General features: G+C 48.9%; 1 protein-coding gene and 1 long non-coding RNA gene across 2 annotated transcripts; one reads left to right on the forward strand and one right to left on the reverse strand.

Annotated features, from left to right (window-relative positions):
- Positions 1 to 7,195: 7,195 nt before the first annotated feature.
- On the reverse strand, positions 7,196 to 236,944 carry TRABD2B (TraB domain containing 2B). Its single transcript, XM_035251404.3, has 7 exons — positions 236,264 to 236,944; positions 233,581 to 234,141; positions 47,033 to 47,179; positions 40,170 to 40,344; positions 24,336 to 24,426; positions 21,078 to 21,347; positions 7,196 to 12,708 (listed from the first exon to the last, which is right to left on the reverse strand). The coding sequence occupies exons 1-7, from the start codon at positions 236,363 to 236,365 to the stop codon at positions 12,504 to 12,506; spliced, it is 1,551 nt and encodes a 516-aa protein (XP_035107295.1). The 5' UTR covers positions 236,366 to 236,944; the 3' UTR covers positions 7,196 to 12,503.
- Positions 58,622 to 67,564, forward strand: LOC144577154 (uncharacterized). The gene is made up of 2 exons (XR_013520470.1): positions 58,622 to 60,016; positions 60,222 to 67,564. It is a non-coding gene; the product is annotated as an uncharacterized LOC144577154 (long non-coding RNA).
- Positions 236,945 to 288,358: the final 51,414 nt, after the last annotated feature.

Raw genomic sequence — 288,358 nt, forward strand, 5'->3', positions numbered from 1 at the left:
TTCTGTAAATGTCTATCAGGTTTGCTTGGTCCAGATCTGACCTCAAGTCCTGGATATCCTTGTTCATTTTCTGTCTTGTTGATCTATCTAGTATTGACAGTGGAGTGTTAAAGTGTCCCACTATTATTGTGAGGGAGTCTAAGTCTCTTTGTAGGTCGTTAAGAACTTGCTTTATGTATCTGGGTGCTCCTGCATTGGGTGCGTATATATTTAGGATTATTAGCTCTTCTTATTGCATTGATCCTTTTACCATTATGTAATGCCCTTCTCTCTTTTGATATTTGTTGGTTTAAAGTCTATTTTATCAGAGACTAGGATTGCAACTCCTGCTTTTTTTGCTCTCTATCTGCTTGGTAAATCTTCCTCCATCCTTTTGTTTTGAGCCTATGTGTATCCTTGCATGTAAGATGGGTTTCCTGGATACTTTTCATCCAATTTGCCAGTCTGTGTCTTTTGATTGGGGCATTTAGCCCATTTACATTTAAGGTTAATATTATTAGGTGTGAATTTGATCCTGCCATTTTGATACTAGTTGGTTGTTTTGCCCATTAGTTAACAGTTTCTTCATTGTGTCGATGCTCTTTACCATTTGGTACATTTTTGGAGTGGCTGGTACTGGTTGTTCCTTTCTATGTTTAGTGCTTCTTCCAGGAGCTCTTGTAAGGCAGGCGTGGTAGTGACAAAATCTCTGAGCAATTGCTTGCTCGTAAAGAATTTTATTTCTCCATCACATATGACGCTTAATTTGGCTGGGTATGAAATTCTAGGTTGAAAGTTCTTTTCTTTAAGGATGTTGAATATTGGTCCCCACTCTCTTCTGGCTTGTACAGTTTCTGCCAAGAGATCCACTGTGAGTCTGATGGGCTTCCCTTTGTGGGTAACCTGACCTTTCTCTCTGGCTGTGCTTAGCGTTTTTTCCTTCATTTCAACCCTGGTGAATCTGACTCTTATGTGCCTTGGGGTTGCTCTTCTTGAGGAATATCTTTGTGGTGTTCTCTGTATTTCCTCGACTTGAATATTGGCTTGCCTTGCTAGGTTGGGGAAGTTCTCTTGGATAATATCCTGATGAGTATTTTCCAGCTTGGATTCATTCTCTCTGTCACATTCAGGAACACCTATCAAACGTAGATTAGGTTTTTTCACATAACACATATTTCTTGGAGGCTTTGTTCATTTCTTTTTACTCTTTTTTCTCTATTCTTGCCTTCTCATTTTATATCATTGAGTTGATCTTCAATCTCTGATATCCTTTCTTCTGCTTGGTCAATTCCATTATTGAAACTTGTATATGATTCCTGAAGTTCTTGTGCTGTGTTTTTCGGCTCCATCAATTCATTTATAATCTTCTCTAAACTGTTTATTCTAGTTAGCATCTCATCTAACCTTTTTTCAAGGTTCTTGGTTTCTTTGCATTGGGTTAGAACATTTTTTTTTTAGCTCAGAGAAGTTTGTTATTACCCACTTTCTGAAGGCTGTTTATGTCAATTCATTAGATTCATTCTCCATCCAGCTTTGTTCCCTTGCTGGTGAGGAGTTGTGATCCCTTGGAGAAGGAGAGGCATTCTGGTTTTGGGTGTTTTCATCCTTTTTGCACTGATTTCTTACCATCTTTGTGGATTTATCTACCTGTGGTCTTTGTAGTTGGTGACTTTCGGATGGGGTCTCTGAGTGGATGTCCTTTTTGTTGATGATGAAGTTATTTCTTTCTGTTTTTTAGTTTTCCTTCTAACAGGCCTCTCTGCTGTAGGACTGTTGGAGGTCCATTCCAGACCCTGCTTACCTGGGGATCACCTGCAGCAGCTGCAGAACAGTAAGGGTTGCTGCCAGTTTCTTCTTCTGTTATCTTTGTCCCAGAAGGATAGCTGCCAGATGTCAGCCTGAGCTCTCCTTTATGAGGTGTCTCTTTGGATATACGGGGGTCCGAGTGCTGCTTGGGAAGACAGTCTGTCCCTTATAGGAGCTCAAGTGCTGAGCTGTGAGCTCCATTGTTCCATTCAGAGCTGCTGGGCAGGTACGTTTAAGTCTACTGCAGTGGAACTCATAACTGCCTTTTTTTCCCAGGTGCTCTGTCCTGGGAAGATGGGGCTTTATTTATAAGTTCCTGACATGCTGCTGGTTTTTTCAGAGATGCCCCGCCCAGCAAGGAGGTAGCCTAGTCATAGTCTGCCAGCAGAGGCGTTGCTTAGCTGCCATGGGCTCTGCCCAGCTGCTGTGTGAACTTCCTTGTGGCTTTGTTTATAGAAGTATAGTTAGAACTGCCTCGGTAATGATGGACTGCCTCGGTAATGGGACTGCCTCGGTAGTGGTGGACTGCCTCAGTAATGGCAGCCACCCATCCCCCCACAGAGCTGGACTGTCTTGGGTCCCACTGTGCTTGCTGTGAAACTCTCAGTCCAGAGCATTTGAGATTGCTGGTCTTTGTTGCAGTGGGACCCACTGAGCCAGATCACCTGTCTCCCTGTTTCAGTCCCCTTTTTTTCAGTTGAATGGGTGACTCTGTCTCCCAGGCATTCCAGGCACCGGTTGAAACATGAGTTTTTGTGCAGAGACCTGCTGTGCCAGCTGAAACAGCCGAGCTGGAAATTCTGGAGCTTTTCTGCCCAGGAATCTCCTTGTCTGTGGGTGGTAAAAACTCTTTTGGAAATGCGGTGATCACTCACCTTCTGCGTTCTCACTGGGAACTGCACTCCAGAGCTGTTCTCTTTGGCCATCTTGGATTGAGAGTCGAAATATTTTTATTATACCCATTACAGAGATGATAAAAACAAGGCTGAGAGAAGGGAGGGACTACCTGGGGCAAAGCAAGGTCCAGGACCCCAGCTCCCTCTGACAACAAGCCCAGGATTCTGACTGGGCCTGGACAACCTCTGGGGCAGGGATGAAGGGTGAGAGGCTGCATTTGGGGAGACTGGCTGGCCCTGGAAGCAATTTGTGTTTTCAAGTCTTCCTGGGAGGAGGAAGGCTGCTTGCCCCAGGAGCTATCTCCAGTGGCCCATCTGTCTTGGCCACTGAAGCCAGGCTCCAGCCCATGCTCTGGATCTGAACCAGGCCTCCTCCCTCTTGCCGAGACCCTGCTGTGTTCTGACTCCAGCCAGTCCTGTCTCTCTCTGCTTCCACCAGTGCTCGTCTGTGTTTTCCTGCCTCCCCGCCCAGGCTTCTTCCGACGACTCCCTTTCTTTCTCTCCCTTTCTTTCTTCAGTGCCATCTGCCTCTCCCTCCTCTGTCTTCGCTTCTCTGTTGCTCTCTCCTACTCTGTGTCTTTGCTCTCTCTCCATCCATCTTTCTTTGTGTTTTTTCTTTTTTGCTTATCTTCTCCTTCATTCCTCGTCCCCTTGGTCACCATCCTGCTCAGCCCCCTTGTCCTCTTCCTGGCTCTCAGGGCAGCCGAGGTGAAGGACACAGGGAAGGGATGTCTGGGGAGCCTGCAAGTCCCCAATCTTTCCTTGTCTGGGAACTTGTGTTTTCAGGTTGGAAATTTTATCACTCTTTTTTGTGGCTGATCAGGGAGGAAGAAATGAAAACTAAGAAAAAAAAAAAAAAAAAAAACCACCGGAACTGTTTTGCAAGCCCAGAACCAACTGATATGAAACAGGATTTTATGAATATTTTCTGAAAACAATTTCTTTTTCTCTCTCTTTCTTTCTTTCTTTCTTTCTTTCTTTCTTTCTTTCTTTCTTTCTTTCTTTCTTTCTTTCTTTCTTTCTTTCTTTCTTCTTTTTCTTTCTTTCTTCTCTTTCTTTTTGAGACAGAGTTTCACTTAGTTGCCAGGCTGGAGTGCAGTTACACAACCTCGGCTCACTGCAACTTCCGCCTTCCCGGCTCAAGCGAGTCTCCTGCCTCAGCCTCCCGCGTAGTGCCCACAGGGGCACTCCATCATGCCCAGCAAATGTTTGTATTTTTAGTAGAGATGGGGTTTTACCAGTTTGGCCAGGATGGGGTCTCAATTTCTTGACCTCGTGATCTGCCTGCCTCGGCCTCCCAAAGTGCTGGGATTACAGGCTTGAGCCACCGTGCCTGGCAATAACTTCATTTTACGATACTATAGTAGTGGCTGGCCCAGCCTGCCTGGCTGGCTGGCTGCTATGAGCAGCAGCTGGAGCCCCTACCTCCTCCCCTCCCAACCCCGCCCACCTGGGCCTTCATGCTGTCCTGCTGGCGAGGCCAGGGTGCTCCCTCTGCTGCAGCAGCCCTAGAAGGTAGTTGTGAGGCGGGGCTTTCCTGCCTGCCTCAGAGAGCTTTGCAGTTCCCAAGCCCCTTAGCTCATGAAAGCCCAAAGCTGGCAGGTCTCAGCTTATTATTCCTATCTACCCGTAGTCCAGCATTGCTACTCCAAAGTACCTGGTTAAGACACTCTAGGACACCCTAGTCTGTGGCTGAGGTTCCAAGCCCTCCCAGAGTGCACGGGTTCCCTGGGGCTCACAAACGCGTGATCTCAGCCTCCAGCTTGCTGCCTCTGCGTTACTCCATGTCTGCTTGGTTGCAGTCAGCCCCTTCCATGGTACCACCCCGCTCTGTCCCACATCTTCACAGGCCTTGAGGACCGGTGGAGACCAGCAGAGAACACGGGGCTAGGGTTCTCATGGCTGCTGTGAAAATGACTGCCATTGGCAGGTTTTCTCCCCATCAAGGAGCCATTGCCCCACTTTCGTTTTCTCTCCATTTTCCTCGTTCCTGACTTCTCGTCCTTCCCTCTTGATTCCTTCCATCTCTCGCTCTCCTTTTCAGGAGCAAAATGGTAAAATTCCTACCCCAGTCGTAAAGAGGATAGAAGCAGTCTTTTGAAGAAAGATGCTGCTCTTTCTAAAACGAATTTTAGTGAACACAGTGTGCTCCACGCTTTGCCCCTTTTATGCAAATAAGGAGACAGAGGTTTGAGGCGAGCAGAGCTGGCCCAAGGTCACAGAGCAGGCCAGGCTGAGCTGGGGCTGAACCCAGAACCCGCGGTCCTCCTTTCTAGAGTCCAGCTGCTGCAGGACATTGTCCAATGGTTCCTCTGAAGGGCTAGGCTGTTGAACCCTAGATGTGCAGAGGTGGGACAGAAAGGCCTCAGAGAACATTGAAAGATAGGGAGAGAGTGAGGACTTGCCGCCATGTGGAGAGCAGTGTGTCAGGAGCTCTGAGTGACCCCTTGCCCCTCCCTGAGCCACTCATTCCATCATGTCTGAAAAGCTATTTATGGGCCACAGCCTCTCCAGGGAGTAAGTGAACTGAGGACTACAGTCCCTGAGGAAGGACGAGACCTCATTCACCCCCTGAACTTCTGGATGGGTGGATGACAGCAGCCTCCTTCCTGTGTATAGGGGCAGAGGGCACCGGGGTCATGGCCATAGCAGGAATCCTCACGCCATTAACTCAACCCCTAAAGACCATCATGGGGGTGGTGGGGAGTGGGGCGGGGCTTCTCTGGATCTCTGCTCAGAGTCGAGTGGGTGGGACAGAGGTCTGGCTGGCTTCTGGACATGGAAGAGGCTCGTGGCGTTGGGCGTTAGTCATGCCCTGACTTTGACTCCCGCCTATGAAATGGGGATGCTGGATGCCTTCCTTGCCCACCTCACGGGCCACAGCCCACACCTGACGTCATAGAATTGCCGGATGAAAGTGAGGAGAATAGGCTTGGAGCTGGATTACTTGGGTTCCCGACCTGGCTCCAGCATTTATAAGCTGTGTCAGCTTATTTAACCTCCCCCTGTGTCTCAGTGACTTCATCTGTAGAGGGAAGTAAGGAAAAGCAGCTGCGTGAGTGACATGATTTAGTATTTAAAATGCCTGGAACATTGTCTGATGCATCATAAATGCTCAACAAATGTGACCTTCTGCTGGCATGCTTGTCACCTCTGTGTGCAGGCGGGGCCGCTGCGTGGAGTCCATATTCTTCTTAGTAGGAACCAGGAGAACTTAGTAACCATGGGCAATAAATCACCTCTGGTAGAGGTTTTGAATAGAGACCTCTTCTGCTCTAACCTTCGCAGTGACCCGTTCCTCGTTCCCCCCAATTTCAGTGACTAAGTTTCTCCCAGGTGAAACTTGCTGCAAGCATACCTCGTGTGGATCCCAGTCAGCTGGCCCTGGACGGCATGATGTGCTGTGATAACACAGATAGGACACGCTTTATCTGAAGTCTTCCCTTCTTTCTTTCCTCTCCATTTACTCCATCACTCTTCCACAAGTCCCCACTATATACAGTGACTGTATGGCCTACATAAACCACTGTGCTGAGGCTGACTTCACAGAGAGGCAACCCATGGTCCTGGCACCAGGAAGCCAAGGGGCAGAGTGGGCACTGCAGATCATCTCAGCACAACCTTGGGTGCTGTGAGGAACAGCGAGCTGTGGGAACAGAGGGGAGGCGTGGCTCGGGGAGCTGCAGAAGGCATCGTGCAGCAGATACCATTGGAGCTGGGTTGTGCAGGATGTGTAGGAGTTCAACAGAGCAACGGGCAAGGTGTAAAAAGGAAAGCCTGGCAGTGCTGTGGGAACAGCAAGTGCAGAGGCAGCAGGTGGTGACGCAGGGGATGGAGCTGGAAGACGCTGAAGCTGCCAGTGACTCTGGAGTGTGAAATGCTGGGGGGAGAATTGGCGAGAGATGGCATTCTTGTGGGAGGCATGGTTAGGGACCAGATCTCAGGAGGTCCTTGTGTGACCTTTGTCAATATCCAGGACACACTCAAAGATTTTCAAAGCAGGGGAGATACATGGTCACTTTTGTTGGTTGACAGCGCTCTCTGGCTGCCGAGGGGAGAGTGGGCGGGAGGAGGGCCTGGCTGCAGGTAGCAGGTGTCAGGTAACGGTCTGGACCAGGGCAGAGCAATGGGATGGGGGTGTGTGTAGGAAGAGCTGATCACAAAGAATCAGCAGGTCTTGGTGAGTGAGAAAGGCAGAGAAAAGGAGGCCCCAAGCCTGGGCCCCAGGTGTGAGCTGTGTTTGAAGTCACTGAGCAGCTCCTTCTCCACATTGTTGGGCAGCTCAGTCTGGCTGGGGTGAGGGTATCTGGACCTCATTTGGCATATGAGGCCTCTCCAGCCATCGGGTTCCTGCTCAAACCACTCTCCCAGAACCTGCCAGATTCTCTGCATGGAAACAGGGCCCACTCCAACTCCTCTGGTCCACTGCAGGCCTCAGCCCTCACAGCAAAGGCAATTTTCCTGAACATTCCTTGGCAGGAAGAGAAGAGCTGTCACACAGAAACACTAAGCCATTGAATTCATAATATCTTTTATTAATATATTATGCTACAAAAATATTTTTGGCAAAATAACATTAATAGCATCTTTCTTTGTCTTCTTCTATTATACACTTAAAGGACTCTTCATGATAATTCACAGAGTGAGGGGCAGAGGTGATGACAGAACATCACGAATACCTTTCAAATACATCAATCCGAAGCCTGTGCCACACAGTGAATCAAGTTGGGGACCATCTGCGAGCTCGGTGGGGCTTAGGAACGGGGCTTCCTCTGTTCTGCGCTAGAGCTTCCTTTGGCTGAATCAGCCCCTGCCCACCCCAGCCACTGGGGACCCAAGATGTCTGAGAGCGCTTTGTCCCTGGCAGCTCACCGGAAACATCTTAGACTTGGATCCCGTTCAAAGACCACTTTCCCCACAGCAGGACTGGGATGAAGGCTGACTTCGAGGCATGCTACTCTATCACCTTTCCTGCCTCCACATGCTTCCAATCCCATGGCAGCCTGTGGGTCCTGGGAAGAAAGCCAAGCACCTCACCTCCATAGAGGCCCAAGATCATCCATGTCACCCTGCCCTCCAGCCCCAGAAGAGCCCAGGCAGGAAAAAAGGTCTTCATTTGACAGATGAGGAAATGAAGGCTCAGAGAGGGACAGGAACTTGCCCAAGGTCACCCAGCAACGTGAAGGGTAATCCAGATTATCTCCAGAAAGGAAGAGCCCAGCTCCCGCCTGGAGAATGGATGAAGAGAGCTGATGCTACCTGGAAAGGGCCAGGTCAGGGTCCGTCAGTTCTTGTGAACGCTTTCTTTCCTCCCCTAGCATCAGGGAGTGGGGCAGAGGAGCAAGGAGCTCTGGGTTGGGCCATGGGCCTGGGTTCCAGTCCAGCCCCCGCCACCTTTCAGAGGTTCCCCTGCCCCAGGGCAGCGTGCAAGCCCAGCTGTGTTGTTGAAGGGGGTGCTGTGAGGGGTGGTGGTTGCGGGTGGAGGGGGGAGACTGGACTGGTTCCTGAACCTTACTGGTTTAGACAGCCAGCGGGGGGATTTTTTTGGCTGCTCAGATGAATTTCTGGAAAAATAACAATGTTCACAGAACCTGAGCACTGCAGAGCCAGGGAGGACCCTTGATGTCATCTACACCAGGCCCTTGCCAAGACGCCAACTCTCCTACCACATCTTCAGCCAGTGGGCACACTACCCCTGCTCAAACACCTCTCCTGATGGGAAACTCACCACCCTGGGGTGTCCGGGCCATCCCTGGACAGCTTTGGCTCGGTGGAAATTATTCCATTGGCGGGGCTAACGTCTGCCTCTCTCCTTCTTTCCTTTTTTCCTCCCCTTCTTTCTGCTTCCTTTCCCTCCTCTGTCTCTACACATATGTTGAGCACTACTTTTGTGTCAGATGAGGATACAAAAACGAATTCACCTGACCCCCGACATTAAGTTGCTCACAGTCCAAGAGAGGAGCAGATACGCGACTAGACAGTCACAACACTGGGCAGTGTGTATTGTGATAGATGCTAAGAGAGCACAGAGGAATTAGAGGGGGCTTCCTGGAGGCGGTGCTATCTGTGTTGATCCTCAATAGATGAGCAGGTACAGGGGAGAGAAGGGAGTTTTCAGGGGTAGGGAGCAGGAGGTGTGAAACAGCCTGTTGATTCTAGAACTGACTGCACCCGGGGCTGGCCAGGCACAGGGCAAGAGACATGAGATACGTGGCTGGCAAGGTCAGCAGGGTTGGGTCATGAAGGGTCTGGAATGTCAGGCTGAGGACTTTGGTTCTTATCTCATAGTCACTGAAAAACCACCAGCAGCCCTGGTTCTGTTGTCTGTCACACAGGAGGCAGTCACAGCTGCAATTCCCTGGGAGAACTTCTCTTGTCCTTCACGACATTTTTAATAGACTTTCCTTTTGGTAGAAGGACACTCTCTCCTCTTTGGGATCCACTGTGGCAATGGCACTGGGCTGGAGATTAGGCAAGTGGGACAAGGGGCTGAGTACCTAGGCTTGCCCAGGTCTAGCTGATGCCAGGAAGTTGTAGATGGCACAGTATTTAACATGTAGAAAATGTGCTTAGGGTCTTTCAATGCAGGGACACATTTGCTCATAGTCAGCCCAAGGTTCCATGTGTCCTAGATTCTGGGTCTTTGACTCTCAAGGCTGGAGGGGTGCTCAGTGGCCCTTTGCAGCTCCTTGGCAGCCTGATTCTTCTCCCTCCACTGTGGATGATGGGGCTCTCCTTGCCTTCATCTGGCTGTTGGTGCATCAGACCCACCACTGGAGGAAGACCTGGGGACATGGCCATTCTGACATGCCCCAGAGAGCCCTTCGATGACATGGTCAGCTTTTGTGAGAGATGGACCAGGCCACACTAACAGGTGGCCCATCTTTAGCAGAGACCATTCACCTGCTGCATCTCAGGCTTTCATCTTTCCTGCCTGCCTCACGGCCAAACATAAAAGTCTAAGAAGTGCACACAAGGTTCTCAGAGGAACAGGAGCATTTTATGAAGCTAGGCACAAAGAACATTTCTGGAAGAAATGTCAGTAAGTGGTGTATAGATCGTGCCAGAGTTGTGGGCGGCTGCTTATGGATGGTGGTTCTCTGGCCCAGGATGAGAGAAGTCAAGCGCCCCAGCCAAGCAGATTCCTGCATATGTGCCTCCAGTCTTTTGTGTCATAAGTCAGCAAGCTGAGTTCCTTTCAGACCCTTGGCCAGCTGGTGGTCCTCAGGGATCAGTGAACTTTGGCACCACATGTCTGACCGCATTGGTTTTTGCCTTCCTGCAGGTACATGTCTGCCCCATCAGTTAGTCCAGGTGTCTTTCTTTAAACGCTTGAATTAAGGTAAGGGAGAGTTCAGGATCCCCTAATCTGCCCAGAGGAGGGATCTGGGAAAAGACTAGGGCTGAGTCTTCCTGAAGTCAAGGGCCAGGACAACATAACCTAGTACTGGGCTGCTTGTCCCATCTTGATAATGAGTTCCTCTGGGCCAAAAAGGGGTGGTGAGATTCAGCTCCAATACAGAGCCTGGCATTGCGTGTGCTCAATAATTACATGCTGCGTTAATTTACCTTCTTGGCCCTGTGCCTGGCACAGATCTGGGCACATGGTCAGGTGCCTGGACTGTTTACCCACATGCTTCATCTTTAATTAACCTCAAGCTCCATCTCAATACATCTCATGCTATACTCTGCCCCAAACAGAGAGGAATCTGGCTTGTGTGTTTCTAATTCCTTTACACTTATCTCATCCAAATAGTGCTCTGCACGATCCGTTTCATGTCCAACTTCTGAGTCTGCTTTATAAGTCACTAAGCCCCTTCCCGCTCAGAAATAGGAAGTCGCATTTTTGTCAAGGATACACCAACTCCAATCTGGACTGAGGTCAAGTTCAGTTCAGAGCATGGTGCCCATGGGGCTGGCTGAGCACTCTGAGGCAGAGCTCCAATCTTCTGCCAGGTCTCAAGCTTAAACACGTCTATCAGGGCTGAGCCATAAAGAATTCAATGGCCTGCCAAGTTGCCCGTGGGACTCCTGACCATTTCATGAGCTGCCCAGAATTGTGCCATCTCAGAAGGCAGACAGCTGTCAAGCTGGGCAGCATGGCACTACTGGGGCCCATCAGCTGCCATCAAGCCTGCCAGGGAACCCAGGAAGCAGTAAAGCTGGGCACACTGGGCTGGGAGACAGCAGGCCCACCCAGCTGTGCAGTCTTGGAGAAGTGTCCCCCTCCGTGGGCCTTATTATTCCTCCTGCTAATACTATTTTCCATCAGGTGGAGGGTCCTTTCTGCTCTCAGGTTCCAGGACTCTGTAATTGCTGAGACACCAGCCCCGTGGGGTTTCAGGCCTGGGAGTCAGCCCACCTGGGTCCTCTGTCTCCTCAACCATTACCTTGAGGAGCAGAGGGGCTAGGTAAGTCTCTCGGAGCCCGTCACCTGCCTCCCCACTTGGCTGCTGTGCCTCCCCAGGTGCCCTGCAGCTGTGCCCCCCTCCCAGCCTTTGATTTGGCAGAAAAGCTTCTCATGGGCTCTGAGATCTGGAAAGTCAGGACATGCCAGAGCCCATTGGCCAGGGGGACCGACATAAGCAGCTGGCCAAAAGGTCTCTTGCTATAGTGAGAGCTTGTGCTGGTCTCAATTTGGGCGAGATCTGCCTCCCTTGGAGCTTCCCTGGCAGAGAGAACGTGGCAGAACATGGAGCAGGAAGCAGGAATCATGTTGCATCACACTGATCTGGGGCCACATGCTAGCTGGGGGGTCTTCAGCCAGTCCCTTCACCTCTTTGGGGGACTCAGTTTCCTCATCTGTGAAATGGGGTAGTCACATCTCATAGAGCTAGCCTGAGGGTCAGTGAAGCAAGTGTGCAAAGTGCTTGGCACACTGCAGGCTTTGGACAAATGGCAGCTCTCATTCCTATGATCATGATGTGATGCCTAATCCCCTGTCTCTAAAATTGCCCTCCTGTGCCCTCAGTCCAGCTCAGTCCATTTAGCCAGGACTTCAATAGTCTCTCCTTTAACCCACGCTGGATTCATGACAGCAGAACAGAGAGGTCTGGATTGGTGTCCTCGCTCTCCCGTGTGACCTTGGGCTACCCACCTGGCTCTCTTTGGATCTCAGTGTATTCGTCTGTTCCGTGGGTGGGGACTGCTTTCCTCAGCACCAGCATCCTGCATCCCAACCTGCCCCAGTGCTTTGGCCGAAAACACTTACTGAGAGCTCTGGAGGGCCAGTTCACAGACACTCAGGGGGTTCAAAATAGCAGCATTCTTTTTCCTAAATGAACTTCCCAGGCTGTAGGTGCCCTCAGGGGAGGGGAGGATGGTCAACGTTCACACCTCTGGCTCCCAAATCCAACTTCACAAAAGCTAAGCCTGTCTGCCTGCCCCTCCGGCTAGGGGCCCCACAGTGGGAGAAGCCAAGCCCAGACCCAGGAGGCTTCGGTGATCCAGGGGCAAGCCAGTTCAGAGCCACAGTTCACAGGAGATCACAGATGTCCTGGGATCCCCTCCTGGGCCGGCACTAGGGCTAGGAGGTTATAACATAGGCCACATGAAAATAGTTTTATCGGTAGAATAAATACATTTTTTCTTTTTTAATATGGACATGTATTTTACAAAAGAGCCCCATAGCACTATGGGAAATTAAGATCCTTCCTCAAAAAAGAAGATGTAACTTGGGTACAGTAAAGCTCTAGTGTCTAGCCGGTCCCATCTGGACTGCCCTCGAGGTGTTGGGCACACCGGAGGTGGTGGCAGGAGCAGTAGGGTGTGGCTGCAGACCCCTGTGTCATTTATCTGGCTTCTCCACTTGGGTGGCCGAGGTCAGGAGGGTCCAAGGCTGAGCAGCAGGAAGTGGGCAGCGACGGTGGTGGCGACGGCGGGGAGGAGGCCCAGGGTGGGTGCCGAGCTGCTGGCGGGCCCTGGTGGGTCCTGCTCTTGTAGCTGGTCTGAGAGCTGGAAGTGGGGCTTGGCGGTCCCGGAGCTGTGGGTGGGCTGCAAGGGCAGCGGGGGCAGTGAGGCGGTGGTGCTGGAAAGGGGGAAGCACATGGCAGAGTGATCATGGGCAGCCTCATCCTGGGCGGAAGCCTTGGGGCTCAAATCTGACTTTTTCAGGTTTATTTTGCCTCATACAATGGAGAAGGGAACAAGGATCTCAGGCAGGCAAATCAGGTAGCCCAGAGCCACACAACCAGCCTGGCTGAGGTCCAGAGTCCACACTGACCCCCTGTGCCAGGGTCTGGGGGATGGATCAGGCCCTGGCAGCCACAGGCCTCAGATGATGTCACCACTGGAGAAAGTGGACCCCAGGCAGAAAGAATAGCGTTTTGGGAAGATACATCTGGGGTCCCATGGGGTCGTCAGGCATTGAGGTACACAGGTGCCCGGCCCGTTGGCTGCTCTCCCCTTGCAGACCACCAAGACACGCAGAAAACAAGACAAGCAGCCCCACCACGATCCCTGTCCTCATCATCATAACTACTGCTTGCTGAGCATCCATCATGAGCTCAGCACTTTACAAGCAATATTTCTGGTCCTCACGAGCCTTCAAAATGGGTCTTGTTGCTCCCTTTCCACGAATCAGAAAACTGAGGCTCTGTGGTGGCGGGGGAGGCTACCTGGTGGCCAGGTCCCAGAGGAAAGTGGGAGCGGTACGCCAGGAGGCAGAGCCCCAGGTCTGCCTTACTTTGCACAGCTGCAGGATGCGTTTAGTGAAAGGTGCAGTCCTTCAGGATTTTACAAAAACAGAATCCAGTTTCGGGCCAACAGGTGACATTCTTGGCTCAAGAAAGCCTATGTGGCAGACAGAGAGAAATGGAAGGAAAATCAGTGCAGAAGCCACCTGGCAGGCTGACCTGAGCCCAGCATGTGGTGGCCTTGGGAAGCTGGAGAGAGACGGTGGGGCTGGGAGGGCTCAGGGCTGGGTTACCGGCTCAGTCCTGGAAAGAGACACATAGGAAGTGGAAGGGCAGAGAGAGGCAGAGGCTACCACAGGCACTGAGGAGGGAGTGGACAGCTACAGAGGCCTAGCAGAGAGGCGACAGGTCAGGAGTCTGACAGGACACCTGTGGATGAGGGACAGGCCTGGGATAGAGAAACAGGCTGGGCCCAGAATCAAGGGCCATGCTGACCCTCGGGAACCCTGGGCAGGCAGGAGGCAGATGGAGATGCAGATGAAGACAGAGGAACCCACAAGCTCTGTCACACAGAGGGGCTCACTGGGGGCAGCGGGTACGTGAAGGGAAGGCCAGGAGGGCCTCCTAGAAGAGGGGAGGCCACAGCCAGGAAGGCAGGGCGAATTTAGTTCGAGCATGGGGGAGGGCACTCCTGGCTGGTGAGAAAAGTACATACGGAGCCCTGCCCCTGCGCTGTGTGAAGCACTCTGGCCACTCCTTAACCTTTAGACCTCTTGACGACACTGGGAGGCAGGGATGACTGTTGTCCGCATTGTACTAAGGAAGAAACTGAGGCAGGAAGGGGTTAAGTGACTTTGCTCCAGGACACAAAAAAGGGCCAGGATCTGAACTGGGCACACAGTAGGTGGTCACTAGCAGATGGGTGGGCAGGGAGCTTGTCACTCCCTTTGGGCTGGCCAGCCTAGAGGGTAGGCTGTAGAAACGGGGCAGGGCAGGCTACGTGGGGTCTGCAGCGTGAGGGCCTCCTTGCCACGCTTCCCACTGCTTGCCCCTCCCCGACAGGCTGTCCTGGGTTACCTTGGTTGCATTTCCTGGGGCCGGGTGGTGAGGTCCTAACAGCTGGCCATAATCACAGTGGTGAGAGGCTGCAGTCTTCACCACCAGAGCTCAATCCAGGCCACCGTACTGGCCAGACACCGCTCACACAGCCTGGCTCAGCCTCAGCCAGGCTGGGTGGGCAGGGGAGGGAGCCCAGGGCCACCAAGCATACCCCTGACTCTATATGGGCTCTTGGCTCTGGAGCAGGCATCCAAATGGCCTCTGGGCACCCTGTCCTGGCTTGCTGTACATCATTAAAGAGAGGGCCCTGTCCCTCTCTCCCTCTCTTCGGGTGATGCTCTGGCCTTCAGCACCCGCTGCAGCTTGCACAATGAGGCTGGCTACATTCAGCATCATTGTTAATATTTTTGTGTCTGTGTCTCTCGTGATAATAACACCTTCCACTTACGGAGCACTTAGAGTATACTGGCAGACACTGCTTGGTGCTATACGTATGTTATATTACGATTATTCCCCTTTCTAAGGTGTGGAAACTGAGCTTGAAGGACTTCAGATTTCTTGCAAGAGACAGGATGTGCATGGGGCAGCGTCTCCCCAGCCTGATTCGTCCCTGACTGAACGGATGAGCACGCCGCTGATGGAGAGCACATGAGTGAAGCGTGGCTGCTTTGGCTGAGATCTCTCAAACCCGCAGGTGGAGGCTTGCCAGGTGGGGAGACTGAGGCCTCATGTGGCCTGAGCCTCTGGAGGGGATCAGTGCCTGTGCTGGGCAGGGATCATCACCTCAGCCCCCTTTCTCCCTTTCTTTTCTAATGAAAACAAAAAACAGAAAAAAAAAAAAAAGAAACCCTCACACAAAACACATAAACATGTCCTCCTAGCCGCGGTCCTATCATTTCAGCTTGAGCGGCTGTTGGCTTGGAGGCTGGTTTCAGGATAGCAGGCCGGTGTGCCCCTGGAGGTGCCCGGAGCAGGGCCCCCACTGTCAGAAGGCAAGACCAAGTAGAAGTTATGAATACTCTGTCTCACAAGGTGCCCAAAGGCATTTTCTTTCACACTTTGAAAACCAAAGATGAAAACTCCCTCTTGGAGCCTGAACAGGCTTTTTATTGCTTGGAAGGAGGCCCAGAGAAATGGGGTAGGACTGATGTGGGGTGGAGGACAAGTCCCTCCAAATGCCCCCAGCCCACCTCCTGGGCCTGACTCTGCTCACGAAGCTCAGCTCGCCAGTCCAGATCCCCACCCCCTCCTATGCTCACACTGGGGAAACTGTCTCATGGCAAAGTGGCCTCAAAGCCAAACCAAACACTGCGAGTGTTCCCGGGCTCCGCAGATGGCCGGGCCTGTTCTCAGTCCACAGGGACCCCAAGGTGGGGAAGAGGCCCTCTGCCTGGGCAGAAGGCAGAAGCCCAGCTCTAGCCCGTAGTATGTTCCTGGCTTGCTGTTGACTTTGGACAAGTGCTGTCCTCTAGACCTTGGTTTCCCCATCAACACGATGAACAGGAACAGACCCATGAACTTTAAAATGTTTCCCAGCAGCAGAAGCCAGAGGCAGATCTTACGTAGAAGCTCAAGGCAGAGATCACAAGCCCAAGGCAGAAAGCAAGGCTGTGTGTGTCTGAGACACTGTCGGTTGTCTGCCTGTGAGGCCCCTCCAAGGGGCTCCCTGGAGCAGGGGCGTGTCTTGGCACTAGAGGGTCTCTGAAAGCCACCCCAGGCTAGGTTCTGGGTATCCCCAGCCTTCTTGCCAGTACAAGGTGCTGGTGGGCTGTGCCCTGAATGACCTCCTTAGAGAGCTTCATGGAGATACAGAGGGCCTGGTTGGTAGGTGGCCCTCTGCCTAGGGATAGAGACCTCAATGTGATCACTTAGAGGAGACCCTGCTGTGATGCCAGTCTGAGGCCCAGCCTCTCTGGGCCAAGCAGGTCGGATGGGAGATCCAAGGCAACTGCCTTGCCTGCAGCTCTGGATACCTAGGGCTTTGCGATAGCTAGGGCTCCTCCTGCCTCCACACTTGTGTCCACGTGGTCTTCTGTGTTGGGAATGCCTTCACGCTTCACGCAGCCTCACTGAGCCATTACTGACTGATCCCATCTTGAGCACAGGGCAGACAGGCATGTTTTCTAATAGCTTCACAGCAGACCATAGCTGGAAGGGCCTGTCTGTCCCTGAGATGGGAAACTGGGCCCAGAGAGGAAGGGGGACTCACCAAGGTCACTCAGGAGAGCCAAGGCAGGGTCTCTGGACTGTGGCACTGCACCAGGAGCCATCTCTCTCCCTAGCCATGACCCAAGACTCTTCCTGTTCTTGTCCCTCACTAGCTCTAAATGCAGTACGTGCCTCACATGTTCCTGTTAAACCGGGGAGTTCACAGCACCCACCCAATGGCTCATTTAAGGATTCAGGCTGAAGCCCTTCCTGCTAGGGTCAGGGGCTGGGTCATCTCAGACCAGAGACTCTGAAAGTCACAGGTGTCAACACGAGCTGCGACTGTTACTGAGTGTTACTGGTGGTCCGAAGCCAGCTTAAAGCTTATGAGCATCATCTCACGTAATCTCGAAGCCTCAAAGCAAGTAAAAGGGGGAAGCGGATTTGAACCCCATTCTGACTGAATTTATCTGTTTTTATTCATTGGATGATCCTGCTTCCCATTTCTTATTGGGGCATTTCCTATCTCTAATCTGATGGGGTCCTGGCCTCACCTGGAGACTCTGCCTATCTGTGTTATGGGGAACTGGAGCTGGAGAATCTGGGGACAGGAGGGAGACACTGTATCTCTTCCCCTCTTTGAGGGCTTGAGCCATCTGCTCAAACCTCAGGGGAAGCCAAGACTCCAAGGGCAATGACCCTGGGGCATGTGTGGCGTGCACCCCCTCCCCCTGCACGGTGGAACCCACCAAGGCTCTGCATCGGTCTCGTCACCCTCTTCTGTGCCCTGCTTTGGGCCATGCCAGGCACTGGGAAGACACTCTCTTCCCTACATCTGGCCAGTGTGCCTTGCCCAAGGACTTCTGATCTAGATGGCTCAGACACTCCGATCCCTATTTATGCAACTCACCCTCATATCCCATGTCAGCTGTGGACCTGGAGAATAAGAGCTGGCATGACCTCCAAAGACCCCTCAAGGCCCTAACTGCACAAAAGGAGAAACTGAAGGAGTGCTATGGGTCCCACACTGCACAGCAATGACCTCTGCCCTGTTTTAGAGCACCCTGGTTACAGCCCTGCGCTTCCCCAAAGCCTGGCTCTCAGAGGCGGGGGTTCCCCAAGAATGTTCTGCCACTGCATAGCCATCTGCAGACACACGCTTCGTCCGCCTTTTCCGCAGGTCCCTGCCATGGGCTACTGCTTCTCTAAACTTCCTCCAGTGTGTGTTGACATCTCGGGTAATGAGGGGCAAGGGGAACGCCAGCCTGTTCCAGGTGGTATCCCGGACGGGCACTCGCAGGCGCATCCCTGGCTCACTCCCTCCTTCTCACATTCGCTCCCAGCCCAACCCAGATCTGATCCTCAGGGCCCACCAGCCACCAAGAGCGTGAGTGAGGACTCACAGTCTGTGCTGTTTTTTCAGGACTGGGCACTCGGCGGTATTGTGGTATTGCCGGTACGGCGGGGAGGAAGGGAGGGCTCAGCTGGGTGGGGGAAGGGGAAAGGGCAACCACATGGGCTGGGTGATGACAGCGACCCTTAGCATCAGGCAGGTCGGCTTGACTCTCTGCCTGGCCTTAGGCAAGTTATCTAAGCTGCTAAGTCTGTTTCCTCCGGTGTGAAATGGGCCTACCTTCCACAATTCTTGACAGAAAAGCAGGGGAGCTTGGCAATATCCACTGGCACCCTACCCCACTCCAAGCAGAGAGAGGAGCAGGACAAAGTGGAGGGGAGACAGGGCACCTCGGGTGGCACACACCAAGGTGAAGACAGAGCCGGCAGACCCTGAGGAAGCAGGGTTTTGCTGAGGCAGAAAGAAGGTGAAGACCCTACATCTGGGCTGAGCAGCAGCATGGCAGGGGCCCTGTAGGACCGCAGGCTAAGGAGCAGCCATGCTGGACGGCACGACCTGGGGCCAGGACGACAGGTGCAAGACGGTCTGGGAGAGGTGATGGGGAGGAGGCGATGGCTCCAACGGGTTGTAGGAGGAGAAAAATGAGAAATGGGAATAAAAGCTCCCCTAAAAATGGTTTTGTTAGAAGGACTACCAACGGGCCCTGGTTACCCCCAGAGAGCTCTCATCTGCTCCTCTCAGAACCTTGGAAACCTGGGGACTGCAAGAGGTGGGATGAGTCCCCTGGGAACAATGGAGGCTGTGCCCTGCACCTGGGCCTCTCAGGGAGCTCAGGGCCTGTTCCCTTAGAAACAGCGAGAAGTTTCAACAAACAGGCTGCTGGGCGGTGGTGGAAACTTTCTTCTCCAACCCAACCAGATGGAAGCAAGTTAGCCAACCACAATTTACCTGTGGGGATAGAGAAGGGGCTCCCTTCTTGCCAAAGAAAAGCTGTTTTCTTCTCCTGAAATCAGGCTCTGTGTTTCAGAGCTGTGTGTTGTGAGAAGGAAGCCGTTTGGAGTCATTTGCTGGAATTTGCCTTTCAGACTTGGTTAGGGCTGGAGGTCCATTGCTAGAGCTGACAGCCCAGCTTCCTGTCACCCCATGGGCTGGTCCCACCACTGGTCAGGTCTCCTGATCACCCTGGTGTGTTGATCAGGGCTGTGAGTGACCAACCTAATTGGAACTCTTAATGGGCTGCAGCCCCTTCACTTGCCTCAAGCCTCCTTGGCAGCCTGCAAGCCCTCCCCGCCACTGATGAAAGTGGCTCTCAGTAACTCTACGCCCTCACTCCTGATTAGAGGGGGCTGCTCATGCTGGGCATGTGACCCAAATGTGTCATAGCCAATACAGCCACAGTAATGCCTATGCCTTGGGCAGGCACGTGATACGGTTTGGCTGTGTGGTCACCCAAGTCTCATCTTGATTTGTAACTCCCATAATTCCCGCATGTTGTGGGAGGGACCAGGTGGGAGATATTTGAATCATGGGGTGGTTACCGCACACTGTTCTCATGGTAGTGAGTAAGTCTCTTGAGATCTGATGGTTTTATAAGGGGAAACCCCTTTCGCTTGGTTCTCATTCTCTCTCTTTGGCAGCTGCCAGGTAAGATGTGGCTTTGCTCCTCCTTGCCTTCTACCATGATTGTGAGGCCTCCCCAGCCATGTGGAACTGTGAGTCAACTAAACCTTTTTTCTTCATAAATTACCCAGTCTTGGGTATGTCTTTGTTAGCAGTGTGAGAACAGACTAACACACAGAGCCAGGCTGTGCAGAAGTCCATTTCTCAGAAACCCAAGGTGCACTGAAACCAATGCCCAAAGGATCCATAGGCTTGACTCCTACTTGCTGGAAGTGTTTTAAAGATAGTGTGGACCCCACAATTTATGATAATGGGCTGGAGTGTATCAATATTGTGTCAATGGCTCTGAGACCTGGCTGTAGGAGATTCGTGAAGTGCAAAGTGCAAGGGGCAGCCATTGGTGCCTTAAGTGACCCTGGTCAAACCCTCCCCGCTTGGGCCTTGGTTTACCATCTATAATGCAGAGTTTAGTCAGGTTTCCCAAAGCTGCTCAGAAGAGTCTCCGGATCTCAACATACAAATTCCCAGGCCCTTGTCCTGCACATTCTGATACTTGAGCACTGCAGTATCAGCACTGCATATGCAGGGGGGCCTGAGAATCTGTTTATTTAACAAGTAGCCAAGATTATCTCTAGGGTTGCAGATGAAAATCCTAGACGGTGTTCTTATGGATCCAGATGGAGACTCGGAGGCTCCCCTCAGATAGAGATTCTGAAATGGAGACTCTATGACTGCTGGGCATGGCATATTTAGGCTGGGCCACTGCAGTGGGTAGGACTCTACCCTATCACTGACAGTCCATCCCTGGGACACTCCCTGTGCTCTGGTGCCACTGTTCACTAAGTATGGAGATCCTTGCCAAAACGTGGGACCTAGGGAAGCCACTCTGTGCTGAGACTGCAGGCAGGGCTTGGAAGATAGCACCCTGGGCACAGCAGGACTTTGGAGACAGACAAGCTGAGGAGGGTGATACAGGTGGTAGGAGGGACATCTAGGAAGAAGACAGAAAGGTCTTCGTGCATGAGGATGATTTCTTGTATCTGCCCATTTTCAACAGGGTATATCACAAATCCCCCATCTGTTCCGGAGACAGAGCCCACAGCTTTTAGGCGACTGATCACCACCTGCCCCATCTCTTTCTCAGAGCACGGTCCCCTTTGCAACCTCCCTGCCATGGTGTCGGCTACTCATACCTTCTAGGCACAGGGAACTCATGCCTTTTGGCTTAGGCAGCTTGTTCCATTTTCTCCCAGTGTCTCCTCCAGTCCATGGGACAAATGGAGCCCTGTCTGTACGGGTGTGTCCCCAGAAAGCTAAGTGCAAAGCATATTTGTGCATTGCACCTGAAGGGAGCTTCTATTTCCTCACCTTTAAGATGCAAAGAATTGTACTTGTTGAATTGCTTTTGTTTTGAGAATAAAACTAAGAAATTAGGTGTGAACGTGCGTATAAAGCTACCTGCCACACTTCCTTAGAGCAGGGCTGGCCTGATGACAGCGTGCCCGGCTGTGGGGGGTTCAGGGTAGACTACCAGGTGTGCAAACGCCCAGCTCCTGGGAAGACCTGCCCTCCCTGGCTCACCTGTCCTCGATGCGGACCCAGAGGTCATTGAACTGCCGTGGCCGCTGGTGTGTGCTCTGCCTCTTGTGCCACTTCCTCTGCCGGCCAAACTCCTCCAGCTGGCTGAGGCTGTCGGGGAGCAGGAGGTGTGGGGACAGGGCTGGATCCTCATCCTCTGGTGGGGCGGTGGGGGTCACGGAGGGTGCTGCAGGGACGGCGGCAGCTGGGGTCACTGGGGCCGGGCTCGTCGAGGTCCCCTCAAGAGAGGGCGCTGGGCTCTGGGGGTCAGGGCTGGAAAGAGGTAACGGCACACGGGGCACACGTGTTGGAGAATGTCATCCATGTATGGCAGGGAATACAACACGGTTCAGTGGCAGTGTTGTCATGGCAGGAGAAAGTGTCAGGGTACCCATGCAGGGCCTGGGGACAGCAACCCAGGAAAACCTTGTCTGGTACTGAGAGCCAGTGCTTTGAGTCATGCTTTCGTTTGTTTAGTTGACAGATATTTACTGAGCACCAACCCTGTCCCAGGTGCTTTTTTAGGAGGTGGGTATCAGCATGATGGAAACTGACCATGGCTCTGTCCTCTGGGAGCTTACATTCCAAAGCAGAAGACACAGAGCCAAACGGGGGACCCCAGCCGCTGCCAGCCGCTGAGGAGCAAATGAAACAGAGACAGGTGTGAGAGTAGGCGTGAAGGGTGCTGCTCAGGGAAGGTGGTCTGGTCACCAGCAGGTGACATTTGAGCCCAGACTAGGAAGAGGTGAGGGAGCGAGCCCTGGGCAGGTCTCTGGGGCATATCTGAGCTTGGTCAGAGTCTCATTTATTCAACAACTCTGGCTGAGACTTTAGGTGAGTTCACTAACCTCACTGTGCCTCAGTCTCCTACTCTGTGAAATGGGGGTGTTGCAGCCGGTACCTCACAGGGTACTTCATCAGGGTTATGAAGGTGAACATAGGCAGAGACCGAGAACAGTGTCTGGCAAACAGTAAGCAGCCAAAACATTCAGGTAATGAATGTTATTAGCATTGTTTGTGTGGTTTATTCATCCAACCTTCCCTTCCTATGTTCAGCACACGTTTCCTGTGCACCTTTTCAGTGGTGCAAGGACAGGGTTAAGCATCGGAGTTTGAGCTGGGGGTGGACTGGCGTGGATCCACAGCCCAGCCTCACAAGGTGCAGGCCGTGTGACAAGGGCAAGTTACTCCATCGTCTCAAGCAGGGATGAGTAGAGCACAAGAGTAATAATTCTACCTACTTCATGGGGTTGTCCTGAGGATGAATGAGATGAGGTCTCAACACAGTGCCTGGCACAGAAGCCTCTCTTGGATGTTGGCCCACAAGCAAATAGACCTGGCTGTCAGGCAGGCGCTAAGGTGTCATTTGTCACATTGTGGAATTCGTGGTTTTTACAGAGGCATGCATGTGTACCGCTTAGCCAAAGGGCACCCTCTGCTTTTCTCCCTTTAATTCTTTCTTCCCCACGGCCACAACAGATCTTGTTTTAGAGATATGTGACCCCGGGAGAAGGTGGGGAATGGTTTCAGGAATTGTGGCTGAGTGGGCAGCTTGCAAGGTTAGCCAGCAAGCAGTCCTTCCCAGCCCACTCACGCAGTGTGATGGGCAAGGAGCTTCTCTATTTGAAGGAAAGAAGACCCTTGGCTCAGGCGCTCCTCCCCCACCCCCATGGCAACCCCAGATTCTCAGGGTCCAGGCTGCCTGGAGATGCCGCAGCTGCTGAGGAGATAATTCAAAACAGTCAGACAAAAAGCTAGATCCAGGAAGCACCTGTGGCCGATGATGGCTTTTATTGTTGGAGCCTCCTCAGCGTCCCTGCCCCCCAGCTCCCTTGCTCCCCCAGGCAGGGAGCTAAGGCTGAGAATCCTTGGAGCAGAGCCCATGGGGTAGCTGTGGTGGACCCTCTCCCCTAATGCCTGGGCTCTGAGATGAATAGGAGGCTCGCTAAACTCACTGGCCTGCCTGCCTCCCCTGCCCTGGCCAGAACAGACACAATGAGCTTCAAGGGGAAGGTCCTCAGGGCTGTTGGGGTGAGGGATGGGGCAAGGGGAGAGGAGGGGAACTTGAAGAAGGCTTTGTCCCTGAGGCTACCTTGGAATCCCCACCCCTCAAACGCATGCTTACCCTTGGCCCCCAATACAAACTAATGCATGCTGGGCTCAAATGGTTCAGGCAGGAAGAACAGCCTGACTCAGAAGATAAGAAGTGGGTGACTGGGATGAAATCCCCATGTGAGGTTTTATCCAGAGCTCAGTCCACCCTCAGAGCTGGAACAGGGAGTGGCTGGGAGTTCAGGGAGGCCCTAGAGCCAGACTGCCACTTAGATTAGATGCTGTGTGTCCTTCTGCAAGTGACTTCACCTCTCTGGGCCTCGTGTTCCTCAATGATTAGGTGGGGAAACTCATAGCTCTGACCTCACCGGGTTGTTATGCAGATTTAATGAGTTAAAAAGGCTTAGAGCCTGGTACAGAGTGAGCAGCTAATAAATATTGGCTATGAGGATCTAAGCTTCTTTCAAACTCTGGGTCTTTATGCTGGAGCATGGGCTGCATGGAACACTGGAGTCTGAGGATCCTGTCACCGACCTCCGGGGCTGCCCGGGACCCAGAGCCTGGCTCTCAATGACACCTTCCATGCCTGGCCTGGTGTATGGACCCACAGATGGACTGAGTTGGTCCCTGCTCTCAGATAGCTCCCAGACTGTGGGGGAAAGAGTGGAAGACCTGGCAGGAACAGCAGATGGCCACTAGTGGCTATTGAGCAGAATGGGTGTGCCCTGGCAGGGAAGTCATGGGCGAGAGGCATAGCCAGAGACAGCAATGGAGAAGGTGAGGGTCAGGCAGCAGGGTTGCCACAGTGTGGGACTGTGACCCAGGAAGGAGGTCAGGGCCCTGCCCAATCCTCCTAGTACCATCTTGATTCAGAGCCAGGGAAACCACAGAATCTTCCAGGCAGCACCCAGGAGTTCTACTGAATCCCTCTCCCCCGACCCAACCACCAGCTCTAAATCCTAAGCACCTCTCCAGTTCTAACGTGGCTCCCACTCCCACCCATGCTCTGGCCCTGCTGTTACCTCCAGCCAAGATGGCTCACCAGCTCCTTCCCAATCTCCTGCCACCAGCCCAGTCTTTCCATGCTTGCTGCCTGGTAAAGACCCGCCCCTACCTCATCAGAAGCTCCTTCACCGCTCTCCTGAAGGCCTGGGCAGGAAGGCAGGGCCAGTCAGGCCCAAGGCACCCCTAGATGCCCCAGCGGCTCACCTGTGTATGGCCTGTCCAGCGGGTGTGTGGTCCACCTCCAGCCCTGCCTGTCGCAGGATGTCGATGACAGTGTTGTTCCCCAGAAAGTGACCTGAAACACAAGCGACAAAGGGGGGTCAGCCACCAGCCACAGGGGACTGCCCTGGCCATCCCCTAATGTGTCTGGGCCAGTGACCTATACCAAAGTCAATGCCCCAGACTCTGAGAGGCAGTATGGCATAGAAGGTAAGACAAGGTCCTGGTGCCACCCTGCCTGGGTTCAAATCCTGGCTCTGCTGCTCATTAACTGTATCTCCCTCTGCCTGTTTCCTCCTCTGCAAAGTGAGAATGGCTATAATAGCAACTCCAGGGTTGCTGTGAGGGTTAAAGGAACAGCCACCCACATGTAGGAAGGGGTCTCCATGCTTTCTGCTGTATCTCTGTGCCTCTTATCATAAAGCTGACCGAAGTCCCTGACTGCCCAGGCTGGGACAGCCTCCAGCACTCAAAGCCCACCTCCAGGCAACCTCAAGCCCCTAGCAGGTCTATGGTTCATCTTGATAAGTTCTACCAGCAATCAAGCCTCCCTTAGCATGGGAGTGGGGTTCTATATTTCATATGGGCCTCCTCACTCAGCTCCCAGAGAGCAGAGATGGCATCTGCACTGCCTGGCACAGGCCCAGCACCTGCTGACTGGATGCACAGATTCCTCGGCCCAATATTTGTGGAGAACACACTGTGGGCCAGGTCCTGGGACTCATTGAGGTGTAAGATCCCAGCAGGGGCAACCAAAACACCCCTAGTGATTGCAGGGCCTGGCAGACACTGACCGGGGCCTCGAGGAGGCACAAACACAGAACTGAACCCTTCAGAGGTGTGTGTGGGGAGAGAGGCTGGCCTCCTTCTCGGTCTCCTACTCACTATTTATTAATTCAGCAAACATTCATGATACCCTTGCTCTGTAGTCAGCTCTGCACTAGGCAAGGTGAATACAGAAATGGGTGAATTAGTCGAAAGCCCCAGATGGGAGTGGCAATCACCTTCCTGTGCTGGAATGCAGGCTGAGGTCTGAGTACTCAGGGGAGGCCTCTCCTGGGCTCTAGTTGGGAAGAATCCTCAGGAGACCCAGTGACTGTGGACACAGGAGCTGCTGAAAGTCAGCACTCTGGGATGTCCCTCTGCCTCGGGGGCCTCAGTCTCTCCAACCTGCTCAATGTGGTCACTGGGTGCTTGTTCAGGGCCCTGGGCCTGCCCTGTGGCCTCACTCATTCGGGCAGCACTCTCCCCTCCTGCTCACTGTTCATCCTGAACTCTAGGGGGGATCCCTGCACTATTCCTCTAATTGCCTGTGAGTGGTGGTGACAGGTGGAAGCCAGAAGGTCAGCATGCTGACAGCCCCAGGGAGGTCCAGGAGAATGGAAAGTGGGCAGGCTGCTGGGGAGCAGAGATGCTCCGGCAGGGGGAGCCAGTGTAGGACTACACAGTGGCCGGAGCAGAGGGCGAGCCATGCCGCTATCTTGCCCCGCCAGCCTCGCACACCTCTGGGCTTCACAACTCTCCAGGAATTCCCCCCGCCCCGTATCTCCCTGTTGCTGGCCATGCCCTGCCGGAGCATCTGGAGGTGTCTTGGGCCTGCCTGACCATGCCTGATGGTGTGCCCCATGGCTGGCTGACCCTGCCTTCCTGAAGTCCCACTTGAGAATCACTGGGAAAGATCACTGGGCTCGGAGTGTCAGAGGGCTTTAGCCCAGCATCCACCACACTTGCCCGGAGACGTCGGGTGTGCCCATTACACTCTAAGTCCTCAGTTTTTTGCTATGCATAATATCTATGGGCTCTTCTTGCTCTCAGAGCCGATGGGAAGGTTTTTGTTTCATTTCAGGGACCCTTATGAAGAGATATCTCCCTCTCTCTTTCCTTTCCCCATCTATTCATTTCATTCATTTAATGAACACTGCATGGGTACCTATGTTGTACTGGGTAGTGACGAATAGGCAGGGTCCTTTTCCAGGCACTCACACACTTGAGGATGGGACTCCCATGATCCGTGCACTAAGCACAATGGAGAGGGAACTGTCCTCACAGGATGCTGTCGGGGCACATAAGGGGCCTCTAAGCCAGCCTGGTGTCAAGCAGACTTCCTGCAGGGGCACTGCTGCTAGCTGCAGGGTGGGATGAGGGTTATGGAGGTGAGGATGGGAATGGGTGGCACTGTGGGGGAGGCAGCTCCATCCAGGGGAACTGCATGTGCAAAGACTAGGAGGTGAATGAGGCACACCTGGGAAGCTAACTGTGGAAGAGGCATGGCCAGCACAGGCATGAGCAGCCCTTCCAGAGCTCTGGCCCTGACCTACTGCTGTTGAGGACAAAAAATCCAGGCTCCTGCCAAGGCTCTGTGTGTGCACCTCAGCCTGTGATCCTAAGCAAATGGCTTCCCTGCCACCAGCCTCAGTTTCCTTGTGGGTCAAATGGGTCTATAGTTCTTTGGCTGACTCCTAGGGGCAGCTGTAAAGCCCTAATGAGGCAGAAGGAGTGGGTTTCCCTTGGAAAATCCCAGAGTGCAGTACTGAGTGATGGGCTGGAGACGGTCTCTGGCGGGGACTGTCATCCCCTCTTGCTTTCCCCCACAGCACAAAAAGGCTGGAAAGGCGGCTTCAGCACATAGGCTGCAGGAACTCTCTTGCCGGCAGCTGTTGGACTCCGCTCCTGGCAGCAAAGACAATTCCTTCTCTGCCCTCACGGAGATCTGTTCAAAGACAAGGCCTCCCTGCCCAACAGTGGTCCTTGCGTCTGCCCAGAGGATTTCAAGAGCTGCCAGGGAAAACAGCCCTGCCTTGGGCTGTACAGGAGCAGCAGCTAATATTTACTGATTGCTGTGTGGCTACTCCAAAAGGAGCATTTCTGGGGCCGAGTAGAGGAGACGTTCAGAGGGCCCAGGCCCCAGCACAGCCCTGGCAGTGTGGACCTCACAGGACGCCCGCTGGATCCCGCGCACCACGCGGCAATGGTTCCCGTGTCTGGCCGGTGCTCCCATCCATCCCTCAACCTCAACCATTCCAGACCTTTATTGTTCTCTGCAAGATCCAAACGGAAGACATTCGGTGTTTTGAGAAAATGAAACCAATCAGGAATAATCCTCTCAATTTCCATTCTCTCCTTCTCTAACCCATACTCACTTTCCTTTCCCTCTGCCAGGGCAGGAATGGTCACCTCCACTCAGGTGGCTACTCCCTGCACAACTCCAGGAGGTGCCATTCCCATGTGGCCCATGCCCCAGAACTGTATAATGCTGTTTCTGTACCCCGCAGCTGGGTTGGCAACACTTGCCACTGCCGCAGTGCTAACGACTCCATTCCATCCCAGTTCTCTCTGCTTCTCTCCGTGCCCCCATCTGTCCTCTTTCTCCTGTCTAGTCAATGTGGGAGCCCTGGGAACCTTCCCCTTGGCCCTCTTCTCACCCACACTCACGTCATCGATCCTGATGGTTTTGGTGCCCCCACAATGCTGAATTGCGACCTTGCATGCAGCATTTGTCCAGCAGCCTACTGGACATTTCCACCTAAACATCCTCAGAACCTATGGAATCCAACTCATTCTTCTCTGCAAGAATGTCTGTGTCTTAACCAGACTCCGCTATCCAACCTAAATAGGTCCTGTCTTGATTCTCCTCCCTCCTCTTCTTCATACAATCAGTTCTCAGAGGCCCCCTGGTGTGACCTCCTAAAGGTGCTTGGTTCTGGCCCAGCTCACCATCACCTTCTGCCTGAAGCACTGCAGAAACTGCTCTCCTCGTTCTCTCTAGTTCACACCCCAGAGCTGACTTTGTCAGAACGTGCTCCCCCAACCAGCCACCTGAGGGGGATCTAAGAGTTTCTGAGGGCAAGGGTCATGCCTGATTCATCTTTATCCCCAGAGATTAAAAAAAATTCCCCAGGTCTGGCATGTGGCAGTGTCTTTGTGAATGCTTGTTGAATGAATGAGTGAAAAAACCTGTTACTCCATATCCTTTCCATGATCTCATCCTATCCCTGGGAGACCTGAGCTCATGGATCTCCTCTTCTTGTAACTCAGTCCTGCCCCTTGGTGGTGCTCCTCCAGATTCCACCAATCCCAGGAATTTGGCCCTCGAACCAGCCCCTGAGTCAGGGCTCAGTGCATGCTGTCCCCAGGGGCTGGCAGACAGAGACTATGCTTGCCTCCAAGGTCAGAAATCCTGAAATAGCTGCCACACCTATCCTGGAACTTGCAGGGAAAGTCATGGAAAGTCTCCAAAGGGGCCCCACGATGTTGGGGCTCAGCCTGCAAGGCTTGCCCAGGCTCCCCAGGTCTCCTGGCCACGGCTCAGCAGCCCCTTCCAGCACTGACAGCTGTTCTCTGGCCAGCTCTCTGCAGGAAGACACGTTCCATTTCATCTGCCGTGGCCTTGTGGATGAGAAGACGAGGAAACAGAGGGAGGACCTTGGGGGCTGGGGCACACAGAGCCGCGGAGACAGAGAGAGAGAGAGAGAGCCGACAGAGAGAGAGGCAGGCAGAAGAGCAGGGAGACACTCACAGAAAGGGGCATGGAGGAGGAAGAGAGCTTCAGGACCAATGGGGAGCCAACAGACAACGTGGAGAGAGGCTCAGAGACAGACAGTAAGAGACACAGAGACAACAGTAGGGAGAGAGGGAAGAAGAGATACCAGGACAAATAAATAGAAAGAGACGAGGATAGGACAAAGAGATACAGAGACAGAGAGGGAATGAAAGAAAGGGAGAAAGAGGAAGGAGGGAATCCAGAAATGAAAACAAAAAGTGTGGTGGAGACCAATTCACGGAGGACATCAGGGAAGGCTTCCTAGAGGAGGGGCTCCTGTATCCAGTCATGTATCAAGGACTCCCAGGACAGATGGGATTCAGATGGAGATGTAAGAGAAGACAGGAAAAGTAAGAAGCAGCAGCCTGAAGGTAGATTGGTTCTTAAAAATTGTGGGGCTGGGACCCTGTGTATTTAGAGCAAAGCCAAGGTCCCACTATAAAAGACACTTACATACAAACAAGAAGAGGTGCCCTGCTTGGAGCAGGTGCATCCCCGTGATGTTTTAGTGCAAATAAAAAGACTCCTTTTCTCCTAAGTGCAATCTAGCCTGTGCCAGGGCACAGGGCTCAGTGAGCAGAGCACAGGCCAGGGCCAGATCTACCCCACCTCCCATCAGCCTGGCACAGCCTGACAGCCCCTGTGGACCCTCTGACATGGGAAGGCAGGCTAGAGCAAGTCTTGTCCGGGGTTAGGATGCCACTCATCAACCAACTGTGTCACCTTGGGGAGTCTCCTTTTTCTCTTTGTACCTCAGTTTCCCCACATGGTGTTGGGCCTCATGTTCTCATGGGTCCTCCCACCTCTATGATTCCTTCATTTGAGGACCTGAACACACACTTATACTTAGCGGGCCTCCCAAGCCCAGGATGCTTCTGCAATGTCATTTCATTTTATCCTGACAGAGGCCCTTTGAGGTGTTGCCAGTTTCCAGGTGAGGAAACTGAGGCTCAGTGAAGGGACAGGACTTGCCCAAGGTCACACACCTAGTAAAAGACAAAGCTTGGACTTCAATCCAGAGATGTCCCAGTTTACTGCACGTCCTGCTACACCCACTCTGAAGTATTGGCAGCTGCGAGGTATCCTGAGTTCACATTTGGGGGCAGGAAATTGTCAGAAACATGTGTACCTTCCAAGGTTCAACAGATTGGACAGGAGAGTGTGCAAGCGCTCAGCAAGAACAACACGTAATTAACAAGGCAATTTTAGGACCGTGTTGAGGGGCTGGGCAGAGGGAGGAGGGGAGAACCAGATGTTCCCACAAAGGCTCCAAAGCAGCACAGGCTCCCCCCGGCCAGCACACATGTTTTCTCTCCAGTGAGTATGCTGGGTTTCCAGTTTTCTCTTCCTGGAAGAGGCATCCCAAGCCCCTATTTATGTTCCGTCTGAAATTAATGCAAGGGAAACTTTCAAATGCTAATCTAGCTGCCAGGACAGGCCTGCCGGATGTCAAGCTATGGCGGTATTTGTTTTCCTGAGGAAGTGTGGCAGGAGGGCTCAGTGGGAGGGCCAGCAGAGGATGGACAACTGGTCTCCCAAAGAGCGTCTGGTGGGACAGTGGCAGAGCAGAGCTTCCCTTCTCTCGCTTTGCAGGCTGCCTAGGGAAGGGCTGGGCCCTTTCAGTTCCGTGGGGCCTGAGATGATGCCTCCATGTACCCACACTTGTGCCAGGAGCTGACAGACACAGTCCTCTCTCCTGAGGGGTCACAGTATGGAGGCAGAGATGGGCAGGCAAACACTCACAGGACAGCATGAGCCATGCAGTGCCAGGGGCCAAGGAGGGGGACCCAGACTAAGGAGATCAGTGAGGAGGAAGAGAAGAGGAAGAGCGTTCCCACACGCACAGAGGGGAGAGGCGGCGTGGCACGTGCTGGCCAATAGCAGTTTTGGGTTGCTGCAGCATCAAGTGAAAGAGGAGGTAACAATAACGAGGGTTGGGGCAGGATGGTCTCCCTCCTCCATCACATTCTCATTTCTGCAGGACATGGTGAAGGGGGCAGATTCAAGCTGGGGTCAAAAATCACTCTCTCAGGCAACTGTCCAGCTGTAAGGGAGTGAGTACACCCCCCTTGGAGGTATGTAAGCTGAGGCTTGAAGAGCACTTGTCAGGCCTGCGAGGGGTATTCAGACATCCTACCGGGAACTGGCCATGTCTGGGTGGAACCAGAGATTCTGCCCGCGTTAGCAGCCTTTACCAGCTGCGCCTCTTTGGAAGCTATTAGAACTCAGGATGTCAGAAATGAAAGTGCCCCAGGGCTTCAGCCGGCCGGCTCGGCTCTGCCATCAACACTGCAAAGATGGATACGAATTCTGGGAAGAGCAATCCTGCTGAGGCTAACAGAACTTGCCCTGTGTCACACCGGCAGACAGGGGCAGAGCTGGGCTCAAACTCAGGCATGGCACGGGGTATATCCATGTCAAGGCCCAGACCCAGGCAATGGCCGTGCTGGGTGATTTCAGGTCAGCACAGGACACAGCCTGTGATGGGTTCCGTGAACTGCAGGAGGCAGTGCTCAGCCTGGGATCCCCAAGGCCGTGGCAGTCACTCTACAACATCCAGAGGCTCCTTTCTAAGATTCACAACACCCCAGGATCCCTGGGAGCTCGCTGTTGGCAGGGACAGGGACCCACACTTCCTGAGCCTCAATGCTACTTGGGGCTGAATTTGGCTCTTGGGATTTCCGCATGGTGTCCCAAAGGCCACCGAGCACTTCTGCCTTTCGACCCCAGCAGCCTACTCTCTCCTGTTTGGGAGTCCTGTTCTTAGAGGACTTCGGGCTCTGAGAGGCCAGGAATCCCGAAATAATGACGGCAACACAAGAGCTCACATTTATGGGTGACTGTAAGGCCAGGCCCTGGGCCGTACTAGTGCTAGTCAGCTGAATCTCAGGTTCATCTGCAGAGAAGTGAGGCAACTGATCTGCCCAAGGCTACTTCTGATCAGGAGAACGCAGGGGTTCTAACTCACACAGTCTGGCTCCAAGCCCATGCTCTTATCTACAACACTTTCTTCTCTTGCCTTTTCCACACCATCCAGGAAGAGTGCTGAGCCCCTTGCCAGATTCGTACATCCTCTTGTGCCGATGGAGCAGCTCTGGGATCCAGCCTGGGATGTAAGCATTCTGTTCTTGACTCTCCCCTGCTCCGGAGGGCGAGGGCTGGCTCCAGCTAGGGACAAGACAGGAGGGGATGTTCCTCTGGCTGGCTGGATGTTCTGGCAGGAAGCAGCAATGGTGACTCTGGCCAAGGACTGCAGCCCTTCACAGGCATACCAGCTGCCAGATGCATGCGTGGAAGGGCGGCAGGGCACTTTGAAGCACCATCGGAAATTCTGAAACACTTCAGATGCCATGGCCTCAAGCTCCAGCTTGGGGAGTGTGGTAGACCAGGGTGCTTGCCAGTGAGAGAGGACAGCAGCTGTTATTTTTGTTTGTTCATTTGTCTTGCTTTTTTTTTTTTTTTTTAGTGATGGGGGTCTCACTCTGTCACCCAGGCTGGAGTGCAGTGGTTCAGTCTTGGCTCACGGCAGCCTTGACATCTGGGCTCAAGCAATCCTCCCATCTCAGCCTCTTGAGGAGCTGGGACTATAGGCTTGCATCACCATGACTATGACTGGCTAATTTTTTAATTTTTGTAGAAATGGGGTCTTGCTGTGTTGCCAGGCTGGTCTCGAACTCCTGGCTTCAAGCGATCCTCCTGTCTCAGCCTCCCAAAGTGCTGGGACTACAAGTGTGAGCCACTGTGACCAGCTTGCCTCCTGTTTCTAAGGTGAAAAAGACCCTACATGGACCACAGCTGCCCTTCTGTGCCCGGCTATGAGCTCTGAAGGGCTGCCATTTCTGAGGCCACCAAATGAAGAGCCAAGATGAGGAAGGAGGTGGTTATGGGTGTGGGTCTTGCACTGGGGACTATGGGGATGATCAGTAAACTGGAAGGCAGCTGGATTTGCATCAGGGAAATTTCATCTGGTTCTCACCTCCTCCAGGAAGCCTTCTGTAACTTACCCTGCCTCCTTTCTGTGCCAGTCACTCAAACCTCTGTTTGGCATGTGTGGAACTGCTGAATACTGTTCAGCTAGAAGGGACCTTGGGCCTAGCTCTATCTAAAGCCCCTCACTGTGCAGATAGCCGAGGAAAGACTCTGAGAAGGCCACATAGAAGATCTCAGAATCCCCTTTCCACCCTCATGTCTTTGACGTAATTCTCACCCTGCTCCATTTCGTTCTTTTCTGGCTTTTCCCTCCCTGATCACCTTGTGGCCTCCCCTCCCTACAAATGCCCCTGCTTAGCACTGAACTCCCCCCCACCACAGTCTGTGACTGCACGGCTTACTCAACAGTACCTGGGACTCTCTTCTCAGGTCTTTTCATTTGTCAATCTAGCCTCAGCTTCCAAAGGCAGATGTGATGTTGCTGGACCCCTCAGTCTCCCACTATGCGGGCAGAAAATGTGGGTTTTAGGCTGGGTTTTGCTGTGGGGTAATGTAGGAACAGGCAGCATTTCTGCTCATGGACCTCAGGGTTGGTGCATTCGTTCATTCATTTATTCAACAAGTGGGTAATATGCACCTTCTTAGTGCTCAGGGAGTGGATATCCTAGACTGGGAGCATGAGAGAGGCTGTGATAGCAAAATCCTGGAGGCCTATGGGAGCCCAGAGAGGAGGTCAGGGAAGGCCCAGCAGAATTCCCAGCAGAACAGAGAGGGCCAAAGCAGCAGCCAGATGGATTTTGTAGGGACCAGGATGACTTCCTTGTCATCAGGAAGAATGACTTAGACAATGTGACCACCATTTCACTCCAGTTCTAAGACTCTGACTTCCCATCTGTACTCTGAGATTTATTGATCAGTCAAGTGGAATAATAAATACCATCTTGTCTTGCTCCAAGAGGAATTGGGATGTGGAAGGGCCATATAAGTTGATGGATATGGTAGTTTTTCAAGCAGGATGGTGTCTACTCTCTAGGAAGGAATTTCTATCATGATGAATTTAAAAAGGTGCTAATGGCATTCAGTACGTTGGCCTTACATCTCTCCCTTCTCTCAAGGCTGCATCTTTACCTCTGATCTGCCTCTGTGTCCCAGCCTCACAGGTGTGTTTTAGATTATGGGTCTGTAGCACTCTAGTTGGGGTAGAAACAGGCTGGCATGAGCTTGGGGGCTGAATGTGCTGAACGTGTGGGTGCCTGGGTAATGGATCCAGCCTCTCTGTCTCTGGTGCTCACACTGTTTGCCTTTTAACTCTTCAAGTTCTGCCTTCTGCCTGGACTTCTGCTCCCTGTGGAGCAGGTGACAGTCCTGTGTGGAGTGATTTCCATTCCTGGAACCCTCTTAGCTCCATACTCCTCCCAAGGAATCTAAGAGTGGTTGGAGCAAATGATGCTAGCATGTTAGAAGGCTCCGATTACAGCATGCTAGAATGTTAGAGCTGTGCAATTTTAAAGCACCAGCATATTAGGGTCAAAGATTTTGGAATGTCAGAAGTTAGAATTGTATTCAGATGATAGCGCATGCTAGGGACAGAGTGTGTGATAACCACTGGTTGTTCTCAGTTCAACATGAATGGGCCCTAGAGGTTACCCGGTCCACCTCTGAGTACAGCTCAAGTCTTCAACGTAGCTCCTCTAATTCCTACATTTCTCTTTCTATTCCATAAAAAAAAGTGCTGGAGATTTCTGGATGTCTGAACGAGTAAATATCCTGAGAAACTTGTTTCCCTGGAGCTAGGGGTAAAATCATAATTTTCTTCTAGTGCATAAGACTGGACCCCCACCCCAGCAATTGGGCCTGGGATACCTTGTGACTCAATGGAATGAACTTCATTCTGTGTGATTTGGTCCAGTATGTCCTCATAGAACATCTAGGTGTCAGCAATTCTGACGTGTATGCGCCCTGTCCTGGAATAGTTCACATGGAACGGGATGATCGCTGAGCAACGGGTGCCGGAGAAAATCAGCTCACAGGCGTAGGGGACAGCATCCACATTTACATCCCAGCTGCTTGGTGCTGCTGGAGAAAATCTTACACCTGACTTGGCAGGTTCATGGGCCCTCATTGCCAGTCAGCATCCTCTGTGTTCCTAGCACAGACAGAGCAGATTTGCGGCTGGCATGTGCCCTAATCTTGGTCTCCAGCAGACATCACAAATCAATCAGATTTGTGATCACAGCCTCTTCTCTGTGGAGCTCTGATGAGACTTGTTTTATCTTATACCATCAGGGTCCAGGCTGCTGCTACCCATCAATGATAATGGCCCATAGGAGGAAACCTCTTTAACTTCTTGTCCTGGTCAGTTCTTGTGGCCAATTTCTCCTATGTTAAATGTTCTCACCTCTTTAAACCAAGAATCCTCCTTTCTCTCTCCTCTTCCTCTGCAGATGACCTCACCTTCTACTTCAGACAGTGGTGCTCTGATTAGAAGCCATCCATTGAGAATTTGCTCCCTTTTCCGCTGCCAAATTACTTGCCTGCTGGCTTCCTCCCTCCTTCCCTTCAGTTACAGGTGAGGAGGTGTCTTCATCCAAGGCGTCCTCCTCAACCCTGCGCCCAAGCTCTGGTCCCCACCTTGCTACCTCCTTGGAACCTCGGACTTATTGTTTTTCCTCCTCTCTCCTGCATCATCAGCCTCCCCCATCCTAGAATATTCTCTTCATCACGTTTAAGCATGCTCAATTCTTTCTCATCTTAAAAAAAAAGGTGGGTGAGTGGGGAGAACAAGGCCACTACCAGTTTTTCATTTTGTCAGGTAAGGACTTTGAGACTCTTATCTGCCTCCCACTAGCATCTTTTTTGTTTTCCAAAGTAAGGAATATTTTAACTTCAAACACAGTTGAAAAGAGATAATTTCAGAACACAAACCTGCAAAATGAATACATTTAGCTAATAAAGAATTCACCACTTTGTGCTTATTTTTCTGTTATTTGTAGACCAGAGGAAATCCAAGGACCTGGATCTGCAAACAACTGGACTAGAAAATCTCTTGGAGCCCTGTAGGCTCAGCCTGTCCAGCTACAGGAGCCCAGCAGACAGAACATGGGCTTTCTCTCCCCTCTGGCTGACACATCCCTCCATGGCCACAGCCTGGCTTCTTCCAGAACATCTAGGCTTGCACACTGGCCACAGCCAACTCCTGGATAGGAAGAGCCTCCATTTGGGCCCCCCAGCATCACCCAGGTTTGCTCAAGGTTGTCATCCCACCTGCCACGAACTGCAGTCACCTCCAGGAGAGGTCACACAGTGCCAGGTTGCAGACACATCACAGAGGCTAAGAGTATTCCGTGAGATGCGCCAGCTAAACAGACACTTGTTTCCACAAAATCCTCAACACTTCTGAATGTATACAGCAAAGGTACCACGTGCAAGGGCAATGGCCAGGCCTGGGACTCGAGAGGCCAGGGTTCATTCATGTCGCAGGTCTGCCCCTGTGGCCTTGAGGAAGCCATTCACCTTCCCCGAGTCTTGGTTTTCATCCTCAAAATGAGTATCACAAAACCCGTCTCATGGTGTTACGTAATCAGAGAGCCTGGAATGGTGGCTGGCACGTAGTAAGGGCTTTTATGATAAGAACGCTTCCACCATGGAAGAGCGTTGTAACACTGTGTCCTGAAATGAGCGTATCGGGCACAATCACACAAGGCAGGTGTATTGTCCCAGTTTTACAGATAAGGGACTGAGGCCCTTGGAGGTGAAATGGCTTTCCCAGTGTCTCTTAGCTTACAACAGTAGAGCCACACTTTACACCCAGGCCTCCTGACCCCGAAGCTCTTACCCTTTGCACTGAAGCCACCTCAGAGCAGAAGAGAGAAGAAGCCAGATTGCTGTCGGCATTGGAAACCCCTGTCTGTCCTGGCAGGCTCTCAGGGCAGGATTCTGGAGCTGGGCTGGGCTGGAGTTGGGTCCTAATAAGCACGGGAGGGCCTGGCAGGTGGAGACTCAATCTCTCACCTTCCCACACCTGGCCCCACCCAGCCTCCAGAACCACAGAGCTTTCAGGAACTTCAGCTGGACACTGAGGCTGGGCCTGTCGTGAAGTGCCAGAAGAGACCCCAGCAGGGGCCTGGCTCGGACACTTGGCAAGGCTGCATTGGGGTGGCTGGAGTGTCTCATAGTTATGTTTCTATTTCCTGAGGTATTTCTTAGAGCTACCCATGGACTGTAGGCTTGAGGGACACTGGCATGAGCAGATGCATGCCTGGAGGATGGATAGGTGCATTCCTGATAGTGTAGACCCTTCCTCCAACCCATAGCCTGGGGGGTCTTATGGGTTCTTGGGAACCTGGCAGGCGACGGGCTGTAAGACCCCAGCTGAGTCCCAGGGTCCCCACTGCCTGGGAACCCTGAAACAGAACGGCCCCCAAGTGGGTGGGTGGAGTGGATCAGGTATTTCTTCAGGTTGCACTCTGCCAGCAGAGTGCTTAGTCCCAGCCCTGCCCAAAAGCCAGCCTGTCACTGGATGTGGGGCTCAGAAATTACATGACCATAAGAATGTAACGAGGCTGGAGTGGACTTCCTTCACCACAGCTTTCATGTGGACACACTCCATGTCAATATGGACTGACTCTGTAACAGGCCCACTGGGCTGGCTCATTGCCCCGCACATGGAAACGGAACCCTTGGATCATAGCTCCTGGTCCTGGGGTCCAGTTGTGGCCTTGTCCTGGACTTCCTAGGGGCTTTGCTCATGTCCCTGCCCTCTGTGGACCTCAGTTTGCCCACAGCTGTGATGAGGTGGGCAGCTCAAGCTCAGTGGCTCTGTCCACCTTGGAAAATCTTGAGTGGAAAGGAGATTTGCTGTGCAGAGTGGGCCATTTGTTCCAGGCATGGCTGAGCCAGGAGAAGTGGCAGCTGCCAGCAGGATCTGCATGTGGCTCCAGATCTGTTGTTTTTGGAGGGCAGATTCAAGAGAGCGGAGGTGGGCTCCCTCTTTCTGACTTTACTGCCAGCCTATCCTCATAAGTTCACCAGCCCAGAGGAGACCAGGATGGGAGACTCTGGTCAACGTTCATTTCTTCACTCGTTCATTCTTTCATCCACTCACCAAACTCAAAACCTATTACACACTATCAAAGACACAGCAATGATTAGGTGGTGCCCCACCTCCGAGGCGAGCATGGGAGACAAAGCCAACACCACTCATCGACCACAGTGTGGGGAGCAGTCCAGAGGCGGGGAGGAGGGGAGGAGTCTGGGACGGGGACAGTGGTAATGGGCATGGAAAGAGTGGATGTGCGTGAGGTCTTTCTGGTGGCCTGTCAACAGGGTTGGCTGGGGACTGACTACATTCTGGAGATGGCAGAAGCTGCATTGGGCATGATGCCTTTGTGCTAGCCTCGTGCTGGAGTGCACATCTGTGGCCCCACAGGCCTAGGCTTTCAGGAAAAGGAGGTCAGTGTCCAGGGCTGCCCTCACTGCTGTAATTTTCAATGTTAGACTCTCCTGCTTTCTCACTCACAGACAGCTGGTGGCAGCTACCTCCAGCCCTGGGTGACTCTGGTCCTGGGTCCTGGGGCAGGTAGGACTATTCAGTTGGGGTGTGTGGAATGAGGGCTCCCTCACTGACTGCATTCTCCAGAGGCTCCCCCAGGTCCAGGAGGAGCCTGAGGGCTGGATGACTCAGGGTGATTCCCTGTTTGGAGTCTACTGGGGACTGTTCCAGAGCAGGAAGCACTGCCCCAATGCCTATAGGAGGGAGGACTGACAAGGTAACTGGATAGTGGGGGAGAGGGAGGGGACTCTTCCCTGCACAGTCCTCAGAGCTGTCCTGACTCACATCAAGCTGCCAGCAGGTGTCCTGCGGCTCGAGAGTGACTTACCCTCTCCATGCTGCCAGTCAAGGTCCTGCTCCTGCCTCTAGACCCCCTACAGGATCTCTCCCTTCTCAAAAACCCGTGGCTGAATCTCTCTGGAATCCTAGATGGCCAAAATGAGTCCTGGATCCCCCTGTTCAGATGGCTAAACTGAGGCAATAAGAGGGAAAGAGACTTGCTGGAGGCCGCGACAGGCTGTGGGAGAGATCCAACATGAGCCCAGAACTCTTTCTGCCTAGCTGCTATGCCTTAAAGAGGCTGTCCCAGGAGGATTGTGTCTACTTCTGAGCCCCTCCCCTGTGTCTCTATGTGTGGGTTGCAAAGGAAGGAAGAAGCCCAGCAGATGTGCCCCTGCCTCTTGCCCTTGGGGGTGAATGTTCAAACAGTGGACATATCCCATTACAAAATCAGGTCATCCACAAGGGCCCTGTAGGTTAGACTAACTGCTTGTCCTGGAGGGTGGCATGATGGTGGCAGAAGGGGAAGGGAACAGCTAGGGGCAGCAGCTATGACAGCAGCACCAGGTGCAGTGAGCACATCCAGGAGCCATCTCATTCATCCTCACAATGCAGGAGGTCAGTTCTGTCAACCCAAATTTCAGGTAACATGAGCAAGAAATAAACATCTGTTGCTGTAAGCTACTGAGCAGAAGCTGGTTAGTAACAGGAGGCAAACACAATATGCTGGTCCTGATGTAAACATAGTGTTACCGGCAGGAACAGACAGACAGATGGGAACAAAGTGTGAGAGAGAAGAGGAATAATGAGAGGAAAAGGAACAGGGAGAGGGATGCTAAGTGAGCCCTGCACCTGAACGTCTGGACTTCCCTTTGCAGGAAGAGGCCACGGTTCACCTGTGATGATCACACTTCTACTCACTATCACGATGGTGATGATCATCACTGCAGCTGCCTTTTTGAGTTCTGACTATGTGGCAGGTTGTTTTTTAAAATATTATCACTCATCTTTACAACTATTCTACAAAGTAGATTTTTCAGTTCATCAAATAGTTATTACTATCGCTGCCCATTTATATAAGAAAGAACTGAGTCTTTGAGGTGATGTGGCTGGGCTGGGATCTAGAGCCAGGACTGTGGGATGCCAGAGCCAGCCTCTCCCTCTGGGAGAGCTTCACAGCCTTGCCCCTGGCTCTGTGGGTGGGCCTGAGGCTGGGCTGGGCAGTGGGAGCTGGCTTAATTCTGGGCTCTCACATGGCTGCCTGGGGCATGGAGGGGCCACAGAAATTATCCCGGCCATGGCAGGGGTCATCACTCCTCTTTCCCCTGGGGATCGTTATGTAAGAACCCTTGACCCGAAGCAGAACTGCCTTGGGTCCCGGTGCTGCCGCTAAGCATTATGTAGTTTTCCTGCCCCATCCTGGGTCTCGACTTCTCCCTCAATGAAGGAGAGGTTAGAGGAGAGCCAAGCAAATCTCCCAGGATTCTGCAAACAATCCCTTCCCCGCACTGGCCCAAACCTGCTCCGAAGGCAAAGAAGCAGATCTTGTCCTTGTTCTCCTGCAGAAGCGCCATGACCCTCTTCCCCATGCGCTCATTCCTCTTGTAGATGAGCTCCTGGCGGAAGTAGCTGTCAATCTCCTGGGCCGTCACCTGCTCGTGTGGCGGGAGGGTAGTGTTGATAAAGTTGGGCAGCTGCAAAGGCAAGACAGAGGCTGCCTTCAGTTGGTTTTATTTTTTAACTTTCTTTTTAAAATTTTTGATAAAGGGTCTTACTGTCACCCAGGCTGGAGTGCAGTGGCACAATCATGGCTCATGGCAGCCTCAACTCTCTGGCCAAAGCCATCCTCCTGCCTCAGCCTCCCAAATAGGTGTGTACCACCCTGACCAACTAATTTTTAAATATTTTGTAGAGATGGAATCCTACTATGTTGCCCTGGCCAATCTTGAACTCCTGTGGGCTCAAGCAACTCCTGCTGTGGCTTCCCACAGTGCTGGGATTATAGGCATGAGCCACTGTGCACGACCTATTGTCAGTTCTTTATGGAGCAAGGTCGACTTAGGGTAAATATGCACAGCCCAAGTGGTGCTGGGTAACTTACTTTTATGAGGTCCCTACATTGGGCTGCATATTATGGATATACATATATCTCATCAACTCCAAAATCCTCTGAGATAAGTGTTATTCCAGTTTAAAGGATGAAGCAAGCAGAAGTGGAAAAGATCCAGAGATGTGCAAAGCTGCACATCTAGTGAAGGGGCAGCGCTAGGACAGGCCCAGCTGCTGGGCTCCTACATGCATTGCTCTGCCCTGTTTAACCTCAGCAGATGCTGAGGTCTGGGGAGGCTGGCACTGTGCTCATCTTGTTAACTGCTCTCACTTCACTACCGAGCCCAGTGCTGGCATGTACGATGAATTCAGTTCAGCAAGAGGATGTGCAGGGTCCACTGAGCTGCCTGGTGCAGCAGGAAGGCCACTGAGTAGAGGATTAGGCTGACCTGGGCTTCAGCCCCCGTTCTGATGCTGTGTGGCACTGGGCAAGTGACTTAACTTTTCCGAGCCCCAGCTTTGTCACTTGTAAGATGAAACTGATGACACTGTGGGGATTCAGTAGGAGGATGGGGGCTGTCATTCAGCACATGCCCTCCTACAGAGATGACAGAAGAGATCATTACTTTTGATTTTCCCAATGCCTGAGCCACCATCTGCTGCCACCACAAACTCCCCATCCCTGCACCACCACTTTCCAGGGCACAATGCAAACACCTCCATCCCTTCTTGAAAAGCTCAACCCCAGGGCCACGGCTCCCCCCAGGTTGGTTTGCTCAACAACCTAGCTCTGAGCTGCCTAGCTGAACTCTGGGTGTTTCACCATCACCCCACACTATGCACCCAGCCACATGGCCTGGGAGTGGCATCATTAACATGCTCTTGAACTAGGCAGAGAGCTCCCTGGGTTCAGGGACAGAGCTTTTGTCATTCTTGGCTCCCAACACCTGGCACAAAGAAGGTACCCAGATTCCCTGAACCTTGAACTTAAACTTGGGCTGTCCTTTTCTGAGCACAGTTGCCCCACTGTGTTCTTCTATTCCCAATATTTTGTCTTTCCAACCTGGATAACAGGCCCAGGTGCTCCTGCACCACCTCCTCCAATATGTGTATGGGGCTGTTGAGGCAACTGAGGCAGGGAGTCAGAACATACTATCTCTTTCCTCACAAGCTGCCTGTGTCATTCCAACCTCCAAGCTCTTGCTCACAGGATGTCTTCCGTCTGGTTTCCCTCTTCTACTTCTCTATCTTCACCTACCCAGGCCCGAAGTACAAGACACCAGACCTCGCCAACGGATGGGTGAGGTGGATGGAGAGCCTGGTGCGAGGAGGCTAATTTCCTGCAGGTTTAAGCCCCCCAGATGGTCCTGCAGCCAGCCACATGGCTTCGAGAGCCCCTGCAGCACCGTCAACACTCCTTCTGAGGAAAATGGAGTCAATGGAGGCTGAGCTTTAAGGGACTCGAAGGAGCTGGGATAGCTGCCTCTGCTATCTGCTGGCCAAGGCCTAGTGTGTTTCCCAGAGTGATAGGGGAGGTAAAGGTACATACACCATGGGGCTTCTCTGCCAGAAAGGCCTGATTCACTGCCTCGGTATGAACAAGACAATAACATGGCTGATGTCCCCTAACCTTGTGCAGTATGCAACATGCATAGCTGTAGACAGCAGTCTTGCTGGTGCCCAATCAGAGTTGGCAATGGAATTCTCACTCCCCCACATACCCGCTTTGAAAGCGAGGATTGGAAATCCTAACGTAACAGGGCACGCTTGGACTTGATGCAGCTATGGGAAACACTGAAGGCTTCTGAATGGGGAGAAGCACAGACAGGCCATGACTCAGAGGAGTTATTTCTGGAAATATGACCCTCATAGGTTCTCTCTGTTTTTTAGGTACTGGATAATAATGTGAAAACTGTGTTGTAGCATCAAATAAGTATTTGTCCAAGCAGTGAATGAATGAGCGAGCTGAGGGGCCTCAGAAGTATGGGGTTATGAATGTAGGGGCCGAAGTCAGACAGCCAGGACAACTTGGGTTGGAATCCCTCTTTTGCAGCTTACTAGGTGAGTGGTCTCTCTAGAACCAGAAAGTTACTTGGCCTCTCTGAGACTCAGTTTTCCAAATTGGTAACACGACGTTAACACATTATTATAGGGATTAAATGAGATGAGTTTTAGATGCCTGGCACAAAGGATGTCCTGAATCAATGTCGGTTATCATACACCTGGCCTGGGGATGGAGCTGGCTTCGTCACCTTTCCCAGTGAAGGGTGGCCTTGGGCAGAGGGTAAAGATGAAAGTGACAAATAAATGACTGAGCCATCGGACAGTACCACGAAGGCAGCACTCCACTTCCCCTTTCCTTCCAAGGGTCCCTGGAACCTGAACATGTGCCCAGCCCTTCCTCCCAGGCTTCCTGACCACAATGTGCATTTGCACAAAGATGATTCTCCATTTGTTAAGTGGGGAGTTAAAAAGAATTAACAAGAACAAGAACCCAAAAGTGAAATTTTAAAGCCGTGAAAGAGTTGAGCTAGCTCCCCAGGCTCCCTGGGCTGGGCAGCCACTGGCCGGCATTCTCTGCATGTCTCAGGCTGATGGGCCTTGGCTCCATGCCAAGGATGAGGCCTGGGTTTGGGCCAGGGCTGGGATGGAAGCAAATTAATGATGTCATTAAACTTGTTGGGGGCCTTAAACCTTCTATGACAAGTTTAAGTGCAAGATGCACAATAACATTTTAAAGAGGACACATGAGGTCTCCAGGGATGGGGTGAGGAGGAGATTGGTTGGACTGGGCTGGGGTGGGGCTGTGGGGGCTGATTTCAGTGTAGGCTTCCCTGACTCATGAACCACATCAGGTCTAATGGTCAAGTGCTCAGGTCTGCTGACACCACCTACCTAAATTCGGCACCCCTTCCCTGTAGCCCAACCATCCAACAGACACCCCGTGGGAACTTCTATAAGCCTGGCCCTGTGTTGGGCTAGGGGGCCTGAGCGCTTCCTCAGACTGGTGGTCTGCTGCTCTCCATGAGGCTCACAGCCTGATGGGGGAGTCAGATATGTGCACAAGAACACTGATGTATACGTGCTTTGAGAGGACAATGAGGCACGTGTGAGCCCAGAGGAGGCACCTAATAGGGTGATCCCGTGTCTTGGTTTGACCAGGGCAGTCCAGTTCGATGAATTGTATCTGACTCCCAAAATTATCTGGGTTTGGACAATAAATATATGCAGCGACTCTACACCTAAGGCAGGCTTAGGGCTCAGGCCGGGCTTCCAAGGGGCAGGCCTTTGGACCACCCTGCTGTTGCTGGGCACTGAGAGTGCCAGTGGCCTGGGGGCTGCAGAGGCCAGGGACGCAGCCATTGCTGCAGGTGGGGACAGTGGAGCCAGCATGCAGGCCACGAGTGAGGTGCCCTGGCCCCTGGCCCAGTGTTATCCACCCAGACCCTGCTCCTGTCCTGCCCTGGCCTCCAGACGTTGCTTCCTCATCTTCCACGTTATAGCCAGAGGCATCTTTCTGACCACAGTGCTCTCTGGCTTGTACTCTCCACCCCGTAGCACCCCTCTATAGCCCCATCCAGTGAACTCTACTGCTAAGCCTGCTTCTCATGTCACCTTCTCCCTTTAGAAAGCCTTCAGTCAAAGGGACTATGGCCCCACAGCCTCTATATCCTGTGTCCTGCAGACTTCGAGGCCTTCAGCTGCAGACACAGCCCTATGTCCACCAGATCCCCATGGGAACTGGATTTTGCCTTGGCACCCTGACGCCAGGCTTCTCTGAACCTTGGGGTCGGGTTGCCAGCCCCTCCTCAAGCGACTAGATTCTACCTGTGAATCCCTGGGTGCAGCCTGGGCTGCTCTTCGAATCCAGGTGGCCCAATCCACCCACCCTCTGTCCCACTTCAAGTGTGGGAACTGTTGGGAGACATGTGAGGCAGTTCCACTTGCCAAAGGCAAATCAATGATCTGGACACAAGCTCAAAGAAAATCTGAGCTGGCCTTCTCCTGAGGTCACCTTGTGCCTCCCTTTCTCAGCTTAGGGTCAGCCACAGTCTGGCCTGCACCCTGTCCTGCATACGTCCACCCTCCTGGCCACATCATGGCCAGGCCATCATGAGTAATGGCCAAAGCCTCCTTTGCTACAGAGCTCCCTGGCTGCTCAGGACTCACGGGGGTCTCCCTCAGCAGATGAAGCAGGGTGGGCCTGGCCACAGAGGGGGTCATGTATAGGTGAGATTCCTACCAGCCTCGTGGTGTCAGGGTTCTTCTCTCTACCCTCACTTCTCTGCCACTGAGTCTGGGCTCTCAGAATCCTAAGTGTCCTATGGCAAAGTCTCCAGTTCTTTTCCTTTGTCTATGCGGCAGCAAGGATGCCACATACCTATATTTGATCAAGTGACAGTCACTAATGGCATGTGCCCTGTGCCAGGCCTGAACTGGGCAGCAGGGACCGAGGTGGGCAGCACACTGTTGCCCTCAGGAGCTCCTGGCCTTGTGGGGCAGGTCCTGATGGAACACCATGGCCCAGCCTGCCGGGCTCTGTCTGCAGGCTGCTCTCACCACCCCTTTCCTCTTCTCCTCTTGCCTCTGGCTCACTGGTACATGGTTTCCTCTGCTAGAACATTACTCTCCCCTTGCCTGTGGCCAGCTCAGGTTCTTCTGTGCCCTCTCATCTTGCAAAAATCTTTCCTTCTCTCCCCAGTCCCAGGCCCTACACACAAGCCCATCTAAATCAACTCTTCCTTCCACAGGCTCCAAATGCTTCCTCCACTCCTTCCTCATAGCAAGGATCACACGTTGGTACAATTTATTCTTAAATCGCCCCATCTTTCCTGTGTGACTGTAAGGCCCTTTCCATAGCACTGTGTCTAGCATTTATAAATCATTTCATCCAACCATTCATTCATTCATTCATTCAGCAAATGTTTACTGAGTACAGCTCTGGGCCAGGGGCTGCTTCAGTCAGTTGAGATAAATCCATGAATAAAACAGACCAAAACTCCATGCCATCATGGAGCTTACATTCTAGTAGGGAGAGCAACTAATAGAGTCACTAATCAATGAACCAAGTAGATAGTGTGTTAGAGGATGGGAAAGTCCTGGGGAAAAAAGCGGAGCATAATAAAGAGTGTGAGAGTGTGGGCAGCAGGCCAGGCTACAGTTCTGAGTGGGGTGGTTGGGGCCTCATTGAGGTAAGATTTTAGTCAAGTGCTGCAGGCAGAGAAGAAGTGAGCCATGGTCATACCTGGGAGAGGCATTTGGCAGAGGGAACAGCCAGGGAAAAGGCAGAAGCTGGTGGGGTGGGTTCACAGACCAGCAAGAAGGCCCACACAGCCCAAGTGGTGCGCAGGAGGGGAGAGCAGAAAGTGATAGGGTAGGGAGAGAGCATGGGCATCATGCAGGCTATTGCAGAGACTCGGGCTTTCACCTTGATAAAAATGGGAGGTCCATGCAATGTCCTGAGCAGGGAAGTGGTGTGTTCTGCCTAATTCAACTGCTTCCTGAATGAATGGACATTCAAGCACCATGACAGAGGAGACACAGGGGACTAGAGGTGGCTGGGAGAATGCCTGATCCTATCCAGGGGCTCAGGAAGGTTTCTCAGGAGGTGATGTATGAACATGACCAAGTGGGAGGAACCCAGGAGGAGAGAGGAACCTGAACAAAGGCACAGAAGCTTGGAAAGACAAGTGACATTGGAAGAGTTGTAAGTTCCACAGTCAGCAGAGCAAGGTGTTTAGAGTGGGGGACCTGGGCTGTGACAAGGCCAGCAGAGGGCACATTGTAAGGTCTTTGAATGCTGGAGGAAGCATTTTGGAATAGACCCTGAGAACAATGAATGGGGAGGCATGGCGGAGTCTGAGCAGGAGTGAGCCACCCTCAGCCCTTTAGGTTCTACTTGGTGTCTGACCAGCCTGGTGGCAATCTTTCCTCTACGACTCAAATCAAAGCAGAATGCCCTGGGCTGGGCTCAAGTCCAAGCTCTAAATAACTGTGGGCTTTTCCTTCCCTGGAACTTAATTTCCCAAGATGTAGAACTGAACGTCTCAGAGGCCTCCCGGGTCTTACAGGCTAAGCTTCCTGGGACCTAGGACCCACAGCCATATAGATCTGGCTCAAGTTGCTGCTCTTGGTAACTTAAAACTCAATAACTCATAAGCTGTGTGGCCTTGGACAAACCTCTTCTCTCTCTGAGTCTCAACTTCCCCATTTATAAAATGGGGATAACAATAGCTCCTTCTTGCCATGGCTGGAGAGAAGACTGCCTATGCCTGGCATGCAGTAGGGATCTAATAAATGCCAGGTACCCCAGTCTTTGGAGTGGAGCCTCACCTGGGACGTGTCGTGGTTGAAGATGACTGCGTTGAGATCTCCACAGTTGTAGTGCTTGATGAGATCCTCCGTGGTGTAGTGGGCCTGCAGACTCCCGGCCCGCACACTCTCTTGCTGAAGCAGGGTTTGGTTCAGGGCAAACAGCACCTAGGCCGAGGAAAGAGAGAGGAATGAGGGCTGTGCTCAGGGACCCTGGCTGAGCTCTAGGACTGGCCCTCCTTTCTCTGGACTTCAGAGCAACAGACCTGAAACAGAGAAGGTGTGTGGGCCGGCACCAGCTGGCTCAGGCTAAATGTTTCCAGTTTCTGCTCCTGCCTCATGTCTCTGAGCATGTTCAGCCAGCTCTCACCTCCAGCCCTTTGCCCACACAGGTCCCACTCCTGCTCTGGGTCTCAACATCTTATAAAAAGACGTTGGCAAAATGAGAACACAGCTTGGGTCTGGGTTTTGGAATGACGGGGGAGTTGTTCTTTTGACTCCTTTGTGTTCCTGTGCTTAAAAGTGGTCTGGAATGAGCATGAACTCATTTTGTAGACATGAGCATCCCGCAAACAAAGCAAAAGGACAGAAGCAAAAAGCCTGGTTCGACGTCAAGGCCCACCTAAAGGCCAGCTGCCCTGGAGGGCTTCCTTACCAGGGAAAGGCCCGAGGAGCTGGGTCCCTCAGCATCTGATCTATCCTTGGATTCAGCATGCATGTCCTCAAGCTCCTCTGTCCTCCGGGCCACCGTGCCTGTGCCCAGCCAGATCTACGGGTGTCAGGATCACTTGGAGTGCTAGACAAAAGGTCAGATGCCCACACCTCACCCTCCGGGGTCAGAGGCTCTATATTTTTTAACAGGACCCTTCCATACTTTCTAAGCAGTCCGACTGCCTCTGGCATTTGAGGATCGTGAATCTAATGGAACATGACCTGCTCATTTTAGACAGGGACACTGAGGCCCAGTGAAAGGAAGGGAGGGAGTCACTCAGTCCACACAGCTAGGCCTGGAGCTAGTTTCGGGTGACTAAGTATCCCAGACTCCTTTGGCCAGCAGAAGGGAGGAGACTGATGATTATTTGGGTTATTTAACACAGCTTAAAGAGAAAAACTTGGTCCTGTGCAAAATGTCAGGAGGCTGTCTTGGGCAACTGGTCCCTGCTGTTAGCCCAGCTAGCCCTCGGTCTTCAGGCCTGCTCATTCTGTCTGCACAATGCCTTGGACGTCAAGTTCCTAGCCTCTTCATGTAACCTCAATTCAGGCCCAAGGATCTCTTGTTGAGTCCCCTGCACCAGTCCCACCCGTCTCCTGGCACACCCCTTCCCTTCTCTCCTATCCCATGGTTGTCTGCCATGGTCATCTTTTAAAAGCACAAATCTGATGCTCTCTCTCTTTCTCTTTTGCTCAAAACTTCCACAGGTCCCTTCTTCTGCGGGTAAAAGAGCTAGCTCTTCAAGTAGAGCCTCCAAGGCAGTAACCCAGACCCTGCGGTGGTCAATAACCTCATTTCTTACGTGGCCTTCATGCCTCTAAACACTAAAATACTCAGCATTCCTTCAAGCGAAAAAAAAAATATTCTGCCTTTGTGCCTCTGTCTATGCCGTTTCATAGGGAAATCCTGCTTCTTCCAGGCTCTGCTTGCAAACTCAGACTTAGCTGTCCAGACTCTGCTCAGCTATCTCTTCCAGGAAGCTTCTCTGACCACCTGGGGGCTGGGTTAAGCCCTTCCCTGGGGCTCCCACAGTCTCCATGGGTGGTAGGCTGCTAGATTCGTGGACCTAAAGCTTAGCCCCTCCCTGCGTTCATGCCACTTGCCGTGAAACTTTGTAGCTCCTTTCCACTCTGACCCTGGACTTCCTTCAGCCAGTGGGATGCTAGTAACAATGGCAAATGCAGGCCTGAACAGCAGTTATGTGCTGCTGCTGCTGCTGCTGCTTGCCCCTCTGCCGTTTCCCTGAGGACAACCCGAGCTAGCCTGCTGGATGATGAGAGACATCTGGGGCAGAGATGCCCAGCGAAGGCCATCCTCAACCAAGATCAGCCAACAGCCTTCCAACCCCCAGACAGGCAAACCAGCCAGGCCAAGATCCACAGAGCCTACTCACAACTGGCCCCAGATGCATGAGTAGTAAACTCTTATTGTTATTGTTACACAGCATAGTTGTGATGATAGATAACTGATACACCATGCTTCCTTCCTCTGTGGGGTGAACATTACATTGTATCTGCTGTTTAGCTACCTGCCTCCCAGATTAGGCTACGGGCTTCTTCAAGACAGGAGTTCATTTTGAATCTGCAGCACTCAGCGCTGTGCCTGGTGAAGACAGACTATCACTTCATTGTTTCTTTATTTCTTCAACACCTGCCGAGATCACTTCATGGTTCAAGGCTTCTCACTGAGTCCTTAAATCTAGCTCCTACAACTTCTGCGCTCTGCATTTTGAGGCATGCCACCTCCATGTGGCAGAACATCCTATCAAGTGACAGTAGTCACTTGGTTCAAGAACACCTAATCTGACCAGAAAAGCTCATAAAATAGGTGTGCACAGCCAGGCCAAAGTACTAACATAGGCAATAGGGCCAAGCATGTGCTCATGAGATCACCTCCCTCCCCTCCCAGTTTTGTTCATGGTTGGGCAGGAGAGCTAGACTGCACTGACTGCAGCCCTGGCTGCTCCCCGTAATGAGCTGGCTGGAGATGAGGTCAGCCCCCACCACCCACAACCCAAAACTCCACCTCTGGGCTTTCTCCAGGCCTCTAGGCTCTGGCCGCCACCACTGAAATCTAATATGTAGCCATCTGGTGCAGGGTGTCGATGGCAGCATGGTGGCTGGGGATGGATCACAGAAGGCAGTGGCTCGGTTGCTGTGGGCATTGCTAAGGCAACAGGCACTTCCTCCCACACGGCACATTCCTCGGATGAAAGTGTCCATGTCGAGTAGATCCGCTCTCCTCCTGTGGGGGCCAGGGACATAGGCTTCCTGTGACCACACCCGGCCACTGCACACACCTGCCCCCTTGCTGCTCGGCTTCGGCTTGGCCAAGGCACCATCTGACCTGTGGTGAGGTCATCGGCCCAGGCACCCAGAAGACCTGGCTGGAGGAGAAATGTCTCCCCAGGACCTTGCTCGACTCAGAGTCACTTTTACAATCACGCGGCCGTGACAGAGCTGGAAGGTGTTCCAGTGAATTTAGTACGTTATAACCTGTGGGGTGCTAAAAACAGTCCTGGCATGTAGTAAGTGCTGAGTAAGTGTTCGTTAAATAAAAATGAGGAGAAAACAGACCCCAAGCTTCCCAGACTGGAGCTGGAAGGGCTGTGGAGTTCATCTGGTCCAGAGGCTTTTCGGGCCTTTTAAAGCCATGTTCTTTCTGTTGTTTTCCAAAGGAAACTTACTTAGAACTCAAAATATGGAGAAGATAAAAATGGAACCTTCCCTGGTTGGTGTAAGGGAGGCAGGTAGGCGCCTGAAGTCTCACTAGCTCAATGTCCCCCTGCGGCAGGGACTCCCAAGGCCTTTCTGTGGAACTCATACGTACCCTGGAACCTACTTCAAGAACCACTGATCTTATCCTGTGGCCTCATCATATTAAAGAGGAGAGGAGGCTGGGGACCAGAGCAGGCAGGATGGGACTTGCCCAAGGCCACACAATGAGCTGGGGGCAGAGTGGACTCAACCTCCACTCTCTGCTCCTGGTCCAGAACTCTGCAGTGTCCTGGGCCACATGGCTGGATTTCCTGACATCCACAGGAACGGTCCGCATTTATCCACACGCACTGCCACACCCATTTTTTCCCCTAGAGCCTTGTGAAGTAGCCAGGGAATATTTATTGTTAGTCTGTTACTAATAAGTCTGCTATTAATAGTCTATTATTAAGATATAAAACGGAGGCCAGATCATTTATGGGGCCTTCCCACGTGTCACAGTAGGAGTGTGGTGGGGCCAGGACTGAAACCCAAACCTATCATCCTGATCCTCCCTACCTGGGTGGAGTTTGGTGTCTCCCAAAGACCCCTGTCTTTCTTTTGCTTTCGGCACTCATCCCACTGAACTGTCCCTCTCCTCTGCCTCTCTGTTTCCTGCTGAATCCCAGTGTCTCCATTAGCAGACATTCAGGCAGCACTGCAGATCCCGAATCGTTTGCTCTTTCCCTTACACCTCCTGCCCTGTACCATCCTTTTGCAATTTATAAAGAACCTTCATCCATTCATTACTAGGATTACTATGTTTATTGAGCACTTACTATGCGTCAGAAACTTTCTGCACTCACGTTAATTTATCTCTATAGCAACTCTGAGGTAAGTCTATTATTAGCTCCGTTTAATTAAAAAACAAGTAACAACTGCAGCAAAGGGACCTCAAGTACCTTGCCAAAGGTGATAAAGCTGGAGAGGGTGGGCCAGGCATTTGGGCTAGGCCTGGAATGTACCCTCCGAGTCAGCCACTGCCTTGTATGCCCTCCCTCTGCTGTCCCTGGAAGAGAGCCAGGAGAGATGTTGTCCCTAGTCACAGATGGGAAACCAAAGAAGCAGAAGGGCCTGATGGGCACAAGGCCACACAGCCGGTAAAGAACAGGGCTGGGGTTTGAAATTACATCTGGCAGCAGACCAGGTTCTCACAACCAGGACTTCAGTGCGGCGTGTGCTCCTTCACCAGCATCCTTGGTGCTTCCAACAGACAGAGGGAAGCTACATTCATTCATTCACAAACATTTACTTTCAGCCCTTCTCTGCAGGGATTTGAGATTAGTAGATTAATTGGACTTGGCTTCCATCTGTGCGGAGCTCATTTTAGAGGCAGATGTGCCAACTGGCTGGCACAGCAAGGATGGTAAGTACACAGGCTTTATAATGAAGCGCCTGGCCCTGACTCCTGCCTCCCTCCCACTCACCCTGAATACCCAAGCCTGGTGCTGCTCAGACTCGGGATGTCTTCTGCTCCTGGCCACCTTAGAATAACAAACCTTCTTTGCACGTCGCCTTGGTGGCCCACTCTAGGATAATGTTTATGATAAGGCTTTGACATGGAATAACAAACCTCGGGTGAAGACCAGAGCTGCCTGTCTCCCCCTGGATGGCCGAGTGGGGGCCCGGCCACTGAGAGCTCCAGAGCATCCCCCGTGGGCCCCCCTCACCAGCGCTGGCCGGACATGAAATGGCTCGTGGGATCTGCTGAATGTAGGTCCAGAATTTAAACACGTCTTCAAACGGGGGCCTAGGAAGGAGTGAAGCAGGCGCCAGGAGGGTGGGAACAGGTTTATTGTTCCAGGTAGTCCTGTAAACAGTCCTAGATGGGCTGGAATGGTAGACACAAAGGCCGGTGTTCACTCGATGGCCCAGCAATGACACTGAGAAGGCAGCAGGACCTCCTTTGTCAAGAAGAGGGTTTGGAGCCAGGGCCCCTTGGGACAAGCCTGGCTCTCAGCTTGCAAGTCTGGTCATTCACCTCAAAGTCCAAGGGAATCACAGCAAAGGCCCCAATCCATTCAACCATTCTCCATGAGCACCAGGTACTGTATAGGTGCTGGGGAGCCAGCCAGGGACAAAACAGATTAAAAAAAATCCCTGCCATTACAGAGCTTACCTGCTAGAAGGGGAAAGAGAGAATATATAAATTAGTAAAAATATGAATATGCAGCATATTGGACACATAACAAAGGCTCCATTAAGCAAGAAGTGAAGATTGCCACCAGCCATGTGGATTCCTCATGCCTCTGAGTCAACAAGCAAAGAAGGTGGATACTATGCTGCCTGGAATGATTGATCCTGACTACCAAGGGAGAAATTGGATTGTCACTCCAGTGGAGGCAAGGCACAATGTTTCTGGAATACAGGAGACCTTTTAGGGCATCTCTTAGTATTACCATACCTGAGATTAAAGTCAATGGAGAACTACAATCCAATCCAGACAGGACTACTAATGGCCCAGACCATTCAGGCATGAGGGCTTGGGTCATGCCGCCATGTTACGACCCATGACCAGTTGAGGCTGTTGCTGAAGGCAAAGGGAATGCAGAATGGGTAGTAGAAGAAGGTAGGCATCAATACCAGCCATGATCACGTGACTAGTGACAGAGATGAGAACTGTAATTGTCATGAGAGTTCCTCCCTGTTTTGTTATTAATATTTGTGTATGTGTGTGTGTATCTATCTCAAGTATCTTCGCTTTCTACCCGCTCATCCCTTTATCATGTAACATAAGGTGTATTGACTTATATCATAGTATTTAGGTATTGTTAGCTTTACTTCATAGTATTTAAGGTACAGGACATCAAGAAGAGTAAATGTCACCCAAAGACTTTGTACCCTCTTCTGGGGAAAGACACAGAACATTTTTGGTTGTATGTGGGATAGCTGCATCATGTTAGGTGGAACTACGGCCATGTTATTGGGCTTATTTGGAGATTCAGTACGGTTTAGGGAGATGTGTATGGGCGCTCAACTGACAAGGGGTGAACTCGTGATGGTTAATTTTATGTGTCAACTTGGTTAGGTCACAGTATCCAGATATTTGGTCAAACTTTTTTAGATGCTTCTTTGAAGGTACTTATTAGATGAGGCTCACATATAAATCAGTAGACTCTGAGCTGCAGATTACCCTCTGTAATGCAGGTCGGCCTCATCCACTCAGCTGAAGGCCTTACTAGAAAAAATTTGACCTCTTCAAAGAACGAGGAATTCTCCCAGCAGGCTGCTTTTGGACTTGAACTGCAGCATCAGCTCTTCCCTAGATGTCCAGCCTGCTGGCCTGCCCTGCAGATATTACACTTATCCCACCAATACCACCACCACTGTGTGTCTGTGTGTATAAAATGTAGATATATATACATATACATTTACAGAGATGCATACATACCCACATACATATAGTCTACAGGTTCTGTTTCTCTGGAGAAAAAAATACAGAATATGTTATAGAAAAAAAAGCGGTAAAAAGGGATGTAGAGGGATGAGGGGAAGGGGAACCAGCAGGTGCAGAGGCCCTGTACCTATGTGAAGAGAAGCCAAGGCCGGCGTGGCTGAAGCTGAGCCAACAAGGAAGACAGTGATGGGAGACGAGGTTGGGGTTAATGAGCCTGCCCCCAACCACATGAACCATTGTAAAGATGCTAGGAAACCATCTCACACCATAATCCTTTCAGATGAGGACTGTTATTTCCACATGATGAGCAAGGAAACTGAGGCCTTGAGGAGGGTGAGAAGGGTAAAGTCACTTGCATAAAGTCCCACATTGAAGAACTAACTGGAGCTGGGATTTAAACTCAGGTGCACCTGGTAGGTCTGGGTTCTTTCTGCTGTCCCTAGGCCTGGCCCACCAAGCCACCTCCACCCAAGCAGCTGGTAGGAAGTACAGATTTGAACAGACAAGTTAGGGGCCAGTCTTTGAGGCCCAGATTCTGAGCTGTCACCTGGAAAGAAGGAGGGGTTTAGAACCTTAGCAGTGGTGCACTGTCTGAGCTGACACATGCGAGTAAGAAAGGTCGCCCTTGCCAAGGTAACCCCACTTGGTTCATGGCCTCCCCAGTTTGTATTCACTGTGCCCTGGATGATGAAACCTTGCTCCCTGCCCAGGACCCCCTCCTCTGCACGTCCTCTGCCTGGAAACCTCTCTCCACCCGCCAGTTCACACTCCCCTTTACACCTGGCTGTAGAGGCTCCTTCGCTCAGGGGAACTTCCCAGAGCCATGGACTGCACAGGTCCCCTGCTAAGGGTCCCCAAAGCACCTGACACTTCCCAGGCCAGGCCCTCCCCATTTCATTACTGACACTCGTCCTTCCAGCTTGAGGGTGAATGCTCTGAGGGCAGGCAAATCCTATCTTCGTCTTGACTGTTTCCTCGGAGTGCAGTGAGCAACACACACACAGTAGATGCTTGAGCAATACTTGCAGGATGAATGATTGAATGAAAAGCCAAGTGAGTCGCCCATCACGGGACCCCCACCCTGAGAAGCTCCCTACCAGAACCCAGCACCTCCCATGGCGCAGCAGCTACACCCACTGGTCTTGCGCCTGAATCATCTCTCAGCACTGGGTAGGGGTGGAGGGGCGCTCCCTTCACAGGCAGCCTTCTCCGGCCTGGGGGACGTTTCTTCAAAGGTTAGAGCCTGCCAGGCTCTGGCTGAGATCTATTTATTTTTTCTCCTTGCCCCATCGGCAGCACCAAAGCAAGGCCAACTACCTCCCTGCTTCCTGTTCAGCATTCTGCGTCTCCTGGCCTCCAGCACTGAATCCTGTTTCTGGACACTGGGCTACTGAGCAGCAGGCATCCAAATAAACACAAGGTTTCCTGGAGCTGGGGATGGGCTCTGTGCTGGGAGCAGGGACCAGAGAGCTAGTCACCATTGGACTCTTCACTATGAACCTTGGGGTGAGTTATTTTCCTTCCCTGGGTCTTGGTTTACCCACCTTTGAAAAGAACTAGTTTACACATTCATTGAACAAATATTTATTGAGCACTTATGTAGCAGATGCTGTTCCAGGCCCTAGAGGTACAGGAGTGAACACTGCAAATGAAGATCCCCACCCTAAAGGAACTTTCATTCCAGTAGGAGCAAGTTGACCACAAAGAGACAAGAAGTAAACCATCGAGTATGTTGAGGACTGATAGCTGCTATGGAGGAAATAAGGCAAAGAGGGATATAGGGTGTGTGTGTATTGGGGGATGACATTTTATTATTATTGTTTTACATTTTTTTAGAGTTGGGGCCCTACTGTTGTCCAGGCTGGAGTGCAGTGGTGAGATCTCGGCTTACTGCAGCCTCAGCCTGCTGGACTCAAGTGATCCTCCTGCCTTAGCCTCCCAATAAACTAGGACAACAAGTTCATGCCATCACTGCCCCCCATGCCATTTTAGATAAGATGTCCAGGTAAGCCTGTAATGAGAGGTGATATTTGAGGAAAGGTCTTAAGGAGATGAGGGAGGGACCCATGTGGGTATCTGAGAGAAGAGGGAACAGTAAGTACAAAGGCCCTGAGGCACAGCAGGCCTGATGGGTTTGCGGCCAGTGTGGCTAGAGATGCATGAGCAAGGGGGTGAGGCAATGGACTTGTGTTAGGCAGGGACCCAACAGCAAGCAGCTGTCACACTGCCAGTGAGATGAGTTCCAATGAAGCCAGTTCAGCTGCAAGAGTGACTGGAGAGCAGTGATTGGGGGAATATTCATGAAGGTGTGGGCAGGCTGTAGTGAGGCAGCATGGAGTAGCTGCAGGGGAAGCTTTCTACTAAACCTTTAGGGAAAGGGAGGGAATAGGGACCTGGACCTAGCAGAGCCACAGGCTTGAATGGGAGCACAACTATGGCTGAGCATGGCCTGGACCACAGCAGCGCCAGGGAGGGAGAAGAAAGGCGGGTGGAGGTAAGAAATATTCAACTTCCTTCCCCTTTTGCCTGCTCATCTTCTGCCAGGGAGGACAAGGTGGGAGCCCAGGTGATATATCAGCTCATGCACAGGGCAGAGCAGGGAGAGCGGAAAGTGGCTCCAGAGAGGAAGGTGGAGAATTTCCAGCTCAGGCGGAGAAGTCGGGTGAGGTGGGTGGTGGGCAGGGCCTGTAGAGCCCTGTGGCCTTTGAAGGCCTGTGGCTTCTGGCTGAGATGGGACGTCATGGGGAGTCTGGGCAGAAGACCGCAGGGGAGGAGGCGGGGCGGCGGGGAGCTGTGTTGATAATGGAATCGAGGGAGGCAGGGGTAAAGCAGGGAGGTACAACTGAAGATTAAGGCAGCTCTGCTCTCCTCCCTTCCCCTCATCATTCCCCCATCACCTCCCTAGTGCCCAGCCATAACCTGAAGAAGCATGGACTTGGCCTCCAGTACAGCTGTCACCTGCCCCATGGACCTGGTGGTGCTGCCCACCCTCTGCACCACCCTCTGCCCCGCAGGGGGCTGGCCGAGCTCTCAGTGCTTTCCTGGGCAGGCACTGGGAGTCCTGACTCATCCTAGCTTTCTTTTCTTCGTTTCTCTGAAAGCTTAGTCTCCACCCAAAGGCACCCTTAAAGGTCCCAGTGTTCCTCCTGTGTCCTTCAAGTCATGCCAGGAAATGCTCATAAATCCCTAGCCACCCACATGATGAGACTGAGATTGGCATTCTGCTGGGTGGGTAGGAAGGCTGAAGGCTGAGACTGGCTGGGGCTGGCCCAGAGGCTTGGGGTCTTGGGAAAGGAGTTTATGTGGGGTTGCCCTGTTGGAGGGCAAAGGGATCCCTGAGGTTTTAGTTTTCAGCACAGCTAAGTCCAAGGGAGCTCAGAGATGCAGATTCAGTACAGCTAAGTCCAAGGGAGCTCAGAGATGCAGATTCAGTACAGCTAAGTCCAAGGGAGCTCAGAGATGCAGTGCTGTGGGCTCTGACCCAGATCAGCTGTGTGCTGTCTCTGGGCCATAGTGTTGCTCTGAAACCTGAGCGTGTGGAAGTACCTCCTAGCTCTGGAAGGCCTATTCCATAAGCCCCATATTTCAGAATATTACACCTGTCATTCTATGATTTCGACAGACTATGCTTCCAAATATTTTACATGTGGAGACGCATTTATTTTTCTTCAGAGCCCTGTGAGGACAGCATTATTGAAAACGCAAGGCTCAGAGCAGTAAGTGACATCCCGTGTTCCCGGTGATGGGGCTCCATACCCAGGGCCTCATCTCTGCCAAGGCTTAATGCACCAAGTCTCTCTGCTTCTGCCGTGGAACTTCGATTTCTGTTCCTCAGTGACTACCTCTGATTTCATAAACTGAGAACACTCTGCGTGTAGAGGAAGATAATAAAACATATTGGAAAGTCCCAGAGAATCACCTACACCAACTTATTCTCAATTATAAAGTTTTGAGCAACTTCGAGGTGATGGAGGAGACGACAGAAGGAATGAAGAATTATAACGTGGTAAGTTAATGATAAAACACAGAGGTTGAGGGCCTCAGAGGCAGTTTCTGACCCAGCCTGGGAGTTGGTGAGGGAATCACAGGCTTTAGCTGGGCTGTGAAGATAAGCGATGCTGAGAAGGAAAGTGTTCACTGCAGGCTGAGCATGGTGGCTCACATCTATGATCCCAGCACTTTGGGAGGCTGAGGCAGGAGGATCGCTTGAGGTCAGGAGTTTGAGACTGGCTTGGGAAACACAGGGAGACCCCATCTCTAAAACAAAAACAAGAAAGAGCTGGGTATGGTGTCATGCGCCTGCAGTCCCAGCTACTCGGTAGGCTAAGGTGAGAGGATTCTTTGAGGCTGCAGTGAGCTATGATCGTACCACAGCCTGGACAACACAGTGAGATTCTGCCTCAAAAGAAAAACCAAAGAAAGAAAGAAAAAGAAAATGTTGACTGCAGAAGGATGTGGAGGAGCATGGTGTGTTTAAAGATGTGCCAGCAGTCAGGGCTAGAAAGTATCCAGTAGTGGAGGGTCTTCAGTCTCCTGCCATGGACCATGCACTCAACCCAAGCAGCACATGGCATCTCCACCTGATCTTAGACAGTGGACAAGTCACCTGTGGAGGCTGCAATGGGTGGGAAATCAGAGCCAACTGAGACCCACTGAGGGATAATGGTCTCCACGGAGGCCATCAGCCAGTGGTAGCCTTGGTTACCATCATCATGGTTACTGTTATTAAGCAGCTGCTTCCATTGGTTCAAAGCATGTCATTTTTATTTTTCCTGCTGTCTCAGACCTGCTCTGCTGACACAGCTGCCTAAACTTCAAAAGGCAAGTCTCCATTTTCATTTGCAAAATCAGTATGAAATTCTTAGAGGGCCCCTCTAATTCCTCTGGTCTGACCACACAGCAATTACCAATTTTCAGAGGCGGGAGGGTGTCTCACAGGCCCTCCAGCAGTAATGGGGAACCTCTATTCTGCGTTGGTCCTGGGCAGTAGCCAGGAAGGAGCGGATTGGAGGGGGCACCTCCAGGAGGCCAGGGATGGAAGGAGAGGAGCTGAGTCTGGCAGCACTCAATACTGATGAGAGGAATTGTAACAATTGTCTGCTAAGCCACCAGTTGCCAAGCCTTTAGAGACAAACAGCAGCTGAAAGGGCAGGGACCTGACCCAGTTTCAAACCTGGAACCTCCTACATGCAGGCTGTGTGAAGTTCTTATTCTGGCTCTTTGGGGCAGGCCCTTCTCTTCTCTTTGCTGGGTCTCAGCTTACCCATCTGCCAAGTGGGGTGTATAATATATGTCCTGCCTGCTTGAGACTAACATTCTAAAAACCTTGTACAGCATTATTGCCCTGCCGTAGGACACGCATGCGCGCACACACACACGCACACACACACACACAGACACACACATACACACACTTTAAGAGTGTTTCTGTTCCCTAAGCACTGGGGTGAATCCCAGCTGCAGGAGGCGTGCTAAAGAGAGGCTGGAATTCTGCATGTGTGCATGAGATTTCTGTTCCCTCTGCAGTGTTCAGTGTGGACTAGTGCTAGGCACTGTACTGGGTCCTGAGGCCATGGGAGCAAATCAGTACCCTGTCCATCCTCGATGGGCTCAAAGGCAGGGTGGGGCAAGGGAGGAAGTTCCGGGAAGACTTGCAACAAGGTAAGTAACATTCATTAAGGCTGGTGCTAAAGGATGGACAAGGGGCTGTGAGAGCCCAGCAAATGTGGGGCACCACAAACAGGATTCCCAAAGGAGGTGGCTCTGTTGCAATCCTCTGGGGGCATACACTTGCCATGCAGAAGGGAAAGAAAGGGAATTCCAGGCAGTGTCAACAGCCCATGCAGAGGAATGGGGGCTGCGGTGAAGCTGGCATGTTCAGGGCCGTGTCGGTGATGGCAGGGGCTGGAGTGCGGCCTGTGGTTGGTGGAGGTGGACATGGGACAGACCCAGAGCAGGGAGTCGAGGTGGATCTGGAGCTCCACCTTTACCCTATGGATAATGGGATGCCACTGAAGTTCTGAAGCAGGGAGTGATCATCAGGCCTTCTCTTTAGAAGCCGCTCCTGGCTGCTGTGTGGAGACAGGCTTTGAGGAACACTGACTGTAGCAGGAGACATTCTTGGCTCTGGACAAGGAGAGGTGAGAAGGCCCCACTCGGGCCCCGGGGGCTTTGGGGAGGCATGGAGGAAGGGAGGGGCAGGTTAGAATTCCAATCTGTCCTGGCGTGCATGTTTCAGAACTCTCCAACTCAGGGCTCTGTGGCTTTCCTGGTGTGCATCACTGCCCCTCTATCCTTCCATGACTTTTGAGGCTGGGCCCTCCACCCCCTCCTCTTCCCTTTTAGGAATCCTTGAGCCCCACTCAAGGGAGTGGTTGGACAAAGGCAGATGAGACCCAGAATGGCAGGAAGAGAAGAAGACTGTGTGTGACCGGCCTGGGACTCTGCGGTGCTGACAGTCCAGGGAACAGACACTCCTCCCAGGGTGCATCAGAGGAGACAGCTGCGCAGAACTTGGCCTCGCAGACAAAACTAAAATGCAGTGCCAACTTCTCCTGCTTTTTGCCTGTCTGAAGTCACAGGAGACACTTCCTGGCAACAGGATGGGAATGCTGGAGACTCTGGCACTGCAAGAGACCGCCAGGCAAGGGAAGGTCCTTAGATCCTGCATGGGGTTTCTCATTGTGCAGAGAGAACACTGAGCCCCAGAGAGGGTTGCAAAATGCCCAAGGTTACACAGCAAGCCGGGGATGCAGACTAAGGCAGGAACGAGGCATCGGTCTGCCTCATTTGGGCAGCTTGGGTCTCCTATGCCCCCTTATCCCCTCCCTCCCCTACCACAGAAAGGGAAAATGTTTTTAGACCCAAGGCAAAAGAATGTGAAACTGAAATCTGAGCCTTGGGTCTTGGGAAAAGAACACAGAGAAGTCAGACACATTCTGGATGAGCACAGATCTGCTTACACTGCAGATGGGAAACACTCAGGGCTATCCAAGGCCTCCTTGCTGTGCAGGTCTGACCTGGGAGGATGGGCTGTGTGCGAGGTGATGGGAGCAGTGAGGGGCCCTCGAAGGAGCAGGTCAAAGGGGCCAGACTGCTTCCAGGATCCACGTTGGGCAGAAGGAGGACTGCTCCAGCCTTTTAGCTCCCTGCCCAGAATCTTCTCAAGGAGCCTCAGGCTCATGCAGGCATTCCAGCATGGACCTGCCACCAGGGACTCACCAGGTCAGAAGCAGGGGTCCCTGCTGGCCGCCACTTGTCCACAGCCCACGCATCCTTCCTGCCCTACCTGGAAGCTCACCTCCTCCAAGAAGGCCTCCCTTTCTCTCCAGCCTATATTTGTCTTCTTCTTATGTGAGCTCCAGCAACCAGGAAGCACAGCTGCAGGCCAGAGCTTCTTTCTACCTGGGGTGTCTGGGAGTCCAAGTGACAGGGTTGTGTAAGAATGTGTGTGCACACATGTGTGGGCAAGAGAGACATAGAGATGGTGACAGAGATAGACAGACAGACAGATAGGTTGAGAGAGAGAGTCAGGAGTGTGGGGTGTGCTTTGTGCTATCCCAGCCATCAAGAGGCCCAACCACAGACTTATATTCACACATGTAACAAGCGTGTGTGTTTGTTCTGGGGAGACTGAGATTAATGGGACTTGGTTCCCTCCTTCCTGAAACCACGTAACCCCATCGATCATTCTCCATGGTCTAGTCGTAGCCTGACTTGCCAGGCCCTCTGTGATCTGGTCTGGCTCTTTCTGTGTTTTCAGCCTCATCCCCTTCCACTCTCTCTCTTTCACTTTTACTTCTCCTTGCTGCTGGAGAGCACTGTTCTCGGGGACCTCAGGTCCTGGGCCCTGGGGTCTGGGCTGCATCTTGAATCCTGACCTAAGGTAGAGCCCACTGGTTCTAGCCTAACAGGGAAGGGGATGCTGTGTGTGGGTGAGACCAGCGTCTCCCAGGCTGAAATCCCCCATGGCTCCCCTCTGCCCTTGTAATCACCATGAACTGCTTCAACAGGGACTCCCAGAAGTACTTGGCATGGACCTGCCTGTCTCCCTGGACTCCTCCTGCTTCCTGACCTCCTTCCTTTGGGTTTTACTGCTCACGTGCTGCCCTTATAGTTTTTTTGAATGTGCAATTTGTTTCCTGCTTCAGGACCTTTGCACATGCTCGTCCTTCTGCCCGGTGTGCCCTTCCCATCATCTCTCCCCCTTGCCTCCTTAACTTCTAATATTTCAGAGAGTAGCTTGAACACCACCTCCTGCACACTCCTGCCCTGATCCCCCAGATCAGCTCAGGGGCCCCTGTTTGAAGCTCTCCTACACCCTGGACTCTTTCTTCAGAGTACTCATAGGAGTCTGTCTCTATATACTTACGAGGTTAATCATTTGTTCCGTGACAGGCAGTATGCATAGTTTGTTTCACAAGCATTATTTCATTCAAGTCCTGCCAACTCTGTGAGGTGGTTCCCAGTTTTATCCCTATTTTACAGCTGATACAAAGGAGGCACAGAGTGGTTAAGTGACTTTCCTGAGGTCACACAGCAAGTAAGTGATGGATGAAAGAGAATAGTCCAGCAATTTTAGCTGTGTGCCAAACAGTCATCTATTGACTTCTCTCCAGATGTGGTAAGAGTGGGGACTCTGTGAGCTTTACTCATTCTCATATCCCAGTACCTAGTCCAGGACCTGCCATTTGTAGCCGCTCACTAAAGGGTAAAAGGGAATGGAGGGAGGAAGTGGGAAGGGAGGAAGTGGGAAGGAAGGAAGGAGGGGAGGAGTGGTTGGTGCATCAGCTGTTAGAAACATCCTTGAGCAACCGGTCCTACAGGAGCTGCCTCCAGAGGCCATGTTTTCCATCCCCTCCTCGACACCCCTGGGCCCCAGCTCCTAGATCCAGGAGAGCCAGTGTTCAAAACCAGTCAGTGTGCTTTCTCAAAAAAGGATGGAAGGAGCATACTGGGAACCCAGACCTGAGCCAGAGCACTGACGTCAGGTTCCTAGTGTGAAGCAGGCAAAAGCACAGTACAATCAGAGCCTCGGGATCAGAGGGTCCTAAAACGGTGCTTCCAGGGGTTCTCAGCTATGGGATTTCCCTTTTCAAAGTACCTCCCCTTCCCTCTACCTCCAGCTCCCCCCACATCTCCTTGAGGGACATGAGTCAGCTACAGGGAGCTCCTCACCTGTCCGGCTGGTCTGTGCCCTCTTCGGGGCACTGATGTTGGCTGTGAAGAGGGCCTTCCTTCTCTGGTCCCCAAATCTACCCTAGGGAGGCTCATCTCAGCTCTCGGAGCCCAACCCCACCCAGCCTGCTCCTCGGACTGGCCTCTGCTCCTCTAGGGCTGAGGGCCTGGTCCCTTCACCTGCTCCTCATGGGGCATGCGAGGGGTCCTCACTGCCCTCTGTTGTGGCCAGGCTCCTGCCATCCGCAGCCACACCCAAACCGGAGCTGTCCTGAGCCGCTGTCAGGGGCTGTGGGCCCAGGGGCAGGCCTGGGAGGTCAGCAAGCCTGGGAGGCTTCCACCCCAGCTCCTCTACCCCCCTTTGAAGGGGATCAGGTTCCCCCACAAACATAATTGAACGAAAATATGAGAGAGAAAAGGTCTTTGTTCTCCCATTTACAGCGTCAGAAAATATGTAACAAATTAGCCGTTTATGAGGTAAGAGAGTGGGGCTGTGCGCCCCGGCGGCGAGGCAGGGCTGTGCATAAGGGGGCCTTTCAGCCGGCTTCGGGGGCAGCCAGGCCGGTGGGTGCAGCAGGGGATGGGCTCTGCCTCAGGCCTGCCAGCATGGCCTGACACCCATGGAACGGAGGGCTAGGAGGCCCCAGCTGACCTCTGGCTTGGGCTCTGGGTGAGGCTTGGCGAATGGGAACGTGGTGGCCACCAGTCCAGGGTGCACACAGCTCTTGGAAGTCAGGTGACCAAGAGGGAAAGTGGGGATGGCAGGGCTTGGCTCTCAAACATGCCTTTCGTCTGGTACCCTGGGTAACCCTGAGTCCTTTCTTCTCTTTCTCGGGACCTGTTTTGCCATCTCTGACAGGAGAGGGGGTTCACAAGGATATCTAAAAGTTTGTCCAGCACTCTTGGGCACTGATGTCCATCTGCACAGGCTTCAGTGGCTTCCCTGCTGGTTTCTCTGAACCTTAGGAGCGGGCAGGTGGTTCTCGGTATTGCACATGATTTTCCTCTCAAACACCTCTGATTTTTCTTCCAAGGTTTGATGAAGAATTCTAGTGGAAGCATCAGCCAGTCATTAAGGCAAGGGGAGGGTGCACGTGGAACGGGAAGGGGTGGCCGGCCAGGCGGGAGGCCGCCCTCAACAGCGAGTGGGAAGAGGCTCCTCTCTCCAGCCTTGCTGTGGCCTTTACTCGCTTCACCGGATGTCCAGAATCACAAGGTGGTTGGGATGAGAGCAGTCTGAAAGACACCCGGTGGGCAGACAGTTTGGTACTGAAGTACTGGGATTTCAGCCTTCTGGCTTGTCTCGCTGTGGCTCCAATGCCTTCGACGTGAACAGCTCACAAGCCCATCACTCGCGTTCTGTGGCTTCTGGCATCTCTCGATTGGGAGTTTTTGATTCTGTGGTTAGACCATATGTTTCCAGGGCCTGGGCTTTCTGTTCTTTTTAATTTTTTTTAAATGCATGATTATTGTCTAGAGACATTATTTTTAAAAAGTAGAAACCATCCCAGTGCAGACAAGCCTGTTGTGGGGAGGACTCAGTGTGATAAGGTGTCTCGGGTCACTGGCGTTTAGCCTCCCATACAATCTGGCAGGGCTAGGGCACAGGGCCAGCGGCAGCCCTGCAGGCTCGCGAGGACAGAATTCTGCTCTGCAGTGAGTTAGCCCAGAGATGGAACTCTCCAGCACTTTTCCCTCCAGTGGCTCCAGGGCGGGAGGATCACGGCCCACGCCAGTGTAATGTAAGGAATCCTCTGGAAAAGCGCGGTGCTGGGCTTCTGCATGAATATCCCGAGTGTTTGGTCTGCAGTCACAAACACATCGCTTTCCTGGATCTGATTTTATTTATTTTGATTGGATCTTTAACAGCTCTTTACAAGGCTGAAACTGAAGCCGCCTGAGGTCCCCAGGAGACTTGCTAAAACTTCAACTGCACCCAGTTTAGCAGAGCAACTTGAAAGTTAATCAGTGGCGAGGGACAATTTGCCTCATTATTTCCAGCCCTGGAATTTGGCGGCAGATGGAATTTGGGGCCTGGTATGGATGCGGCAATGAACACAGCAAGGCCTGTCGCCCCTGGATATGGCTTTGTGGGGTCTGGGCCTGGACAGGCATTCCCTCTGAGGATGGGTGCTGCCAGGAAGGATTTCCCGCTTGAGAGAATAAGGGCAGTAAGGCTACCTTATTGCACAATCCTTAAATGCACAATTCTGAGCACTTATTCAGGCTGAGCCCTGAACTGGATTCTGGGGAAGCAGAGGTGGAATCCGATACAGCTGAATCCAATATGGGATGCAGACCAGAGACAATGGGGTAAATTCTCATAGGAGGGAACACCTGTGGCCGGCACCTTCTGCATGAAGCTGCAAAAGATGAAATCTGCCCCACTTGCCCTCCGTTTCTCAGTAAGATCCACTCAGAGCCCCTGACTTTAATGGTAACCCCTTCTAGGCAGTCCCATCTCCATATTCTGCCATGCTCTCCACCGCAGCCTGCACTGGCCATCTTCTAACACTATGTGAGTTCCTCGCTTACCATACCCATTGCTCATCACATCACCCTCCTTCCATGAGGGCAGGAATGCTGGTTTTGTTCATTAATGTATCTCCAGCCCCGGCACATAAAATGCGCTCAATCAATGTCATTTGAACAGATGAATGAACTGTGTGGCCTTTTATTACTAGTTACCAGTCCCAGGACTTCCTGTGCAAGTCCAGTACCCCTGAGCCTCCATCCTTTCAGCAGCAGGGTGCTGGTGCTTGCGGAGAAGCCACGGTGGTGCTTACACAGCAAGGGCAACTGCTTACTTTCCTGAAAAGCTCAGAGAGGGGCAGGGGCCTGTCCAAGGTCAGCATGAGAACACATGTTCACACAGCACTTGGGATATGCCTGGGCCTGGCCTGCTCCAAGCTTGGTGAGATACCGGGAAAGTGCTCCTGAAAGGAAGAAGTGGATGCTCTCAGTGAGGTCAGCAGCGTGGGCAGGGCTAGCACCCCTGGCTGCTGGGGCGTCCTTTCCCACTTTACTTTTTTCCCCAGCCAGCCCTATGCCCTCACTGCTTCCAGCACCCAGTGTCCTTTCTTCCTCTGCTGGTCTCATGCCTATCCTCCCTCAACCAGTAGGAATAGCAAGAATGTTAAGGCAACAGATACCATTTGTTAAATACTGAGAACTTCACACACACATAACACACACACACACACACACACACACACACACACACACACACAATCTTATTTACTCTTCCCATGTTCCATGAGGGAATTATTATTTCAGTTTTTACAATAATTAGACTATGGCTCAGAGAGGTCAAACAAGTTGCCAAGGTCACCTGGGTAGAAGCAGGAAGTTCTGACCTTCAAGAGTTCTTTCCTTCCTCCTGGCCTTTGGACTCCCACTGTCCTTGTACCCTCTGGGCATCTGTGTATTGTGACAGTGTCCCTGTCTGGGTTCCCTCCCCTTGATGCTGTCTTGCAGACCACTCCCCTGCCCCATGAGCACAGGCTCTTATCCTCTGAGATGAAAGGGCCTCCTGTCTCTCCCAGTAGTGTTCCAGAAATACCAGGACATCATTTTCACACAGCGGTGCTCTGCAGGTAGCAAGCCAGTCAGTGGCTGCCCACCAGTGGCTGTTGTACAAGGCTCTGTGCTATGGAGTCTTGAGAGGTGGACAGAGGACCATATTAGCCATCAGAGGCCCTGGGGTCAAGTCCCCCTGTACATGGTTAGGGCCAATCGATTCTCCTCTCTGAGTGTTCCATGTCCTCATCTGAAAAAATGGGTATAAGAAATCCCAGGACTCTTTGAGGAATGGTGGGGGCCCACAGGAGTCTGACTCAGCTACAGAACTTGGCGGTGGGAGCAGAAATCAACAGCCCCAGATATCAGGACTGTAAGGAACCCGACTGTTTCTCCAGGGCGGGAGTTGCCTTGCCAATGCCCCCAACAGGCAGGGCTGTGCCATGCCTCTGTGGCAGGAGCTCAGTACTCCCAAAGCAGCTTGCCAAATCCTTGAACCACTCCCACGTCTAGAATGCTTCTCACACTAAGCTTGACCCTGCCCGCCTGCCTTAGTCCAGCCTAGTGGCCTCTTAGAACTTAACTGCACCCTGTGATCCTGAAAAGGCCTGCAGATTTAAGGCACCAACCACCCGTGTTGGACAATCCTTCTCCAGGATTCCAGGCTACCCCTCAGCCCTGGTCACCCTCTTTGTACACCCTTCAGGCTGTCATCATGTCTCTTCAAAAGTAGCGGATGCAGACATTTGAGGAAAAAAATATTCTACAGGGGTTGGGACAATGAGGCACTGCTGATTAACTCAGCCAACCAGAAAATATAATTAACCTCACTGCCCACCCTTGGAGCACTGGGTGATGTGTTCTGTTTCTTGTAGACATTCACACATAGACGTGTACAAACACATGCATGCATACACTCTCAGTCACATTCATACTCTAAAACATACCACTGACATCTTCCACAAAAGTATGTTTCCTGTACAGACACAACTAGATGCACACACACCCCTAGGCACATGTGTGTGCCACACACACAAACACACACACACTTCTCCAATGGAGATTCTGCTCACCCCCGAGGCCTGACCCACCTACTACACAATGCTCTGGGCTCTCCTCCCTGCTCCCACTCACCTGTGGGCTTGCTCTGGGGAAAGAACTCTCCGCCTTTCTACTCTGGGCATCCATAAGTCCCTGAAATTAGGCCCCTGCCTGGTTTTTAGGTTCTGGAGTGAAGTGCAGATACCACCTTACCTATCTTGGGGCTTAAACAAACAGGCTTTTCAGTACAGCCTCCACAGAGCTCTGAGCTTCCCTGTCACAGGGGTGATGAGGGGAGGGGGGGCACATAGCGAATCAGGTTGTGGAATCAAATCCTGGCTTTGCCACTTGCTCACTCTGTGACTCTGGGCCAGTCCCTTGACCTTGCAGAGGGCATTTTCTGATCTGTGAAATGGGGATGTCTTTCTTGCAGGGCTTCTGTGAAAGCTGGGGATAACATACATACCGTGCTTTTCATTCATAAATAATCCTGTTAGGTAGCTACTCCTATTATCCCCATTTCAAAGAGGAGGAAACAGAAGTTAAACCACAATATATGGTTGTGATGATAATTTGTAGCATTGCCCTTGCCCAAGATGTCTTTATATTTTAGTTCTAGGAGCTGAGGGTCAGGACGCCAGTGATAAGAACACATTTGTGAGCATTACCGATCTCTGATGCGGGTGGTCTTGCAGAAGGCTGTGGCCCCACCTGGCTACACCCTCAGCTCCTGGAATATCTGAGTACCTCCAAGCTGCCATCTTCCCTGAAGGCCCCTCATCCCAGGGGAGGACTCCTTCTCCACCCTGAGAGGAGAGTGGTAATGGGACATGAGGCTGGTGAGGGATTCAGGGCCCTGGAGTGAGAGATGGGACTGGCCCGGCAGATCCCTCTGTGTGATAGGGTCTTGCTGTGCTCAGGCATTCCCTGGATGCCACAGGCTCTTGCCTGGAGATCTGCTGCAGGCTAGGAAGGCAGAGGTACTGAACGTGTAGTTGCTCAGGGGAAGCAGACGGCAGAAAGTCTGCCAAGCTGCTACAGCGTCAGCACATTCCTGGAACAAATGCACTGAAAAGCTGGTCCTCTGACTCCACTTCAAGTGAGAATGAGGACCTTGCTGCCCCAGCAGGGTCGTGCCTGGGTCACTGACTGGTGCTGGAGGCTTCTGTGGGAAGAGGAGAGGCCTCAGAGTTCTGCCAGCTGCTGTTCTCCAGAGGCAAGCCTCTCTGGCCCCATCTGGCCTCCCTGACCCAGAGTGCTGGCCTCTGATTGCATTCCGCTAGTGATGGGGAGCTCATTAGGGCCTGGGGCTTTGGGGAAGGTTGTTCCTCTGGAGGCATGCCTGGTTCTAGAGAATGGATGTGAGTGTTTGCTGGGCTGTTGGAGCAGGGGGAGGTGCAGATGGGGAGGAGAGGCACATCCCTGCTATAGACTGAGAATGGAGTGGTGAGAGAGAGACCTTCTCCCCAGCTGAACAGGAAGGCAGAGACTGTTACAGAGAGGCAGCATCAAGGCAGCAGAGGCTTGTGAAGATCTTCCTCCTAGTCTAACCTTCTGGGATTTCACAAGGTAGAGCCAAGTCCCAGCATCGAAACCTGTCAATTCCCACTTCAGAACTCTTTCTGTGGGGTAGCCATCCATATAGGGGTGAGATTTGAGGGGCTCCAGGAATCACTCCCAACCTCAAGAGGGCTTTTCTGGGGCCTGCCTGCAATGGCTCCTTGCTCCCTCCCTGTTCGGAAGGTTGTGGGTACCTGCTAATGTGGACAGCTTCCTGGATCCCCTGCCTGCGGGAATGTGTATATCTCAAGTCTGGAAGCCTGATCGCTGCCACTAGCCCTCAGAGGGAAGTTGACAATCTCTCAACCTTCCTGCCTGAGTCGGGAGTTCTTCCTGGTGAAGTGGGGGCTGCTCGTTATCTACTGCACAGGGTTACTGTGAGGGTCAGTGACACATAAGGACATCACCCAGCACTGAGTCAGGCTCACTCACGTCCTCTCTCCTCACTCTTTTTTTGGAGGAGGCAGTGGCTGGGCAGGCCCAGCTCCCTAGGCAACACAGATCGGTAAATCCCGTTCCCACCAATTCCGCAGAGGCAGGTCTCGGGGGATTCCTTCAGCAATGTGTTACCAGCGCCCCGTTGACGGCCTGCAAATTCAACCCTGACTCTGGCGACCACCTACTGACCACTCACTTTGTGCTGTACATACCCTTTGCCCTGTGCTCTAACTGGTCATCACACAATCCTGTGGGTAGATGGGGTTACCATGCCCACTTCACAGAGAAAACTGAGGCCCAGGCACACAGCTCACCTGGTAGGCAGAGGAACTCAAACCCATCCCTGCCTGACTGCAAAGCCCATGCCCTATTCATTCCGCATCTCAAACTTGCTGGAAGCAGAGGACACAGGCAGAGAAAGTCTTCTTGGGAGAGGGGTCTCCACAACCAAGGGGCTGAGTGCAGGTGCAGGATGAATTATTGAGTGTGACATTCGAGGCTCCTGGCCTTTTAATAGTCCCTTTCCTTCCTCTGTGTTCCATTGTTCCCAGGCCCAGAGCTGCCTGTGGAGCTGCTAATCATGGGCAGTTACCACAGTGGCACATCATAAACAGTCTATAAAGGGCCCAGGAGCTCAGCCCACACCCTCAGACCCAGGCAGCACCCCCCAATATGCACACGTCCACAGGCTGCCCGCAGGAGGAGGCCAGCTCAGCCAGCACAGCCCTGACTCTGCACCATCTACTTCACGGCCAGAAGTCCCTGTGATGAAGATGAACGAGCAGCCCGATTTTACCCTCAGGGCATCTCTGGCTCAGAAGAGGGGTGACTTTGCCAGGGTCACAGAGCAGGCTGTGGGTGGAGCAGGGACTAGATGTCTTGGTTTCACAGAACAACATGAGCAGGAGTAAAGGCAGGCCCCACTGTACTTTCCCAAGCTCTTCCAAATCTGGGGTCTCGCTAATTCTCACAATAGCCATTTTGCAAATGCAGAGAGTGAGGCTGAGAGAGAGAAAGTCGAAGTCCATAACCAGCCCTGCTGATGGAATGACCCTCCCACAGCAAAATCCACCTGCACTGCCTTGCTCCAAAGCCCAGTGTGGCTCCCACTGTCTCCTCATCCTCCACAGCCTGCCACCACCTTCTTATATTCACTGTTCCCCCATTAACATCAGGTTCAGAAAAGCCAAATAACAACTCATGAGTCCCCCAAGACCCCATTCTCTTTTACTCCTCCACACTTCTGCTAAGCTATGCCCTCTTCCCAGAAGGGCCTCCTGCCAAGCCTCCACCTGGCTGACACCCACCTGCCCTGAGCACCCATCATTCTTTATCTGTGGGACTGGATGCTGAGCTCTGCCAGGGCAGGGTCCTGGGTACAGTTCCCAAAACCAAGCCTGGTGCAGAGTAGGTGCCCAGAAAGGCCCTTACTTCAAGAATCACTGTCTATATGCTCAGGAGGCACCCACCTTCCCAACCCTTACAGGCTCAGGAAATTCTCAGGGTGTGCGCTGAGCCGGGAGGAAGTGGCTGAGCTCCCAGCAAGTAGCTCTGCTCTTGAGGAAGGGAAAGAGACTTCCCAAGGCTGAAACAGTGTGTAGGGCCTTGGACTGGAGGTCAGGAGCCTGGGTTCACGTTCCGCCTCCACCACTAACTTGCTCTGAGGCACTGGGGAAGTTCCCACCCCCAGCTGGGTTTTGGTTTCCTCATCTGTTCAATGGGGAGAGGTTAGAGGCTCCAACAGAATGGAGACCAGGCCTGTTTGCTCATCAATGCAGGTCCCCCTTGCCTGGCAGATGGTAGACGCTCAGGAGACCTTTATTCACCCAATGACAGTGGTTCTTAGTGGGGCAAGTGAAGCTGGAAGGTTGCATGTGGTTTGAAAGTCTAGCGGCCCAACTGGCTTGAAGCAGACTGTGATGTGGTCCATCCTCCTGCCACACATACATCATGGCAGAAGGGCTGGGCTGGAGCTGAGCCACAGACTTAGCTGTGGTCAAAGGAGAAACACCTATGTCTCTAGATGAAAGGACATTTCTAATTTGACCATTGTGTTTGGCTGTGGTTTAGTTGATGACATATAATTTATTTAATAGGAAATATATTGAACTGGGGTGCAAATCTGGGGTCTCACTAATTCTCACACCATCCTTATATATCATTACATATGTGATAGATAATGTATTTTGCATGTGTATTTTATTTTAAAATATACATTTATTTCAAATAAATAAAAGAGAGTTTGAGCTGCTCAAGCTGCATTAGAAGGAGCCGTGATGTTAAACGTACGAAGAGTTGAGAAATGCGGTCTTAAGTGAAGTGGTGTTTCTAGGGAATCATTTTTTGGTGCTTGTTGTTTGTTTTTTTGAGACAGGATTTTACTGTCACCCAAGCTGGAGTGCAGTGGCATGACCATAACTCACTGCAGCCTCAGGCTCCTGGGCTCAAGCAATCCTCCTGAGTAGCTAGGACTACCGGTGCTTGCCACCACGCCTGGCTCATTTTTAATTTTTAGCAGAGATGAGGTCTTATTATGTTGCCCAGGCTGGTCTCAAACTCCTAGCCTCAAGTGATCCTCCCTACTTGGCCTCCCAAAGGGCCGGGATTCAGGTGTGAGCCACTGCGCCTGGCCTAGGGATCCATTCTTGGCGAAGATGATGTTTAGAAAGCCATCAGGAAGTACTGGGCAGGACTCTTGAATTTATTGCTGTAGTGACCCTCACATGCTCTGGGACCACGGGCAAAGATGGAAAACCTTTGGGGCCTCATAGTCTGGCTCTGTCAAGGGGTGCATGCTCCATGCAGGACTGAGTATGAATGCGTGTGTGACTGTAGGGTGGGGAGGATGAGGATGCAGCAAGGGCGCTGCTGGGGCTGCCACGGATGCCACCCAGACTCTTTACTCCCTGCAACGCCATCTATCCCAGCAGGCTCCCCAAACTCAGCCTCCGGCTCATAGGGTGTGTAATGGAGGAGACAGCCAGGGAATTCCCCAGCTCATCAGCTCAGGGCTCCGGAAACATGACTGCATCAGGGAAATCTGCAGGCAGTACCAAAGACATGCTTGATTTCTCAAATCAAGAGGCACATTTTTAGCATCTGCATGTGCTCTGCGGTGAGACCACCTAGGTTAGAATGCCTCTGTCTGTGTGGCCCATGGCGAGACCCTTATCTCTCTGCTCTGCATCAGAGCCTTTAAATTACTGGGACATGAAACATTTGGGGTGGAGCTGGCCAAGGGAGATCCTCAAAGATCCAGAGCCTGAAAGAAGTGTTTCCCTCCCTTCAGATTCAAAGCACCTGACTTGTCTTGCTTATGGTGAGATCAAGGCCCATAGCCCTGAGAAAACAAAGGGCAAATCAAGAAGGGGCCTATTAGGGAAAAATAATCAGAACAGCCACTTGTCACTGCTCTGAGAATGGGAACTGAGGCCTCAGCAAGGGACAACCACCAACACTTTGGCCCACAATAAGGTACCCCCCTTTTTAAACAGGAGGGATTTAAACAAGGTTGGAATCAAGCTGAGCCACCACCACCTGGGGACAACTACTCAAGGCTCAGTCAAGTGAGCTGGGATGCAGGGGCCTAAGAGGGTGGGAGTCCAGCAAGGTCAGAAGGCTCGGCCACCCTTCAACCCAGGGACCTCAGGCTGGGACCCTTAGTTTCCTCCTGTTAACTAGGGACAGTGAGCCCTTCCTGGCAGGCCTGGCTGAGGTATTAACAACACACATACAGGTGCATAAGGGCTCAGTCCAGGGCCACACCCAGTAGGTGTGACCCACATAGCTTATGTTTCCTCCTTCTCTCCAGGGCTCCTGGGTTCCAGCTCTGACCCTGTGACCCCACCCCCATGGACAGTACTGTCCCCCTGCCGCCCCGCTGGCTGGTCCCTGGAATTCTGAAGTCTTCTAAACTCCCTTCCTTCCTCACAAACAGGCTCTTGAACTGAAAATCCCCCACCAAGTCCCTGGTGTCCCTGGGGGAGCGGACAGTACAGGCAGGAGGGGTGAGTGGAGAGCACATCGCTTGCCCCTCCTGTCTTCTATCCCCTCTCATTGTGCGGGAAGGTCACTGTGAGTGGACGGTGCACAAGGGCCGCTCGGTGCAGCCTTTGAGGAACATATGGCCTACAGTTTGCAGAACAAATAATAAAGTAAAAACACTGAGCAAATGATTCCCTTTTGTGGGCAGAGTATGCAGAGACCAGAGGTAAAGTCCCCTTGGTCAGGAACTTTAAGTGGCCCCTTATCAAGATTGGGCTCCCAGATGGGCTTTTCCATCCTTAGCCTCTCTCAGAAGCTGCCCCTGGTCTTTCCTATCCTAGATGGACTGAATTTAACCCAATACAACACTGGGTGAGCCTCAACATTAAGCGCCCATATCTTAGAATGTGGAGCCTTTCAAAGGTCAGGCAGTTTTAGAGTCTCACATGTCAGATGCAGCCTGGAGTGGTCTCACAGCACACAGGTGGCAGAGGCAGGGCTAGGACCCAGCCCCCTCCCCATAGGCCTGCTGAGCTCCACAGCCTGCCTCTGTCTTGTGCACACCTGCTGTGCATCTGGATCAGCCAATGCTACAGATGCGGGAATTGTGGTTGGAAAATGATGTTCTCATTTGATGCCTACCCTAAACCTGTGAAGTGGGGAGGGCAGGGAGGCTCATTACTGCAGAGGAAACTGAGGATGACTGGCCCAAGGGACCCCAGTGAGGTCCTATGCCTGCCTTTTCCCTCTTACTGGGACATCAGTATGGGCCTGGACTTACTTGGCTTTTTAAATGCTTGCAAGAGGCTAATTTTAAATATCCCAGGGGACAAGAAGGAAGGAATGTGCTGGCTTCTCAAACCTCGAGCTGCCCATAGAGTTCTTTCAAGGAGTAGTCTCCAGCCAGTTCCTGGAGGGGCTTCACTCACCCCCACTCTCCTGGGAGAGGGGCTCAGCTAGGGCAGGTGTGAGGGGAGCCCAGGCATTTAGAAGCTGCAGCTTAAGGAACCCGAGGCTGCAGCTCAGTGCCTATGCAGCGTAGGAGGGACTGCCAGCATACCAGTCCTGTGTGCCTGCCTCTTCACTGTCGATGGTGTGCACCATTCACATCCATCGGCAGGAGCAGATGCCCTGGGCTGGGGTCAGCCTGCACCATCCTCTCCATCACACTCCCTGCCACATCCCCAAGCCTGCCTTCCAAATCTTCAACACACTCCTCCTCTCCATCATTGGTCCTATGCTCAGGCCACTTTTCTGGTCCTCCCTTCCTTATCCTGTCCCCATCACTTCATTCGTCATCAGTTCTAAGATTTAAATTGGAACAAAAATACATATGGCACATTCGATGACTTCCCATGAATAAATTCATGCATGACACTTAAGACACTCTCAAAAATATTACCAATCACAAAAAGTCCTTTACTGCACCCCATTGTTCTTAAGATAAAGTCGGTTTTGTCACTGAGCACTGGGGCCACTGGCCCTCATGGCCACCTCCTCCTGGTCTCTTGTCACTACTCATCCCATGGTTTTGTCTGGCTACACTGGGCTTCTTTGTGTCAGGCCTTCTCTGGTCTCTGGGCCTTAAACTTGCTTCTCTCTTTTTCCCTCAGCCTCTTCCATGACCCTCTCTGCCTAAATTCCATCCATCCTTAGAATTCCCAGCAAAGTATCACCCTTGAGACCCTTTCCTGCCTGGTCAGAAGTCCTCCTGTGCTTCTGACTCTCCAACTGCTCTTCCTTGGGTCTTACTGACCTGCCCTAGGATGAACCCCTCCTAGATGGGACCTCCCTGAAGGCAGCGGCATGGCACCCTCATTCACCCCTTCCCCCATTCCCAGGCCCAAGGATGAGCCTGGCCCAGAGGATGCCCTCAAAACATCTTTGATTAAACACATGAAAGGCAAGTTGCCTATAATGACATTAACTTCTAGACCCTTGGGGAGGGAGTAAGGGCAGAGAGATCTCAGGGGCTGCATGCGCACCAGGCACTTGCTACCAAGAAATGAAGTGAGTTCATAAATTCACTTGCATGATAAAACCAACCAAGCTGGGAATCGGAAGGAACTGGGTTCCAGTCCCACCTCTGCCTCAAAGCCAAGTCACCTTCATTCTCCAGGGCCTTGGTTTCCCCTCCTAACAAAAGGGACGTGCCCCTGCTTTGCACCTCTTTGAGGATCAGACAACATCAGAGTGGTGAAAGGAGGCTTTGACAAGTACAAAGCTCTAGTCAGACATATAGGATGACAGATATTACTCAGGCACAAAGGGAGGTTTCTCCAAGGCCTGTTATCTCCTTTTTATTTTCTTTCAAGGAAATGGCTGAGCCCAGCCTGCCTGCATTATTGTTGGCACTGTGAGCCAGGGAAGAGGGAGGCAGAGAGGGAGAAGGAATCTTTAAGAGAGACTCTCTGGGGGACACTAATATTTTTAATAGTTTGTGGGTTATGAAGCAAATCTCTGTTCTCCATATTATATATCTCAGCTGAGCCCGAAGAATGTTTCCAGCGTCTTTAATGAAACTGAAGCCGTAACCCAGCAGAGAGAGAGAAAGGCAGAAAGAGGAGATTTATTTGCAGAGATGTTTGCTCAGAGAAAGGTGAAAGTGGCTGGAGGCAGGGGGCCCGACTGAGCCAGATTCCCCGGCCCTCCAGTGCCCTGATTCTGTCCTTGGTTGCTGTCGGACCACCTGTCCTCACCTTTGAAGCGTACAGGCGGCTGCCTGCGCTGGCCTCCTCTCCCCATGGCTGGAGGGTGCCTATGGTTTTCCCTCTCATTGTCTGGAGACGCAGGCAAACTCACCAACAGTTGGGAGGACTGGCTTTTCCAGCACGTAAGAAAGCCGGCTGCAGCCCAGAGCCTCGGTGGGAGAGCAGAATTATTAATAGGTCCTACTGAGGCCTCGGGAAAAATGCAAGACTGCATGGAGTTTAAAAGGTCAGCGTGAATAACAAAAACAGACTTTCTGGGGAGTCAGAATGGATTTAAAATACACTCAGAGGAGCCTGGGGCTCCTTTGCTGCTGCAGGCGCCGCGTGAACATCTTTGTGTGTTCGCAGGCGTTTGTGTATACCTCTGGGATCTGGAGACATTTGTCAGCTCCCAGGGAGCTTGCCGCCTCACAGGGTGTGTGCTCTGGGCAACTTTTAGGTGCCAAGAATGGCAGCTCAGTGGCAGAGCTGCTGTATGGGTGATCACTCCCTCACTCTCTATAAAGAGGGGAGAGTGGATTAGTTGATCTTAAGGATATTTCCAATTTGAAAGCTGAAACCGTGGATGTTGGGGAGAACCTGGCCCCTGGTACCAGAGGATCCAGATTCAAATCCCCAGCTGGTCGTGAACTGGCTAGGTGACTCTGGGTGAGCTGGGATGCTCCTTGGCCTGGGTGTGGAGTTACCACCCTCAGGGCTACTGCAGGGCGATATGGGCAGAGTCTGGAACATGCCTGGCACCCTGAGCTCCTGGCTGTTTCTCCTCTTGCCAGTCCTCTTCTTCCAGGCTGTCCTCACTCATCCTTTACCTGAACTTTGGAAGACTCATTCAATTAGACGAGTATTTACTGAACACCTACTGTGTGCCAAATGCCATTCTAGGCACTGTGATACAGTAAAAATCTCCTATGGTCTGGAGCTTATGTTTTACGATCATTGGTGTCTACCTGTCCTGGAGTCAAGTGAGTCAGACTCTTAAAGAAGTCAGATGTGGGTATAGTCAGGCCAGTTACGACCACCGGGGAGGCACATCATCTCTCAGAACCTCAGTTGCCTAAGCTGCACGACAGGGATAACAACAGCAATGCTCTCTGGGGGGATGATTGAACACATGGCACCAGTAAGGACTTAGCAAATATCTGTTACTGGCTGACTAATGGATAAAAAGCATTTATCAGTGTAAATGGCTATAATTCTTCCTTCCTTTTCTCCTTTTCATTGTCTTCTGCATGTATATTAAGTCTTCATGCTGAAAGGCTGCAGTGTGACTATCAGGAAACGCTAATAAGTCCCAATGATTTTATAATAATGGGGACTGATATTACTTGAGCACCTGCTGTTTACAAGTCTTGATGCTGAGTGCTAGGGGCATAGAAAAGAATCTGGCATGTTCTTTGTCCTTTTTATATTTGGTGTGGTTAGGGAGACACAGCTGCAAATTGTCATTAGCTATTTGGGGCTCTCAGAATGGGGCAGAGGGAGGCACTGGAGCTTGTGAGGACCAGGGAAAGCACCTAACTCTGCTTTGAGGAGCTGGGAAGGCTTTGTGACTCCTGAAAAAGTGACCCTCCACCTGGCTGTCCCAGTCATAGTCTCAGAGGGTCTTTATTTTATTTAATAAGATTCTCCTCTTTATTTTACAGCTATAGAAATTAGGACCATATGAATTGTGTGGTAAGTGGCAGAATCCATCAGGATTGACTTCCAGGCTTGTAACCCCTTGAAATTTGCATTTTAGCCAATCAGAATTCATTTAAATACAGATGCTTGGACAATGCAATGATGTAGTCATCTTTGATAACTGGAATCCCAGGCTCTGAGAGGTTCTGAGCCAGGGAGTCTTGATCTGAGACCTGATTTGCCAAGGAATTCTGACTCCAGATTTACCTGGCCCTGGGCTCCTAGGGAGCAGGGGAAGGGACAGGTCACAGGTGAGAAGAAGATGTGGGGTTAAGATAAAGTCTCAGGTCCTACCTGGCTGAGCAGGTCAAAAAGTGTAGCCTTGAAAGAGGTTGAAATTAAAAAATTAAAAACAACTTTCCCAGATGGGGCAGTAGAATTTGGTTGAGTTAAGATAACCATGACCCTGGTCAAAGGTCTGGCTGGGGAATGATCACTGGCAGAAGAGGTTGTCAGAAGAAAGAAGATGCTGGGATGGGTGAAGACATGCCTGTCCTTCCCTCTTGGTAGCTGGAGTAATCTGGAATCTCACTGCCTCTAGTAACATTTACCTGTTTTTCAGTCTACCTTGATCATGTCCTTCTGAGGGCTTTTATGACTCTTATGACACCCATACCTTTTGGCACTTAGTGGATCTTCAGGACGTTCTGTTACACATTCTCTTACATCCAACTTGCCCTTTCACACCTATACATCCTGCCTGCTGGCAAAAGTGGAAGAAGTTGGATATCAGTGAACCATTGGGTGGAGTGAGGACCTCTGAAAATTCTCCCCTTCATAAAGCAACAAGAACACAGACAAAACGGTCAGAACAAACTTTTTCAGAACTCTGGAAACTAACCAAAGGCTTACAGGATTCTAGAGAATATTAATCAGCTAAATCTCAGTATAAACAGTAAGCTTTGTGGCATTTTAACTTGCCCTATTTCTCACACCCCTTCTGCAGTAGTCTTGAGAACCAACACCTGCGATCCCAGGGTAAACCAGCAGCCTGGCAGTCACCAGCAAAGGGAAAACTGGGTTGGAGCTCCTTCAAAGTCACATTCCCAGAGAACTGTCACTGTTTGACCTCTCTGATGGTTCTTTGGAAGATCCTACCCTCAATGCTGTCTGTATTTGATCTGACTCAAAGCTTGCCTAGTGCTAACAGCATTTTCCCCGGGGGTGTTTGTTGAAGACAGAGTCAAATTTTTGAACATCACAGCAGGCTGAGGCATTTGAAAACAGTTGGGTCATACAAGAGACTAACCAAAAAGCTTAAAAGGAAAAGCTAGGAAATAGGGTGTCCACAGGGGCTTTGAAAAGCTCCAACATATTCCTGAGACTCTAGAAGGCTGCATGCATGCATAGGGCTGTGTAAATGCCCAGAGCTATGTACGTGCTCAGGAAAGACCTGAGAAGGCTCTAAGCTCTCACCTCTGCTAACCTTGAGGCTTTAAAACAGGAAGTGAAGGCTAAGGCAGAGTTGTAAATTGCATGGATGGGTTTTAAAAATGTGCTCCCAGTGGCTCAAGTCTGTAATCCCAGCACTTTGGGAGGCCGAGGTGGGCGGATCACCAGGCCAAGAGATGGAGACCATCCGGGCCAACGTGGTGAAACCCTGTCTCTACTAAAAATACAAAAAATAAAAAATTAGCTGGGTGTGTTGGCGTGCGCCTGTAGTCCCAGCTACTCGGGAGGCTGAGGCAGGAGAATTGCTTGAACCCGGGAGGCGGAGGTTGCAGTAAGCTGAGATTGTGCCACTGCACTTCAGCCTGGTGCCTGGCAACAGAGCGAGACTGTGTCTCAAAAAAAAAAAGTGCTCCAACACACACACACAGAGCCTTCAGTAAAGACTGAGGGACTTATTGGTTCCAGACATTTAAGTAAATTGTTGTCTAATCATTAGCTGATCACAAAGCTCACTGAGCAGAGACTTCAATGACCACACAAGGAATACAGAGTTTACAGAATTAATTCAGAAAAGTCTTTAATTAAATAATGACAACGAACAGCAATGGCAACAACAAATCCTGAGAAGGAAAGAGAATCTGATTTCCGGGTTTGTCACATTATATTCTTTTAAGTGTCAAATTTTCAACAAAAATATTACTAGAAATATATACAAAGAAGAAAATATGACCCATAAATAAGAGAAAAAAGCAGTTAATAAGGAGTATCCTTGAGGAAGTTCAGAAGTTGGACTTACTAGGCAAAGACTTTAAATCAGCTATTTTAAATCATCTATTTAAATCAGCTAGTTCAAAAAACTATGAAATCATGTCTAAAGAACTAAAGAAATGTATGAGAATTATGCCTCACCACATATAGAATAGTAATAAAGAAACAATTTATTTTAAAAAAAGAACCAAATAAACATTCACATATTGTTGTTGTTGTTGTTTTTTTAAAGATGGGGTTTCACCATGTTGGTCAGGCTAGTCTTGAACTCCCGACCTCAGGTGATCCACCCGCCTTGGCCTCCAAAGGGCTTGGATTACAGGCGTGAGCCACCATGCCTGGCCGATTCACATATTGCATAGTTGTAAAGTACAGTAACTGAAATGAAAAATTCACTAGAGAAGCTCAAAAGACTTTAGCAGGCAGAAGAATCAACAAATTTGAAGACAGGCCAATTGGGATTATTCAGTCTCAGGGAAAAAAAGATAAAAGAATTTTAAAAAAATGAACAAAGATGGTACACTATCAAGTATACCAACATATGCATACTGGGAGTTCAAGAAGGAAACAAAAGAAAGAAGGATAAAGGACATTGATGAAATAATGGCTGAAAACTCCCCAGATTTGATGTAAAAATCATTAATCTACACAACCAAGAAGCTCAATGAACTCCAAGCAGGATAAATTCGAAGAGATCCGCACCCAGACATACCATAATCAGACTGTCAAAAGCCAAAGAACCTTGAAAAGAGCAAGAGACAACTGAACCATCACACAGTTGAGTAAGATTGATGGCTGATTTCTCATCAGAAATCATGGAGGCCAGAAGGTGATATATTAAAAAGTGCTAAAGGGAAAAAAATGTCGATATGCAGTGAAACTATCTCTTAATAACAAAGAAGAAATTAAGATATTCTCAGACGAACAAATATTAAGAGAATTTGTAACCAGCATACCTTCCCTTCACTAAATATTAAAGTGAATCCTTCAGGCTGAAATAAAAGGACACTAGACAGTAGCATAAACCCAGGAAGAAATAAAGGGTACCACTAAAGATAACTATGTAGGTGAGTATAAAAGACAGTACAAATGAAAAAGTCTACTGTCTGATTTAAAAGGCATAAAAGCAGTTATAAATCAATGCTAATGGGTTTTACAAGGTACAAGGATGCAGTTTGTATGACAATAAGGCACAAAGGAGGAGAGAGAAAAAGGAGCCATATAGAAAAAAGTTTTTATATATTTTTGTAATTAAGTTGATATTAATATGAATTTATAATTCCCAGGGAAACTACTAGGAAAACTAACTCAAAAGGCAAGTAGTCAAGTAGTCACAGACCTGGGTTCACAAGGCAGAGCAGTCACTTCAGTCTAGATCACCTTGGGCAAGTAATCCCCCATTTTCGAATCTTAGTTTCCTTATCTTTCAAATGGATATAACTATGCACAATTCAAAGTTTATCCATGTCTCTAACAAGGTAATGAATGTGCTGTGCATGTTAAAGAGAAGAGATTGGCCTCCAGTGGACAGTGGGAGGCCACACTGCTGGCCTGGCTTGAATCTTGCCCCTCAGCCTTAGCGGTGTTGCCTGGGACGATCATTCAACTTCTCAGAGGCTCAGTTCCTTCTTTTGTACAAAGGAGAAACAACATCATCTGGAGACTGCCTGGAATCGTGTGTGCTGTCCTTATTCAGCAAAGTGCTTGGCATGTAGTAGGTATCCAAGAAATATTGGTGATTATTCTTAACTGTGAGCAATCTGAGAGGGCAGTGATGCCTTCATAGACAGAATGTTTTTATCCTCTCAAATTTCATTGTTGAAAGCTATTTCCTATTCTGATAGCATTTCGAGGTGAGGCCTTTGGGAGGTAATTGGGTCATGTAAACGGAGGCTTCTTGAATGAGATTGGTACTCATAAAAGAGACCCCAGAGAGGTCTTTTGCCCCTTCCACCATGTGAGGACACAGCTAGAAGACTGCCATTTATGAACCAGGAAGCAGATCCTCACCAGACACTGAATCTGCCGGTGCCTTGATAGTGGACTTCCTGGCCTCCAGGACTGTGGGAAATAAATTTCTGTTGCTTATAAGCCACCCAGTCTACGGCATTCAGGCCTAGTAGCCCAAATGGACTAAGAAACCCATTTAATCTTGGGGTCCCCCGAAGCCTATCATAAAGTAGCTTCCCAGTAGGTGGGGTGCTTGTTCACTGAATTGAAATTTGCTGGCCTTTTTGTCATCCAGAGAGAAGCCTAAGATCCTGTGAAAGTTCACACCACAGGGGAGAGGACTGGGGCTCAGGAAGCCAGGGCTGGGATGAGAACAGTGGCTGGTGAAATACAACCCTCTCCCCTGCTGGGCTCTCGGAGTCCACAGCCAGGACCAGCAGTATAGTGGACTCCTTAGGGGGAAATGTCACAACCTCAGCACCAAGAAGGAACAGATCTGCGTTTTTCTCACATTAGGACATCTTGTTAAGAATGGGTTCTTGGCCCTGAAAGATATTTGGGATCCAAGGGTGACCAGGCCTGTTTAAAATCTCTTTTTTATTTTATTTTATTTATTTATTATTTTTTTGTTGAAAGGCTTTTTTTTAATTGCATTTTAGGTTTTGGGGTACATGTGCAGAACATGCAAGACAGTTGCATAGGTACACACATGGCAGTGTGTTTTGCTGCCTTCCTCCCCTTCACCCACATTTGGCATTTCTCCCCAGGCTATCCCTCCCCAGCTCCACCCCCCCACCGCTGTCCCTCCCCTATTGCCCCCAATAGACCCCAGTGTTTAGTACTCCCTTCCCTGTGTCCATGTGTTCTCGTTTTTCATCACCCGCCTATGAGTGAGAATATGCGGTATTTCATTTTCTGTTCTTGTCAGTTTGCTGAGAATGATGTTCTCCAGATTCATCCATGTCCCTACAAACGAGAGGAACTCATCTCTTAAAGGAACCCTCACACTCCCTCTACCCAAGGTAGCCCCATCTCCTTCACAGCCAATCTCAATGGTCTCTATTTCCTACCTCCCCGTCTCCCACTAGATCTAATCTGACTTACACCCAGACCCTCCCTGCCTCTGCTCCTACCGAGGTCTCCAAGAACCTCCTGTGACTGCATCTGAGTTCAGCGTCTTGGACCTGCCTCCTGACTGTCTGTATCACCTTGACCATCAGGCCTCTGCAGGGTGGAGAGAGAGGTGTACCAGGCTTCTGGAGAATGCACCTTCCATGGCTCGAGTCCTCCTGAAAACTCTAAGATTGATGAGTGGAAAATGATTCCCAAGGACAATTATAGCACCAGGTCTCCACAGCAGTGCAAATATGAAGGAAAAAAGAAAGAATGTAGCCTGCCATGGGCCAGGCCTTTTCTAGGCCTCTTCCCTGAGTTTCCTCATTTAATACTCACAGCGACCCTAGGAGGCAGATACTATTATAGCTCATGGTTCATCTCAAGAGGAAACTGAGGCACAGAGAGGTTAAATTATGTGCTCAAGTCCACAGAGTGCGGAGGTGGAGCCAGCACTGGCATTCAAGTAATCTCAGGGCAAAGTGCAGCCCTTAAGCAGAATCCCGGTAACCTCTCAAGGTAGGACAGCTGCCCTGAGCAGGCCGGCAAGCCCCTGCCTTTGTGTAATTTAGGGCCAATTCACATAATATCTGAAGGAAGCAGTGAGAGACAGTCTGTTTGCAATCAGACTTTGCCACTGTCCTCCCTCTAACGCTACCCCTCTTCCAAGGACACTGGCTTCCCTTTGTCAGAGACATCCATGGCTGGCTTCTGAACCAGGCTGACCTTTCTAGAAGTCATTCATCCATGGACCCAAAGGCATCTGAGCAAGAAGGCAAATGTTAACTGTACTGCTTGGAAGATGAGACAGGGAAGGCTGAGGCTTGAGATTATCAGTGCCCATAACAGAAGGGACTTCCTAAGGAGGTGGTGAACATCCATCTCTGGAGGAGAGTCAGCAGGGTCTAGAGCCCAGGAAGAGCAGCTGCAGCTCACGTCTGAGGTTCCTGCAGGCTCTGATTCTGTCTGCAGCTTGCTGGGTGCTCTTGGGCACTTCAGTAACTTCTCTGAATCTTCTGTTTCCTTGTCAGTAACCCAAGAGTGTTGAAGACAATAGTCCCTAGGGTCAGTTACGGCCAATAGGTTTAGATATTGACTTCCGAGTCATCCACTGAAGAAGACTAAGTCCCTTTGGTGACACTTGTAAAGAGACGCAGTGTAAACCACAAATGCTCAGTGCTGGAGGGACATGGCTATGGACTGATGCAGTCACATGGCCAACAGATGCCATGACTGAGGCCCAGAAGAGCAAGGGACATATTGAGGGCCACACAGCAGATTCCGCACACTGGGGCTTGAGCACACAGAGAAGAGGAAGTGGAGGGACGAGTGGTATAATCAGAGGGTCAAGGCTGAGCCTTAAGTATTCCTGAGAGGAAACGGGAGAGGTGTCCAGGCAGGGATGAAAGCTGGAGCTCCAGCTGGCTTAGGCCCCTGGGCTGTTTCCGTCTGCCCTTGTTACTCTGATACCCTCATGTGGTGCAAGGGCACTGTGTTGGCCTGGAGGCCATCATCCTGGTCCCCATCTGCCGTGATAAGCCACACCCTTGGCATCAGGCCTTGTGGGATACATTGGAACGCTGCCTTCAGGACATTGTGGGGTAAAGCAAAATCATGGATGCCAGGCGCTCTGGTGACAGGACATGTTATACAATGAAGTAAGCGCTACCTGAGAGGTTACAACCCCACCACGAAGTCTATTCTCAAAGAAGACACTACTGCATCAAGGTCAGGGGCCTGACACTCACACCAGTGAGCAAGCAGAGGGGTGGGCACGGGGACATCTGGGATGGCCTTTAGCTCTGTGCACACCTCCACTGCACGTGCTAGGAGCCTGCTGTCACTCCCACCACACATACACACTCACCCACACACATACACTCTCACTCACTCACACCTAACCAGTCCCCCTGTCAGACTGATTCAGCCTCTTAAATGTCTCTGGATGCTGTAGCCTTCCCTTTACCAAGCTGGCACTAGCTGGCTTCAGACCTCATGGTCCTCCACCCAGACTAGTGAATCAACCTCCTCTCTGGAGCCCTGCCAGCCATGCTCCAGCCTGCAGCCAGAGGGAATTGATGAAATGCAAACTAAATCTCAATGGGAAGGACAGAGAGAATGAACTAAGCCTGTTCAAACCCGACAGTCTGGAGCAGGCCCAGCTCCTGCGTGGAATGCGTGGGGACTTTAGGCAACACTGACAGTGTCCTTGCCATCACCACCGCTGTTATGATAATGGCCAGCAGTAAATGACGGAGTGAGGCAACTGCTTAACTCCTGCACACCATTTAATCTCTCTCTGTGACTCTCCACAGCAGTAAAGCAGAGCCCCTGGCTGCCTGGTAGAATCAAGGTGAGGGTGGTGAGCTGGATGTGGGCAGATTTGAGTGCTGTGTCTGGCTGTCCCCTCCATCGATGGCCAAGCTTGTTGCTGCCACTGTTGTCAACCTTTCTGTAGGTCCAGGGTGGTGTGGACATCTCCCCCTGTAAACTGTGAGTTCCTGAAGAGTGTTTACCTCCTCGGACTCTGTTCTGGGGCCTGGGGTGCAGCTCAGGACCTAGTAAGCATCCAGGTTTGCTGAGGGAACAATCTCAGGATCTCGGTCTCTGGATCACAGTGGACAGTGCGCACTATCATGTAGGGGCTGGGGAAGTTACCCATGCCCACTCGAGGGCCATCCTTTCCTTAGTCAACAACTGAGGGGCACCCGCTGCATGCTGAGCCCTTTCACATACATCGCCGCAGTCTTCCACAAGGCCCCCAGAGGTATGTATCAGCCTCCCCATTTCCAGCAGTGGAGACTGAGGCTCTAAGAGATTCAGTAACTTGTTCAAGATTATACCAGTCAAGCTGGTAAGTGGTACAGCCATGATTCCAAGGCAAATCCCCCAAGTCTTCCTCTAACATTCTTTTCTCTGCTCAGACAGACCCTATAGGCCCAGCCTCCTGTCCCTCCCTGGTCCACAGCATTTTTCAGAGCACTCATGTTGGCAACAGAGTTTGGCAGACCCACTGGGATTAATTAATGACAGGCCTGTCTTCAGGGTGGCCCTGGCGGCTATCGAGGCTGCTTCATACCTGTTGATTGCATAATCCATAAATATATTTGACATCTTTAATTGGAATCAGGCCCCCCAGGTCCTGCCCATAGTTGAGTTATGAGTTCTGAACTCCCTGCTGGCAGCACAGAGCTTCTGCCTAAAATGGGGCCCAGGGAGAAGGAATCAACTTGGGGCGTGATGACATTCAAGGATTAGGAAGAAGAGAAAAATCTGCTGCTTAAGTGTAAGGATGAAGATTGTCCTTAAGTTCTGTGGCTGTAGCTCACCTGCCGGTTCCATCTCCCCTCTTCCAGAAAGCCTTTTTGGACCTTCTGAACCCTGGGTTGCCGGACCCATGTGACGGGGAAGGAAAGAGGGAGAAAATGAACAAAGGCTGTTCAAATCCTGTGGTCTGGAGTAGGCCCAGCTCCTGCGTGGGGACTTTGGGCAACACTGGCAGTGTCCTTGCCATCACCACTGCTGTTACCATAACGGCCAGCAATGGATGTGGGGTGGGGGGGGGAGGACAACTGCTTCACTCCTGTCACGTCATTTAATCTCTCTGTGCCTCTCTCCACAGCAGTAAAGTAGGGCCTCTGGCTACCTGCTGTCTGCACCCATACTGGGTTTAACATAGGGCCTTTGGACTCTCTTGCTAGAAAACTGGGTAAGGCACCCAATTTGCCTTACCCATCTTTTCTCCCAAGGCAGGCCAAGGCCTTCCCCAGCCCAACACACAACCAGATGCTGCAGCAACAAGACAAGACTCCCTGCTCCCCTGGATACAAGGTCTTCACCTGTTCCTATATCTGCAGGGGCAGCCAGGCCTGAACAGTCACACAGCCCATCATCACCTTCATTCCCTCATTCATTCACTTATTCATTCATCATCACTGAATGCCTACCACATGCCAGGCTCTCTGGGAGGTGCAGGGAGAGGCATGGATGGGGAGCTACACTGCTGAGGATCTCCCTGTCTAGAGAAGCCCACAGCCTGGTGGGATAAGTGTGAGCAGAGAGGCCAGGGGAGGCGCAAGCCAGGAACTAATGAACTCAGCTTGGGGAGGGGCAACATGGAGGGAAGGGAGGTTCCCAGAGCCAGGGACCACCAATTGAGCAGTCTTTCTGGACAGGTCTTGCAGGGATGACTCAACCTTCTGCTGAGGCTATACTCCAGCAGGGAGAGGATACTGGTCCTACGGACATCTGCCTTTCCTCTCCCGCCGGCACCAGCCTCTGTGGAAATCTTCCAGGTGACACGGTTTGGAAGTCCAAACTCCAGGAAAGAAAAGCATGTTCTTTAACAGGACAAGTATGCAGCCAGGGCTGGATTCAGTCCCCAGCGTGGGCGCTCACGTGCAACCCTGGGCAAGTGGTTTACTTCTTTGAGCTTCATTTTCCTTCCTGCAATGCTTCTGAAATGGCTAATTGGATGATTCATTCCTATGGATGCTTCCACTCCATTCAGAAACTGTTTATGGCAGTGAACAAAATTAACTCTCTAATGTGTTGAGATTTCACTGTAGCAGAAGAGAGGAATTAGCAAGTTGATACTTGGTGTGTAGGATGGTGATAACCACTGTGGACAAACATAAAGCAAAGTAATGCAGGTGGGCAGGGGCTGTTCTGCTTAGTGTGGCCAGGGACACGTCACTGGGATGTGGACATTGGAGCTGAGATCTGGAGGGGCTGAGAGGGCTGCCCTGTGGAGATCTAAGGACCATTTTAGACAGATGTAGTGCCATGAGAAAGGAGCATGGTAGGCTGCCGTACAGCAAAAGGGGGTGAGGAGGGAGGTGTGAGATGAGGCCAGTGGTGACAGTGGGGGTGGTGTGCTTGTCAAGCAAGACCTAAGGCATCCTGAAGACACTGGCTTTTCCTTAGAGCAAGGAGGGAGCCACTGGAGGGTTTTAAGCCAGGGATGATGAGACCTGATTTGCATGTTAAAGGCTCCCTCTGCCTGTAGTGTGGAGGAGAGAATGCCAGGGTGGAGGGCAGAAGCAGGGTGCCTGGTCCAGAGGCTTTTGAGAGGAGGGGAGAGAGAGTGAGCAGGGGTGTTCTGGATACAGACCGAAGGTAGAGCCAATAGGGTCTGCTGACAACTGGATGTAGGGCGAGGAGAAGAGGGATCAGGACGAGCCCCGCTGATCTGGACTGAGCAGCTGTCAGCATGGAGTAGGCTTAGGGAGTAGGAGAAGATTTGGAGTTTGGTTTAGGGTGTGTGCATTTTCAGGTGCCTGCTGAACAACCAGATGGAGTGTCAGGAAGGAAAGGTTTATGGATGGAGACCTTAACGTTTAGAGGTCAGGGGCGTGAGAAGGAACCAGCTGGAACACTGTGAAGGAGTGGCCGGCCAAGAAAGCAGTGAAGAGAGAGTAGGGGCCTGCAATTCAAGTCAGAACTGTTTTCGAAAGAAGTTGCCTACTCAGTCAAAGGCTGCTGACAACAAAACTCCCTTGAAGGAGAAGGCAGGTGAGTGGCTGCGAAGCCTGAAAAGAAAGAGGGAACCAAACACGAGGTAGTTTACCCCTCCCAAGATGCCAGCTCAGAACGGGTCTTTTCGGAACTGGAATGGCCAGGGCTGTGGAGCCTCACTCGATGGGCACCCAGCCCTAGGCCCATAATCTGTGGAAGAAAGCCCCAATAGAAGCTGACTTTAGCCCTAACTCCTGGAATGTCTTTGAACCCCACAAGGAAAAGCTGGAGCTCGGAAGCAGGTAATTTCAGCCAAGTGCACTGTGTTTGCTTAGAGTTTGGGTGCAGCAACCAGTTAATTACTCAAGTAAATCATGTCACCGTCCCCTGCAGCCCTGGTGCAATAACACCGTGCTGACCACACTTTAAAAAGTGATATAAACCTCTGAGTGCTAGCTAAGAGGTTTTATAGGCCACCCTTTGAATGGGCCTCTTTCTCCCGGAGCCCACAAGAGTCGTGTGTGTCCACGCCTGCCCAGGGGTGGGGAGGGAGGGTGGCTCTTGGGGGCCACCTTCTTAGACGAGGTCCATATGAGTTGGGGCCCATCCAGGGCTGGCTGGCAGCCCAGCTTGGAGGTGGAAGAAGTTCCTCTTTTCTGTGTCCTCTGATCACATCAATGTGATGTGTTTCTCTCATTGCCCAGATGCTGTTCAGCCCTCCAACTCTAATCCCTATTATCTCAATGTACATCTTCTGGGCCAGGGTCTGGCCTGAGTGCTTAGGACTCAGAAGGTACAGTGGTTACTCTCTGGAAAACATAAGAGATAGGCAGATGCTCTGTTCCAAGGGTAAGACAGAATGAACTCAATTTTTCACAGGAGACAAAAGCATCAGGTGATGTGAGTTCCGGAAAGGAGATGATGGATTCAGGAACATCTGTTGGGCCTATGAGGATAAGATTTCAATGGACAGGATTTGTGCTAAAGGAATTACAGGCAGCGGAAGCAGCAGGAGTAAAGGTCAGGGGTATAGTCTCCAATCAGATATTCAACAAAGCTGAGATTCTTTGACTTAGACACTCAGAATCAGACTCTCCGGTGGCCTGAGTCACAGACTGATGGGCTCCTGTAATACAAGAACTGCAGCTCTTTGAGCAAGACAGATGTACACCTGGTCTCATCTCTCCCCCAGGGTAGGAGATCCTCCACCAGTCACCAACAGGTAGCACCTTCCAAGACAGGTGGAGACAGGGGGAGGATTCCATCCTGCACAGGCATCCGCCCAGCATCACTGTCCCCGTCCGTCAATCTCCAGACACCGGTCAGGTGCGTGCTTGTGACCAGCTTTGGCCCCTGTGTTCCAATGACTATGCCTTGCCCCTTCCACCTGCAAGAAAAGCTCACCTTCCGACCTCTTTTTCTGCCACAGGTCATGGAAAGCGCACATCCGTTAGCATGATAATAGTGATTGATAACCAGAGAGGATCTCAGTTAGGAGCTTGATCTCAGGTCCAATGCTACCCTGATGTATTTTACCTCCTTACTCTGCAACTTCCTCTTGTTCATATTAGGATCACAAAAATAGTGAGTAATTAGTTTGCTCTTACTAAGTGTCTGGCACTGGGGTAAAACCTTTACAGGCATGATCTCTGTTAATTTTCAAAAGAATCTTCTCCTCCTACATATTAGGAGACTGAGGCACAGAGAGGTAAAGTAATTTACCCACAGTCACCCAGCCAGTAAATGGTGAAACTGGGATCTGAATCAGGGAAATCTGACTTTAGAAACTGCTATCGATGATAACGAGGAGAATAATTGTAATCATAATCATAATAAAATATCTCTCCCCAGATATATGGGCAGTGAATTCATTATAGAGTGGGTGTTTAAAGTCTGTTTTTAGGGGCTTTGGATGCAAGGTACGTGAACATATGGCCAGAGACAATGTGGCTGCTGAGAGATTATTTTTGTATAATAAGGAATGCGTTTTTATAATCTGAATAGTTACCTTCTAACGTGTTTAGTCCTCATTGAACTGTGGGCTTCTTAACAGAAAAGAACATGTTTTATTCTATTTGAAATCCCCAGAACAATGCCTGGCAAAAATGCCTGGCACATAGCAGGTGCTTAGTAAATGCTTGCCGAATGAGCTGACACACATAGTAGGTTTCCTCTTTCCAGGGCTGACCTGCATGCTGGGAAAGTGAAAGGGTGGAGGGAATGTCACTATCTTTATACATTCGCAAAGGGGGTTTATGTGAGTAGCCATGCCTAAGGATTTCCCATACCTGGCTCTATGGCAATACTTTAATGGCTGCTGTGCAAAGACTGTGAGAGCTTCTCAATGAAGAAGTTCAAGCAAAGAAAAGAACCAGCATATAGCTAAGATGTGGTTAAAACATTCAGCATGCTTCCCGCTCCAGTTAATTAGGAAATTTTATTACAGGAAAGTTGAAGTGGCTTTTCTTTCCAAGGGAAATGCACCAACTTCTAAGAAGTGGGAAAGAGAGATGGCAAGAGCTGCCCCATTGCCATTCCACTTGCCCCAACTGCCCATCCGGCTCACCTGTGGAATGGGCTTGGCTTGCTCCTGAGCAGTGAGAAGGAGCTGACGGGGTGCTTGTCTAAGATCAGAAGGCCTGAGTTCCTAGCCTGTTTCTCCAGTTATCTGCATGGCCGTAGCGGGGCTGTGCCTGTTTGGGTCCTCATTTCCCCACCTGTGGAAAGGATTGATTGTGACCCTCACACCTGAGGTGCTGGGGAGGTTGAATGAGGCAGTGAGAGCGAGGTACATGGAACACAGAGGCCAGGTCTCAGGGAAGGCATGGCATCTGGTCAATTCAGGGAGCAAGAGGAAAAAAATCCCTGCAGGCGCTCACTAAGTCCTGTAGACTAAACATCTGGGGGACTCACTGTTTTTTCACAGTTTGAACCACCCTTGAGCTGGAATGTGGACAATGGGTGACCATCCACATAGACCAACCACCTATACTGGGAGTGATTCATGTCCTGTAACACATTCTGGCTTAACAAAAGCAGGCCAGGTTAAGTTAAAGCATGTGCGTGTTCGTGTGCGTGCACATGCGCATGCATGCACACACACACACACACACACACACAGTCACTAAAAAATGAGGGCTGGGTGCCCTCTGACCCTTGGCTAAATAGCTACCTCCTGGGCAGTGATCTGAGGGAGATAGGAGTGTCCAGATCAAAAGACGGAGAGGGGTAGATTTATGGTGTGCAGGACTCCTCCCAGGTGTTTCTGCTCTGACCTCCTCCCCACTGGAGCATCTGGAGAGGAGGTATTGGCCTTGGGAAAGGAGAAAGAATAAGGGCTTTTCCTGGAAACTGCTCCTTCTTGGGAGTGTTTTGGGGGAACTTGGAGGTGGTCTTGCGCCTGGGGAGGCTGGGCCTGCCGCCAAGGTCCTAGCTAAGGTTGAAGAGGACACTACCTCAACTGAAAAGCTCTGCAGTGGGTCATTCCTATCCGCCATGGTGCGCTGTCACACCACCCCTTTGACAGGGAGGACTGGTCACCTCTGTGTTCTGAAAGCATGCAGCTCCTTTCATAGTGTTCTTCCATCTTGGAGGGAGAACCCATATTGATTCCTCCTCATGCCTTCAATGCCCAGCACAGTGGCTGGCGTAGGTCACTATGCATGAAACGTGTGGGGTTGCAATGAGTTGAATAGTTTTGACATTATTATGTAAGCTGACATTGAATAGTGCCCTCTTGCTGGACTGATGGGGAAACTGAGGCCCAGAGCTGGGAAGTCAATTGCACACAGTGGCTGCAGGAGTCAGCAGCAGATGTGGAACTGAGCTCAGTGTTCCCTCATGCCTGCTCCAGCACCCTATAGCTCTTGCACACTGATTTGGGCCTCAGAAAAGAGCTCTCCCTCCCCATCCTGCCTTAATCCACTCAGCCAGGCTGTGCACAGCCCAGTCAAGAGAGGGAAATGTCCACATTACCAAAATCATACGAAAGAAATTATGGATGGAAAAATCATTACCTTATAAATCGGCCGAGCTGTTCAGAACTGGTAGGAAACAGGGCATATAAAATTCATACGGCACGTTAGGGCTTTGATAGCGCCTCATTACAGCCCTCAGACTCCAGTGAAAAATGTCCTCACCCAGAGAGGGCTAATTTTCCTTTATTAATGACATGGGGTGGGGCTGAAGCCATAAATTCCAGCTACCTGAGAGCCCTGAGCTTGAGACAAACTCTTCTAAGAGACCTATCTCTCCAGGCTAGGCTGCACCACCCTGTTTTACTCTGTTGTACGTGGAGGAAGCAAGACTAGAGAAGACAGACTCCCCTGGCCCCAGGACCCCAGCCCCCAGACTACAGAAACACATGGAGAGCAAGATCTCTCTTTTCTCTATGAGGGTCAGACCCAAAATGTTAAATGATTTAGCCTCTTAATAGAAGGTAGGGGGCTGAGAAAAAGGGGATACACATATTGCCCCCAGTTTTAGGTGTGATTTCTATAATGGAAGTGTGCATTATGCCATCCACATTCCTCACAGCCAGTCTGTGACCAGGGTCAGGGGTCAGCTATGACCAGGATCAGGGCTCAGGCTGTACTAGGTCAGGGCTCTGGCTGTGACCAGGCTTAGAGCTCAGGTTATAACCAGGATCAGGGCTCAGGCTATCCTGAGTGGGCAGAACTAGACCCTGGTCACAGGCCCACAGGGGATTTAAGAATGTAGTCGCAGTCATCATATCAGAAAACACTCAACCAAACCTGGCCCCTAAAAGCAAATGTGGCTTCCAGCCACAGTTTTGCCTTTGTTACGGATGCATGAACCTCCAGAGTGACACAGCTTAGCATCTTCTAGTTTAAATTCTTAGTTTGCCCATGACACAGATGAGGAAGCTGAGGACTGCAAATATTTCTTGAATGCTGGGTTAGTAACCTGGAAGGGTAGGGAAGGTCTGTCCAGGTCACCTGATGCCCGGCCAAACACAATTTCCTAGCTGCCTTCACTGGCTCTACAGCGAAGGAATAATGGGAAATCATGGCTGGTCAAGTCTGGCTCTACGGTTCTAGCCTTTCCTGATCATGTGTCCCCAAGAGAAAAAGAGAGGGAGAGTTCGTCTTCTCAGGTAGTCACATGTCCTTAAGGATGTTAGGCTGTCTTCCCCATGGACATGGTTTCCTAAAATTCCAGGGGCCTTCATCTCTGTGGGTCCCCATCGGCAACCCTTCCTGTCTATGTGTGGCCATTACAGGCTTCATGCACATTGCCTGATGTGAGCTCCACAGCAGCCTTTCAGTCCCCAGTACAGCTGAGAAAATAATTGAGGATCAGAGCAGTTAAGTGGCTGCTAAGGCTGAATTGTGTCCCACTCCCTCCTGATTCCTGTGGTGAAGCCCCCACTCTTAGGACCTCAGAATGTGATTGAATTTGGAGATAGGGCCTTTACAAAGGTAATTAAGTTTAAATGAGGCCAGGGTCCTGATCCAATCATCAGGATCATCAGGATCTTTATACAAAGAGGTGGATTGGGAAACACAGAGACACCAGATGCGTACAACTGGACAATCGCAAGAAGAGGCGTCTGGAACACTGAGGAACACTGCCATCTGTGAACCCAGGAGGAAGGCCCCAGAGGAAAGGCTGGCAGCACCTTGCCCTTGGACTGCCTCTGGACTGTGAGGAAGTACATTCCTGTTGCTTCAGCCCCCAGTCTGCGGAGCTTTGTTACAGCAGTCCCAGCAGATGAATACAGTGGCTTACCTAAGATTTATCAAAATAAGACGGGAAAATCTTCTGACTCTCAGTGCTGAATTCTTCCCTACTTTCAGCAGGCACCTCTCAAAGCCCCAGCTATCTAGAGTAAGTTCTCTGAGATGGCAGAAGTTGTGTCTGTCTCCATCTGGCAATGGGCATTATCAGTCTTTATTGTTCTCTTCAACCTGGTGTGGGCTGGTGGGGTTGGCTGCTGAGTGAGGGGATAGGGTGGGGGAAGAAGACAGGGTAAACCTGGCCCCTGAAGGCCAATGTGGCTCCCATCTGGGGTTTTTGCCTTTGACACTGCTGTGGTCAGCACCCAGCCTTACACAACTGCCTTCCTGCTCCATCCCCACCCACTGCAGCCCAAAGCAGAATCCCCTGATGGGACAATTGGCTTAACCTGGGGTTTCACAGCCCTGTTCCTTCCAGAAAAGCTGCAGACCCAGCAAGCGCTGGCCCACAGACTCACAGGAGAATTGCAAAACTGAGGCATGCAATACAGATCAAATTCCCTGCCTTAGGTCTTTGAGCTACTTGTTTATACAAAAGAAAATATTTCCCAACCTCAGCTGGGAGGTGGCTGGACCACAGACAATCCTGTCATTGGGGCCTGCATAGGAGGTGTGGCTTCTAAGGAGCCTTCCCCTAGTCACAAGTCCTAAAAGATGCTCTAGACTTCTCACAGGAGCTGACCCAGGCCCTCTGAGCCAGGACAGGGACAAAGGCCTGAACACAGAGTCAGTAACCAAGGTGATGGAAGACTTTCTCATAGGCGGTGCTGTCTCATGTTGGAGTGGGCTGTGGCAGGGCTGAGCTTGCCAGCAGGAGTATATGCAAGCTACTGTCAGAAACGGAGGAAAGGCCCCCAGTACCATACGGAAGCTTGGACAAAATGATCTGAAAGGCATCTTCCAACCTTGAAAGAGCAGGGTTCTAAGAATCTAGATTCATGTTCATAGGTGCTCTCCACCCTATGTGCACAATGCATGGACACCACAGAGCTGAGCCTTGACCCTTGGTCTCTCAGACTCCGGCTTGTGCCCTTCCCTCTAGGGCAAGCTGCCTCCCCATCTCAGAGTCCCAGTGCCTGACTTGGAATTTGGCCTGGACCAAGGGGTGAGTGAGTGTTGACTGCATCACCAAGTAGGAAGTGTGGAAGAGAGGGAGGGAATGAAGGAATGCTGTGGGTGGGCCCTTGCCCTCCCTCCACCTCCTCTGTCTCATGTTTCTTATATCAGCGGTCCCCAGCCTTTTTGGTACCTGGGACTGGTTTCATGGAAGACAATTTTTCCACGGACTGGCGGGTTGGGGGATGGTTTCAGGATGAAACTGTTCCACTTTAGATCATCAGACATTAGATTCTTCTACCGGGCACACAGCCTAGATCCGTCGCATGCACAGTTCACAATAGGGTTCCTGCTCCTCTGAGATTCTAATGCCACTGCTGATCTGATTTGACAGGAGCGGGGCTCAGTGGTAGTGCTGGCTCACCTGCTGACCTCCTGCTGTGTGGCCTGGCTCCTAACAGACCATGAACTGGTACCAGTCCACAGCCCGGGTGGTGGAGACCCCTGTTCTATATGGATGTTCCACCTGAGAAGGAGGGCAGAAGTCTGGGCTCATGGAGGAGTGACTGCTGACAGGCCCCATTTCTTGTTTCAGGCTGTCTTGGACTCTACTGCACACTCATGACTCTCCTTCTTCCCACTGCAAAAGCAGCTCATCAGCACATAAAAAATAGCAAATTATAAATAATCAAAATGGGAGACCGGCCTCTTAAATATCAAAGCCTCTTGGGATGATAACCATGTCCCCAACCTAAGGGGAGTGACAAAATGTATGTAAACCTGCGGGGTGGTGTGTGTAGTCACCAAGTGGGGCACGGGCGAGGAAAGGGAGGAAGGGAGGGAAAGAGGTAGAGAGATTTGTTGTGACATTATGCTCAGTAAGAAATTTAGATCTTCTTTTGAGTTATACTTGAGCTGAAGAAATGTCAGAGAGTTTTCTAGAGTCAGAAGCTTCTGTTCCACGACCTTCTCTGTCACTTGCTTGGACAAGTGATACTCAGTGTCCCAAGACATAACAGGAGTGACAATCCCCACTTCCCAGGGCTACAGTGAGAATTAGATGGGTTGTGTGTACCTGTCCCACAGAGGCTGACTTACTAAGGACTGGACCTGAGCAAATCGCACCACGTGCATCACTGGCCTGAACCTTCCCATTGGCTCTGTGAACATTATCATTTTATTGATGAGGAAGCCTAGGCTTAGAGAAATTGTGGAGATAGCTCAATGTAACTCAGCTAATCTGTGCCAGAGGTGGGATTTGAACCCAGACTGTCTGGCTCCAGAATTTGTGCTCTTGAGCAATGTGATTCACAGTAGGCTCTTGACAAAAGGGCAGCCTGAAGGCAGAGTGGGCAAAAGCAGGAGAGGCTAGCAAGAGTCATTCCAGAGCTCTCTGCTAAGGGCCAAGCTGGGAAAGGAAAACATACAGCTAGAAACTGTTCAAAGAATAACCCCAAACCCAAACACCCACCAGCCACCACCATGGGCCCTGTGGGGCTCAGCTGCCGAGAAACTTCGGGGACTCTGGAATGAGAGCTGAGCCTGAGATAGATGAGGCCAGGCGGGGGTTCAGGGCAGAGTCCCTTGGTGAAGGCTGAGGGGCTCCCAGCCCCATGGAGCCACACACATAAGGATTCTAAGGTCGCCTTTGTTGCTGTTGGAGACTAGGAATTCCAGGCCAAAGTAATCTAACCAACCATGAACAGAATTAAGTTTCTGCCTTCCCCACCTCCCGACCCACTATGGGATTCATTTTCAGGATCCCCTTTCAATGGCGTGAGCCCGTTTCGGTGAGCTGGAAATAGGCCCCATGTGGCTGCACAACGCCAAGAATCTGAGCCTTCCTTGCAGCCCACCAGGGCCACCATTGCTGGTCACGTCAGGCCAGAAATCTCCGGGAATGTCAGCTCTCAGCAGACTCTCAAAGCACACTGTGATTGCCCAAGCTCCCTCTGAGCTTATCCATTTCTGCTGTGTTCCAGTCACTGGTTACATATTATTTCACATAATCCCAGAGAGGTACCATTGTCATCCCATTCCACAGATAATGAGATGATGTGGGTGGTGGTGGTGCTGCTGAGGTTAAGTTATTCATCCAACCTCATTTTCCCAAGTGTCTTGGGCCGAAGAACTCTTAAAAAAACCTTAATATCTGCCCCAAAGCTGAGTATTTCAAAGTATATATTTTTTGGTCATCTTTAAAACAGGGTGATGGGACTAATACCTCTTTGAATGCCCAGCTGAGTTCTCATATTCTCTTTGATGTTTAAGAGTTTCACTTCCATGGCTCCCCAAAGGCAGCCAGCACTGGTGGTGCAGGTAAAGGGGGGTGGGTGGGAAAGCTCCCCTCCCCCCCACATCCCGGAAACATGCCTAGCAGAGAAAAGCCTTTTCTAACGAATATTGGCTAAGCAGAGTGGCCACTGAGTAAATACCCTGAGTGGGGGCTTGGCTGATGCTGGGGCCGAGGGCTACTCACTGGGGGATGGTCAAGCTGGGGAATGTCAAGCTCTGGGAAATGAGCAAACACGTATCCCTGGGACTCCACATTCCTCAGCCTGCAGCCTGGAACCCAAACCCACCAACCTGCCCCACCATTGTCTGGCAGTGGCCTGAATTGGCCAAGAGGCAGGATCAATATTTGCTGGTGCATACTGGGTCCCACCTCTGGCGGCATCTGTGTTTGGACAGCGCTGCCTCCCACTGTCCAGCATCTTTTCCCAAATGCACTCTGGGCCCAGCAGTTCTCCACGGGGTGGTGGTCACTGAACTTGGAGGCTGAGGGTTGGGGATAACTCTGGTGGGATTTCTCATTGTGTCTGACCTTAAACCTTTTCACGTAATTCAGAACCAGGAAAGTCATACAGGGGAGAGGCTAAAAGCATCTCTGGGAGCCCAGCTCAGGGACTGTGTAGAGACCATGATGGTTCATGGGGTTATTCTGAGACGAGTCAACGTTGATTCCTCTTCTCTCTTTCCAAACCCGACCATCCACTCACCCACCCATCCACCCATTTGATATTTATTACATTTTAAATAGCTCTGTCAATCTGTCTTCTTCTCAGTTGTCACTGGCCCTACCCAAGCTTAAGCCTCTCTGGCCTAGACAACCACCATAACAAGACTTCTAACTGGGCTTTCTGCATCCCGCCTCTTACCCTGGAATTTAATCTCCAGGTTGCAACTAGAGTGGACTTTCTAAATCACAAATATGATCACATCTCTCCGTGTTTAAACCCTGAAATGGTTCCCGCTGCCTGCAGGAGCAGGCAAGCCTTGCTCCTTAGACGGCTTACAGAGAGACCATAATGATGTCATTACTATTTCCTTCTCCCTGTAGCCTCATTCTGGCCTATCTCCCACAATTCATATGATATAATAGTTACAAGCAGAGCTTTGGGGTTAGAAAGACATGCTTTTCAACTCTGCTACTTACTAGCTATGTCATTTTTGGCAGGACACTTCAATTTCTGAACATCTGTAAAATGGGACGGTCTCCTGGGTTTGGAACTAGGAAAATCTATGTCAGATTCTTAGCACAATGCCTACTGCCTAGAGTCGGCAGGGTCAGTCATGCTGCCTCTTGGGAAGGGCTTACTAGGAGAGGGTGTGAACGCCTTATCCTCTTTTGGCCTCTCTCATAAGACTTTTGCAGCCCCTGTTCTCTTCCTTCAGCTGATCACTCCAGAGAGTCTGGTTCTGTTTTGATCAGGGAAAGAAGGTATTGAGGATGATGCTTCAGGCATCTGAATTAAGGCTTTTTTCCACTGAGGTCACATGATCAAGAAATAACTGGAGCAGAAATGTTTTAATCAATCAATGAAACGAAGTCACTTTGCTAATTGCCTGGAATAAGTCATTGTCCTCTGTGATTTGATGGTGAGGGTCTCAAATCCTAGGGTAGGGTGCCATAAGCCACTTTAGCTAGTAATAATGACACTGACAAGGTGCCTTAGGCCCTGCTAGGAAAGTGACCTCGCAATCTGCAGTTTGTATTTAGAGCAAGTACAGCTGAAAGAGGGAAAGTAGTTGGCCAAAAGTCACAGATAGTCAGTAACAGAGGCAGAATTCAAGGTCAGGCTCTGCCCTCTCACCCCTGAACCGGTTTGCATTTTGTTTGGTGTTTATTTAAGTTTGTAGTATTTTATCGTAAAAGACAGTTTGTATAGGTGGTGAGAGTTGGGGAGAGAGTATGCCTTTGGAGTCACATGTAACGAAAGTTTGGAGCTGAGATTTTTCAAGTGAATAACTGTGTGATGTAGGGCAAGCTGCTCACCACCTCTGAGACCATTTCCTCATTTGCAAAATGAGGGTCCTTCTTGAATCATCAGAAGATGTGATATAAAATGGCTCAGAGTACCTTGCTCAGTGCTGGAACATAAGAGGTCCTTAGACTGGGGTTCATGTGGGTTTTTGAATAAGACTGGGTTTTGTTTAAACTTTTTTATTTAAAATAAAATATTTCAAAAGACGAGTACAGAGAAATCTAATAAATACCTATGTATTTTCTACTGAGAGTCAACACACATTGATCTTCTACTGTATTTGTTTTTGTTCCCCATATTTTTAAAAGATTGCTCTTCTACTATATTTGTTTCACACGTTTTCTAAAGGAAAATGTATGGAATCCTAAGTTCTCTTGCCTCTCCTTAATCCCAGTCCCTTCTCCTCTCCTCCAGAGGTAATCACTTCGGAGGCTGGAGTGTATACTAGTCTGCATTTTTGGTATTCTATTACATGCACATATGTGCATAAACAGGATGGGATATTGTTCTGTTTTTAAATTTGCATAAGTAGAAGACTGCACATATTGTTCTGATTTGCCTCTTTAGCCCGATACTATCTAAGTAAGATTTACCCGTGTTGACACACATAGGTCATCCATTCTAACAGCTGTCTAGTATTTCACTGTGTGGACGCAGTATGATTCATTTATCCATTGCTGCTATGGATTGAATGCTTGTGTTCTCCCAAAATTCATATGCTGAAATGTGATGGTAATTGGAGGTGGGGGCTTTGGGAGGTAATCAGGTCATGAAGGTGGTGTCCCCATGATAAAATTAGTGCTCTTACAGGGAAAGACACAAGAGGGCTTCCTCTCTCTTTCCACTTTGTGAGGGCATGCAAAAAGCCATATGAAAACCAGAAGAGGGCCCTCACTAGAACTTGACCATGCCAACAGCCTGATACGGGACTTCCCAGCTTCCAGAACTGAGAGAAGTCAATGTGTGTTATTTAAGCCACCACCCAGTTTGTGCTGTTCTGTTATAGCAGCCTCAGTGGATGAGGGCACTTGCAGATGAGCAAGGCCCCTGGCCCTGGCCTCTGCATTTTCACCATGCTGTCATGAAGAAGAGAGATGCGAGAAGATAAACCATTTTTCCTGGAAGGATGAACAAGCCAATTTCTAAGCATAGATCAGACTCAAAAAAGGCCCCTGAAATGTTGTTCAGCTTGGATGAGTGGCACAGAGATAGCCCCATTTCTGCCCACCACGTAAGCAGGATCAGCGGGCAGGATCCCTGCCCCACTCCAGGCGCCCCTTCCACATATACTGTGGAGTGCTGCCTGCCCCTACTTTGGGGTCTCTCTGCCATCCTTGCCATGGATCTTGCTCTATCCTTTGCTGTCCTACTGCTGGCATGGTGCTTGGCACAGAGTACGTGCTCAGTAAATATTAGTGAGTGAAGGCATGAGAGTGTGAAGTGAAAATGAATGAGTGTGTGAGTAATGAAAAGGCTGGGTAGATGGTAAATGAATGCAGTTAGTTCTCGGATTTAGAATGTGTTTGGGCTGAGAAAACCATTTCCCTCAACTTTGAGAAGGCAGCTTGAGGTGGGCTGAGAGTTCCAGTCTTGAATCTAGGCCCAGCTTTACCACCTGGACACAGCATGGTGCTTAGAGAGGCTCAGAGTCTTTCCAGCTATGATGTCCTGATAATCTAAGTGGACCACTTCACTCCAACCATGCACCCCACCAGCAAGCTCTGGTTACATGCCATCCACACACAGTCTCTCACTTTTCAAGAGCACAGTCTGGGATAAATTTCTTGCTCACCACCTATGGTAAAAGAGATTTATTACTCTCACAAACTCTTTTTATCCTACTCCTCAAAGACTTTGATAGATCTTTATCTTGATAAATGATGAGGCCTGGGCACTGTAGGCAGAGAGAGGGGTGAGCGGTAAGACGTGAGCCTGGAAAGGCAAAGGAAAACACACCAGAGGCTGTCAGCCACTGACGTGCAGCTCTGAGCTGTCACTCAGTGTCCCTCCACAGCCAGCTGGGAATAGCTGAACAGGAGGTTTTTTGACAGTTTCAGCAATGGTCCAACAACTTGACCACAGCAGGTGACCACAACAGCACTGCCCTTGGTCCTTGAGCCTGCTGGGAGATGGCCTTTGCAGCCAAGCAAACTGTGGCTTCCGTTCACGTTTACATTTTGGAGTTGATCATCATAAAGGTATTTCTGCATCTAAGTGGGCAGCCTTGGTACATTGCAAGGATTTTCCTGGAATGGCTGCCCCTTCCCTCAGCCCCTGGGCCTTTAGTAGGTGCTCCCGAATCAGGGAAACCCTAGTACCCTAATCCCGCCTCCTTCCTGAAACCACTCCCAGAGCTTGTTGCCTGAGCTCTCATCTTAGCCCTGCGGACCTGCCAGGTGCTCCTGTTTAGGCACAGTGAGCTGGGCCAGCCATGGTTGCTGCATTAGTCCTGCCCTACTGTGTGCCTACTAGCAACCTCCTGTGCCTCCTTCCAGGCACAGAGCTGGAGACTTCTCCTTAAGAAACCCTTCCCTAATCCCACGGACAAGAGGGTTAAGGCCTCCTTCTCAGTACCTACCTCTGTGTGTCCCACTAAACTCCTCCTGACTGCTCTGCCTGAGGCCTGCCTGTTCACTGCTCTGTCCTTTCAGTGACCTCGTAGGGCATCATTCTGATTGATGTCAGTGTCCCAGGGCCCTACCCAGGCTGGGCACGGAGAAAGCCTCCAAGAATGATGACAGTGAGGGGGAGAAGGAACTCTCCCTGGATCCCCCCTACTGAAAGATGAGAGTGAAGGAACTCTCCCTGGATCCCCCCTACTGAATGATGAGAGTGAAGGAACTCTCCCTGGATCCCCCCTACTGAATGATGAGAGTGAAGAAACTCTCCCTGGGTTCCCCCTACTGAATGAGAGAGTGAAGGAATTCTCCCTGGATCCCACCCTACTGAATGATGAAAGAGTGAAGGAACTCTCCCTGGATCCCACCCCACTGAATAATGAGAGAGTGAAGGAACTCTCCCTGGATCCCCCCTACTGAATGAGAGAGTGAAGGAATTCTCCCTGGATCCCACCCTACTGAATGATGAAAGAGTGAAGGAACTCTCCCTGGATCCGACCGTACTGAATGATGAGAGAGTGAAGGAACTCTCCCTGGATCCCCCCTACTGAATGAGAGAGTGAAGGAATTCTCCCTGGATCCCACCCTACTGAATGATGAGAGAGTGAAGGAACTCTCCCTGGATCCGACCGTACTGAATGATGAGAGAGTGAAGGAACTCTCCCTGGATCCCCCCTACTGAATAATGAGAGTGAAGGAACTCTCCCTACATCCCACCCTACTGAATGATGAGAGACTGAAGGAACTCTCCCTGGATCCCACCATACTGAATGATGAGAGGGTGAAGAAACTATCCCTGGATCCCCCCTACTGAATGATGAGAAAGTGAAGGAACTATCCATGGATCCCCCACCCTGGTTCCCCCCCTACTGAATGATGAGAGTGAAGGAACTCTCCCTGGATCCCCCCTACTGAATAATGAGAGTGAAGGAACTCTCCCTACATCCCACCCTACTGAATGATGAGAGACTGAAGGAACTCTCCCTGGATCCCACCATACTGAATGATGAGAGGGTGAAGAAACTATCCCTGGATCCCCCCTACTGAATGATGAGAAAGTGAAGGAACTATCCATGGATCCCCCACCCTGGTTCCCCCCCTACTGAATGATGAGAGTGAAGGAACTCTCCCTGGATCCCCGCTACTGAATGATGAAAGTAAACGAACTCTCCCTGCATCCCCCTCCCTGGATCCCCCCTACTGAATGATGAGAGTGAAGGAACTCTCCCTGGATCCCACTCTACTGAATGATGAGAGAGTGATGGAACTCTCCCTGGATTGCACCTTACTAAATGATGAGAGAGTGAAGAAACTCTCCCTGGATCCCACCCTACTGAATGATGAGAAAGTGAAGGAACTCTCCCTGGATCCCACCCCACTGAATAATGAGAGAGTGAAGAAACACTCTCTGGATCCCCCCTACTGAATGATGAGAGTGAAGGAACTCTCCCTGGATCCCACCCTACTGAATGATGAGAGAGTGAAGGAACTCTCCCTGGATCCCTTCTACTGAATAATGAGAGTGAAGGAACTCTCCCTACATCCCACCCTACTGAATGATGAGAGAGTGAAGGAACTCTCCCTGGATCCCACCCTACTGAATGATGAGAGAGTGAAGGAACTCTCCCTGGATCCCCCCTACTGAATGACGAGAGTGAAGGAAGTCTCCCTGGATCTTGCCTACTGAATGATGAGAGTGAAGGAACTCTCCCTGGATCCCCCCTACTGAATGATGAGAGAGTGAAGGAACTCTCCCTTGATCCCCCCTACTGAATGATGAGAGTGAAGGAGCTCTCCCTGGATCCCTCCCTGCTTCTAGGTGGTCTGCTCACTGGATGTAGCCACTGGCCTTTGCATCTCTCAGCATCCTTTCAACACACAGTAAGTCTTCATTAAGCAGTAACGACTACTACTAATGTCTGTGTGCAAGGCCTGTGCCAAGCACTTTGCATCTTATTTAATACAGCACCCCCACTCCTTATCTATAGTTTCACCTTCCATGGTTTCAGTTACTTGCAGACAGCTGACTACACACAATAAAAAATTTTGAGAGAGAGAGAGAGATATCCCATTTCTATAATTGTTATTAAAGTATATTGTTATAGCAATTCTATTGTATGATTATTGTTGCTAATCTCACTGCAGCAAATTTATAAATCAATTTTATCACATGTACGCATTGGAAAAAACAGTAGCCTGTTTGTGGTGGCTCACACCTGTAATCCCAACACTTTGGGAGGCCAAGGTGAGTGGATCACGAGGTCAGGAGTTCAAGATCAGCCTGGCCAAGATGGTGAAGTCTGTCTCTATTAAAAATACCAAAAAATTAGCCAGGCATAGTAGAGGGTGCCTGTAATCTCAGCTACTCAGGAGGCTGAGGCAGAGAATTGCTTGAACTCAGGAGGCAGTGAGCCGAGATTGTGCCACTGCACTCCAGCCTGGGTGACAGAGCGTCTTCATCTCAAAAAAACAAAAACAAAAAAACAGCATATACAGGGTTTGGTACTATCTGCAGTTTCAGGCATCCCCTGGGAGTCTTGGATCGTATCCTCTGACAAGGGGCAATTACTATATTCATTCGTTATTATTATTATTATTGAGACAGGATCTCAGTCACCCAGGCTAGAGTGCAGTGGTGCAATCATAGTTCACTGCAACCTCAAACTTTTGGGCTCAAGTGATCCTTCTGCCTCAGCCTCCCAAATAGCTGGGTCTACAGGCATGTGCCACCATGACTGGCTAATTTAAAATTTTTTTGTAGAAACAGGGTCTTGCTGTGTTGCCCAGGCTGATCTGAAACTTCTGGCCTCAAGTGATACTCCCACCTTGGCCTCCGAAAATATTGGGATTACAGGTGTGAACCACCACACCTAGCTATACTGTATTCTTAATAGCCTTACAAAGTGACATTTATTAATCCAGTGTCAGACAATGAGGGTAAGCCTCAGCAAAGGCAAGTGACTTCCAAGTTTCCCATCGCTAACAAGTGCAGATCTAGGATTCTTACATGACTGCCTTGTCCTGGAAGCCATGTGCTTTAACTCTGCCTCATCCTTAATGGGGGTAGGCAGTCAGTGTTGCTGTCGTTTTTAGAAACCTGCTGAACAAGAAGAGGCCTTTGCCCTGCCAGAGTGGCTGAGCCTGCAGATATCTCTAGGGAAAGGTCCTCAGGCTGGTGACCTGGTGGCCTGGTGGGATAACTGGGCACAGCAGAGAGCTCCTGTCTGGGCATGGGAACCATGGTGGCTTAGTCAGGGTGGGTAAACCCGTCTGCTCCTTGAACCAAATCCAACCACAGTTACCACCCCTCCTCACTCACATACACATACTCCCAAGCTGGTCTTTGAGCTTGCTTGGGGGTGGTATTTGCTGCCAAGCGAGCTGTGGTCTCTGCTCAACTGGCAAGGAACAGAGGGGTACTTGCTGAGAGTTATCGTTTTCTGGAACACAAAGCTGCCCCTCTTGAGGCTGGCATGGTGCTTCATTCCAGCAGACCACAGCTTTGCAGGTCTGACCCTTTTGTTTCCCCTATTGTTCCTTTCTTTTTCATCCATCAGATGCCCTCTATAACCCATCTGGTCTGCTCCTCCCACCTCTGGCCTCCCATTGCCTTTGCTGTGGTCTGGTGGTTACCCAGAACCAGCCACACATTGGCTGGGAAATGGATGGAGCTAACCAGGGGCCCACCTGGCCTCGCTGGTTCATCTGAGCTCCAGCTGGACCCCAGCCCTGTACTCAGAATCAGCCCCACAGCCCTGCCCACTCCACACCCTTTCTTTATACTTCTTCCCAGCAACCGTGTCTGAAGATAGGCTCATGTAGCCCCTAGGCATTACCTGCCTTAGCTTCGACTGGTAGAGCTCTGGCCACAGAACTCAGAAGTCTTTCTGCAGCAGCCCCTTTCTGGCCTGACCCTGGAGTTTGGGGAGGTTTCTGCATGTGCTAGCAGGCATGCGAGCAGAGAATGCCTTAGCTGCTGCTCATGGTAGAAGGAACGATCACAACTCCTGGCTCAGAGTGCCCCCCCTTCCCTACTATCTCCACCTGCCAAAATCAGACCAATCTGGTAAGTGTCTGCCCAGCCTCCCTTGAGGATGAAGTCCTTAGCACTTTCCAGCTTTGTCACTTCTATCACAAGACTGATCTCATTTCATTGTTATGATAACGATCACTCCTCACATCAACTACTCTTCATGGTTAACCCAACCCTCAGATTCTTGAGCTCACTTAGCACTTACCACAGCCTGGTTAGTCCTGTTGACAGATGTGAAATGAAGCTCAGGGAGGTGAAGTGTCTTGCCCAAGGTCACCCAATTGGAGATGCTGTGGAACGAGGGTATGAATCTGCCTGGTTGGACTGCATTACCTGTGTGCCTCCCAGGAGCTGAACACAGTGCAGGTACCAGAGCTGTGATGGTGCCCAGGGCAGGCACTGGCCCTTGATGTCCTGAGGTTTTCTTTCCTGGAGAACTAAATGCTGGTTGATCTAAATAGACTCAAATCACCACCTAGACTCCTCCATTCTTGCTGTTTCCCTCTCTTAAAACTCTTCTTCGAATTCCTGAAGGCTCAGGGAAAGGCTGCTTTCTCCAAGAAGTCTTTCCCACCTAGTTGCTACTGGACACTCGCCCTCTTCTAAGCTACCACAGCTGCACAAGCTCACCCTGATGGTGTGCAGCGTTACTGTGGCCTGTGTGAGTTGGGTCTACCTGAACATCTCTGCCTCCGCCTTCCCATTGTCTACTAATGAGTGTCTCCTGGCATAGGCTGGACACTCAGAAAATATGCCTCACAGACTACCCAGGGGCTTGAGTTTGCTTGAGAAATGGTCCCAGGTGCCAAATCCCTGTTACAAATGACACAGGGACCTCGGTGCATCCTGGATTCCTGAATGACAGCTGACACCTGACTTTTCTCCTCTGGGCCCAGGATCTCATTAGTAAAATGAAGGTGTGCTATGGTTTGAATGTGGTTTGTCTTTGCCAAAACTCATGTTGAAATTTAATTGCCTGTGTGGCAGTATTGGGAGGTGGGGCCTAGTCACAACTGTTTCGGTCATGGGGGTCTCTCATGAATAGCTTGGTGCCATTCTTACAGTAATGAGTTCTTGCTCTCATGGGTTGTTATAAAATCAAGATTCCTCCTCCCATTTGGTTCCTTTTGCACATGCCTGCTCTTGCTATGACCATCTGCCATGTTATGATGTAGTATGAAAGCCCTTGCTAGAAGCCAGGACTATGTCCTTCAACTTCCCAGCCTGCAAAATTGTAGGCCAAATAAACCTCTTTCCTTTATAAATTATCTAGTCTCAGATATTCTGTTAAAGCAATATGAAATGGACTAAGACAGGGTCTCATAGACCAGTGGAATGTCTGTCTTGGTGATCATCTCTTCCAGTTATCTTGTGCTGCAGGGAAGGAGATGAGACCCAGAGATATTTGCTGGTTCTCAGAAGAACCAGGACTACATCTGCTCTGGCTTAGGTGACCTCAATAATCCCTTCTAGGTTTAAATTATTTGATTATCCATAACAATGGTTCTCAAATTGGGGACAATTTTGCTACTTCCCACCCCCAGGAGACATTCAGCAATGCCTAGGAGGCATTTTTATTTGCCACAAATGGTGTGTGTGGGGGTGTTATTGGCATCTAATGAGTAGAGGCCAGGATGTTGTAAAACATTCTACTATGTACATGACAACACCACTCCCTAACAATGAATTCTCCTTCCTAAAATGTCAATAATGAGAGGGCACAGATGATTAATATCAGAAATAAAGGAGGGTACTTCCTACAGATTCCATGGACATTAAAAGGAAAATAATGATATACAACTTGATAACCTAGATAAAATGGGCCAATTCCTTGAAAGACACAATTTGCCAAAACTCACACAAGAAGAAATAGACAATCTGAATAGGCCTGTTTCTACTAAAGAAATTGGATCAATAATTAGTAATCTTCCAAAACAAAAAGCACCAGACCCTGATGGATTCACTAGTGAATTCTGCCAAACATTTAGGAAAGAGATTACATCAAGTCTCTAAATCTCTTTCAGAACACAGAAGCAGAGGGGATACTTCCTAACTCACTCTGTGAGGCCTATCCTCACCCAACCTCAAACCAGACAAAGATATTACAAGAAAAGAAGATTACAGACAAATATTTTTCATGGACATAGATGCAAAAATCTTCAACAAAATATTAGCAAATTGAATCCAATAATGTATATAAAGAATTATATACCACCACCAAGTGGGATTTATCTCAGGTATGCAAAGCTGATTTAATATTTAAAAATCAATTGATAATAATGCATCACCTCAGCAGGCTAAAGAAGAAAAATTACATGGTCATATCAATAGATGTAGATAAAGTATTTGACAAAATCCAATACCCATTCATGACCAAAGCTCTCAGTAAATAGGAATAGAGGGGAACTTTGTCAAGTTGATAAATAATAACTACAGAAAACCTACAGTTAACATTACACTTAATGCTAAGAAACTTGAAGCTTTCCCACTAAAATCAGGAACAAAGCAAGGATGTCCCCTCTTATAATTCCTTTTCAACACTGTACTGGAAGTCCTAGCTAACAGAATTAAGAAAATGAAATAAAATATATACTGATTGAGAAGGAAGAAATTCATCTTTTTTTCCAGAGATGAAATGATTATCTATGTAGAAAATCTGAAAGAATTGTCAAAAACCTCCTGGAACTAATAAACAATTACAACAAGTTTTCAGGATACCAGATTAATATATAAAAGTCAGTCACTTTCCTATATACCAGCAATGATGATGGTGAACAGGTAGAATGTGAAATTAAAAACATAATACCATTTACATTAACACCAAAAATATGAAATACTTAGGCATCATTCTAACAAAATATGCACAAGATATATATGAGAAAAACTACACAACTCATAAAATATAAGAACTAAATAAATGGAAAGATACCCATGTTCATAGATAGGAAGACAGTATTTTCAAGATGTTAGGTCTTTCCAACTCAGTCTACATATGCAACACAATCCTAATCAAAATCCCACCCAGTTATTTTGTGAATATCGACAAACTGATTCTAAAGTTTCTATGGAGAGGCAAAAGACTGAATAGTGAACACAATATTGAAGGAGAAGAACAAAGTTAGAGGAATGACAGTACTCAATTCCAGGACTTATTATAAAGTGACAGTAATCAAGGCAGTGTGGTGCTGGTGAAAGAGAAGTAGATCAAATGGAACAGAAATGGACTCAGCAAATGCAGTCAGCTCATCTTTGACATGGACACTACGGTTGTCTTTTCGACAAATAGTGCTTGAACAAATGGTCATTCACATGTAAAATAATGAATCTAGGCACAGACCTTACATCCTTCACAAAAACTACGACAAAATAAATCACAGCCCTAAATGTAAAACACAAAACTATGAAAATCCTAGAGGGTAACACAGGAGAAAATGGAGATGGCTTTCAGTTTGGTGGCCACTCTTTAGGGAGAACACCAAAAGCATGACCCATAAAAGAAAGAATTGATAAGCTGGACTTCATTAAAATAAAAAGTCTGCTCTGTGAAGGATACTGTCAAGAGAATGAAAAGATAAACCAGAGATTGGGAGAAAATATTTGCAAAAGACTGATAAAGGACAGTTATCAAATATATATATATACACACATACCCTTAAAATTCAACAATAAGAAAACAAACAACTTGATTAAAAAATAGGCCAAAGACCTTAATAGACAACTCATCAGTGAACGTACAGATGACAGGTATATAAAAAGATGCTCCATATCATATGTCAGTCATCAGACAAATGCAAATTAAAATGACAATGAGATACCACTCAACTACCAGAAGGGCAAAAATCCAGAACATTGACAATGACCAATGCTGGAGAGGATGTGGTGCAAGAGGAACTCTCATTCATTGCTGGGAATGCAAAATGGTACCGCCACTTTGGAAGTTAGGTCTTACAAAATTATGTGATCCAGCAATCACACTCCTTGGTACTTACCCAAAAAGTCGAAAACTTATATCCATACAAAAATCTGCATGCAGACATTTATAACAACTCTGTTCATAATTGACAGAACTTGGAAGCAACAAAGATGTCCTTCAGTAGATGAATAGATAAATAAGCTATGGTATATCCAGCCAATGGAATATTACTCAGCGCTAAAAGGAAATGGGCCATCAAGTCATGAAAAGACATGATGGAAACCGAAATGCATTATTACTAAGTGAAAGATGCTAATCTGGAAAGATTGCTTACTGTGTAATTCCAACTATATGACATTCTGGAAAAGGCAACAAAACTATGAAAACAATAAAAAGATCAGTAGTGGCCAGGTAATATGGGGAGGGAGGAGTGAATAGGTGAAGCATGGATGATTTTAGGGTAGTGAAATAATCTGTATGATACTATAATGGTAGACACATTTAGTTCACTACATTGGGGTTCACCACCAAGAGTGAATACTAATGTAGTCAACTAACCTTTGGACTTTGGGTGATGTGTCAATGAAGGTTCATCGTTGTAATGATGGACACGTGTGTCAATAAAGGTTCATCACTTGCAACAAATGAACCACTCTGGTGGGAGATGTTGATAATAGGGGAGGCTGTGCCTGTGTCAGGCAGCGGGTGTATGAGAACTTCATACCTTCCTCTCAATGTTGCTGTGAACCTAAAACTGTGCTAAGAAAAAATAAAGTCCTATGAAAAGGTCAATAGTGTTGAGAAACTCTAGTCTACACGAAGGAAAATTACTATTTTCTCAAAAATTCCTCCTTGTGATATCTGTGGCCTTTTCCAGAGTGGTCTGAAGCAGGCTCAGTTTGCTTCTTAGGAACAGATGGTGCCTCACTGGGTTTTCCTCTTGGGTTAACTTTTCCTTCCCCTGCATAGCGCTCCTGGTAGCCTCTCCCAAATTCACATGGCTTCCTGCTGACATGCTAAGGGGCCTAGGTGGGGACACTGCTCCTGTTATGGGTGGTAGTGGGGAGGGGGACCTATTGCCTGAAAACTAGCCATCTGCCTGGAATCCCTGCCTTTCTCCTTTCTTTGTGTGCATTGGGTGGATGATCAGGGCTCAGTTACCCCAATAGCACCTAGGTTTCTCCTTTCTTGTCAAATAGCCACTCCTGAACCCTCCCCTGGATGTGTAGAGCCCCTGAGTGCCCTCTGCCCTTGGCACACCACTGCTGGCTGGACTGCTGATTGGACACCTGGCCTTGGCTTCTGCAGCTCTCAGACTATGGGGGTTGGGATGGGGTGGGGTCATCTTCCAGGGAGGTAGATGGGACTCTGGAGGAAACCTGGCTGCTGCTGGCAAAGGAGGTTGCAAGGGGTCCTTCCCCAGAACTGGGCACAGGCCTAGTAATCTGCTCCCTTCTCTTGAGCAACACTCCTCTGGGAGGTCATTGTCCATTTCTGCCCTCAGCATCACAGTGGGGCCCAGGCCTCTTCTCTGCCTGCAGCTGGGACCAAGAAGCCAGGAATAGGAAACACGGCCTGGTTTCCTTCTGGTTGGTGGTGTCTTACTCCCGCCATTCCTTCCTCTGCTTGCTACTTCTTTTTTTACAAGCTGACTCAAAGGCCCCACTCCTCGTAGTACTGATTTATAGGGACTGAACCTCCACCCAAACACTGCGATACGGGGCCTGCTGGTGGACTCTTTACCTCGCCAACTAATGCTACTGAACACATTTCACTGAAGGTTGAACAGTTACCTGGAATTTTGCTAGACATCTAATGGTTCACTTTTATGGAAAAGAATACAATTTCATAGCATGGGCAGTTGTCCTGGGGCTCAGGAATGGTTTGTGGAAATACAAAAAAAAAGTCAAGACACTGGATTCTCTGCCCAACTCCAGAGAGGTTCTCATCCTCTTTCTGAGCCTGGTTTTCTCACTTGTAAAACAAAGAGTTTAACTCGGCAGGTTTCGAACGACCCTCTGGCCTTGCATCCCAGGCACCTGTCACATCCTTCCAGTGGTGATGATGGTTCAGACCAGACTACTTCTCTGAGTCAAACGTGCAGACAAGTGAGAGTGGCAGTCACTTCCAGAGGCAGAAGGATGTTACCGTGCACACAGTGGGTTTGAAATCAGTTGAGGCTGGGTTCACATCTCAACTTTCCACTTATTCTCTGCTACCCAGGCAGGTTTCTCCATTCCTCTGTGCTTCAGTCCTTCATCTGTAAAGGGAGAGACTCAGGATTGCCTTAAGGATTAAAAGTCAAAGGAGGTCTGAACATGAAGCCTCTAGTAGGGTGCATGAGGAAGTACTTTTTTATGACTATTGCTAATCATCATCATAGGCCAAAGAGCGCGTTTGCCCTGACACTGTATATTTTGCTCTGTGAGCAGGCAGGAAGGTGAGCCCTGTCCATGTGCTTAGCAGCCCCCAGTGTGGAGGGAGATTGGCCTCGGCATATAAAACATCAGGAACGAGCAGGACCCTGCAGACTCAAGCTCTGACATTGATATCTGAGGGGCTCTGTCCCTTGGAAGTCATAGTCCAAGGGAGGCAGACACGGAACAACTACCTCAGATCAGGGCTGGCTAAGACAGTCAAGAGCAAATAGCAAATTTCTGTATTAAAAGGAAGATCAGAAAAAGCTCAAGAGATATAATTTGACTTTAGGCATTTTGACCATTTCTCTGCACCCTACCCTTTTTCAGAGGATCACTGTGAGGCCAAGAGGAAGCCCCTCCTGCCTGCTTCCCGTGCTCTTAGAGGAAAGACATCAGTTTCCTTGATGCTTCTGAATGACTGAGTGCCCAGCCAGGACAGCGCTCCCTGTTTGCCAACCCTACTATCACCAGCACAGACTTCCCAAACCCTTCCTAGTCTAGGAGAGTCCTGGAAAATTCCCAAGGCAAGCACTGGAGTAAGGGTGGAGGATAAGCCAGAGGAGGCCCCTTGGCTGTGTTCCTCCTATGTTGTAGAACTTGGCTGTGGCTGTGATGCAATTCAATGGTTGTGCTCCCCCTTGGACCCCTCTCCATCCCACTCGGCCCATCCAAGCCTGTTATTCCCTGACTTTCTAACGAGCACCCAAATGATGGCAGGCTGAAAGGCCTTGGGGGCCCAAGGTCTGGAAATGAGCTATTAGAGGATTTCAAGGTCCAGATTTGACTACAAAGCTGCAGTCAGCTAGCCCCCCATTCTCAGGCCCTGTCACAGCCAATCCGCCCCTTACCAGCGGTAGGAGGAGGCTGCCCTACCCTCAGCCATACAGGCTTCAGAGCCACCTGACTGTCTCCTGCAAGGAAGTGAAATATGTAATAACAGCTGCGTTTACAGCGCTGCCCTGCATTGTGGACCCAGATGCTCTGAAATCACTCTTGGCTGTAATGTTTGCAGTGGCACATCTGCTTACAAATGAGAAAACATGGTCTTTAGCCAAGAGGGAAGGCAAAAATGTTGGTCCTTTTCTGGCTTGTACCAACATCCAGGCTTCCATATCCACATCTGTTTACACAAAGTGGGAAAAAAATGGTGTGGTATCAGCATATGAAACTAGGAGCTGGTGCTGGTAGGAAAGGAGGAAACTGATAAAAATGCAACAAGGTGTGGGGTGCATGTGTGGCTTCCTCGCAGGTGACTTGGGTCAAGTTAGCCAGCTTGTCCAAGCTTCGGAAGGGGCTGCTAGGAGGATTAAACACGATCATGTTTGCAAAGTACTTAGCGTTACATACACTGGCTTCCTTCCATTTGTCTGGAAGGAAGGAGAGAAGGACAGAGGGAGCGAAGAAAGAAAATGGTGATCCCTTCCAAAGACAGGCAAACATGCCCGGTGGACATCAGAAGTGTAAAACTGTGAGCAAGCATTACCGCCTAAGCAGCATTACTGCCTCCTGCCTTAGCAGCAGCAGTGTTAGATTCTCATAGGAGCAGGGAGCCTGTTGTGAACTGCACATACGAGGGATCTAGGTTGCATGCTCCTTATGCAAATCTAATGCCTGATGATCTGAGGTGGAACAGTTTCATTCCTAAACCATCCCCTCCACCCCTATTACCCTGGACTGTGGAAAAATTGTCTTCCACTAAACTGGTACCTGGTACCAAAAAGGTTGGGAACCACTGCTCTAAAACATGGTCTAGATGAGGGGGAACATCACTCTACTCAAGTGCTATCTGCCTAGAAACAGACAGGAATTTTGAACTGTGAGACTTCACCTTCCCCAGCTTGGTAAGTGTCCACAGAGTAACTTTCTTGTAACATTTGGGGTTTTAATGGATTCCAGAAACCTGAAAGCTTCTCTGGAGTCAGAACAGGATGTTTAACTCTGTCCTTTATGAGAAAAACAAAGATGCACGCACTAATCTCTCATTCACTGGAAATATGTGGGAAACAATGAGAAATGGGCTCAAAAAAGCAAATGTGAAATGTGCTGTTTTAAAATACTAGCAACCAAGTGTTGCAAAATGTGGCTGGAATCAGTAACACAGCTTTTGGAGATGAACCATTGAAACTGAGGCTTTATCAAGGGTAAAATGCTGGGAAGTTCCAATTTTGGAGGCCTGAGATGAAGTTTGGAGTTCCTTTAGCACCTTGAGGGCAGGAAGAGGAGATGTACTTGTCAGAAAGGGGTAGGAGGTAAACCTGATTGCTGAAAAAGCACCATTTCCTTGTTCGTTTCTCTTGAATTCCTACCTAATGTGAAACAAGGAAAAGGGAACTATTTCACAGAAAACCTCAATGTGGAGCAACTCAGAAGTCCCCAGGCACCACTGGCATTTGGTATCTAGAGAGACAGGATCATTCTTCAATTTAAAATGACATGAATTTCTGGACTAGATGCTTTATGAAGCCAAGGCCTGTGTTGACTGGATATCACTATTCCCAGAGCCCAACCTAGCATCTGTCATATGCCTGGTAAACACTTTTCAGTGAAGAAAGGAAGGACAGAAGGAAGACAGCAAAGGAGGAAGAAAGGACAGAAGGAAGAGAAAATAAGATCATGGTTGGGACTCTGCAGACTCTGAAGCAGGGATCCCCAACCCCGTGTCATGGACTGGTACGTGTCCATGGCCTGTTAGGAACTGTGCCTCACAGCAGGAGCTGAGCAGTGGGCAAGTGAGCAAGCATTACTGCCTGAGCTCCGCCTCCTGCCTTAGCAGCAGCAGCGTTAGATTCTCATAGGAGCAGGAAGCCTGTTGTGAACTGCACATACGAGGGATCTAGGTTGCATGCTCCTTATGAGAATCTAATGCCTGATGATCTGAGGTGGAACCGTTTCATTTCTAAACCATCCCCTCCACCCCTATTACCTTGGACTGTGGAAAAATTGTCTTCCGCCAAACTGGTACCTGGTGCCAAAAAGGTTGGAAACCACTGCTCTAAAGCATGGTCTAGATGAGGGGGACATCACTCTACTCAAGTGCTATCTGCCTAGAAACAGACAGGAATTTTGAACTGTGAGACTTCACCTTCCCCAGCTTGGTAAGTGTCCACAGTCATTTTTGTAAAAGCTGAGATATTCATCCTCATTTGTTGGTAAACTGGAGACTCTTCATCCCTACAGTCCCTTCTTGGGTCCTCACTCCGGACTCTGCCCATGAGCATCACAGAGCAGGCAGAGAAAGATTCCCCTAATTGGTCCCCTTCCTTCATCCCTTCCTCCTTCCCTCAAATGAATTAGGCTCATCCTCTATCTAATTAGGCTTCCCCCATAAGAACTCCATGTCGTTGAATTGTCTCTTAAAGTGTTCATTCCTCCAACCTTGAGGGTAGGAACTGTCCTACACATATTTCATTCATACAGATACATGTATGCATATATACAAAACCATTCATACTGAGTTGGTTCTCAATAAAATTTTACTAAATAAATGGACAGATATTGCTGATTAGCAGGAAAAAGAAAAGGAGAGGTCTCAAGACTTGTTGAACCTAAGACAAATAAAAATATCTCCTTGTTTCCAGCAATAATTCTGTAATGTGCTTGAAAGCAAACTCATCGTAACCAAATCAGTCAGCACAACAGGTGTGATCACACATGTGCCACTGTGGTCCCCAAAAGAAGGTGATGCTATGATTGCACTTGTCTTTCCCCAAGGGCACCCTGCTTTCCATTCTGGATATCCACAGTCTCCCAGGTTCAGAGATCCAGCAAGGGGAGACAAGGACTGGTTTGCCAAGTCTTGGGGCTGTGGAATTGACTAGTTCTTGGCTAGGGCTGCTTCCTCTTCATCAAGGGAGGGGGCAGAGAGAGGGCAGGAAAAGAAGGCTTGAAGAACATATTTCTGAGGCTCAAAATCCCACTGCCTTTGAGCACAGGAGAGCTGCATCAGAAACACATGGCACATTCCCTCTCAATCATATGCAGTTTGGGAAATCAAGGCAAATCACAAGCAAAGAACATTTGGAGGCCACGGAGGCAGCTGGAGCTGGGTCCCAGCAGTTGTGCTATGGAAGGGGTATGGAGGTGGTGGAGGGAGAGCTGCTCTGCAGACCTAGCCCATCAGACCAACAAGAGAGTGGGAGCTCCTGGGTATCAGTCATGATCCAATCAGGAAGCCACCCAGTAATTTGAGCAGATGATACCTGGCACACCTAATGTCCCCAGAGCTGGACTGAAGAGCCCCATTTCTCACCTTGAATGATGATTGCCTTTCCCTAACTGGCAAGGAAACCTGGAGCTAAATATTTAACGTTTCACCAGTTAGTATGTTATCTGGTATTTCTTGTACACCCATCCCAGCTGTAACTGCAAGGGAGAAGCAGGCCTTCATCTCAGAGTGGAAGTAGAGATGGGGGTTAGGGAGGGGAGCCTGGAGATCAGTGGACAGATCACTCCCCATGAGAGTTGCAGACCTAAACCCAGCTCTGATGATGATAAACAACACAGCTTGTATTACACAGAGAAAACTGATGGGAATTCCATGTCGGTAGCAGCTGCAGAACAATTTACACCTTTTATAAAGCACTTCCACAACCAGCTGGGAGCTCACAGCCTCACCTCATCTTCCTCAATTCCCTACACCCTTTCCCCTCAACCTCAATCAGAATGAATCCCTCTCCCAGGCACCCACCTATGACTGTCTGTGTCTTTAAGGTGGCACTTGTCATCATGCATCGGAATTACTCATGCACACGTCCCCTCCTGTCTTCCAGTACCCACGGAAGGAAGGAGACATGCATTGCCCACATCGCCTGCCTCAGGCCTTGTGCTTATGTTAGTGACACAAAGATGAATCAGTTGTGGTTCCTGCCCTCAAATGGCTCAGGAGTGTGCCACTCATGTGTGGGAGATGGACAAGGCGGGGGGGTACATCACAAGCCAGCGTGACCTACGTTAAATGGGAACAGAGTGCACAGCAAGCCCGACGGGGACGTGATAGACTCTTACGCTTAGTGTGTCAGGGAGGATGGGTCAGCTTGAGCTGAATCTTGAAGGACAATGGGAATTTCTAGGCAGATCAGACCAGGAAGGGCATTTAAGCAGGGAGAAGAGCATATGAAGAATGTGGAAGCCCTGAATTTTATAAAGCATTGGGACTGCAGGGAGATGTTCCTTTGGGTTAGAGCACACAGTGTAACAATCATCATCATCAGGGAAATAATGATAGCTACACAAACATCTTTCCTTGTTTTCTATATGCCAGACAGCATTCTAGGTGCTTTACATGTGCTATCTCTTTTTAATCCTCACAAACAAGCCTATGAGGTAGACAGTATTATTCCCATTTTATAGTTAAGGAAACTGAGGCACAGCCACTTGCCCAGGTAGTAACGGGCCGAGAGTGATGAGAGTTACAGGGTGGAAGCTAGAGAGGCAGGCAGGACAGAAGAACGAGGCTGGGTGAACCATAAAGGATCCAGGAAACCGCAGCATACCTGCTGTCAGTGTGGGCCCTCCCAGCTCCTCCCCTGCCTTGGATCCCTGCAGTAACCAGGACCAGACCTGGACTGGGGGTTGAAATCTGAGAGGAGGCAAGTTTGCTCGGAGTCAGCAAGGAAATTCATTCACTTCCAAAAACAAACCATCCCCCCGGGCCACCCCACCACACACACACACTAGATGCCTACTGAACAGAATGACCAGGAGCCCTAAATGAACTCATGGCTGCCCAGGGAGTGAAACCCTTTTCATCCTCTGTGGGCTGGTTCCTGCAAGGCTCATACCTGCCACTCACACATTCAGAGCCAGAGATGGTCGGGACAGGTGGGAAGATGTGTTGGAGGGAGCTGGTTCTGCCCACTCTACAGGTGGGGAAAGCAAAGACCCAAGAAGGCAGTGGCTCCCAGTGAGCTGGTTAGAGGCAGAGCCTGCTCAAGGATCCTGGTGCTCTGACCTCCATTCCAGCTGTCTTTACACTGTTTATCCATTTCCTCCTGGCCCCCCAGCAAGTTATGAGCTTTCTGCATCAGCAACACAGAGAGCTTGTGTAGCTTGTGCTACACAGAGCAGACCTGTGCTACACAGAGCAAGCTCATAGGGCCAGGACAAGGAGGGAAGCGGGGCGTCGGCCGTGCTTCATAACATAGCATCATCTTCCAGATGTGTCTACACCATCAGATTTTCCTGTCTAGACCATGCGACTGATTTTCCACTCTCAGTGGAGAAATGGCCAAATGGCTGCTGCAGTGATTGGGGACTTCTCCAAGGAGGGAGAAGGACCAAGAGGGCCAACAGGTGTTTGTGCCTCGGTGCATTGGTGCATTCCCAAGAGATATCTGGGATATGAGTCATCTCACAACTGCCCTGGGGAGCAAGAGTCTAATCATGAGCCATTGAACTCTGGCTCCTGCAAGGCAGGGCAGCTCCATGTTCAGGATGGACCAGGTGTGTAGTGTGTCAGTCTGGTGCACGTCGGGAGCAGAGCAGCATGCAGGGTCATGGCAGAGCTAGTCCCATCCTCTTTGGGTGCCCTATATATCTGTGGGCTCAGTCCTATTTTGTGATCTACAGTCTAATTTACCCCAGTCCCTCTGGACCTGCATCTGGCCTCCCAGGATGACATTCCACTCCCTTTCTGGGTCATGGCTCAGGCTTGCCAGTCAGGCTGTTGTGATTTCAGATGACTTCGAGCAGGCTGTGTGTATTCCTTAGCCTCACAGACCCCACTGGCTGCCACGCTCCCTGCCACCTCTGGGAGACTGGAAAGAATCAGTGAATGGAGGAATGGATGGATGGATGAAGAGATGAATGCCAGGCCCCACAAGGAAGAGGGGCAGTAACAGAGCTAGCAGCCTAGGGTCCCAACTCTCACCCCCGGTATGGCATTTACCTCTCTTGCGTCAACTCCCCATGTGCATGTGGGGAGGCAGCTAAGCAGAAGTGGGTGGGCAGTTGGTATAGATGGTGAGAGAAAGGAAGATGGGGTGAGAGAGGGGTGAGGCCAAGGGAGAGTCAGAGAAGGACTGAGATGTCTGCTAAGAAGCTGTCCCATGAGAACGATCCTTATACATTACTTACCTTATCTTGGGGAGAATCTGGCTCCCTGAAGAGATAGGAAGTCCCTTGTGAAGACTAAGACTGGGTGTGGGAGAGGTCTAAGGAGTGGGGGGAAGGGTTGGGAGTTTGAGGTGTCTGACCTGGGCATGGCTGCTGCCTGTGGGGCCCTCAGGGCTCCTGTGCCTGATAGACAATGCTGTCTCCTATCTTCATCCTTTGGGGCTGCTACAATGAAATACTACAGACTAGGAAATTTATAAACAACAGAAATTTATTTCTCACTGTGGAGGCTGGGAAGTTTAGATCAAAGCACAGCTGACTCAGCGCCTGGTTGGGGCCTGCTTCCTGGTTCACAGATGGTGCCCTGTTACCGTGTTCTCACTGGTGGAAGGGCTAGCGAGCTCTCCAGGGTAGCTTTTATAACAGCATTAATCCTAACGTGAGTGCAGAGTCTCATCACCTAATTACCTCCCAAAGGCCCCACCTTAATACTATCACCTTGTGGGTCAAGATTTCAACACATGAATCTTGGGGGGATGAAAATAGTCAGATCATCGCGCCTCTCAAGCTTAGAGTCCAGAACCTGAGATAGGGATGAGGCTAGTGTGTGGTCCACCCAAATACTAGTAAGGGAGCTTTTCCAATGTGTCCAGAATGTCGATGTCAGGTACAGTCTTTATTTGCCTCTCTTCACCAGATTGATAAGGTGGATACATCCATTTCTGGCTCACTGTCTAAAGAGCTCCAAACACACACCCTTTACAACCAAAAGTCAGCAGTGACAGCAGACCGCATGTGGCCGGTCCGCTACACAGAGCAGACCTGTGCTACACAGAGCAAGCTCATAGGGCCAGGACAAGGAGGGAAGCGGGGCGTCGGCCGTGCTTCATAACATAGCATCATCTTCCAGATGTGTCTACACCATCAGATTTTCCTGTCTAGACCATGCGACTGATTTTCCACTCTCAGTGGAGAAGGTCTGAACACGTGTCAAGCCATGCACGGTCTTGGTGGCCCTGTGAGGCCTGAGAGAGGACCACACCAAGAATCTGTTGTGGGCTGGGCCCTGGGGAATTGTCCAGCACATTATTTACTATTTCAGAACCTGCATGAATTAATCTAAAGGACTGAACACCCAGAGTGGGTTTGGGAGTTTTTCTGACACTATATAAAGTAGGTGTTTGCTTTTTTTCCTCACCTTTTAAGATAAAACACTGGCTGTCTGTGTCAGAACACAGACATGGCTTATGAAAGGACACAGACACTAGGGCCAGAAAGTGTGATTGGAGAACTTGCTGTCACTTTCCTCAAAGCTGACTATGGCCAGACTGTGACCTTGTCTTAGAGAAAGAAGACTGCTTGCCTAACAGAGGTCAGGATAGAGTGTGTAACTTGTGAAAATGGAAACTTGCAAAGAGAGCCTTATCTCTAGTGCAAGGAAGAAGTGAGTGGATTCCCAGTGGGTGAAGTGGGCTAACAAGTGAGCAACTTGGGATGTTAGAGATAAAATAATTCAATTCTCTTCCCTAACTCCCAGTCTATTTTATTTTTAATTGATTAATTATTATTATTCTTATTTTTAGAGACAAGGTCTTGCCCTGTTGCTGGGGCTGGGGTGCAGTAGCAGGATTATAGCTCACTGAAGCCTCAAACTCTTGGGCTCAGGGGTCCTTCCCACCTCAGCCTCCTGAGTAGTGGGGACGACGGACATGCACCACCAGGCTTGGCTAATTTTTTGTTTTTGTTTGTTTTTTTGAGGCAAGGTCTTGTTATGTTGCCCAGGCTGGTCTCCAACTCCTGGTCTCAGGTGGTCTCCCTGCCACAGCCTCACAAGCGCTGCGATGACAGGAGTGAGCTGCTGTGCCCAGCCTGCACTCTCATTTTATACAGGAGAAAACAGGCTCTGAAATGAGAAGCGGTTATTCTTGTCTCCTCACTCACTGCTTCTGAACCCAGGAGCTCCCCAACTCAGTCTCTCCTCACACACTTGCTCATAGTGATGTCAAGGTCCCGGGGTTTTGGTGATGGATGTAGCACTTTCACCCTGGGCTCTGCCCGGGAGACAAGATCAGTGCTGCAGGGCTCCCTGGCTCAGACTGAGAGGTTTGCAATATGTCTCTAGGGCAGGCTGAACCTTAGGTGTTAAAAGGAGATCAGCCTCTCCCAGATAGGAAACAGTCTGTTCCAGCTGTTAAAAGCATGATAGCACTCCATTGAGACTTCTTCCTGAGTACAGTGGAAGACTGAAAACTTCCTCCTACAGTAGGAGCTGAGGGTGTTCTTTAGTATTCTCTCTCTCTCTCTCTCTCTCTCTCACACACACACACACACACACACACACACACAGCAGCAGCATTAGATATGCTGCCCATAAAGCTGAAAAGTCTGAGATTTCAATAAGCTTTCTCTTAGGCTAAGATGGATAAAGAGGGCCAGGTGTGGTGGTTCACACCTGTAATCCCAGTACTTTGGGAAGCCAAGGCAGGCGGATCACCTGAGGTCAGGAGTTCAAGACCAGCCTGATTAACATGGAGAAACCCTGTCTCTACTAAAAATACAAATTTAGCCGGGTGTGGTGGCGCATGCCTGTAATCCCAGCTACTTGGGAGGCTGAGGCAGGAGAATCGCTTGAACGGTGGAGGTTGTGGTGAGCTGAGATCGCACCATCGTACTTCAGCCTGGGCAACAAGAGCGGAACTCTGTCAAAAGAAAAGAAAAGAAAAAAGAAAAGAAAAGAAAAGAAAAGGGACAAAGTGATTCATTCGGTCTGCAGGGAGGTCATTATACTTCCTCAACGTCCCAAATTCACTGAGAGTTCTGATCCTGGCCCCCAGGTGAGTTCTCGACCCAGCCACAGATCAGGACTGGCTCTGGCCACCGCCCTGGCCTCTCTGCACACTCTCATCTATTTATATGTGTATTTCCCACTGAACCTTCCATGGTGCTTTGTGCTGCATCAGCATGTGATGCATATTTACAAAATGAACATGTGGAAGAATAGTGTCACAAAGCCAAGACAGACAGATATAACTGTCTACAACCAAAGGAAATGGTGCTTCCTCCAGCCCACTGGAGGTCCCAGCCTCCCAGACAGTCCACTCCACTTCTACAGTAACAGGAATGAAAAGAAGCATCTGGAGTCAGACAAGCCTGACTTGTCACTGAGCTGTGTAACCTTGAACAAGCGTGTTACCCTCTCTAAGTCTCAGTTCTGTCAACTCAAGTGGGGAGCATAACCTGAGATCACAGGACTGCTGGGAAAAATCAAATCAAATAACTCATGGGAAAGAACCACAGAAACTCGAACATGGAACAGTGTGATGTTCTCATCGCCCTGACTTGAGAGAACAAAGCACAGATCCAGTGAGGGGGGCTTCCATGGCAACCTGGGCACCATCACTGTCTCTGGCTCCTGGCTCAGGGCACAGACTCTAGGTTAGCCAGCCAATCCCATCTCTGCAGCGTTAGTCATTAGGTCAAAGGGTCAAGAGGAGACAGACTAAGTACCTAAAAGTGGGGCTTGCATGTAGTAGTGGGGAGGGGCTAGGAAATCCCCGGACCTTCAGGATTCAGAGCTCTCTGGAGAAGAGGTGCAGGTTCATGGAGAAGGAAGCCATAGCCCTGTTCCTCAGAAGCCTTCCTGCAACATGCCAGAGACTTCCCCTGGCCCGACTAGGGCCCGCAGCCTCCGTCAGAGCTGAGGAAGGCTCCAGGAGGGAGGGGTGCTGCCTCGCCCAGAAAACGCTGATAGCAGCTGCCAGTACTCATTCATTTTTCTGTTTACTTAAATATGCACATACTAAGCACCAACTGTTTGCCAGGCACTGGGCTACATGCTGGTCATTCATCCACTCATCATTCCTTCAGTAACAACTGTCTGCTGAGCTCTTCCTGTGTGCCAGGCACTGTGCTAGGCACTGCAGATCTGTAATAGTAGCTAGTATGTCACGCATGGCCCCCTTCACATTAAGCTTAGAGTCAGGTGGAAAAGAGAGACAAAGAAATATACCTTGCAAATTGTGGTAAGTATCATGAAGGGATCAAATTGGGGCTGGGGAATAATGATGGGGACAGGAAAGAGGCACTCAGAAAGAGACAAGTGAAAAGGACTCTTTGAGTTTGTGAAATATAAGCAGGGGCCTAAAGGACTAGAAGTCAGCTTTGTGTGTATTTTGGCAATGGGGCCGGGTGGTAGAGGGTGGGTGGGTGAATGTTTCAAGCAGAGCAAACAGCCTGTGAAGGGTGCCGGGAAGATGGCTTGGTGTGTGAAAGGAGCTCACAGGAAGCCAGCTCCAGTGCGGCTGGAACAGAAGGAAGGGAGAGAGGGGCCAAGACAGCAGCCAAGCCGGGGAGGTGGTCCTCTCTAAGCGCATGTCCAGCTTCGAAACAGCAAAGGCTTGGGTCCTTTGAAAAAGACAGATACACCTGTGTCCCACTTACTTCCCTCCCTCCCTCTTCTGTCCCTTTAATAAATGATGGTACCCCATATTGGCAGGTGTTGTGAACATAGGGATTAGAGGAAACCATCTAAGAGCATCTCGACATCGCTATTAAGAACCTTAAAAATGTTCAAACTTTCCGAACGGCAGTTCCACATCTCAGAACTCATTTGAAGAAAAACACACTTTGGAGGCATGAAAAATTACCTGAAGGGAATGTGTGTAGTAGCAGCATTTATACAATTATAAATAATCTAAAAGTCAATCTTAAGGAAGTCATTTTAAAAAGATACAGTCTTCCATAAATAAAATATTATGCAGCTCTTCTATTAAGAATGTGTTTGTGGACGAGTGTGATGGCTCACGCCTGTAATCCCAGCACTTTGGGAGTCCCAGGCAGGTGGATCACCTGAGGTCAGGAGTTCAAGACAAGCCTGGCCAACATGGGAAAACCCATCTCTACTAAAAATACAAAAAATTAGCTGGGCGTGGTGGCGGGCGCCTGTAATCCCAGCTACTTGGGCAGCTGAGGCAGAATAATTGCTTGAACCTGGGAGGTGGAGATTCAGTAAACTGAGATTGCACAATTGGACTCAAGTCTGGGTGACAGAGAGAGACATTCCCACCACCCGTCCTGAAAAGAATATGTTTGTAAAAATGTTTTCAGTGAGTAGGTTATAATGAGACAACATCATGTGCCTAGACTGAAGGGATTACACTGTAGCGATTCACACAATGCAGCATCGCACAGCCACCAACTAGAGGAGCCACTGACATAGGCAGCATCAGGGAATATATATATATATATATATATATATATATTTTTTTTTTTTTTTAATTTTTTTTTTTATTGTGTTTTAGGTTCTGGGGTACATGTGAAGAACATGCAGGATTGTTGCATAGGTACATACATGGCAATGTGGTTTGCTGTCTTCCTCCCCATCACCGTATCTGGCATTTCTCCCCATGTTATCCCTCCCCAACTCCCCACCCCTGGCTGTCCCTCTCCTAGTTTCCCCCACCAACAGACCCCAGTGTGTGATGCTCCCCTCCCTGTGCCCACGTGTTCTCACTGTTCAACACCCGCCTATGAGTGAGAACATGCAGTGTTTGATTTTCTGTTCTTGTGTCAGTTTGTTGAGAATGATGGTTTCCAGGTTCATCCATGTCCCTATAAAGGATACAAGCTCATCGTTTTTTATGGCTGCATAGTATTCCATGGTGTATATGTGCCACATTTTCAGCATCAGGGAATATTTTTAGTGACAGGATAGTAAGTGAAAAAGCAAGTCCAAGATGTCTATGCATGACATCATTCTCTCCTTAATGAAGTCGAAAAAGCAGGAACTATCAAACAACAGTGTTTATACGACACTGCTATATTTTACAGTTAAAAAAATGAGAAATTCAAAATCTAGAACTGAGTTATCTCTGGAGAGGCAGGGGCCAGAAGAGCAGGTGCGCACACAGGTAAATGTGAGTTACTGATAAGATTTTAGTTTTGGGGTTAAGTGGTAGGTTCAGAGTTGTTTATTAAGATATTTACAAATAAAGAAGCAAATAAAAAAATTAGGTTATGGGGCAGGCACAATGGCTCCTGCCTTTAGTGCCACCACTTTGGGAGACTGAGGTAGGAGACTTGCTTGAGTTCAAGAGTCTCAGACCAGCTTGGGCAACATAGTGAGATCACATCTCTACAAAAGAATTTTTTTTAAAAATTAGCTGGATGTGGTAACATGCATCTATAGTCCCAGCTACTGGAGAGGCTGAAGTGGGAGGATCACTTGAGCTCAGGAAGTTGAAGTTGCAGTGAGCTGTGACTGTACCACCACACTCTAGCCTGGGTGATAAAGTAAGATGCCCCCCTCAAAAAACAAGCTTATGCATAGACCAGTGATGACAGTACTGGCATATAGGAAACATTACGATAAAAAAAATTCATCAGTATGTGGCCCAGTCTCAATTTTATTTTAGAAACACACATACATACAAATATAATCATGTGCCACATACCAATGTTTTGTCATTAGTCCACGTATGCAACAGGGATTCCATAAGATCGTATTTTTACTATGTAAGAATTTTATTTTATTTTTCTATGTTCAGATATGTTGAGATACACAAATATTTACCACTGTGTTACAACTGACTACACTATTCAGTGCAGCAACATGCTGTACAGGTTTGTAGTCTAGGAGCAATAGGCTATATCAGATAGCCTAGGTGTGTAGAAGAATACACCATCTAGGTTTGCACAATTATGAAATCATCTAACAACACATTTCTCAAAGAGTATCCCTGTCATTAATTGATGCATGACTCTATACCTGTTGAAAATAGGCATAGAGTTGAAACCTGTTGAAAACTGACATGGTAACAATTATTTCAGAATGATTTTTATGTTATTTGTACTCTTCCATTTCTACAATAAATTTGTTTTACAACTAGAACAAAAAGTTGTTTAAAAGAGATGGCTAATTTAAATGTCATCTATAATTTGTTCTGAGGGAGGCCAAGAAGGGCCAGAAGGGAGAGTGGGGAGATCCCCATGCCTGGAGGGTTGATGTAGTGTGGGGCTGTTACTGAAATGACTCAGATGTGGACAGGGAGCTATGGGGAGGCCGCCCCTTCCAGGCCGACTGCTCTTGTGCTTTCTCCCTCATTTGTGTTGATTCCTTGTCTGGATTAACAACTGTTTTCACTCCTTTTCCACCTTTAGCTTCCAGGAGAGAGGAGGTGCCTTAAAATTAGCCAGGTGTGATGGCAGGTGCCTGTAATCCCAGCTACTGGGGAGGCTGAGGCAGGAGAATCACTTGAACATGGAGGCAGAGGTCACAGTGACCAGAGATAATGCCATTGCACTGCAGCCTGGGCAACAAGAGCGAGACTCCATCTCAAAAAAAGAAAAAAAAAAAAAAAAAAGGTGTGAGTGTACAGAAGAAAGATTATTTCTTGACTTAGTGTAAAATATTATTTCCACCTGTAATCCCAGCACTTTGGGAGGCCAAGGTGGGTGGATCACTGAGGTCACGAGTTTAAGATCAGCCTAGACAATATGGTGGAACCCTGTCTCTGTTAAAAATACAAAGATTAGTTGGGCGTGGTGGCAGGCACCTGTAGTCCCAGCTGCTTGGGAGGCTGAGGCAGGAGAATCACTTGAACCTGGGATGTGAAGGTTACAGTGAGCTGAGATAGCCCCACTGCACTCCAGCCTGGCGACAGAGCAAGACTCTGTCTCAAAAAGAAAAAAGACGTAAAAACAGAAATGAACTGATCATCAACCAATCGATCATTCAGTCAATTCCTTTTGGGTGAATGTTTTTGATTTCACTCTTGTTGCCTAGGCTGGAGTGCAATGGTGCCATCTCGGCTCACTGCAGCAACCTCCACCTCCCAGGGTAAAGTGATTCTCCTGCCTCAGCCTCCTGAGTAGCTGGGATTACAGGCATGCATCACCACACCCGGCTAATTTTGTATTTTTGGTAGAGACAGGGTTTATCCATGTTGGTCAGGCTGGTCTCGAACTCCTGACCTCAGATGATCACCGACCTCAGCCTTCCAAAGTGTTGGGATTACAGGCGTGAGCCACCACATCTGGCCTGGACAGACTTAAATATGTAAATACAGGCCAGGAGCAGTGGCTCACCCCCGTAATCCCAGTATTTTGGGAGGCTGAGGCGGGCAGATCACTGGAGGTGAGGAGTTTGAGACCAGCCTGGCCAATGTGGTGAAACCCGTTTCTACTAAAAATACAAAAATTATCATATATTTGGGTGTGGTGGCGGGTACTTGTAATTCCATATTCTCACGAGGCTAAGGCAGGAGAATTGCTTGAGACCAGGAGGTGGAGGTTGCAGTGAGCCGAGATCGTGCTACTTGCACTCCAGCCTGGGTGACAAAGTGAGACTCAGTCTCAAAAAGAAAAAAGACGTAAAAACAGAAATGAACTGATCATCAACCAATCGATCATTCAGTCAATTCCTTTTGGGGGAAGGTTTTTGATTTTTATTTTTTGAATCAGGAAACAATAATAGACTGTGAGACAATTAATTTTGTTTTAAGTTGCTAAGTGTGGGGTCATATTGTGACACAGCATGGAACATGGACACCAGGTCAAAATAGGGGCTATGAGAGAACAGAAGAAGGAGTGGCTAGGTTTCAGACATCAAGGAAGGCTTTCAGGGGAGGTGTCATGGGGAAGCAGCGTGAAGCACAGCATGTGCACAAGTTCTCTTCTGCCCCTCTGTGCTCTAGGTCTTACCTGGGGTGGTGCTCCATGGGAGGCCTGCCTTCTCCAGCACTGTCCGAGACCTGGGACCAGGCCTACTCAATTCTGGGATCCAGTTAGCAGGCATCTCCACCTCTCAAAATAAGCTGTGAGGGCCAGCCTGAACTTTCTTAGTGATAAAGGTTATACCTGGGCCCCCACTTTCTATCATTTGCTTTTATTCCTCAATTGCTGAGAACGAGAGGGTACTGCTCATTGGGGGTCCCCTTGTGGCAGTGTGGGAACCGCAATCCAGCCGGGAGGAGTGAGGCTGAGAGAGAGACAAGAGCAACACATGGAGGTCCATGCATACAGGCTCCAGCTTAGATCTTGGCTTGTAGGCCATGGAGAGCCACAAAAAGTCTGTGTGTTTCAGTGGCTAGAAACTACACCACAGGGCATGGGCCTCCAAGGCCAAGAATCTGGTTTTTGGTTTTCCTTAACCCTGCATGGTTTGGTCACATGCCCATGATCAACTTGGGTTGCAGTGGCGGTCGGCGGTGGACCCGGGAGTGTGTGTGCAAGCACAAGCCTACTGAGGCAGGTCCATGCAGGCTTGCCAGGAGTGCCTGTGAGTGGATCTGTTGCCTCTGTGTTCCCCGGTGTCACTTGGTGCAGGTGTGGCTTTGTGTGTCTGAAGATTTGAGTGTCCCATGTTTATGTGTAAGCCCATAACTTGGACGGTGTTAAGAGAGAAGAATATCAGTCGATGTTTGTGGAGAGCTTAGTATACACCAAGAACTCCGTTAAGAACGTGTTCATATTCCCATTTTTATCCTCATAATGACACCATGAGATTGGTACTATTATTACCGCACTTTACAGTTGAGGAAACTGTGGCACAAAGAGGCTATGAAATAAACTCAAAGTCACATTTCTAGCAAAAGGCAGATTCAGGAGCAGACTGAAGCTTCCTGGTTCTGAAGTCAGGTCTACATGTATCCTCGTAAGTCTGTGGGTATGCGACCCTGTGCCTGAGTGAGTGTGTTCTCATGGGTTCTGAACGCACGTGTGCCAGGCTTATCCGAACCTATATGGCCGGGCTCTCCCTGTTTCACTCCGTGCTCAGAGGCATCACGTGTCTGCATGGCTCGTGGCATCTGTCTTTGTGTCTGCACATCCTGATATAACTGTGCATCCCGATGGCCCATGCTTACTTGCATGAGTCAATGTGTCTTAGTGTTTCTGTGTATCTCTGGCTGTCTGTATGTGCCTGTGCATCTGCACACCCCCATGAGGAGTTAGGCAGGGCTCAGAGCCACATCTGGCTGTGACGCACTGCCTGTGGGGAGAAGGTGACTGCAACAGGAATCCCTCCCTGTGAGCCGTGTGTGCCTTCTGCCCTCAGAAGCCTGGAGAAATCCAACAGACGCCCCGCTTCTCAGCAAGCAGGCAGGCGGGCTGCACTGCTGGGGGCCTGACTGGGTTTATTTTCAGCAACTGAGGAGGCCCTGCGGCATTTAATTAATTCCACTCCCTATGTAAACACTGGCAAACACAGGGCTCCAATGGCAGAAGCACGTCCTGCCTCATGCTCCCCATGCTGCCGCTGCATGGGACCTCACTGTGGGGACTGCACGTGTGTGCCTGACCACCCGCCGCAGTGATCGCATCCATTCTGCCACTGCGTCTCCCCCAGAATCTGCCCCTTGAGTCTGGTTCCTCATCCCTCTTCTCCACCCTGTGACATCTCCCCTGGCTCAGGCTTTGACAGCTCTAGCCCAGACCTTTGCAAAAGTCTCAGGGTGGGGGGATGAGGGGTCTCTGTTCTCAGCTCCATCTGGTGGTCCCAGGGTGAAGGAGAAACTTCTAAAATGCAGGTCCATCAGATGTTTGGTTCAGACAGTCAGCTGACTTTGCCATGCACGTAGGGGTGTTTGTGCATGCAGTAGTCACCTTGTATCTAACACAGACAGCACCTACGTGAGCAGAGGCAGAAAGCCCACCATAGCCACCAAAGCCCTGGGTTTCAGCTCTGGCCTTACCAGGAGAGCTCTGTGAGTGCTCATGCGCCATGCAGCTCTGGAAGGAAGCAAGGGTCACACTGACCTCCAAATCAGGTCATCAGGAAATAGCCATAAGTTGGTAGTTTGTGGGGAAATTTTTCTTTGAGGAATGAGGAAGGTAAGAGTGAGGAAGGAGGCACCTGGAGAGGGCAAAGCCGAAGATGCAGCCCAGGAAGGAGGCAGGTAAAGGGACTGGAAGAGGAGTCCTGGAGAAGCTGCTCTTTCCCACAATTCCCGGCAGGTCTTGCAGCACCGTGTGGTAACAGCATGACCTTGGGCAAGTCACTTAATATCACAGAAATCTTTCTCCAATAGGAACTTGCCTTGAAGAACTTATAAATAATAATTACCACTCTAATCGCCCTCACTGTTCAAGACAGTGCCGAGTGCCTGACTTGTCTTATCTCACCCACTCTACAGCACCCCTATCAGCTCTCTGCCTCCATATCCTCAGCCTGTAGGCCAGGAAAGGGAGGGTCAGAGATACTAAGTACCTTGTCCAAGGCCACGTCTGGATTAAGCAGATGTGGGACTTAATCCTAAGTCAGGCTTCTCCCAGAGCCCTTGGTCTTGATATTGTCTCAAAATTGAGTTCTCTAGCTCAAAATGCTGGTATTTGAGTTCTGTAGCTCAAAACACTGGTATTCTAGGCTTGATGTTCAAGTTCATCTCAGGCACCATGAGAATTTTAGTACTGAAACTCATACCTATTGGCAACAAGACAGAGACATACTCGGGGGTAGAGAGTAGAGAAAGAAGGCCGAGACAAGGCAGAGCTGGAGGAGACGCAGTGATGGAAGTAAGTGTGGCCCTGTATGTGGATGTGTCTTGAGTTGGCTTCTCTGAGATCTCAGAAGGACCAAGAGCCTGAAGCTCTCAGCTGCATCACACAATCAGGACATCTGGATTAGCCAGACCCAGAATAAATAAATGCCCAGTGCATATGTAGTGTCTTCACCAAAGCAAAACACATTTACAGTCTTCTTCTTCCAACTACAAGGAGGCGGATGCTCAGCGGGATGGCAAATGCAAACCCACTGTTCAGTCTCCATGATGTCTCACTGTGACGTATAAATGCCACTGGCTTTCTCTTTACTCAGCAAGGTGTTTTTATTGCTCATTTTAGTGAAAGTAAAAAATATGCTTAAAGCATTTGGGAGGTCCATGCCACTCAACTTTCCCGGAAGCTCTGAGGTTCCCAAGCTGTGATCTCTCTCTCTATGGGATTTTAGGAAGCTTAGCCTGGTGTCACGGAAAGGATGATTGTACCTGATCCCCAGGGGAGGTGGGAGGGTGAAATGTGGCCAGGTACATGGAAATAAATTCTAAAAGCACAGGACCAGCATTTGTGACGGTTATATAATGGGAAAGCCACAGTGCCCCCAGCCTCACCATGCTAGTCGTTAGGTGCCCAGTCCATAAATAGTCTGGTTCTGGAATCTTCCCAGAGCCCTGTAGGGTGGCTCTTTCCTATGCTCTCTAGAAACAGCAGTGGCTATGTGATTTGCTCTGGCCAGTGATATGTGAATGGAAATGGTGCCTCTCACTTCTGGGTGGAAGCGTTAAGAACCAGTGTGAACTTTTCCTGTCCTCTTTTCCTCTCCAAGTTCTGGACAGTGGCTGCTCTGAGGCCCCCAGCAGATCTGTGGTGTTCACGCAGCATGGTGAAAAATAACTCTTTCCTGTCCAAAGATGCTAAGAGTTTCGGGGTTGCTTGCTCCAGCAGCACACCCTAGCTATCCTGGTGGTAATTCCTCACAACCCACATACTGGCTGGTGAGCCCCAGGAGCAAAGTGTGAAGGGCACGCGTTTCATCCTAACTCTCCTCATGGAGTCCAGCCTCACCCCCAGCAATCCATTCTCCACACAGTAGCCAGGGTCATCTTTTTATTTATTTGTTTATTTACTTTATTTTAAAACTTATTTATTTATTTATTTTTGAGATGGAGTCTCACTCTGTTGCTCAGGCTGGAGTAAAGTGGTGCGACCTCAGCTCACTACAACCTCCACCTCCCATGTTCAAACGATTCTCCTGCTTCAGCCTCCCGAGTAGCTGGGACTACAGGACCACTATGCCTTGCTGATATGTGTATTTTTAGTAGAGATGGGGATTCTCTGTGTTGTTCTGGCTGGTTTCGAATTCCTGACCTCAGATGATCCACCTGCCTTGGCCTCTCAAAGTGCTGGGATTACAGGTGTGAGCCACTACACCCAGCCAGCTTCATCTTTTTAAACCACAAATGTTATCATGGCACCCTACCCCAACTTTAAGTGCCCAGACATTCAAAATGTGAACACAGCACCCCTCCCCTCCCCATACCACCCAGCTGCTCAAAACTGCAAAAGATAAGGCTCAAGGATATCACTTCCCTGGCCCAATTCATCTCTCCAGCCTCAGCTCTTGCTGAGGCTTCACACTCTGAGCCCTATTCACCAAAATTATTTCATTACAAGGTGCCATGCTTTCTCCCACCTCCAGACCTTTTGCACATGCCATCCCCTATACCCAGAACATTATTCTCTGTCCCACTCACTTCACCAAGTCCTACACATCCTTTGGGCCTAAGCTTAGTGTCCATCTCCTACAGGAAGCCCTCCCTGACTCCTAGGCCAGGCTAGGTGCCCTCTCAGTGCCTTCACTCTTACAATTTGTATCACTGTGGACTGTCTATTTACTTGCAGCACTCCCTTTCAGACTCTGGGTTCCTTGAGAGCAAGGACTGTGTCTGCTTTTTTCCCCATGGTATCTCCAGTGCCCGTCACAGCATCTGCTGAATGAATGGACTATGAGTGCCTCCACTCACAGGTCCTCTGATGGTGGCAGGGGATATTGATTTAATGAGGCAGGGGCAGCTTCTTTATGTGCTCTCCCCCCAAATCTCTGGCTTGAAGGGGGAGGCAGGGATTTCATGGTGATAAATGGGGGCCTTTCAAGTAGCTCGGTGGCCCGGACACTTGGAGGGCAGCAGCCTGGGGCCTCCTAGGGAGCTAATGTTTTTCAGGAACAGTTTGGGAAGGAGTCCTGCAAACAGCCAGAGGAAAACATAACCTCTCCAGGCCCCCACTGTCCTGGGTATTCAGCAGAGACAGTGCTCAAAGGAGCTTCCCAAATTATTATGTCCACATTGCTTGCTGATAAATGAGAGTCTCATGCTCCGGTACCAAATGCTGGTTGTAATATTTAATCAAAGTCTAGTTTTATGCATCCATTGGTTTTGAAAATAATATTTATGGATCTGGAATGCCTTCAACCTTCAGGCATATGGCCTAAGAGAATCTTTATTTTGTAGCTATTGGATAAGAATATAGGAAGTGAGATAGAGAAGCTGTGAAGTTCACTTGTGCCTGCTCAATGCCAGGTCCTCTACCAGATATCAGAGATGCCAAGATGGAAACTAACTAATTCCTTCATGCCCAGGATTCATCCTCTGGTCTAAATCTTTCCTCTAGGATCCCTCCATCCTCATGCAAGCCTGGTTCATCACCTAACCCATCAGTTCAAACCTGATTCATCATCTAACCCATTCTCCTCCAGGGAGCCCTCCATGACCAACTCTGTACCCAGGGATCTCACCCCTCCAAGCTCTACTTGCCCTCTGCCACGATGCAGAGTATATGCACTGTCCAGCACGATGGATCAATTTTACCCGCTGAAGTCTTGGCCATTCCACTGGATGGCAGGCTCCCATGGGGCGGACGGGGTTTGCTTCTTGATTCTCTCTACCTCTCCTCATTGCTGGACACCTAGCTGGTGTTAGGGAAAGTTCATTTGATAGAACTGAATTTATAGGCTCTGGACTTTGCACATATAGGAAGTTCAAAAGTTTTCTGAGATTCTGTTGTAAATCACTCCCTGAATTTTGTCCTTTTCCCTGTTCTCTCCACCTCAGTGAATATGCCAAGCCAGACACCTGGAAGTCATCCATGAGTCCCCCCTCTGCTTCTTTTAATCGTTCATTCATTCATTTTCATTCATTCATTCATTCATTCTTCTACTTCTTCAGAAATAACAACAAAAAATATTACCTGTTTACTCACTGCCAGGCCCTGTGTTAGGGACTGGGGACAAACAGTGGTGAACTGGTCAGAAATGGTCTAGGGGGACTTTTAACTTCTAAACAGTTGTTCAAATAGTTTTTCTCCTGTACATCCCAAGGGTCTGCCTTGGTCCAGGGCCATTTCATCTCTGACAAGCTTCTAATGTTCCCCGGCCCCTGCTCCAGCCTTCTCCACCTCCCCACCATCATCCTCACACTTGGTAAACAGTGTTGAGAACGTGAAAGTAGGAGTGGAGTGGTGCAGAGAAAGCACTAGTCAGGAAGGCTGGGTTCTAGCTCCCCATGAGAAGCTGGATAAAACTTTCCCTCTCTACATCTCAGTTTGTTCAAAGGTAAAGGGGGCCAATAATCTACACCCTGAGTGTGGCTCTACCTTGAGGTACATCTGGTGGTAATAATTCCATTTCCGAGCAGGCGAAGCATATTACATGTATTAACACAATCCTCTCAGCAATCAGGGGCAGGCAGAAGTTCCTATTACTGCTATTCCCATTCTGAAACAAAGCAACTGAGGCTCAGAGAGGTTAGGCAACTTGCCCAAGATCACACAGCTATAAGTGGAGAACTGGAATTCCATATATAGGACTGACTGACCCCAGGGGACACTGAGCTTAACCTTGACATTCTATTAGCTCTCTCCATCTGTGGAGGACGTCCTTATGTCTAGTGGTTCTATCTGTGGCTTTGAGTGGTGTGGGACTTGGGAGTCATGACTCAGTTTCCCCTGAGTAGGGACCAAGAGACCTCCTGTGTTTTGAGATAAGCACACTTAAATCTCCCACTTGTCAAAATGTTTTAAGGTTCTTTGCCATAAGTGAAGGGTGTGAATGTCCTGGGGGTGATTAGATGACAGAGCCAGTGAACAGCCCTAACCTGAACAAAGCATGTGGATTAGGCCAAGGGCACCAAAGGCAAACAGTGTTGCTGCAGGCGGGGACACCCAGGGAAACCAGCCTGCTTCCTATTGGCGTAGCAGAGAGGTGCAGGAAGTGTGTAAATCAGGAGAGGAGTGGGCCAGGTTCCTGTCTCCCAGAACCATCTTTAGGCTTCTTCCCCAGCTCCGTCCAAACAGTACTGGGTGCTCCCCGCCACCCCTGACAGCTTCCTCTCTCATTAGGATCTCTCTGACAACCCTGGAGATTTATAACGTGAAATGTTTCCATTTCCCTGACAGGATGTCTCTGCTTCAAAGTGCCTGCGCCTGGCCTCCGGAGCCCTGGATGAAGGTGACTTCGCGAGGGAGACAAATGAATCAAGGGGCTGACACTCATCCCTTTCTTTCCCCCTAAAATACATCTGTTTATTATTGAACGGGGGCTTGCATGGTTTGTGATGAATTGTCTTCTCCTCCATAGCCATGTCCCCAGATGGCTGGGGAGGCTAAAGTGTCTTCCAGGAGCATCTGCTTTTGATCTCTGGTCCTTTTAAATCTTGGGTTAAAATCTTCAGCCTGACGGGCCTGAAAAGCAGTCTCCAGCAGCAAAGCAGCAGCAAAGGAGTGTTAAAACCCTGGAGAGGATCATCTGGTTTCTCCCCAGAGACAGCCCCGTGGGATTCCCTCTGATGGGCTGAAAACAGAGCACGGGGCTTTCTTTCAGAGGGAGACTCCCGCTTGGATCCAAAAGCAGGGTTCTCATCTGCAGGTGCAACACCCTTGGGACCCTGGGAGGGGAGTGGTGGCTCAGGCTGCTCTTCCCATACAGGGCTGGGTGCTGGCTAGAGAGAGGAGGAGCCTGTGGTCCCCTGGTTTAAGAAGCACCAGTCACCTCCCATTGCTACCTCCTGTCCCTTTTTCAAGTCTCCTCTGAAATGTCATTTCTGTAGGGAAAACTGTTCTTGATCACCTCGAACTGGGACTGACAGTGACCGTCACCTGCTCACCGCACCCTTATCCTCTTCTTTCCAGGCACACAACTCAACTGCCTTTCCAGCCTCTCATGCAGGTAGACAAGGCCTTGAGACTGATTCTGACCAATGGAGCATGAGGCCACTTCCAGGCCTGGCCCCTGAGACCCTCCCAGTGTGATTCTTGTCCTTTCCACAGATGCTGACTCTGTCTGCCCAAGGGAGAGCCTCTGTCCACCTGGGGCCCTGAGCTCTCCCTGGCCCACTGGGAATACTCACATTGGAGCTGTGAAGCCACTGAATGATGGGGGCTTGTTGTCACAACAGTTAGCATCACCCACCTTAGGTTTGGTCCCTGTGGCCCACACTCCCCAGCCCCTGCACTTCTGGGTTGTACTTGGCACCCTTGCTTACACTGCACTCTGTGGAATAATTGAATGATTTGTATGATGTCTGTCTGTTTCAGAAGACAGTTTCCTCCCTGAAGGTGGAGACTGTCTCTCTTCTTCACTACTGAAGATGTGGGCCTAACACAGCATCTGGTACACAGAAAGAACCCAACGAACAGCTACCAGATGACTGATGGACTGGGTGAGGGTGAATCTTTCTGAGACCCACAACACACCTTAGCCTCATGGGAAGCTGCCCAGAATGGCAGGTCAGGAGCTCTGGCTTGGATCCCAGTTCTGCCCCACCATGCAGAAGCCAAGTGTCCTTGGTCATTTCACATCACTTCTCTAAGTCTCAGTTTTATTTGTCAACTGAAACAGTTTCTCACTTCTCAGGCTTTCGGGGGAAATTAAGGACAGAGCCTGTGGAATTGCCAAGCGCAGTGTGTGGCTTGCATGATGTTCTGTGACATTGATGGCAGGTACCTGAATCTTATTGCCAGAGGTAGGGATGGGACCTTGGAAGGGACTCAAGCCACTGCTGACTCTGCCAATAGCAAAATGTGAGGGCAGTAAAGCAGATGTCACCAGAAGATGGTCAAAATAAGACCCATACAGGGTAATCTATTAGGTTGAAGATGCCGGCTGCTGAGAATTGGTGAGCAAAGGATTCACTGGAAGGATTATTCTCTAGGTATCTAGAATACTGGACCAAAGGATACACTGGAAGGATTACTCTTTAGGTATCTAGAATCCTGGACCAAAGGATTCACTGGAAGAATTACTCTCCAGGTATCTAAAACCCTAGACCAAAGGATTCACAGCAAGGATTACTCTCCAGGTATCTGAAATCCTAGACCAAAGGATTCACTGGAAGGATTACTCTCCAGGTATCTAGAATCCCGGACCAAAGGATTCACTGGAAGGATTACTCTCCAGGTATCTAGAATCCTGGACCAAAGGATTCACTGGAAGGATTACTCTGCAGGTATCTAGAATCCCGGACCAAAGGATTCACTGGAAGGATTACTCTCCAGGTATCTAGAATCCTGGACCAAAGGATTCACTGGAAGGATTACTCTCCAGGTATCTAGAATCCCGGACCAAAGGATTCACTGGAAGGATTGCTCTCCAGGTATCTAGAATCCTAGACCAAAGCATTCAATGGAAGGATTACTCTTCAGGTATCTAGAATCCTGGACCAAAGGATTCAGTGGAAGGATTACTCTTCAGGTTTCTAGAATCCTGGACCAAAGGATTCAGTGGAAGGATTATTCTCCAGGTATCCAGAATCCTAGACCAAAGGATTCACTGGAAGGATTACTCTCCAGGTATCTAGAATCCTGGACAAGAGAATTCAGAGGAAGGATTACTCTCCAGATATCTGGAATCCTAGACCAAAGGATTCACTGGAAGGATTACTCTCCAGGTATCTAGAATCCTGGACCAAAGGATTCACTGGAAGGATTACTCTCCAGGTATCTAGAATCCTGGACCAAAGGATTCACTGGAAGGATTACTCTCCAGGTATCCAGAATCCTGGACCAAAGGATTCAGTGGAAGGATTACTCTCCAGGTATCTAGAATCCTGGACCAAAGGATTCACTGGAAGGATTACTCTCCAGGTATCTAGAATCCTGGACCAAAGGATTCAGTGGAAGGATTACTCTCCAGGTATCTAGAATCCTGGACCAAAGGATTCACTGGAAGGATTATTCTCCAGGTATCCAGAATCCTGGACCAAAGGATTCAGTGGAAGGATTACTCTCCAGGTATCTAGAATCCTGGACCAAAGGATTCACTGGAAGGATTATTCTCCAGGTATCCAGAATCCTGGACCAAAGGATTCAGTGGAAGGATTACTCTCCAGGTATCTAGAATCCTGGACCAAAGGATTCAGTGGAAGGATTACTCTCCAGGTATCTAGAATCCTGGACCAAAGGATTCACTGGAAGGATTACTCTCCAGGTATCCAGAATCCTGGACCAAAGGATTCAGTGGAAGGATTACTCTCCAGGTATCTAGAATCCTGGACCAAAGGATTCAGTGGAAGGATTACTCTCCAGGTATCTAGAATCCTGGACCAAAGGATTCACTGGAAGGATTACTCTCCAGGTATCTAGAATCCTGGACCAAAGGATTCACTGGAAGGATTACTCTCCAGGTATTCAGAATCCTGGACCAAAGGATTCAGTGGAAGGATTACTCTCCAGGTATCTAGAATCCTGGACCAAAGGATTCAGTGGAAGGATTACTCTCCAGGTATCTAGAATCCTGGACCAAAGGATTCAGTGGAAGGATTACTCTCCAGGTATCTAGAATCCTGGACCAAAGGATTCAGTGGAAGGATTACTCTCCAGGTATCCAGAATCCTGGACCAAAGGATTCAGTGGAAGGATTACTCTCCAGGTATCTAGAATCCTGGACCAAAGGATTCACTGGAAGGATTACTCTCCAGGTTTCTAGAATCCTGGACCAAAGGATTCACTGGAAGGATTACTCTCCAGGTATCTAGAATCCTGGACCAAAGGATTCACTGGAAGGATTACTCTCCAGGTATCTAGAATCCTGGACTAGGAGATTTCTACTCAGCACACTGAGATTTCTACTCAGGCACAAGCTCTGGAGACAGGCAGTACCCTGCCACTGTCCAGCTGGGCAACCATGGGCACAACCTTTACCCTCTCTGAGTGTCAGTTTCTCCATTTTATAAATGAGGAAGACAATATTCATGTCTTAAGGTGCAGTGTAGATTACATGGGTCAGAATCTGTGAAAGTGCTTAGTACGATGTCTGATCTAGAGGAGGCCAAAGTAAATTATTAGCTCCCATTGTTCGCTGAGCTTTTTGCCACCTGGATGGAATGAAGTTGTTGAATATCTCCGGCTGAGCCTCCTGTTTCTCATCTGTACAGGTTACCCTGCCTACCTCACCACCTGCTGTGATAGTTGAAGCAAGCAAGGATGTCACCACGAGCATGAGTTGGAGCGTTATTAACAACTCACCTGTGTAGCATACTCGGCTCTTTGTTCACTGCGGAGTACGCTGCACAGGTGAGTTGTTAATAACAGCTACAACTATTAGTAAGTACTAGTAACAATATCAGTAGTTGTGGTTGGACATGGTAGAAGTAACGGCAGTAGACTTGGGAAACAGGATCAGGGCTCAGCTGGTAATAACAGCAGTGGCTGTGATTAATGTAATAGCCGTGAGGGTGGCCCATGCCTAACACTGCCCTAGTTAGTAGCAGCGGCCATGGCCAGCATGGTCATAGAGGTGGCAGGTATAGTAACAGTAACAGTAGTGACAGTGAGAGGCTGGTGGCAGGAGAGGTGACAGAGGCAGTTGCTGTGCTTTAGCCTTGCTGACCTCCTTTCTGTTAGCAGGCCCATGGAGTCTGCTCTCCTGGGAGATGCTGCAACTTCCTGGGCATCAGTGTTGTACAAGGTGACCACGCAGAGGAGGAGCATTTCTTCAGGATCCTATTGCTGAGGGAGCCCAGGTGTCCACAGGTGACTGAGCACTGATAGGTGGCCCAAAGGATCCACATGCCTAATGCTGCAGGCTTCTGATCTGCCAAATGCCTTCCCACATGGCCAACCCTAGGAGCCTTCGAGAATCTCCTGAGTAAAAGTTAGGTATTTTTCCCTCCACTGTCCCTTTAATATTCATTCAACAAATATTCACTGGAGTCTACTGCAGGCCCTGAAGAAGAAAAATATGATTCCCAACTTTAAAAAGGCAGCAGCTTTGAAAACAATCCTTTGTGCATCTTCATTATAGCAGGTAGGTTGCTGTATTAAGGACATTTTTTGGCACTAGTTCTGGCTCCCATCCTTATCTTGTTTGGTATGGAGTCTGCAGGGGCACGACAGCCACTCGCTGGCTGGATCCCATTCATCTACGAGGTATTTCTGTAGTAGTTACCCAAGGAAAGGCACAGGGAGCAGTGGCTGAGTTCCAATCCTGGCTCACTATGACCTTGGGCAAGATGCTTAATCTCTGCGTCAGTTTGTTCTGAGGATTAACTGAATTATTATTACGAGTAAACTGTTTAGAATAGTGCTTAGTGTACATAATAATGCTATAGAAGTATTAGGTGTGAAAATGTGCCAGGGATCATACTAGGCACTGTTCACATAGTAATGAGTCGAACAAAGTTCCAGCTGTCATGGAGCTTCCATGTTAGCAGGCGAACAGAGGAGAAACACATAAATACACGTGCCGTGTAGGAAAAGGTGCTATGAGCAATAGAGCAGGGTGCAGAGACAGAGAGTCAGGGGGCTACTAGGCAGGCTGGGAGGCTTCTCTGGGCAGGTGATATTTGAACACAGGCTTGGATGAAACAAAGTATATGTGAGCTACGTGACTACCTTGGGTAAAAAGGTTCCAGGCAGAGGCAAGAATATGCTTTGTGTGTTCACTTAAAGCCAGGTATGGTGGTTCATGCCTGTCACCCCAGCACTCTGGGAGGCTGAGGCAGAAAGACTGCTTGATCCCAGGAGTTCGAGACCAGCCTGAGCAACATAGTAAGACCCCCATCTTTACAAAAAATAATTTTAAAAAATTAGCTGGGTGTAGTGGTGCATGCTTGTAGTTCCAGCAACTTGAGAGGCAGAGGTGGGAGGATTGCTTGAGTCTGGGAGGTTGAGGCTGCAGTGAGCCAAGATCATGCCACAGTACTCTAGCCTGGGCTACAGAGAAAAATCCAGTATCAAAAGAAAAAGAAAGAAAGAAAGACGGACAGACAGACAGACAGAAAGAAAAGAGCAAGGGGCCAGTGTGGCTGCAGTGGAGTAATGGTGTCAGTGGTCCAAGGTGAGGTCCATGAGGTAGCTGGGGTCAGGTTATGCAGAGGCTCTTAGGCCACAGTCAGGATTTGGCTTTTGCTAGGAGTAAAATAAAAGCCAGTGGAGGATTTTCAATAAAGAAGCGTGAATCAATCAGAATTCATGTTTTGAAGGATGGCTCCAGGATCCGCAAGAAGCACAGCCTCCTGGAGTGGGAGAAGGCGACTACAGGTCGCTTATTACATGCAGCTGTGATGGTGGCTGGGGTCACAGTGCTGAGTGGGAGGCCTGGGGAGATAGTGGAATCCTGCTGTCTGTAGGATGTAGACATGACAGAAACTGCTGACAGACTGGATGGAGGTAAGAAAGAAAGAGAACATTCCAGGATGACTCTGACTTTTGGCCTAAACAGCTGGCAGAATGGAACTGCCATTTGCTAAGTTGAAGAAGTCTGGTAAGAATCAGGACTGGGAAGCCATGAGGGAGAGAATCAACTCGTGGTTAAAAGTTGTTAAGCTAGTGATGTGTACTTGCCACCCAAGTGGAGGTTCTACTACAGCTGGTTATATGAGACTGGGGAGTTCGTATGAAGAGAGAATCTGGGCTGCAGATAGAAATGAAGGCTTCCTTGGTACATAGTAAGAAAGAAGAGGGACTGTACTTCTCCACTCTTACTCTGGCATATATATATAATCATCTGAATTGAAATGTGAACTGAGGACTGAGGACTGAGACCCTCCAGAGTTTGGGGGTCAGAGAGGCGAGAAGGAACCAGCAAGGAGCCTAACAGAGGCTCCTGAGGTCGGATGAGTGAAGGACTTGTTTCAAGAGGCATGTGCTGATGGGTTGAGGAAGTTAAGGACTGAAATGACCATGGGATTCTTCCATGTGAATGAATGGTGAGGAGGTGACAACAGCTGCAGAACCTATCACACAATGGAGGAAATGGAAGCCATCATCAGAATGCAGGTGGACCGTCTGGCTCTGGGAAGGTCAGCACCATGAAACAGCAGGTACAAAACCAAGTATCCAGTTTTAGAGCCTTGGGAAGTGCAGTCTGACACACAAATCTTTTACAATTTACGAGGGCGTCCAGAGGAATAGGAAGAGGTAAAAAGGTAAGCTGGTGGGGAGTGATTTATAAACACTGCAGAAGTACATAAACGGTGCCGAGGGTCTGCACCCTGCAGGAGCCATTGTGAGGTCAGTGGTGAGGCTATTCTACGTCCAGACACAATGCCATCTGGTCAGATGGCCCCTCAGCCAGTGGGCGTGTTTCATCTCCCCCGGGTTACCAGGAGAAGAAGATAAAGTTGGTGACTTATTTATTGCTTTCTGTTTTACATTTCAATTCAGTTGATTATATATATATGCTTTCTAAAATTGTCCTCCTCATTCCAACTCCTGGTGTTCTATGGGCCAGAGTGCATTCACAGAGCCTCTGGGGGACCAGGCAGAGGGAGTGGCCAGCGTGTGGAAAGAACACCCTTTGACATCAGACTTAAGGAGAAACCCTCACTCCATCACGTACCACTGGGAGATGTTGAACAAATATGAGCCTCCCCGAACTCTACACAGGTTTTCTGGATGTTGTCTTTCAGGAAAGCCCTACTTATATCTGCTCTTAGCCCGGGCTGGCATAGGTTCTCTTTATAGCCATTCTCGTAGTGCATCTGGCCTCACATTTCAATGCTTGAGAGTTTCTGACACTTGGCTATCAGCTCTTTGAGGGGAGCCCCTGTGTTTGATTGGACAATGAGTACACTGCACGCAGAAGTTGCTGAACATGCAGTTGTTGAATAAATGCACAGTTGCTACCTTCCTAGGGTTGTTCCAGGGACTGAAAGAGAAGAGTTATGAGAAAGTTCCCTGCCCACAAATGAACAGTCAGAGCTCAGGTTTGTCTGCAAACTGCCTGGATTCATCAGAGGGGCAGGACTCTGTGAGGGCCCAACTTCTCTGGCTGCTCCAGGATCCTGGGATCACTAAAAAGTGATTTGTGAGACAATGGTCTTCCAGGCCTGGCATTATCTTCCTAGCTGAGAATAGGTCTTTCATGGCCCAAACCCCCAAATAACCTGCTGTGGATTTTCCCTGTGCTCCTCCCTGAATTTATATTCTCAGCCTATATTCATTCATTTGTATTCTTTCTTTACTTCAGTGATTCAGATAGTATTATTGAGTGCTCAGTGCATGGGTAGGCACTGTTCTGTAAGCCGGGGATATGGTGATCTGCGGTGTCGGACGGGGGGGTGCTGTGGATGCAGCCAGCAAGAATACCTAGGACTGCGCAATTGAGAGCCAAGCCGCCTCAATTCACATCCTGGCTCTGACACTTAGTAGTGTGACCTTGGGCAAGTTACTGAACTTCTCTGTGCCTCAATTTCCATATCTACAATACAGATATAATGGTACTGGGTTACTGGGTTTGGGAGGATTAAATACATTCATCACATAAAGTGCTTTGAACAGTGCTTGGCACATGGCAGACGCTCAGTAAGATCTTGCTATTCTTATAGCAGTGGGAACAGCAAAGTCACTAACCTCACAGGGATTACATTCCAGTGGGAAGACACACAATAAGCATGAGGACAAGGAGCTACCTAGTAGCAAGGGCCACAGAGAACAGCAGAGTGAGAAGATGGAAGAGAATGGGACCAGCGTGTGCTATGTGAGATACGGCAGTCAGGAGGGCTTCTCTGAGGAGGTGATATTTCAGCAGGGGACTGAAAGAATTTCGGACCATCTAGGACCAAGTCATGTGTCAGTGAGCATCCCACCGGATGTATTGTGAGTTCTGGTAGTGAAGGAGGATACTTCCAGTAGAAGGAACAAGCTAGGAGCAAAGAATAGGGACGGGGAAGTGAACATGATGTACCACTCCTTCCACAAAGAATTTGGGGCACCGTGACACGTTGCCTACAACCTGTGCTGAGGACACAGACATGGCTCAGGTGGCACTCCTGCCCTGAGGGGAGTGGCCAGACATGGCCACAGACAACCAGAACCAGTGCAAGGGCAGGGGCCAGGCTCCAGGCCTCCTGCCTCCTCCTCCACCACCCTTGCCCTGGCTCAGCTTTCTTCATAACAAGGGATCTAAACACACATCTCAAAGGGTTGGGAGATACTAAAAAAGCCCTCAGGACAAAATCAGATCCTGCAGCCCCTGCCTCACCCCAAGGATACAGATTTGATATTCAGCAAAGGACTCCACTGCCCCTTCCCTCCCTCCCTTAACAGGCAGAGACCTGAGTTTCACAGCCTGAGCCCCACGCTGGACCCAGAGGATGAGCCCAGGGGTCGTGGATAGTCTCAAGCAGCCTACCGCCCCACCCCGCAGCCAGGAAGCCCAGCCCAACAACTGCTTCTCACTGAAGTTACCATAAAGCACAGCCTGTATCTGATCACTATGTGAGCACTGAGCAAGCTGTGGGTTGCTCTGCTGAGCGGAGGGAAGCATGTACATTTCCAAGTTCAACAACCTTGATGCCTGGCAGTGGGTGCCCTGGGACTGCCCAGCCTGGACCCCACTGCCCCCCTCCTACCACAGTTAGAGAAAGGCTCCTTGTTGAGGAGAGGAGCTGGTCAGGCTGCCCTCAGGTCTCACTTCCCCAAGGACCAGGTGTTTTACTCGGCAGCAGACCAGAGATGTCCTGGAACCAGCCCCGTTCAGACTTTGTCACCCCGTCCATCAGCCTGGCTTGGCTGCAGGGCCCAAGGTGGCGGGAGACAGAGTTCACTCCTCATTTATTTTCAACATCCACTCTGGGGAGGTTGGATTAAAAGTCTCCTGGAATGACAGTACCAGAAAGTCCTTGGGTGATCCTCTGGGTTGAAAGGGACCCATAGGGCAGAGATTTCTTCAGGTCCCACTGCTGAGGAGGGAGGGGCAGAGATGGTGCTGGCACTGATCCATGCCCACCCCCCTTAAAGTTTCCAGGCCTGCCTCCTCGTACCAGTGTTTGCTTTCCCCCGGGCCTGCTCATATTCCCCATCATTGGGATTTGCCCCACCAGTGAAGGGGGGAAGGCTCCTGTGTGCCTTGGCCCCAGATGGCAGGACTCATTCCAGCAATGGCTGTTGGGGGCATGGTGCCCAGCACGGGGCTGCACAGGCCCACATTGTGATCTCCAGCCCCTAAACCACAGGCTGTCCCTGCATCTGTCAAGTGTGATCTCTCCCGGCCCCTGCTGGCCCCTCCAAACAAGCTATCTTTATGAAATGCAATGACTGCCCTCCATATATTAAAATAACACCTCCCCAGGAAGGACCTCACGTCAGGGCTGCCGCACAAAGGGACATTCACAGGATGGCAGAGGGAAGCCAGTGGAGGCTTGGCCCAGGGCCTATAGGGAAGAGAGGATGGGGAGTTTGGGGGTCTGGGGTTACAGAGAGAAGGGAGAGTTAAGGGAGGCAGGGATGCGGGCTGTGGAGGCTCAAGGCTAACAAAGAAACTCCGGGTTCAACAGAGCCACATAGCCCACTCCACACTGATGAAGGAGACCTTGGATTTGGCTGTTTCTAGCCTGGGTCCAAATTCCTGTACTGCCCAAGCCTCCCTCTGAACCCAAACTCATGGCCTGTACTGCCCAAGCCTCCCTCTGAACCCAAACAGAGATCCTGGTGGGAAGTGGGGATTGAAGAGGCCTCAGAAGCCAGGATCTGCTTCCCAGAGATGCTGCAGCGAGAGTGGGTGCAGAAGCCCAGTCTGTGCATCACTGAAATCGGGCAGGCTCGGAGAACTGGGCTTGCCAGCCTGTGTGTGTCCAGCCCACAAGCCGAGCTCACCTTCTCTAAGGCACCTCTGCCTCTTGGCCTAGGGAATAGGCCTGGGTTCAGATCCTGGTACTGCCACTTCTTGGGTAAGAAACTCCATCTCCCTTGGCATCACTTTCCTCATCTGAAAAGTGGGAATCATGACAACTGATTTAAAAGATGTGTGATGCGGATTAAGCAACACAGTGCCAGTAAAAGTAGTTGCTTGTAGTTGGCTTTCTCTCTCTCTCTAACACATATATACTGAGCCCCTAGTATATGTTGAGCACTGTTTTCAGTACGTGGGATATTCAGCATACAACAGACCCAAATCCTTGCTCTCCTGGATCTCACAAGGTATTGTATGTGATAGGTAAGATGGTCAATAAAAAAAAAAAACATAGCAAGTAAATTATATGACATGTTAGATGACAGGAAGTGTCATGGGAAATGAGAAAATGGAGCAAGAATGGGGGATAGGTGCACTGGGCTGCAGTTTTAAATGGGGCAGTCATTGAGAAGGTGATATTTGAATAAAGACACGTAAGAGATGGGTGAGAGCAAAGACCCTGAGATAAGATCATGGCTGGCATGTCCCAGAAACAACAAGGAAGCCAGTGTGGCTGAAGGTGAGGTAGGAGATGAACAGAGAGGAAGCGAGCTGGGGGCAGCTAATCATTTTGGACCTTGTGGGCTACTGTACAGCTACTTCCCAGGTGGCCATCGAAGGAGTAACCCGCAGAATGGCCCTGATGGATGAGAAGGAGCTCACTGAGCTAAGATGCCGACAGAGGTGTATCCAGAAAAGGGGCTCTTCCATATGGGGAGAAGCCTGGAGGGCAGCTGGAAGGTTGGAAAGTTTTCGATGTGAATTTTGGTGAAAGATGAATTGCATCTGAGGAAGAAGTAGCTTTTCTTTTAAAAGGCAAGGTAGAGCCACCATATCTCAGATCCTGTGCTCACCACTTTTCTTCCTAACTACATACCTGCCCTTATCACAGCTCAATCAGTTTCCTCCCTGCCCCTCATTTACACCACACGTGTGTACACACGTGCACGCACACACACACATACACACACACACACACACACACACACAGCTGACCTGCCCCTGCCCAGCTATAGAGCAGGCACCCAATGGGCTAGCTACTCCAGACGACCTACTCCACCTCTCTGAGCCTCTGTATTCGTAAGCTGGAACTGACCATATCTTTTTTACAGGGTTGATTATTGGTAAGGATTAAACTAACATGCAAAAATCCCTTGCAAAGTATAGCATCCTTTACAAACAGAAGTGCTAGCTACAAGCAAAAATAACCTGCAAGTTACTTTTATCCTATAAGAATTTTTCTTCAGTCTCCACACTGTCCTGATTTACTGATAATTACTCTATCAACATACAGTCGGGTGGCACAGAATACTGGCTCAGAACATTTTTGTTAGATGAATGAATGAGCAGATGAAGGAAGGGAAGAATCCAGGCATAAAGGCAGGCAGGTAAGCACTGGTGAGGAATGTAGCGGAGGCAACTTGTCAAGCAGGGACTAAGACGGCAGCAGCGCTGGAGCCCGGACTGGTGAGAAAAACAGTCACAACCTCACCCCTTCCCAGAGGCCTCCGCCCCGATCTTTGAACCCTGGCTGCTCTGGCTCTCCCTCTGGTAAAAGTCACTGCCCTCTCACTCAGGTGCCATTAGGACACTAATGACGTGTGATTAGCGTCATTAGCTAATGTAATTAGTGTCATGATCTGCAACATGTGCTCGCAGACTAGCATTTGACTGACCTCCTGATGGCAGGGGTTTCCCTGAAGGCCAGAAAAGAAAAACACATAGAAAAGGAGAGACTCAGGGAGCTGAGGCCCAGCTTAGGGTCTGAAGGGAAGTCAGGGAGGCACTGGGTGGGCACAGCCAAGAGCAAGGTAGGGGCTCTGCATCTTCAAGAGGGCTTTTTTGAAGCTGGAAATAACCTTGATGGTCACATGAGCTTGAACTCCCTTATCCACAATTCTGAAATCCAAAAAGCTCTGAAGAATGTCTTTGGTAACTTGACCTGAATGTATCCAAGGCTACAAATAGCCTTGATCTCTCCCACTTTTTGTGAATATTTGTGTTTTGCTGCACAGATATTAATGTATTTGATTAAGAATGCTGCTCCAGGCTACAGTGGAGTGTTAAATGATGTATGGACATATGCCATATTTTGCCATCTAACATCCAAAAAATTCTGAATTCTGAAACAGATGAAACTTCAAGGGTTTTGGATAAGATTGTAGATCTACTCTACTCAGTTGTGGATTTCTTTAATCTGCTTATTCCTCCATTGACTCATTCATTCATTCATTCAGTCTTCACAGCCTTCAGCACCTACATGTATCCTTTTGCTGTTAAAGAATGCCCTAGTCATCCACTTTTTTCCTCAGCAATTGCCCACTGGATGGGAGACCCTGGCCTGGGCCCAGAAGGGCTCATCTTACACATCCTTCTGTCTTTGCACTTGTCCACTGGGCTGTGTCCTGTGTTTCCATCTGACTTCCACCCCAGGCGGGGGTTCCTATGTGCACAGGGCATGATCTTCTGCTTGCCCCACAGAGCTTGGCATGCATGTTGGTCTCTGCAAGTGGAGTGCCCTCAACACCCTCCTACAGACACGGAGAAGGCCCCAGCCCTGTTCTCTAAGGTGCTCATGGACAGCTGGAGCAGCAAGCCACCTAGAGTGGGACCTAGAGAATCACAGAGCAGTAGGGCAAGAAGGACCTGCCAGCGCTTCCGGGTCAGCCCCTTCTTCTGTATTGGTCGCCTCAAGTAAGGCCCTACAAGGCCACCTGACACTGCTGTGGTCCACTCCATTACATACCATGCCACCTCTGGAAAACTGCTGTCTGATAAGAGGATATCCGCCAAAATCCATACCACTTGCCCATGAATCTTGGGAGTAGTGAGAGACGCAATCATTCAAAGAGGGGGAAACCAGGGGAGGCCTTCTGGAGGAGGTACTATAAGAACATTTTGAAAGAAGAAAAAGAATTTTGGTAAGCCCTGTGTGTTTACGCAGTGGTGGTGGTGGTGGTGTGCATGTGTGGTGGGTAGATACGGCGTTCCAAGGGAAGCTCTTGGAAATTATAGCGAGCCCTGGTTGTGGTGGACAGGGCGAGGCAGCCCCCAGCTTCCTCGTTGCCCCCGCTGCTATCAGAGGCAGCCTTCCACCACCAGTCTCTTTTGCCCCAGTTGCAGAGCCTCCTTGCTCAAGGCATGGCCCATATCTAATGAGAGCCAATCCGATGAGGAAGAAAGGCATGTATGTAAAGGCCCAGCCAGCTAGTTCAGATCCAAGTTTCCCCGTGGAAAGTGCTTGGGCCTGCATCTCAGCCTGACTTCTCCATCTGCCCAATTTGTTTTCTCCTTCCACCCCCAAGGACTTCCCTAATAAATATGGGTGGAAACTGCCTCAGAGTCTGCTTCCCAGAGAACTCACTTGCCAGACTTGGGGGGCTCAGAAGAGGGTGCATGGAGGGACTGGGCAGATTGGGCTGGAGAGGCAGGATCTGGCCAGCCCACAGTACTCTCTCTTCCCATTTGTGCTTAGCGTTCCTAATGCAAGGCCCACTTGCTCTCACAGGACTTTAGGAGAGGGTGCTAAAGCCATGAGGTGGCAGGAACTGAGCACGTGCCACCTGCCAGGCACTCTGTTAGGCACTTGGTGCCTGTTATTTAGCGGGATCTTCACACTGACTCTACCTGCAGGTTTACAACTCCTTATCTCTAATAGATGAAGGAACTGAACACGAGGAGTTTCTGTCATTGCCAAAGTCATGCAGCTAGAAAGCGGGAGCACCTAAAACTGAATACAAGTCTGATGCCAAATGCAAGCCTGTGTATTTCCCCCAAGAGGCCCCCACCCCTCCACAGAGCAAGAACGCTGTTATCTCTGATGGCCAAACCTGTTCAGAAGTTCTACGTTCACTAAATGAACTAAGTAAAAACTTAGTTTTCCTTTCTTGGTGTCAGCTGAGTGCTCAGACTATGGCCAGTATCAGAGCTCTGTGCCTCACCTGATGCCAAGGCCCAGGTGTGTGTGTGATTTTGGGTTCAGTCTGAGACCACAGGAAAGCATTTTTGTCTTGGTAAAATTAACTAACCATGACACTATTGGAGGGCCATCCTGCTTTCTCAATCCAAACACCATTTTTTTAAGACAGAAAGAAAGCAGAAAGGGGTGGGAATGGGTGCCAAGGAGTGAGGAGACGGATTTGCAGGGGTTCTATTCAACCTTTCATCCATCATCAAAACCCTCCATCATTAGGTTAGCTGTGCCCGTCTGTTCCATAACATTTACAGACAATCATAAAAGGGAGGGTAATGACTGCAATTACAGCTGAAGGACTGGTTTAATGAATATTAAACAGCTTTGAACATCAAAGTATTGGCTAAAGTGGAAACCTAATATCTCTCCTCTCAGTCCCTGCCGCCCTGCAAAAGGGTAAGGCAGATGGCCTGGCCTTCTGCAGGGCTGTCAGGAACAATTTGCAAGAGTCACCAAGTGGCACTTTGAACAAGTCCTTCTGCCTGGAGGCCAGCCCAAGAAATAAAAGGATCTGCCATTATCTTCTCTGCAGCAATCGGCGGGAGGAGAGCAGCCATCTCACAGAGGAAACATAGAGTCCACGAAAAGCAGAGTCTCCCCTCCTAAGGAGGTCCGCTTAGGTAGAACCATCAGGAAGCTCTTGCTCAGTCAGCATGGCTCAGAGGCAGGGGGCTCGGACAGCCTGCTTTCACCCCTCCACCCCTCCCATCCCCTTTCCTGACTCTGTCTTCATACAAGTCCTCTGCCTCCAGGCTGGCTGGTATTCAACAGCCTCCACCTTCCTGACTGCACTCATTCATTCAGCTATTTCCAGAGCTGAACAAGACACAGCCCCTGCACTCAAGGAGTTCACGGTCTAAAGGAAGCAACGGATATATTAAAGAAGTAACACTGATATAGATTGAGTACAGTCATGGGGGCAGACTCCTCAGGAGCAGTGGTTCGGGCCAGTGGAGCAGAACAATTAAACAGGCAGGTCTATGTCCTCAAAGAAGCCCAGGGTCTAGTTAGGGGGACAGGCACGCTGGCAGTCTGTGGGACAAGCGTCATGTGAAAATCCAGGATGAGGGGCAGTTGGGGCTCCTTGAACAATTGGAGAAGGCTTCGCAGAGGAGGTGACATGGAAACTGAGCACAGAAGAGGAAGAAACTCATCTGTGGGGCAAGGAGGCACAGAGTGCTCTAGAAGCAGGCAGCTACTGTCCTGCTAGGTCTCCTCTTGATATCTCCGCCTACTCTTCTGCCCACTCCCCCAGCACAACCTTCGTCTGGCCAGTCCCTCACAGTTGCCCATGTCTGCTCTTCTTGAATGGCCAAATACTTTGACCAAGGCTCCCACAATGTGCACCTTCCCTGGTTGGCCCTGACTGGTCTGTATCAAGACTTTATCTGGGGCAAGTGTTGTGCTCACTGCTTTCTCATGGGACCTTTAGAATCTCACTGCTTATCGTTCTGAGGAGGCTTCTAACCCTTCTCCTGTAACCAAGTTCTTGAAAACCAGGGGCATGATAGGTGTTGATAAAATGGTGGGATGAAAGAGAAACCTCTGTGTTCCCAGGGTGACTGCCAAGCAGATGGGCAAACAGGGGGTCCAGAGAAGAACCGAGACCCATGAAAGGGAGTCCAGGGTCCTCAGGCCCTTTAGGATCCACAGCAGCTCTAAATTCTAAGGCCAGTGCTGGGCAACTTGACTTCCTGTGGATGGAAATTCTTTCTTTCTTTACGAGACAGGGTCTTGCTCTGACGCCCACACCAGATTTTTTCATGCCTCATAGCCCCTTCTGCCTGGAAAGTCATTCCCCTTGAGTTCACAAAGCCACTCAAGAGTCACCTCCTTGAAGGAGCGTTCCCCAGGCTAAGTGAGATGCCTCCTCCTGTCCCCCAGAGCTGTCGGGCTTCCCCTGGTCATGGCACTCACTATGCACAGTGCTGTTTATTTATGTGTCTTTCTCAGCTTCTGTTGGAGGGTACCCTGGAGAGTATGCATCAAATTGCCTGGGGGCTTCTAGACACCCCCTCTGCCTTCGACTTTCGCATACCCTCTGCCTAGGGGCTCCCAACCATCCCCTATGCCTTGCCATTCACAGGGACCCACCTGTGCCTCTCCTACTGCCCATCTGTGCCTCAGGGTCTTGGTGTGAAGACCTTCGTGAAGTAGTGGGTAAGAAAAAGCGTTGGGAATCATTTTTAGAGCAGGGACTCCTTGAGGGGAAGGAACTTTGTCTACACTGGGTCTGTGCCCCCAGGGCCCAGTAGAGCCAGGCACAGAGATGAGGTGAGGCCTGTGTGAGGAGAGAGGGAGGGAGGCACTGGGAGTTTCCTGTGGGGTGAAGTTGAGAATTGAGACCCTGAGAAAATAGTTGGAAGGGAAGCCAAAGCGGGAGGTCCATCACCACAGGGCTTCCTGGCCAGGGGCAGTGAGAGTCAGCCCGGTTCTAAACCCAGACTGCAGGCAGGTGGAGGAGTTCCCTTTCCAAATCCCCCAGGGTCGCAATGCCTCTCATTACCATAAATGAGAATGGCTGCTAAATCCTGCATTAGGCTAAAAACTTAACACCCAGTAAATATTTATTGATCACCTGTAAGCTTGATTAACCCTTAGAGCACCAGGGGCTCACCAGGCCAGGCTACAGGATCTGCCTGCCTGCCCCAGTTTGGTAAGACCAGGTCACTCTCCTGCCTCTGCATCCTGCTCTGAGGTGTCTCTCCTTGGCCCACACCCACTGTGCACACTCCTTGGGCTAGGCCCTGTGTGATGAACCCATGAACTCATTCTGGGGAAGAAAAGAGACAGACATATTTCTTCCAAACCTAACTTGAGCACAAACTAAAATAAGGCCTGCAGAAGAAGCTGTAACAGGGTACTGATTGTAAGAGTTGAAGAGTGTGGTGATGTTTGCAGATGGGAAATGAGGGAAGGCTTCCTGGAGGAGGAGGGATCTGAACCTAGCCTTGAAAGACGGGTGGGAAGAATGTGGTAATAGCTCAGGGTCTTGGAGGCCATTAAAAAAGATGGAAATAAGGTGACCAGTGGCTGTGATGCGGGAAGCACAGAGTGTCGTGGAGAAAGCACTGGGGGCTGTGAAGCAGGCAGAGGAAATGAGGAGTCTAGGTTGTACTCAGTAAGTGAGGACGTTGATGTGATGGGTCCTTTCCCATCCTGGGGCAACTCTTATTAGAGCAAATATTCAGCCCCTGACAGAAACCACGTCACTGTGTTACAGCGGCGGAGCAGTCCCGCTAACCAAGTGCGCAGGGTGCCAACGCTCTCGCTCTTCACCGGAGAGAATCTCATCTTCACAGCAGGATGCACTCCTAAGGGAGAGACCATGAGGCCTCCTTTCTTTCCTGCAAAGCGTGGCACAGGAGAGGAGGAGGGTCCTGAAAAGCCATGCTGACCCACAGCCCAATTCCTCCCTATCATACTTGCCTCCATGCCAGAAATCCACCATTAATGCTGTCCTTCTGAGTTAAGCATTACCCTCCATATATTATATCCTCAATCTGCTTTCAAAATATAATATCCTCTGCGCTCTCTCCCGATACAGGCTGACTCCAATGCTCCAAATCACTTACATGATATTCAGCATGCCTCCCTGAAAATTAACCAGATTTAAGTTAACATATTCTAATTCTACTGAAACCAGCTGATATGTTGAGCCCGTAGCCTGGGCTCTCAGTGGAGGACACAAAGGTAGACACAGGCTGAGCCTGCTCTCAGGGAGCTCATGGTCAAAGGGAGGAGAGGAGCAGGGCACAAGTAACTGGAAAGAGGGAGAAGTCAGGGCTTCATGGGCAAAGGGTGCTTGAGAAAAGCGAGTGGAATGAGGCCAGACACGTATAAGCATTCGGCTCATGCCTGGAGGGCAGCAGGTTCTCGAAAACAGATGCCAAGTTTAAACTCCATTCCTTCATTTTTCTCAAAGGATCCAAGACCTGGGGACTACTGAAGTGTGAGGAGCAATGAGAACCAACTTCCCAGAAAAGCAGGGCTGGCAGCCGGGCTGGGGAAGGCAGTGGTAGCTACATGTCTGAACAGGGAAGCGAAGTGTCTGAAGCTTCCCCCAACCCAGCCTTATCTTTGGGCCTGTTTCTGGTTGGGGTCTTGGGGAGGAAGTGTTGCAACCTACCCCATCCCATGCAGCAGGAATACACTAGCACCTACGTCTACTGGTTCCGTAGCCACCCCTGCCCCGGCCTCTCACCGCTGTGCCTCCACTTCGGATAAGGAATCTGCACTTCACATCCTTTGCACCTGATGCCACAATTCTTCCACTCTGCTGCTCTACATAAGCCCTCTTGATAGTCTCTTTGTTTCTCTGCATGTCTCTCTCTGCCTCCTTCCCTCTCTCTCTTTTCTTTCTCTCTCCCTCCCCTTTGTCCCCAGCTCTCCATCCCTACGGCATGAATACAGCCATACACATTTGGGAGGGGTCACCTCACTGGCTCCCAGGATGGAACCAGCTGCAGAGGGAGTGAGCAGTGCAAGGCAAGGCTTTCATTCTGGGGAAGGGCTACCTGATGGCTCTTGCTTCCTGTTTGGAATCTCACCAGCCTCCGCCCTTGTACTTGCCACTCTTAGCCCCAGCACTCCACATTATTCCTGGGCTTAAAGGTCTTCACAGCACTCCTGCCATATCTCGTTTCTTTTATGCCCAGAAACAAGTAAACAATGGCTCAGAGAGTGAGCAATTGACACACTTGCTCAAGGTCATAGCACAGGCCGTGGCAGAGCTGGAATCAGAAGCCAGATTTCCTGAGTGCTCCCCACTTCAGTGCCCCTCCTGGGGCACTGACCACAGCCCCATAAAAGACAAACAGTATTGGCTACATCGTGTGGTGTGCACAGTGTACCAGCTGCAGGGCTCTGTGCTTTGCATGACTCACTGAAGAAACATAACTCATGTATAATGAGTTACAGTCTTGATAGACCTATGAGGTGGATACTATTAATTTCGCTGTTTCACAGATGAGACAACTTAGGCTCAGAGAGATTAAGGAACTTGTTTAAGGTCAACAGCAGCGAGCACGAGCACACGTTAGAGTTTGATTCATTCCAGGCTTTCTTGCACCAAGCTCCATGCTCTTAGCCACGGCAAGATAATGACTTTCTGAGAACCCAGGAATTCCAATCTCAGTCTTCGGGTTGCCTTCCCTCCCCTCCTCTCAGCTCCATTCTCCCTGATAAGATTCGAGCGTAGCAGGTCTCCGTCAAATCTCCCCATGGGATGAGACTGATTCCCCAAGCCTAGAAGGGTAATGCTGCAACCCCTCTCAGTAGCAGCCTGGCTGGAGGCTGTCAGCCGGCTGTCAACCACACCACAGGGAAAGCTGGATTTCTCCACAGCTGCCCCTGCAGTTCAAAGGAACAGGGGCCCAGAGTCTTGGCTAGGATGGCCTGTATTATGACAGGTCCAGGAACCTTAAAAGCAAAAGACAGCTTAATAATGCAGCAAAGAAAACACAAGTCCTTTGGCCTGGCTCTTGAGGGCAGCCAGAAGCTTAGCAGGGGGACCTGCTAGCGCCAATCCCTTGTGCTGCTGGTCCCCCTCTGGCAACAGGCACAATATTGGAAAACACAGGGCCTGCCCAGTTTCAGCCCTTTCCCTGGACAGTGATGGCCTGCTCTCTGGAATAGGCTCAGCAGTCTCCTGCCTGCACATGACGGGCACCCCATGCAATCACCAGCCGGGTGCTGCCGTGGGGAGGAGAGGGAGGGGGGAGTCTGGCTCCAATAACCCGCGTTTTCCAGGCACAAAAGTGTGGCTATTCAGGCAAAGATGCTATAAGCTCCAGCAGCTGGGGCTGCGGGCCCCAGGCTGCCTTCACAAATAAACTTTCATGCGTATTAGAAGCACTTTCTTTCATGACCCGGGATTTGTTCATTAGTTGGGCTGGGCTACTAGTATGGCTTTTTACAAGAGAGCCGTGGTCATTGAGTTTGGTTTTCTAGTTCTCCTCAAGCTGCTGAATAATGGAGATATTACAGCAAGAACAGGTGGGCCCACTCTCTTAAAGAGAACTTCTGAGAACAGGAACTGATGCAATATCAAAAAGTATTTGTTTAGTATCTATTCTGTACCCTGCACCCACCAGAAACCTTTCATGTTTCCTGTGTTCCTTCCACTTAATAGATGAGGAAACCAAGATTCCAACAAAAGTAAGTGCTTGAGGTTGCCCTGTAAGTAGGGAGGGGAACTGGGATTTGAACCTGGTTTGTATGACTTTGGGGCCTGGTGCTTTCTCCATTACGCCCCATCAGGAGTGAGAAGCCAGTTCCCGGGGGCGTTCATGTTTGTTCTCACTCTTTACCCATCTAAAGGAGGAGGATCCCAGGTTGCTGTAGACCATGAGAAAAGCAAAAGGAGTCCTGGTTCTAGAAGTCAAGTTAGCAGGAAAAGCCTCACTGTGTTTCCTTTGGCCGCATCCCTTCTGCGTAATGACTATTAAAAGAACAGAGCTTTAACGGTCTTTCTAGCAATTTTAACTGCAGGATTCACTGGCATCATAATGTCTTAAAACCCACTTGGGAAGGCAAATTGGGGTACTTGGTTGTGGGTGGAACAAGGAGAGGGACTAAAGTTTTTGCGTCTTCTCTTCCTCCAAAGTTTCTTTATTTCTTTTCTTTTTCTCTTTAAAAAGTAACCTGAGAAGTCTTCTCTTCCATGAAACTGTGGAAACCTGGGAATGATCTACATGTGCTCTGTGGCCATTAGAAATGAGACCATGGATATGCACTTAGCAGTAGTGGGAATAGGTTCATGATATATGGTGAACTAACACAGAAAGTTTCTGAAGAGCATGGATAATAATCCCACTTTCATAACTATGTATTCTTCTACAGGCACATATATAGACACAGATTTGCCAAGGGAAATGTCTAGGATATACATCAAATGTTGACCATGCTTATCCCACCAAATGGTAGAATTTCACAATTTTTTTGTTTATGCCTTTTTTGATGATTACATACTACATAACAATACACGCTAGTATGGTTTTTTAAAAAGAGGGAAACATTTGCAATCAGATAATTGATTGGGAGAACTCAGGCCAATCAAGAAGTCCTCTGAGCTTCAGCTTCCTTGTCTGTAAAATGGGCTCCCTACCCCACCTCCAGAGCTGATGCAAGGGTTGGATAAATTCCATGAAGGGGTGTGGTGCCTGGGATCACCCAGTCTTCAGACTCCTATTCTCTCCCTGCTGTGCCTCTCCCTCACTCTCATTTCCTGTCTCTTGCCACCTCCTCTGTTCCTTTCCTTCCTCCATTCTGTCTGCAGCTCTTTCTCCTCCAAGCCTCCCTGGCCTTTTCTTCAACCCACAACGACTAAAGGAGCCAGCTCAGCCAGGCACACAAGTCCCACTAGTGTCTCGATTGTGCAGCAGCAGGCCATGGAAAGCTCTGGCTCCTCATACATGTACAGAGACAGTTTTGGGAGGGGGCAGTTCCAGCATTCTGGAACACCTGCCCCCGAGGCCCTTTTGACTGCTCCTTGGGGTAGTCTGAATTGTAGCTCCCAGAAGACAGAGCAGACTTCCTTTACAGAGATTCAGTGCATGAATTCAGGCCAGCAGACGGGCTGGACATCAGGAAGGTCTTTCAAACCTCCAGGAACCTTAAAAGCAAAAGCTTCTGCTGAGTTCCTGCTGTCCTCTACTTGCCACTTTCCAGACCAGCCTCCTGAGTGGCCTGTACCATTAGTCACCACCTGACCTTTGCTCCTGCCATTACTTCTGCGAGGCGTGCTCTTGATCATGACTAACATCTATTAAACACGTGTGGACATGTTTCAATTCTCACTTTAACTGTGCAAAATACTGTTAGTCTGTTTTGCATTGCTATAAAAGAATATCAAAGGCTGGACAATTTATAAAGAAAGGGGGTTTATTTGGCTCATGGTTCTACAAGCACTACAAGAAGCATGGTACCAGCATCTACTTCTGGTGAGGGCCTCAGGCTACTTCCACTCCTGGTGGAAGGAGAAGGGGATCAGGCAGGTCACATGGTGAGAGAGGGAGCATGAGAGAGAAAGAGAGAGAGAGGAAGAAGAAGGAGAAGGAGGAGGAGGAGGACTAGGAGGAGGAGGAGGAGGAGGAGGAGCAGCAGCAGCAGCAGCAGCCAGACTCTTTTAAATGACCAGATCTCATGTGAACCAATAGAATGAGAACTCACTCATTACCATGGGGAGGGCACCGAGACTTTGACGAAGGATCCGCCTCCATGACCCAAACACCTCCCACCAGGCTTCACCTCCAACATTGGGGATCATCTTTCTTTTTTTTTTTTTTTTTTTTTTAAAGACAAGCTTGCTCTGTCACCTAGGCTGGAGGCTGGAGCACAGTGGCATGGTCACAGCTCACTGCAACCTCTGCCTAGTGGGCTCAAGGAATCCTCCCACCTCAGCCTCCTGAGTAGCTGGGACTACAGACACATGCCACCACATCCAGCTGACTTTGTAATTTTTGTAGAGATGGGGTTTCACCAAATTGCCCAGGCTGGTCTTGAACTCCTAAGCTCAAGGAATCGGCCTGCCTTGGCCTTCCAAAGTGTTGGGATTGCAGGTGTGAGCTACTGCGCCCAGCAGGAATCATGTTTCAACATGCAATTTGGTGGGGACAAGCATCCAAACCATATCAGGAAGGTACTCTTACTACCTTCTTCTTATAGGTGAGGAAACTGAGGTTTAGAGAGATTAAATAAAGTGTCCAAGGTCAAAGGCTAGACAATACCCCAATTCATTCTCTAGGATTGACTTCCCTGAAGCATGAACTCCTCAGAAGGCCTTTCCTGACTGCTCAGCCAGGATCAGGGTCTCCTCCTGTCACCCTCCACAGCTCTGTCTGCCCAGGATGGTCTGCTTATTATTTGCTGAACTGAAACAGTTATAATTAACCAACAAGGTTCTAGGATGCCCGTGGGAAGTAGTGAGTATCTTGCCACTCAGAGAGAGCAAGAATGAACCAGTGACCCTCAGTCACAGAGCCATGCTGTGGACTGGCACTGGGTAGATGTCCCCTCCCCCATGGGAGTCCGGGAGTCTTCTCGAAGCATAAAACCCTAGAGTGTAGTGGCTAGAAAAAGCACAGACCTGTAGGCTTCGAAGCCTTGGACCCGCCATTTCTTCATTTTGTAGACGAAGACGCAGGCTTCGTCTACAAAACAGAGGTAAAATACCCATCTCATATGGCACAGATCGCTCTTCTACCCGCATGCCTATTCTCGCCTTTTTCCATAGTAATAAAACCCCTCATTTTCATCTGGGCACATGGCTACCCAGAAAAGACCCCATTTCTCTGTCTTCTCACAATTCAGTGTGGCCAAATCACCACGTTGTGGTCGATGGGACATGAGCAGGACCAATGAGTCTAATTCTGGGCTCTGCCTTTTTCCTTGCCCGAGGCTGGAAAGGCCAGGCAGAGTGTGGAGCCACCTTAGATCGGAGGCAATGCCTGGAGATAGAGAAGAAGTGAAAGGAGCCTGAATCCTCCAGAGCTTCCTGGAGCAGAGTGCCAGCTCCAGCCAGAATTTTTACATGGGGGAAAAATATAAATGTCTAATATAAAGCCAGTCTACCCTTAGATTGGATCCTCATTCCTTCTAACATCCCTAGAGGGTCACTGTGACAATTAAATGAGATGATGCACATAAAGGGACACCTCAGTGGGGTGTTATATACGCAGGTGGCCTTCTGGAGGTTAAATTCATTGTCTCCAGTGAGCTGACCCTTGAGAACCCACTCTGCACAGGCCAGGGGAGACACCATGCCAAGACCAGTCTCCTCAGAAACTGCTGGTGACAGTTACAATCTTTACCCCAGGCCTTTCCTAGGACAGAAAGAGTAAGATGTGATAGAATGTAGAAAGACACAGATGGGAGGCAGCAAGTGTCTTTTCTCCTTAGAAAAAGAACAGATCAAAGAACTCCTGAGTCACTGAAGCAGCTGGACTGACTGAGGACAATGCACCATCAGTCAGTTGATAAGCAATATCCGTCCTGCCAACACCACCTACATGTGGACGCATCCCTGGACACAGGTCCCACATGGCCCTGCCGCAGGAGGAGCTCATGGGCTATTGTGAGCCCCTTGTGTCCCCTAGGGAGCCACAGCTCAGGAGTGCAGGCCCCTGTTTCCTCTGTCCCTGTGTTGTCTCTATGCTGTCTGTCCACCAGGATGGGCTACGTAATTTGCAAGGTCCAGTGCAAAAAAGCAAATGAGGAGCTCCTTATTCATAAATTATTAAGAATTTCATAACAGGAACAGCAGAACATGAAATAAGCCCAGGCCCTGTGTGACACACAGTTTCATGCTGTGAAGGCAGCCCTGCCCCACTGGGTGCCCAGTGCTCTGTGCACACACAGTAGGCAGTCATGGAGTGAATGCAGCCTGTGTGGATTGCACAACGCCCAAGTACAATGGCTTCATCATCAAAGCAGTTGGGCTGGATGTGGCTTTGTTTTTCTTTTTCCCAAGCCCAGTTCTTTACATCTCTTGGAGGAGAGGAATCAGGGAGGCATGGGGGTCAGAGGCCAGAGGTCAAACCAAAAACAAACTTCCTTGAATGACGGCGTGGGCAGGAGTGAGCAGCAGGCCTTTCTGAGCCGTTCTCCGTGTTTCTTGCCACAAGATATAAACTAATCTATTTAGTTAGAAAAACATGGTTTATTGCAATCTAAGTAATTTGTATTTCTTTTTCTACCACAAGATGTAAACTAATCTAGTTAGCTAGAGCAAGTTGGTTTAACTGAATTCAAAGTAATTACCTTCCAAAGCAAAGCGATGTGTGTGTTTTTTGGTTTGCCTGGCTTTTTTTCCTTTTCAGTATTCAAAGCTGAGACATATATGTACTTGTGATTAAATAAAACCCAGCCGTCTTTTGGTTTTGGTTTGCTGGGACCTTGGCCTTTCTGGAGGGTCTCGGCCTCCATCCCACCACCTGGGATTTCCCGAAAATGTGCTGGAGGTGGCATGGAAAATCCAGTATGTGTTCTAGTGGAAAAACAATTTGTAACAGCTTTTCCTGGAGCAGTGGAGTTTTAACTCATTGGGAGGGTATTTACCATATTCTGGGAGGGCTTAGAGAAGGCAGCCCAATGCTGGGGAGACACTGCGCTTCGTCTCAGTCACCTCAGGTTGGGGGTATGCTCAGCTCTCCAAGACAAGGGACACTCACTCTTCCCAGGCCCACTGCGTCCCAGGAGCTGGCAAGGAAGCATGCCACATTCCCTAGTCTTTACCATCTCACGGGGATGGGAAAGCCCGAGACTCAGGGGGAGGAAAGGACTTGTCATGCCCACAGCTCTAGGAAGCAGCACAGGCCACCCACAGCACTCCTCATCTAGAACCCCCTACGCCTTCCACCAGAGGCCATAGCAGGTTACTGGCTGACTTCGAGTGTCTGGGCAGCTTTTGACTATGAAAAGTCTCTTTTTACTTCTTCACTTCAGGTTCCCTACCAGGCACAGCTCCATGCTCGGCAACCCTCCACTCCAGGGCAGCCCAGCAGACATTTGGGGAAAGTGACTTTGTCCTCCCCAAGCTGCTCCTCTCCATGCTTAGCCCGTTCTTACAGTTCCTCGTAGCTCCCAGCTTCTCTCTCACCACCTTCATCTAGATAGGATCCGCTCTCTCCTGAGCACGCATGGGCACTGGGTGCTGCCTTTTATCCAAACTGCCCTGGGGCTGGGAACAGGATTAGGCTGGAGCAAGCCAATACGGTTTCCAGTGTTAGCTCTCTGCAAGAGGGATACTTGGGCATGACCTAAGTGTGCTCTGAACCCATCAGAAAAGACACAGTTTCTGACAGCAGAGAGGCACTCAGTCGGTTCTGGGAAGCCCAGCTGGCTGCTTACCCAGTGCCTATTCTGCACTTTGTCCCCAGGCAAAGGTGTCTGACCTTTCTCTCCTGGCTTTCTAAACGATATTCTGAATGGCTGCTTTTTTTGTCCCTTGAAGTCCCAGCACAGACCCAAGGCAGGAATGCATGCGGTGGTCAGCACCCCAAGAATATGAGCCCCTATCAACGCGGTCCGGGCAGCATGGAGTTCCTACTTCCCTTCTCCCTTCCTTCCCTACCTGGTCATTGCCCATCACCTGGCTCCAGGAGAAGAGCAGCCGTGTCCTTTCTGGTTGAAAACATCAGGAAAAGAGCAATAAACAACAACAAAAAGAAGGTGAGGAGGGGAAAGAGCGTTGTATGCGCCTGCCCAGGAAAAAATCATTTCTTTTAATCCTCCTATCAACTCTAACCAGGGGTATTATTGCTGCCGTTTTATAGATGAGGAAACTAAGGCATGGTTGATTAACTTGCCCAAGTTCAACAACCAAATAAATGGCAGAGGCAGGCTGGGGTCTAGCCCCACCTGACACCACATCCGTGTCATTCACTTCTGTAGCCCTAACATGGCTGCCTGCCTGGTAAAGTGCTGGAACTACTCATTCTGTCACAGCTTCTCGATTCTTTGTAGACTTTCAGTGATCCCAAACACACCATAAGGCAAAGCCTGGATAATTGGAAATGGCAAATTGTCCATCTTTGAAATCAATTCCAGCACCTGGCAGGTGAAGTTGTGAGCCCCAGTCCCAAAGATTACAAAGCTCTGCGGTTGCCTTGGTAAAATGGCCCCTGGTTGAGATCTAGCCCAGGGAATGCAAGCATTAGGCAGACACAGAGTAGCAGGAAGAGGGGTGTCTGACCTCAGACCTCTCACAAACACAAATGTTTTTCTTAGGGAGTTTCCTCACCCTCAGCTCTTTCAGCCTCCCGTCCTGGTGACCTGGACAGATTCTGCGGTGCCCACTGTGGGAGGAGCACGGGGCTCCTGGGGGACAGGGAGGGAGCCAGAGCCATGTAGGGAGGGGGCTGCTGGAATGAATGGAGTGAGGGCCCAGAGCCAGCTCATTTTCCCAGGGGCAGTATTAGCAGCAGTGTGCAACTGGATAATTGAAATCAGTGGGGAGGGCTGGCACACAAGGAGTAGCTTCCAATACAAAGAGAGAAGACTACTCCAGCACCCACTGTCCTCTTTCCCTCTGTTGCCTAATTTTCCAGGGTGTCTGGATCCCGCCCCCTCCATAGAAAGAGCTGGTCCATTGGCACTGCTCAGAAGGCCTGAGTCAGCAGAATTGGAACCACCGGGTCTTGGTAGGGGGATAGAGATGGTTTTATCCTTTCTGCGGGGGCCAAGGAGTGAGCAGAGCTTGGCTGAGCCCTTCCCTTATTCATCCACAGGCACTGGCTTTAGGCTGAATGCTGTGGGACAAGGATGAACCAGACAGACACAGCCCTCTGTGCCCCATGCCATGGGTATAGACCTGGTTAGACGTCCCTGCCTTCCAGGAGCTCAGTCATGGGGAAGATAGAGACGAAAACACCCCACTTCAGTACGAGACAAAGGCGACGAGGCAGACTCACTGACAAGGAGCAGAAGCACCTGGAGCATAGGAGGGTCTTCCTCATTGGTGTATTCCAAGTACTTACAACAGGGCCTGGCACGCAGTAGGCGTGCAGTCGGCACATCTTGTTACTGCAAGGAGTGATGCAATTAGGTCAAGGCATTCTGGGCAGATGGAACATCGTGCACAAAAGCAGGGAGGTGCAAGAGGTGGTGACCTGTGCGGGAGACTAGAAGCAACTCCACAGAGCACTGCCCCAGTAGCAACAGAGGAGTGGAGGCTACAGATTCTTCTCAAAGGCACTTCAAGTTGGGAACACCTTGCTGAAGTGCATGCAGTCTGCCAGTGATGGATTTCAGAGCCAGAGGCAAGAGGGCTTACACTTAACAAGCGTGTTATACCCAGGCCCTACACTGGAGCATGACCACTTGCATGTGAATAAGCTGCCTGGCCCAGTCCCATCCCACTAACAGAGTCTTTACTGACCCATTTTACAGATGAGTAAAGTAAAGTTCCAAGAAGAAAATGGAATGGATGAAGCAAACATACCCTGGCATCCAGGTGCCTAGGTTCACAAAGCTTGTAAGAGGCCAGGCAGGGATTCAAAGCCAGATGATCAGGACAGTCCATGCCCTCATGCTCCTTCCTTTCACTCCTTGGAGTGCAGCTTAAGTTTGAGACGTTGGGGTGGGATCAGGGGCCAGGTCTTTGTAAACAGCTGGTTCATACAGAACCAGAACTCCCTTGCCCCTCTAGCCTTCAGGGGGAGTCCTGTCAGTCACAGCCTCCTGTCACAGGGCGTGAGGTGGCTGCTGTGCCCCGTGCTGGACCCTGGGAGCTGAACATGCAGGGTAAGCCCTGTTGTGCCTCCACCAGGCGGTGACCCCAAGCTGCCATGTAGCCATGGCCGACAGGTCTCCAGGAGACACCTGTTTTTCATTGCAGGTCCCTGTGGCTCTCTGGCAGCAACTGTGTTTGTTTTGGGGAGGAGGGTGCAGGGCAGGAGGAAAAAGCCTTTTCTGCAGGTCTGCAAGGACCCGGGGTTGCCGAGGAAGTCGCAGACAGCCCTAAAGGGGAACAAGAGTGGGGACGGCACTTCCAGGGCAGCAGTGGACTATGGCTGCTGGCCTGCTCTCACCCTTCACTAGTTGGAAGGCTGGTCTTGAGGGGGAAATGCAGTCTCAGCAGCAGAGGGAGATGGAATCTGAGGAGGCCCAATCATTAAAGAAGCCTACCCCGCTCCACCACCTTCTCTCGCAGCTGTTTGCTCGTTGGTTCATCCATTCATTCAACTTTCAGCATCCACTAAGGAGCCCGCTACTGTTGGGAGCCCTGCAAGTACAAAGATGGATCAAACATACCCTGGCAACAAGGGACTTCCAGACAAACAGGGGAACAGTGAAGAGGGAGACCAGCCATGGGATGAGCACTGTGACCGAGGGCAGCAGTAGAGGGCTGGAGCGGGGAGCACGGATGCAGGGCACAAGCAGAGGGCTGGGGGGATGCAGGGCACAAGCAGAGGGCTGGGGGAATGCAGGGCAGGAGCAGAGGGCTGGGGGGATGCAGGGCAGGAGCAGAGGGCTGGGGGGATGCAGGGCAGGAGAGGGCTGGGGGGATGCAGGGCAGGAGCAGAGGACTGGGGGGGATACAGGGCAGGAGCAGAGGGCTGGGGATACAGGTCAGGAACAGAGGGCTGGGGGGATACAGGGCAGGAGCAGAGGGCTAGGGGGATACAGGGCAGGAGCAGAGGGCTGGGGGTATGCAGGGCAGGAGCAGAGGGCTGGGGGGGCACTGCAGGAGCAGAGGGCTGGGGGGGCAGGGCAGGAGCAGAGGGCTGGGGGTATGCAGGGCAGGAGCAGAGGGCTGGGGGTATGCAGGGCAGGAGCAGAGGGCTGGGGGTATGCAGGGCAGGAGCAGAGGGCTGGAGGGGGGGCAGGGCAGGTATAGAGGCTGTGGGAGGATGCAGGGCAGGAGCACCTAACTACTGGGGACCAGGTCAGTCAAGGAAGGCTTTCAGGAGGAGGGGGCACTTTGCCAAATCTTGGAGGTCAAAATACAGGTGGAGAAAAGGAGGAAATAACATCTCACAAAGGGCGACAGAATGGAAGCAAGGGAAATTTTTGCACATTGGCTGAATGACCAGAAAGTCCACACAGGTGGGTGGAGAAGGGCCCATTAGGGAAACCACAGGACATGGGCTAGCAGTGGCAGGGTCAGACTGGGGGCCTTGCACCCTGCCTCCTAATGCCCCCTACCTGGCTCTTCTTCTCTATTCAAACCCACATCAGTTACCTTCTCTTGTCTCTTTTTCTTCTCCCTCCTCTCCCTGTGTCACACCCTCCCCAGTCCCTGTTCTGACTGTGATCATGAGAGGCACCGTCGAAAAAGCTCCAACTCTGTCTCATGCACTAGCCAAAGCACAGTACATAGTTTAGCATTTGCACTTAAAACTGTTCTATGAAGGTGGTACTGTTTTCCCATGTTGCAGATGAGAAAACAGACCCCGAGAGGCTAAGGGATTTGTTCAAGAGTATGCACAGCTCCTGCAGAGCAGAGTCAGAGCTGCACCCAGATGTGACAGACAGTGCTCAGGTGCCATGGACCGAGTCCAGCACACAAGGACAAGCTCTGGGACTACCCTGGAAAATGGGGGCCACAGAGGTGAAAAGAGAGAGTTCCACAGGTCCTGGGTAGGCAGTCCAGATAGGCCAGGAACCCCAGAAACCATGAGGAAGTGAGCCTGAGATGCTACAGTCCAGGATGGGTGCTACAGTCCAGGACGCTCCTCTGCTCCTCTGAGATTCTAGCCTATCTTTCCTGCCGCGGTGAAAATCCATTCCCTCATATCTGTGGATGGGTGGGTGTCAGGCAGCATGCTGAGAGGCTACTCTCTCTGTCATTCATGGGACACTCCCAAGTTCTAGTGAGTTAGAAACCAGCGTTCTTGGCCAGGTGCAGTGGCTCATGCCTGTAATCCTAGCACTCTGAGAGGCCAAGGTGGGAGGACTGCTTGAGCCTAGGAGTTTGAAACCAGCCTGGGCAATATAGTGAGGCCTGCATCTACAAAAAATAAAATAAAATAAAAAGCCAAGCGTGGTGGCATGTGCCATGTGCCTGTGGTCCCAGTTACTTGGGAGGCTGAGGTGGGAGGATCCCTTGAGTCCAGGAGTTTGAGGCTGTTGTTAGCTATGATCACATACTGCACTTCAGCATAGGTGACAGAATGAGACACTGTCTCAGAAAAGAAAAACAAAAGAGCAGGAGAAACCTGTGTTCTTGCCTCCCTCTTGCCTTTTCCTGAGCAAATCCTCCTGAATTCGTTATGATCTATGACACGCATGTTGGCCCGCAGGTGTGTGCTACAGGGGGAGGGCTTTCACGTCGGGCTGGCTGGGTTTGCTTGGCTGTTTCCATGAAGAAGTGCACTTTCCCATGACAAAGCCTATTCACATGTGCTGTCCTGTCTCATTCTTGCAACAGGTATTATTCCCATTTTGCACTTGGAAGAGCTGAAGGTCAGAATACTTTAGCAGTTAGAGATGCTACCTGGATTTGGAAAAGAAAGCCTCCTACATACTCTGCTTTTAAGACCCAGTCAGAATGCCAGCTTCACTGCACAGCCTGCAGTGAACACTTCATTCCTTGAAGTGCCCGATGTAGACCTGAGACCCCGGCAGTACCATACTGCATGAAACACAAGGGTTCACCTGTCTGTTTCTGCGGCTGGGCTGGGAATGCTTTATGTGTCTGTATCACCAGCTCCTTTCTGGCAGTCCTGTGCATGGCAAGTGTGCCACAACTGTGTAGCAAGTGGATGAAGAGGAAGACATTAGACACCATATTTGGAGAACAGACTGTCTGTCAATAATGGGGACAGAGTATGTGATCCACCCTCCAAGTTACATGCTATTAGCCACATTTTACAGAGAAGAGAACAGGCTCAGAGGGATCTGTCCAAGGTTACATAGCTAGTAAGTGGCACGGCAGAATCTAAATCCATGCCCATCTGATTCCAAACACAGTGACATTCACTGCTATCCCACCCATAAAGAAATTCTTGTTGACTTTATGAATACCCCCTCCCTCCTTCTCTTCCTTCCCTTCCACTCAGGCAACCAGGGGTGCAGGAGACCACGTGGAACTGTGTACCCAGATAATAGTCAGGAAGCCTGGCCATAAGCCAAGATGAGGCCAGAAAGAAAGGAGACCAAGCTCTTCACTCCCAGCCGGACTCACCCCATTCTGCGTGCTCATGCAGATGGGAAAACCAGTGACCAAGGTCCAGAGTCAGGGCTAGAGGTAAACAAATCCAAGAATTTGATCTGAGCTGTAGTCTGGGCTGTGGTTTCTTCTGCCCAGGCTGACCAAAAGCTAGGGGATTTAGGAAGCTCAGCTCTAAGTGACCCCAGAAAACCACATCAGGAGCTAACAGATATTCCTTCCTCCTCTCTCACCTGGAGAATTCTTGCTCATTCTTGCAGGCCCTGTTGGGATGTCACTCCTCTGAGGCGTCTGCTTGGAGCTCAGTCAGGCCCTCTTGGGCTCCCGCAGCCCGCCAAGCTGCCCACTGTACAATCACTGTGTGTTGTGGTCATCGGCTTCATTATAAGTCTGCCCAGTTTGTGCAGGAAGAGTACTTTGTGTTTGCTTGCTAAATGAATGGGTCAACAAAGGAAGAAATGGGCCAGTGAATAAGTGAATCAATAGACAATTACATGAACAAATGAAAAAGGAAATAAATAAATGTATTGATGGGAGGATAAAAGAGAGCAAATGGAGGAAGTGGCTGGCTGGCTGCGCCAGTGAATGAACTACATGCGCTCAGCTCTCCCCATGGTGAGCTATTCAAAAAGACTGAAACATCGCTTAGCCATAGAAGGCTCCAGAAATAGAAGGGGAGCCAAACAGCAAAGTCTATTTTAAAAGCTGCCTGAAGCTGTAGTCCTATCCCAGTGGGGGGTATCTGGAGGCAGAGAGGAGCTTCCTGCCCTCAAATCCCTCCAAGGGAAGATGGAAAAAGCAGCTTGACTGCTGGTTGGGTTCCACCATTATCTGCTGGGTGACCCTGGGGAAATCAGCACCTCTCTATGGACTTTGGTCTCCCCATCTGTAAAAGGAGAGGATTGGGCTGGACTAGACAGTTCATGAGGAACTTGCAGTGGAGCAGTGCACAGGGAAAGAGTCCTTCAAGAGAAGAGAACCTGCATGTCCATTTCAGTTCCCGTGCTTGAGCCAGGTCACTGCTTCAATCAGCTCCCGTCATGCCCTTCACTGCATGCCAAGTGCTCAGAAGGAGGGGTCTGGTAGGGCTTCCTGCAGAAGGCGGTGCTGGTGCTGGGGCAGGAAGGAGAGGAAGAATGTAAATAGGAGAGAGGTTGAGAGGGCTTCTGGATGTGACACTGAGCATCACTGATTGTTTCTTTAGGTAATGGGACATGAGATGAATGGGATCTGGGAAGAGACAGGCCTCAGCTTCCTGAACAGCCTTTACACAAACAGCTCAAAGACCTTTGGAGACATTGGTCTGCTACTTTCTAGTTGTGTGTGAGACGTTGGTATGGTTATAATAAGATGAGATTCATTATGACACCTGTATCATAGGGTTTTCTTGAGGATCGAGTGGTGAATGGTGCCCAGTGCCTGGCAGAGTACTCAGTGGCTCTGTGAGTCAGAGGCAGGTGTTATTATTATTCTTGTACAGTGAAGGCAGTGAGATTCAAAGAGAGGAAGTGATGTGCCCAAGGTCACACAGCAAGTCAACTCTAGATTTCTGGATGTCCTGTACCCGGCTTAATCCCCAGCAAATTAGAGGTCAAGGGGGCTATAGGTTTAAGACAATGGCCTCTTTTGTCCTCAAAATGATGCATGACCTAGACCACGTGACTCTGAATTAGAGCATTTTCATCCAAAAGAGTGTTTCCCCATTCAAGGTGGCCCTGGGGAAGCAGGGTGCTTTCCCCTGTGGGCTGCCCCACTGACCCTGCCCTGGACTGCTTCCTCTTTGGAAGCCACTCTGGAAGCAGAAAAGCATTCTTTAGCATGGCTCTGAAGTGGGGAAATCTTGGTTTTCTGAGCTGGAAGCAGCCAAGATGTGCAGTCAAACTCAGAGAAAAATGGAATTGAGCCACTGACAGAGGTCCCTGGCAGTGCCTGTCCTCTCTCCTGAGCTGTCACTCCCTGCAGGGCAGGGACCCTGTTTTCCTTATTGGTGTTTCCATAGTGCTGAGCACAGGGCTGTGTGCATAACAGGTACTTCAGAATGAATAAATAAATGTCACTGTGGGAGATCTGGAGGCCTTCTTAGGCATCATGTGTTCTATCTCTTGTACATTATGAATAGCCTGGCAAGGGAAAGGGGCTTTCTCAAGGTCATACAGTCAGCGATGCACACAGAACTGCAATCCACCTTCCTGGGCTCCTCTTGGGCTATGGTGTTCCTTCTGCTGCACAACTGCCTTGACTATGGAAACTACCCATTTTATTAAAGGAATTTAGAAACACCTTTGAGGTTTGCACATTCAGCTTGCTGCACCATACTTGGCCTAGACACACACTCATTAAATGTTTGTCAAACTGGACCACAGAATTTTGTCTGTGCTTGATGCTCACTGAAATCTTTCCCTGCCACATCTGCACCCTTGGTGGTCTCTCCCCAGCTTCAGACTCCTTAGGTATGACAGGTCATGGTAGACCTACTGCTGGGTCAGAATGACCTGTGAATTTCCAGAAATGGAGATGTTTTCAAGGCTGGAGATGATGATCTCCAAAGACACAAATATGCAAGTTCCCTCTGCTGCCATGGCCAGCAGCTGAGAAAGGCAAGTCCCAAGGTGAGGCTGGTGGGCTGAGCAGAAGCTTTCCAGGCCTTTTCTAGATTCCTTCTAACACCCTGGGACCCAGGCTGTGGCTGACATGTACCTAGCCTACTGCCATGGGGAGTGGCTACCTGCTATCTCTACTGAGAATAACAGAATCAACAAGCTTTGGCCTGGGCTCCACAAAAGGCCAGGTGCAGGACTGAGTGGGCGACCAGGGTCAGGGCCTGGCTGGAGGCCAGGTAGGCATCACTGGGGCCAGGGCTTAATCTCAAGGTCAGGGCTGAAGCTTGTGGTCAAGGACTCTGAATGGACAAGGTAGATTCTAACACAGAACCTAAACCTTGGCTTCCTCAGCACCACACAGAACCCAGCACAATTAAAACCAGCCAGAAAGGTGCCAGGGCTGGAGTCATCTGGGCCTGGGCATCTCCCTGGGTCTCTCTGAGCCTCAGCTCCCATCCATAAGAAAATGATATGGACCTTGGATCCCTTTCTTTCCTCACCTCCCAGATCCAATCACGCACAATGCTCTGTTGATTCTACCTTCTCGATGCACTCAAATCTGTCCTCTTCTGTTCATCTCCACAGCACTTCTGCCCCTGGAAATCTAGACTTATTTCCTAAGGTTCCACATTTACTCTGACCTCCCTCTAAGCTGTTCTCTGCAGTCCACTGAAGGTGTGCTTTTCAAAAGAACAAATCTGCTTATGGGACTCCTTTGTTTAAAATCCTTCAGGGGTCCTAGTGCCCTTCAGCTAAAGTGAAAGATCCTGAATGGCCTTATAAAGTTCAGGGTCTGGCCTCAGCCTTCCTCTCAGCCTGAAAGAGGATGTCCCTTCCTTGTGCACTGCACAGCCATGTACACAGCTGCTTCCCTCTGAGACTCAAATGCACCAAGCCCTTTCCCACCTCAGGTCTTCACACTCATGGTTCCTTGGCCTGAAACCTTCCCCTGCCCAACCTGCTCAGCCTTCAGGTTTCAGCCTGAGTGTCACCTCCTCAGAGGAGCACCCTCCGGCCTTGGTCTCAGGCCAGGCCCCACGCCAGTCATTCTTACATGCTGTGTGCTCCTCCTCCTCTGCGGAACTCATCACCCTGGTAATTAAACAGTGATGCGTTCGGGCAATTACTTGTTCAAGATGAGTCTTTACCCCTGGAGTCTCAAGAGGCAAAGGAATGGGAGCGACTTGGTAGACACAGTATCTTCAGCACCTAAATGTGCCTGGCATAAAGTCAGGGTTCACTGTGGCCAATTTACAGGATGAATCAATAAATCCTGGCTACCCCTGACCACTATACAGGCTGTTAGAGGCTCTTGGGAAAGGATGGCTGAGAAAGGGATTTTTCATCATAACTGGCTCTTCAGATGTGAAGTAGAATGATGGCTAATTTTATGTGCCAACTTGGCGGGGCCATGGTATCCAGATATTTGATCTAACGTTATTCTAGATGTGTCTGTGAAGATGTCTCTTCAGATAAAGTTAACATTTAAATCAGTAGACTTTGAGTAAAGCAGATTACCTTCTATAATGTGGGTGGGCCACATTCAATCAGTTGAAGGCTTTAAAAGAAAAAGCCTGACCTCCCTCCAGGGAGAGGGAATTGTGCCAGCAGATGGCCTTGGACTCTTCCTAGGTTTCCACTCTGCCAGTCTACCCTGAAGACTGTGGACTTGCACCTTTAAAATCTTGTAACTCAATTCCATAAAATCAATCTCTCTCACTTTCTCTCTCCTCTCTCTCTACACACACACACACACACACACACACACACTCTCTCTCTCTCTATTAGTTCTATTCTCTGGAGAACCTGATTCATGCAAGTGGCCTGAGATTTATGGTCTAGAATGTTCCTAGTCTTTATTCAGCCTTCAGTATCACTCAAAGGGACAGCTGTAGAGCCTTGGGTCTGTACCTTGGATTCAAGGTGAAGTTTTCACTCTGCCACAGAATACATGGGTGGTCTCCCCCATACCAGAGTCCCTGTTCAGATTCCCACAAGTGGAAAGGGAGTTGCAATGAAATTCACCAGCTCAAGCATCTTGGCTGCGTCCAGTTCCTGGAAGCAGAAGACCAAGGTTTACCCGCTTCAGAACCTTCTGAGGAATGATACAGGCTCTTGGGCAGATCAAAGCAGAAGACAATACAGCAGTGCACCCGTGTACCGGAAAGTACAACTTAGGGCTGAAAAGCTCTTCTCCCCAGCTGACACCTGATGCTCAGAACGTGGACTCCTGTCCTGGTACATGATCCCTTAAGGAATTCAAGCCGAGGATGCTTTCTCTGAGAGCAAGAGGTGCAGCAATTGGGTAACACTGAATGAAGATGATCCCATCGGCTGGAACAGAGGCACCCAGCCCTTTCTGTCTCCTCTCTGGTTCCCACCTTCTCATACTCAACACCCAGCTGTGGATGGTGCCAACAGAACCCAGGCTAGACTGCTGGACAAACGATGTGGCATTTTCAGAGCAGTGATTTTGCCTCCTCTTAGCCTGAAAGAGGAATGAAAGTAAACAAGTAGAGGATACATGAGTTCAAAACCTCTTCTTACCACTCTGCTTGCAGTCACTTCTCTGAGTGAAAGAAGTTTCCTCTGGGGCCATCCAGGGCAGAGGATCAGTGCTACCGCTGGCCTGCCTGGTGGTGGGGAAGGTGCAGGGAGCTATCCACCACCCTTTCTTAGTCATGGTCCTTTAGTGACTAAGAACTTACTCCTGTGAAAAGGGCAAGGCTCTGTCTGCAACCAGAGGCAGGGCTTGGCTCTGTATGGGGGCAAGGTCAAGCGTTAGGCTGTGACCCCCCAACGGCTTTGATTCCTGGGAAGTCACCTAGCCCAGAAAGTAACTGAATCTTTCTCTTAATATTTCCAGCAAACTGATCAAGACTTTTTGAAACTCTGTCCAGAGATCTGAGCTTCTCTACCTCCTAAGATAGGACAGAAACTCTCGTGATACTAGTTTTGATTAGTCCGACTTCCAGTCCTCCTTGTTACTCTCCCTCAAAACATTCCTCTCTCATCCTCTGGTGTCCTCACACAGTTTAATGAAGATCATATAGAAAGTAGACTTTAAAAACATATTAGCACTTCTCAGAGGCTTTTATCATTTATAAACTAAGAATTCAAAAAGTATGAAGGAATTAAATTGAAAAAAGCAGGAAAGAATGAGGGCATAAAAGATGAATTTTTGTATTTTATATTGAGAATAATTCTGATTAACATCTTACTTCATGAGGTTCAAGCACTGACCTCCATAAGAAATAGGAAAAACATCTCTGTAGTGTAATAGCATCAGCAAGTAACATTTACTAAGAACTAGTAACTTAGCGAGTTCTGTTGTACGTACTTTCTTTCATTCAATCCTCACTAAGCACCCCAGTGAGGTAGTTTCTATTATCTCCATTTCACACAGTGCTGAAGACGCTGCAGACTTAGGCTCTGGTTTCATTTAAATTAGATCTCAGAGGGCACAGTTTGTCCTAAAGAGTAAGTCTTACTCTCAGGGTTCAAGAGATGGAGCGCATCTTTCTTTGAGCACTTACTACATGCCAAGCATAGGCTAAGCAGCTTACAAGCATTACTTTGTTAAATTCTTATATCCTTATGCAAGTATCATTATCCTTCCTTGCAGAGACAATAAGGAAAGTCTCCAAAGCCCAGGCTGCCATGGTGCAGAAGGAGAGGGATTAAAGAAGAAGCTGGTAGATATCTTCCTCTATTTATATCTTTATTTTCTTTCAATACACTTTGTAGTTCTGGGATAGAAGAATTAACGCCTCTTCTGTTCAATTTTCCCTGTGTCGTTCATATAAGTGTGACACAAATGTTATAATCATTTAAATTTCATGCTCTGTTTGTTTTTGGTACATAGAAATCGAATTGACTTTTATATGTGGACATAGTATCAAGTGACATTGCTAAATTCACTTGTTCATTCTTACAGTTCTTTTTTTTATATGTTAGGTGAATCATATGTCACCTATGAATAATAAAAATGGAATAATTGTTCCTTCTCAAAAATAAAAATAAAAAGAAGAGGCTGGATCTCTGCCCTCTCAACTTCTTACCATGTCACAGAGGAAAAGGCACCAAGGCCCAAGGATAAGACTGGGGAAGTGAAATCTCATACATAGAGCAGCTCGGCTCTAAGAGTGCATTTGCCCCCTTCTCTGCAGATCTGTCTGGGCAAGTCATGGCTCCTGGGGGCTCCTGGGGATGAGGTGTTCCCAGCATCTGGAGAGGAGGAAAGGCTTCCACCCAATAGGTTCTGGCTCCAAGGAATGAGTGCTTGTGCCTAAACCCGACTTGATCTGCCAGGGCTCTCCAACTCTGCAGGACAGTTGGTCCTGGCAGCCCGGAGCACGTCTGTCCTTCTATGATCCCTCCCTTGGCATCCACTCAGACCACCTCCAGATCCTGCCATGCTGTGGGATAAGAGCTGGTGGCAGATCCCTTTCCTACTGAGAGGGGCAGCCATTACTACCCACCGATTGTGGGTACAGAGGGGCTGGAGAGAATGGTGAGGGTTGAGGACAGGGCACAGCTTCCAAACATTTTTTACAGGAAGAAGGCCAAGATGATTTCCCTGGGGCATGCAGCACCACAGACTGGTGTCAGCCACTCAGCCCTATTCCCTCCCTCTCCAGCACACCCTTCCTGCCTTGCTTCAGAGAGCTCATCCTCATCCTACAGTCTTTGCCAAGTGCTGACTGTGTATTCAGCTGAAGGATGCAGGTTCCGTATCCATCCTAGTTCCTAGGTTCAAGAAGTAGGTTAAAAACAAGATCCACCCACAAACAAGTCCATGCAACATACATACATACACAGGCACAATGGTAGGCAAGTGCAGGCCAAGTTCACAGAAAGGATTGATGGAGGTGAGTGGGAAATTTTCCTTGAAGACCTTTGGAGGGTCTAGCAGGACTAAGATTGATTATGGCATGAGACAGGTCATTCTTGGAAGGGGGACCTGCATGAGTGAAGGTGAGGACAGAGGCTGGCCTTGGTGAAGGCTTGGCATGGTGGCCCCAGGGCTGGGTGTGCTGAGACCACCAGAGGTGCTAGGTGCAGCCTTCCTGCTCTGGCTGACTCAGTCTTGGAGCCCTGTCTCCCTGACAATATGATAAATACAGAGCCTATAAATCCATCTGCAAACATCCACTCTTCCGGTGCCTTCTCCCTTCCAAGTCAACAAGCCCAAAGCCATCCCATGGAACGTGAGCCTGGTGGTGCCAAGCACTACGGAGCTGACTGCAGGCATGAGGACAGGCTTCTGCGCTGAAGCTGGCTCTGTCTCCAAGGCACCTCCCTCCAGAGAGCCCAGGCCTGTCTCAGTCTAAATGGCCGCAAATGAGGGGCAGACAGATGTTCCAGCAGCCACTAGCAGTGGAAACATACCTGAAGCCACCAGACAAACAAACAAATAAACACTCCATCTTTGTCAGAAGGGACTTCCCCATTAGAGGAAATATAGGGGCCATCCATTATGGGAGGTGCCTACTGAGGACACTCATCCCCAGTGTGCCGAGAAGAAACTGTCAAAGGGGGAAAGACACCCTGCAAGCCCTGTTCCTCTCTGAGCATCTAATTCCTCATCTGCAAAATGGGAGACATTCTCCCTGCACTGATCTCTGCATAGAAGCTGAATGGAATGGAAAGGATTGGAAGAATGATCTTGGCCTGAGCCAGGCCTCTGCTTCTCTTTGCAGCAAGAGTCAGTCTTTCTGGATAGGTGGACCCTTGGAGAGGGTTCAGCCCTTGGTATTCAAAGCACAGTCTTGGACCAGAAGCATGAGCATGCCCTGGAAGCTTGTCAGAAATGCTGACTCTCGGGCCCTACCCCAGAACTTCTGAACTGGAATCTATTTTAACAAGATCCTCAAGTGATCCATGGGCACAGCCAAGTTTGCAAAGTATTGTCCTAGTCCATGGAATGTAACCCCTTCATGTTACCAGTGAAGAAGCTGAGACCCAGCAGAAATAAGTCACTTACAGGAAGCCACACAGTAAATAAGTGGTAGACATGGGTCCAAGCAGCAGTGCAGTGCAAAGGAAGAATCACAGGCCCTGAAATCAGAGCTACTTAGATTCAAACCCTGCCTCTGCCATAATATGCTTGTGGTCAGGGAAGAAAGCTAACCAGTTTTTCTGAACTTTGGTTTTGCCACCTGTAAAATGGGTATAATAACAGCTATCTTTTAGGATTACGGTGAGGATTAAAATGAGGTGATGCATTAGATGCCTTGCACTGCATGCATCTCATGTTTGGCGTTCACAAGTTTTGCCTCCAGCTACAGCCCACAACCTCTAAGTTCCACACCCCATAATTATTGGGCCCAACAACCTATGAAAAGACTGCTTTTCTGCCTCCAACAATGCAGACACAGTTGCTGAGCTGAGAAGAAGGGAAAGGATAGGCAGATATAGCAAGGCTCTTAAAATCTAGACTGACTCATCCTTTAAACTCTGAAGAGTTCCCAGTCCAATCCTCTAGCAAAAAGTCAATCTGCACACATCATCAGTTAGTGTGGCGCCTTAGTGTTCTAGTACGTAGCTCATGCTCAGGAAGGTTGACGAACGCAGCACTGAAGGGTCCCTCAGGCCCTCACTCTGGGCTTGTGCAGGCTTACATCCCTCGTTTTCATGTTAATTCTGGTCATCCTTCAAGGCCCAACACAAACATCCTGTCCTTTGCAAGTTCATGACTAGATCCCCCTGTTGGAACTGGCCTCCCAGGTAAAACCCTAAGTGCTTTAATATAATTTACAAGGCTATCTACCTCCCAGCCTCACATTTTGACCCTAGACTAGACAATTTGCAGGTCTCTTTTGCACATGCCATTCCCTTTATCTGCAACACTCTTCCCATAAAGCCCCCTCTATCTAAATCCTACCTAGGCTTTATGTCTCAGCCTAGATGTTAATTTAGACATACATTTTTCCTGTAGAACTGGGACAGGATGAAGCAAGCAAGGCACCTGGAGCACAGAATGTACAGAGGCCTTGGGTCTCATGTGTGATGCTGCACTTGTGTGACAGAGAGTCTCCTTAAATTCTGAGTTCTAGGTGCCTCCTTTAGCTCTCCCTGGTCCTCTGAATGTCTCCTTGAATCCCCTGCTATTTTAGGGTCCCTGCTCTGTGCCATCCCCTGGTCATATTCTTTACTTAAGAGGGCTGTGAATGCCTGAGTGCTTATCAGTTCCCTCTCTGAACTGTAAGCTCCAAAGCCAGAATACTTCTGCCTTGCTCCCCATTTCATTCCCAGAGGCTGGCACAGGGCAGACATTGAATTGGTATTTGTTAGATGTGCATAAAAGTTTGATCTCCCTCCTGTGCTCTCAAATCCCGCAGAAGGACCCAGTTTCCCAGTACCTGTCAGTCTCTGCCTTCTGCTCCACAAAACTGTACTCATCTGGCTGGACAGCACTCCCAGTGGCCAGCCTTCACAGGCCCAGAACCCAGCCTGGGACCTGGCAGAGAATGGGTACTCACGTGCATTTGCTGGACGGGGTTAGCACTGGAGGAATGCTGTAACGGTGGGCACAGCACACTGCGCAGACCAAACCCGGTGTGGACAGCTCCAGCAACATCCTCATCTCCCTCCTCACCTCCAGGCTCTCCCTGCCCAGCTCATCTTTAGCCAAATGGGCCTGCCAGAAGCATCTGTCTCTATCTCCCTGTCCTGAGCCAAATGCCCTTTCCCAGCACTGCACGGCCCTGCTCTGGTATGAAAAGAGGTGGTTATTGTACATACCTGGCTCCCTACTCCCACCACCCCGCTCCACATATATGCCAACTCTACTGGAATATGCCATGAGATCAACTCTCCATCGTCTTCAGTTCCCCAGCACCCAGCCAGGGAGGTGTCCAGTTCTGGAGTGGAGTTGCCCAGTTCCGGAGTAGAGGCTGGGCTGAACAGCACACCCTTTCCCTCCTCCCTGCCAGAGGCAGATCCTGAGCCACGGTCAGCCAAGGTTTAGGGTCCAATTTCCTGGATGCCTTTCGGTGTGTAACAGGAGATGCCAGAGAAGAGAAAGACCAGGAGGCCAGGTGATTCATGAGGGAAGTCTTGGCTTTGACAAAGCGTTAGCCCCAGAGATTAAGGTAGGCGAAAGCAGAGTGCACAGTCCCTTCCTAAGGGGTGTTGGGGTTTCTCTGGGCATCTGCATCTGGATCCCTGTGGATAGTGCTGAGCTCTTGGTTGACTCCAGCTATGCCTCAGTGCCACATCCCGGAGCAGAGCAAGGGCCCTGGTGGCTTAAGGAGTGGAGAGAGAGGAGCCACGAGTCAGCAAGTCAACTAGGCCTGCTCTCCCTGCCCTCCTCCCCACCACCATCCTGCAGAGGCTTCAAAGGACAGCAGGAGCCTCAGGACTGGCTGTGTGACAGGAGGCACACATATACCTTGGCTTACAGTTGGCAACATACAGTGGAGACAAATTTTCCCTTCATCCCCTGGTATGCTCTCCAAGCCTCCCTCATCCAGAGAAAGAACATCTCATGCCTGCAAGTCACGCAAGTCCTCTCTCCCTCCCAGTGGCCTTCATCTCCAGGGCCCTCCATGGTTAGAACACACTCATGTCCCTCACTTTAGAGACAGGCAGACTGAGGCCCAGAAAGGAAAACGGACTGACCCAGGGTCTTACCAGCAGCTTATGAGCAGAGCTGTGACCAAATCCCACAGTTCTTGATTCTCCCCTGGTGCTCCCAAAGACCACTTCCTCCTGATGGGAGCAATGCAAAGACCGTGGCCACCTTCAACGTGTAACACTGATGTTCCAGCATGTGGGCCTCTGCTTACTTTATATATCCTGTGTTGTTCACCAGAATATGGACTCTGTGAGGGCTGAGACCTTTTCTGTCTTATCTACTGCTCCATCCCCAGCACCTAAAACAGTGCCTGGCACATAAAAGAGATCAGAACAAATGGGTGAAGGAATAAATGAATGAGTTAATGAATAAATGGTTATGTGTAGAACAAGCCACTTGTCTTGTACAGGCTTTAGGATTCCTTCTTTTTTTAAAAAAAAAAAAATGGAGGTGAGTATTCTTGCTTTAGCTTTGGAGGCCTAGATTGTTCTAGAGCAGGAAGAACTTTAGAGAGCCTCTAATGCAGCCCCATGGAGGCATGGCCAGATCTTTCTCTTTTTCCCACCAGCAGTCATGCCCCACCTTATGTTTTCTCCATCTGGACAGGCGTGCTGAGAAGGCTGCTGGCAGGGGGTCTCTGCCCCCGCTCCTCAGATCTTGACTGCTTTGGTACTCAAGATTTGGGTTCTACTACTTTGACTAGGACATCAGGCGGAAGTGATGCCGTGCCTGTTTTCTGGCCCACAGCTCAGTAACACTGGCCATTCCCACTTCCTGTCTCCTGGCACACACACATGGCACCTCATGAGGTGCCATGTGAGAAGTCCAGCCATGCTTCTGGAGACACCATGTGGGCAAGTATCACACTTGCCATCTCTCAGCCACAGCTGCCTTCTAGAGGGAGCCTCCATAACTCATCACGCCAGCCCAGCTGCCCACCTAATACCCCAGTGAACTCTCAGGACCCTACATACAGCAGAGTGGCCCGGCTGCTTCCTGCCCAAGTTCTGATCCCATGGATCAGGAGTACAACAAAAGGACTGTGAAGCCACTAAGTCAGGGTGGTTTGTCACGCGGCTATAGACAACCCCAACATCCAAATAGTGACAAGTGCTGTGAGGGAAATAAAGCAGCAGAAAGGGACAAAGGGTGACAGGGCTGTACCTCTCTGAGAATACGATGTTTCATTAGAGGACTTCACAGAGGGTTTTGGGCCTGAATCATTCACTGAGATGAAGTCTTGAGGGGAGGAGTTTGGGAGGTGCAGGAAGGGTACCTGAAATCAAGAGTTCTTTTATGAACATGTTAAATTTAAGATGCCGGGTTCACATCCAAGAAGAGTTGCAGAGTAAACACTTGGAGACTAATCTAGAGTTCCAGGGTAGAGACTACTCGAATTCTAAGACCTCTACATGCGTCCATGATGTAAATGATAGCATCAGCGGAGTGCCAGCATGGATTGAAGGCTATGGAGCTGGGTGGGATTCCCTGCAGCATAGCTAGAAAAAGTGCACCAAGAAGAGGACCAAATGGCTGACCAATGGATTGAAAAGAAGTGGTGGCAAAGCAGAATTGAGGATGAAATAGTGATGAGAACTGGGCTGAGAAGACAATGGAAGGCAGTGAGGATGGATAGATAATGGAGGAGCTGAGTTATAACGGGAAGCTGAGAAATAAGGCAGGAGCTGAGGAGGAATGTGAAGTCAAGGGATTTGTTTCTAGATGGGAGATCCTACAGCACGTGTGTCTCCTGAGTGATCAGGAAGGAGTGGGAAACTGATGCAGGAAGAGAAGGGATAAGCAAGGGAGCAAAAATTCATGCAACTGGAGAAGGAACTTGTGATCAAGGAAGCAAGTGAACAAGCATGTGTAATTTATCCACAAGAACAGCCACAACGTGGCAGAGTCTTGGGTTCTCAAAGAGGAGAGATGACAGGTGACAGTCCCAGCCCCACTATATAATGGCTGGTTGACTCTGCACAAGCCACTGCTTCCGCTTCTGGACATACGGATTAATGATCCCTATCTCACAGGGCTGTCAGGAGGATCATACATGCTAAGAGCTGTCAAGTGACTAGCTTCAAGAACGAGTGGCCCTTGCAGCTGTTGATACCGGGGTTCTCAGTCCCAGAACATGGCTTAGGTCATGCAGCGAACCTCTTTGAGTCTGAGCTTTGTGGTTCAGCACCAGCAAGAGCCACGGACATGAGTGGCTATGAGCAGCCCAGGAGTTGCACCCACTCTCCCACCTCCTTGGGATTCAGAGCCCTCCTTGAGCCCCCATCTCCTCTCATTCTTTACCTTGCACTTTGTGCTTTAGCAGCGATGAGTTCCTGATTGTCTCACATGTGTACAAACACACCGCGGTTACTCAGCTTTATATCTCTGGGAATGCTGTCCTCTCTGCTGCGCTACCTAGAATGTCATTCTCCACTTTGCGTTGAGACAATCCCCTCCAGGGAACCTTCTCTGACTCCCTCCAGTCCTGTGTAGGTGCCCTTCCACTGGGGCTAGCCTCTTGCACACATTGCTCTGTTGGTACACTGTGTGCCCCTGGAGAGACAGAGCAGAGCTCCAATCATCTTTGCAACTCCAGGGCTTGGCCCAATGAGTATCTCCTGGACCAAACTTTTCCCGGGTAACAGATGAATCAGAGGGGTAGATAGCGCTGTCCAACAGAACCTTATGCAACAACAGGAATGTTCTGTGTCTGTGCTTTTCAATACAGTGACCACTCAACACAGATGTGCTGGTGCGATTGAGAAACTGAATTTTAATTTAATTTTGTTTAGGTTCAAATAGTCACAGATAGGTAAGGATTGCTATATTAGACAGCACAATTTGGAGGACAGAAAGATGGGGTTGGGGAGAAGCTGATGTTATTAAACACTTAGTACGCACTGGGCTTTCGACACTGTATGTTAATTTTTACAATAATTCTGTGAGATGGCAAGCACTATTTTCCCATTTTAGATAGGAAAGTTGAACCTCACAGAGAGGCAGTGACTTGTTGTGAGCCATCAGCTTGGAGACTGCACAGCAGGTCCCAAGTTCTGGTTCATCGCACCACAGTAGGCTGACCCCAAACCTATGCAGGGCCTGGCCCCGGAGGTGCTTTGTGAAGGAGTCCTCCCCACTCCCACGCCCCCTCCCACAGTCCCCAGGCACACAGGTCAGGCCCACAGCCCTGTCCTAGCTGGCAAGGCACATTCTTCTGGCACTGCTGCTGCACCACTTGCAGACGTCTGGGGGCACAGCAGCAGGGGCAGGCGCGGCCTAGAGCCTGCTAGCATTCTGCTCCTTGGATCTCCCCTCGCGTGAGCAGCTTTGGGGAGTTCTTTCGGTGCTGTTGTAATTTATTGTTTCTGCTCTAATGATTGCTCCATGTCTGATTATAAATGCCTTCTGGCTGGGGGCCCAGACTCAGAAAATTCCCATGATCTGCTTCCAAAGCTGATGGAGCCATAAACAGGACTCATGTCTCTGTTTCGCCATCGGCCACATTTACAAGGGAGGAGGATCCAAGGCCAGACACAGGGCTCAGAGTGGGGATGTAACAGGAGGAATCTGGTGACTTGGAATTCCCATCGGAGCCCCAGAAGGGCATCTCCTGGGCCCTGGAGAACCTTCAAGGTGGCATGCTAAAGAGCCTGCTCCCGTCCTCTCAAAATACAAGGCAGAGTCTGAGTTGGAGTAAAAGGGGCCTCCAAAGAACTGTCTAATGCCCTGCTAATGCCCTCCCTTTATCCACCTGGAAAATTCCTACTCACACCTCAGGAGGCAGCTTTGGTGTCCTGCAAGAAAGCTGCTCTGACACCACAGTCTCCTACTCGCCGCTGGGCGAGTACACTCTGCTCCCTGTAAATCTCTTCTAGCATGACACCCCATAGTCATAATTACACCTACAATTTACTGAGGCTCTCCTCTCTGCCAGGCAACATGTACCTTATCTATTTTTCACCTCATCCCTGGGAGAAAGGCACTATCCTTATCCACATTTGACAGACTAGGGAACAAAAAAGCTCAGGGAGGTTAAGGGAGTTGCCTAAGGTCAAACAACTGTCAAATGATGCAGCTGGACTTAAATTCAGAAGATTCCAACTCAAGATTTAAGCCTTACACGATGCGTGTTCACACCTGTCGTCACTTTGCAACAGGCCGTTTCGTCTCTTGCTTCATTAAAATAGAGCTTCTGGGGACATATCTGACCTCAGTCAGATGGGTGCTCAGGAAATGACCACTGAGCAAATTTCACATAAAGAAAGTCCTAGCGCAGTAAGTAAGTAGGTAATAAAATCAGGGCAGTCACTTATTACTGCCCTACTGCAGGGTATTTAAGTGGACCCACAGAAGCAGTGGGCAAATGCTTGAATGAGCAAGTAAGATAGGATTGCAGAAAAAACTGCTACATCTCAAGTAAGACTGAAAGTCCTGAATTTTCTAGGTTAGTCCTAATTTTAAATACCATATCTTATTAGTTCCTTGTCCCCAGAATGACCTAGAAACCCAAATATTTATATATCTAAACTGTATCTCTCATATGATATTTCAAGCCCAGAAGAGGCATCTCCAAGGTCCCACTATGTCTTGTAATTTAGGATTCAGGAAATAAAGCCACAGAAAAAAAGAGCATCAACTTTAGAGGCAGGCAGACCCATGCTCAAATTCTGATTTTGCTGTTCATTAGCTGTGCAATCTTGGACATACTGTTTTTCTTCTGTGAGTCTCAAATGTAAAAATGGAACTAAGAGCTGCTGCCTTGCAGGGCTGTTAAGAGTAGTAAACAGAAGAATGTATGGGAAAGCACCCAGAATGGCACCTGGCACACAGGAGGGACTCAGGACTATGAGGTCTCTCCTCTCTTTCAGATGAGGTCAGGCAAGAGAGCCATTCTTAGCAACAGACTCAGCTGAATGCAGAGGACATGTTGTACTGGTGGACCGATGATCAAAGAGAAAAGATTGGCTTGCTTGGGGCCCAGGTCATGAATTGGATGCTTCATCATTTATAGACTCACAATGAGTGTGGATGAAATAACAGGCCACCCTAAGAGCAGCACTAGATTCGGGCAGAGGGAAATAGATGGGTAAAATCTTGCCTCACTCCCAGCTAGGAGTTCACAGTGTGGTGGAGTAGAAAAGCAATAGGAAAGGTGAACAGAGGACCCAGCAGGTATGAGGGCAAATGGCAGACAGACAGCGAGGAGCTCTACTAGGCCTGGAGATGTCAGAGGAGGCTTGTGGAAGAGTTGAGTCTTAAGGAAGGGATAGAATTTCTGTGAAAGAGTATATTCAGTTACAGAGGGGTGCTATACAGACAAAAGATAAGGCATAAAAAGGATAAGAAATTTTAAAAATTCGTTTGCTGTTATATTTTGGGGTTTGGAGGAAGCTTAAAATGTCTACTGCACTCTCCTTGTTGTCAGAGATACTCTGTTTCCTCCACTTATGAGTTGTGTGATCTTGGCCAAGTTAATCATTCAGTGCTTCAGTTTTCTCACCTGTAGAGTAAGTATGATAACAGTACTTGCCACATTGGAATGTCCTATGGAATAAGTATGTGGAAACCATTTACAACACACTGGTCAATAAATAAGGATCATCATCTCCACCACCACCACCACCATCACCATCACCATCATCACTACCATCATCATCATAATCACCACCACCACCATCATCACCACCACCACCTTCATGATCATGATCATCATCGTTACCATCACCATTATGATCCTCATCATAACCACTACCATCACCATCATCATCACAACCACCTTCATGATCATCATCACTGTTATCATCACCATCATGATCCTCATCACCACCACCATCATCACTGTCATCACCACCACCTTCATGATCATCATCATCACTGTTACCAGCACCATCATAATCCTCTTCACCATCATGATCATCACCATCACCACCACCACCATCACCATCATCACCACCACCACCACCATCATCACCATCATCGCCACCACCTTCATGATCATCATCATCACTGTTATCATCACCATCATAATTCTCATCATCATCATGATCATCACCATCACCACCACCACTATCATGATCATCACCATCGCCACCACCACCTTCATCATCATTGTTAGCATCACCATCATGATCCTCATCACCACCACCATCATGATCATCACTACCATCATTACCATCATCACTACCACTGTCACTATCATCACCATCATCATCACTGTGATTGTCATCACTACCATCATCATCATTATTACAAATGAGAAAACCAAGGCCCAGAAAATGAAAGAGGTTTGTCCAGGGTGACTTAGAGAGTTAGAGGTAGGCCCAACACTTTTCCTTTTCTAACATGCACAGAATTTTTAGGGGGGAAAAACAATCTTCCTGTCACAGGTAAGAGCCCCGAGATCCTTGATAAAGGAGCAAGGTTCATAGAGATGAGACCACTCAATGTTTAGATGAAGGTATTGTCTCTTAAGGTCAATCATTCTGCCTCCTGCCCTACTGATGCCAACTGTCCTTCAGCTCACACCACCTGCAGCCAAGGACAGAGGGGAACATTCCAACCCAAATACCCAAAGAGAGGAACCCAAATACTCCAGACTCAGTGAAGGGTTGAAGCAGGGGCAGTGCACACATCGGTCATGACTTTCTTGTTCCAAGAGGAAATGGGAAAAACTCCTAGCTCCCCCTCAATCTGGCAGTGGTCTCCAACAATATTATCATGGTATATTTTGCCAGCCACACATGGGGCCTAAATTATATACTGTAGCCACCAAACCTCCAGGACAGACCCACAGAATAAGGCTTGAGGGAAATTAGATAAGGCCAAAGGGAACTCAGGCCTGAAAGAGACTAGAAAATAGAAAGGGATGTACAGTCCATTAGCAGGACCCTTCTCTCTTATCAGTGTTACATATGTGAGTGGGGTTCAAGGCTGCAGGCACAGAGAGGGCACAGAAGGTAGAGGATAGGAGAGCAGAGACGCCAATCAAGAGTAAACTCAGGATGAAAGAGTCAAAACACCACTGTTATTTTAGTCCCAGCTCCATCTGTCTCTGGAGTATGACCGTCCACAAACTGTTTCACCAGTCCATCTGTTTTGCTGAAAACTATGGTCCCTTCTATCCCAAATCCTGGACTAAACACAGTGGTGGACAGGGAGGTAGGGAGCAGTGGTAGAAAGCATCTGCTCCAATCTGTCATCTTTTTGGGACCACTAGGCACTGGGAAAATGCATCTCTCTCCTCGGCTTTGATAATAGTGCATATTCCATGACTCTAGCTTACTAACAGCTGGAGGGATCTCAGAGGAATTCTCTTCTCTGGGATTGAGATTGGGAAATGGAGCAGAGGGATCTTCCACTTTCCTTTCACTGGAATCCTGTGTCCCTGTCTAAAATATGGCGTTGGACTGGATTGAGTTCAACTGTAGCAAGAAGCACAAAACATTTGAGATCTGTGGGGTGAAGACAATGTGCATAGCCGGAGAAAAGGTCCTGGCTGAACGCTAGGGTACTCATTTCTTCTGGAAGCAGGGATTTGAGACAGTTTCTTGGCAGGAGGAGGATAAGAGATTGACTTTAATGGGTTCCGAATCCTATAGAAAAGTAAGAGTGTGGACATGAGACAGAGAGACAGAGATAGAGAGAGGCAGACAGACACATGTGTGAATTAGGAGGAAGAAACAGCTTAGGGAAAGATGGGGGGCATGCAGGAAAGAGGTTTCCAGGCTTAGGTGTCTGGGGTAATAGTGCTGAGGAAGAGAACAAGGATCACAAAGATCACATGGTGAGGAGCCTTAAATTCCTAATGCCCCCAGGATTCTGTAATTATCATTAATTAGTAAGTTCCACTTTCAATAGGGTATGGAGGCAGAAGATGGGATTGAAAGCGCAGGCAGAGGATTTTGAAAGTTTTTGGAGTCAAAGTCCAATAAAAGCCAACATGACAATGAAGAGAAGACATTCAGTGAGCAGGCTGGTGCACACACACCAGGATACCAGGATGGATGCTGTGATTTAAGTTAGAGAAGTTCGACTTCACATTTTATCATAAAATGGTAAGAAGATTTTGAGTGACAGCAGTAGTAACACTAAGAATAAAACAAGGTAGCAATGCAGAAGGCCCATGAGAGCTTACAGTTATGCAGGACTGCTGTTTGCCAGGTGCCATGTTCTCTGTTCTTTCTGGGCTCTCTCTTAGGCCTCTCAACAGCCCTATGAGACAGGGACACTGTAATCCCCTGGACAGATAAAAATTACAGGAGCTTGGAGAGGTGGCGATACTTGCCTAAGTCACCCAGCTCATGATAAGCTGGGCTGGCAGTCTAACTCTGATATTAAACACAAGATTATTTCAGTGTCACTGTTACAGACAGGAAAACTGAAGCTTCCAGAGGATAAGTGACGTACTCAAGGTCACACAATGAGTCATCCTTTCCAAGTCCTTCATTTAAACCTCAACTCAGAGCTTCCTAGGTACCAAGCTCTGTCTGGCTTCTGGACTATTCCATAGCCTCCTCACCAGCCTTCCTGCCTCTGGCCTTTCTAGTCCACCTCCTTCCCACACTTCCCCAGAGTGGTCCTTCTGAGATCCTAGCAAACCTTGCAAAGCTCCCAATGCCCCAGGAAACACTCTGTCATGGAAGGCCCTTTGCAATCTGGCCCCAACTTGATTTCCCAGTCTTCCATCCCCACCATCCTTGATGCACCCTTTATCAAGCTTCTCCCTGGCCCCGATCACCATGCAGTTTCCCACAGGGACTCTGCTTACACCATCTGTTCCTCTATTTACAGTCCCCTTAGACCTCTTCTCTGCCTTATCTATAAACTCTGACTCCTCAAGATGCAGCACTGGGGAACTTCCCCTGGCTCCAGGTAGAATGGATGACGCTTCTGGCACCCAGTACCCTGTAGGAGTCTCATGTGGCAGGATCACCCTCCCTGCTTCACAGGGAGCTGGGTAGTTATCTGTCTCCACCATCAGACTGTGAGCATCTCAAAAACAAGTCACCATGTCCAATGACGGCAATGATGGAATTTGTTGGGGTGTACTATGGACAGGGACTATTAGTATCTAATACTTGAGAAAACTGAGGCATACAGACACAGGAATGGCCCAAGTCCACACACTCTAGGAATGATCAAGCTGGGGCTGGTGCAGAAGTCATATGGCTGCCTGCTGTCACCACTGCCTCCTGGAAAGCTCTGGATGTGGCAGATGTGACTACATGTTCCCTCTCATGAACTGAAGAACCTCACCAGTGTCCTGAGCCCCACTGCAGTGCTCTGTCCCCATTGGCCAGGCAAGCTTCCTGGGCAGGACCTTGCCATCCAGCCTAGACACGAGTCATCTCCTAAAGTCCAATAAAACCCAGGGGCAGAGGCAGGCTGCAGGAACAAATTAGGCTTCAGTCAGAGAGAAATAAAGGCAGCAGTGTGGGGGAATCTCGAGGGCATGGCAGTCCAGGAATCCAGAGGGGAAAATGCCCATAATGGCATATTTTCCAGCAGTGAAAAACATTAAGACCCACTTTAGAAATGTAGTTCTCACCACAGCTATTCCTGGACTCCGGCCCAGAAGAGCAGTAGGGCCATGTGAATGACACTCTCCACCCACATTTACCCACTCCCGGCTGGTCTCTGTCCCAAAACATCTTGTGCTTCTTCTGTGCAGCCTTCCCAGACTTAACCCTCCTCCCTGCTCTCTGTGGCCAGAGGATGCCAGAGAAGAGAAGCACCTCTGAGACTCTCACCCTGGCTACTGCTCATCCTATTTCAGAGAGACCAAGGAGAGGAGAGGGGACCTACTCAAGGTCCCAAAACCTCAGTGGTAGAGCCAAGATGAACACCAAGGTCTTTAGAGTAGAAGTCCCCAAGCTTCCACTAGCCACACTGTGCCTTGTTACCCTCTGCCGCCACCAGCCCCATCCTGATAAGCACACACACACATACACATGTGTGCACATGAATATGCACATAAACACGTGTATGCACACCCTCACAGACATACACGTACACACATTTACACATACTTGCTCACACAAACACAGAGATGTGTGCCCACTTACACACACAAATGCACCTGGTTCAAGAAAAACTGAATTACCTTCAGAATCAGGAAACCTGACTTCCAGTTGACCTGGCCACTGCATGGCTATGTGAACCTGGCCACATCATTTCACAGCCTCAGTTCTCCATGTATAAGCCAGGCTAGTGATCCCCCTTGCCTACCTCTTCAGGCTGTCTGTTATACAGCTGAAAGGAGAGAAGGCATGAGAAGGTACTGATGAGCTATGCTGACTTGCCTCTGTCTCCTTGGAAGCTGATGGCTTGGCAGCTCTGAGGCCCAGCCACTTGGGTTTGAGTTCCTTCTCTGGAACTATCTGCATGACCCTGGGCAAGTAACTTCACCTTTCTATGCTTCAGTTTCCTTATCTGCAAAAAAGGAATAATCACAGCACTTAGCCACCAGCTTTTAGTATGCGGATTCAATGAATTAATACTTGTGAAGTTCTTGGAACAATGCCTGGACTATTATAAGTGTCCAATAAATGTCAGTCCATGGAACGCCATTGTTACATTAATACTTATTAGCTTAACTTTGCCTGATGCAACACAGGAGTTCAATAAATGCTTGTCTAATGAAGGACTAAACACTATTGGAAGAGGAGGGTGATGAATCAGATTTACTTCCATGTGGTACTGGCAGTAAATCCAATTGCATTACAGTCTCTCTGAGCTGGGTTTTGTCTTCTTCCCTCTTTTGTTCTCAGACACCCTAACTCACCAGGGACACCAAGAGTCCCCATTACCCCATTCAGGATGTCATATTCTCCACCTACACGTGAGCAAAAGCCTCCTGCTCTCTTTGGAGAATAAGCATGGTAGCTCCTTGGCTCACCAGCACAGAGCACTTAAGAGCAGAGCAGGGCCAGAGTGGGAGGGGCTGGGTTGGGGTGAAGGGGCCGATCAAGGGAGGCAGTGGTTCCATAGCTGTGGTGTATATACATTTGCAGTGTCCTGCTCCAGCAATCAGCAAGCACTACTCCAGGCCAAGTAGGGCTCAGGCGCTCTGCTGTTCCTCTGCATGACTCAAAGGAGCTGTGGCTGCTGCTGTAATGACACTCTCAGGACATCCCTCACCACCCACCTAGTGCCTCCTGAACAGAAGACTCTCCTGGATCCCAGGTTTGGATCAAATAATGATGACTACCGCAACGGCAATAATCTTAATGATAATAATTTTTGCCTATTTACCAGGTTCCAGGCAGGCATTACTTGAAACTCTTCATGCGTATTAATTCATTTGCTGCTTATAACAACCGAGGAGGCAGGCACTATTATTACAGTTATTTTATAGATGAAGTAATGGAAGCAGAGGAGGTTAGGGAACTTGCCCTACGCAGGAAGACTGGTAGGGGCTGAGCTGGGATCTGAACGAGGCTGGCAAGGTGAGAGCTCGTGATTCTTACTTGCTATATCCATGCATGCACTGATTCACCATTCTGAAGTATTTTAGAGCTGTTATTGGATGTTTCTGTTCCTTTTTGAAAGCCTAAATCCAGAGGTACTTGACTCATAAAGAAGAGCACAGGCTTTGGAGTCAGAGAACAGTGGGTTCAAAGTCCAATCATTTGGTTATTCTGAGCCTTCAGGAAAATTTCTTCCACTCTCTGAGCCTTGGTTCCCCAATTTAAGAATAAAGATTCAGTGAGGACAAGCACACACAATCCCCACTCAAGGACATGGCACACGATTGGTGTTTAATCCACATCAGTGTCCTCCCACTTTTGGCAAGAAATTTCACATGTGTGTGAAAGATGCCACTGTTCCCCCACAGGTGAAAGTTATAAAGTGATTATTGAGCTTGTATTTCCCATTATTACAAGTCAGTATTGTGCACTTTCAGCCTTCATGGAGAAAGGTGGAAAAAAGCACAAACAATCTCAAACAAAACACAAATGCAAGTTCATTTCATTGGTTCTAGACCGTAATGCAGGATCTTAGTTCCACAAAGATCACAGAAATCAGAGTTCAAGTTTTTATTATAGTTGGAGAAACGGAGGTCCAGTCACACATTCAGCTACTGGCAGAGACACCCCCACCCATGCTAGAACTTAGTCTTCTGATTCCAGCCTGGTGTGCTGCCACCCCAAGAGGCCTGCACATTTGCAACCTCTGTCTCAAAAAAGCAAGGCAAAACAAAACAAAAACACAATGTAGAAAATGTCACTGTCTCTCTCTTTTCCAACTATACATGAGATGCATCCAGAAAGAAAACAAACACACACAGAACACAATGAAAAGAAACATCAGCTGCAATAGATGAGACATGCCATTAAATAGAATTTACTGGAACTCAACCATGAGCATTTACCACACACCCTGTAGCCTGCCAGGCTCCACGGTTGTTGCTTTACCCACATTATGTCTTCTGATCAATGCTGACAATAGTCATATGAGATTCAGTCAGATATTTAACTAATCATTTCTGCAACCTAATATATGCTATGCACTCTCATGGGCAATGACCGTGGCCAGGGGCCATCAAGGGAGGCTTTCCAGACCTAAGGCTTGTCAAAGCCTTAAGGGAGGAAGCTTCCTGGAAAATAAAAGATGATGCTCCAGGACACAGGATGCATGAGCTCAGGAATGGAGAGGCCACAGGACATGAAATTCTCAGAGGTGTGGAGAAAGGGGTCGGGGGAATGGCAGAGGAGTAGGATCTAGCTAGGTCCTATGAAAAGAGGGCAACCTTGGCACTGAGCTATGACTGCTGGGAACTCTCAAGTAATACTTGTTGAATGAATAAATAAATATATGAATTCAGAGCCAGTGGAGAATGAAGTAAAGACCAATGGGAAAAAATGAAATAATCATGGGAAGTGCCTCAGGGAACAGAAGTCAAGACAGAGTCAGAGGTGCAAGCCATTCAATGGGAGTAATGCTGACGAAAGGCAAAGGACCGAAGCAGCACAAGCATGCAAGGAAAACGCTGACCGTAGTGCAGGCCAGACGTGGTGAAGAAAGCAAGCAGAGGAAGGAAGAAGGACCAGGTAGGAGGTGCTGCTGAAGCCCCTCTGAACATGTCTCAGCCTGCCCAACAAGAAACTCCAGTGCAAAAATTGTCCATAGAGGAGGAGTTTGGATAGAAATGGCCAGGCTTGACTGTTAGCTGGAAGTCTGCCAGTTCTCTGTACTCCGTGGCAGCAGACTCTCTCTGAAAGCAGATGTAAGCAGCTCATGGACATGGCTACCACAATAGAAGATGTGATAAGTAGGCTGATTCCAGAACACCAAGGAGGAAATAGCCAGCTCTGCCCTGAGCGTACTTCCCAGTTGGGAGCATCTCAGAGGAGATATGAAGGTTGAGAAGAACACTCATCAGATAGAAAAACGGGGACTAGAATTCTTGGGGTATAAAATGAACCCCTAAAGGCACTGATGTGGGGACAAGTCTGACATGTGCAGCAGAACAAGTAGTTCAGTGATTCTGGAGCTCAGGAAGGGCTGGGGAGGGTGGGGGATGGGGAACAGATCTCGGAGGGCTGTGTAAGCCATGACTGATTAAGACTTCATAGCCCAGGAAACGGGGAGCCGGTGAAAGAAGGAGTTGTGTGTGCATTTCCCTTTTAGATCTCAGTAGCAGCACGGGGAGACAGGTGACAGGGCAGGAAGGCAGGGAAGCAATGCCACCATGTTCCAGGGAGAGGATGAGACCCTGGGTACATCTTGGATTAGACGTGGATGTAGTCATAGCCCTGAGGCTAGTCTGAGGGAAAGAGGCTGACGTTAAGATTTTACCAGGTCCAACAAACACTTGCATGCTTTCTGCCTGTGTTATAGGCTTAAAGCTTTTCTAACCTGCTCTCAGAGCTTTCATTATTAGAAAGTAATTTACATACAATAAATGCACCTTTTTTGGTGTATAGTTCTGTGAGTTTGACGAACATGTACAGTCATGTAACAACTCGGATTGATATATAAAACAGTTCTGACACCCCGAAGAATTCCTGTGTCCCTCTCTAGTAACCCGTTGTCCTCCCCAGCCCCTGACGATGATGTTTTCTGTCTCTATAGTTTTTCCTTTTCCAGAATGTCATCTAAGTGAATCATATCGTGTGCAGCTTTTTAAGTCTGACTTCTTTTCCTTCAGCATCATGCATTTGAGATTCATCAGTGTTGAGCCTGTATCAGTAGTTTTTTCCCCTTTTATTGCTGAGCAGTATTTCATTATTTGGATATGCCACAATGTGTTTTATCAACTCCCCAGTTTAGGGATATTTGGGTTGTTTAAATTTGGGGTAGTTTCAAAGAAAGCCACTATAAACATTTTTGTGTGAACAGAGGTTTTGATTTCACTTGGTTAAATACCTACGAGTGGGATTTCTGGATGTGGTAAGTGTATATCTGACTTTATAAAAACTGAAAAACTGTTTTCCAGAGTGGTTGTACCATTTTGCATTCCCAGCTTCAATGTATGAGATTTGTAACAGCTCCTTAATCGAATCAACACTTGCTATGATCAGTTTTAATTGTAGCCACTGGAATAAATGTGCTGTAGTACCCCACGGTAATTTTAATTTGTATTTTTTTTCTAATGACTAAAAATGTTAAGCATGGTACTATGGGTACTTATTTGCCATTCATATATCTTCTTTTGAGAAGTGTTCAAATCTTTTGCTCATTTAAAAAAATTGTATTTGTTTTCTTATCATTTAGTTTGAGCATTCTTTATATATTCTAAAGATAAATTCTTTATCAGATATGTAATTTGCTTTGTCTCTGATTTAGGGGAAAGTATGCTATTTTCACCATTATATGTGATGTTGCTTCTAGGTTTTTTTTGTAAATATTCTTTATCAGATAAACAGAGTCCTCTTCTAGTCCTAGTATACTAAGAGTTTTTATCATGAACAATACTGAATTTTGTTAAAGGTTTTTTCTGCATCTAATGAGATAATTATATGGATTTTTCTTATTTAGTCTGCTGATTTAGGAAATTACATTGATAGATTTTTTAACATTAAACCAGCCTTGTATTCCCAGGATAATTCCTGGGTAATAATGTATTATCCTTTTTATATTTTGCTGGAGTTGATTGACTAATAATTTTGTTGAGAGTTTTTGCATCCATTTCATGATACAGGGGGTTTGGGTCTATAATTCTTGTAAAGTCTGGGTCTTGTTCTTGTATCAGGGTAGTGCTGGCCTTTTAAAGTTGGGAAGTGAGATAGGAAGTATTCCCTCCTCTTCCCTCTCAAAATTTTATATTTTGTCCTTTCACTTCTCTTCGTAGTCTTTTCCATCCATGTTACTAGTTTTGCTAATTCAATTTACTTCAGAGACTAAGTTGTGCTATATACAACAGCTCAAGGTGACGAAAAAGGCAAGTAAGACTAGCTTTTTTTCCACATGAAGGTCAAGAGAAATAATAATTAATAGGTGCCGAACCTTTATTGAGCATCTGGTCTTTTCCATGCATTTTACTCACATGGTTACCAAACCTTTGGTGCAACCCTGTTATGCCAGCTTTAAGGATTTTAAGGATGAGAAAGTTTAGGTTTAGAAGAGGTAAGTAGCCTGCCTAAAGTCACATTACTCTCAAAGGCAAGAGCTGTGGTTTGAAGCCTGGTTCAAAGCTTATGTTCTTCCCACCTTATTTTGTCATTAGTAGAGACTAATATTTATGAACACTTACTATTTTAAATCTTTCATTTCTTGTCACTGTTAATCACTGCAACTTTATGAGATTTGTGCTACTTTCCCCCACATTAACAGCAAGGAAATTAAGATTCAGAAAGGCCGAGGGCCTCAGCCAAGGTCAGTGAGTGCTGTTAGACACCAAACACCCAGGAGTGATGGAGCAGGAGGTAATTAGCATAATGGCATCATTAACACATACAATATATAACTCACACAAAGAAGCTTTGCAGAGTGCCACAACTGAGGCATAAATGGAGACGCTGAAGGCAAGGGAGGAATTAATTATGACTCGGGCACTCCTAGAAAGTGTACAGGAAAGAGGGCAAGCAGCAAGGCCAGAAGATATGGCTGGAGAAGTTGGAGCATCGATTGAGTTAAAAATCTTGGTAAACAGCAAAGGATGGACATGACCCATAGAGTGAATGAAAGCCAAAACAAGGAGGTCATGCAGCTGGATTTTCCAGTGTCATGATGCTGATGCTGAGCAGAGCTGACATGCACTGACACAGGAATAGCTCACGTCTGCAGAGCACTTGTTTTCCAACACATCATCTCCTGCAGTCACAGGGTGGTCACTTATTATCCGCACTTTATAGATGAGGAAACTGAGGCTCAGAGGGTAAAGCACTTGCTGATGATTATACACAACCTGTCAGAAACCCCAGGCCTAGACCTGATTCCTAGTCCAGTACTCCTTAGAAAGGCAAGCAACACAGCAGCCCAGGTGTCATCAATCTGAATGAAACCAGATAAGTACCCCAAAAGGCTCTGGGACTTTTGGTGATGTGGACTCTTAAATCTGTGGCAACAAAAATTCTGGAATTTGGGGGCCATGGGCTTTGGAATCTTGAGGTCAAAAGATCTGAAATTCTGATGACACAGACTGTAAAATCTTGGGGTCAAAGACAATAAAATACTGCTATTAGGCTCTGGAATAGTGGGGACAGAGAGACTTGGGCATATGGGGCAAAGGTGCTGTTATCCTAAAGGTATATCCTGAGTGATGGCTTGCCAAGGACGTCCTTTTGGGGGAGCAGACAGACCAACTAAAGGCTGATAAGCAAAATGACTTCGCAAAAGGTAAAAGGGATCTAATCAAACACTAAACTTCCCAAATAGGCCGGAACTGTCACCCCAGCCAACCTGCTGTGTCTAGAGTACCTGGTGGCAAACACACCTATCTCAGGCTGTTAACTTATTACCTCTTGTTGTCCCCGGAGACAGGAGACAGGAGACGAGTTGTGGGTCGAGCAGTCTTCAGATTTAAACCTTGAATGATTAGACCTCCCTATCTCTTTCCAATCCTTCGGTTTAAAAAACCAGGCCATATTTTTATTTTCAAGAGAGTGAGGGAGAGGAAGTGCAGCTCCCAGACCTCACCCCAAATTCTTTTCTTTGCCCTTGGTTTATTGAGAAGAATACAAAATCCTTGCCCCTCCATAAGTCTCTAAGACCGTCTTACGTGACAAAATAAGACGACCTTTCTGTCTCCTTAATCTTTATATTCCTCCTTCAAAATTTCAAGATGTTTCCCTTCCACTTAGTTACTTCTACTCGCCACTACTCTGCATCTGAATCTTCTCTTCTGGGTGGCCCCACCCTCCTACCAAGTCCCCTCATCACCCCTCTCACTCTGAGTCCCCATCTTTCTGTCCCTACATTTCCAGCTCCCATGCCTTTGCTAAGTTTTTTAAAAAATTAAATCCTCATGACAAATCTGTACACTGACATTAACCATATTTTGTAAGCAAGAAAACTGAGGTTCAGGGAGGTTATGTGACTAATATAAGGGCACATGGATTGTAAATGTCAGAACTAAGTTCAAATAATAACTTTAATACTATTACTAATAATAGTAAAATTGCTCATACATAGCAAGAGTAACTGCAATTAACGATACTATGAAACATGCTGTGGGCCAGACACTATTCTAAGTACTTTAAAACTATTAACCCAAAGCAATTTTTGAGGGTGGTATGATTATTATTATTCTCATTTTACAGATAAGGAAACTGAGGCCCAGAGTTTCCAATCTGAGGTTCCAAAGTTGTTTGACTCTGAAGCCTGTGGGGCCTGGTTACTTCCCTGCGCAATTTTGTTGTCCCTCTCCCATCAGTCCACTCTATGACTGTACTTACTCTTTTTTTTTGAGACAGAGTCTCACTATGTCACCCAGACTGGTGTGTATGGGAGCAATCTCGGCTCACTGCAATCTCCACCTCCTGGGTTCAAGCAATTCTTCTGCCTCAGCCTACCAAATAGCTGGGATTACAGACGTGCACCACCATGCCTGGCTAATTTTTGTATTTTTAGTAGAGATGGGGTTTCACCATGTTGGCCAGGCTGGTCATGAACTCCTCATCTCAAGTGATCCACCCACCTCAGCCTCCCAAACTGCTGGGATTCCAGGTGTGAGCCACAGCACCAGCCTGCCATGGTTCTTCAGATCTGTGTCCCCAAGGTCCCAGAAACTTTATGTAGAAAACAATACATTTTTCTGAGAAAATCAAGACACAACATTTCATTCATTCTCCAAAAAATACACACGTTTTACCAAGTTCCCAGGATGTTCCAGGCATGGAGCACATATTCTAGTGGGAGAGACAAAAATGTAAGAAATAGGCAAATAAGTGTCAGGATTTCAGGAAGTGACAAATGGTGTAAAGAAAGGAGAGAGAGGTAAGGCGTTCAGGAGTATGGGCAGCGGGAGATCATGCAAATCTAATGGACCCTTTATCTGTTCAGGACCAGCCACATACACACTTCAGAAGAAGCGGGCTCTGGGCAGATGAGTTCAAACGTAAAGACCTGAGACAGGAATGAGTTTGATGAGCTGAAGAAACAGCAGTTAGAATGAGAACAGAACAGGGAAAGCCAAGGGAGATGATGAAGCTGGAGAGACGGACAGGGAGTAGAGAAGGAGACGGGGGCCAGGGGATGGTTCTGGATTCTATTCTGCATGTGAAGAATGGCTTCAGCCAAGTCACAAGGGGAGTGAGGAGATGGCTGCAGACAAGCAATCAGGGAGTGCCGAGCTCACCCACCGAGGCTGCCTCGGTCACCCTCAGCCTCTGTGAACCACTCATCTTTGTCTCTACCAGAGTGGTGGGAAAATGAGTCCCCAAATTTTCAGCCACCAATACCTTGCTGTGTGAGGTTGGTGAGTTGCTCTACCCCTTGGTGTCTCCTTTTTTTTTTATCTGCAAAAATGCAACAGAAACTTCACTGGCAGTGGTGAGAGGGGCATTGTGGAAAGGGCACTGAGGCTCACTTGGAACCTGAATCCTTGGCTCTGGCTCCAGTAGGGAAGAAGGTTTCATTTCTGCGGGCACAATGCCTGGGACACAGTAGGCCTTCAATGCATTTTTCTGTACTAAATGTCCCAAACAGAGATCTGGAGGTCACAGGGGCATGGTGGTCCCAGAAGTCCTGCAGGGCATGGCAAGCCAGACTGGACTGATGGGCTGAGACCTCAGGCGTCTCCTCTCCCTTCCTCCCCAGCAGCCAAGCCAAGCGGGCAGCAGCAGGCCCACTGGACCAGAGGCAGACAGGCAGGCGGGCAGGCAGGGGCGAGTCATCGGGCACACAGAGAAAGGAGGGCATTGTCTGCCGAAACCCAACCAAGGGGCCAGGGCCACAATGCAGGGGATTCTTTTGGGAGAAACAGACATGGCTTTCTTTCCACCAACTGCTGCTTAAACAGCCCACTGGATTTGATTCCATCCCATTTCACCCCAAACAAATGATAAATAAATAAACCTTGGTGAGCTCAGAGCGCCGGAGCCAGGACCCTGGGCCTGGAGCAGACTGGATGCCGTCCTCCCGGGGCCAGGGAGCTCCTTTGCCAGGTGGGCCCGCCTGCACTCCTGCTGCCAGGCATGTGGGTGAGTTTGCAGAGGGGCAGGCTCCAGGCCAGGCTGCTGCAGCCCAAGGAAGTCCCTCCAGATGTGGGGCACAGCTGGCTGTGCCATCTCATGCCCGAGATAGAGAGGGTGAGGCAGCAGAGGAAAGACAGGGCCTGGCTGCAGGGAAGCACCCTGAGCAGTCCCTGGTAGCCTGGCATCCTCTGACCCCTCACCTTCATCCAGGGACCTTGGTCTGGAGAGATCATCTGCACAGTCCTCTCGAATTCTCAGCGAGGGGATAGCAGCAGCCCATGTTTCTCCCCACGTTATATACTAGGCAACAAGTCCCAAAAGGGACATGCCTTGCTCAATGTCACAAAGTGAGTTAATCAAAAAATGCCAGAGGTCCCCTCCAGTGTCCTTTTTCTAGATGGTCAAACTGAGGCATAGAGCCATCAAAGGCATTGCCTGATCCCATAGGAGCTGGGAGTTCTGACCCATGCATCACTCAGCACCCTCAGTGCCCTGAGGAGGGAGCAGCTACTTCTATTGCAGAAGACTTCTGACCCAAAGCTTCCTCCATGGCTTCACTGCAGTTGGGGGAAGTAAGCTACAGCCTTACCTGAAGGAGCCAGGCATTACGCCACCTGCCACACTGCAAGGCACCTACAGCCTGAGGCTGCCTCCATGTCATGTTCCCATCCACCTCTGGTTCTTTGCTCCTGTTGAGCTCCTATTCTGCTTTCCTTCCTACCTGTTCAAACCTGCTTCTTCATTGAGGCGTCAGGTACATCTCATTCAGGAATCCTCCCTTGCTTCCATTTCCTCTGCTCATCTAGCACTTCTCACAGCCTCTGCTGCCCATCCTGACAGCTGTACTCCACTAAAACCCTGGGCAGACATCTGGTGGCCTTTAGATAGGGCGCAGAGGGCAGCCAAGCCCACAATGGCCACAAACAGAAGAATGGCAGGCTGCTTCAGGCCTCCAGTCCCATATGCTGACTGCTGTTCCCTGTAGCTAAGACACCCTTTCTCCTCTTCCTGTGGCAGTTCCTCCTTCTCCAGGACTTCTTCCCCAACACTTTGAGGGCCTTGAGCACACCCCTCCCTCTGTCTCAGCACCTGTCACCCACTCCTGGTCTCACATGTGTCTGTCTATCTCTCCCACTAGAATGCGAGTCTCTCAAGGGCATAATACACTGTGCAGAGAGAAGGGTCATGCAGTGACCCAGCCCTTCCTTCACTTATTCAGTATTTGCTGAACACCAAATGAGCAAAATGAATTACCCTAACTCTTACAGAACTGTTGCCCCATATGACCTGTCTCCTGGAGGACACCAAGGCCTTCCCAAGGGCAGGTCCAGTCTCTTTCTCTTCTGGGTCTTCTCGACTCTCAGCTCCCATGAGGAAGGTGTGGGCCTCCTCTTGCCCTGTCTTTTAGGACAACCATACTCTGCCAGGACAGAAGAGGGACACTGCCTGGCTGGCATCTCTGGCCCCAGGTTCCAGTTCAATCCATGGGGCAACTCAGCAGTCCCCTGCTACCATTAGGGGAACATTTGCTTGGGGGAGTATTTTCTTAGCTCCTGACAGTGTATAATTGAAAAATGCCACAGAGGACTGCCCATCCCAACCAGCCCAGAAAATAGGGCAAGAGTGCCAGGCATGCAGATACTGCACTTGTCCCAGTGCAGATGACGCACAGAGGGGCCCAGAGCAACTCAGAAAGAACTAGCAGCTTTCTGAGAGAAATCAGGGCAGCAGAAATGGAACACATACAAATGTGCAAAAGCCTATTTCCTCCTTGGGGCTTTGAGAGACACACTTTCACAGCCCTTCATGACATCGTGTCAGGTATTTCCCGGCATCCAAGACAGAGTTTGGCCCTAAATACTGTGGGTTCCAGTCACATGGTTCTTTGCTCTTAAAATCACAGGGCTCAGCTGGACACAACTCCCCACCCTATACCTTCCTAAAAGCTCAGTCCTACCATTTCTTAGACTAAAGGAAACCTCTCCCTCCTATAGAGGCCTCTGGGGCAGTGGGGATGACCAGGCATCAGATGTCTGACATGGCTCTGGACTTAGGACAGAATTGGTCTTAGTGATATGCAAAAGACATTCCATCAGGCCACCTGTAACTTGTCCGCTCTGGGACCTTGAGCTAGTCACTTCACCTCTTTGAGTCTCCATATGTTTTTAAATAAAATTAAGATAATGAATCAGCAAATGAGCCACTATCCCAAGGTTGCTATATGGGTTAATGAAATAAAATGAGTTCTGACCTTTATGCCTGGCTTCAGAAGACACTCAGGAAATATGAGTTTTTCATTCCTTTACCTAGCCTGGAAGTTGGTGGCTGCGTGGGGGCTGAATCCACCCAGTGCCTCCCACTCCAGTGCTCCAGTGCTCTTGGAGTGAGTGGCTCAGCCTCCCTCCTCGCCGTTCACACAACTTCAGAAAATCAGGCAATGTGAGCGCACTTCTGCCTCTGAGTGACAGACTGTTTCTCTTCTTTTGACAGTTCTCATTTTACGAATGTATAACGTTTCATTCAAATTAGCATTTCTCGAGGGCCTACTATGTACCCAGGTATGGGAGAAGCTTAAGTCACAGCTTCAGAGGATTCTAAAGACAAGAGATGTAAGTAACAAGGAAAGGCTGGTGAGGGTCACTACAGATTCGATCATGGGAGAGGTGGTGAGGAGGTGCCTGGCAACTGGGAGACCAGTGACTCCTGGCAGCTGAAAGTGTGGGATATGTTTCCCATATCCTGCTTCCTCCCCCACCATCTTCCCCTCTGACTGCAGTCTCAAAGGCCATAGCTGAACACCCAGAGGCTTTTCCAGGTCTCCATTTATCCCATTCCCCTCCCTTTGCCTGGAAAAGTTCTCAGTGGGCTGACATCCATTCAGGGTCACTACAGTACCAAGCAGTAGCTAGGGCTGCGGCACCGCAGAGAAAAATCAGACCTGCAAAGTTCACAGTCTGGTGGGGAGGCCCCGAATAAAGCAGGTGACTGCAATAGAGTCTGACAGGTACCATGGAGAGGGAGGAGCCATGGGCTTACAGAGGAGGGAAGAACTGAAATGGTGCTTGGGGCCAGGAACTGCTGAGAGTTTTCAAGGAGAGGTAACATTCGAGCTGTCATTTGAATAAAATCGGGAGCTGTGGTGCATGTCTCTCTCTCTCTCTCTCTCTCTCTCTCTCTCTCTCTCTCTCTCTCTCTGTGTGTGTGTGTGTGTGTGTGTGTGTATGTGCGTGCCTGTGTGTTGCGGGGGATGAATTCCAGCAGAGGGGCCAGCCTGGACAAAGCTGCAGAAGCTCTCAGCAGCTGGCACAGCAGGAAGATGCACTCTTCTTTTGCTTCCTCACCTCTGGCCACTGTGACCCCTGCCTCCTGAGGCTGCTACATCTTCTCTCCCTGCTCTTTTAGCCCCAAGGATGGCTGTGGTCCCAGCGTCTGTCACTGGTCTCTTCTCTTTCTCTCTGTGCTGCACCCTTCCAAGCCTGTGGCTTTGGCTCTGCCCAGAGGCCTCACACATCTTCACGCCCAGCCCAGAGCCTACTCCCTGGGGCCCAACCACCTGACAGCCTGTCCAGTCAGGTCCTTCATGTTCACCTTGAGTCCTGTGGGATGGAAGTGGAATTCCTTTCTACCTGCAGCTGGCCTCTCCTCCCAAACAGGCCGCTCTCCCCATCCACACGTCTTCTGTAGCTCACCCACTAAGCTCTAGGGCTTTTCCTTCATGACACTTCTCCCATCTCTCTTTTCCTCACCATTCTTACTACCTCCATCTAAGCCTTTTCATTTTCCAGACTATAACTACAACTATTACATTAAGAACTTGCTCCAACTGCTCCTAGTCACCTCCTTCCCCAATCCCTTTCTCCTTCCACCACCTCTCCCAAATCCTGCCTCTCTGTTACTGATCCAGTTGACTATAGCACAGACACGGAGAATAGTACAAACCCCATGTCACCCTCCAATCTGTTATACTAATGTTCAACTCTGACCATAACAGTCTGCTCAAAGAAGGGCCAGTGACTCTTCACTACCAGCTCAGCCTTCAAAGCTCTCCATCCTAGCCTTATCTCCTCAGTCTGATCACAGGCTTCTCCCCTATAAGCGTCGGCTGTCACTTCGTTCAAAGCACACAAATTTACTCATATTTCTGAATCTCATCATGCCCAAGCCCACCTGAATCTCCCCTTGATTTCCTTCCTCTGCCTGGAATGCCTCAGCTCTGGTCATCCAAGCCCTCACCCTCCTTCTTGGCCTCATTTCAACTCTAAGGGCCTCATGAACCCTTCCACCCCAATTCATTGGCCTCAGTCTCCAGGATCCCTCCCCTTCAAGCTGTAGGTCACTGCTGACTGTGCTCATGTGGTCCTTGGGCCAAGCCTGCCAGGCCAGGAGTCCACTGCTCAGCAATCCCAGGAGAGACAGATAGTCTGACTGCCATAAACTTCAGTTATACCTGCAAGGAACTCTAGACAACCTGTACTTCCTAGGCTGCTGCCTCAGTCTCCCTGCTAGGCATGTAGATGAATCTCTGTACCCTGCCCTACCTAGTTGGCTTCTGACTGCCCTGCCTGATCTTGCCAGTTTCCTGGGTGCTGTTTGCTAACCTCCCTGCCTTTCAGTAAGAGTATGTGGGGTGGGAGGTGGTCAGAGGCATTTGTTGTTCAGAACCAGAACAAGGAGGAAGCTGCTGGCCACCTAATTTGCCTATGACCTCCTGCCTCTACCGCCATAGAAACCCACCCACCATATAAGACCTGAGACTATAGAGAACTACAGCTTCAGAAACCCAACTCATTCACTGTGGCCCTCCACACAAGATATTTCCTATTGCTGCTCCTCTTCCTCTCACCCCTTCACCCATCTATAAACTGAGGTGTCCTAGAGTTTGCTCTGTCTCTCAGATAGTGACGCTTGCCCCCTTTGCCTTAATAATAATGCCTGCATGAAAAAGAGCTAATACTTAATTAGTCCTTACCACGTGCCAGGCACTGCTCTAGACGCTTTACATAGGATTGATTCATTTAGGCTTCATAGCAACCCTTTGAAGTAGATACTATGATTCCTCTATTTGATAGATGAGGAGACTGAGGAACTGATGCAAAGTGGTGAAGCTAGCACACAAACCCAAGTAATTCAGCTGCAGAGTGTATGCTCTTTACCTCTCTGTTTCTCCTCATATCCCATCCCACCCAGTGGAGTCACCCTGCACACTGGTGCATTCTGACTCCAGCCCAAGGGCTCTTGGTGATGACAAGCCATGCATCAAGCATGGGGCTGCCTCCATTCACCGAAAGGGATATCTACTCCCATGTCACACAAAGATACCACGCAAGTGGGCCTGCTGTCCGCCATGAAACACAATAAGCCTCCCTGACTTCCCTCTGAGTTGGAATTGAAGCTCCATAATTTTGGTATCCATCCAGCCATCCATTCATTCATTCACTAGATATGAATTGTATGCAGGATGCCATTAGATGCAGAAAGACTAAGTCTGTGCCAGGGCAGTGAGCACAGACTGATTTAAACACACATATGCATTTATCTGATGGACTGTCTCCCAAAGAGAGATTAACATAACAGGTTCCTGGAAGCAGGGATCATCTCACAAACAGGTGTCTCGCAATATGCATTCACTGGATAAGACGTGCATGTTGAATATAGTGACAGACTGCAGGTGACATCTGGACAAGGCTTGGAAGTGCTCTGCCAGCCGCATCCCCAGGTTACAGGTGGTGAACACAGAGACCAGCGAGGCATCAGAGCCCATCCTTCTCGATTCTCAGGCCAGAGCATTTTCCCATTGCCTGGAGCTGCCTCTTAGGAACTGAGAAAAAGAGCAGGCCCTTACGTTAAGCCAGGGCATAAAGAAACATGAGAGTAACTTCAATTAATCCCGAATGTGGGAAGAATTTTGAATGTCAGGGGAATGGAAAAGGTAAGTCAGGAAAAAAGTTAGCGGTCAGTAGTGGAGATAAACTGAGCTGATAAATGGCCTTTGAACATTTGGGTTATTTATTTATCTGCTTCCATTTCTCGTGCAGTTGTTAATTCCAGCTAAAATTCCCCAGAGCCTTGCTTACATGTGTGGTACATTATGTACCCATCTGGCAGCAAGACTGACACCTCCCCTGGCAACTGTCCTATGACGTTTCAAACACACTTACACATTTGTGTCCCAATAACAACAACAACATAGAAAGGAAACAGAAAAAGATCACCCCAGAGTTTACTGACTCTCTGGCAGAGTTAACAACGTCTAGTCTGCAATAGGAGCTCAACAAACATGTGAGCAAGCGAACTTGGGCCAGGCCCAAAGGCCAGACTGAGACACTTCATGAAGCAAAGGAAATACACAGGCCATGGTCACTGTGAGGCTACCATCTGAGGTCCCCTCTGCAGAAATAAAGATAATTTGTTCTGGAGTTTTGTTCCCTGCCCCCCACCCTGCATTCCCTCTGCTTAAACAAACCCTGGCGAAAAGAACTCCTGCTCTGATTGTCCATGGAAAGGTTCCCTGGAATGTTGGACCGAGTTGCTGGAATGTATAGATTTAACGAGCCAATTTGGAAATTAACAGAGATGAAAAGGGAGCGTTATGGTCACATTACATACAGAAATCACTACCTGAGTGAGGCGCAGGAGGTCAAGGAGGTCCCTTGAAGCTTCCCATGAGTGGGCTTAGCAGGTTCCAAACACAAAACCTTGTCCGACCTGCAGTTTTAGAGGGGAGTCCACAAAGTTTTAGGAAAGCGTCCACAAAGATCACCCATAGACTTGCTGAGGAAGGGGCACAGTCTTCATTAAGAATTCTGAAACACTGTAAACATTGTCTCCAAACTTTGTACTGAGAAAAGACCTGCCCACCCTTAGTCTACTCAGTGTCAGGTTTTGAAATATTTTCTCTATTAACCAAACCACATCCCTGTCCCAAATGATTGTGTCAAAATGCCAGTCCCGGCTTCTAATCTGGAAAAAGATGACAGAGTTTGAGCCATGGATGTTGATATATGTTGGGGGGTAGAAACTTGAAATTTTAGTCATCTTTAGAGTTTTACCTCTAACAATTTGTTTGTTTTTAATGCTGAACAGCCTTGGGATTTCAACTAGGTTATTACATAACACAGTATTACTGTATTCCTCCACGGCTAGGACGCTCTGGGGTCCAGGCTGGACTCAGCTACTTCATCCAGTTTCTCTCTTGTTGCAAAAGAAAAAGTGAAAGCCCAGAGAGGGGAAACAATGCACTGGTCAGGCACTGCATAAGTCAGAGAACCCTTGGAAGCCCTGCCCAGGAAGGATGCTGCCCCCACTCCCCACCCCAGGCAGACATGATTTCTTCTCATCCCAGGATTTTACCTAACTCTTTACAGCCTTTTCCCCTCCATTCAGGGCACTGAGCCATCTGACTCGATCTTCAAAGAATAAGTCTTTTTGTTTAGAGATGCACTAAGGGACTTTAAGCATTGCACACGATTCTTCCTCAATAGCCTTTGATTTTTCTTCCAGGACTTGATCAAATAGGTTCAACTCAAGCATCAAGACCAGGTTGCGGTTTCAACCTGAAGTCTCCAGGGAAGAGAGAATTCCCCATCAGATTCGGGAGCGGGGGGCGGGAGTTTTAACAAGAGTACAAGTCTGACTTTTCTGCAAAATTGGAGCTACATCTCTGTGTTCCAAAGTGACAGGTGTCTGGCAAGGTCCAGGACAAAGCTACAGATCTGGACTTGCAATTAAGCATCCCTTTCCCTGAAAAAAAAAAAAATCTTGGGATCAGAGAGTCTAGTGCACTCCTGTGGATGAAGTCCAGCCAGAGGGAGGGCAAACCAGATGCCCCTTGACTCTCTTTGGCAATACCTGACTTCCTCTTCCTTCCCCTTGTCCTGAGAATGGCTGCCCTGCTGACCCTGGCCCCAGCTCTCCCCCAGCCCCAACCCCAAACCCAGTGGACACTAGGGGATTCTGTTTCTATAAAGTCTCTGACAAGGTGCTAGTACCTAAATGTGACGTCACACCTCTCTTCCCACTTCAGTACCTGGGGAAATGGGGCTAGCTCTTCCTTCCTGACACCATGTGACTTGGGGTTGTTTTGAATTTATGTTGAGTCCCTCTCACTTCTTTGGTACAAGGATTTCAGATCATGAAGAGCAAGGGTACTCCAAGAAGGGTTTGGAAAGTAGGGCTACCCCAGAACCATGGAGAATAGAGCAAGAAAGGAAGACTCTCCTGCTCCCCCTCCCTATCCCATCAAGAAGAGTATTTTGTGGCAGACACTCCTCACTGTTTATAAAGGGGGAAAGAACCCAAACAAACAAAAAGCCCAGCTGCACTCCACGTCACAGCCATGTGAAGCCATACATGTCATTTGAAGGACTGTCTGCCACCGTTTACAAAGAGGCCTATTAAGTCCTTTAAAGGTCAGTACAGGGCCTAAGTGTTTGAGTCCCAAACAGCAATTCAGGAACAGACAGCATGGAGGTGGCAGGGCCGTGTGTTATGACATCTGCAAGTGCCAGGGCAGGGGAGCTGTGGGAACCCCTAGGAACCCTGTACCACTCCCCAACACTGACCATGTAGCCCAGAGCCTCCAACGTGACTCTCTGGAAGGCAGTCTGGCCATGCTTGTCAGTATTTATGGCCACACAGCTGGGCTCTTGACTTGCCCAGCTGTCAGCTGACACCAAAGGAAATGTCACCCATTTCTAGTCGTTAAGGTGAATATCTCACCTGAGGAGGTGAGAAGGAACATATTTCCACTCAGCTTTCAGTGGGATGACGAAAGGAGGTGCCCACCAGACCACCTGCTGAGTACATCACAGAAACTGGTGATTCCAGCCCACCTGGGAAGAGGTGTGCTCAGCTGAGCCACATGCATACAGTGGATGTGCAGATTTATATTTGGCTAACACAGCTTTGCCAACCTCAAGAAGGAATTTAAAATTGATCAGGTTGGCCTGGCGCAGTGGCTCACACTGGTAATCTCAGCACTTTGTGAGGCTGAGGGGGGTGAATCACTTGAGGTCAGGAGTTAGAGGCCATCCTGGGAAACATGGTGAAACCCTATCTCTATTGAAATATATAAAAATTAGCCAGGGGTGGTGGCACACACTTGTAATACCAGCTACTTGGGAGGCTGAGGAGGAGGATCTCTTGAACCTGGGAGGCAGAGGTCGCAGTGAGCTGAGATCACGCCACTGTACCCCAGCCTGGGTAACAGAGCAAGACTCTGTCTCAAATAAATAAAGAAATAAAATAATATAAATCAGGCCAATCCTTTAAATACATAGTTTAGTGTAGTTCAATAAAGTTGAATAAATCTTAAAAATTGAAAATTTCAATAGCTTGATAGATGTTTAAATCCCCTTGACCATGTGCTTGGTGGTTAGTTGTTTGGCCTCTGCTGGCGCATAACTGCTTGACAATAACTCACGCCCCCCACAGCTACTATTCTAAGACTGAACTTCTCTATTAGCAAGTTCCTCCTACTGAGCTGAAATTGCCTCCTGGAAGCTTTCATCCACTAAGCAGGGCCGTAAAGAACACATTAGATCCTGGTGCTTAGAGACAGCCCTTCAGAAATTGAATTAGCTGAATTATGCACCTGCCACCATGTATTATGAGTATATGTGAGTAAGCAAGAAAACACACACACACACACACACACACACTCACAGCAATGCTTCACTTACCCAGAGGTCCACTGTCTAGCAACTTGCCATATCCAAAATACATGTTCAAGCAACAAAATTAACACCACACTACATCCACACACTTGACTCCTAGAAGAATACCTCAGCATCTTCATCCGAAATTATTTAGTTTAGCTTTGGATTCTCTTTTAAGTCTGGTTCTCTGGTTCTCTAGCTCACAAAAGATTAAAAACAACCAATACACTGCAAAGGATGCTGGCTCCAGTAAGATGTCAAAATCTTCTGCCTGGCTCTGATATGAGAGATAGATAAATAACCGGAAAGACCTCTAGGGACTAGAAAATAATAGCAGGCTAGAGTTATCCAGAGAAAAGGCAATACTATTACACACCTCACCATGTGATATCCAGGAAAATTATAAATGACACTGAGTCTCCAAGAAAATTGTGAACCAATCGAAGAGTTGGCTGTACACAACAAACATACTTCTATAAGCTTTTCATCCAACATGGTTATGCCAACGAACATCATGATACCTAACGGTTATAATTTTACTATCCAGTTAATTCATTTCAGTGAAAGAGTTCCCGCTACACCAATGTTGACTAAATGAGGTGTCACTGTGTGTTATCTTACAGTGTACAGCATGGTTTTCAAGGGAAGATGAGACTGATTGTAATGCACAGTGCAGTGATGAGCATGTGGTGGGCACCCCCCTGACTGACTGATTGCCATGGTAACTGGAACTAGGCAAGAAAGTATTACCTACTAGAGACGCTTACATTACCTGCTTTCACAGAGATAAGAACTGTTCAAATTAGCATATTAATATTTGATCCCAAACAAATAACATCCCTGTCTTGTGATAACTATACATTCATGACCCAGGTGCACCTTTCCTCATGAATATGTATTTTCATTCTAATTTGCTCAGCAAATCCTTTTCCTAGAGAGTCTGGAAGGTAAACTACAGGCTGCTCCTAAGACAATGGCTGTGGTTTTACTCCCTCTACTACCCACGTCCCCAAACCAGCTGCCAGAAGGCCAGGACCTTGGGTGTGAGCTGCCACAAAGGGACAATAACTCTTAGTTGTCTGGGCAGCTAGAGGAAGTTCAGCTAATGCCAAACAGCAGTGGATCCAGAGTCATTCATCTTGGGCTCAGGAACATAGGACCACAGCTTGGCATGCACATGTGTGCACACACACACACAAACACACACACACACTCCACGACAACACATCCCTTTGAATCACCTCAACCACTCACCACGTATGAGCCCCCAGTTAGGGTTCGTAGGCTGCTCTAACTACATCAAACAAAACTAGCTCCGGCGTGGGCATGGCACTTCAGAGCCTCTTCACCCTGTTCTACTCCTATTTTCATGGCACACATTACCTTCCAACCTACTGTTTGACTCACTTGTTGTGTCTGTTATTTGCTATATATCTGTCCCCTCTAGAATGGAAGTTACCTAAGGGCCCCAAATATTGCTTTGTTTTGGAGTTGCTATTTCAGTACCCAGGCCACTCCCTGACAGTAGAGTAGGGGCTCAGTAATAATGTGTTGCATGAAGACAAGTGAATGGCTGGCCGATCCTGTAGACTAAAGAAAGGTAGCAGCCCTGGTAAGCATGTGCCGAATCGAGGTTTCCCCCGTGCCTGTCATTAGAACATTACAGTCCTGTGTCAAGTCCAACAGAGCCTCAGAATCATTCTCACCCCAAGATTTCAGGCAGCCAACTTCCTGGCCAGGCTATTATCACAGAAGCCTGGAGGTTTTGTTTGTTTGCTTGTTTGTTTTTCTTTTGCAAGTGGATCCACAAGAAAGGATTTAGTGTCTTCCAATTTTGGGTCAGGGCAGTTTGAGCAGAATTTTCAGTGACCATTTCACAGATGAGGAAAAAGGCTGGGAGAGGTCCACAATGTACCAAAGTCACACTTTAGAATCTTACAAACACTGGACTATGCCCTCGTCTAGGGAGGAGACCCCTCAATCCTTGTTGTTTCACCACACCCAGGTCAGAGACCTGGAGCACATAAATGATGGAAGCCATAGACACAAAGTCTAAAATGATTGGACAGCATGGCATTCGTAATTTGGCCTAAAAGGAAAGGCCAAATATAATCAGATTCACAAACCTAGTGGCCCTTGCCGAGCCAGCCTTGGGGTTCAGAGGGAGGACAAGTGATGCTGCCCTGGTCCCAGGTGAAGCCCGCAAGGTGATGTTCCCACCGCCAGGTCCCCATGTCCAAGAGAAGGGTGCATGCCTCCCTCGAGGCTATCCCTTCCCGTGTCAAACTTCACTTCCCCCGCCACTCCTCACTCTCACATTCCAGCCTGACCTCCTTTGTTGGTCTGGTCCCTTTTCCAAAATGTTTGGGGAAAGACCCTCTGGATCTCTCTTCAGGCTTTACCCAGCCCTGACCCCAAACTCAAGCACTTACTCATTTTAACACTCAGCAAACATTGGTGAATGAAATGGGTAAACGGATGACTTATCAGAGACTCTTGTTTTCTAAGTTCTCATTGTCAAGTGCCTGGACAATTCTGTTACACATTTATTTGTTCAACAAATATGAATAGTTAGGCTCTGGGGTTCAGTGGGGGACAAAACACAACAACATTTCAAAAGGTCCTTTGACCTTTAGTCCTCTCTCCATTTTAACCATTTTGCACTTTTATTTTCAAATTTACCTTCTATAGCTGGGTTTGGATCTCATTCCTCCTGACTCAGCAACTTTCAATGCCTCCCACTGCTTATTGGAAAATGGCCAAATTTCTTACATGGACATTTAAGACCTTCTAAGAGCTAGCTGAAATCTATATTCCCAGTCTCATCTCATATCCCTCATTCCCTCTCTCTCTATATTACATATTTTATGGTCCAGCCCTTGCCTGAAATGCCCCTCTTATCTGTACGGGGCAGCTATTGCTGTTACAAACCACCCCATGCTTCTGTGGCTTAAAGCAATAATCATTTATTTTCATTTGCATGTCTGTGGGTCAGCCCGGGGTTGGCTGAACTGAGTCGGACTTGGCTGGGCTCAAACTCTGTGTCTTGGGTGTGGCTCTTCACTGTGGGTTGGACTCAGGTCTACTGTGTGCATTCTAGGATCCAGGCTGAAGAGGCAGTAGCTACGAGGAAGAATCCCTTTTCATAGTGAAGGCAGAGGCACGACAGGATGAGCCCAACTAAGCAAGCACATCTCAGTCTCTGGTGGCTCGTGTGTGCTAGTGTCTCACTGGCCAAAGCAAGTGACAAGATAGAGCCCAAAGTCAAGCAAGAAGTACACTTAGCCCACCCGGAAGCCAAAGCAAGTGACATCGTCAAACTCCATCACTGGGGGCTAGGCGAAGGAGGGGACAGGGAGGGAATATGTTTGAACAATAATCTATTCTAACACAGCATTTCTGCCTACTAAAATTTGGTAGTACAGTAAAAGAAGTCAGGCTTGGAAATGGAAGGCCTGGCTTGTGTCATAGGTACCCATCCCACTTTCTGAGAGACTCAGACACAGTAGGTATTCTCTCCCAATAATACTTCATTCATTCCGTGCACATACGCTAACAATCTACTATATATAGTAGTAGATCATGCCAGACCCTGAGCCAGTTTTGTAAACAAAACAGACATGTTCCTGCTATCCTGGTGGTATGAGTGAAGCTCTCAACCTTCTGAATGTCAGCTCTCTCAATACATGAGAAACCTTGCAATGTAAGAGAAAACCCATGGGAAGCTGGCCTTGGGTACAGTTATAAGTGGAGAAAGGCTTATCTTCTTGGAAATGATCTCTCTTGCCAATCTGAATTCTTAAAACAATCAACTACCAAGCAAGCAATCAATGAGAATTTACCTAGGTCTACCTTGTGCCAGGTAGGCCTGCCCAGACCGACTCCCTGCCCTCAGATACCACACTCTAACAGGAAGACAGATGTATTCTTCCTGCCTTCCCTGACAGCATCCAGCCTAATGCCACGCTCACCATAGGTACTCAATACATGCTGCTGACCAAGACTCCAGAACCTCCTCAATCGCTTTTCTTACTCTTTCCTGGAAACAGCCTCAAACACTGAGGTTTCCACCAGAGACTTCCCATTCATCCAGAAAGAAAAATGCAGTTAATCAAAGCAATCTGGCATTTTCTTTCCATTCCCACCACCCCTCCCACTCCCACCCAGAGTGAAACCTCCCTAAGTGATTAAATGTTATAATAAGGATTTGACATGTTTGCCTTGTCAAAGACTGTGCTTTTGTGGTATCTTACAGAGCACAATCAGATGAAAGAGCCAACAGTGAGGTGGACTATCGGCAGAGACCAACCAGGAAAGAAAACAGCAAAGCCTCAAGATAAGTCCACAACCTCTAATCACACAAAGACAGGGCCAAGCATGCAACCAACTGAGACCTTCCGGCAAAAATAATGCTAATTAAGTAGTTATAAAAATTATTGTTATCATTAGCAGTATCATTACTATTACAATAAATTAAACACTGGCTAGAAATTCAAAAGTCTTTCTTTGGGATCTGGTTTCTTCCAGTTTTTTGCACATGGGTTATATCCCACTACCCGTGGGAGCCCCTGAATTCCTCATTCTGACCTGGGAGTCCCTCCAGGCAGCAGTATCCACCTACTTTCCAACAACTCACTCATTCAACAACTAGTTTTTTAGCACTGTTATGAATTGAATGTTTGCATCCCCTTAGCCTCCTGCCCCAAATTCAGATACTGAAATCCTAACCCATAATGTGATCGTATTAGGAGGTGGGGCCTCTGGGATGGAATTAGGCCATGAGGGTAGAGCCCTAGCGAATGGGATTAGCACCCTTATAAAGGAGACTCCAGAGAGCTCTCTAGCCCTCTTTCCACCATGTGAGGACAAAACCAGAAAACGGCAGTCTGCAACCTGAAAGGAGACCCTCCCCAGTACCCCAACATGCTAGCTTCCTATCTCAGACTTCCAGCCTCTAGAACTGTGGGAAATTTCATTGATTACAAGCCACCCAGTGTATGGTACTTTGTTGCAGCAGCCTGAGCTAAGGCAAACACCAATTTTTGACCCCCTTGCTAGTCACTGGTCCATAAACTTACCTTTCCAATTCCCTAACAGAAACCTCAACTACATGGCTCAGTCCCCTCAATGACCTTCAGATCTACAGTCTGTGTCTGTCTCCTCCAGGGAGCCCTCCTGGATCCCTCCTAGTAATGAGGCATCTCTAATGACATGTGCTTTCCTTCCTGTGGGCAACAGTACATGCATGGTTGTGTACTCTTTACACGCTCCCACCCCCAGAAACTTCATTCAGCTTGTGTATGCCTTATCTACCCACCCAGACAGTGATCATGGCTCCTGTCTAAGACAGCATTACCTAGTAGCTGGGGTTCAATAAATACTTGTTGACAGACTTCACTGTGGACATAATTCAACACAAACCAAGAGATGCTTATTTAGTGGCAGCTGGGACAGGAAAAAATAAATTGCTATGGGCTGGACACATGGAAAGGCTAGAAGGTGTCCCGTTCAGTGCCAGGTACACAGGGCCTGGGCCAGCAGGGGGCAGTCTCTGCAGCCAGGTCTCTGGCAACTGGTGTGTGTGCTCCTTACATCTAGGGTCCCCACCATGGGCATTTGATATTTGCATCTTCTATTTCAATAGTGTGGACTACTGAGGAGAAAGGGGCATGGGAATCAACAAACAGGGCATTATTCTAATCTCTCCAGGTATGTGATAAGACGCCATGAACAATGTGGCCAAGAGCTTCTCTAATGATAGTACCTGGAACTTTTACAAGCACTGTGTGTAAACTCATACTTGCTCCTCCTCCAGCCTCCCGTAATTTCAGTGACTGGCACCACAGTGGACCAAATGTGCAAGTGCCAACCCAGTTTCTTGAAATCTCCACAAGCAACCCTCAGTCATGTCTCAGCTCCACCTCCAAAACAGACCCACACCTCCTCACTCTTCCCCCAGGTCAACCCACCAGCACCCCCCACCTAAACTATTCTAACAGCGTCCACGCTGGCCTCCCAGCTTCCTCTACTCTGTCCTCCAGGAAAGCCCATTCTGCACAACACAGGTAAAGCTAAGGCCAGTGGCTCACACTTGTAATCCCAGCATTTTGGGAGGCTGGGGCAGGCCAATAGCTGGAGCTCAGGAGTTTGAGATCAGCCTGGGCAAGATAATGAGATCCCATCACTGCGAAAAATAGAAAAATTAGCTGGGTGCAGTGGCATGTGGCTGCAGTCCCAGCTACTGGGGAGGCTGAGGTGGGAGAATAGCTTGAGCCTGGAAGGGCGAGGCTATAGTGACCATGATCATACCACACCACTGCACTCCAGCCTAGGGAACAGAGTGAGATTCTGTCTCCATCTCCTCCAAAAAGTAAATTAGATCACCCCCTGCTTCAAACTAATGCCTTCCACTGTTAGAATAAAATCCAAGTACCTTCCTATTATCGGCAGGCCAGGTGAGATCTCACCTCATCTCCTCTCTGCTCCATCTCCTGACACGAACGCCCTGTACCTGCATGGCTCCAGTTACATCCTTTCTGTCCCTTAAGCAGCCTCAGGGCCTTGGACCATGCTGTTCCCTCTATCCAAAATGCGCCTTCCCCAGGTGTTCATGGCTGGCTCCTCATCTTTCTGGATTCAGCTTTTAAGGCACATTCTCCCCAAACCCCGAGGACACAAAGCAGCTGCTCCGATCCAACCCCCACCCACTTGCAGCCTGGTCCCTCTAAGCCTACCACTGCTTTTTCTTTTTCATTACACTCTTATCACACCCTAAAATTATGTATTTACTCATTGTTAAATCCTCACTGGAATGAAAGTTCCATGCAGGAAGAAAATCTTTTCTGTTTTGTTCACTGTTATATTTTCAGCATTTGTAACAGTGCCCAGTGCAGAATAAGCCTTCAAAAGAACTTGTTGGCTGGGTGTGGTGGCTCATGCCTGTAATCCCAACAATTTGGGAGGCCAAGGTGGCCAGATCACCTGAGGTCAGGAGTTCAAGGCCAGCCTGACCAACATGGAGAAACCCTATCTCCACTAAAAAAAAAAAAAAAAATAGCTGGGCATGGTGGCCTATGCCTGTAATCCCAGCTACTCAGGTGAATCACTTGAACCTGGGAGGTTACGGTGAGCCAAGATCTCGCCATTGCACTTCAGCCTGGGCAACAAGAGTGAAACTCCATCTCAAACGACAAAAACCAAAACAAAATGCACTTGTTAACGACGGAGCAGTTAACTCCCTACTTTTTAGGAATGGGTTATTCACAGCAGCTCCTTTCCAATGTGTGCAGTACAAAAAGACGGAAGGAAACAAGGATACCTTCATGGTGGAGAAACCTGACAAGCACTACTTCATCCAGGTGACCAAGGTTAATATGCAACAGTAATAAGTCATGTTGCCAGCATGTACCTTTGATATGATGTGAGGAAAATAGCACTTTCCCTCTGTGGCCTTCCTCCCCAAAACACTAATTCCACTCTAACTGAAGAGAAACATCACACAAATACCTATTGAGGGACAAATATATAGCTGGTGCTCCTCAAAACTGTCAAGGTCGTCAAAAACAAGGGAAGTCTGAGAAACTGTCACCGCCAAGAGGAGTCTCAGCGGGGAGGTGATAAGTAAATGTGATACAGTATCCTGGATAAGATCCTGGAATAGAAAAATAACTTTAAGGAAAAACTCAGGACATCTGAGTAACATATGGACTTTAGTTAATAATGATGTATCATCAGTTCATTCATTATGACAAATGTACTACATTAACATAAGGTGCTAATAACAGGCGAACTGGGTGTGGGGAGCTCTCCGTACTATCTTCTCAATAATTCTGTAAATCAATAACTGTTCTAAAATTAAAAGTTTATTTAAAAACATTTGTTAGGTAAATGAATGTGCAGTAATAATTGTTGCACATATGTTTTCATGTTTTTTTGTTAGAATTTACTGAGCACAGGGTTTAGTATGATACTAGAAAACTGACGAATCCCTGAAGTCTGTTAAGCATTGTCTGGGTCATACCATGGGCATCATTACTTTGTACACCTGAAACACTGTAAAGGCAGACATCGGTTCACCACAAACTGAACCATTAGTGGCTCTGAGTGAGGAAAGTTGGGATCAATGACAAAAATAACAAATCTTGCCCTCTTTGAGGATGAATCCTGTTGTTTCCCTCTTCTCAAGTCCATTCAGCCACAAGCACTGCTGAGGGTCTCCTGCACACCCCAACCTGGGTTTGGCTTCACAGCCAGCTCTTGTCCCAGATGCACAAACCCAAATCTGGTCAAATGCAAGACTCTTTTAAGGAGTCAAATGATGCAGTACAAACTGTAAATGGCAAAGATGTTCAGAGAAGACTGATCATGGGAGTGGGGCAGTCAAAAGCGCCTTCCTACAGGAAGGGCCAGGCTGGACCCGGAATAGGAAACAGGATTTGGAGTAACAAGAGGAAGGACAGAGGGCACCCCAGGGTGACCATGGAGTTCAGAATCAACTGCAGCGGGTAGTCTGAGTAGAGCTTTGGGGTTCCCTAGAGGGGCAATGGAAAAGGAGGATGGTAGTTGAGCTCAGGCCAAACCAGAAAAGACTTTTCAGGCCTTTAAGGTCCCCTGCTTCAGTTCCTTTTCATGTGTCATTTGCGTTCTTGGCCCATCTCTCCTACCCCACCTATAAGCTTCCTACAGGCAAGATCCTTTCTTTCCTGCCTAATTTCTGCCTGCTCCAAAAGGTCCTGCACACAGTAATGGCCCAAAACAATATCTAGTGAGTGAATAAAATACAGAATTAATGAGTGAATTATAATCTAAGATGCCAGCATTTTACCCCTTACACACTGGGAGGCTTGCAGGGTTTGTAGAAAAATCCGCGTTCAAAATGAGATTTCCTCCACTATCTCTTCAACCCCTTCCTTTGCTTGTTTTCACTGAGAGTTTATCCATCTCTGACTTATTACTCATTTGTGTACTTCGCGTACTTGTTTCTTGTCTGTCGCCTTCCAGTCATTCAACAATCATTAACTAGCACATAGTATGTAGACACACATACTAGCACATAGTAGGTAACGGCAGCACCTACAATGTGCTACACACGTAGTAGGTAATTGTAGGTGCTCAGAATACAGACAACACACAAGCATTTCTACTCTCATGGAGCTAGCATTGTAGTGGTGGGGTGAAAAGCAATACCTAAAATGTATAGAAGGCAACTGGTGACACGTGCTATGGAAGAAAAGGGCAAGGAGAAAGGAAAGTGAGTTCAAGGGCATGATTTGCAATTTCAAACAGGGTGGTCAGGAGAAACCAACTTTGTGCACCTGAAGTAGATGGGGATGGAATTGTTTTCTTTTGCATAAATGCTTGGTACATGAGCAGTACCTGGCATGCAGCAGGCACAGAAGAATGAATGAGTGTATGAAGTGAGGGCGTTGGGAAGGTTGATCCATTTTTTAAATTAAACTTTTACGGTAATTGTAGATTCACATGCACTTGTAAGAAATAATGCCCTGTACCCAGTTTCCTCCAGTGGTAACATCTTACATAACTATAGTATAATATCAAAACCAGGAAATTGATGTTGAAAACAATCCATGGATGTGATTCAGATTTCACCAGTTTTACAAGCACTCACTTATGGGTATGTGTGCATGGTGTATTCAGCTCTATGCAATTTCAAGGGTTAGTCCTTTTTTATTTTTTTAGACAGAGTCTTGCTCTGTTGCTCAGGTTGGAGTGCAGTGGTACAATCTTGGCTCACTGCAACCCCTGCCTCCCAGGTTCAAGTGATTCTTGTGCCTCAACCTTCCGAGTAGCTGGGACCACAGTCACACGCCACCATGCCACCAGCCAATTTTTAAATCTGTAGTAGAGATGGGGTTTCACTACATTGGCCAGGCTGGTCTTGAACTCCTATCCTCAAGTGATCGCCCACCTTGGCTTCCCAAGGTTCTGGGATTACAGGCATGAGCCACTGCGCCCAGCCAGGTTAGTCCATTTTTAATATATGAATTAGAAGACCACTTGAGCGGTGTAGGGCTGAAGGGAAGTGGGGCAAAGTGAGCCACCAGCCACTAGGCACAATGTTCATTTTCATATGCCAGAGCTCCCTTTACCCGAGCGATCACCCTAAGAAGGTAAGTACTCTTTTCTCCATTTTACATATGTGAAGACTGCGCACTCTAAAAAGAAATCTGTTGGAAGTCACAGTCAGCAGGCAGAAAAATCAGAACCCCAAATCTGACTGTCTAGCTACTTCCTGGGTGCTTTCTTCAGGACAAGAATGGCCTGGATGAAAAAAAACACAGGAATCAGGAACCAAGAGGAAGGACAGGCTCCAGGAGACACTGGAAGAGAGAGGAAATGAGGGGGAGTTGATAAGGAAGGATCCCTCTGGGATTCTGAATTAGGGAAAACAGAAGTATCATTCACGGGAAGAGGAAATGAAGAGCTGGAGGGCTGTAAGGGAGAAGAGAAGGGAGGTGTCTGGTTCAGCCCTGATTTCATGTGTGATCTTGGGCAAGTCCATTTACATCTCTGGGCTTCATGTTCCTCATCCATACCAGGATGGGACTGGCCACCTGATTGCGTCCATCTGGTATGGTTTAACTGTCCGCAGTATGTTCCCATTCACAAAATTCTCCCCCAAATTCGTGTCCCTTCCCCACCCACTGAATTTACATGTTGAAACATAATCCCCAATGTGATGGTATCAGCAGGTAGGGCTTTGGGGAAGTCATTAGGTCTTGAGAAGGAAACCCACATGCATAGTATTAGTGCATTTATAACGGACCAAAGGGACTAGTGTTCTCCCCTCCATGTTAATACACAGGGACAAGGCAGCATCTATGAACCAGACAGCTGGTCCTCACCAGATGCTGAATCCACTAGTATCTTGATCTTGGACTTCCTGGCCCCCAGAACTGTGAGAAATAGATTTCTGTTGTTAGTAGGCAATCTAGGTTATGGTGTTTTGTTATAGCAGCATGAACAGACTAAAACAACAACCTAGGACTGCTCTAAGGCCAAGGAATGACGAAGGGCAGCCCTCTGCAAAGCAAGGTGCAGGGCCAACTGCCAAAACCGAAAACAAGGCAACCCCGCGCGGGCCCAGACCGCCTGTGGTATCCCGACTCAAGTGACTGCCTGGCATTCCCAAAGACGAAAATGCGGAATTTAGGTCAGCACACACAGAGAATCTCTCTTTGTTTACATGAGACAGAGAGTGTGTGTTCCTACGAAATGCCTTTGAATCCCAGCGATGATGAGAGACCCAAGGCTGTTTATGGCTTTGGATATTTACTTTTCTCATATACAAGTCAGCCTGGGTGCCCGTCAGAGCTGACGCCACTTCACACTGCGGCCCTCTGACGTCCTCGCTCCTCCCTGTTTCCCCACACATGGTTTAAATTTATTGGTGTTAGCAGCTTTCATTTATATTGTGTGAGGATCACGGAATGACCAGCAAACAGAAGCTCTGATCCGTGCCCTGGGAAAAACACAGAAGCTTGAGGAAGGAGCTTGTGGGGAAGAGCTGGGAAGATTCCTCCAATCCAAGGAGAAGCAGGGTGGCCCGGTCAAAGCCCTTAAGGCCTGTTTGGGAATGGAGGATCAGGGGGATGCTACAGCTGCACCAGGAGTCAGAGCATGAGGCTGAGAAGGCTCTCAGTGGTCACAGCCTCCCAAAGCCAAAGCGCCCGGGGGCTGCCATGGGAAGCGGAGGTGGCTGCCGAGGCACATGGCCTCCTGGAACCAAACATCTAGATATCTGGGAACAATGCGGGAAGGGGGCTTCCTGTGTTCTACCGGGATACTCAGGCGATGATGTGTAGACCCGGCTGATAATTTTACAGCTACACACAGGGTCCCTGAGTGTGTACTTGAAGCCAGGTGTCAGGGAATCTAGAATGAATCTAGGAGGTTCCTTCCCTCAGAGAACTTCAGTTTAATGAACAAGACAGACATGTAAACACATAAAAGACAATGACGTTTAAAATGCCACTTTCCAGTGAGGTCAGAGCCAGCTTAAAAAGTGGCTTCACAGAAGCAGGGGTATGGTTTATGGTTTACCAATCTCACACCCACCAAAGGGGCTGAGCGAGGGAAAGGACTTGCTCTGGTTCAGGCTGTGGGACTCCCAACCCAGTACTCTGTTCACCCACCAAAGATCCTCCCATCCCCAACTTCTGCTGGGGCAGGGATGAACATCAGGAATCACTGGCCTTTCCCTGCCCCCACTTAGAACAGGGGGAATCCCACAAATGAATTACACAAAATAAGTGACACGAAATGCAGGGAAATGTTATCCCCCAGCAGTGACATTAGAAAGGGTGGTCAGGGTCTCAGGCTCCCCCACAAAAGGCCCTGTAATATATAACTACTATGATCTCATTCAGCCACCAGACCACTTTTACCACCTTGTTTCTAAAGGAAACCCAGTCCTGAGTTCCTGTCCCAAAAGCTGAAAACCCTCTGCTCTGGCTCAAGCCAGAGGCTTGGGAAGGTACAGACAAGCCTGGGTGAGGTGTTCCAGTTTAGCCAACAAAGGAACAAGTGGGTGGGCCAACTATTAACCAGAAGGAATTCTGAAATGCAGAACATGAGAGTGACGGAAAATGGCCCCCCAGTGCACTCAGGATCAAGCCCAAACTTCTTAACATGGTTGTAAGGCCTCTATGATGTGACCCCTGTGTGCCTCTATTGCCAATTGCCTAGTGGGTGGATCACAAGGTCAGGAGTTTGAAACCAGGCTAGCTAACATAGTGAAACCCCGTCTCTACTAAAAATACAAAAAATTAGCCGGGCATGGTGGCGTGTGCCTATAATCCCAGCTACTCAGGAGGCTGAGGCAGAAGAATCACTTGAACCCGGGAGGCGGAGTTTGCAGTGAGCCCAGATCATGCCATTGCACTCCAGCCCAGGCAACAGTGCAAGACTTCGTCTCAAAAACAGTAACATAAAAATAACTAATTCAACTAATTATTTATGGGGAATTTCTCTTTGGGAGAAAAAGAAGAGGAAAAACACATACACCCCTAGCACTACTGAGAGCATAGAGCACCTGATGGCTGATAAATGCCTTCACAGACTTGACCCCACTGGATTCTCCCAAGAGCTCTGAGCTGTTGCTAGGTAATAACCAACCCATCTGAGTAGCAGGGGAAAAAGATGCTGAGAGGCAACAGCCCCAGGTCACAGATTTAACCTATGCCAGAGCGGGGCCTCAAGCCGGGGACTCCAGCCTAAACCTTTCGATCCCTCCTTTTAGTGTGTCTTGACTCCAGAGAGCAGTGGGAGGCATCAGGGAAGGCAAGCCAGAATGAATACAGTCAGACATTACACAGATGGTCAGAAAAAACGGCCATGCTCTGGGTGGTCCGACCACATAATTCCCATCAGACCAACCAACAACCCATCCCTGCACTGGATGACGCTCGGTATGTGAGACCAAAGGATCAAGAGCCATCTTTTGTTATGGAATGGGCTTCATTTCAAGACAGACATTGTGAAAATGGGCCAATAACAATAATGAAAATGACCACTACTTAAGCCACCACATCAGCTCTTACGGTGTGAGCCGCTCTGCTGTGTGGTTTACATGGATTATCCCATTTATGCCTCACAACAACCCCAAGGGGTGAATACTGTCATGAGCCCCATTTTCTCAGATGTGGACACAGATGTTCAGCCATCTAGCCAAAGTAGAGGAGCTGGATTTCCAACTTCAGTCCAATGTCTTCCTTAAGGTATCAAAAGATCCAAGTAGAAATCCTGGCTCCGTCATTTTGAACAAAGCACTTAGCCTCAATTTCCTCAAAATGGGGAAAAAATGCTTACCTTTGAGGATTGTTTTAGAAATTTACTGTGATAAACCAGAGAGCTAGCATATAACAGGCACTAAATAGCAATGGCTGCCTTAGGGGCTGGATAGGAAAGAGAAAGAATAAAGCCAGTGGAGGGAGGGTAGAAAGGCTTGTTCTGCATTTTCCCATCCGGGCACTTCCAGGTAAGTCCGCTTCCATTCCACCCCATCTCCAGGGCTCCAAATCCTATTCAACCTGCAAGGTCACTCTCAAAGCCACCTCCATCCAAAAGCTTCCCCACAAAACAACTGATGGAAGCAGAATATGAAATTACCTCCAAGACCACCAGCAGGACTCAGCATGCAGGTTCTGTAGTGCTGGGTCAACAAACATCAGTCTATACCCAGAGGAATAGAAATCATTCTACCATAGAGATACATGTACACCAATGTTCACTGAAGCACTATTCACAATAGCAAAGGCATGGAAATCAACCTAAATGCCCATCAGTGAGAGACTGCATAAAGAAAATGTGGTACCTAGCTGCCATGGAATACTAGGCAGTCATAAAAAAGAATGAGATCTTTTGTGGGAACATGGATGGAGCTAGAGGCTACTATTCTCAGCAAATTCGCACAGGGATAGAAAACCAAATACTGCATGTTTTTACTTATAAGTGGGAGCTAAATGACGAGAACTCAGGAACTCAAGGAAGGGAGCCACAGCACTGGGATGTAGGTCGGGAGGAGGCAGAGAAGCAGAAAAGCTAACTATTGGGTACTGGGTTTAATACCTGGGTGATGAAATAATCTGTACAAAAAAGCCTCTGTCACAGTAGTTTACATATGTAATAAACCTGCACATGTATCCTTGAACCTAAAATAAAGTTAAAAAAAAAAAAAAAGACGGTCAAGGTCAAGCACAATGACCAAGCATTGTTATCACTGAAGTCCCCAACTGGCTCATTTTGTCCATCCCATGACCAAGCCACAGCTCTTCAAGCTGCATCTCGGCCCCAATACAGGGTCTGGTCCTCAAAAATGTCCTATAATCCAGTGGATGCTGAAGCCACTCAGCTGGATATCTGGAGGTCCCAACACCTGGCACTTGAAGCAAATCCAGTTAGTTCCCTTTCTGAGCTCAGTAACCACACTAGCCGGAGGCGGGGGGAGGGGAAGAGGGGTCGGGAAATGGACCAACCCCTTTCTTGGTGTTTTGTAGGGGACGGGAGGGAACGCGCGCCTGTGAAGAGCCTCTGGAAATTGCAAACCACAATGCAAATGGTTGAAATTATCATTGCCAATTAAGCTTTTGTCTCTTTTCAGACTCAAGGCCAAGTAGCTCAAGAAAGGGAAACAGTGTGAACTAAAGCTAAAAGATGAGCCAGACAGATTTCCAAAAGGCTTTCTCCGCCGGTATCATTCTAAAAGGGGCTTTCGAACGGGACCCAAGGCTTAAATTACTAACGGCCTTGAAGGCGCATTAAGTCCCCAGGAGATAATACTGGCCAGGAAACTTTAAATAACCTAATAGGGAGGAAGGAGGTAAAGCCTTTAAACAGAAGACGGGGCGTGGGGGGGGGGGGGGGGCGCAGGGAAGGCATGTCCTTTTATCTTTGCACCCGGGCTCCCCAGGCAGGGCTGGCCGTGCGCCGCGCTGCCTCCTCCCCCGCGGGAACGCGGACTTGCCTAGCCCCGAAGTGCCTGTCTGCGGGGCCCCGCCTGTGTTGCCGCCTGACCGAGGAACGGGTGGGAACACACATGCTGCGGTCCCCAAGCACAGCCGCTCCGCCGCTGCTCTTTTAGGAAACGTGCACCTGGGCTCGCTGACGTCAGGCCAGAGAGGCGGCGCGGTCCCAGCCAAGAGGGTCGTGCATGCAGCGCTCGGCTATGCACCAGGCCTTTCTTGGAGAACGAAATGGGTACAATCATGCAAACCTCCCGGAGGAGCGTCAAGGAGAACTGGAGGTGGACGGGCACCAACAGGCGGCTTTATGCAGCATGGTCTCTTTCTAGTGGCAGTCCACGCAGAGAGCGGCCAAGCTGAACTGCTCACGGCCCCCAAATGCATCACCCACGTCCTCCAGCGTAGGTATCTCCAATCTCTTGAGCCTAGCACTTTCTAGCCTTTACCTGGCATTTTTACTCTTTCCCATCTCAGGTTCCCCTAGGCTTCTTCCAGGAAGCCTTCCTGGATCTCCTCGGGGCCGAGGAAGCTGTTCCTCTTCTGTGCTCCTACAACACACCAGAAGACCAGCCACAGACTCCCTCCTCCTGGCACCTGCACGGATGCTTGGTCCCTTCCCTACCCAGAAAGGAAGCACCTGGGCAACAGCGACGTTCTTCTTGCTCACTATGTCCAGCACCTATCTCATGTGTGACACTCAGTGGGCACTAACAAACATTTCTTGAGAAGTTGTGTCATGATAATTTGAAAATGAAGTGATAACTATGAGCTAGTGTTTACTGAGCATTTGTGTGTATGGCACTGTGCTGTAGTGCTTTGCATTAGTCAGTTAATCCTCATAGCAATCCTACAGTTGTCATGAGGAAACTGACACACAGGTTATGTAACTACCCCAAGGTTACTTATACTCCCAATGAGTGCACTGATTCTGGGAACTGAAGGAGCACGGGGCCATCTGGCCAAGGTCTCAGGTTTTCCAGTGGAGGGGACTCCTGAGCTGAGTCTGCACTGCGATGTGTAAATTTAAAGACTGACTTTTGGTTCTGAAGGTAGAATCAGACCAGGATGTTCCTTTCAATAAGGGAGGTGGGAGGGAGCTTAATGCCTCCTCCTGCCCTTCCTGAGTCAATGGGAAGAAAAGGGAGAATCCCAAGAATGAATATGACATTGTCAGCACTCAGGACAGGGGAATATGTGCACTGCCTGCAGGGTGATCCAGTGCTAATCAGAAAGCCCCAGGTTCTCCCAAGGAAACCACCTTGCCTAAGTCCTTCAGAAGGAACAAAGAATCCAGCAACGGGTGCAAATGCAGAGACCACACATCTCTTAAGGCCCTAGGTTGTCCCTGAGAGATGCTCCCAGGGCCCTGATTTTTATAGGTCTAGTCTGGTGACCTCATGGCTCTTTTCCAGGAAAGCAGCTTTCAGTGTGGCCCAAGTACAATTTACCCACCTATCCTTTCAAAACACAGTGCTAAAAGCCAATTACATTGTTGCACATAACTAGTGAGTTATGATTACGTGTTATCAGCCCAATCTGATAACCATGGATAAAAGTCTGCCTATAAAGTGACATGTGTTTGATGAGGCCAAGTTTTTAACGTGGATGGTCCTCAGGGACCTTTACCAGTTCAGAGGAATAAGAGCCAGAAAATAAAAACCGGGAAGGGGTTCCCAGGTAGAAGAAACAACATAAGCAAATGCATGGGGGCATAACCAAGGAGTGTATGTGAGAGGGAGGGAGGGAGAAATCATTCAGCTCAGCATCCCTGGTGCTCCAAAACCAAGAGAGCAAGCAAAGAATAAAATTAAGCATTTTAACATGAAAATAAGTGGAGGGATGCAGTGAGCCCGGAAAGGATCATGTGAGCTCTGGGTAGTGAAGAGGATAAAAAAAAAAGAGACTTGTTTGCAAGTAACAGTTGAAAAAGAGGAAAAAAATATATCCCAGGATGGAGAGTAATGAATCCAATAGGGACTCATGAATGTTACAAAGTTCTGACCAAATGGGCCAGCAACAGTACTGGATGTGTCTCAGGTGGAAAAGAGGTTTCTGAGAATTACAGAGGCCAAGACATAGTCCCTTTTTAGCATCCAGAGCTGCCAACACTCCAACCACAGAACATACCACAAAGCCCCAACTTCAGAACTGGAGACCATTCAGTCTAATTTTGTAATCAATTGTGAGCACATTTTGAGCTAGGTTTGAATCAGAAAAGACTGGCTGAGAAAAAATTATAAATAAAATATATAAGTGCTGAAAGAATGTCATAAAATGCCATAAAGAATTCCACAGAGGGGAAAAATATATGTGGCTGGGTCATTAAGGGAACTTTGGCCCAAGTCTTTCCAAGCAGATTACACCTGGGAACATTCTAGGAAGACTTCCTGGAGGAGGTACAGCTGTGAGCCGAGCCTTGAAAAAGCTCAGGATTCAGAAATAGAATAGAAAAGGAGGAAATTCCTAGAGAGGGAGGGGACCTAGCACAAGCAACAGCGTTTCCAAGCTTGGGGCAACAGTTTTGTGTTCCAGCGGATATAGTGCACAGATTTAAAAGCCTGCGGATCCTGGAGGAGCTGCTCGGCCAGACGGCTTGGCAGCCGCTGAACAGAATTGAAGGCTCGGCCACCGGCTGCCTGTGGATTAAGTAGGCGGACAGAGAGCCAGTGATGGGAGATAAAAGGGAGTGAAGTGGATAATATTTAGAAGCAAACTCAAGGGGAAAAGAACGTCAGCAGCCCGACTGGCAGGCTGTGGCGCTCGCCGGCATTCTTGTTTCCTCCCTAGGAAAGCTACATTACCAGGCGACCTCTTCCTGGCTTTGAGAGATGTCCAAATGGGAACTATTCACAAAGACACGCTCCCATTTTTATCGCTGTCAGAAAGTGCTTGGCCAGTCAGGTTTTCTCTGTTTGGTCTGGGATTGGAGAGCGGGTTAGGGGAAGAAGATCAGACAATATGTTTGCGGATGAGGCTTCTTGGAATTCTTGAGAGCTGGCTCCTTCTAACTCTAAGATTTTAGAAGTCTGTGTCTATGAGCTGACAATTCTTCAAAGCTAAGAGAACAGAATTTCAGGACATGAAGATTCTTTGAGTCCCAGAATGTCTCTGAGCCTAATGTTCTGAGATTTCTCCATTCCTAGATTCCTTGAGCTTCAGAGTTTGGGTTTATGGTGGGAGATTCTCTGAGCCTAGAAGTCTCTTTAGACTAGGATGTCTCATGACATCTTGGTCACCTCCAGCTTTAGGCCGTCATCCCCCTCTGAAGGAGGTGCCAAAGCCAGCCTGTGCTCCTGCTTCTGCGTGTGTTTTGCCCCCTACATTTAGTTAATATAGTAAACATTAAGAGCTGAATGAACCAGGTCGTGGAGAGGGGATGGACAGAGCTCGCCACGCCTGCAGGAGTTCTTCACAAACAGCCATCTGGCACAGAAAGAATCCAAGTGTAGGCATGCCCATGGATGGCTGCTGGGGGACAGCCGGTGATAAACATTTGCTGAGCAGCTCCTAACCAGAGGGCTCTGTCAGGGAGACACAGCAGGTGTGGCAGACTGCAGAAGCTCAAGGTGAAGGTCACGCCCGAAGCCTGTTTCTCACTCCAGGTTCTGGAGGGATCCAATGTAGGCGATGCCAGCCTGTGTTTAATCCCACAGTGAGGGATGGGCTCTCCCTCTATGGATAATTTCCAGGGAGAAAAAGCTTCAGCATGGTCTGGAGTCTTCCAGGGGTATCTGGGGCCTCAGGGGAGGCTTGCTCCCTCTACTCTAAAGAGGCACATAAATCTGACAAGAGGCCACAAGGTATAACACTGTGGGCTCCAGAGCCACCACACAGGCCCAGAGAGGGCTGGAGGACTCAAGAATGGCCATTCTTGGAGGACAGGAAATTAGAGAATGGTTCTGAAAGGTGGGAGCATGTAACAGAAAGGCGAAGGAAGTACAGGGTCTCTATCTGAAGTGTGCAGAACCAGGACACAGGAGAGACTAATAGGTGCTCTGTGCCTCAGTTTCCATGCTGTAAACAGGATTAATAATACCCATCTCTCGGGGCATAAAAACAATGGAGTGCACTCCCAGGTAATGAGTTCTCAACAGGCAAACACTATGACATTTCCAGGTCTCTTCCCAGACCCTTCATTGGCACAACACAGTGAGGTGCTCTGGTTGAATGAGTGAGGAGTGACAGAGGGAGAGAAGTCACAGTGGAGGACAGCAGCTGAGGCTAGGCAGGTGTCCAGCAGACTGTGCCGTGACAGGCTGCGGCTCTCCTCTCTGAAGCCTGACAGCAGGATCACCCATGGAACCAACGGGCTTCCAGACAAATAGGTATCAGCAGTAACCGCCAAAGACAAGCCTGCCAGCCCCTCCCAACTACAGATAACTCAGGCTCAAAATTTCAGAGTGGGTTGGCCTGGGATCTCCAAAATATAGGTCAAAGATAAGTATCACAGAAGTCAGACCTGGGCCAAGTCTGGAAATCACCTAGCTTAGCGTTCTCATGGGACCAAGGGAGCAACTTAGGCCTGGAGAGGGAAAAGGACTGGCCCAAAGTCACCAGCAAGGTTAGTAACAGGGTCAGGATTAGAGCCTGCTGTAAATACGATGGTCCAAATGTATGTGTCCCTCCAAAATTCATATCTTGAAACCTAACCACCAAAGTGATGATATGAAGAAGTGGAACCTCTGGAAGTTGAATAATTCACGAGGGCTCTACCCTCATAAATGGGATTAGGACCCTTATAAAAGAGGCTGGAGGAAGCTTGTTCGCCCCTTCCACCATGTAAATACACAGAAGGTATCATCTAAGAAGAACAGGCCCATACCAGACACTGGCACCAAAATCTGCTGGTACCTTGATCTTGAATTTCCCAGCCTCCAGAACTGTGAGCCATACATTTCTGTTGTTTATAAATTACCCACTGTAAGGTATTTTGCTGTAGCAGCCTACATGATAATTTTGACATTTTGGGTCCTTATAGGAAGGCGAGGAGCTTTCGAAGTTCAGAATGAGACTCCTCACTGTGATTTGTACCTTTCTTCATTGTTCATTCTTTCAATAGTGCTGGATGGTGGAACAGAATCAGAGATGGTCACATCATAATTTCTGACCATTTGCTCATTAATTCATTCATGCTCCAACTATTCCTGGGCACTTACTAATGCCTGCTGGCCCCCCAGGGTGTGAACAAAGGAGCTCTGACTATAAGCCAAGGAGATCTTTATTCACCTGTGCAGGCTTAGCTTGTATTGGGGGCAAGGCAGTGGCGGGGTGGTGTGTCTTCACAGCAGTCTCCTAGAAAGTTGGGGACATATTCCAAGGGAGAAGCTGATGCCCAGAATGTCTTTGAGAACTCCTAATTTAAAATCACCTTGAGATCCAATTTATAAGCCAAGGAGAAAATCAGTTCCAGCTCTTTTCAATTCTCTCTCTCTTTTTTCAGCAAGAAATGATGATCTACCACCATTCCAACACACACACACACACACACACACACACACACACACACACACTTCAGCAGAAATGTCATCTAATAAAAACCAGATCATCTTTCAGACACCAGAAAAGCAGGGCTTGTGGCAATGGACTCACCTGAGTTTGAACACTCGAGTCCACTTGGCCTGTCTGTGTAATCACAGCCAAATGACTTCTCCTTTTCAAGTCTCAATTTATGGTCTTAAAAATAAATACAGTAATAAACCTTGTTGCATCTCTGTGCAGACTGGAGATAACGCCATTATGAGGACTAATGCAGCACCCTGAACAGAGACAAAACTCAATAAATAGTATTGTGGTTTCCAATAAATGGTATTGTGGTTTGTAACTCCTAAGTGAGGGACTTGTAGAATTTTACAAACATTTTACACACCTTTGGCAGGCATGCTTCAGTGCTCAGGTGCCACATATGGGTCACGCTCAGATGCTTGGTAAAGTACAGAATAGCAGAGTCCTTGTTTTCTTATTATACCTCAGAGAACCGTGTAACTCACAGGTCTCATCCAGTCCTCTGCCTCTGCCATGCAGGGAGTTGAGGGGGAGGACAGGTCCCCTAGAGGGAGAAGTAGTGGCAGCTGGTACCAGTCCCTGGAGGCAGCAGGCAGAGCTGATAGAAATCTGCAGGTCCCAAGCTCGTCATAAGATCTGGACTCAAGACTTCGGCATTCTCGGGCCCCCAAGCGCGGGGCTCACCGCCTCTTAATACTCCAACTTTATTGTGTTCAGCAAGGGATGAGGACTGGATATGGCTGCTGGGAGAAGGGAGTGGCAGCTTCCCATGCAGCCTTCCTCTTTCCCTGCCCTGCAGCCAGTCTAGACTGTTTGCTAAGCACAGAACCAACACCCAGGTAGTCATTTGAACCCATCGACAACCTCCCACAGGTAGTATCTTCTCATGTCCGCACAAAACCAGCTCAACTTTGAAAGACTGGCAATTACTGCCCCATTGGATAGATGGGGACATCAAGTCTTGCCCAAGATTATACATATACAAGTCATTGATTTTAGTCTTGAGGTGGGACTGACACCTGGAAGCAAGTCTCCTGTCTCCAGCCCACTGTGCTGAGCTGTCTACAGCACATCAAGAAAGCCTTCAGAGACCTGCCTCACCACCAGCCTCATAGCCAAAGGAAATAATACCTCTACAAGTATAAATTTTTTAAGAAATAAAACATTAAGCCCTCAAGTCCTAAAGGGGAGACAGAAACAGAAGAAAGAAGTAAGGAATTACTACGGAAGATATCAAATACCTACACAGGAGGAAGGCTAGAGAAACAGCCGGGAGAACACATCCTTCAAATAGAGTAAGGCTGACAGGCTCTGTTCCTTATTAACCATATGACCTTGGGCAAGTCATTCAGCCTTTCTGGATGCCCACCTTAGAAAGCTATGGGGTTGTTATTGAGAATTCGGTGCAGTGGAAAAGTGTGCGGAGCCTCCTGCAGGGTGCCTGGCACGTGGAATTGATTAGAATCATCCTATGGAATGTCAGGTCTGGAAGGAGCTTGAACGATGACCTCATCTCAGTGTCTCCTTTCACAGACCAAGAAAACGGGGCCCAGAGAGAGGAAGTGACTTGCCCAAGGTCACACAGCAAAGTCATGGTGATGCTGGGTCTAGCACCCTCAGTTTATTCTTAAATCAAAGACCAAAACCTAATGGTAGACCTGATCTTCCAAGCTGCGCAAGGATGGAAGGAGCTTTTTCAGGGGTTCCAAAACTTAAGCCTTCTTTCTCCATTTAACAAGCAAAAATATGGTATTTCTGTCCAGAAAAAATTATTTAAAAACAACATTAATACTAAAATCCCAGATTTTAACAAACACTTTTTTATTAAGCCTTATTTTTCCTGCCTTCTTCTCTCACTGCACCCCCAACCCAAATATTTTGCAATAACAGTAATGCTGCAAGGAAAGAAAAAATAAAAATCTGATGCACTTAACAGATATTTCGGTACACTAATGCATCACAGATGTTCGTATCAAACTGCGCACGCGTGCATGCAATTTCACTGAGGAGGCTGCTGCATTTCTGATCTTGAATTTTTGGATCCCAAGTGACCTCATCTGCCCAGGCTCCAGAATCCCACCCTTCCCTCTTAGTCCAAGGCTGCCCAAGGGGGATGGAGGACAGATTTCATCGCCTCTCTCCAAAATGATAACAGGACAAATTGGCATGATTGGACTCTCTGGCAGGTGGTGAAGGGTATGTAGATTAGGGAACTAAGAGGAGTTCTGTTTTCTTTTGTTCAGGACTTGCTTTCTGCAGCTCTTTCAAGGAGCTGGACCCAAAAACAATTTTAAGAGTGGGTCCAGGCTGGTGATGGGGTAGGTACATTTTTGAAATAGAGATTGGAGTCCGTTTGATCTTCAAACTCGAGCTTTGGAGACTGTCAGCAGGCTCCCTCCCAGCCGATGAATGGCTCTCAGTAACTTTTCCTAAAACATCACCTCACACACTTTCCAGCAAATGTTTTCGCCCTACCAAAGCCATCAATTGGTTGAACAGCAGTGTTTCCAGACCCCGAAGAAAGATAGTTTTGTTGTTTTAAGAGAGACAGATTAAAGCCAGGGGCTGCTTAGCCAGAGTTTGTGTGTGCTTCCTTCAGCCTTCATCGGATTCCTCTGTGGTTGGTGCAAAGAGGGTGTTGAGAGTGATGGTGGATACCCCACCTCCCCACCCTAAAAGAGATATCGAGGCCAGACATAGGCCTCTGAACAGAGGGGCCTCCCACAAACCTGCCACTGAAATGAGATGGGCGGTGAGCGCCGGGGGTCCCGACACAGATAATATCAGCTCCCGAGGCTGGCAAGGGAAAAGTCACTTCAGAGGGAGAAAGCGGCTACGTTCAGAGGAATCAGCACTGGGCCAGAGAATACACAGGATTTTCCCCCATGGAGAAGGAGTCAGGCGTAGTCAGAACCCTGCAGGGCGTGACTAACTGCCCCAATACTCCTGCCACTGGGGCCCTCTGGGTAAGGACTCCACAATTATGGGAGAGCGAGCAGGAGAACCGACAAACCCGCCTTTCATTTGGCCAGCAAATCAATCTAGCTTCTTACCTCCCCAGGGACAATATTGCATTTCCCTTAGAAAAACAAAGGCCAGAGATCTTGGAAAGGGGATCAGTTTCTGCCGCTGTTTCCCTGGTGAAGAGCTTGCAACATCTACGGAGCAGTGAGCAGGTCTGATTCCAGGGGTAGTTTCTGGTCCAGCCAATGTATGAGGCTGCCTTCTTAATGGGCAGCGCGTCTCTGAGCTATGCCTCACTCGAGAAATCAGCCCAAGCCCCATCTTGGGGCCTCCTTGAGGGAGTCCCCACCCTGGGATTGACAGCCCCGTTCTCAAGGCACAGATGTGAACTCATTGTTCCCAGGGTCTCAGAGCTGAGTTTGGGGCCAGTGAGTAGCAAGTGACCTCTGCCCAAGGAGATGGGGCTTTTAATGACATTTTGCTGTATCAGGTCCCTGGCAGCCAGAGACTTTAAACCTCTTAAGCCCCTCCCTTCTCTCCTACTTCAGAGGTTCAGAAATCAGAACCTTTAAGCGAACACACTTCTCTGAAATTATTAACCCCAAAACTCTCCCGGCTGACTTTCTCCTGGCCTTAGGGAGGTGGTCCGAGGGTCACCCAGAGCTTTGCACAGAGCTGGGAAACTAACGGTGCTTAACCTCGAATGGCAAGCAGGGCTCTGCTGTCGCCAGGTCCCAGGCAACTCTGTTGGCTCAGCCTCGGGAGCTAAGCCTTCCTTTTGCTTTTTCCGGCACTGTCCACACACCAGCTTCAAGCCAGCCTCCAGGGCCTTGGGAAAGCCTGACCCAAACCGGAAGCCCCTCTTTTTGTTTTTGATCACTCTGATGGTCTGAGGGAAATTCTTTCTTCCCAGGCAAGCACAGCAGGTGAGGAGTGTACATCCCCAACACGCAATACTGCTGACATAGATGCAAACACTCAGACGTTTACCCCAAATTCCAGCACAGCCCACTCTCAACTGATACCACCAGTGCAGCCAAGGTGCTGCCTCGCAGCCCAAAAGAACCTCTCCTTCCAGAAAAAGGACCTGACTCTGGCTGCCTCCCCCTTCCCCTCGAAAGACAATCAGAGAAGGGGACCTGGACTTCAGGGCTGCCAGCTCCAAGCTGGGGCACCGCATACCTACCTGGGAGAAGTTGAGCCCATTGAGGGGATGGCACTGCTCCTCCACCCGCTCCACAGCCCCTGTGGTCTTCTTCATCTTCTCAGCCTGCTGGGCCAGGTAGAGGTCGAGCATGGGCACGCCGCGGAAGCGCACGTCCCTCTCTGTGAGCGAGTTCACCATGAGCATCACCCAGACGGGCCTCTTGCGCTCCCAGTTGCCCGCGATGGCATTGAACAGGTAATCAGCATAGAGCCCCTTGCCCCGCTGAGCAGGTGTCATCCAGGAGGGCATCATCAGCTTCACATAGTCCAGGTGGCGCTTCAAGCGCCAGTAAAGCTCGTGGGGCAGCACGTCCTGCAGGTTTTCCCCATGCGGCAGCAGCTGGCAGCTGGCCAGGGCCGAGATGGTGTAGGGGTCTGTCAGGTCCAGCTCAAAGTAGACGCGGGCACTGGCCTGGAAGGCTGCCTTGGAGTTGTCGGGGATGAAGTCCCAGACGCGGGTGTAGGGGACATGGATAGTGCCAAACAGGTAAGCCGGGGGATCACGCCGAATCGTCCACAGGAAGGAGTTCAAGTCCCTCTGCTGCAAGAGTAGAGGAGAGGCAAGGCAGTGAGGCTGAAGGCAACAGAGTTGGGTCAGCGTAGCCCTGATCATGTTGCAGAGGGAGGTGGGGATGGGAGGCATAGACCTATACACAGGCCGGCGGTGGTAAAGAGCCAGGGCTTTGGAGCCTGAAAGACCCACATTCAAAACCTTGCTTTGCCCTATCTTAGATATATGATCTTGAGTGAATCAGTTCACTTCCCATAGGCTTGGTTTCCTGGTCTGTAAGATGGGAGTGAAAGCAACTGCCTTATGGGTTTTTGGGAGAATAAAAGATACAATGTACGCATATTAAGCCCTCAGACCAATGCCAGACACAGCGGAAGTCAGCAATGAAGGGAAACTCTCATGATTAGCATTTGCTGGGAGTGCCAAGGACTGCCACACCACCTGAGGATATTCATGCTTGGCCAAGCCAAACCTTCACGCGTGGTGTTTCATGTGGAGAGTGGGGAAAGGGGGAACAAGAGTCCTGCTCTGGCAAGAAGGGAGGAAGTCGTATAACTTTTAAATCCAACCATTATAAGATATATGCCAAGAGCACTTTGAAAGCAGAACACCTATTAAAAATAGCACACCTATTTAAACAGCTACTTCCCATTCATCAGGGTGAATTCAGTTTTCCTTTTGGAGGGCAGGTCTGGGGTGTCACCTACTTTGCTCACCCAGCTGAGACCATAGATGAGAAAGTGCTTTAAAATCTTGCAAGCCCAAGTCAAGTTCCAGAATCTGGTTTGGGGGGAAAGGATTCCATTACAATTAGTCCCAAGAAATGTACATATTCTGGGTAGTTTCCAGGCTCCTCCCCTAAAAATGTATACCTGATCTCTAACTCCAGTTGTTTGTCATTTTCTATGACCTAAGCTCCAACTTAGGTGTGTGTGTGTGTGTGTGTGTGTGTGTGTGTAGGGGCTAAGGAGAGGCATGCAGACAGGGGTCCTTTTTCCAGATCCAATTCAGGGCTGGGTGTAAAGGGCATGAGAAGGCGACTGCCATTTCTCTTAGGCAAAGCCATTTTCCAGCCAGAAAAATCCCTGGAGTGCCCACTGACCACTTGCAAGCTGTAGACCAACTCATAACATTTTTCTGTCTGATTCTGGCACAAATAAAAAGTATGTGTTGGGATGGTTGGGTTGTGGGAGAACAGTACCTTACTTTACTAACAACCCAAAACTGTAAATCCCAGCATGCTGGTGATAGACTGAGAGCCCAGCCAGCCAACGAGCTCCCTGTTTGTGCACAAGGCCGGCCGCCAGAGCTGCACCTTGCCCAAGGTCAGCGAATTCCCGGTTAACAGGACAGCACACCTACAGCAGCCAGACCCTCCGACACTGCTTCCTAGTCTCCTGGCCTCCAATTCAGGGTTACTGTCAGTGCATTAATTTACACTTAGAGGGAAAGATACTGAAGGAAATAAAGAGATTCTTTGTTTTGGACAGAAAATTAGGAGAACCAGTAATTATTCGACCCCCCAGGAAATATTAGGCCAGCACTTCCTGGCATTGCCTTTTCCTCTCCTCTGAAATCGTCCCCCTTTTTAACGAAATGTGGATGCTTGGGAGAGTAGGTGCTGGGGACTTGGGCTGCAGAGATGGAGGTGAGAACCAGCAGCAGGGAGAAAGTTTGTCTTAGGTCAGAGTGGGAGGGCAGGGAGAGGGAGGGAAGCCTGGGAGAGGGCAGAGTGTGTGAATGGGAGAGCAAAAGGGTTGTTGGATGGAAGTCAGGAAAAGGGCAAGGAACGCTAGAAAGACACCATCAGAAGCGGGCAGAGAGACCAGAAGTGTAGAGAAAAAAATGAGGAAGGAGAGTCAAAAAGGGGCGCAGAGGGAGGAAGCATCCAGGCAGGACCACAAGTCAAGAGGAAAGCCCGAGAGCCGCAGCGTGTGGAGAGGAACAGGAGAGGGAGCGCCCCTTCTCGCTCCTGGCTCGGAGCTGGAGCCCGGACGGGCAGGAGCGAAGGAAGGGCGCCCGAGGCTGCGCCCAGCCAGTGGAGGTGGAGTGGGTGGGCTAAGGTGGGTGCGGAAGCCGGACCCAAACCATCGTCCCACGGGGCTGGAGTACCCAGGCGGGCGGGAGAGTGGCCGGGCAGGCGCTCGCTCACCGATCCGGGCGGCCGGCACTGTCCTCCGTCCGGGGGCTGCGGGCGGGCGCGAACGGTGGCGAGGAGGGCGGCGAGCAGCGGCCCCGCCAGGGCGGTGTGCATCCTGCCGGGGCCCGCGGGGCGCGGGGGACTCTCCTGGGCGGCGCCCGTCAGCAGGGTGGGGAGCCCCCAGCTGGGAACGGAGTTTCCTCCGGAGCACCGGACTCCAGCCGCGGGATGCTGGGCGCCCTCTGGGGCGTGGCTGACTGTCCCAGTCGGACCTGGGGGGTTCTCTGGGGCGGGGCTCCGTCTGTTGGAAGAGGGGGACCCTCTAGGGCTGGGCCCCTCCCCAGGGCGCTCAACCTTGCTGGCCGAGCACCGGGGTGCTGAGGGCGTGTTGGGGTCCTGGGGCGCGCGGTGTCCCGGAGCTGCGTCGGGGTCTAGGGGCGCGCGGGGTTCCTAGGGCAGAACCGAGAGCCCAGGGTGCGCTCGGGTCCCGGGGTTATGCTGGGCACCCAGGGCGCGAAAGGGTCCCAGGGGTGCGCGGTGCTCCACGGGGCGCGCAGTGGGACAAGTGCGACGGAGGGCGCGGCAGGGGTTGGGGGAGGCTCTGGGGCGCCCGGCTGCCCCCAAGCCCGGCTCAGAGGGGCGGCGGGCGGCCGCGCGGCCGCTGCCCGGGCTCCGCCATGCTGCTCCGCGGCTGGGAGGGAGGGAGAGAGGAGGGCGGGAGAGCGGCGCGGAGCCGGGCCGGGCGGGGGGCTGGGGCCGCTGGGGCGGGGGAGGGGAGGACCTGGCGCGGGGTGCAGGGGGCGGGGGGCCGGGGCCGCGCCGGGCCGGGCCGGGCCGGGCCGGGCGACTGGGAGTCGGGGCCAGCTCCGCGCCCGGGCGCGGCGAGGCGGGGTCTGATGGGCATGGCAGGCGCTCGCTCGCTCCTCTCTTGCTCGCTCGCTCGCTCGCTCCCTCACACACGCGCGCGGAGGGAGGCGAAGCCCGCAGCAGCCACTTCCCAACTTTCCAAACTTCCCAGCGCAACTTTTTCCTCTCCTCCCCTGCCCGCGCCTCCTCCTCCCCCAACCCTCCCCCTTCCCTTCGCCGGGCGCCACCGGGCCGCAGCTTCCTCGTGCGGCCGCCAGAGGGCGCCCGGGCTGAGACCCGGCTCGGCCAACCTCCGCGGGCTCAGCGGCAGATACGGACCGGGTGACAGGGACAGATTTGGGAATGTGGACTGGCCTCGCCCAACGCATCCGTCCCGCGGATCCTGGCAAGAGCGAACAGTGCTCAGAGGGACCGGAGTGGGGCTGAGGAGATAGCAATCACAGAACATTCAGAAAGCGGTGGTGTATACCTTGTGTCACCCCTAGCGCAGGCATGCGCTTGGTAGGTACTCTGCAAACACCAACTGAATTAAAAAAAAAAAAAGAAAAGAAAAAGAAAAAAGAAAAGAAAAAGAAAAAAGGAAAGAAAACAAAATAATCATCCTCAAAATTCCTTGCAATCTTCCATTTAAGTAATCCCTTCTTATCTATGTTCTTGGACCCACGCAGGATCCCTGTGTCTGTCTCTGGAAGAGTGAGGATTGATATACCAGTTTCTTTTTTTTTTTTTTTTAATTTTTTATTGGATTTTAGGTTTGGGGGTACATGAGCAGAGCATGCAAGACAGTTGCGTAGGTACGCACATGGCAGTGTGCTTTGCTTTGCTTCTCCCCTTCACCCACATTTGGCATTTCTCCCCAGGCTATCCCCCCCCACCTCCCCCTCCCACTGGCCCTCCCCTTTTCCCCCCAATAGACCCCAGTGTTTAGTACTCCCCTTTCTGTGTCCATGTGTTCTCATTTTTCATCACCCGCCTATGAGTGAGAATATGCGGTGTTTCATTTTCTGTTCTTGTGTCAGTTTGCTGAGGATAATGTTCTCCAGATTCATTCATGTCCCTACAAACGACACAAACTCATCATTTCTGATTGCTGCATAATATTCCATGGTGTATATGTGCCACATTTTTCCAATCCAGTCTATTATCAATGGGCATTTGGGTTGATTCCAGGTCTTTGCTATTGTAAACAGTGCTGCAATGAACATTCGTGTACATGTGTCCTTATAGTAGAACGATTTATAGTCTTTTGGATATATACCCAGTAATGGGATTGCTGGGTCAAATGGAATTTCTATTTCTAAGGCCTTGAGGAATCGCCACACTGTCTTCCACAATGGTTGAACTAATTTACACTCCCACCAACAGTGTAAAAGTGTTCCTTTTTCTCCACATCCTCTCCAGCATCTGTTGTCTCCAGATTTTTTAATGATCGCCATTCTAAGTGGCGTGAGATGGTATCTCAGTGTGGTTTTGATTTGCATCTCTCTGATGACCAGTGACCCCAAGAATTAAAAGACCCTTAAACCAACCTTCTCATCCTCAAGAGGCAAACGAGACTTAGAGAAGGCCAGGGGGAAAGCTCTAAGCTTTTGAACCGTTTCCAGCAAATGAAGAAAGGGAAGCGCAGGCACCCCTGCTTGGTTCTGTTAAAAAAGTTTGCCGTCTTTTCCTATCCAGAAAATAGAAACTGACGATGAGTTAGATGATACTGTCAGGAGCCCACGGCCTAGAGAAGGAGACAGACAGGGACAGATATGCAAAGAGGCCATTAAAATACAGATGATGAGGGCCAGGAGAGAAAGAAGCACAAGGAAATGAAAGCAGAGAGGAAGAGCTCCTGACACAGCCCAGAGGCCCAGGGAAGACTCCTGGGAGATGGTCTTGAAAAATAAGTCAGAGGTAGCTGAATGAAGGAGGTGCACATGCCTTCCAAGTGGAGGAAGACCAGGTGCCAAGGCACTGCGGTGTAAGAGCACACCTGCAGGGGCCTGCAAGCAGTTACCCATGGCTGCAGGGAAAAGCAAGTGGCAGCAGCTGAAGTTGTGTTTCTGGCCAGGCTGTGGAATCCATCCATTCTATGTACCAGGTGATAAGAAGTCATTGCAAGATTTGAAGTTTAAGGTGACAGGAGTAGATCTGTGCTCATCCAGGACATGAATTGGAGAGGGCAAATTGGAGGCAGGGAGACCAGTGGGCCTCAAAGGTTGAGTGAGGAAGATGAAGCAGGGCTGGAGGGGCAGAAAGGTTTTCCAGAGCACAAGATCTGGGCAATTGGGAGTAAGGGGACACCAGAGACTGGTAGGCTGACTCTCGTGTGCCACATGAAATTGCGTTTTGTAGGTCACGAGTGAATGCATGTTGGCAATTTCATATGGTTCAACTTCCTGGGTGTCTGGAGCAGCCTCACCCTCTTAGCTACACACATACTTGGTGAAAGATACCAAGCAGGCCGGAGTACCCAGATGGCGTGTATGAGAGCACAGGACAGCTCCCTGCTTCCCACACACAGAGCTCTGAGACTGCAGCTGTGACAAGAGACGTCCTTTAAAGAGCCTCCACTTTCTGGAGCTCAAAACTCCCTACAAAGTCACCACTCTGCTGCTCAGCATCAGGGGAAGTGAGAACTGAATTCCACTGGAGGGAGGGTCAAGGTCCTCATTGGAGAATTAGAAGACGCAAGTCAGAGAGTGGATAAGAAAGAGCTCAATCAATTTAAAATAATGCTGTGTGTAAATATGTGTGTGGATTTAAAACATCTTCCCCTCCTGTATTTTAAACAAAAGTTTCCTGCTATCTTTGTTTCCTAAAATTATAAAAGTTTTGTTGGCTAATTGTCATGAGTGTCAGCTCTGACCTCCTCCTCCATGGTGCACGTGGTGGCTGTGATGACTGGGGCGGAACAATTAGCTTCTCTGTGCCTCTCTTTCTCCACCCAGATTCCTGTCCCCCTCACTTTCTGTGAGTCAGTGTGTGCAATAGTGTCTTCAGATCTTCACCAGTGCTGTTACTGATATTCTTAATTAGATGCAAGAATAAATAGATGTTTTTCTATTCCTTGATCTTATACCCAAGAGAACTGAAGACACTCATTGACACAGAAACTTCTACATAGAGGCTGATAGCAGCAGTATTGATAATAGCCAAAAGGTGGAAACAACACAAATGTTCATCAACTTATGAATAAATTAACCAAATGTGATATAGAAAAATACCATATCATATGCCTTAAATATATACTTTTAAAAGACATGTTATAGTCATATGATGAAATATTATTTGGTCATAAAACAAAATGAACTACTAATACATGCTCTGTCCAAGATAGCATAAATCAATCTTGAAAACACTGTGCCAAATGAAGCCAGTCACAAGAGGATATGTGTTATATTATTCCATTTGTATGAAATGTTCAGAATCAGCAAATACAGCAAGGCAGAAAGTAGACTGGTGGTTGCCTGGGGCTAGGAGAAAGGGGGGCAATGGTGGGGCCACAGCTAAAAGCTACTGGGTTTGCTTTTGGAGTAATGAAAATTTTCTATAATGGTGATGGTTGAACTCTGACTATATGAAAAACCATTAGTTATAGGGTATGAGAGTTATGTCTCCATAAAGCTGTTACCAAATAAATAAATGTTAAGTCTGGGACCTCATGAGAGAGTGTTCCTTGAGACTCAAGAGCAAGGGTCTCAGTGTTTTCAAACCATGTTTCCCCCTCACCATGGAATAGTGAGAGAAACCCTGTATGATGATTGGTCCTAAGGCCTGGAGACTTATCCTGCTTCTGTTAACATCTCATGAGGTAGCTGTGGGTAATTCACTTGTCCTCTCTGGACCTGAGTAAGAACTGAGGTTCCACGTCATCAGTATGAAGAGGCTCATGGAGCAGATCACCTTTAGGAGCCTCTATACCTGACACTGGAGTTCTGAGCCCCTTGGCCAGAGCCTGCTCAGAGCTTTTAGGCAGGATGGGGAAGAGCACAGGGCTCAAGAGAGAGAGTCAGGGGACTCGTAGCTTGCCTCCTTTCTCCTGGGGCACATCTGGCTCACTTTCCTTTTATTGCGTTTTAATTAAGTTGTTTGATCAGATTGGTAACAGGAATCTGTAGGCTGTAACAGCTGCAGCAGGAGCAGAAAGGCTTGTAATGGAACTAAACCAACAAAGTCTGCCTCCTGAGCAGATCCAGGGGCCCGGTGCTGCTGAGGGGCATCTCTCAGGGAGGGAGATGAGGCGCTCACCTGCTCTAGCCTCCTGAAAGGAGGAGCTTTGCTCAGGCCTGAGGGCTGCCCTCCTGCAAGGCTATTGCCCTGGCTATTGGTCACACTGGGCCTGACCTGGCCTGACTTCCAGCTCTGACTCCTATCCCAGTCCTGCTCCTTCCTACCCAATCTCAGGCTCTATCTCCTCCACACCCTCTTCCCCTACTCCCTCACCTGGGTTAGCAGTTAATCCTTGATGATGGAAGAACATGAGGCATGGGGGAGAAGGACAGCTGACTTTAGGACCAAGAGGTTGGCAATCTAAGAGTTTGGCAATGCTTAAGAGTGGTGGAAAGAACCAGAAAAGTGCAGAAACTAATTCAGAAAAGGCCATTTCCTCCTGGCAATGGGAAAATAAACACGTAGTCACAAAAGTGAAACAAAGGATTAAAATTGCCACATAATATGGCATTCATTAAAAACAAAAACCCGATGTGTTCCTGCCCAGTAGGGGAGTAGAAAGTACGCAGGAATGAGTTCAGGGTTTTGTTCTTCGGGGACTTGCAATCCAGTGAGGAGGGCAGAGATGCAAACAAACATGGGGCTTTGGGAAACGGAGGAGACAAAAGGAGCAGTAAGTCAGCCGTAGGAGAAAGGAAGTCAGCAGAGGTCCTCCTTAAGGTCATGTGTGAGTTGATTTTTAAAGATGGGCAGGAGTCAGACAGGGAGGAGGAAGAAAGGAAGGTCAGGTAGTGGGAACCGAATGTGCAAAGGCATGGGAGTGCAAGTGCTTGGCACATGCAGGGATTGTAAATTATGAAAGTGGAGAAGTAGAATGGAGGAGAACTATTGGGGACACTCAGAAATAAGTCCACATCAGGAAGGACTATTCGTTATCTTGGAAAGCCCTTCCTCCTGCCATTCAGAGGAGATCATCCTCTGAGCTTGCTCTGCATCTGTTATGAATGCTGCTTGAGGGTGGCTGACGTGCCCGGTTCCAGGTGGGCTGTGTGAAGCCTCTGGGATATAACAGCAATGAGAGGCATTGGCTGTGTTAACTCACAAACACTTAGTGGGTCCCCATATGAACTGTGGTGTCTTACACAGGAAGGAATATAGTCCTGCCTTCCGAGTACTTGCCATTTCTGAGCAAGACAAAACAAAGGTATGTGGCCAGTTCAAATGCATTGACGTGAATAACGCTGCAATGAATACGGCGGGTGCAGATATCTCTCTGTCACACTGTTTTGTTTCCTATAGATATATATCCAGAAGTGAGACTGCTGGATCAGATGGTAGTTCTATTTTTAATTTTTTGAGGAGCCTTCATTCTGTTCTTCATCATCACTTTACCAGTTTATATTCTCACCAGCAGTAAAGAAGGACTGGTCGAAAGTACACATTTTCAGTTATATAATGAATAAGTTCTGGGATCCTAATATACAGCCAGTGTGGTGATGGATGTGTTTATTACTTTGATTTTAATAATCATTACATAAAATATACATATATTAAATTATCACTTTGTATACCTTGAACCTATACAATCTTTTTTTTTTTTTTTAAGACAGAGTTTTGCTCTTGTTGCTCAGGCTGGAGTTCAGGGGTGCCATCTCAGCTCACTGCAACCTACGCCTCCCAGGTTCAAGCGATTTTTCTGCCTCAGCCTCCCCCGGGTAGCTAGGATTATAGGTGTGCACCACCACACCTAGCTAAATTTTCGTATTTTTAGTAGAGATAGGGTTTCACCATGTTGACCAGGCTAGTCTCGAACTCCTGACCTCAGGTGATCCACCTACCATGGCCTCCCAAAGTACTGGACTACAGGCGTGAGCTACTGCGCTTGGCCAGCCTTTACAATCTTTATTTGTCAATTAAATATTTTAAAAGAGAAAAAGATTTAGAAATCACCACCTACCCACTCAAATGCATACAAGGGCCGGGTGAGTGGTGCAATATTGTGAAAGTGCAGGCAAAATCGGTGAGAGCTGAAGACTCTCTCCTTCATTTACAACTACCAAATGATCCTGAAGGAGGCAGGATTTGAATTAGGCTAGAGGAGAAGTAGCATTTGAAAAGATGCAAAGAGCCTTGCTTGCATTCCAGATAATGGGAATGATGGAAGTGAAAGGGCCAAAGTAGGGCAGGGAAAAGAAGGCTCTGGCTGGAGTAAAAGGGGTGAACCCGGAGAGAGTCAGCTGGAGTCGGACTGGGCTCAGGTGGCCTGGGGGGCAGTTTGGTCATGAAGGAAGAAAAGGAGCTGGGGGTTATTGCAGATAAATTTTGTGTCAGACCCTGTATCTAAAGGATTTTAATGATGCTGTGAGACAGATACTTTTAACCACATTTTAAAGATGAGGAAACAGGGCCTCAGAGGGGAGACATGCCATATTCAAGTCATACAGCTGAGAATTAGAAGGACTGGACTCTCTAGTTCTTTCTACTAAAGTACTTGCTTCCTTCAAGACATCAGTGGGAAGGTAGCACACATAGCACAAGCCAGATGGTATGATGGCTAGTACACACACACGTATACACACACATATACACACACACGCATACACACACACTGGGGCACATGCATACCAAATATGGCAATTCCTGGGCTGTGGCTCCCAATCTAATTAGTGGGATGATTGTCATTTAGGAGACTTTTGACTTTCACTAAACACACACATACAAGTACACACACACACACACACACTCACACTGGGGGGCACGTACATACCGAATATGGCAATTCCTGGGTTGTGGCTCCCAATCTAATTAGTGGGATGATTGTCATTTAGGAGACTTTTGCCTTTCACTTTACCCCAAGCTGTGTGAGGCTCCGCTTCTCTATTTAGGATTCAATAGGAGTATGGAAAGAGAAAAAAGAAATGTGAAGCTTGAAACAAAATACCCCATCGAGCTGACCACTAAACATCACTTAGACCCCAAGTATACACACAGCTGCTTTATGTAATGAAGGCTGCGGACCATGTTCCTGGATATAAAATAACAAGCCACATATAAAGTTTTACGTTGCTGTGTAATTAGCACAGATCTGTGAGTGTGCATGCCGGGGTGAGGTGAAGGGAGGGGGGCTTAGGCTTTGGGCAGTGAGCTGTGGGGGAAAGAGCAGGCACTGCGGAACCCAGAGGCAAGAATCTGAATTCCTGCTCCTCCACTTTGTAGCCCTTTGACCTTGGGCAAGTTACTTAAACACTGTAAACTTCCAATTTCATACCTGCCAAAGGAGGCAAAGCACATGTCTTAGAGCAGTGGTTTAAGGGCACCCAGGAGCAGTGGACCCAGGGGCTCGTCCTGGCCCCCAGGGATATTTGACAATGTCTAAAGATACTTCTGTTTGTCATAACTAGGAAGGTGCTATTGGCATCTAGTGGGTAAGGCCAGCATGCTGCCCCCACCATCCCCTCACAACAAAGAATCATCCTGCCCAAAATGCAAATCCTGCCAAGATTGAGAAACCTGGCCTTCTAGGGTTGATATGTGATGGTATAATCATAAACTGTCATTGAGCATTACTATATGTCAGGATCTGTTCTGTCACTATTTAAAGTGTGTCGACTTGTACCGGTTTATAGCAAATCTAGGAGGGTGGTACTACCATTATCCTCATTCTCTAGAAAAGGAAACTGAAGCACAGAGAGAACGTATCCCAAATCACACACCTAGTAAGTGATGGAACCAAGGCAGCGTTGCAGGGTTTGAACCTAAGCCGTGGCGTGAACTCATATGTGTCTGCTTCAGTGCCTGGAGCGTGGTGGTGATGGTGACTTCTCACCTCCAGAGTGGGAGGGTTCATTCATCCATTTATGCAACATATATGCAGGGAGAGAGCTTAATCAGAGCTTGGTGATAAAGAATTGGTGAACAAGATAGGCAAGGTTCTTGCTCACACAACTTACTTTCTAGTTGAGGAGAAAAATTATAAAGAAGCAAATCAATAAAAATGGAGACAAGTAAGTGATAGGAGTGTGCAATGAGAGGACCTGGGGGAAGAGCATGTCCAGCAGAGAGAACAGGCTGGGAAAGGCCAGAGGGAGGCAGTGAACCTGGACCTAGGTTAGAGGGAGGAAATTCTTTTTTTTTCCTTTTTAAATAGAGTCTCACTCTGTTGCCCAGGCTGGAGTGTAGTGGTACAATCTGGGCTCATGGCAGCCTCTGCCTCCCGAGTTCAAGCGATTCTCCTGTGAGGGAGGAAATTCTAACAGGTAACACTGGAGAGATTGGCCACTGGGCCAGTTAGAGTAATACTTTGTAGGTCAAGGTAAGGAGTTTTGAATTCCAGCTTTGCTGAGAAGCTACAGAGGGTTTTGAAGGGTAACAGGATCCAATTTACATGTGTAAAAGAGCTTTCAGATTTGGATGTGGAGGATGTTGAGGCCGACCACAAGTGGGGAGTTTGGGAAGTAATTCAGTAAGGACACTCGGGCAATAGGTAGAGGGCGTGTGTGATGATAGTGCCTCAGCCCAGGGTGACTGCAGTGAAACTGGAGGATGATGAGCAAATGTGGTTCACGTGCAGTGGCCGTTTTGTGACATACGTCGTGGAAGGAAAAAGAAAGGGGATTCAAAGGTGACGCTGAAGATTTTGTCTTGAGCAACTGGCTCCATCAGCTGACATAGGGAAGACTGAGGGAGGAGCAGGGTTTGGAGGCAGTGGAGGGAAGGTGTCAAGAGGCCACTGTTAGGTCATGTTAAGCATGAGCTGCTTGCTTGGATCCAAGTATAGGTGTGAAGGAAACAGCTTAGAAATGAGCCTGGGGCTCAGGGCAGCAGTCCAGGATGGAAGGATAAATTTAGTATCCATTGCACAAAGATGATAGTCGAAGCCAAGGTCCTGTTAGAGAGAGGTGGAGAATTGAAGAAGGCCTAGATGTAAGTCAGGGAACTCATTCATTTCAAGTTTGAAAGAGAAGCAATCATCAAAAGAGACAGAAGTAGGAGAAAAAACAGGAGAGAGGGGTATCAAGACATCCAACAAAGTAAAACAAAAAACAGGGAAGCGATGATTAAATTTGACCACAGGAGGCCGACACGAGGCGATTCAGGAAGTGGAGACAGACACTGCAGGGAACTCTTTATAGGAATTTTATGATGAAGGATAAAGAAATGGAGGGGAGTGGGAACATGGACCAATGGAGAGACTTTTAAAAATAGGAGTCACGTATGTATTTGCAGGCCAGTGTGAGGATCTGGCAGAGAGAGGGCAACTTCTGATCCTGGAGAGAGAGGGGTTCACAGGAGAAGTCCTTGCGAAGTTCTAGAGCAGCAAGAGGCTTGGGATTTAGAGAGAATGGAGTGGCTAATTCTTGTTAGGACACTTCATCTGTGATTATAGGAGAAAAGGCCTCATGCATGTGAATGATGTAGGTAGTCGGTGGCTAGATCATGCTGTCCTGGAATAATGACTTGCTCTTCCTCAGAAGGAAAGTGGCTTTCCTGAGCCACTGCCCCTAGCCCTGACCACTAACACCGACTGGGCCTTAGTCCTGGCGCCAGCCTGCCCAGCTAATTTTTTGTAATTTTTAGTAGAGACAGGGTTTCACCATGTTGACCAGGATGGTCTTGATCTGTTGACCTCGTGATCCACCCGCCTCGGCCTCCCAAAGTGCTGGGATTACAGGCTTGAGCCACCTCGCCTGGCCCTTCCATTTTAATATGCTGATAGCGTAAGACATCTAAAGAGAGCTTTAGGAATGACATCCATTTGATGAGGTCAGATTTTTGACAGAAAAATGATTTAAAACTGAGTATAACTTTCCAGAAATGAACACAAGCTGAAGTATTCTGAAGCCAGTAATATTGTCACTGATCATATGCTGCTTTTTGTGTACGTGTGAGCTCATCAAATCCTATATAATTGAACTGATCATTGTTAAGAGATAACAGGGGCAGTTATTTGGGTATTATTCCTTGTTGCATCTTTGGGTACAAACTTTCCTTTCCAATGGAATAGGTTAATTTATGCTGAAAGAGATGGTAACTGGAGGTAGAAACAACACTCATGTCATTTTTGGCAGATAATGCTGTTTTGTTCTTGAGTCACTTGTGTCAAAGTCACTCTTCATGAAGATGGTTTCTAATCAATCTTCTGTACAAGCTCTACATCACTTGATGACTGAACACTGCTTCATGAAGTCTCATGTTTTCTGCAGCCTGATAGGTTCTTCTCATTTGCCTTAAGGTCCCTGCCTGGTTCGAGAGACTGGTCCACCTCTGCTTTGAGATTTTGTAGACCCATGTAACTGAGGACCTGTCAGATGACATCACAGTAACATTAGTACACAGTCCAGGTTTGTTAATAACTCAAGTTTATAGCTAAAGGCTTTCTTGCTCCAATTATGAATTGGAATTTCTTAAGGTATGAAAGCAGTAAACTAGTTTTGCAGAAGAGCCCACTAATTAAAAAGAACTAAGATGTCTGATTCACTCACTTCAATATTACATTAGTTATACCTGACTATCAGTATGGCAGAAATTAGAGCTGAAATGCAGATCTGAAAGCAGAATCTGATGAAAGCATTTAAAGACTACCAAACAATGCTATGGGGAACTGGCCTGAGAAATCACTTGGACTACAAAAATTGTTTGAGGCAGAGTAGTTTTTACTATAGGTGCTGATTAATCTTATTAACAGGGAACATCTCAGCTGTCCATTATTTCTAAATGTACCTTTAGCATAGTAAGAATGACCTTGATGTGGTGAGAAAAAAAAAAAGAATATGGAGGCAGATCCCGGCATGACTAGGTCTAAGTAGGAAGAGAGGGAGGGCAAGCCTGTGTGGACTTCACCCGGGAGAGCGAAGGCAGCCTGTGTCACTTGCACCTGGGCTCTGGAGGAGCGGTCCCTGAGGCTCTCCAGCCAGGACAGCGGTGCCCAGCCTTGCTCTCACTGTCCAGGAAGCACTTCTGGGCAGGCTGAGCCTGGGGCAGGTGCACCACGAAGGGAAGTGGGGGGGCTCCTGGACACCTGCTACAAGACAGAGATAGGAGAGGCATTACTTCACAAGGGCCACCTGTGCCACGGGAAGGCCGACATGCCCCTCGGCCACAGCAGGGAGCAACAGCGAGCATTCTCTTAACTTCAGAAGTTTTCTTTGAATATGAAGGAAGGGGCAGAAATAACCCCAGGGTCTCTAGGCCCAGGGACTGCCACGCAGCGGGGAGATTGACCACAGCCAGGAAAAATGGCAGCAAAGCAGCTGCACCAAGGAGCTGTGTCCACGAAAGGGCTCTTAAGCAGCGGCACCGTGGAAGGACGGAGAACGTGGAGGCCCAGATCTTGACTCCACATGCCTTTCCCAGCCAAAGGGACCAGAGCCGTTCTGGGGCAGGCACAGGATGTGGCAGGCCTGTGCCTTCTTCAGAGTCAGCCAGGGAACATGGTGGCCATAACAGGAAGACGCCACGCTGGAAGGGGCTATCTCTAGTCAAATCTGGGCCCACCTGAGCCAAGAGTAAAAAACAAAAAACAAAAAAAACTCTTGGAATAGCCCAAGTCCAGGGGAAGCTGAGATGGACCTTACGATCACTTGGGAGTGAACCGGTGTGGAATTTGTAACAGTGGATAGGATGTAAGTCTTTGGTGGGCTAGATGATTATAAGCTTTGCTTTCACCCAAAAGCAAAGGGGATTGAGCATCCCATGATGTTTCAGTTTACTACATATTTGCCTGACAACATTTATTGAAAGATTACCCTTCCTGTATAGAATTGCCTTGGTACCTTTATCAAAAATCAGTTGATCATTTCTGTGTGAGTCTGTTTTTGGACTCTGTTCTGTTCCACTGGTAGACATACCTATCTTTACGGCAGCATTACACTGTATTACTAGAGTTTGTACTTAATGATGAAACCAGGTGTTAAGTCTCTAATTTTGTTCTTCATCTTCGATGTAGTTTGATGTAGTTTGGACATTTGTCCCTTCATAAATTGTAATCCCTAATGTTGGAGGTAGGGCCTGGTGGGAGGTGGATCATGGAGGCTGATCTCTCATGAGTGGCTTGGGCCATCCCCTTGGTGATAAGAGAGCTCTCCCTCTGAGTTCACATGAGATCTGGTCATTTAAAAGCGTGTGGTACCTCCCCTCTATTCTCTTTCTTTCTCTCTTACTCCTGCACCATGTGAAGTGCCTGCTCCTGCTTCACCTTCCACCAGGAATAAAAGCTTCCTGAGGCCTCTCCAGAAGCAGATGCCTGTATGCTTTCTGTACAGTCTGCAGAACTGTGAGCCAATTGAACCCTTTTTCTTATATATTACCAAGTCTCAGATATTTCTTTATAGCATGTGTTTGGCTATCAAATTATTTGTATTTTCATATAAATTTTAGAATTGACTTGTCAATTTCTGCAAAAAAGTCTCCTGGGATTTTGATATATATGGTCATGAATCTCTAGGTCAATCAGGGGAGAATTTACACCTTAATAATATTGAGTCTTACAATCCATAGGCATGGTTTATGTCTGTTCAGTTTTTCTTTAACTTCTCTCAGCAATATTTTGAGTTATTCAATGTACATATCTGTACATCTTTTGTGAAATTTTTTCTAAAGCATTTCATTATTTTTATTGCTCTTAGAAATAGCATTTAAAAAATTTTCAACTTATAACTATTCCTTGAAAGTATGTAAACTACAATTAAACGTCGTATATTATTCTTGTTTTCTATAACCTTGCATTTTCTGCATCTATTGAAATGATCAAATGGATCTGTAATTATATTCCCTTTGCTTATTCTTGCTACTAGTAATCTGAATCTTTTTTTTTCCTGGTCAGTCTGGCCAGAGGTTTATCAAATTTATTGATCTTCTCAAATAACCAGCTTGGGCTGTACTCCATAATTTTTCTCCTTTCTTTTCCCTGTTTTCTGCTTTAATTTTTGTGATTTCCTTCCTTTTCTGCTTGTTTGGTTTTAGTTTTCCCTCCATGTTCTTGTGTTTTAAGATGTAAACTCAGGTCATTAAGTTTAAACCTTTCTTTTCTAATATAAGCCTTTAATTCTACATATTTTTCTTTATTTGCATCTCATAGATTTTGGTATTTGTTTTCTCATTTTGATTTAATTAAAAATACTTTGTAATTCCATTTCTGATTTCTTCTTTGTCCCATGGGTTATTTAGAAATACATGGTTTCATTTCCAAATTACTGAGTATGTTCCAGATTTTTTCCTGTTATTTGTTTCTAATTTAATTATCTGGTAGTCAGAGAAGATACTTTGTATGATTTTAATCTTTTTGAATTTATTGAGACTTGTCCAATGACACTGAATAAGATTTATTTTAATAAATGTTCTGTGGACCCTTGAGAAGAATGTTTATCTGTTGTTGTTTGGTGATATGTTCTGCAAATGCCAATGATATCAAGTTGATTATAATGTTTTTCAAGTTATCTTAATCTTATTTTTTGTCAACCTATTCTATCAATTATTGAGAGGAGTGTTGAAGTCTCGAGTGTGATTTTGGAGTTGTTTATTTTTCCTTTCACTTCTGTGAGATTTTACTTAATGTTAGAAACCCTACTATTAGGTACCTACACATTTTGGTCATGTCCTCTTGATTAATTGATTTCTTTATGAAATGACCTTTTTTATCTATGGCAAGATTTTTTGTTCTAGTCTGTTTTGTCTGATGTTAATAAATCTACACCCACTTTATTTAGATTAGTGTTAGCATCGTATATCTTTGTTCCATGTCTTGCTGGAACAAGACATTTAAATATAAAGGCACCTATTGTGCCTTTATATTTAAAATTGATTTCTTATAGGCACCATGTAATTGGGTTTATTTTTTGTTCCAATTTGACAATTTTTTACATTTAATGTGAATATAGGTCTGTTTGAGTTTAACGCTACCATTTTGCTATCTGTTTTCTGTTTGTTCCATTTAGATTAACTATTTCTTATGATTTCATTTTCTTTTATAACCTTATTAGCTTTTAACCTCCTCTCTTCCTCCTCCTCCCCACCTTCCCCCTCTTCTTCTCCTTCTTTGCTTTCTACTTCCCCTTACCCATATCCTCCTTTTCTTTTTAAATAAATTGTTGCTTCATGGTCCATAGTGTACATGCTCAGGTTAGTGGCAGAAGTTAGTCTCTCTCTCTCTCTCTATTTATTCTTTTATTCTCATATCTCATTCCCTTTATCTTTCTCACCACTAATGTGTTTCATGTATATTTTCTTGTTTATATATGTCCTTGCAAATATGTATACCTGTTTTGTGTGCATATATTTTTAATTTAGATAAATGATATTGTGTAATTTGTCACTCTGTTCTTATTTTTTGCACCAAAGAGTGTACTCTGACAATCAGTTTATTTCTTCTGACTGCTATGTAACACTCAATAGTAGTATTTCACATGTTTTACCTGTCTACTCTCTGAGCGATGATCTTCCAGGTTGCCTACAATTCCCTGACTCCACAAATAATTCTCTTATAAACCTAGATTAGCTTTTTGGGGGAAATGCATATCCAGGATCATAATAGCTGAAATATAGAGCGTGCATACACTTAATTTGACTAAGTGGTGGGGGATGTTCTCTAGAATGCCTCCACCACTCAATAATCCCGCCATATGAGAGTTTCCTATATCCCTGCAAATCTTATTGTTTATCTAGCTTTCTAATTTTTATTTATATAAATTGCATAGGGGATATTTCTCTGGCTACCAATAATTTTGAGCAACTCTTCAAATACTTTTTCTCTTTCTGTGTTTCCTCTTTTGAAAATTGCCTGTGCACATATATCCTTTGCTTACTTTTCTTATGAATTTTCTCTTTTTCTTGTTGATTTGCAGTTTTTGTATCTTTTCAGTATTAATCTGGTGTCAATTTCAGACGTTGTGAATACCTTCTATTATTTATTTATCCTCTCCATAGAGCCCTTCATTGAATAGAAATCTTTTTAAAAATATAATTTATCTTTTCCCAAATCGTGCTTTGTCTTTTGTGTGTGAAATTATTCCTCATATCTAAGCCATAAAGATAAACTTCTACATATTCTATTAAGTTTACATTTTTTAAATCTTCTATTAATTTTATCATTCTTCTAAAAACTTTATTTTTGTCTTTCACATGTGTTTTTAATCCACATAATACCACCTTTGTGGATGATATTAAGTAAGAGATCCAGTTTTCTTCTTTTACATATGATGAACTAATTTTCTCAACATGATATACTTGACAATTTGTAGTGAGTTGATTCGTCATATTGTACGGTCTGTGAAGTTCTTTTATATATGTATCTGTAAGGGTCCTAGCAGGAAATAGAATGTAAGCTGAAATGGGGTAACTGAGGAGAACTAAGGACTCCCTGGTTAAGGACTCCAATAAGGATGGTTACGATACTCAGTAGCAACAGTGGGGAAGTCATATCTCCCACCTTCCAGCTCCTACCCACCAAGTATGTACAAGCAGGTGGAGGGAATGGCTATCAAACTCAGAAGAAGCTGTAGCTGGTGTTCTGGTCTTGGGCATATGAGTGCACCCTGGCAGCGGAGAGCTAGGGCACAACTACCCTCTAACTTCTTTTCTCGCCAACCTCCCTCCAGTGACTCTCTTTGGCCAAACTCAACAGGGAATCACAGGGTAAGTAAGTATACTTCATGCAATGCAGGGAGGCCAGCCTCTCCTGTGAAGCCAGAGAAGGGTGGAGAAAGGATGTGAAGGGGCAAACTGAGAGTATCTAGTGTAATACATGTGACAGTGTGAGGGTGTGTCTCTGTGCTCCCTGCTCTATGACAGCGCCTCTATCTGTTAATGACCAGTATTACAGTGTGTTTATTATCTTGGTTTTGTAGCATGTTTATATATGAAAGAGTGAGGTTCTCCTCTTTTATTTTTTCTTTATTAATATTTAACATTTTTAGGTTAACTGCATTTGAATTTCTCCGCATACATTTTAGAGTAAGTGTATTGCATTCTCAAGAAATCAACCGGTATTTTGATTGGCTTCGTATTATATCTTTATATTGATTTTGGAGGAGGGGCATGTTTTTAATGTTAAGTCAGCTCATTCATACACAGGAGTGTCTCTCCACTTATTCATATATTCTTCTATGCCCTATATTAGTGTTATACTCTTCTACATAGAGGTCTATTGTATTCTTGGTTACATTAATTCCTAGATAATTGGTTAAATTAACCACTTATCTTATATCTTGTTTTCTTGGTCAAATTAATTCCTAGATTAATTCCTAGATTTCTACATTGTGGGTACTAATAATGGTGCACATCTTAGTCAGTGCCTTTATGTGCAGGCCCTGTGTCGAGTGCTACTGATACAGTAGTGAGCATGACATGGTCCCTGGTTTCCCAGACCCAACACTGCAAAGACAGACAGCACACATGTAAACAGACAAATGCATGACCACACATTGTGTTGAGTGCTCTGAAGCAAAGGCCCAGCTTTCCTCCCTGGCCTTCTGCCTTTTTCGTGTCATTTCTCAGTGCTCTGTGCCACTGCTCTTACAAAGATCCAGGCCAGATGTCAGGAGACAGGATTTCCAGTCCGGAGTCTGATTCTATCTAGCCAGTTTGTTCATCTTTAGAATGAAGGGTTGTACTAGTCAGTTTTCTTAAGGCTCTTTAGCAGCATCCATTTTCCTCCCTCCCTCCTGCCCTGCCTTTCTTCTTTCATGATTGAGTGTGAAAGTAAGAACAGTAGTACCTGGGGAAGGGAAACTGCTCTGTCTAGTTTTAAGTGCTATGGGAATACTCAGATGTCAAAGTACCCGCCACCATGGAACATGCAGGTGTGGATCTTAGGAGGAGTCCATACTAGAGGTGTACAATTGAGGGATACCACTTGAAGTCCTGATGTGAATGAGAGCACTTGGAAAGAGTGTATACAGAAGAAGAGGAGAATAGAGCCTGAGGGGCTGAGACATTTAAAGTAAAGTAAGAAGAGAGAAGGGTCTTTCAGAGGAAACTTGCCACAGGATTAGCATTACAGGGCAAAAAGTTTTAAAATGCCTATGAAGGCACGTTGGAAGTTTATTTAATGACCATAACCAATCTTTTAGAATCCTTTCTACATCATCCTTACTCTGGAAAAAAAAAAAAGCCAGTCAAACTGATGACCTTCTATAATTTCAAAAGTATAGCACTGACTTTTAATGAGTTTGCTTCTAAGATGTTAGAGCAAGCAACCTTATTGTTAGCTGCCTTCGTTTTCCCATTTATAAAATGGCCATAAGGAGACTTATTTGATGAGGTCATGGTGAGGGTGAAACTAGATTCTGGAAAAGTAAGAAATTTCTGCAGAATTAGGAAATCCTACTGTCATTCTTTATGATAATACTATGGGTTAAATTTGTTTTCTGTCTTTGACCCTTTTCCCCCATTCAGTGACTAACTTTTTTGTAAACTAACGTTCATTCCATTCTCGTATATCTCTTCTGTTCCAGTTTCTCTGGGTTCCCCACGCCCAGCAATTGGGAGATCAGAAAGATACCATCTGCTGATTAATAAACAGACATGTATTTCTTCATAAGTTGATTGAAGCAGGGTGTCTCTTGACCCTAAATCTGAATGTTCATATGTTCCATCACATATTCCCTTATCTAAGGTCACACCCAGAGGCTCTGTGTTTGGGATGAATCACATCTGAGCTGACCATCCTTTCTGGAATCCATGGGCTGCAACATGTGTGAGTCCAGTTGAAGTAGACACCTTCCACCTACTGAGAACAGGGATAGCTCCTGGTGATCACTTGTTACAGTCTACAGGGGCCCCTGATCAATAACAGCTGAGGATAGTGGATGGACTATCTACTGAGCACCCCACATGCTCAGTTCTAGGGTGGAGGGTGTGGATGGTTGAATAAAAACAATCAGGAGACTGGTTCTAGTTCCTCAGGAGGAAAGAAGGTAGCCGAGGATGGTGGCAGGTTTGGGGTGAAAACTTAAGGCATATATGGGCAGATTTTAATTTCTGTAGACTAGATTTGGGGTCCAGATTTTGGGTCTAGCAGCCCACAACTCCCCCAAATGAATTAATGCTCTGCCTTAAAGATCCAAAAATGTCTCAAGTCTCTCTGAGCTGGTTGACTTTAGTTGGCTCCCCTCTCACTCTGAAGCATGTTTATTTCTCTGAGAGTTGCAGGCTCTCATGTTCTCATGACTTGGCGAGGGTCTGGGTCTGCGCTCCTCCAAGTGGAGATGAAGAGCTGCAGATTTCTCTGGGCTCCATGGCCATCTTCCTTGCATTCTTCATCCCCCAGCTGGGTGTCCGAGACATTAGTAAGGGGGAATTGTTTGCCCTTCCTTCCTTCCTTCCTTCCTTCCTTCCTTCCTTCCTTCCTTCCTTCCTTCCTTCCTTCCTTCCTTCCTTCTTCTTCCCTCCCTCCCTCCCTCTTTTCTTTCTTCTTTCTTTAACAGAACGAAGCACAAAGCCAAGAGGAGTCAGTCATCCCTCTGCCTAAAAGTTTATAGGGGCAAAAAATCCTGTTGTGAGGAATATGTGAGAAGCACACCCATATTAATGAGTGTGCACAGCACTTCCAGTTCACATACAATACTCTCATGCCCAGAAAGTTCAAAGTGCTTCTCCAATGTCTTGCAGAAAGTCAGTGATAGGATTGGGATTAAAAGCCATATGTTCTTTCTCCGACCCTGAACCTCCACTCCGTAAAGCAGGGAAGACTCAGAGCAGAAGAAGAAGGCTGTGTGGCCTCGTAGGTCTGGGCATGCACCTGGGGCAGGTCCAGACAGAGCCTGGAGCCTGTGGTCATTCTCTTTAGTGCCCACACTTGACTCACTGGGGGCTCAGGACAGTCCCTCCTTGCTTTCTGTTTTAGTCTGTTCTCCTGGAAGTTGGGCTTTTCAGAAGTGCTACCAGGAACATAACAGGGCAGATCTGGAGTGGCAATGGGGGGCTGTGTCTGTTTTGTACGTCTAGGCTCTCCAGGCCAGCTCCATGCTGCACACCCAGCACTGAAAGCAGAATCTGAAAACCAGTGGGTGGTAAATGGATATTGCTTTTGTAGATGGAACTGAGGCTCGAGGGTCAGACAGATCTAAATTTAGAACCCCAATCTACCAGTTCTTTGTACAACTTACATAAGCTCCTTTCTCAGACACAGTTTCCAAATTTGATTTATACACCAACCCTTATGAAGAAGGCATATTAGAAAACTAAGAGTCAGAGAGAGGGAATGGCTAAGCCGATGTAATACTAATAATATGAAGGGAATAGGTAACAGCTGATTTAGCTCACGTTCCTTGCCAGGCACCATGTATTAATCTACACCTAAACTTATACTAGCTCTGTGAGGGAAATGCCATGCTTGTCCCATTTTATAGATGAGGAAACCGAGGTCTAAAAAGAGTAAGTGTTTTTTTGGTACCATATATGTCCCTTAAGTGTTTCTTGAGTCAGACAAAGACATCCTCCCCACTTTACAGATGAGAAGCTGAGGCACAGAGAGGAAGATAAACAATGGGCCTAGGGTCACCCAATAAGGTGTTAGTGGTGGAGCTGGCTCTGAGTCCAGACCTCCTGGCTCACAGCTCAGGGTTCTGTCACTGCCTGTACTTGCTGGGCCCAGCCAAGCCCAAGGAGGGCATCCTGCCCTGGGGTGGTGCACTCCTAGACCAGCCTCACCCCTCTTACCAGAGAAGCACTGCCCCCATCCCCTGCCAAACAGCCTGTTGCCCAACTTGTGGGCAGGAGCCAAGCCTGGCAGTCTTTGGTGGGCATCCAAGTCAAGCTGCTCTTTCCCGGGCTGAGTTTAGCATACAGCATGGCTTCATCATCCAAATATGTCCTGCAGACAGCCCTCAGATGCTGGCCAGCAGGGCATTTGGCGGCCCAAGAGAGCTTGGTGCTAATTAAGCCCAGCTGACATAAATCATGTCTCTCGTTAAGAGGAAGTCCAGCCATTCCTTGGAAGGGGCAAGAGGTGGGGAAAGGAAGGAGCCTCCCATTGAAGGACTGAGTTCTACAAGGGATATAATTGTCCAAATTGCTCTGGCCCTCTCTGTCCACTGAAGAGTGAGGAGGCTACACCCAGAGATGTCTGATTATTCCTGCCAAACTAGAGGGCTGTCCTGCTTCTTTTGTGTGTGTGTGATGTTGTCTTTCCTTTCTGCTTGGAGCACCATCAGGTGCAGGTCTCCGATTCTGTGATGCAGTGCCCTAAGAATCACCTGACTTTGGTGAGGTAAGAGAAAGTCCTTTCCATGAACAAAAGAACTCCCCAAGGGCTGCTTTGATAGCTAGAACTTTTGTAGCAGAAGGCTTGGATTCACCTTGAAACAGAGTAAAGCCCTCCAGGAGGGGAGTGCTTCTCAACTAAGCTGGGTCACTTGTTGACAGATGGGTAGGAGGGAGCTCATCAGGGTCTGTTTTATCCTAAGAGCAAATTTGAGCTGTCAGTGATGGTCAGCTGTGCTCAGATGAAACTGGAAAATGCTGGGTCAGTTTGAAGACAAATGATATCAGCCTTGCAACTCTGGCTTTCCTAAGCATGCATCAACTTAAACGCCCATGTATTATTTATTAATACATTCACTCATGCACTCAGCATAGGAAGCACCAGCTATGTGCCAAGTACTATTCTAGGTACTGGGAATATCAATGAATCTGACTCAATCATTGTTTTATTCAGAGCCATAATCTACTGAGAACAAGCATTTTAAAATTGATTCTAAAATGTGTGATAAATCCTGTACCAATGATATGTGCAAGATCCTCTGAGTGGAGGAAGAAATTAGGGATTCTGACTTGGGAGGCGGGAAGGGGACAGGCAGGCTTCCCAGAGAGGGTGGCTTCTCAGCAGTGCTTTGGAGAATAAGTTGAGAATACTGGAGAGGATAGTTAGAGCAGAGGAGAGGGCATGAGCAAAAGTTGAACGAGTCTAAATGGATGCCATGGTCAGAGAACAGCAAGTCGTTTCATGTAGCGTGAGGGAGGCTGCGTGGGCAGCATTGCTGGGGGCAGGGAGCAGGTTACCGAGGTGAGGCTGGGGTTTGGCCGATTCAGATGATGTCCCACCTGTGAGGGACTTTGGTTCATTTCAGTGATTTTCTACAGTCCCCAACCCTGTCTGTGCATCAGAATTACCTAGGAAGCATTTATAAAATGCAAATAGCCAGTCTTATCCCCAAGATCCTGATTTAGCTGGTCTGGTGGGGGTCAGGAATCTGCATTTTCAAACAAGCTCTCCAAGGTAATTCTGAGGCAGTTAGCCAATGCTTTAGAAATCTTTTAAAAATCTAAGATGCTGATAAATGCAATGGAGAGAAATAAAGAGCAGAGGAGGAGACAGAGAATGCTGGGGGGAGGGAGTGATACTACTTTAAATGGCGTGATCAGGAAAGGAAGACCTGAAGGAGTGAAGGAGGTAGCCATGGGTAGATCTGGGGAAAGGTCACTCCAGGTTGAGACAACAGCAGATGCAAAGGTCCTGAGGCAGGGCTGACTGATGTCCTGAAGGCCAGTGTTGCTGGAACACAGGGGATGAGGTCAGAGAGGTAATGGGAGCAGGCTGTTTGGAGAGGGCTTACTCCTAGCCTTTTTGAAAGCATTGATTTAATGGAACTCATCCACCATTTAGGGAGAAAACAGGCCTGGAAAAGGGACACTTCAAGAGACGCATCTTCTCTGTGTCCCTCTTTTGCTCAAGGCTGTGTACTGGGCAGTGTGGCAGAGTGGTGTAGAGAGACATAGAGATGAATCGAATATAGACCCTGTCTTCCCAGGGATCCCAGTCAGGGAGGGGCACAGGCTCATACAATCCTTTCCAATAGAAATGCATGCTGCTATGCTGATTCTAGCTCCAACAGAGATAGCAGTTGCAGTTTGAGGTGGTTGTGGAGAGAGATGGGCATGCAATTGCACAGACTGGGAGAAAGTAGCTCCTTGAAGTTGGGGGTGGGGAGTAGGTCAGATTTCAGCAGACACAGCAGGAAGGACTTGCCTAAGGAAACAGAACAAGTGCATGGCTGAGATTGAGCCAGAATGGATGTCTGTGGCTTGTGGGAGGCAGCCTGAGAATATGGGGTCAGAAAGTCCTGGGTTCTGAGCCTGGCTCAGCCTTGACATTTGAGACCAATGTGGGCCACATGGCTTTACCTCTTCGAGTCTGTCTGGTCTCAATTTCCCCATCTTTTCCATGGGATTAATCCCTACTCTGAATATTGGCTATGAAAATTAATGAAGTAATACATGGTTATGTGTCTACCAGCCCAGGGCTTGGCATGCAGTAAATGCTCAGGAAAGGAATTTTGCAACACTCCCAGCCTAATTTGATCCATTTTTCTCCCCACATACAACACGTTCTGTCTTCATGGAAGCCACCATGGGCAAGCTGCCACCCAAATGTCTCCCATAACAATTCACAAAGCCCAATCCCATTGGCCAATTGAGTTTCATATCTCAACTATACCCTGAAGGTGGCATCATTATTGCCTCGTTTCGTGGGTTAGGGGAGGTGGGAAGTGCATAGCATCATCCTTGAAGGAGCCAGGGCTTCTCTGTGTCTTTTCTTCTTTACCATGTTGACTTTCACAGCTAGGCCAAGGACACAGACCACTGAGGAGACTTAAGAGCCAAAGGGAGCTGCTGAGTAGAGCCTGGAGCAGGGGAAGCTCTCCCAACCCCATTCACATGGAAAGGTCCTTGGTGACACTGGTCATTTGTCCCTGCCCCCTCTGCCCCACTTGGGCTCCCAGTTTGGCATTCCCCCGGCCCTACCCTCTGGGCTCAGCCTGGTGTGCTCTGTCTGGCCTAGAATAACCAATCAGCAGGGACCTCCTTCTAAAGTGATTTAGGTTCCTGGGGAGGGGGTAGGCTCACACATACAGGTTAACACTTTCTCTGCCAAGGATGGAACATTTCTGAAGCAAGTTCTTTGTTCTTTTGATCATTCATTCTTTCAATAAGCCCTTCCATAGGCCTCTTTGGCACTGTTCCCTGGGTTGACACTGGGGATAAAGAGGCAAGTTAGACCTAGACCACCACCTCTGAGGAGGCAGACGTGGAGACCCAGAATCACCAGCTGTGCTGGAGGACTGTGAGAAAGAAACAAAGCCCAGGGTACGCAGAGATGAATTCTAGGCCAAGCAACAGTCCCTCTCAGTCAGCACAGTCATTCATTTGTTCATTCAGCCAATACTCACCGATGCCAGCTGGGCTCTGTGGGCTGGGCCCTGCGGAGGCAGAGATGACTCAGATCATTTTTAAATTTAAAAAAAAATCTCAGACCTTGAGGTGGTGGGGGATGGGTAGACACAGTCAACTCTGAAATAGGCCATTAAAAAGAGAGTGGTAGGAAATTGAGGGTGGGATGGTGCAAGCACTTTCCTGGGAGGAGGGTTAGAGTAGGGGGTAGTGGGACAGCTCCTAGGACTTAGACAGCTCCTTTGACTAAGTGAAGCTATGATGATGGGCTCCTAGGGAACCGCATTTTCCACCTGCCGGGTATCCTGGACAATTCTTATTTAAACGATCTGGGTTTTAGTTGAATGAATATATCAATTATTGACTTTTGTGTTTATTATATAATATTCCTTTCACTAAAGGTGGTAGGTGTTCAAACCTTCTAACATTTGATTACTTTGATCAAACATTTGGAAGAAGAAATTAAATAAGAATAGGCGATTTTTTAGACACTTGTTCTTATTTCTAATTCAGAAGCATCGTTTTTATACTTAGATCTACACAGCCAGGGGCTAGTTTGACCCCTTCACCCAACCACAATGTGTCCTCAGTCATCTCCCCTGAAGCAGGGTAGGGGTGGGGTGGGAGTGGATAATCAAAGAGCCCTCACCAGGTGGATGGCTGGGTGGAGTTAGCATTCTCAGCTTGAAATGACCCAGGCCTCTAGGAAGTTTAAGGATCAGGGAGTCTTGGCTATATTCGTGGTTAAGGACAAGGGATTTTGAATCAGCTACAGCTGGGTTTAGTCCGTTGCTCAGCTACATATATCTGGGAAAGACAATTAACTAATGTACCTGTGCCTTGTGCAATTTCTATAGGATTATTGGGAGCATTATATGAGCTAATGTAAAACCCTCAGCGCTTTACTTGGCATTTAGTGAAGGCTAGAGAAAAGGTGACTGATAAATTTAGTAGTGGTTGGAGGACCTCAACTCTGCAATGGATATGACTTTTGGGACCAGAAACTTCACAGCCCCTGAGATCCTGTTAGCACCAGGACTGTCATACCACTCTCCCTTCCCACTGACAGTTCATACCCACCTGAGCAGGTGTGATCAGGGGACAGAAGCTGAAGTGCTCAAAATTCTTAATAACACTGTGAATGAAGACGATGTCAGCCCTGGGGCTGCCTGTGAGGATCTGAGCCTGCCTCACCCACGGCACCCAAAGCTAGCAGCACCTCTTTGGCTACGTACTTCAGAGAAGATCTGGAGCTCTCCTTTCCTGCCCAGGGTCCCTGCTCCTTTAAAAGACCCTGTCTTCTCATCTTCATTCTGCTGGTTCTATCCATTACCCCTGAATGGAAATTGAAGCTTAATTTTTCTTGCTTGAAGCCATTAACACTCTGGGCCCTTGACAGAAAACATAGCTCAGCTTTAATTAGCCACAGCAAGCTCCCTCCATGAGCTTCTAGCACAGCCCAGGGACTTCAAAGATAAAGGCTTCTCCATTCTCGCTAATCACAGCTATTAATGAGCCAATTAAGGCAGACTGGGGCCAAGGCAGGCAGCTCTCTTAGAACCTTAGGCAGACAGCTCTGTCCTGCTGCTGGGAAGCTCCTCCCCCTACAGAGCTGGAGTCTGGTGTCCTTGGGAGCAGAATGACTGGGATTCGATGTCCCATCTGGGTTGGGACCCCAGGTCTGCAGCTTATCTGCTGTGAGTCTTAGGACTTAACGAATGTCCATTCTGAGATGCTTTCTACAATAAAAATTAATAATGCTATATATATATTTTTTGAGACATAATTTCGCTCTTGTTATCCAGGCTGGAGTGCAATGGCGCAATCTCGGCTCACCGCAACCTCCGCCTCCTGGGTTCTGGCAATTCTCCCGCCTCAGCCTCCTGAGTAGCTGGGATTACAGGCACGCACCACCATGCCAATTTTTTTTTTTTTTTTTTTTTTTTTTTTTTTTTTTTTTTAGTAGAGACGGGGTTTCACCATGTTGACCAGAATGGTCTCTATCTCTTGACCTCGTGATCCACCTGCCTCGGCCTCCCAAACTGCTGGGATTACAGGCGTGAGCCACCGCGCCCGGCCTTAATAATGCTATTTTCATGAGGAGCTATTATTAAAACAGGAATATAGGTTAGAGTTTCTCAAACTTGAGTGTGCTTCAGAACTACCCTGAGGCCTCATTAAAACTCTTGACTGGGCTCTACCCTGAGTTTCTGATTCAGGCGTTCTTGGAGGGGTGGTGTGCAAGAATTTGCATTTATAACTTATTCCCCGATGATGCTGATGATGCTGGCTTGGGGACACATTTGAAAAGCCCTACTCCAGACTACATAAGGGGTTGTACAAATGTGAGCTATTACTCGAAGATTTTGATTGTAGTTCCCTCTACAAATGTCTCCCCACCCCTTTCCTTAACCTATGTCTCCTATGACAGTTTCCAAGAGCTTCCCATCTGGGCTATCAACACTTGGACACCCCAGCCTTTGTCCCTGTGTGGCGCCCTGATCAGGTATAATACTCCAGGTATGCTCAGTCCTAGGCAGAAATTGGCGGGACTACTTTGCCCAATTTTGGTGCCAAGATTCTAAGTCCTGACACTGACATCTTAAGTCCAGCATCTCTGAAAGGACAAATGCATTGGGACCTCTGATTCCAAAGAAAGCAGACAGCATGGAGCCTTTAGAAGTCTTTTTGGCAAATGAACTGCATGGTGGAGGCTGGGAAGATGGAAATGTGCAGAAGGGAGGGCATTCATCATTGGAGGCCGTGCTTATTTCTCCTGAGCATTACAGTGTGGGGAGCATAAGCAATGGGATGGTGGTAGGACAGTGCATGTGGTTTAGGGGGGATTGCTTAGAAACTGATGGCCTAACTAATGTCTAACTAAAGTCCTTCATGCTGCATTCTGCTGCTTCCTTGGGCAATAGAGACACATACTCATACATATTTCAACTACTGCCTCCTGCTTGCAAAGCGTGATAGTGTGACTCAGAGTCACATTGAGCTTCTGGCTTTAAAGACAGACTGTTGTGGTCAAAGAAGATAACAGGTCATAGACTTAAGAGGTTGAGTTTGGCTGGGGCTGTCTTTTCCTGGTCCTGACCCCTCATAGTGCTCACTCCCACCTCCGTGCCTTTTCCCACTCTGTTCCATCACCTCATATACCCTTCTTCCTACTCCCTGTTATTCATGTCTAATTCAGCTTTCACCATCCACCTCAGATTTCTCAGAGAGCTTGTTCCTGAATACTGCCATTTTGATGATCTTTGCTTTATAGATAGTGTAACTCCAAGTGTGTGCCCAGGGGCTTTGGGGATGTTATCATAGAGCTATAATGCAGCTGAGGTGGGCCTCAGGAATGTTAGGCTAGGTAAAGTAAGTCTGGGGTCTTCTCTGCAGGGTTTCTCAGAGCCTCAAATATGCTACTGTGGTTTGGGAAATTTAAGAGACATGTTTAACAAGCAGGATTTTCTAAACATGTCACCACAGCATGCATAACGTATTCTTTTTCCCACAGAGAATCTTGCTTTGATGTGGAGAAAGTAGGCCCTGAAGGACAGATGACTTTGGAAAAGCTTCAGAGTCCAGCCAACTTGGGTTCCAATTTCGGAACTTGCATCTCTTTGAACCTATCCTTTCATCTGTAAAATGGTTATAGTTGTCCTTACACTGGTGGGCTGTTGCAAGATTTATGTGAGATGACATGAGAAGTGCCTAGCCCAGAGTGAAGTATACAGTAGGGGCTCAATAAGTGTGTACTTTGTCCTCCTCCTTTTGCCCTTCCTAGTGGACTTTGACAATCTGAATCAAAAATGAACTGTGCGAAACAGGATGTGTTGCAAGTACATGGCATGTGAGAGTGAAGCCACAGTCAAGTGCACAGAGTTGGAGGACTAAGAGCTCATAAGTGACCAGCACAATCTAAGCAGGCTTCCTGGAGGAGGTGGGTCTTTCCTGGGTCAGATTCCAAAGATTAGTTCTCTAGCAAACTCCTGGTGTTGGGGGGTGGGGCTTTGAGAACTGCATCTCCCCGTGAGCAAGCTGTGGCAAGAATCCTTTTTATTTTCCTTTTCCACTGTGGAGGCCCACCTCCCCACTAAGTCCAGCCAATGCAGCAGTTGCCTTCTTGACCACCATCTCAAGTTCACAGGGTGTGAGCCTCAGAGTGAGGTCCTCCTGGCTTGTGGAAGTACAGTCGGCAGAGCCTCTCTGGCTGCCTGCAGAAGCCTTCTGTGCTAGTACCCTCTGGAAGCTCTAGGCAAACAGATCGCCAGGACCCAAACAATCTGGGGTGCTGCTTTGGGCCCTGCCTACACTAATCCTGTCCACAGGTTGAGGGAGAAGAGATGGTTTTGCAGATTTTCTCTCTGAGACTCCTTATCACCTCCTGCTCCCTGGCCCCCAGCAACCAACCATTTCAGGAAACCTCACTTTGGACCAGGCACATGGGCTCCTAGGTCCTTTAAACTCTGCAATGTACCTAAAACAAGGATTATAATTCCCATTTTATGGATAAGAAAACAAAGGCTCAGTTAGCTTGAAAACAAGCCTATTTGGTCCAAAATCCAAGCTTTCTCCACCAATGCCATGAAGCTTGGATTTCCCTTAGTACCTTCTCTAGTTTACCTGGCATGTCACCACTTCCAGAAAGCCGCCCTAGTCATCACCCAAGGCTACGCTCATACCCCCTTCTCCTGAGCATCTTCAGTTGGAACTACATTGCTCAGCTCCCTTTAGTCCATAGTTCTGGTCAGAAAATGACTGGGTTAATGTCCTGCCACTGTATCCTATTGCTTAGAGCAGCACACATATTAATCTTCATCGAGAGAAGGCACAAAGAAGTATGATTTTGAGACTACATGGATATATCATGTACTTTGCATCCCTGTCAGTCCTTAGTTGCTCAGTATCTTTTACACTGTCCACAGTTCTTCCCCCTCATCTGACACCACACATGGGTGTTTCTGGGCTGGACTCACAGGTACTCACTGACTCGACTTTCCTGGTTTACCCTCCTGCACATCGGTTTGCTTCTGAGGTTTCAATAAGGCCTCCAAATATTCATGAGCAGACCCCTGTGCCTGGGCACACTCAGGAGTGGCCCTGTAAGATCTCGGCTCCAATTCTCTCCCCATGGACTAGCTGCATTCAGCATGCCCTCCCTAGACCCACCACCCACCAAAACTCGCGTCAGTGATTAGCGGAGGTGGCAGGGAAATTATGAAAACCATGTGACAGGTAAATGGCTGTTTCTGCAACTTTCTTATGTTTCAAAGGAAGAGCAGAACGCTTTGCTCCAGCATGTGGGCTGGGAATTCAGGCTTTTCAAGTGCTTTCCACAACACACGGGGAAGAGCAGACCCTAGCAGGATTCTGTTTTTCCCTTTAGTAGAGTCCAGCTGGGCCTCTCTGCCTGGGGGACTGAGACTATTCATAGAAAGGGCTTCATCCAAACATAATGTTGTTACCCTGTGTGAAGAGGGGACATGCAAGTGAGTTCTGATTAGAAATAACTTCTCCTTTCAACCCCCAGTCTGTTATGACTTTAAAATAAATCTCAAATCTGACTATTTTCACTGTTCACATCCCTATCTCCCAGGTCCAAGCCACTATTGTCTCTTGCCTGGTCTGCTGCAGTAGGCTTCTAACTGGCCTCCCTGCTTCCAGCCTTTCCTACTACAAACGATTCTCTATGCAGCAGCGATGGTGTCTTCTTGCCATTATAAATCAGATCATGTCCCTCCTATGCTTGAAACCCTCAAACAGATCACTCAAGCCCAGGAGTTCGAGGCTGCAGTGAACTATTATCGTGCCTCTGCACTTTAGCTTGGACAACAGAGAAAGATTTTGTCTCTTAAAAAAAAAAAAAAGAAAAACCAAACCAAAGAAAAACTCTCAAATAGCTTCCAATTGCTATCTTTACCATGCCTTAAATCACCTCTCTCGTGTCTTCCTATCGTCACATCTTCTATTCTGCCTCATTCTCCATGATCCAGCCATAGTAGCCACTTTCTTGTTCCTTGAACAAACTAACCTTAGTCAGTCACTTTTGCCTTTGTGCTCTTCTGGAAGACTTCTTCCAGATCCTCTCATGGCTGGCTGCTTTCATAGCTCAAGCTCAAATATCGCTTCTTGGAGAGGCCTTTACTGACCGTTCTACAGAGTAGCCTCTGTTATATCTGCTGTTTTATTGTTTTGGCACCAATCATCCCTATATCAATACATTTTATGTATTTGCTTCTGTGTCTTTTCTGTGGTGATCTCACTCTGTCACCCGGCTACAGTCTAAGCTCAGTGATGGCAGAGATGATGTTGGCTCTCTTTACTGACCTATCCCCAGTGCCTCTAGCACTCCGGGTGCTGAACACTCGATAGATAAATATCTGTGAATGACTGCATGGAGTGGCATCTCAGCATACAAAACCTTATGGAAGAAGACCTTTGTGGGCTTTCTGGGTGAACCATAAATGATGGGTAGGATTTGTGCAGGTGGAGAGAATCAGAGAACGTATCCCAGGAAGCAGTCTTGGCAGGGGGCATGAGTTGAATGGTTGGAAGGAGAGAAGAGTAAGAGAGAGCAGCCCAGCATTAGGGAGGCTAAGTGCTCAGCAGAAATGGAAATAAGGTTAGTTCTGCACCCGGGCCAGCGGCAGGGGTGGGGGGACACAGGTGGCAGGGAAGGGGCAGGCTCTGGATGCCCTTGAAAGCCAGACAGGAAAGCCCCTTGCACCCTTTCCTCTGCCCCCTGCCATCTCTGCACAATTTCCAAATCCATCTCCTGCATCTTTCTTTTTTGCAGACATATTGTTTTATTTCCATTTGAAAAGGTAGATGGGAGCCACAGGAATTTATAGAGTCACATAATATCCACATCAGCAAATGGAAATGAAGCTCACCTCTGCTGAGGCTGAGCAATGTCCTTGCCAATACGGGGTCTTTGCCAATACGACTCACACAGAGAAGCCAGGGCAGAATTTGTCTGGATGGGCAGGAATGGCAATTTATAGAATCTTTGCCCACAAATGGGCTTAAATGGAAACCAGCTACAGAATCCTTGAGTCACATACTTTCCCAACACACTGCTCTACAGACTCACAGAGGCCGTATGGTCCAGCCTCCTATGCCCTTTGGCCTCTGTCCAAAAAGACATCAGTTGCTCCTGGCACACCTCCAGTGATGGAAAGCTCCCTGCTCATGTCACTGGATGGCTTTGACTCTCAGAAAGCCTTTGTTTTCTTCATGTTGAAATGGATCCAGTTTCCCTAGAATTCTTCTCCCCAGACATCTCTCTTTTTCTGGAGCTGCCCACTCTAACCCCAGGCAGCATGGTGGACATAGACTGGCAGCTGTCACATCCTCCAGGGCCTTCTGGTGATACCCACACTTTGGGCCTTCCACTGCCTCCTCAGTGTGGCTTTGGGGCCTTCCCCATGCTGAGCACCTCCTCCAGGCTTGCCCTCCTCATCATCACTCTGCTTCCATTGCTTTGAGGACTGTCTTCACAGCAGGGTGCCAGGTGCCCTTGGAGGCAACTCCTACTTCGAAACCACACACATCATTGCTGTTGGGAATATACCATGGTACAGCTGCTGTGGAAAACAGTATGCCAGTTACTCAAAAACTTCAACATAGACCCAGCAATTCCACTTTTTAGTATGTGCTCCAAAGAATTAAAAGCAGGGACTCAGACACTTGTGCACCAATGCTCACTGCAGTGTTATTCACATAGTCAAAAGGTTGAAACAACCCAAATATGTATCAGAAGATAAATGGGTAAACGTTATGTGGTATATATATAAAATAGAATATGATTCTGCCTTAAAAAAGAAGAAAATCTATCATGTGCTACTACATGGATGAACCTTGAAAATATTACACTAAGTTAGCCAGACACAAAAGAACAAGTATCATGTGATTTTGCTGTTACAAAGTACCTACAAATTCATAGAGACAAAAAGTAGAATAGTGGTGTGTGTGGGGCAGTGAACAGGGAGTTATTGTTCAATGGATACAGAGTTTCTGTTTGGAATGGTGAAAAAGTTCTGGAAATGGATAATGGTGATGGTTGCACAACACAGTGAATAGAGTTTTTTTTTTTTTCTTAAGACACAGGATCTCACTCTGTCACCCAGGCTGGAGTGGAGTGGTGGGATCATAGCTCACTGCAGCTTCAAAATCCTGGGATCAAGGGATCCTCCCACCTTCATTTCCTGAGTGGCTGGGACTACAGGCATGTACCACCATGACTTGCCTGGCTAATTTTTTTTTTTACTAGAGATGGGGTCTTGCTATGTTGCCCAGGGTAGCCTTGGAACTCCTGGGCTCAAGCAGTCCTCTTGCCTGAGCCTCCCAAAGTGTTGGGATTACAAGTATGAGCCCGCCTTGACCTCTCAAAGTGCTGGGATTATAAATATGGTAAAATTTTAAAGATATATTCACCTTAATAAAAACAATTTGTGTAAAAGGCCACACATATCTACCCTCTGTCTTTTGCCAAACATCAGTCAAACACCAGGCCTTTATAAGGCGCCTACTAAGTACACAGCCTGTCTTACACACTGTGGGCTGATGTGACTGGCAGTCGGGACTGCCCCTGTTTACACTCACAATAATTACCAAGCAGTAACCAAGGTTAAGCAATTAACAAGGATTCCTTTATGTAATCCACACAGCTTTCTCAAGTAACTGTTATTGTGCCAATTTGATAAACGGAACTGAGGCTAAGTAGCTTGCTTAGATTACATAGAGATGGGCTCAGGATTTAAATATGAATGGTTGATTCTAGAGGCTAGGTTTTTAATCATTATACATACCAATTTCTTTAAATAAACATGGGAAATGCTTAAGAACAAACGCACACACACGCGAGTGCACACACACACACGCGCGCGCGCACCCCGAGGTGGTTCAATGGATGAAATATATGCAAAGGTTTCTTACAGAAGGGAGTGGGCATAACCCGACGAGTGGACAACTCTTCTCTCCTATCCCCTGCTCTTTCCTCAGTCAGTATTTGTTGAATGGTGCCTGTTGAATGACTACTGGTGTGTCCTGAAGTCAGATTTCCTGAAGAAGGTGGCCTTTCAGCTGAGTCCCTTGGTATGGGGAGAAGAAAGGAGAGAGACTCACCCTGGACTTTGTCCAGAAGCCTGGGCTGACCTCCAGGCTGGGCTTTCGGAAGCCTGTGTTTGTGCGCCCTCCTCCAACCCCAAGATTCCTTGTTGATGGCACCTATAGCATCATGGGCTGAGCTTGTCAGTTCCTTGCCCAGCTAGATGGGCATCGCTGGCAGTCAGGATGCCTGTCTAATCCTCTGTGCCCAGTGCCCAGCCAGGAGCTGGCACAAAGTCGGTGCTCTGTGGCTTCTCACAGAAGCGAAGAACAAACAAAGCCGGGGTTGGAGAAACTCTGCAGAAGAGTTCAGCCTTGAGGAGCTCTTGTTCAATTCTCCTTATTTCCCTAAAATTAGAACAAATTCCCTGTGAGCTCAGTTTCCATTCCCAAAGGTGGGAGGAATTAAGGAAAATTCTCCCAAGATGCCGAGCCCCGTTCTCAGTCTGACTGTCTAGACACATGACCCCTAGGCTGCCCTTGGCATGATCTTGCACAGAGCTGGTGGGGGCTGCAGCAGCAGCTGGGGCACATTACCTCTGGGGCTGGCAAGGCATCTATTCTGAGCCGAGGAATCCTCTTGGAGAAGAGCAGCCCTGACTAAATGGCTGAGGCACACACCTGGCTGGCAGTCACTTGAGTACGTGAAGGCTGGGCTACTGCTGCAATGCACAACCCCACGGGGCAGTTTGCATGGAATACAGAGTGGACGGTGTTCCCTGGACTTGTGTATTGTTGCTGTACTAGGGCAGAAGCGAGGCTGCTGGGCACAGGCCTATCGTTGGGGCCAACTCCCAGCTGTATGTGAGCCTGATGTCCTCAGAATTCCATTGCCTCCCCAGAATTTCTCTGTTCTGTGGCCTTGGATCTCCCATTGTTTGCACTGCATGTTACTTGGATTTGACTTCTCTTGCCTCCAACTGAACAATCCAGTTAGGAAGGAGTACAGGACAGGCCAGAATCCAAACCTCAATGACCCACTTCTTAGCTGTGTGACCCTGAAAAAGTTATTTGGCCTCCTGGATTTTCGACCTTCTTTGTAAATTGGGGATAGTAGAACCTACATTCAGAGTTCTTAGAAGTATTAAATGGAATAATATTAATAAAGTGCTTAGAACAGTGACTGGCACATAGTAAGTTTTATATAAGTTAGTTAAATGAATACGAATTTATGTAAATAAGTCAAGTTCTAATCCTAGAACTTGGGAGGTGGTGGAAAAATAATTGTGGGATGAGTGAATAAATGAAACCTGCATCTGCATCCTAAGCTTACCAGGAACAAGTGATGTGGCTTTGGGTAAGTCCCATGCCCTCTCTGAGACTTCCTTTCCCATTTGTACAACTGGGGTGTGTGATAAAATAATTCTGAAAGTCTCCTGTAGCTTGAAATGCTACAATGCAAAAGTTTGTAACACTAGGTCCACCATCCTCCCTCAGTCAGCTCTAGTCTTGACCTAGTTCATTCCCAGCTACCCACTGATGAACAGTCCTGCAGCCTAGAAGATGTGGGCCCTCTATGCTGCATAACTCAGGCCCCATGGACATGACTGGGCCAGGGACTATAATGACAGATCAGTTCTGGAAAATAAGAAGGCCAGCAGAGTGTCCCAGAAGACCTGCTACTGAAGTGGCCTCAGGGGAGAATTTAGAGAAAAGGGCAGTGGAAAGCTGCCATTGGAGGCTTCTTGATCCTGGGGAATTTAGAGCCACTGCAAAGTGAGTTATTCAAAGATAGGAATTTCCTTCTCCTCCCAGCCTCAGCAGACTGCTTCTGTAGAGAGAGAGGTTTTGGATTAATTTGGCCAAGCTCAGAGTTGAACACATTCCTCTTTTGGTTCCCAGGGCTCAGAACTATTCTGGTGGGGGGATGGAGGTGCCATGAGGAGAAATTAGAAGATGGTCTCTTCAGGTGTCCCCTACATGGACACAGAATGTGCCAAATAAATGTGGAGGGTGTCTCCTTGATCATCATATGACATTTATGGCTTAGTAGGCCTCAGAGTTGTCTTGTGTGGTCCTTTTAGATGGAGAAACTGAATCCCATGGAGGAAAAAAGACCAGCTCAAGGCCATTCTGGAGCAAACTAAGTTAATGTCAGAGCTAAGGCTAAGATCTAAGTCTCCTGACCCTAAAGTTGGCTGATTCCTTCTCTTTGGACATGCAGCTTTTGCACCAGCCACAATCCACATATACTAGTGCAATGAACAATTTCACAGGCTGATATTTATTCAGTTCTCATTTACTAAGCCTTTGCTATGTGCAGGTCATGAACCAGGCCCGGCCAAGGATAAGGATAATGCCTGAGATGGAATAGAGATGAACCAGCTGCTTGACCCCCAGCTGCTTAGGTAAGAACATTAGCAGCCTGAGAATAGATGCTTTCAAAGGGAAGAGCAGGGGGAGGGATGCACATCTGCCTAGAAGCAGGAGTGGGCAGAGGGCTGGGAATTGGAAAGCTACTTCTGTTTTCTATTTTCTCATTCTCATTTGTCTTATACCCTCTCCTTGGCTAAAATAAGGATTAAGCGCTCTCATTAGCTTCCAACATGCCTTCCCATTGAGTCTCCAGCCTCCAGCATGTCCTCCCATTGAGAACCAACCTCCAGCGTGTCCTCCCATTGAGAACCAACCTTCAGCATGTCCTCCCATTGAGCCCCCAGCCTCCAGGATGCCCTCCCATTGAGTCTCCAACCTCCAGTGTGTCCTCCCATTGAGAACCAACCTCCAGCAGGTCCTCCCATTGAGTCTTCAGCCTCCAGCATGTACTCCCATTGAGAACCAACCTCCAGCATGTCCTCTCATTGAGTGTTCAGCCTGTACCATGCCTTCTCATTGAGTTTCCAAGCATTAGCATGAGCTCCCATTGAGCTTCCAGCCTCCAGCATGCCCTCCCATGGAGTATCCTGCCCCCAGCATGCCTCCCCATTGAGCCTCCAGCCTCCAGCATGCCCTCCCATGGAGTATCCTGCCCCCAGCATGCCTCCCCGTTGAGCCCCCAGCCTCCAGCATGCCCTCCCATGGAGTATCCTGCCCCCAGCATGCCTCCCCGTTGAGCCCCCAGCCTCCAGCATGCCCTCCCATGGAGTATCCTGCCCTCAGCATGCCTCCCCATTGAGCTCCCAGCCTCCAGCATGCCATCTTATGGAGTCTGCAGTAGGGCCTCCCATTCAGTCCCCAACAGTAAGACTTCTCACTGAGTGGCCCCGTGGCTCTCTTCAGCCCAAATCCTGCCTGGCTCAAGCCACATCATGTCCCACCTGGTGTGTTACTGAGCTCCTTGTCTCCAGCCCCCACCAGTCTTGTGATTTCTGCTTACCGCTTCTGGAATGGCCTGTCTGAAGCCAAACAATCTTTAGGAACTGAGTTTTGTAGGAATCTGACATTGCGTCCAATTCTCTTCAGGTCTATTTTGGGGCATGTACAGTCAGAAAGGGTCTGTGCAGCCCCAGAGGTCAGAGTTAGGACCAGTGGGAGGAGCACAGGGGGCAGGATTTAGCTCTGAGGGAGGTAGCACAATCTACCAGCCAGAGGGCCAACTGCTCTAACAGGCTGCTCTGGGGCAGAGAAGAAGTGGGGGTAGTAGTGGGTTCCCCCATCAGCAGAGGTGTATGAGCAGGGGTTTGACTCCTCTTTTCTTCCTCCAGCATTGTAGAGGGTTCTTAGGCATCAAAGCCAGGCATCGAATTCCAAACCAGGACCCAAAATTGTAAGCACTCCACTGCACTGTCTCCATTTCTATGTATGCATCCCTTCTTGGGCTGGGAGCAGTTTGAGAGCTTTTGTGGTTGCAAATAAGCATGTGGGTCTGATTCATCTCCAGAGCCTAGTACTTGCTAGGTTCAGTAAGCACTTGCTGACGGAATGAATAATGTGTGATCTTCTGAGATTCCAGAATTACTAGGCCCAGCCTCTGCAGCTGAGGAATGGCAGGGACTTAGTGTGGAAAAAAGGCTCCCCTCTGGCTGGTAGTCTCTGAGAGCTCCCTACTTCAAAGGACTTGTAGATAAGAAGGGCTTTCTGGGGTAAGTGAGATCCTTCCCCACCCCCCCCTCCCCTCTCCACATACACACCAAATGTGCACATGAAAATCTAGCTTTCTTATCTGCCTAGGCTGAGATTTGGCACCCTGGGGCTTAAAAGGCTAAGGGAGGGAACTGATGGTCCATCCAGATGTCCTTAAAGGCCTCCAGCTGTGGACCACAGGACATTGTTCCTTCTGAGGTGCCAGCCCCAACTTCTACCTGCATGGAGGTGTGAGGCCCTGCAGAATGAAAATGGAAGAGGCTGCCTGGAAATGGGGAAAGCAGAGAATATCAGTGAGAGCAGCAGAACTGGCTGGAAGGATTTCAGGAGAGAGAAAATGCAAGGGGACAAATAAGGCAGAGGTTCTCATGTTTGGATGAGAATTCCCTAAAGAGGACTGAGTCCTTAATTCACATATGATAAGTGAATGATTGGAGATGGATGGTTGAATGGATGACTGCAATGGATGTTGGTCCATTCAAGGACTTACCGAATGCTTCCTTAGGCTCTGTGCAATCAGTCCTACCCAGCATCTGTCCCCAGTGAGCTCACAGCAAACAGATGGCTGAGACCAGAGTTATAATTCAACTTGGGGCCAGATCTTGAAAGGTGGAAAGGGTGCGACTAGAGGCTGAGGACAAGGTTGAGCCATTCTCAAAGAGAGTTCAGAAGTCACTCCTCTAGGATTTGAGAAGCTCTGAACATTTCATGAACCACTTTGAGATGAAATTCAAAATGATGAACTATCTTGGTTGGTGTTAAGTTTATGCCTTCTTAAATTGGATTTTGGTATGGATGAGGCATAGTATTAGGATAAACAGGTAATGCATGTGGGGCCCAGTAAGTGATGGGTTGATAGGTGCAGCAAACCACCATGGAACACATTTGCCTATGTAACAAACCTGCATGTCCTGCACATGTAGCCTGAAACTTAACATAAAATAAAACTAGATTTAAAAAAAAGATATAGTAGGCATAAAAATTCATACTAAGCTTATGGGAGAAAATTAAAAATAGAGAAAAGTATATTCTTAATGTAATTGTTTGAGTATGAATTGAAAACTTGAATGGGAACTGTGCTCTCTGTACAGTGTTTCATTTAATACACTTCATATGAGAATTATTATACATACTTTTCATAAAAGAATGCTTGGGTTCAGGGAGGTTAAATAACTTGTTCAAGGTTCCATAGCCAAAGTGGCAGAACTGAGATTTCATGCTACAGCTCTGACTCGAAAGCCTGCTGATGTCTATTATACCACAGGGATAAGATCTATCTCAGCAGTGGGACTCCTGAGTATGACTCCTGCAATTCCTGAGCCTGCAGAAACAGAACTTGGAAGCTTTGAGTCTGAATAAAGACCTGGAGGCAGAAGAACCAGGGGTGAGCGTGGTGGAATAGTTACTCTTCATAGTGATGGAAGAGAGTGTTTGCTTAAGGGAGGGGAGGGAGCTGATGCTAAGAGGGGAATTTGGGCCTGCGTACTGGGGGCTTTGAACATGAGACCAAGAGCAGCTCACACTTTGCAATGCTCCTAGTATAGAGTTAACACCAAATAGCTATTTGTCGGAAATACTTGCAAGCCAAAAAAATGCAAAAATAAGCTTGGTACTGTAGGGGAAAATGAGATTTGAGTTATTTCAATTCGGTTTCTGTTGTTGCTGTGAACAGAATTTATAACAAGGCCTTTAAGTATTAGTTAACATGTATTGACAACTTACTTTGTTTCAGGCACTGTTTATATAACATTACATGAAGTAACTCATATATCCCCATAATAATCCTATGAGGTAGGTACTGGTATGAACCCATTTTACATATAAGCAAATGGAGGTAGCCTTGGACAAATGGCACATGTTTTCTGGGTCCTGGTTTTGCATCCATAACTTAGAGAAATGAACTATATGAAACTGCTCATGTATGCATGGCCAACACACAGTTGGTGTGCAAGAAATGTTTGTTGAATCTCAGTCTGACATGAGTAATGAAGTGACAAGGTCAAGGTTTTCTGACTCCAAACTTGGGTTTCTCTGCCACCCCATGCCTCATCCCAAGGGTTTTGCACATAGTAGATGAGCATGGAATGTGTGTAGATGGATTCCAGGATCTGCTCAAGTGTGGCTGCCTTCCTACACTTGACCCATAGGAAGGATGGGTTGTGTTCTCCTGAGTTGGGAAGTTCGCTCCTGCAGGCAGACACTGCTTCCCCGACTCACAAGGCCTGATCTCCAAATGGAAAGTTTTCAGGCAGCCTGCAGGGATGGGTGACGGGCATCCCCTGACAAGGTTTTTCTTTCTTTTATGCTGGTGTCAGCCCTTGGGCAGGGTGGATCCCCAACTCTCTGGGTGGTATGTGCAAGACTGTATCAGCTTGTCTGAGAGCCAAGTGCGGATGAAAAGCGAATGTGTCTCTCATTGCTGGGTGGGTGTACAGCAGCTTGTGTTTGTGTTATTGTGAACCAAAATCATGTTGTGCCCATTTCCTCCTGGAATGTGGATTATCTGATCCTTCAGGAAAAAAAATATCACTCTGCTGAGGAAACCCAGGCTGGGAGTTCTGATTGTGGGGGTTTGGCCATGAGTGTCCTGCAGGTGCTCTTTGCAGCGAAATCTTTTCTCTAACATCCATTCTCTTCTGAGACTGCTGTTGAACTGGTGACAGAACCCTTAGGGTCACAATATCTGCAAAGGCTCTGGCTTTAGATGGGCCCTGCAGGGAGGAAAGTGGGAGATGATGCTAGTGCTGTGTATAGGACTCTGGAGCACAGAGTGGACAGGGAAGAAGGGTTCAATGAAGCAGATGAAGAAAGCCAGTGGGGTTCCCAGGCCTTCTGTCCCTCCCAGCAGCATGATGGTGCACTGAAAGGTGTGTATGTCACACAAGCCTATGACTTGCTACAAGGTTTTTAGTGCAGCACTGACCAGGCAGGGATCCCACTGCACTTGGAATGAGGGTAGGGGGTTGAGGATGGAGGTTAGGGGTTGGGATTTGGGTGCAGGTTTGGCTTGGGACTCATTGTCATTTTTAGAGTCTGACTGCTGGCTGAGGTCTCAACCAGGCTCTCATCCCATCTCCTGAGCCTGCTGAGGATGGATTCTAGGCCACCTTGGGGTGGGAGCTGTTCCCAGGAAAGCCTGGCTCACTGGACCTGCCAGACCCCCAGACCCTCCCCCAGCACTCCTTGAACCTCCCAGCTGTAGAATGTTTGCACAGCTGGGGATGGGGAGAGGAGTGGAGGGGGAGGGGTTGCCCTCTGGGACCTGAGGCTCTGGCCAGATCATCTTTGGATGGTTGGAAGTAGCCCAGAACGATGGAAAGGGCTGTGTAGATCTATGAATGGACATGGAGCCATGGGGCTGCTGCTTTCCAGCTTTCCAGCAGCAGGTCCAGGAGCTTTCATGTCCTTATGTGTAATGTGGGGAGGATACAATACATAGCAGTCTATGGTGGGAGCTAAACCTAATCATACACATAAGGAACGAGCCTAATGCCTGACACACAGTGGGGGCTAAAAATATGAGTTCCCTTTTGTTTATTCTTCTCTTTTAAGTCTGTTTCTCCTGTTTTTTATTCTGCAGAATCATTTGTTAATTATTCCTGTATACATTCACTGAGTGACATTGGCAGCAGGCACTGTGGATGCTGTGGTGAATGAGGCAGGCCCCAGCCCTAGGAGCAGCTCACAGACTCATGGCAGAGACAGGCAGATGAGGACAATCCACACAGTAGGAAGGAACAGGGATGTCACAATCCTTGGAGCAATGCTGTGAGGTGCTTAATATCATCACTCTCATCTCCAGATAAAGCGCTGAGACTTAGAGAAGTGAGTGAACCATGGCAGGATGCAATTTTAACTCAGCTCTGAGTCCAGGGTCCGAGCTGTTTCCTCCGGGTTCTTTGTCACTTCTTTAGATGTCATTCTTCCCTGGGCTTCCTCGGCTCCTCTCAGAGCAGTGATCACCTGGGTCCTCATTATTTGTTTGCTGAGCTCTTGTCCGTACCAGTCTAGAAGCCCTTCAGGAGCTGGAATCATGTCTGAGCTAGGGTCCCAGCATAGGGTCTGGCACAGAGTGGGCATCTATGCCTGTTTGTTGAAATGGAAGCAGTACAGAAGCACAACAGGGCAGCATGCCCCTCAACTTCAGCTCTCCAAGGGAGTGATGGGCAGAGTCTGTTATTCTAACAGTCACCCTTCCCTCTGTTTTCGACCTCAGCAGCATGACCCCACCCTAGCTGGCCTGGGTCCTTCCTTCCCTCCTCTCTTCCTGGTCCCACATCCAGGCCAACAGGATACACAGTCCAGAACATGCAGTGGCCAGGCATGTCCAATCAAGCAGACCAGCCCAGGAGGTGAGGATGAAGGCCAGGAGAAGGAGAAATGCCTAAGAAGAACTTGCAGCTCCTAAAGCAGTCAGCAAAGGAGCCTAAGGCATTTAGGGCTGGGACCAAGTGTTCAGAGAATTGACTAATAAAGCAGGAGGCTGAAAAAGCATGGGTCTGTCTGTTGTTGGTGTCTGAGTGGCTGCTTCTCTTCCTTGTCAAAGCCCTGTAGGTGTTGCCCATTTGCTTGGGTCCCAGCAGGCCCTGAGGCCAAGGGATCCTGGGAAGGAGCTCTCCTGGGGGAGTGACTGACAGCTTGTCAGGCAGCACAGACTCTTGGATGGGAACTTGGCTCTCAGGGCAGATCAGACAGCAGCTGAGATTCCAGGGTGACTTGGCCCTTTTGATGGATGCTCTGAGACCTCCTCATCTGCCTCTGCTCTCTCTCTTCTGCCCACCCCCAACCTCCATCTTGCCCTCTTGTCCTTTCCCTGTTTACTGACCAGTGATGAGATGGGTGGAAGAGCCAGTAAACCCGTCAGGCAGGGGAGGCAGGAAGGCTCAGACCATCAATTCATGAATCAGCCCAGCTCTGGGGCTCCTGTCAGTGGAACACAGCACAGCAGCATCTGGAGTTGGTGCCCCAGGGGCACGGTGGTGTGGAAGGAGAAGGTGCTCCAGGACCAGACAGACCTGGCTCAAATCCGGACACCTCCACTCACCAGCTCTGTGACCAACTGTGGGAAAGCAATTGGACTCTCCAAGCCTCAGTATCCTCCCCTGTCAAATGCGGATAACAGAAACTGCTTTGCCTAACTCACACGTTGTTGAGAGGATCAAATGAGAGAAGGGGTTTCCAAATTGCTGCCAATGGACATTACCATTACTGTCAACCGTGCAGTGGGCTCAACCCAGAATTCAGCTCAAGCCCAGGTCTCTTGACTCCCAGGCTTTTGTTCTTGCCCTATACCAGACCCTAATATTGATCTAGCCTAGGTTTTAGCCTGGTCTGGAAGCAGAGGGTTAGTGACCTCGGGTTGACCCTTTCTGGGTCAGCCTGATTCAATTGGAGAGATTGTAATAAGAATCAAGCCATGGTTGTGTAAAACTGATTAAATGACTGGTCAGTAAATGTGGCTGATGAAATTGTATTTCCCAGTGAATTCCCAAACAGATCACTAGAGACTCAGTGTGAAGGGTGTGTCTTTCTTGTGGAGCAGTAGTGGGGGTGAGGGGAGGTGGCGGGTGTTAGGGATAAGGGAGGAGGCAAACACATACTGCAGCCTTTGAGGAACTTGCAAACTCTTTGGGGATGTGGGACACCTATTTAAGAGATATTAGCTAAAAATACAGAGCATCCAAGATCTCATGCCTTGTCTGTCCATAACAGTGCTGCCATGCCTCATGCACATAGTCAGCATTCAATAAATATCTCCAACATGAAGGACTATGGTGAGTGAATGGCACAATGTTTGTATGTTATCTGTATGCTCTTTGGGACTTTTATGCACTTGGGAGAGTTGGGTCAACCTTGATGTGAAGCTCACACCGCTCGGTTATTCTGCAGGTGTTTTCCTGCTTCTGGGGTCTGCAGCACCCTCTGTGCCGTGCCAAACCATAGACAAAAATAAAGCTTCGCCCTTCTCCCTTCTCCACAAAAATTTGATTGCACTGGGGATTTTGCCATGCTTTGTCACTTGACTGAAGATTTGAGGGTGTTATGGGAAGGGGGTCACAGGTTTTGCCAACTTTATAGACTGCCCAGTGGATATCTACCAGCTCCTTTCTCACTCCAATCTGTGGCTTTTCTTGCAGGGAGAGCTACCACTCTGCTTTCCCCATCTCAGATAATTCCAAGGAATACAATATTCTCCATTTTTTTCCTTTCATATTAATCTTCCGAAGAGGGTTCCGCACTCTTTGAGTTCCCAGACAAGTTTGCAGAGGGCAGTGAACCAGGTTCAGATGCAGGGTAGAGAAGCCCTTTCTAACACTGATGGTTATCCAGATTGCCTGGAAGTGCTGAGTTCCCTGTCAAAAAAAGGTGTGCCAGAAGAATGAGGCTGCAGGGGAGCCCCAGGTGTGCAGATGAGGATCCTCAGGTACTTGTGGGTTGGAAAGTGTATGAAGCCAGGGAGCAGGGGAGCTGGGTTTATGGCCCCAGCTCTCTTCCTGACACTCACCGTGGGCCTGACTAAATCCACACCTTTGCCTGTGCCTCACCAAGTCCTACCTGTGTCTCCTGAACAGCAGGGGATAGGCAGGTCCTGATGGGTGCCCACTTAGGGTCGCTGCAGCTCGGAGACACTGTGATTTCCTGGTATCTCAAGAGTAGAAGGCGATTTGTTTTTTCTGCAACAGGAATTGGGTGTCAAGTTTGTGGAAAATTGAAAGTGAGTGACTAAATCTTCTGGCTGTAGGCACAGCTGGGACTCCGTCTGTCTCTAGCAGATGGGAAAGGGGTCTTGTGTGAGGGAAACTGGCCTCAGACCCTCCTCTTGTCTGTGGAGAAAATGAAGCAGGCTCTCAGTGTCCTGCATGGAGTGGGCCCAGCCAGGCGGGGCTGAGCTTCCTGGATTGTGGAGACAGAGAAAAGGAACAGCATGGAGCAATGTGGCTTCTGTGTTGGGGGCTTGTAGGGAGAGCATCTACTGCATCTCCGTGCAGCCCAGGCTCAGGGAGGAAAGCGCTGCTTTTGGAAAGGGACTGGAATATGGATGGAGTCTTCCTTACAATGCAGACTTCATGGGCTCTTAATATGAACTTAACAAGGCCCAGTATGATCTGCTCCCTGCCCTGATGGCAGATTTGTAGTGTGTCAAGTCAGCTAGGTTGGAACTAACTGGGTTTTCCCGAGTTTCCTTCCCTGCATAGAATCAGGTGTGCAAGGGGCACAAGAGACGTTTTGTGGGAGATTTGGAAGGAGGACACAAACAGCAGTCGTATTCTTTGACACTTGGAGGGCAGTGCAGGGCCCCACGCATTGGTGCAGTCAAGCCTGTCGGTATGGGAAAGGGGCTGGGTCTGCGCTTCCTCCACCTCCTGCGGCATTTTTCTTTGGGCCCTTCTCCTGGCCCAAGGTTGTGTTTAATTCCATGCAGGCCACTCTCACAGCCCAAGTTGGGGCTTTGGAGGTAGTGAGACCTTCAGGATTCCATCTTCACATCCATCTTTCCTCTAATTGTTTGCCCGTGTAACTTAGGCCCCAGCATCAGATCCAAGAAAACAGCCTCAGATAGATGGCTAAACCATCCCCCACCGCTGCGTCGGGTCAAATCCCTGGAATAAAGCCCTTCTTATTCTGACCACCCCTAGCAGTTCTGTTTCACTCATTAAAACTTGACCAGCACCTTGTCTCTCCGAGACCCTCTTGTGCTATTCTCCTGGTGTTCCCTGCATACCAGCTGCTCGCCTTTTTTTTTTTTTTTGAGATGGAGTCTTACTCTTTCACTCATGCTGGAGTGCAGTGGCGCGATCTTGGCTCATTACAACCTCTGCCTGCCGGGTTCAAGAGATTCTCCTGCCTCAGCTTCCTGAGTAGCTGGGATTACAGGCAACTGCCACCACGCCTGGCTAATTTTTGCATTTTTAGTAGAGACGGGGTTTCACCATGTTGGCCAGGCTGGTCTCAAACTCCTGACTCAATTGATCCACCCACCTTGGCTTCACAAAATGCTGGGGTGACAGGTGTGAGCCACGGTGCCGGCCTGCCCTGGCCTTCTGTTTGTTGATTTGTTTGTTTCCTTGAACATGTGAAGCTTCCTCTCACCGCAGAGCCTTTGTATGCATGACTCCTTCTTGTTGAATGTGATCCTTCACACTCCTCTGCCAAGCAACTCCTGCTCACTGGGCAGATCATAGGTGGTAAATGTTTCGCAGGTCTGTGGGTTTTGTGTGTGTGCGTGTGGGGCGTGGTCATGTTTATTACGTCTGTCTCCCCAGTAGACCACAAGTAGTCATGGGCAACAGCTGACTGCATTCACCTCATCTAGCCCATCCTAGGAGAGTGGTTGATACATGGCGGTTATTTAGTGATGACTTATTTAATCATCGAATGCAAGATAGAATGAGAAAACAAAGGAAAAAGGAAACAAAAGAAGAAAAAGGAGATAGGATAGAAGGAAGAAAGAAAGAAGGAAAGAGGTTCTATTTGTCATCGGATTTCTAGTAGCTATCACTCCCAGAGAGCACCTTCTGGGGCAGGCCTCTCTGCGTCTCCATTATATTTCCATTCTTACACTGAATGTTGAGTATTGCTTAGTTCCTTTTCTCCCAACTAGACTGTAGTTACTCCGGGGTAGGGACTGAGTCTGGCACAGGGCAGGAGCGCACTGAATGTGTGAACCTGTGGAAAGTCTGAGTATTTTAGCATGGCATTCCAAGTCTTCTACCATTAAGCTCTGGCTCACCCTCAGGCTCATCTCTTCCTGTCCCCAAACTCTTCCTTGTTCCCTGAACAAGCCACATTCCCTCCAAGCCTTCACGTACGCAGTTCCTCTCACCTTGGATGGCCTCCCCACTTCTTCCTCTGGCCAACTTCAGACTATTTTTCAAGGCCTGCTTTAGAGCAGCTTCCCGGGGATGGCTGGAGGGTGGGAATGCCGGCAGGATGGTGAAGGTGTACTTAGGCTGAGGTGCTGACTGATTTTTTTCCCAAGGGTTTTCTTTCTCCAAAATGCTTCCCAGTGATTCAAAGGTTTTCCAGAAACAAGAGTGGTCACTGGTCCTCAGAATAGAAGGGGGGCTCCAGTAAATGGACTGGACATCACATCCCTCTTGCTGCTGCCGGCACTTCCTTCCCTCCACCTCTGCTTGCTCAGACACACACCTTCCTGCTCCTCCTCCCAACTTGGTGCCTTTCCCCTTGCACAGGGCTTGGAGTTCATTTGGTATCACTAGTATCCCTGCCTTTATTCATCTGTGTTCATTCCTTTTGGGCCTTGTGCTGGACACTAGGGATGCAAGATACTCAGTCTCTGACTTGGTGAACTCTCAGGCTGAGTGGAGACAGAGACATCTGCAGCCTGAGTTGATAGATGGGATCCCGTGGGGCTGTGGCACAAGGGGCAACAAGGGAGCCTTTTTAGAGGATGTGGCATCTAAGCCTACACCTGAAGGGTTATCAGACAAAGGAGCAGTGAGCGCCCTAGGCAAAGGGATGGGGTCCCAGACACAGAGCACAGTAAGGAAGGCCTGGAAGCAAAAGAGAAGGGCTCATTTCAGGTACTGGAGGGGTGCAGTATAACCTGAGACGGAGGAGGATGAGGGTCCCCTCCTGGTGAGGATGCCCACTAGGAGACGAGGGTGGACACGTTGGCCAGGATCACAACACAAAGTGACTTTCAGAGTCAGGATAACTAATTTGAGCTTTATTCAGAGGGCAATGGAGAGCCAGGATGGGTCTTGGTCTATCTAACTGTAAATCAAAAGTAACAACGCTTGGTTTTATTCTGCTCTGAGGGACGGCATTCTAGTGTGTCCTTTGCTGCTATCTCACTATGCAACCTTGACCTGTCCTTCTCTATCCCCATTTCAACCCTCCCCCACTCTCCAGATCCAGGCCCCTTCAACTATTGAGCAGGACATTTGGACCGAATGACTGTTAAGCTCTTTGAGCTCTGAGATGCTCTAATTCTAAGATATTCTGTATGATTGATTAATTAATTAATTAAATCACATTTATAAATTTTGTGCCAGGCATTTTAGAAAACCATGGGGATCCCGCTCTGTTGGAGAGGCAGATACACAAATTTATACCCATAACACAAAGTAGAATGAGCTCAGAGCTGTGGGAGCACAGTGGAGCAAGTGATTCATTCCCCCTCAGGGATCTGGGGGTGCCTTCAGAGAGGAGGCAGCGGATGATCTCGGATGATCTCGGCCTGAAGGATGCACTGGGGGACAAAGATAGGGCCTGCTTTGTTCAAGGAGAATGAGTCACTTGGGGTCTAGAGACAGGTAGCCAGATACTCCTGGTGGCCCTGAATGGCTGAGGGGTGTGCTCTGCTCTCTGTAGGGCATGGGGAAAATGTGGAGGACCTGGGGAAAGGAAGGTGGCTTGAGGAGGAGTGTGAGCTCACTCACTCTATCTATGGGAGACTGGAGTGGAGTTTGTTTTATTGATTGAAGTCAAATTCATGTGATGCATACAGGAAAAGGGTCATTTCAGAGCCCCATCTATAAGCCACACTGTGAGGCAGGTACTGAATACTTGCTCTTTCTTGTTTTAGCTCTGACAACTCTCCAAAGTAGGAATGGGATTCAGCTTTCAATAGGAGGAAACAGGCTTGAGGGTGAAGTACCGGGTCCTACGTTACATGATCAGAAGGTGGCAGAGCTAGGGGTGCATCCCACCGCCCATGGGGTGCCCACCTCCATAGCTATGACCTCTTTACAGGCCACTCTGGCTGCTTGGTACCCAGTTCTCTCTGGGCTCTGAGCCGGATGTTTTCCACTGGACCCAGCACTCGTGTCCAAGGGCTTGTTCCAAGGTGTCTCCTGCTGGCCTCTGGTGATGCTGGGTGTGGAGAGAGAGAGGGCTGGAGGGAAGGGGAGGAAGTGCCTTCCATCTCTCCTGTCATGGGACACCCTCCAAGAAGGGGCACCAGGCTCCCCACTGCCCCGGTGGGGATAAACTCTTGAACTCTCTGCAGAGATAAAAAGCGCTATCTCATCCCAGCCCTGAGTGTCAGCAGATGGGGCCGAGAGGGCCAACCTCCAGCTGCCTCCACCCACACTGTGAGGAAAAGCTGTCTGAGGACGGCAGGAGGGGCTGGTGTCCCTCGCTCTGCCCCTGACTGGAGCTGCCCCAGCACAGCCATTCAGCACAGCCTGGGGCCCAGCAGGGGAGCCCTAGAGCTGAGTGTGCAAGGATCTGAGATGAGTGTGGATTCACATCCTAGTTCTGCTACTTTTCTGAAATGGGATGATGAGCAAATCACTTCTGCGAGCCTTAGCTCCTCACCAAGGTGCATAGCAAGCCCTTTGCAAACAGATGATCTTCACAGCATTGGGATGAAGTGAGATCAGACTGCCTGGGTCCAAGTACAGCTGCACCTCTAGCTGTGTGACTTGGAGGAAGTTCACTTCAACTTGGTGCTTTGGTCTCCTCTTTGATAAAATGAGGGTTGTTGAGAGGCTGATGATGATGAATTCGCAGTCAACCTAGGACAGTGCCTGACATGGTGGCAAGCACTATGGAAGAATCAGTTATGTATTATCAGCGTCAGTCTTTGGTCCACCCTCTGACAACTGACCTGGGCACCATAGCCTCCCTCTTCTGTTCCCTCCCTGCTCCAGGAAGCCTCAGCATCTCTTGTTCTTTCTCTTCCCCTGGGCAAACTTTCTCTCTCACATTCACACCCTCCTATGTCTCAGGAGGAAGGATGCTCTGCGTATCCCTTAGCAGCATATGGGGAGGAATTTGAGGCTGATGGGGACATAGCCTTTCTGGCCCAGCTTAGATCAGACCATGAAGGCTACCTCCTACTCCGTCTGCCCTATGCTAGAGACAGGAACATTCTATTCCTGATCCTGCAGACAAAATGTCATTATGGTGATTCATGGACTCAGAATTCCAGAAAGTCCAGGCTGAAAGGGGCCTCAGAGGGCATCCTGCCTACTCCATGGCCTTGCCCTTGTCTCTCCACCTCCCGAGAGAAGGCACTAGACCTCAATACAAGTCTCAGGGCAGCAAGACTGATTCAGTTTCCCCATTATTCCCCTTGGGAATAACGCCCAAGGACCAGTAGGTCTGAATCTCACAGCTCCAGGTCTGGAAAGGAGACTACTTGTCTCGTCACAGATCACAACTGGGTGGGCCAGCTCTGAGCCTTTGCTATTTGAAGGGATGTTTTGATAACCTCTTACCGCTCCTCCCCCACCCTGCAAAGCCCCACCTGATCACCCCACACTCTGGGCCTCTTCTTATCTCCTTACTCTAAGCTCCCCATCCATTACTGCCGGCTGGCAACACAAGTTTTATCTGAGCCTCTGTGGAATGGAATTGATTTCTGTGAATAATTGGAATAGCTGGCTAGTGACCCAGCATTGCTGCCACCAGGGTCATTGGAGCTTCACAGCTCTCATCCAGCTCTTCCTCTCTCTCAATTCCCGTGGCTCTTGTCTGGTCCAAACCACCCCAACCTTCTTCTTGGGTCATGATTTCAGCTTCCTAACCGCTCATCCTGCCAGGCTCACCTGCCTCTTTCCCATTACTCTGCACCCCGTCATCCATTCCAATCTGTCCTCTACATAGCAGCTAGATTGATCTTTAAAAGCTCAAACCTTCCTAGACAGTTATGCCTTCTTACCTTGGCCTGTCATTTAGGGGTCTTTCTGATAGGATTCCAGCTTAACTTTCCAGCCTTACAGGTGAAGATGCACCTTCATGTTCCCTAAACATCAGTCAAAGGAGGCCTTTGCCGGAGCTACTCCCTTAGGTGTGTTCATTCATTTTGCCAACCACTGTTGAGCACCTACCTTATCCAGGGCCTCTGTGGGGCACTAAGAATACAGACAGGGATTAGGTATAGACCTTGTCCTTAGGCAGCATGTGGATTTGTGGGAGATGCAGATTCATAAACAGATCATTTGCAATGGTGAGAAACTGGTGTTTAGAGAAGTCTTGGGTTAGAGGGATTGAGGAGGGGGCCGTGAGGGCCCTAACCCAGCCTGGGTTTGGCGGGGAAGGTTTTCTGGAGGAGAGAGCATATGGTGAGGCCTCAAAGGATGAGAAAACTGGCCAGAGGCCGCGAGGAGACCTTATCTATTAAACAGTACTGATCTCTTTAACCAGACCAATTCAAATGTTGCTTCTTTCAAGGATTCTTCCCAAATTGGCAAGACCTACGCAGCCCTCCCTCCAGGGCTGATTTCATGGGCATGCAACCTATGTCCTCACATAGGACCCTGCACTTGGTTTACTCCTCTGCTGTTACTGTCTTGAAATTAGTAGTCATTTTTGAACAAGGGCCCCACATTTTCCTTTTTTCACTAGGCCCCTCTAACTTTGCAGCTGGTCCTGCTTCTCTCAGCCCTTGTCACTTTTGACCTTGTATTACATTTGTCCCTCCAAACGCCATCTTTTCCCTGGTGAACACCTGCAATTCCAGCTGGGTCTGACCCATCTCTGTCCTCAGGGTCTGGCACAGGAGACATCTGTAATGATGTTGGTGAATGCAACAAGGCCCTGCTGAAACACAGCCATTTAATCACAGCTAGGGTAGCATCCCATGGGAAGGGGTGTTTCCTGGCACAAGCTCCTGGAATTCAGTGGGGAAGAGATGGCTCCATCTGGAGATGGCAGGACATGGTCCCCAAAGGACGCTCCACTGCTCTCCCTCTTGTCAAAAGGCCCTGTCGACAGTGCAAAGCCCTTTCGATGTATAGTTTCCATTTTTCTAGCTGTGCAGGTCCCCTTCCCGTCTCATTAGGCCCCTCCCCAGGCCTCTGGGTGTAGTGGTGAGAAGCTGGGAGGTAGGATGACAGCGTCTTAATTTCCCTGCTAATTACAAGTGCTGGGAAGAGGGGTGCTAAATGCCAGATAATTACCCAGGAGGAGACACGTGCCAGACTCCTGGTTGCTCCCAGCTCCAGGAATTCTACTTAATAGTTTTCTTTTCTTCTTCCTTTATTAAAAAAAGAACTAAAAAGAGTTAAGACCCCCGGCTTTCTCTCTCTTTAGGCTTAGAAAGTTAAAAAAAAAAAAAAAAGCGATCTTTTTTCTAAACTTTTTTCTACCTTCTCCTTCTCAGGGACCTAGATTTAGATGCTAAGCACTGGGTCTGGGGAGAGAGTCTGAGGAGCAGCAACCTCATTTACACTTGAGTGAGGCTGAGGGTGTGGAATGGGGTTGGGGCTGGCAGAAAGGGGAGCCCCAGCCCTCTGCTCTGCTCACTACCCCTAGACATGCAAGCAGACACACACACACACACACACACACACACACCCCTCCACTTTTGAGAATGGGAAACTGAGCTGCCTGTATTGTTTAGGATTGCAGGAGTCAGGGAGGGGGTCCCCTCTGTGGGTTCTCATTCCCAAGGGCAGGGGGCAGAGGAGGGGGCAATGTCACCCAGTTGCTTGGCCTTACTCCCACACCCTGATGCCTGCCAGCTTCAGGCACAGCTTGAAAGGCTCCCAACAGGAAGCTATTAAGTTGATGAGCATTCTTGTGGTCCTGGATTGATACAGTGACGCTCTGTTTTGTAAAGCTGTTGTAATTTCCATAATAACATTTTCCTCCTCTTAAATAAACTTGGACTCTAGCCCGAAGAATGTGGCTGGCTTCGCCTGTGGAATTCAGTACCTGAGACTATGGAAGGAACACCTCCTGGTAAGGTGAGAAGGGGAAGGGAGAGTCGCCATTTCTCCAGCCCTGACCAGAATAAGCCAGTGGAGTCCAGGACCAGCAGGAATCTCAAAGGGCTCCATAACTTTGCTCTGGGCCTGGCCGGGGCTTCTG

The sequence above is a fragment of the Callithrix jacchus genome, chromosome 7 (assembly GCF_049354715.1).
Source record: "Callithrix jacchus isolate 240 chromosome 7, calJac240_pri, whole genome shotgun sequence".
NCBI classification, from domain to species: domain Eukaryota; kingdom Metazoa; phylum Chordata; class Mammalia; order Primates; family Cebidae; genus Callithrix; species Callithrix jacchus.

What these genes read in the sequence shown, in the direction of transcription:
- TRABD2B (XM_035251404.3), bottom strand. Translation starts at nt 236,365, where the DNA reads ATGCACACCGCCCTGGCGGGGCCGCTGCTCGCCGCCCTCCTCGCCACC. An exon ending in CTTCTTTGCCTTCGGAGCAG is followed by an intron (nt 24,427 to 40,169) that starts GTTTGGGCCAGT and finishes CTTGTGTTTCAG; the next exon opens with GTCACTTTCTGGGGAACAAC. An exon ending in TGGGTCCGCATCGAGGACAG is followed by an intron (nt 12,709 to 21,077) that starts GTGAGCCAGGGA and finishes CCCCCTTTCCAG; the next exon opens with CACCACCGCCTCACTGCCCC.